The sequence below is a fragment of the Triturus cristatus genome, chromosome 1_1 (genome assembly GCF_964204655.1).
Source record: "Triturus cristatus chromosome 1_1, aTriCri1.1, whole genome shotgun sequence".
Classification (NCBI taxonomy): domain Eukaryota; kingdom Metazoa; phylum Chordata; class Amphibia; order Caudata; family Salamandridae; genus Triturus; species Triturus cristatus.
In genome coordinates this window covers 22,115,619-22,403,976 of record NC_140579.1, presented here as the reverse complement: position 1 = coordinate 22,403,976, position 288,358 = coordinate 22,115,619, and the positions used below count along the sequence as shown (strand labels likewise).

Here is a 288,358-nt window from a genome sequence, read left to right as displayed (position 1 = left end):
TATTTCTAGACATGTTTATAATGTTACTACTGAACATTCTTTTAGTGACTTACCTCCGCATGAATTATCTTATAGACTTGCGCTGCGCAATAACACTTTCATTAGTATGTTACATCATTCCCATCAGACTAGTAATGCCACCAATTGTTGGGTGTGTGGCCGACTCCCTCCCTATCAGAATAACAAAGGAGTTCTGCCTTTCTTCCCCCACCCATTCACACATAATGGCTCCTGTGGAGCATGGTTTAGTTTACTAAATTCCATAGACTCAGACACAGCAGTTTATCAACAACATTGGATATGGGGAAATCTGAATCTAGTTTTATTCAAAGTCTGTTACCCAGATAAGGAGGCTCACCCCAGTAGAACAGGAACTGATCTAGAAAATGAAGTGTATGGATTAGGTAATTTTACACCTAATCTTATGATTCTGAATGTCAAATCCGAAGTTGAACTAATTCTGCCCACTATGTCAGTATTTCCAGTTAAGGGTGAATTATGTGTAAGAAAAGTTGGTTCCATACATATGGGCCATAGCAAATGCGTTACTACAGTAGAATATAGTGATCAGGGTAAATCTTCATTTAGAGCTTCTCGCCATTCCTACTTTATATGTGGTCAAACCGCATATATGCGTCTGCCTCTAGATTGGGATGGTACCTGTTACATAGCATTCCTTTTGCCACCTGTTTTCCTAGCTCCTCCTGATTATTATCGAAATGTTCATTTAGTACACAATAGAGAGCGAAGAGATCTCCCAGTTGTCGATTATACTGAGACGGCATGGGACAAGTATGTAGATTTCAATAAAGGTATCTTTCCCTATATAGGTACAATATCAAATAGTAAGCTGATACGTAGACTAACCAAGACTCTTGAAGCTGTAGTGAATGAGACTATAGCCGCCCTAGGCAATCTGACAGAGGAGCAATCGGTGATGAGAATTGTTGTTCTTCAGAATCGTCTTGTCCTTGACGTCATCCTGGCCGATAGGGGCGGAGCTTGTAGGGTCATCGGATCCAGCTGCTGCATATTCATACCAGAAAATTCGCCATCTGTATATAAAGCTATAACACGCCTTCATAAGATTGTGAGCCAGATACACGAGAATCCAGGCACTTGGACGTGGTCCGGGTGGTTTTGGAGTGTGATATCAGCCTGGGGATGGAGTGTTCTGTCCTTCCTAGGTATTGGCCTTCTTATACTATTCAGTTGCTGCTTATGCCTGCAATGTGGACCAGCGATTTGTGGTCTGTGTGCCACATCGTGTATTCCATATCAAGGTTTTCGTTCAAAATCCCGGAAGAAGAAAGAAGAAGAAATGATGCTCCATGAGCAAATCGATGGATTAATGAAGATCGATATCTCTTGAAGGGCAAGTAGGGGACAAGGAGGGAATGTGGAAATGTGGATTTTCCTGATCAGTTATGTCCCCTATCTTGGACCCCAACGGTTCTATGTGCATGTCACAAGTACATGTATGTTCCCTCCAGTTCCAGTTTTGATGACGCAAACACATGTGCGCCCACCATCAACATGTCCTCTGTCAGATCCGCCATCAATGGGCTGGATATTTGATTCCTAAGTATGAAAGGCCACCGACTTTATATGGCTAAGTTACTCCATTTTTACAGTTCAGGCAGAGGAGGCCTGATTCTGTCCTCAAAGCCTTTCCCTGCTCTCTGTCTCTGACAGCACCAGTTTGAGCCCGCATCTGTATCCATGAACTTTGTCCTACTTCCTGTGCAGCTAACGGTGCCTGCCTCGGCCAGTTTCGCCTGCCTGCCAAGAAGCTGTATTTCACCTTCGAATTATCTACTTTGCTCTTCAGCCGATGCATTCCTGTCTAGTAGTTTGGGTAAACATTTCCTTTAGCTCTCAAGCGAAGGGCTCGGCCTTTCCGTCCTCATGCAAGTAATTCATAGCCCTGTTGCCATGGAAAGTTTTCTGCCCCTCGCATCTCATATAGACACTTAGACGCTTGAACACGCACTCGCAGTCAGTATAGAATAGATTCTGTCCGAGAGTCCTTCCTTGTGGATAACATAGTTCTTTAAACATGGGATGTTAGATATGATTTGGGATTAGGTTGACTTGACCCCCCAGACTTTTTGTCTCCACATGTAGAGCTAAATGTCAAGCCCCCTTCACCCCCTAGTTGCACGTCAATTACACGTCATGCTGCTGCGCGCGCATATATGTCAAGTATTATCTTATAGATCCACCTATGTATGATAATCATAGCCAATCATGTTTCTTTTTGCTCCTTATTACGCCCAGTTTCGGTTACGTATTTACTGTATCTTTCCTCTTATCAACTGTTACGCCTTCTATATTGGTTTCATTGTAAATGTATGTCCTATAAAAGCAATTTCCTGTCAATAAAGTATCGTACTTCACTTCCTGAACCCCCGTGGTGACGGAACCTGAAGGCCGCGACTCGAGTCGGCCATTTTTGGAATAAAGCCCATTCAGAAACCTCTTATACCACGGATTCTGCCTCTTATTATTCTGAGCTATTTTATTTTAGATTCCGTATGAAATTCAGTCCAGGTAAAAGAATATTTACCACAGACCCATCATCTAGTATTTAGGGGCACCCTAAACCTTCCTTCCTTAGATTCCAGATTCCGAAAAGCAAAGAAGAACAAGAAGAAAAAAGACCTGCCGTGAAGCTGCTAAGAAGAGGAAGACACCAGCTACTTTGGCCCCAGCCCTACGTGCCTGTCAACCCTCGAACCTGCTCCTGCTGAATCCCAGCACCTCTTGGGGCCAGCAACCTCACAAACCCCGGAGGACCTGGCTACCTTGTGACTCTGAGCACCTGGGACTCCCATGAGCAGTGGCTCTGCTCAAAACCAGTTTCTTGCCCCTGGCATCAGCCCGGAACTGCGGACCCTGCACACTCTGGACCCGCCTGGCCTGTGCCGGAGTGAACAAAGACCCTGAGGACATCCCCCCCCCCCATACCCCTCCTCCAACTGTGACCACGAATCCGGCACCCAAGGACTCACCTCGAAGCTCCTGACGACACCTGCAGTGTCAACCAGGTACCCCCCCCCAACCGTGATCAACAGAGGGTAAGATTTCCCGACACTAAAAGGCACCCCGGCACCCTGCGGCCCCCCTGTGCCCGACTCCTGGGTACCTATCCTCCAACTACCCAACTTGCCTCTCGAAGTGGTGGTGGCACCTGAAGAATCTTCGTCCCAGAGCTTGCAGCCTTTGTTCATCCAGGAGCTTTCTGTCAAGTACCTGTCCCAGAACTTAGTCCTCTGCAGGAGCCGATGTAAATTCCACGATTCCCCAACTCCGTTACCTGAGCAATATATTTACCCTGGCAACTAGAGGGGGGAAAGGGGATTGGGAAGAAAAGAGAAACGCCACTTCTTCTTCAACTGGACAGGTCTGCTGCTATTCTCATGTAGTCTTCCTGTAAAATAAAAACTTCTTACACAACTGTACTCGACATTGCTAATTTATTCTAAGAAAAACCAAATGAATATTACTGTCCTAAATAGATGGCTATCTGTTCTCTTGTAGGTTTGCTGCCTATATGGTCTCCGCTACTCAGTATTTGTGTGACCACAGCGCCTTCGGCCTGGTCACCCCCACGCTCCTGTGCCTGCTGCCGCTCCCGCTGCCCCAGCCTCCCGAGGGCCGCCGAGCCCACACCTGCTTTTCCCGCCGCCCCAGCCCGTAGCCCTGCCCCCGACAGCCGATTGGACCGCGCTCCCGCCTCCCCGCAGACCCTCCCGACCGGCTCCCTTCTTAAGGGGAGCCAGACCAAGATCTAGGGAGTGACCACAGCGCCTTCGGCCTGGTCACCCCCACGCTCCTGTGCCTGCTGCCGCTCCCGCTGCCCCAGCCTCCCGAGGGCCGCCGAGCCCACACCTGCTTTTCCCGCCGCCCCAGCCCGTGGCCCCGCCCCCGACAGCCGATTGGACCGCGCTCCCGCCTCCCCGCAGACCCTCCCGACCGGCTCCCTTCTTAAGGGGAGCCAGACCAAGATCTAGGGAGTGACCACAGCGCCTTCGGCCTGGTCACCCCCACGCTCCTGTGCCTGCTGCCGCTCCCGCTGCCCCAGCCTGCCGAGGGCCGCCGAGCCCACACCTGCTTTTCCCGCCGCCCCAGCCCGTGGCCCCGCCCCCGACAGCCGATTGGACCGCGCTCCCGCCTCCCCGCAGACCCTCCCGACCGGCTCCCTTCTTATGACGTCCCCAGAGCGACCGCGCAGCGGACGCGCGCAGCGGGAGCACCGATTGAGCGCCGAAGGTGCGCCAAAGGTAAGCCCGTCTGCGCCCGTCCGCGACCGGATCGCGCCCAGCGCCAGGACCCCTGGCCCACGAGGACCCCGACCGACCCGCCTGACGTACACCGCCGCCACCCTCATCGCACTCAACACCGGCCGATTCCCAGGATGCTACCGAGCCACACCACGACGCACCCACGGACCCTTCAGCTGCCACGCCTGCAAGTTCACCTGCATCCGGACCTGCCTCGCACCAGCACCCGCCAAGTCGAACACCAGCAGCACCCACCTCAAGTGCATCCTGCTCAACACCCGCTCCGTCCACAGACACGCCATCGAACTCTGGAACCTCCTAGACGCCACAGCCCCGGACGTTGCCTTCCTCACGGAGACTTGGATGAACGCCTCTTCAGCTCCCGACATCGCCATCGCCATCCCAGAGGGCTACAAGATCACCCGGAGGGATCGCACCGCCAACCAGATGGGAGGAGGCATCGCCATCATCCACAGGAACACCATCCGTCTCACGACCAGCACCGACAACACCCTGACCACTGCCGAACACCTGCATTTCCAGATCCACACCGACCCGAAGACCACCCTCAGAGGCACCCTGATCTACCGACCTCCGGGACCACGCACCCAATTCAGCGAGGACATCGCCGACTTCGTCAGCCCGCATGCCCTCCCCTCCGCTGACTACATCCTCCTGGGGGACCTCAACTTCCACCTGGAGAACAACAACGACCGCAACACCAGCACCCTGCTCGACAACCTCGCCAATCTTGGACTCAAGCAGCTGGTGTCCACCCCCACCCACCTCGCCGGACACACACTCGATGCAGTCTTCTCTTCCTGCACAGACATCGACTTCAGCCACGCCACAGAGCTTCAATGGACGGACCACAGCTGCGTCCACTTCACCTTCAAAAGAACGACGACCCACCACCACCAGCAACAGGCTGCCCGCAGAAGCTGGAACAAGATCACAGCCGACCAGCTCGCCACCTCCCTGAGCCAGCACCCTCCTGCCAGCTCAGCGAACCCCAGCCAGGCCGCCGACAACCTCACGAAGTGGATCAGCAACTGCGCGGACGAGCTCGCCCCGCTGAGGACCCCGCCCAGCAGACCCGGCAGCAAGAAAGCCCCATGGTTCACCGACGAACTCAAGAGCTCCAAGAAGAACTGCCGAGCCCTCGAGAAAGTCTGGAGAAGGGAACCTACACCGGACAACAGAACCTCCTTCAAGCTTGCCACCCGGAAGCACCACCAGCTGATCCGCGCCGCCAAGAAAACAGCATTCAAGGACCGGCTGGACAACAACGCACACAACTGCAAGGAACTCTTCAACATCGTGAAAGAGCTATCCAACCCCAGCGCAGGAAACAACGACATCACCCCATCGCAAGACCTCTGCAACTCCCTCGCCTCATACTTCCACAACAAGATCGCGGACATACACAACAGCTTCAACAACCAACCAACGCACACCACGACAGAACAACCACCCCCCACCACCACCCTCCACGCCTGGACCCCGATCAGCACCGAAGACACCATCCGCACGATGAACTCCATCCACTCCGGATCACCGACCGACCCCTGCCCTCACCACGTCTTCAACAAGGCCGACGCTGTCATCGCACCCCACCTGCGAGACATCATCAACACATCCTTCGACACCGCCACCTTCCCCGAGAGCTGGAAGCACGCCGAACTCAGCGCTCTACTCAAGAAACCCACAGCGGACCCCACCGAACTCAAGAACTACCGCCCCATCTCGCTCCTCCCGTTTCCAGCCAAAGTCATCGAGAAGACCGTCAACAAGCAGCTGGCCGCCTTCCTCGAGACGAATGGATCCCTCGACCCCTCACAGTCTGGCTTCCGAGCCAACCACAGCACCGAGACCGCCCTCATCGCCGCCACCGATGACATCCGAGCCCTGATGGACAACGGAGAAACAGCGGCCCTCATCCTCCTAGACCTCTCCGCGGCATTCGACACTGTCTGCCACCGCACCCTAGTACAGCGCCTCAGCAACGTCGGAATCCAGGACAAGGCTCTGGAATGGATCATCTCCTTCCTCGACGGAAGAACACAGAGAGTCCGCCTACCACCGTACAAGTCAGAGGCCACCGAAGTCATCTGCGGCGTCCCCCAAGGATCCTCGCTGAGCCCCACCCTCTTCAACGTCTACATGAGCCCCCTCGCGGCCATCGCACGCCAACACAACCTCAGCATAATCTCCTACGCCGACGACACCCAGCTGATCCTCTCCCTGACCAACGACCCCGCCGCCGCAAGAGCCAACCTGCACGAAGGGATGAAAGAGGTAGCCGAGTGGATGACGACCAGCCGCCTGAAACTGAACTCAGACAAGACGGAGGTCCTCATCCTGGGCTCTTCACCCTCCGCCTGGGACGACTCCTGGTGGCCTCCCGCCCTGGGCACCGCACCCAAACCGACAGACCATGCACGCAACCTGGGCTTCATCCTGGACTCCTCCCTCTCCATGACCAGACAAGTCAACAACGTCTCCTCGGCGTGCTTCAACATCCTACGCATGCTACGGAAGATCTTCTGGTGGATCCCCACCGAGACCAGGAAGACCGTCACCCAGGCCCTCGTCACTAGCCGACTGGACTACGGCAACGCCCTCTACGCCGGTACCACCGCCAAGCTCCAGAAGAGACTCCAGCGGATCCAGAACGCCTCAGCCAGACTCATCCTCGACATCCCACGAACCAGCCACATCTCCGGACATCTGAGAGACCTACACTGGCTCCCCGTCAACAAAAGAATCACCTTCCGCCTCCTCACCCACGCACACAAAGCCCTACACGACCAAGGCCCGAGCTACCTCAACAGCCGAATCAACTTCTACGCTCCCAAACGCCACCTCCGTTCAGCCAACCACGCCCTCGCCGCGGTCCCCCGCATCCGAAGAGCGACTACAGGAGGAAGGTCCTTCTCCTACCTGGCCGCCAAGACCTGGAACTCCCTCCCGACCGACCTGCGCCTGACCCAAGACCACCTCTCCTTCAGGAAGAAGCTGAAGACCTGGCTGTTCGAGCAGTAGCGGCACCCCCCCTACCCCCAGCGCCTTGAGACCCTACGGGTATGTAGTGCGCTTTAGAAATGTCTTTGATTGATTGATTATTTCACTAGGTTGATTAATACTAAACAGAAATGCAACACAAGATTAGATTAATTTCTCTGGTCTATCTTAATTGTTAAATCTTTCTATATTCTTTTCCTTCTTTTACCTTGCAAAACCTTAGGCAGTCTTTTAATCAATTCTCTTTTTCTTTCAGCTGTAGAAGGTCTACTCGTCGATGAAGCACCAAGGTTCTTTTGTAGAGGGAGAAAACTGGACTAATGTCGGTAAGTATCGTTATATATATATATATATATAATATAGTATTCCAATGGCCCAAAGCTTTTGTGGACTGAACTACTCATTCCAGCATGCACTGAAAAGAAAAATGCACTGAGCAAAGCAATTAACAAACAACATGCAGCTGAGAATAAAAAGCTCTCTGGAAACATTCACATCTTGTAAGTCGCCTCTGAAGAAAAGGCAGGAGCCTTGAAACGCGTCAGGCGCTATGAATGCTTACTGGAATGCAAATGCTGGTTCCTTTGTGAAAATAAACCTTTTGGTTTTCATTTGCTGTCGAGTGCTTCCTCAAAAGCTTTGGGCCATTGGAATATATATATATATATATATATATATATATATATATATATATATATATATATATATATATATATATATATATATATATATATATATATATATATATATACTACACCCACTTGCAGGTATTTTCCATTTAACTCTTCTCCCAATATTGTCTCTTTGTTTAGTAATGTCCTTAAGGGCAATGTGTGGAATAGAGTTGCCCTAGAGATGTTCTTTAATTATTATACCAGACACTCAGTCTCAGGAATGATGACACCAAGCCTGCCGAAGACTGAATTAAGTAAACGCAGGTGAGTTCTTGTAATCCTTCTTCTAAGAACTTGCCTCACACCAGAAGGACTGATACGTCTTACTCTGACTGAAGTCCCTTCAAAAGCCTTATGTCGTTTTAAGTACACTGTCGTTATTTCTAAAGGTAAGGCTTAATCACCGCAGCCGCGGAAGACGACTTACTGCCAATGCCCAGGAAAACTCACTACCTGGAAACTTCCTTGGAAACAAACGCCGCGAGGAGAGTAGCGGCCGTTTTCCGAAATGCCTCAGTTGAAGTGCGCAGTTTGCCGCGTGCGTACTCGCGAGCACAGCTGCACCGGTAAACAGGGACAAAAACTAGACCGGCAACCTCGCTGCTCAATGCCGGCGGCCATCTTGAAATTCCGTTGTGAAGGAATCAGTCTTCCCTTAAATAAATGGGACGACCAGTGGTTTGGGAGGTATTTTATTGGACTGTTATTGTGAATACTTTGGATCTAGCAAATAACTGGGAGGAACTTTGAGCAGATGGGTGGCTTACGCTGGTCAGTCCGGACAGTACCCCCCACCAAAACTCCTCCCTCACCCTCTTTGGGCTTATCAGGGTGTCTCCTGTGAAATTCTTTAATCAATCATTGAGCCCGCAAATGGTCCCTTGGTTCCCAACTTCTCTCTTCAGGACCAAAACCCTTCCAATCCACCAAATAGAGCAATCTTCCTTTCTTAACCTTAGAGTCTGCAATTCGCTTAACCTCAAACTCTTCCCCTGACTGGACTTGAACTGGCATATGATGACCCTTCTTTCTTAAATTCGGTGGACTCTTCCTTAGTAAGGAGACATGAAACACTGAATGAAACCGAAGTTTCTGTGGTAGTCTAATCTTGACACTAACTGGATTTATCATTTGCTCCACTAAGAAAGGACCTATGAATCTGGGTTGAAACTTCCGGTTACCTTTTAAACGCAGATTTCGTGTAGAAATCCAAACCTCCTCCCCAGGTTCATAAATAGGACTGGAACGCCTCCTCTTGTTGGCTTGTTTCTTGTAAGAAGCTTTGGCCTTGATTAAATTGTTCGTAGCTTGTAGATAGGCCCTTGAAGATTCTGAACTACTTCCTCCACTGCTGGAACATCACTCTCTTGTTTTCCTACAAATGTGTTGGGATGTCTACCTGAATTTAAATAGAAAGGAGTGTAACCCGTAGAAGCATGCTCTGCATTATTATAAGCAAACTCAGCCGCCCAAATTATATCTGGCCACTCCCCTTCATGATCCATCAAGAACAATCGCAAATACTGCTCCAGCTCCTGATTGACTCTTTATGTTTGACCATCAGTCTCAGGATGGAAACTGGAAGATAAACGAGAGTCAATGTCCAGTCTTTTTAAAAATGATCTCCAAAAATGAGATAAATTGAGGGCCCCGGTCAGAAATTACCACCCTGGGGATACCGTGTGGTCTAACTACATGTTGTGTGAACAAGGCCGCTAAATAGGTGGTGTTTGGAATTGATTTTAAAGGAATGAAATGACTCATCTTTGTGAAATGGTCCACCACCACCCAAATGACGGAAAAGCCCTGACTAGAGGGTAATTCTACAATGAAATCCATGGAGACTGTGTGCCACGGATAAGGAGCCGGGGGCACGGGTAGCAATAAACCTTGAGGGGCCCTTCTAACAGATTTTCCCTTCAAATACTGTTCACAAGAGGCTACATGTTGTCCCACCTGAGCTTCCATGGAAGGCCACCAAAATTCACGTTGAACTAATTCCAGCGTCTTCTTCACTCCCTTGTGTCCAGCCAACAAATTATCATGAAAATGACGAACCACCATTACTTGAAGCTCTACATCGGGAATAAAAAGTTTCCCCTTAAAATAAGGTCGGCGATTCTTAATCTCTCTACGTTTGTCCTGTTTGACCCCATCTGCAAGATTCAAGGAAGCTAGAACTTGATATAACTGCTCTTCAAACTCAGGAAACAGAATTACTCCAATTATCTTTTCCTATGGGATTATAAATTCTTATGTCAAGATTGGAAAATCTTCTCCTGTATCCAAACGCGACAATGCATCTGCTTTTCCATTGGTGGAACCAGGCTTGTAAGTTAACACAAAGTTATAGTCTGCAAAAAATAACGACCAACGCAACTGTCTGGGGGTCAAAGTGCGAGCAGATTTTAAAAACTGGAGGTGCCGATGGTCAGTGAACACAGTAACTTCATGTCGAGCACCCAACAGATAGTGCCTCCACTCCTGAAAAGCACCCTTGATTGCCAACTCCTTATCGGCAATGGAGTAATTCAACTCCGCAGGAGTCAGCTTCCGAGACCGATAAGCAACCGGATGAAGCTGACCTGTGGATCTGTCCCTCTGAGATAAAATTCCCCCTATAGCCAAATTGGAAGCATCGGCCTTAACAAAGAAAGGCTCTTCAGGGTTAGGATGGAGAAGCACAGGCGCTGAGGTAAAAACCCTCTTTAATGCACTAAAGGCTTCTTCGGTTTCAGCGGTCCAATCAAACTTGGCCCCTTTCCTGAGCAAGCGAGTTAACGGAGATACCTTCTCTGAATTTTTCGATGAAACGTGTGTAGAAGTTGGCAAAACCAATGAAACTCTGCACTTGTTTTACATTTTGAGGAAATGGCCATTCACTGATTGTCTTAACCTTGGTTTCATCCGTAGAAACTCCATCCGGGGAAAAAATTCTACTTGACTGGAATTGAACACACACTTCTCCAATTTCACAAAAAGTTGGTCTTCCAATAATGTCTTCAAAATGACTCGCACATGTTGAATGTGTTCTTTCATATTTTCAGAAAATATGAGAATGTCCTCTATATATACAACGGCAAATACTCTCTCAGGACATCATTCACAAAATGCTGGAAGGCAGCAGGAGCATTGCATAACCCAAAGGGCATGACCTGATGTTCAAAAAGGCCCAGTCTTGTCCGAAAGGCGGTTTTCCACTCCTCTCCATCCGCCATTCGCACGAGATGATAAGCCCCCCTTAAATCTAGTTTTGTGTATACACGTGCTCCCTTTACCTGATCCAATAACTCAGAAATTAATGGACACGGATATCTATTCTTCTTGGTGTGAGAAGTTGGCCTGATATGTAGTGCTCACTATTCTAGTGATCACTGTGTATCATTCCAAACAACCCTTATTGATGATTGGTTGCAAGTCAACCTTATAGACCAGCTATCCTAGTAGCGTGGATACGAGCAGTCTTAGGCTAAACTCTAGAGGGCGTGTTAAGCCAGCTGTTTACCATCACATATACCCCTTGAACACAAAGTGAAAGGACACCACACAAGTTGTTATGAAAATAAAGGATATTTATTTATAACAAGACTACCCTGGCTCTTTATGAGTCAGGGAGCTAAGCACAATACAAAACTCTTAGGAAAATACTTCTGGTTGCACAATTTACACAAATGCCCGAGGGCACGAAACCATTACACTGCAAGTGGAAGGGGAGAGGTTAGAAAGTCTAAGGTTACTGATTCCGGAGTGATCCGATCAGTGGGACTAAACGAAAAAAGGAACTGGACACTTGTAAAGCGAACCTGCGATGGAGCACCGAAATGCTCGAGTTACCTAGCCCAGAGGCTGCGGCTGTGGAAGGTTCGGCAAGATGTCGGAAGTCCTCGTTGTAGTCTCAGGAGCCTGAAAGAAGAGTTGCTGGCAGGCGACCAGTGTCGATGTTCAGCGAGATCCAAGCCTGGATCGGTGATGAAGGAAACCTGAAAGCAGAGGGGACTCAGTTCTCAACCGCTAGCCAGCGATCGTGTGGGCACCAGGAGGGTACCGGCTGAAGTCACCTCGACCAGGTGAGTGGATGACGTCGGACTCGGCTGTTCCTCGGACCAGGAGGCGCGGCGGCGACCAGGATGGAGCGCGAGCTGTCCCACGAAGGTGTCTGCTGTCGATGATGCTGGGCCCAGGAATGGGGCAGCGGATCTTGGCAATGGCAGCCCACGCGGTGGAGTCAAGATGGCGTCGGGAGTGGACCAGGAGGGTCCGTGGTACTCCTCTGTTGAAGGGGAGCAAGAGCCAGTCTGGAGCAACCAGACTAGTGATGAAACAATCGTGGTGCGTCGTGAAGAGGGCCACAAGCCGGTCGGCGAGTGGTCGAGTGGTCGAACAACGCGGTGAACAGCAAGGAGCGGAAGGGCCCCCACGCAGATCTCGCGGATGCTGGGGAGGCAGACTTCGGTGCTGGAGCTGCTCAAGGTTAGGGCTTCTCAAACCCTAGGTGCACTCACTCGAGGGTCCCTCGGTGGGCGTGCTAGATAAGCGTCGTGCAGGTTCTGAAGATGGCCGGTCCCGCAGGTCTCGTCACACCTACGACTCTCAGCTGGGCTGATGAGGTAGGTAAAAGGTCAGAGATGGCAGGGACTCGGGTCTCGTCGAGCTGGGCAGTCTTGATCCGTAGGAGAGACTTACAGCAAACCGCAAGCGCTTAGGTGGTGCCTGCTGGTGCAGGGTGGCTACTCCTTAGCCACAAGGGAGAGTCTTCAGAAATAGTCAAGAGTTCCTTTCGTGGAAAGTAGTTCAAGATTCAGAATTATCCAATTTGGGAAGGGGACTCGCTCCCACCTTTATTCTAAGAAAAGGGGCTGGCCCGTGACTAGGTACTACCTATGGGTGGAGCCAGGAGGGGGGTGGTTACACCCTTCTCCTTTGTCCGGCTTCGCCCCAGCTCAGGGGCTGGTGTGCCCCCGAAACTGGTTTGAGCCGGGCTATGCACAGTGAGCACCGGGGTGCCACTTGCAATCACCTTCCTTTCAGCCCTGCCTACCTGGGATACACAAACCCTGTCTGTCCGCCTTCGACAGGAAACCCTTTGTCCAAGCTCCCCTCGCTGGAAGGTCTCCCAGCAGCAGGAGGTCAGACTTGTGTCTGGTGGCAGCATCCATTTTGTGATGCTGAGGCTTGAGTCAACTTTAACCGGGGTTCAAGGTTACTTCCATGTCGTGCCCCTCTAAAAGGGGGGAACGCTAACCCCGTCGCCAGAACTGGCGAGGGGTTCGTATTCCAATTCGTATGACACCTTACTCGACATGTGTAGGTGATGCGATGCCAAAGTTAGCAAATAACCGCAAGGATTATAATGCATTTAAAAGTAGTTGGCCCGCGTCACCATGGAACGGCTATTAGGACTTGGTTCCGCAAGCCGTCGACGGGCTCAGCTCGCGCCAGAGCACCGTCCCACATGATTCCCTGCACTCTGCCTTCAGGATTGATAAGGCCTGCCATAGGAGTGACTGATAGGAATCCATCTGTCCATTTTAGGGTTAGGTGTAGGAATACTACACCTACAGCAACGGGTGATTACACCACGTTGCCCCAGCTGTCGCGCAGCCAGTTGTGTCAGATTTGGGCGGCCATTCCAGGGGTGGTATAATACATGCTGCAGCCCCTGGTAGGCCCTGGGTACACCGATGCCCTGGATACCTGTGGTATGCTGAGACAGGGACTGACAAGGCGGCCCAGTTCCAATTGGTGGATGCACCTAATGTACATGTGTGTTAATTTCGAGAGAGAACAGCTAGGCTGTGGGTCTGATTGGCAGGCCCACAGCCGGGGAAAGTCGTAAACCAATGAAGCAAAAGCAAAAAATCTGGGTGATCATAGGATTGCAGACCCTACTCTCCTACATGACCCCCCCCCCCAAACTTTGGGACAATAAGCTAACCTTGACCAGGTGAGTCTTCTTGCTCTAAGTGGAAATACCTGGAGAGCCCATCTGCATTGCCATGATCAGTGCCAGGTCTATGCTCCACTGTGAAGTCCATCCCCTGTAGGGAAATGGACCACCTAAGTAGTTTGGGGTTTTCACCCTTCATTTTATTTAGCCACAAGAGGGGCTTATGGTCGGTCTGAATCTTGAAGTGAGTGCCAAACAAGTATGGCCTCAACTTCTTCAGGGCCCAAACCACAGCAAAGGCCTCCCTCTCAATAGCTGACCAATTCTTCTCTCTGGGGGTCAGCCTCCTGCTAATAAAAGCTATGGGCTGGTCATGACCATCAAAATTCAGTTGAGATAGAACAGCTCCCACACCCAGCTCCGAAGCGTCTGTTTGGACAATGAATGGTCTGGAGTAGTCTGGACTCTTTAGGATAGGTGCTGTGCACATGGCATGCTTTAGGTCATCGAATGCCTTCTGACAGCTTGCTGTCCACTGAACTTTTTTTGGCATCTTTTTACTTGTCAGGTCGTTTAGCGGGGTCACAATGGATCCATAATTTCTGACAAATTTCCGGTAATAACCAGTCAGGCCCAAGAAAGCTCGAACCTGAGTCTGGGTGGTTGGAGGAGCCCAGTCCTGGATGGCCTGTATTTTGCTCTCCAATGGTTGAACCTGGCCTCCACCTACAAGGTGGCCCAGGTATACAACCTGTGTCTGCCCTATCTGGCACTTGGTGGCCTTGATAGTGAGGCCTGCCTTCTGCAGGGCCTCTAACACTTTCCTCAGGTGGACCAGGTGATCCTCCCAGGTGGAGCTAAAGACAGCGATATCGTCCAGATACGCCGCACAGAAGTCGTCCAACCCAGTGAGAACTCGATTCACCAGCCTTTGGAAGGTGGCAGGTGCATTTTTCAAACCAAAGGGCATTACCACGAACTGATAATGCCCACCCGGGGTAGAAAATGCTGTTTTGGGCTTGGCCTCCTCAGCTAACCTGATTTCCCAATACCCAGCTGTCAGGTCAAACGTACTTAAGTAGCTGGCCGAAGCCAACCGGTCGATAAGTTCGTCTGCTCTTGGTATTGGGTGGGCGTCAGTCTTAGTGACTGCATTGAGACCTCTGTAGTCCACGCAAAACCTCATCTCTTTCTTACCGCCCTGGTTGTGAGGTTTCGGCACAAGAACTACGGGACTAGCCCAGGGGCTGTCCGAGGGTTCAATGACTCCCAGCTCCAACATTTTCTGCACCTCCGTCTTGATGCAGTCTCTGACATGATCAGGTTGCCGATAGATTTTACTCTTTACGGGCAGACTGTCCCCAGTGTCGACCTCATGGGTACACCAATTGGTCTGACTGGGCGTCAGAGAGAACATATGTCGAAAGGATTGAAGAACCTGTTTACAATCCTTTTGTTGATGTCCAGAGAGGCTGCCACAAAAGACAACACCATCTACTGACCCATCGTCAGGGTTCTGAGAGAGCAGGTCCGGGAGAGGATCACTCTCCTCCTCCTGTCCCTCATCTGTGGCCATGAGCAAGCCCATGCCCTCCCTGTCGACATATGCCTTGAGCCTGTTTACATGGAGCACCCTGTGGGGGCTCCGGGGAGTTCCCAGGTCTACCAAGTAGGTGACCTCTCCCTTTTGCTCAATGACCGTGTGGGGCCCAGACCATTTGTCTTTGAGTGCTGCTGGGGCCACTGGCTCCAGCACCCACACCTTCTGTCCAGGCTGGTACACAGTCAGGACAGCCTTTTGGTCGTGCCAAGCTTTCTGTAATTCTTGGCTCGCCTCAAGGTTTTTAGACGCCTTTTCCATGCACTCCGCCATCCGCGAGCGGAGACCGAGTACATAGTCCACAATGTTCGATGCCGGCTTTCTGAGAGGTCTCTCCCATCCTTCCTTTACCAAACAAAGGGGTCCCCTTACAGGATGTCCAAACAGAAGCTCAAAAGGGCTGTAGCCAACCCCCTTCTGCGGGACCTCTCTGTAGGCGAACAAGAGGCAGGGTATCAGGACATCCCATCTCCGCCGAAGCTTTTCAGGTAGTCCGTGAATCATCCCTTTTAGGGTCCTGTTGAATCTCTCAACCAGCCCATTGCATTGTGGGTGATAGGGTGTGGTGAACTTGTAGTTGACACCACACTCATTCCACATTGCAGTCAGATATCCCGACATGAAGTTTGCACCTCTGTCTGAGACGACCTCCTTAGGGAAGCCCACTCTGGAGAACACTCCAAGTAGGGCCCGTGCCACCACAGGGGCTGTAGTGGTCCTAAGTGGAATAGCTTCAGGATACCTAGTGGCGTGGTCCACCACCACCAGTATAAACTTGTGCCCTGATGCTGTCTGGGGTTCCATTGGTCCGACAATGTCGATCCCCACTCGTTCAAAGGGTACCCCCACCACCGGTAGTGGTATGAGGGGGGCCTTTGTCGTGCCACCTGACTTACCACTGGCTTGGCAAGTGACACAGGAGCGGCAAAACTCCTTCGTATCTTCGGACATGTGGGGCCAGTGAAAGTGTGGAACAATTCTGTCCCAAGTCTTATTCTGGCCTAAGTGACCTGCAAGGGGAATCTCGTGGGCCAAGGTAAGAAGGAAACCTCTCAGAGACAAGGGGATGACCAGCCTCCTGGTCGCACCAGGTTTGGGGTCTCTTGCCTTCGTCCATCGTCCCAGTACACTTTGTGGGTACCTGTGGCGTTCCCTGCAGCCTCAGCAGCAGCCTGCTGTCTGGGGGGTTCAAGGGAGGGGCAGTCTAACTGTGCCTTCCCCAGGTCTTCCCTGGAGGGTCCCCCTGAGCCCAGAAACTCAACCTGACCAGGTTCAAGCTCTTTCGGCTCAGTTTCCCTCAGTTCTTTAAGGTCAGCCTCCTCAGAGACTTGATCCACGACCTGGGGCAAGGGGGAAGGCGAGGCCTTACCCTTACTGCTCCTCTTCTTGGAAGGTGTCTGGTCCGTTCTTCCAGGATCCAGCACCTGTTCAGTGGGGCACCTTTTGGCCTGTGGCCTGGTCACAGCAAGGACATGTGCTGGCAAGCCTAACATTTCCATGTGAGTCCTCTGCTCCACTTCTGACCATTGTGACGTTTCCAAATCATTGCCCAACAGACATTCTACGGGGAGGTCTGAACTAACCACAACCTTTTTCGGGCCACTTACCCCTCCCCAGGAGAAATCAACAACTGCCATACTGTGGTTGGTAGTGACGTTGCTGGCATTGGTCACTAGGTAACTGGTACCTAGCATGATCTGTCCAGGGTCCACAAAGTTAGGCGTCACCATGGTGACACTGGCACAAGTGTCCCTGTAGGCCTGAGCCACTTTTCCATTAATCAAAGGTGTCTGTCTGTATTTGCCCAAAGTATTGGGACTGGCATCAGGGGACATATCCATATCCCCTGTACAGACAAGGATGGCCTTAGTGAGTGTGCCGACTAAGTCGTCACTCCCCTCGGTTCCCAAGGTTAACCCAACTAATGCCTTGGGAGGCGCACTACCACTGCTGACTGTGCTAGGGGGTGCAGGTGCCTTAGGGGCTGCAGTGGTAGGAGTTTGCCCTCCTTTCTTGGTGCACTCACTAAACCAGTGAGTCTTACTTTTACAGTATTGGCACCACCTTTTTGACTGGCCTTCTTGAGTCTTCTTCTTCTGTGAAGCCTGACCCCCACCCTCTTTGGTTTGTTGGGGACCTGTCGAAGACTTCTGGTCATTTTGTTCGTTCTTGTTACTACCCTTCTGGTCTGCTTTCTTCTGACCACCCTGGTTCTGGTTCTGCTTGACCCTTGTTCTGACCCATCTGTCTGCCTTCTTTCCCAATTCTTGGGGAGAGGTCAGATCCGAGTCGACAAGGTGCTGATGCAACAATTGGTTCTGACAGTTGTTTAAAATCTGTTCTCGCATGATAAGATTGTACAATCCTGTGTAATCAGTAACCTTGCTACCCAGCAACCAGTCTTCCAAAGCCTTAGTGGCACAATCGACAAAGTCAGTCCAATCCTGAGACTGAATTTTCTGGGTGTCCCGGAACAGCACCCTGTACTGTTCCGTGGTTAAGCCGAACCCATCAATCAGTGTGTTCTTCAGGACTTGGTAGTTGTTAGCATCCTCAGCTCTAGTAGTGAGGAGCTTGTCCCTTCCTTTACCTTCAAAGGAAAGCCACAGTATAGCTGCCCACTGACTTGGGGGGACGCACTGGACAGTGCAGGCCCTCTCCAAGGCAGTTATCCACTTGTGGATGTCGTCCCCTTGTTTAAAGGGGGGCACTATTTTACTCAGGTGTCTAGTGTCTATACCCCTGTCTTTCTCTTTATGGAGAATGCTGCCACCAGTGGGATCTAACCCACTTAATTTCTGCTCTCGGGCCAGGGCAAGTCTTTCTTTGGCGAGGGCAAGTTCTTCCCGCTCGATCCTCAGATTGACTTCCCTCATCTTCGCTTCATGCTCCCTTCTCTGAGGGGACGTCATCCCTCTCTGAGAAGATACCTGAGAGACATGTGTATGAACCGATCTGCCATAGCCTCTGGAGAGAGACCTAGCTCGTCCGTTCCCAAGGTTAGGCCTGCTTGAGCGTGGGCCCGGGGCTCCCCCAGTTCCATTCTCATGCCTGCTTAAGTTGGTCCTTGTAAGCCTGCCGACTACCACTGGACCTTTGTCTGCCTCGTCTCCTGATAACTCCTCCTCGTCCTCCTCCTCTGTGTGGAGGTCGAGGTCTGGGTCACCGAGGGTTCCCTCTAAGGGAGGCATGTTCCCATCAGCACTGGGGGGACCTGTGTTGGAGGACCTCCTAGCATCGTACGCCTCTAAGAGACCTATCAGAATTGCGATGGTAGGGTTAGAACCCTGGTTTAGCTTCCTGGAGGCACACAGTTGTCTCATCTCCTTGAAGCTAAGAGTTGCATATCGTGACACGCCCTGTGGAGGGTCACTGACCACTAAGGGAGTCTGCGAAGACTCTCCGTGGACCGACATGCTTTTCTAGTGAGGTGTAAGTGATGCACCTACCTACACTATGTGTTTACCTACTGATCCCTTGCTAAGAGTTGTAGTCAGGGTGTGCTAAGCCCTGTTACACTACAACAGCCGGTTCAGTAGAACTCGGAGTATTCTAAGTTAAGTTATATGTACCTGGGTACTTATGTGATCTTTCACTGCGATATTCTTAGGATACGTGTGTTGTAAAACAACAGCAAGCTCAAATCCCAACCGCTGCTCACCAATGTGAGAAGTTGGCCTGATATGTAGTGCTCACTATTCTAGTGATCACTGTGTATCATTCCAAACAACCCTTATTGATGATTGGTTGTAAGTCAACCTTATAGACCAGCTATCCTAGTAGCGTGGATACGAGCAGTCTTAGGCTAAACTCTAGAGGGCGTGTTAAGCCAGCTGTTTACCATCACATATACCCCTTGAACACCAAGTGAAAGGACACCACACAAGTTGTTATGAAAATAAAGGATATTTATTTATAACAAGACTACCCTGGCTCTTTATGAGTCAGGGAGCTAAGCACAATACAAATCTCTTAGGAAAATACTTCTGGTTGCACAATTTACACAAATGCCCGAGGGCACGTAACCATTACACTGCAAGTGGAAGGGGAGAGGTTAGAAAGTCTAAGGTTACTGATTCCGGAGTGATCCGATCAGTGGGACTAAATGAAAAAAGGAACTGGACACTTGTAAAGCGAACCTGCGATGGAGCACCGAAATGCTCGAGTTACCTAGCCCAGAGGCTGCGGCTGTGGAAGGTTCGGCAAGATGTCGGAAGTCCTCGTTGTAGTCTCAGGAGCCTGAAAGAAGAGTTGCTGGCAGGCGACCAGTGTCGATGTTCAGAGAGATCCAAGCCTGGATCGGTGATGAAGGAAACCTGAAAGCAGAGGGGACTCAGTTCTCAACCGCTAGCCAGCGATCGTGTGGGCACCAGGAGGGTACCGGCTGAAGTCACCTCGACCAGGTGAGTGGATGACGTCGGACTCGGCTGTTCCTCGGACCAGGAGGCGCGGCGGCGACCAGGATGGAGGGCTGGCTGTCCCACGAAGGTGTCTGCTGTCGATGATGCTGGGCCCAGGAATGGGGCAGCGGATCTTGGCAGTGGCAGCCCACGCGGTGGAGTCAAGATGGCGTCGGGAGTGGACCAGGAGGGTCCGTGGTACTCCTCTGTTGAAGGGGAGCAAGAGCCAGTCTGGAGCAACCAGACTAGTGATGAAACAATCGTGGTGCGTCGTGAAGAGGGCCACAAGCCGGTCGGCGAGTGGTCGAACAACGCGGTGAACAGCAAGGAGCGGAAGGGCCCCCACGCAGATCTCGCGGATGCTGGGGAGGCAGACTTCGGTGCTGGAGCTGCTCAAGGTTAGGGCTTCTCAAACCCTAGGTGCACTCACTCGAGGGTCCCTCGGTGGGCGTGCTAGATAAGCGTCGTGCAGGTTCTGAAGATGGCCGGTCCCGCAGGTCTCGTCACACCTACGACTCTCAGCTGGGCTGATGAGGTAGGTAAAAGGTCAGAGATGGCAGGGACTCGGGTCTCGTCGAGCTGGGCAGTCTTGATCCGTAGGAGAGACTTACAGCAAACCGCAAGCGCTTAGGTGGTGCCTGCTGGTGCAGGGTGGCTACTCCTTAGCCACAAGGGAGAGTCTTCAGAAATAGTCAAGAGTTCCTTTCGTGGAAAGTAGTTCAAGATTCAGAATTATCCAATTTGGGAAGGGGACTCGCTCCCACCTTTATTCTAAGAAAAGGGGCTGGCCTGTGACTAGGTACTACCTATGGGTGGAGCCAGGAGGGGGGTGGTTACACCCCTCTCCTTTGTCCGGCTTCGCCCCAGCTCAGGGGCTGGTGTGCCCCCGAAACTGGTTTGAGCCGGGCTATGCACAGTGAGCACCGGGGTGCCACTTGCAATCACCTTCCTTTCAGCCCTGCCTACCTGGGATACACAAACCCTGTCTGGGATGGTGCTAACACCGCCTTCGACAGGAAACCCTTTGTCCAAGCTCCCCTCGCTGGAAGGTCTCCCAGCAGCAGGAGGTCAGACTTGTGTCTGGTGGCAGCATCCATTTTGTGATGCTGAGGCTTGAGTCAACTTTAACCGGGGTTCAAGGTTACTTCCATGTCGTGCCCCTCTAAAAGGGGGGAACGCTAACCCCGTCGCCAGAACTGGCGAGGGGTTCGTATTCCAATTCGTATGACACCTTACTCGACATGTGTAGGTGATGCGATGCCAAAGTTAGCAAATAACCGCAAGGATTATAATGCATTTAAAAGTAGTTGGCCTGCGTCACCATGGAACGGCTATTAGGACTTGGTTCCGCAAGCCGTCGACGGGCTCAGCTCGCGCCAGAGCACCGTCCCACATGATTCCCTGCACTCTGCCTTCAGGATTGATAAGGCCTGCCATAGGAGTGACTGATAGGAATCCATGTGTCCATTTTAGGGTTAGGTGTAGGAATACTACACCTACAGCAACGGGTGATTACACCACGTTGCCCCAGCTGTCACGCAGCCAGTTGTGTCAGATTTGGGCGGCCATTCCAGGGGTGGCATAATACATGCTGCAGCCCCTGATGGGCCCTGGGTACACCGATGCCCTGGATACCTGTGGTATGCTGAGACAGGGACTGACAAGGCGGCCCAGTTCCAATTGGTGGATGCACCTAATGTACATGTGTGTTAATTTCGAGAGAGAACAGCTAGGCTGTGGGTCTGATTGGCAGGCCCACAGCCGGGGAAAGTCGTAAACCAATGAAGCAAAAGCAAAAAATCTGGGTGATCATAGGATTGCAGACCCTACTCTCCTACACTTGGTAACAGAATTTAATGCTCGATAGTCGATGCACGTTCTCATGCTTCCGTCTTTCTTAGGAATAAAACAAAGTGGAGAAGAAACTGGTGACTGAGAAGGACGAATAAAACCATTTGCTAAATACAATTCTAGATATTCCTTGATGTTGATTCTCCTTTTCTGAGAGAGCATAAATGCGACTGCATGGTAAGGAAGCCCCAGGTTCCAACTCAATCTTACAGTCGTAATCTTGATGCGGAGGCAATTTATTGGCCTCTCTTTCATCAAACACTGCTGCCAAATCCGAGTATTCCTCTGGAATCTCCTGTGTTTCCATAACACAGATCATTTTGGCTTGACTAGCCAAGTACTGCGGCGATGAAGATGAGAATTCAGATCTCAAATTGTGACAATGACTCTTGCAATACTCGGAATCCATCTCAATAGTTCTTTTGGCCCAATCAATCCTAGGATTATGTTCGGTAAGCCACGGTAACCCCAGAATGAGTTGGAATTGGGGGGCATCAATGAGACTAAATCTCAAAATGCTCACATGTCTACCAGGCCCAGTTAACCTAATCTCCTCCGTATCATGTACAATGGGGCCAGAGGATAAATTGGTTCCATCTACTGCACGAACTGCTTCAGGTCTTTCTTGACAAAAGCTATTCCCAACCTTTTTGCAAAACCAATGTCACAAAAATTGCCCGTTGCCCCAGAGTCAATCATTACTGAGATTTCCTCCAACCTGGTTCCACCAAACTCGATAGAGCTTGCGACAATTAAAGGAGTAGAAGATTGCAATGTATTCGCCACCATTTGAGGATCAGGAGTCGACTTTTCTTTTGCTCCCACCAGAGCAACTCCTCTTACTGGTGGAGCCTGTCTTTTACTAACGCATTATTTTTTGGTTTCTTGGAACATTGTTTCAAAAAATGCCCGGAATCTCCACAGTATATGCATAGCTTGCCCAATCGTCTTCTCTCTCTTTCCTCCTTAGATAAAGGCCCACGCACTGAGCTAATCTGCATAGGTTCTTCTTCTGAAGGGGTTTCTTTGGTCTTAGAATTTTCAAATTTGATTCAGTCGAAGCTGGGGGGAAAATACTTGAATTCCTTCCTACGCTCACGCCTTCTCTCACACTGGCGCTGGTCAATCTGCAAGACTAGATCAATTAACTCTGAAACGTCAGTTGGTCTCTTAGGACTCTGTGCCAGCCCATCCTTTATCTCATCCCAGAGGCCCCGATAAAAAATGGAAGCTCTTTTAGCTTCGGGCCAATTGGTCTCTACAATTAACTTATCAAATTGCGCCAAATAAGCAACCAAATCTCTATTTCCCCGTTTTAAATCCAACAGCTCATTATCTGTTGATTGAGAACCAGTTCTTCTGTCGAATATCCGCAAAAATTCTCTTTTAAACTCATCAAAATTATACAGAATTGAGTCATTGTTATTTACTAGAGGCATCGACCAAGCAGTTGCGTCACCACTCAGGTAGGACAACATGAACGCCACCTTTGACTGATCTTCCTTAAAAATAATCGACCTACAAAGGAAATGTAAGGAGCATTGAGTCAGGAAAATATACGCCTTATGTGGGTCCCCACTAAACCTTTCTGGAGCTGCCAGTGGAATGGTGGGAGAAATGGCATGTATGACCTGTGTGGTTAATTCCGCTGCTGTGGGAGCTGGTGCAAAAGTCTGGGATTTGTTTTCCTTTGATCCAGAAACTGAACTAACTGATAACTCTTCCACCCTTTGTCGCAAAAATAGAGTTTCCTGACTGGACTTTCTCACTTCCTCTCTAAGACATTTATTCTCTTAACATCGCTTCACTCAATTGTGCCTGAATCCCATCTAACACTGTCGCTAGAGCCTTAACATCTAATCGCTCAGCCATCCTGCTCAGGCGGAAGTATTTTGGAAATGGCACTTCAATCTGTCAAGTACCTGTCCCAGAACTTAGTCCTCCGCAGGAGCCGATGTAAATTCCACGATTCCCCAACTCCGTTACCTGAGCAATATATTTACCCTGGCAACTAGAGGGGGGAAAGGGGATTGGGAAGAAAAGAGAAACGCCACTTCTTCTTCAACTGGACAGGTCTGCTGCTATTCTCATGTAGTCTTCCTGTAAAATAAAAACTTCTTACACAACTGTACTCAACATTGCTAATTTATTCTAAGAAAACCCAAATGAATATTACTGTCCTAAATAGATGGCTATCTGTTCTCTTGTAGGTTTGCTGCCTATATGGTCTCCGCTACTCAGTATTTCACTAGGTTGATTAATACTAAACAGAAATGCAACACAAGATTAGATTAATTTCTCTGGTCTATCTTAATTGTTAAATCTTTCTATATTCTTTTCCTTCTTTCACCTTGCAAAACCTTAGGCAGTCTTTTAATCAATTCTCTTTTTCTTTCAGCTGTAGAAGGTCTACTCGTCGATGAAGCACTAAGGTTCTTTTGTAGAGGGAGAAAACTTGACTATTGTCGGTAAGTATCTTTATATATCAATTACAGTACAGCGAGCTAATGATAATCACGCACTTGCACTAAGTGACTGGACCTTACAATAAGGAGGAACAATTGTTTTTATATCAAATGAAGAGTACACCCACTTAGGGATAATTGAAACTCGTTTCCAGGACTACGTTTCCCAAGATGCAAATCGGCCAAAACATCGTGAGCCAGGCCCACTAGGGGGCCATATATCAAATAAAAGAGGCAAACAAACGGAAAACGAGTCAGTACTTCATTTGAAAACAGCCCATGAAGAAGAGTCTGTGTGACTTGAAACGCGTTGGCAAAATGAAATGAAAACCGGGAAACTGGTGGCGAGTGCATAACAGAAGTCTGGAGGGACGGTGAGCTGTGTGTTCCTTCCTAAAGCTTTTCTGGCAATTTGGAGATTATATATATATATATATATATATATATATATATATATATATATATATCTACACCCACTTGCAGGTCTTTTCCATTTAACTCTTCTCCCAATATTGTCTTGACACCAAGCCTGCCGAAGACTGAAAAAGTAAACGCAGGTGAGTTCTTGTAATCCTTCTTCTAAGAACTTGCCTCACACCAGGACCTTACGTCTTACTCTGACTGAAGTCCCTTCAAAAGCCTTATGTCGTTTTAAGTACACTGTCGTTATTTCTAAAGCTAAGGCTTACTCACCGCAGCCGCGGAAGATGACCTACTGCCAATGCTCAGGAAAACTCACTACCTGGAAACTTCCTTGGAAACGAAAACGCCGCGAGGAGAGTAGCGGCCGTTTTCCGAAATGCCTCAGTTGAAGTGCGCAGTTTGACGTGTGCGTACTCGCGAGCACAGCTGCGCCGGTAAACAGGGACAAAAACTAGACCGGCAACCTCGCTGCTCAATGCCGGCGGCCATCTGTGAATACTTTGGATCTTGCAAATAGCTGGGAGGAACTTTAAGCAGATGGGTGGCTTATGCTGGTCAGTCCTGACACTTTCCCATTGAAATCCATTGAGCGCCCGAAGGCTCAAAAGCACCCTGCACCCAGCCGCCCGAGTGGCCCTGGCAGTGTACCCTCTACTCCTATCTACTTCCCAGTTTGCCTTGAGCAAGTGACCAGGAGCCCAGCTCCCACAACCACGTGGCCTGCTAGTCAGCAGCAACCAACCAAGGCCCCCCTGCCTCCCATAGGATAACATTGGGCCTAACTGACTCTGCACCCGGCTGCCCCTGTGCCGCTGAGGGTGTAACAACTGTACTTACCTGACCCTGGGAGACCCCTGAGTCTGTGCCCAGAACCTTAATGTTGCCAGTCGAGTACTTACCCAAAAGCCGATAACCCTATTTTCCTCCATATGGTAACATTGACTGGTTACTTCTGAAATTTCTTGTGTGGAGTTTCTAAATCTTAAAATATTCACCTAAAATCAACCGAGTAATGAAAATACTCACCTGCTATTAGGAGAGATCCCAGTGCTGGATCTTGGTGCCCAGCACTGACCCTGAAAAGTACTCACAACCGTACTTACCATTAATCCAATTTTCTTCCATAGGAAATCATTGACTGTTTTTCTGTGAAATTTCTTGTGTGTCCATTTTTGCAAACTATAAAATATTCTTTAAAAATCGTACCAACTGTGAAAACGTAATTACTTACCTGTTTTAGATAGAGTTCCCAGTACTGAGCCTAGGAGCCCAGTACTGGATTACAAAAGTAACGAGAACATACCATACCTGTAACTTGAATTTTCTCCCATAGGGAATCATTGACTGTTTTTCTATGAAATTTCTGCTGTGTCAACTTTCCAAATAGCAAAATATTGCCTAAAAATCACAATAGTAACTAAGTCGACTTTACTCACTTGTTTCCAAGAACTGTCCCAGGACTGAATCTAGGATCCAGTCCTGGAGTTAGAAAAGTAATCCTGAAAGTAATTAATTGCATATAACTTAAAGTTCCCATTGAGCTCAATGTATTATTGTGGTTGAAATTGTGTTGCCTATTGCAACAACCTGTAACTATTACCTACAAAAGTCAATTGCATATTGCAAACGTATTTAACTAAAGCATCTCAAAAGTATATTTTAATACCTATTGTTGGTTCTAAAATAAAACAAACATTTTTTATATAAACCATTGGCCTAGAGTTCAGTTATTGAGTGTGTGAGACCATTTGCTGACTGAGTGTGTGCAACAAATGCTTTACACTGTCCTCTGATACTGCCTTACTGCTTGACCAAGCTACCACTTTAGAGAGTAAGGTTATATCTAACTTTAGCCTCTGCCAAGCCTCTGGGGACTGTGGACTCTGTGCACACTGTACCTATTTGGGAACACTATATACAGAGCCACTTTCTCACACACCACAGTTCCTTAATCCGGGTACTCTTCATGCGTTATTGCTACCAAACGCTAAGATTCCGCCCACAGTTTCCCCCCTGCTGAAAACAGCCCTATCATACTGAAGACAGTCACTCCAATACACTAACAGTCTCCCCATACTCTCCCAATATCCCCCTGCTTGGGTTACCTACCGCCAATGGAGTAATTTCGAAATGTGCTGTGTCCCAATGGACACAAGAAGGAGTGACGACGATTGCAACACTGTTCTATAGAGGGTACACTAGCAGACCACGAAAATTTCACTCGCACTCAAGGGGTTCCTCTGACACTGTTTCTCCTCCATGCCACTATCTCTCATTCCATTAAACGGTCTGGGCTCCTGAAGGGACTGAACCTCCTACCCATGAGCTAGTCCATGCAGTGCATCTAATGGGAGAGGGACGTCACCTTACTCGTTGGTTATACAGGGGCATTAGGGCACACTCGGGAATACCACTAACCCCTCTCGGGACGAAATGGATTATAGAGTTGGGCAAGGACCTAACAGACAAAGAGTGGGCATCCATAGTAGAATTCACTAAAAGTGTCTAGAAACGCTAATTTTAAATATATACTATACATGATTTTGCATAGGGCATATCTCACAGCACACCGCCTTAATATATCCCTGAATGCACAACTCTGGTCCTAGATGTCAGGAGGCTGATGCTGACCTACTCCATATGTTATGGGGTTTACCCGCAATTACGGAGATTCTGGCACACGATACGCTACAGGGTGCAAGAAATCACTGACACGAATGTCTGGGTGACAGCGGACAGTTGTCTATTGGGTCTACACAAGTGTCCACAGAGGCAGAAAGTCCATTACAGATTTGCAGACATGACTATTCTATGGGCAAAACGTGCCATCACCATGCGATGGAAATCTGTTTCACCTCCTACACCACTTCCCTGGCATGCAGAAATGATCCGTTGGGGGCACCGCAGGAAGTGCCACTATTAGACAAGAAGTTTGTCTACGTAAAATACCCATTTCTATGGAATGGGATCAGAAGTTGAAAGCCCTGAAAGCTATAGACCCATTGCCCACTCCAGCGTCTCAGGGAGCACCCACACCCCCCACATCCATACTAGCTAACTCGACCGAACCCTTATAATGCCAGATCTTTCCCAATCTCTCAATACCTAGGCGCATATAAATGTATATTATTAGTACAACTGTATGGTTTTTAAGCGAGAGAATATAACCGGTCATTAGTGTGATCACATAGGAAGCCAGAGAACCGGGGGGAGGGGGTATTTTTCAGTTTGAGGAATAGTAGCCAATAGTTCATTGCATAAGCACGAGTTTCTATAATGTGTGGTTGTTTATCCACAAATGTAATCCTAATTTACTATACTTACTACACCGTTGTACTGTACAACGTTATAATGCAGTTTTGCTCATATAAACGCTTACAGCCTGGTTGTATTATCCTATCACAAGAACTCCGGTTCCACAGTATGTTTTTATTCACAGCAGTGTATCTCATATGCTATAAGAAATTAATAAACTCAATAAAATTGTATCTAAAAAACAAAAAGGGGCCGATTAGGAGTCTGGAAATCCTATGACCGCCAGACTCGTGTTGGGGTGGCGGTGGTGGTCTTGCCACCACCACATTACGACCCTAGTGGTGGTGCCGCCTTGGGACTGCTGACACCGCATGGGAACCCCGATTCCCAGGCAGTGGCGTGGCGGTCCAGATGCATCTATATGCTTGGTGGGATCGCCGTGGTCCCGCCAAGCATATTAGGAGTTTCCTCTCTGCCAGGGTTTTCATGGCGGTTCCGTTTCAATGAAACACCCTGATGGAGAAGAATGTGCCTCATGCCCTGTGGATGCACACAGGGGGGCACAGAAGGTCCAGCACAGCGTGGACTTCTCAGTCCATGCCGTACTGGAACTGTTTTTGACGTTCCCATTATAGGCACCGGCATGGGCACACCAAAGGAATCGTCCACTAATGACTAAAAGTCATTATACGGCGGGCGGTTCTCATGCGGGTTTGGAGGTGCGGCAGCAGAGCGGTCCCGCCGCAGCACCATCAAACCCGTAATTGGCCCCCAAGAGGCACTGAACGGGTGCTTTAGCTCATACTGTGCAGTAATCTCCCCAATATCATTTGAATCTCTAAACTCAAAGTGGTTTACTGCTTTGAGCCCTTATATGACCTTTCACGTCCATATTTGCTTAAATAACTTGTTTCAATGTTCGTCTTCCTGTGGATGCCACCCTCACATGCATGGTGTGTGTGTGTGTGTGCGCGCACGCAACCCCCCCCCTCCCCCCCCGTCAAAGAAAACGTCATTATAAGACCCAGAGAACACTTAGATCCTCAAATGCAAATCTGCTGAGGCCTCCTCCCTTTAGACTAAACTCGAGGTGGAAGGTGTTAGGCACCAGAGCCTGGAACCAACTGCCAACCTACCTCTGTTTCATTGATGCAGAAGAAACATTAACAAGCATTGAAAATGCAATAGGTCTCGCCTTTGATTAAGTTAAAGCCATTTGCTTTGCTAATGGTATTGTATAGCCAAGAAAATGGCATTAACTTAATGAATGGCGAGACCTATTGAATTTTAAATGCTTGTTTGTAGTTTTCTACTTCTTGGATGGACAGTCCATCAAGGCAACTGTTTTTTTCACGTTTGGCTACAATGCCCCTTGTGCGTTCACATTACGTTTTAGTGACTGGCTACCAAGTACTACTTTGGTTAGAACGGAGGTGCGACAAAAAGCATAGTTTGTACTGAGCGAAATGCCTATGCCCATTATACCACGGCCATCGCCCGGGGTCTGGCACACAGCAATAGGGTGAAAGGCCGGATACCCTGTCTCTGCTAGTCTTGCACACCCGTGGCTCCCCACCTTTCCATCCCACTCCTCTCCCCCCCCCCCCCTTCCTTTCTTATGGTGCCATTTAATGTTCTCAATAGCATTTCTTGCAGTTATGCAAACCGCTTATTACAGCTGAGACATTGGTGTGTATATGTATGGGAGGGGGCCAAACTAATTTCTTGTAAGTTAATAGATTCTATTTGGAATATGGCTCGTGTTATATTCATAGTTTTTTTTTTGCGTGAGAGCACAATACCATTGCTGGTCTCTTGGTGCTAAGTAAGTCGCATTCTACTTCTAACCCGACAAAACAGAGCAAGCAGATCAAGAGCATTAAAGTGAAGGAAGTTTTCTAAAGAGCCATGTTTAAATAGTTTGATGGAAAGCCAAGGGAGGCCAGTGGGATCGAATGAATATAGGGTGAGTATTCAATGATTTAGGAGCGAAGTCTGAAAATCTAATTCCCCCTGTCCAAGACCTAATAAACTTCAGGTTCCATTTTAGAATCTGGGATAGCAGCGGGGAAAATAAAGACTGGGCTGTTCTTAATTAAGGCTGCTATAGCCTTGCAGAATTTCAAGTGTCTAGATGAATTTTCCCCTGCTAAGGCCATTATTATATGTTGCACAGACCCGGCCCCTTACATTCCCCAAATCTATCGCTTCCCACTGAATATGAATGTTTCACCACTAATGCACATTAAGGTAGCCGACATTAAAATAATTCAGTTCACGATTCTTTGCACGATAGATGAATTCTTGCTCACGACAGCAGTGTAAACCATGGCAATACCTAACTTAGTCAGTTGATCAAGAATAGGCGAGAAGAGCTTGTACATCTGCTTTCAAAGTTTGAGTAGAGCCATGCAATCACATTGCACAGTTGCCCCAGCATAGCTTGCTCCTGGCTCTAATCCGGTCTGAAGGAGGCCGGGAAAGCCTGTTTCAGGCCTGCCTTGTGTGCACCTGAGGCGATAACAAACTGAAGATGTTCTAATATAGCCCTTATCCATGCGGAAGTTCACTAGATAAGGTGATCAAGACGAATAAACATCCTACATATCCCTGTCTAAAGAAGAGGCCTGCAACTGAAAAAGTAAGGGAGAGAAGGAGTTAACAAACCATACTACTAAATTTAAATAGCTCCAGTAAGCGTGAAACTTCTAAATGTTAAGCGTCCAATTAGATCACCCAAAAATGTCAAAAGCAAACTAAAAAATAACCTGCGGCTTTATGCAAGGGTATTTCAAGCACCATCCCATTTCCAAAGAGCCAGTTGTGTAATGACAGATACATAAAACAAGCATAAATATTTGAACGGACAACAATTCTAAGTAACTGCAAGAAGGAAGGACATTGGCTGTTCCAGTCTGAGTGGCGCTCTCCATGTGGGCGCAGAGAGGCGGCGGCTTCCTATTGAGGCGCTTCCCATGGAGGGAGTAGAGTAACCTGTCCTTCCTCGTGTAGCAAGTGCAATATTTATTTCTGCTGTAACTTCTGTTGTTATTCTCTTCAGACCACTAAGTGAGCTCATCGGCTCCTGAAGTGAAGAGAGAAGCTGCGTATTAATATTCCACTAGTTACCTGGTAGATCGAGTATCCATATTTAAATGCCTGTTTCTTACCTGCGAGTGTCAGAAATTCAAAATATCTGGTCAGTTGGCTTTCCTGTTCTGCAACCCCAAGAAGCTAACACATTATCCCAAAGTATCCCCCCAAATGTTTCATTTGCTAATGTCCGGATATAATAAAACAAATAACAAGGGTGTTCAGCATTGGAGGATTACATTAGAACTACGCTAACAGAATTTGTGGTATTGAGCCATTTTAGACAGATGTGTTTACATTTTATGGACAACTTTGGGTAAAACTAATACAAGAGCAATACCATTTAGTCTTGGTGCTGTCACTGAAATGCCTGGGACAGAGGGAAGCCTTTTCTCTTTTGGAACCTCACTAAACTGTTTGAATGTTTTGAGACGATTGAAAGAGAATGAGATTCCAGAATTGAGAGCGTGACGTCGGGTGTTACCTAACCAGAGAACAGAGACAGCCATTAACAATCAGCACAGGGCGCTCAAAGCTCTTTGATGTCCAGTTATACATTTCTATTACATTAAGATTAATGGCAAAAAGAATTGTTGAATTCATTTTAATAATATTTTTGCCCAACTACTGGAAACATGAATTTTGTGGTAAATAAAATACCAGACTGAATTTCATACGGAATCTTAAAATAAAGTAAAATAGCTCAAAATAACAAGAGGCAGAATCCGTGGTATAAGAGGTTTTCTAAATGGGCTTTATTCCATTCAAAATGGCCGACTCGAGTCGCGGCCTTCAGGTTCCGTCACCACGAGGGTTCAGGAAGTGAAGTACAATACTTTATTGACAGACATGCATTTTTATAATAAGTACATTACAATGAAACGAATGTAGAAGGCGTAACATTTGATAAGAAAAGTGACATGACAGGTATGTAATCGAAACTAGGCATAATAAGGAATTAAGGAAACATGATTGGTTAGGATTATCAGACATAGGTGGATCTATAAGATAATACTTGGCATAGATGCGCGCGCAGCAGTATGACGTGTAATTGACGTGCAACTAGGGGGTGAAGGGGACTTGACATTAACTCTACATATGGAGACGAAAAGTCTGAGGGGTCAAGTCAACCTAATCCCAAATCATATCTAACATCCTATGTTTAGAGAACTATGTTATCCACAAGGAAGGACTCTCGGACAGAATCTATTCTATACTGACTGTGTGCGCGTGTACAAGCGTCTAAGTGTCTATATGAGAAGCGAGGGGCAGAAAACTTTCCATGGCAACAGGGCTATGAATCACTTGCAGGAGGACGGAAAGGCTGAGTCCCTTGCTTGTGAGCTAAAGGAAATGTTTACCTAAATCACTAGACAGGAATGCATCGCCTGAAGAGCAAAATAGATCATTTGAAGGTGAAATACAGCTTCTTGGCAGGCAGGCGAAGACTGGCCGAGGCAGGCACCGTTAGCTGCACAGGGAGTAGGACAAAGTTCATGGATACAGATGCGAGCTCAAGCTGAAGCTGTCAGAGACAGAGAGCAGGGAAAGGCTTTGAGGACAGAATCGGGCCTACTTGCCTGAACTGTAAAAATGGAGTAACCGAGCCATATAAAGTCGGTGGCCTTTCATACTTAGGAATCGAATATCCAGCCCATTGATGGCGGATCTGACAGAGAACATGTTGACGGTAGACACACATGTGTTTGCGTCTTAGAAACTGGAACTGGAGGGAACATACATGTACTTGTAACATGCATATAGAACCGTTGGGGTCCAAGATAGGGGACATAACTGATCAGGAAAATCCACATTTCCACATTCCCTCCTTGTCCCCTACTTGCCCTTCAAGAGATATCAATCTTCATCATTCCATCGATTTGCTCATGGAGCATCATTTCTTCTTCCTTCTTCTTCCGGCATTTTGAACGAGAACTTTGATATGGAATGCATGATGTGGCACACAGATCACAAATCGCTGGTCCACATTGCAGGCATAAACAACAACTGAAGAGCATAAGAAGGCCGATACCTAGGAAAGATAGAACTTTCCATCCCCAGGCTGATACCACACTCCAGAACCACCCGGACCACGTCCAAGTGCCTGGATTTTCGGGTATCTGGCTTACAATCTTATGAAGGCGTGTTATAGCTTTATATACAGATGGCGAATTTTCTGGTATGAATATGCAACAGCTGGATCCGATGACCCTGCAAGCTCCGCCCCTATCGGCCAGGATGACGTCAAGGACAAGACGATTCTGGAGAACAACAATTCTCATCACTGATTGTTCCTCTGTCAGATTGCCTAGGGCGGCTATAGTCTCGTTTACTACAGCTTCAAGAGTCTTGGTGAGTCTGCGTATCAGCTTACTATTTGATATTGTACCTATATAGGGAAAGATGCCTTTATTGAAATCTACATACTTGTCCCATGCCGTCTCAGTATAATCGACAACTGGGAGATCTCTACGCTCTCTTTTGTGTACTAAATGAACATTTCGATAATAATCAGGGGGAGCTAGGAAAACAGGCGGCAGAAGGAATGCTATGTAACAGGTACCATCCCAATCTAGAGGCAGACGCATATATGCCGTCTGACCACATATAAAGTAAGAATGGCGAGAAGCTCTAAATGAAGATTTACCTTGATCACTATATTCTACTGTAGTAACGCATTGGCTATGGCCCATATGTATGGAACCAACTTTTCTTACACATAATTCACCCTTAACTGGAAATACTGACATAGTGGGCAGAATTAGTTCAACTTCGGATTTGACATTCAAAATCATAAGATTAGGCGTAAAATTACCTAATTTATACACTTCATTTTCTAAATCAGTTCCTGTTCTACTGGGGTGACCCTCCTTATTGGGGTGACAGACTTTGAATAAAACTAGATTCAGATTTCCCCATATCCAATGTTGTTGATAAACTGCTGTGTCTGGGTCTATGGAATTTAATAAACTAAACCATGCTCCACAGGAGCCATTGTGTGTGAACGGATGTGGAAAGAAAGGCAGAACTCCTTTGTTATTCTGATAGGGAGGGAGTCGGCCACACACCCAACAATTGGTGGCATTATTAGTCTGATGGGAATGATGTAACATACTAATGAATGTGTTATTGCGCAGCGCAAGTCTATAGGACAACTCATGTGGGGGTAGATCACTAAAAGAATGCTCATCAGTTATATTGAAAGCACGTTTAGAAACAGGATAATACATATGCAACAATATGCTTGCAGTAACTATTAAAAAACTCAAGAAAAACAAAATTAATAAAGTCACAATACAGTGGCTACGCAGTAATTTACAATAAGCATGTCGTTTCATTATGATTCTGGACTCTACGTCATTCAGACCCAAGGGATACATGTCGGGACAGATTCAACCGCTTCACCTTGGAGAGGACTTAAACAATCAAATCGTCCGACAGTTTGGATCTGAACCTGAGTTTCTGCTTATAGAGTTCGGTGCTACTGGCCTCAGCCAAAGGTAGCTTTGAGTCAATGGGGGAAAACACACGGGGAGTACTGTTTGTGTCAGGAGGAAGTCCATGAAATTTTTTGATATGGCTGGAATGCACCCAGCCTTTTCTTCCTTCGATCTTCACAGCTGTTCTGGTCGTCAGCAGGACCAACTTAGGAAGCCTCCACCTTGGCTCCAATTGGGTTTTCCGATCAAAATTCCTGACGAGAACATAATCGCCGGGAATTACATCATGAGGTTTCACCTCGGTGTTGTCGGGAAAAGCTGCGACTACCTGTGAACGACAAGATTGTAGTGCAGACATCAAGGAAGCCAGGTAATCTGTCAGCATATTACAGTCAACATCAGTTATTTTACGGGGTATAGGCGTCCCCCACATATTCGGTGGTCTACCAAAGATCACTTCATAAGGGGATAGCCCTGCTCGAGAGTGTGCTACCATTCTCATGTAAAATAGTGCAACTGGTAAGGCTACTATCCAGTCAACACCTTTCTCCTTACATATTTTAGACAATCTGATTTTCAAAGTTTGATTATGTCGTTCCACGAGACCTGCTGCCTCGGGGTGTCGGACACAGTGGAATTTCCACTGATATCCCAACAAAAGTGAGACATGTTTCATTAATTCGGATGAGAAAGGCTGGCCGTTATCTGAATATACAACACGTGGTAGCCCGTACCGTGGGAAGAATTCTCGAACTAACTGTTTGGCAGTAGTCGGGGCAGTGTAATCTGATACGGGGTACGCCTCTGTCCAGCGGGAGAGAGCGCAGACAACTACGAGAACATATTTGAATCCTCGACAACGTTCCATCTGAATATAATCCATCTGGAGGACTTCAAAAGGATGGTCAGGAGGCTGAAATCCACCCTGCTCTACGGGAACACCCTTTCCTGGATTGAACTGACAACATATCATACAGGTACGAACTTTTTGTTTAGCTGCTGCTCGTAAATGTTTGTTGAACCAAATGTGCTGAATGCTGTCTAGCATAGCCTTCTCTCCTAAATGTGCTGGACTGTGAACTGTAGCTATAATGGCTTGAACCATGGAATCAGGGAGAAACCATACAGATTTTTCCTTCGTCATCCATCCTTGATCTGTCTGGATCCCTCCTAGTTCAGTCCACTTCTTTATTTCTTCTGCTGTGGCATGTGTCTGTATGTCAATTACGTCAAGTGCGGGATCCTTAATTGTCATACACTGTGTTGGTGTCTGAACTATTGGCTTTGTCATGTCTAATGTGCGATTCTGAGCAGTCTGTTTAGCTGTTCTGTCAGCTAAATCATTGCCTTGAGAAATGATATCAGTAACCTTCGTGTGTGCTTTACATTTCATAATCGATATAGCAGTGGGTAGATGTATTGCGTCTAACAAGGCATGAATGAGGGGTCCGTGCTGAATGTGGGCACCATGGGAAGTTAAATAACCTCTCTCTCGCCACAGCACGCCGAAGTCGTGTACAACTCCGAATGCATAACGTGAGTCAGTGTATACATTAACTTTCTTATTTGTGGCTTGAATACAGGCTTGCGTTAGAGCAATAAGTTCTGCTGCTTGGGCTGACAAAGTATCTATACAATTTGTCTCAATAACTTTACTGTCTGTTGTGACTGCATACGCGGCCACTAAATCTCCTGTACTTGTTCTCATGCACGATCCGTCTACATACAACGTCAGGTCTGGATCTAACAATGGAACGTCTGTCAAGTCTTGTCTAGGTTTCGTCTTTATTTCAATGATTTCAACACAATCATGAGCTAGTGGGTCTGTTCCAATTACAGGTAATAGTGTAGCAGGATTCAATGTATTACACCGTCGGATCTCTATGTGTGGTTGAAACAATGTCAGTTCATAACCGGTAAGTCTTGCTATGGTCAAGTGTTGTGTTTGTGTTCGGTTCACAAGAACCTCTACTGCATGTGGTACTTGTACTGTCAATGGATGTCCTAACACTATGGCATCGCTTTGTCTGATTGCTAAAGCTGTCGCTGCCACTGATTTCAGGCATGCAGGCAAAGCCTGAGCTACAGGATCTAATGTACTGGAAAAATAAGCACATGGCTTGCATGATCCTGCTTGATCCTGAGTGAGTACTGACAAGGCAGTACCTTCGCGTTCTGTGACAAAGAGTGTAAAATGTTTGCTATAACATGGTGTTGCTAAAACAGGTGCTTGACATAAAGCTTCCTTTAGGCTTTCAAAAGCTTGTGTATGTTCCTGAGTCCAAGGGAGAACAGTCGATGTGGCTGCCTCCTGTGTGGTTAACTGAATGAGTGGTTTTGCTAGAAATGCGTACTGAGGGATCCACTGCCTACAATATGAAGTGAGGCCTATGAAAGCCCGCACCTCTTTTTGTGTCTGGGGTATTGACATGTTAGCAATTAACTGGATGCGATCTGGTGTAAGCTGCCTTCCCTCCTTGGACAGCGAGTGACCAAGATAAATAACTCGCTTGACACAGAATTGCAGCTTAGAAGGAGACACCTTGTGCCCCTTGTCGGCTAGAAAATGTAAAACTGTCAGAGAAGCCTTTTCACATTCAGGTTCGCTTCTCGCGGTGATCAGCAGATCATCGACATATTGAAGCAGTGCAGTATTGACTGGCATGTGGATACTGTCAAGTTCTCGTTTCAGTGCTTGGCTGTAAATGCTGGGGCTTTCTGTGAATCCTTGGGGAGCGCGTGAGAATTTAAAGCTGCGCCCATTTAAACTGAATCCGAACAAATATTGGCTTTCCGGATCTATTGGGACGCTGAAAAAGGCATTCTTGAGATCAATTACAGTAAAAAATGTTGCTTCGGAATCAATTGCTGTCAACAATGATGATATATCAGGGACCACAGGAAATTGTGGTACAATACACTTGTTTAGTTCACGCAAATCAATAACCAATCGGTACACTGGTGGGGCAGTAGGATCAGTTCGTTTAAGAATCGGAATTATCGGTGAATTACATACATTGGAGTCTGTTTCTACAACTACTCCCTGGGCAATCAGCTCATCAATGATTTTCAGCAAAGCCACTACAGCATCATGCGGTAACTTGTATTGTCGCATTCGTGGTAGTACCACTCCTGCTTTCAAAGTGACTCGATAGGGTGTAATGTTCATGCAGCCAACATCCGTAGGGCCTTGTGCCCATAGATGTACTGGTAAAGTCTGTAGTCGGGGATCCATGTCTCTAGACACATAGTGACCTTTAAAATCACGTAAAAACAACCTTACTCCTTCCGGAGAACAACATATTATGGCTCCTAGTGCTTTCAGAGTCTTAATTCCTAACAGATTTTCTGGGCATGATTTAGTAAGCAATAAATCTGTAGTTCGTGTCAAAGGTCCTATCGTAAGCGGTAGAGGCTGTGATACTTCATTAACAATAGGTTTTCCCGAAAAACCAAGGGAAACATTCTGAGAGCCTGAGAGGGGTACCCCTGGAACTTCACTACGTTTTATGGTTGTTCGACTTGCCCCTGTATCGAGTAAGAATTTTCTATCTTGACCTAATAATTCACTATGTACATAAGGTCCTTCTTGATCTACAGGAATCTCGATAAGCGGTAAGTCAACTTCCCTCTCTAGGCTTGTTCATGCGTAACGCTGGTACTCAGGATATTCATACTGTGCAGTCTGATACATTTGTCGTGTTGTGGTTTGTGTGGCAGTAGCAGGCAACGGTGGTGCAGCTGGCACAAACTGTATGGGTTGCTGTGAGGCTGGCATGGACTGTTGCTGAACTGGCATGGACTGTCCATGCTGCATAGCTCCTTGTTCATTCTGATCTTGTCTAACTAATCGTGGTCTCTCTTTTGCAATACCTGTAGCTATATTACGTTTCAGGACAGGACAATCGTGTACATAATGGCCCAGTTGTTTACAGTAATTGCAGGTTCCCTTTACAGGAACTGCAGAATCACCAGAATGTGTCACACCCTTTTTGTGACCATCTGCTGGTACTGTCTGAGAAACTAGCATTTTCATTTTTGTATCCTTCATGCGTCTATGCTCGTGTTCTTGTTCATCCCTAATTCTATTGTGATGATACTGTAACATTTGTAGCATTTGCGACGGAGTGTTACTTTGCCAGGTACTCTCGAATTTCAATATTCTATTCTTCACTGGGGGCAATGCATTTTCCACTAATTTTGTCACAAATAAATGTGGATATGAGTCACTACTTGCTTTTATACCACTATTTATACCAAAACATTTTTCAAATCGAGCATAATAATCGCTTGTGTCTTCATCTTGCTTTTGTTTGCAGGCTGTGATTGCACCCCAATCTTCCTTTTTTGTAGTTAATAAACGTGGCAGTACCTGTACTAGTAAACCTGGTAACAGTTTAACTTTATCCCCGAGCCCTGAACCTGCAGTTCGGCCCCTTTCTTCCTCTGCTAATGCTGTCCAGTCTATCTTTTGGTCTCCCACTTCCCACTCTTTTTCTTTCAGTTTTTCATAAATGCCAGCAGGCAAAAGCACCTTTAATATCGTCATAATATCAGGAAAGGTGTACTCTCCCATCAGTAACATGTCTTTAATTTCTCGGTGGAAACCCGCTGGGTCTTTGTCATGACTAGGTACTACTTTCTTCATTTCTAATAATTCCATTTTTGATATGGGTGTGTAAACAAATACACGGTGAAACTCATTGTCTTCGCCTTTTATTGGGTGCACTTCTCGTAAGGGATTTTGTCTATCCATATAGTACGGCGCTCTTTCTCTGCGGGGCAGCGAGAGAGAATCCGGACTTACAAAAAGGACATACTGCTTACGTGACACTAATATCTCTTTAATTAGCTTGTTACTAGAACCTCTCCATCTGTTTGTGAGTAATTCCGTTAATATATCAGGTAAGGGACCAGGGTCAGCATGTTGGCTCTTATATAATATGAGGAGTTGCTGAATCATATAGATTCCAGCTAAACGTTGTTCATCTGTACTGAGATTAAAAAACGTGTGTGCTACGGTCTCATCACCGTATTTTTCCGGACTGTCAATCCAGTGAACAGCTGATCTGGCTAATTCTTGCTCATCCATGGAATCGAGGAGGTGGTAACCCCTTCGTTCTCGTAGTATTTTATCTGCGGCTTGAAACGAATGTTCAGGAGACTTCAGATTTATTACAGGCGTCGGATACGTTCTGCTATTATTTGGACATACAGAGTGTATGGGATCAGAAAAACATCTAGTATTTTCACAGGATCTTCCTCTGCCTACATAGGCTATGGTCTCTGACTGTCTTGCGGAATTCCCTGATTCGGACACTTCATCTTGCTCGAACTCGTCTGTTCCCAATCTCTCTTCATGAATACGTTCTATTTCTTTACGGATTTTTCGGCACATGGCTATTATACAATTTTGCTTATCGTGTCTCCCTTCTGATATATTCTGACTCCATCTTGTAAGAATAAGCATTGCATTCGGGTCTACCCCCGAACGGTCTTGATTTCTGATCACACAGTTTATGAGGAAACGTAACAGTTCCCCCTGTATCTCTACTTTCTGGAATTCCATAGCTCTGTTAATACATCCTGGATCTCGTCCTGTTTGAACAAAATGATATATGTTATCTAGATGCGTAATCATCCCTGGTAACCTTGCTAAATACTCTGCGGCTCGCCTGATACGTAATGATGCCAGGACCATTTCATCCTCTTTACCAACCACCGGGTCATATCTACAATTTACAAGGAGTTCTTTAAGCGTACGTTCACTTACGAATTTAGGTGTACGTGAATGCGCTGACTCTTGAAAAACAAGTTTATTTATTCTGGGTGGTGTAAAGGTACTGCTAGCACCTCCCGAGGCCCCATCTGGGGCGTCGGGTGTGAATGGGTTCGTTGAACGTGACACAGCAACTATGGGCGTCGACGCCCCTGTAGAATCGACTGCGGAGACAGATGCGGAAACAGATGTGCTTGCCGAAGCTTGTGTCGGGACTTGCTGTTGCACGGGAACAGATACCTGATCCTGACGTTGAACCCCTCCGCCAGACGGTCTATGTGGTGTGGCGTTAGCATACTCGGGAGCTGCATCGTCTAGATATGAGGAAAGAAAGACATCTTCTGCGGTTCTGGGATGCCCTTTTTGATGTACCTTAATTGGAAATAATGGGGGTGGCAGGTCTTTCGGCATCTCTGTAACAGCCTTAGGCAGTCCTTCGGCTAAAAGGGGATACATACCATTCATAAGAGCATTCCTTTGTCTATTTACTTGTTCTGATTTCACTCGGATACCTTCCTCAATTAATAGATTTTCTTGAACTTTATTTGAACTTTCTTTACTCCTCTCTTCTTGTCTACGTGCTTTTTCTGTTCGTCTATGAGATTCTTTACGCCATAACTCAACAGCGTCTTTCTGTGACTTTCTGACCTTTCTTTTCCATAACTCTTCCTCCACTTTCATGATGCACTCTGCATCCCAGGTTCCCGCTACGGGCCACCTTTGACTTTCCGGCAATCCCTTGGTATAATCTACCCATAGATCAAGAAACAATATGGCATCTAAGCCATGCTTATGGTACATAAAATGCCCTGGAGTGTCCCTAGGAGGAATAGGAGCTGCTTCTTCAAGCACCCCTTTTCTGGTGGTAATCTGTCTTAACTTCGAGAAAAGCGGCATACTGATCTGATACTTTACTCTTGAATTCACTTAATGCGAGAAAACACAATAATGAACAGTGAACAATGAACAATCATTCATACCACAATATGCAAGACATTTCTGAATACTTTAAACATTAAAAATTAAACATTTAACAATGGTCGACAATGATGACAGTCTGCTTAACTAATCACCACGCTGAATTCTTGACAATAACTGAATACTTCGGAATACTTGATATACTGCTAAACAGTACATATACACTGCTAAACAGTGCAGACCGGATTTGTGTACCCAAATCCGTCTTGACCGGCACAACCTATGTGCGCGTCAACACGCCTCCCCGGCGATGGTACTCACCGAGTAGCTCCTTGAAACGGAAGGCCTCAGAGAATGGACTGGACTCGACGACTGCGGACATCGGACCCTCTGGACATCGGGATTTCGAGAAACCTGGTGGGCCTCGGTATACCTCGGATCTTGCTCTCTCAGCTAGGCTCTGGTCGGGATACTTCGCACTTCTCACCGCCTCGTCTGGGTTGATCGCAGCCTCAGTCGCCCCCGCTTGACCGGAGGGAGCTTACAGGAAATCCTGCTGGTACGCGTTTATGGTCCGTCCAGCTGTGGCAGGAGACCGGGCCTGCAACGCACCGCCGGCGCGTGAGATGAGAAAGTGTCCCTGTTCGGGCGCCATTATGTGGTAAATAAAATACCAGACTGAATTTCATACGGAATCTTAAAATAAAGTAAAATAGCTCAAAATAACAAGAGGCAGAATCCGTGGTATAAGAGGTTTTCTAAATGGGCTTTATTCCATTCAAAATGGCCGACTCGAGTCGCGGCCTTCAGGTTCCGTCACCACGAGGGTTCAGGAAGTGAAGTACAATACTTTATTGACAGACATGCATTTTTATAATAAGTACATTACAATGAAACGAATGTAGAAGGCGTAACATTTGATAAGAAAAGTGACATGACAGGTATGTAATCGAAACTAGGCATAATAAGGAATTAAGGAAACATGATTGGTTAGGATTATCAGACATAGGTGGATCTATAAGATAATACTTGGCATAGATGCGCGCGCAGCAGTATGACGTGTAATTGACGTGCAACTAGGGGGTGAAGGGGACTTGACATTAACTCTACATATGGAGACGAAAAGTCTGAGGGGTCAAGTCAACCTAATCCCAAATCATATCTAACATCCTATGTTTAGAGAACTATGTTATCCACAAGGAAGGACTCTCGGACAGAATCTATTCTATACTGACTGTGTGCGCGTGTACAAGCGTCTAAGTGTCTATATGAGAAGCGAGGGGCAGAAAACTTTCCATGGCAACAGGGCTATGAATCACTTGCAGGAGGACGGAAAGGCTGAGTCCCTTGCTTGTGAGCTAAAGGAAATGTTTACCTAAATCACTAGACAGGAATGCATCGCCTGAAGAGCAAAATAGATAATTTGAAGGTGAAATACAGCTTCTTGGCAGGCAGGCGAAGACTGGCCGAGGCAGGCACCGTTAGCTGCACAGGGAGTAGGACAAAGTTCATGGATACAGATGCGAGCTCAAGCTGAAGCTGTCAGAGACAGAGAGCAGGGAAAGGCTTTGAGGACAGAATCGGGCCTACTTGCCTGAACTGTAAAAATGGAGTAACCGAGCCATATAAAGTCGGTGGCCTTTCATACTTAGGAATCGAATATCCAGCCCATTGATGGCGGATCTGACAGAGAACATGTTGACGGTAGACACACATGTGTTTGCGTCTTAGAAACTGGAACTGGAGGGAACATACATGTACTTGTAACATGCATATAGAACCGTTGGGGTCCAAGATAGGGGACATAACTGATCAGGAAAATCCACATTTCCACAATTTGTTGGATAAAATCAGATTTAAAAAAGAATAATGCAAGGAGGAGAGATTTCTACCCATCTGGGAATCACCCAGGAACTTTGTCTTATCTTAACCTCACCTTTTGGGGTATTATTCAAACAAGCATTAAAAGCGTGCGTCATCGCGATCGCTCTGAAAGCAAAAGTGATCGCGATGACGCACGAGTTTTCAAAGTGCTGCTGAAGGCTAGCGGTTTGCGCGTGAACGCAAGCACTAGGCAAGCCAGAAACACTTTGAAAACTCACATGCAAAATGTCTCTCCGAGCCAGCGCATGTGCTGGCCTCAGCGAGACCTAAAAAATATATAAAGACCTTGCTCTTCCTTGCCTCAGATGCACTCGGCCACGCCCTTATTTAAACTGATCCATCTAGGTTTACGTTGGGGTTCACAGTGTCCCATAGGATAGCGCCAATTACGAGTGACAGTGCTCTTTAGAATGCAACATTCATTCAAAGTGAATTGCATATAAATTTCATATATTTCAAATAAAATATATACAGAACGTAATACGAAACAGTGTAGGGGGTTATAGCCTTTTTAGAGTGAGCTGCAAAATCGAGCTGTAAAATCTCTCAGCTGAATTACCTATTACACTCTGCATTATGGTCCGATTTAGAAGGTAACAAACCAACGGGGACATTTTGATTTTTCCCAGTTTTAGTTACTCTTGCTGTTGGCCTGAGTATTGTCTAATGGGACCGTTTGGGCAGTGTCCTTCCTGCAGAGCTAAACATGAGAGCCACCGACTGAACTCAATATTGGCTTACTAGGACACAAACCTAAGACAGTCTCTCCGCCCCTCACTCCCAGTGAATTTGGAGCTTTAACTTTCATAGAAACTGGGCTGTTGGTTGGTTCAGCTAAATTTGCTCTAAATTAAATTCTTCAACTTAATTATGGCTCCGCGATGGAAACCATGACGGACAGGATAGAGCAATGGCTGAAATTACCTCTCACAATGGTGGGGAGAGTCGCCCTAATTAAAATGGTGGTTGTACTGCAATTTTTATATTTATTTTATAACATTCCGATGCCCTTAAGACTTTTTTCGCCACTCTTCGAGCACACTTAATACGGTTGGTATGGGGGGGGGGGGCAGCCCAGGGTCAGCTGGAAAGTTAGGACGCAACCTTATGAAAGAGGTGGGTTTGGTATCCCCAATTTCTGAATTTACTATTTGGCTGCCCAATGCAGTTTCTCTGGACACTGGTTCCAAGCTGACTCTCGTACACCTTATCTTTGCCCAGAAGCGGACCTTTCTTACCCTACTCCATGGTCTGCTCTGCTGCCAGTGGGTCTAGCTAGGGACCAACAAGATCTTCAAACGCTGTCAACGACTAGCTGGGTTTTGAAGCAATTGACCCGGACAACCGGGATGCAGCTTCTTTATTCTTCCTCGCTCCCACTATCTGGGAACCTCCTGGTCAGTATTACCCGGGAGAGAGCGGTACAGCGCACTTTGTCTAAATATAATTTGGCTACATTTGGCGATCTGTTCCCGGATGGCCACATATACTCTAGGACAGAAGATATTCGCTTTAGAGATGCCACCTTCAAGGATCAATTCACGCTTTGCAGATTGCAAAGAGCCCTTAGATCACGGTCACCTCGTTATCATATAGAGCCCCCGGACTTCCCACCACTGACGCTTCTTATTAAGGACACTGAAGGGGGGCACTTAATGTCCAAAATGTACAAATCCACAGTTGCACTACTCCCACCCAGGGACGACAAGACACGTTCGGCGTGGGAAACAGACTTAGGGCAACCTAAAACCGACAGAATCTGGGGTTACTGCTAAGAACAAACGGGCAAAGTCTCCTTCAATGACAAACATAAAATATTGCATTTTAAGTACATTAGGCGGGCATATATTACACCAGTCAGAGTGCATCGCATGGACCCGGCACGCACACACACCTGCCCTAAGTGCAACTCCCAGATGGCTCATTTTGCACACATGATTTGGACATGTGGGGGGATAGCTAAATTCTGGATAGAGGTGTTTAACGATTTATCTCAAATGGTAGAAATCCCCAGCCCACCTTCACCATTAATGACTTTATTGGGATATGTAAAGACCCTCCCAAGATCTGTACGCCTCTCCTGTGCACTAGCGCTGCTGCTGGCAAAAAGAGGCATTCATCTGTTTGCTCTCCCCTGAGGCGGAAGCCGGGGGTTCTTGCTCTCCCTTCAATTTGCTGTGAATATATTCAGGCTGTGTGTTTTTAGCGCATGTATATATTTTAACCAGCACATTTTTAAATCGCATTACCTACCTGGCCTGCTGCTTTGCGGTGTGACTAGCGGTCATTTCGAGGTTGGTGCTGGAACGTCCCGGGCTCTCCGCTGCTGCTGTTGGGCGGGGGTGCTTTCGTTCGTTCCACAGACGCCATCTTGGGTAGGGGAAGGCTGACGGGCTACTTGCTCCTCCCTCCCGCCCTCCCATGCTATTTCAGAGCACGATCTTACTCGATCGCTGCATTCATCTGTTTGCTCTCCCCTGAGGCGGAAGCCGGGGGTTCTTGCTCTCCCTTCAATCTGCTGTGAATATATTCAGGCTGTGTGTTTTTAGCGCATGTATATATTTTAACCAGCACATTTTTAAATCGCATTACCTACCTGGCCTGCTGCTTTGCGGTGTGACTAGCGGTCATTTCGAGGTTGGTGCTGGAACGTCCCGGGCTCTCCGCTGCTGCTGTTGGGCGGGGGCGCTTTCGTTCGTTCCACAGACGCCATCTTGGGTAGGGGAAGGCTGACGGGCTACTTGCTCCTCCCTCCCGCCCTCCCATGCTATTTCAGAGCACGATCTTACTCGATCGCTGCATTCATCTGTTTGCTCTCCCCTGAGGCGGAAGCCGGGGGTTCTTGCTCTCCCTTCAATCTGCTGTGAATATATTCAGGCTGTGTGTTTTTAGCGCATGTATATATTTTAACCAGCACATTTTTAAATCGCATTACCTACCTGGCCTGCTGCTTTGCGGTGTGACTAGCGGTCATTTCGAGGTTGGTGCTGGAACGTCCCGGGCTCTCCGCTGCTGCTGTTGGGCGGGGGCGCTTTCGTTCGTTCCACAGACGCCATCTTGGGTAGGGGAAGGCTGACGGGCTACTTGCTCCTCCCTCCTACCCCTTAGACTCATGGATAAAAACACGGTATCATCCCGTCCGCGCAGCGGGCGGGCGCAGCGGGCGCGCCGGCGGCGCGCCGAAGGCAAGCCCGTCTGCGCCCGTCCGCGGCCGAACGGGGCCTGGGGCCACAGATCTTGGTTCATCTACACCAACCATTATAAGGTATGGCAGACATGCTTTGCTTGGTCTCCAACCTGACATGCCTGCAGCTTGTAGGCACGCCATGACCGCCCAGTCGTTAAGTAAATGTACGGGGTGTAGTTTTGAACCCATGATCCACATTCCGACAACAAGCGTGGGTCACTCCCTGAAAGCAGCTCTACTCAATTGTAGATCTCTCCGCAAGCACACCCTCGAAATATTTCATCTACTCGAGGATCAATGTCTTAACATTCTATTCTTAACGGAGACCTGGTTAGATGAATATTCAGACCCTGACATTATCCAGGCCATGCCCCATGGCTACTCCCTCTCTAGATTGGACAGGAAAGACGGAAGGGGGGGAGGCATAGCCATAGCCACGAAAGCCCCTCTAGTCTGCTCCTTAGCTCCTGTACAGATCGATCACAGTGAAGCTGGATCCTTCACAATTAATACCGGCCCCAACCACTCTGTATCGGGCATCTTGATTTATCGCCCACCTGGCAGAATGTATGACTTTACTTCCACTTTAATGGAAGCCATTACTCACTTAGCACTTAGAAAGTCCAGACTTCTAGTGCTAGGTGATCTCAATGCTCATTTTGAAGATCCCCTAGACAATGCTGCCGTTGAGATTCAAACGGAGCTTCTTTCGGTTCAACTTGAAATGAAAAACAAGGAACCGTCTCATCAATTAGGTCACTTACTGGATCCTATCTTTGGGAACTGGCAGGGAGTTCACACCTTACAGTCTATACCCATACCCTGGTCGGATCACAACATAATCACGATTCAACTAGACAGAACTGAGCATTTCCAACACCAATCTCTGCGGTATAAACGCAGAAAATGGAAGAGCTTTTCTATAGAATCTTTTATTAAAATTACTCAGGAGGAGGGCCCTCCTAAAGGGGAAGACTGTGAAGCAGCTAACAATAATTTAAATAATATCGTGACCAAGGCCCTCGATATCACTGCCCCCAGTCGGATCATGACTAATGCCAGGAGACTAAAAAAAGCTGCTCCCTGGTTTAGCCAAGAACTGCAGACCATGAAAACCACCTGCAAAAAACTTGAGAGAGCTTGGCGCCAGAATTTCTGCGCAGAAACTAAAATAAAGTATAGAAACTCTCAAAGAGTGTACTACAAATCTGTACGTTTGGCTAAGGCAGAGCACTATCATTCCCGTATCATGGAAGCAGGCAATTCCTCGAAGGAATTATTTCAGATTTACAAAGAAATATCTGTAGTAGATACTAACTCCTCCAGTCAAAATGATTCTGTGGAATCATGTAATGAAGTTGCACAGTACTTCTCAGGTAAAATCAATAAAATATATACAAGTTTCGCCAATCATGTAGAGTCGGCTTCTGACTTCACAGAAAATGACAGTCTCATTAAGACTCTAAAGTGCCTCAAATCTTTTGAAGTTCCCTCGTACGAAGCCCTGTCTAAACTGTGTAACAAAATCAAATCGGGCTCTCCCCGAGACCCGGCGCCTCCGAAAATTTTAGCTGAAGCCTTCCCTGCTCTAGAACCTCATTATAGACATCTACTTCAGATCTCATTCTCTACAGCTTGCCTGCCGGCGGAATGGAAACAGGCAGTTGTACTACCAATCAAGAAAAAGCCGAATGTCAGCCAAGACATTATGGACAACCTTCGGCCAATTTCCCTGCTACCTTACTTAGCTAAGCTAGCCGAGAAAATTGCCAACATCCAACTCATGGAACATTTGGAGGAACACGATGTTTTCCATAAATCCCAGTCGGGTTTCAGATCCAACTTCTCAACGGAAACGGCTCTCCTCAGGGCCACTGAAACCCTACGCAAGGGAGCAGACGAGGGCAAGACCATGGCCCTCATCATGCTCGACCTCAGTGCCGCGTTTGACACTGTAGCTCACTCCATCTTGCTACAGGGTCTAAACAAAGCTGGAGTTACCAACAGGGCACTGGGATGGCTGAAAGCCTTCCTGATCGATAGAAGCTTCCAAGTCCAAAGAGGGACTTCCCTCTCAGACAGCGTGCGGCTTGAACAGGGGGTGCCTCAGGGCTCGGCCCTGAGTCCCACCCTGTTTAATCTATACATGGCCCCCCTGGCTGAGGTGGTGCAATCGTTCGGCGTGGAGCTTGTCTCTTACGCCGACGATACGCAACTTCTAATATCTTTGACGCAAGCCCCATCCACGGAAGCCGTTAACTTTAACAACTGTATGAGCAGGCTGGCATCTTGGATGACAGAGCATTGTCTAAAACTGAACGGAACCAAAACAGAGGTCATCATCATTGGAGGCAATGAGACCAATTGGACTAAAGAATGGTGGCCCACCAGCTTGGGTCCTTTGCCCCCTCCCAGCCGGGAGGCGAAGAATTTAGGAGTATGGTTTGACAATAAGCTATCTTTTGATAACCATATAAAGAGAACTGTAGGCAAGTGCTTCGGAGTGATGAAGACTCTCAACCGTACCCTTGACTTGCTGCCGCTCAACTCCAGACGGACTATGACGCAGGCACTAATAACGTCCCGGATTGATTACGGGAATGTCTTACTCTTAGGCACTTCAGAGAAAAATATAAAGAAATTACAGGTCATACAAAATTCGGCAGCACGCCTAGTATTAAGACTGCCCCGCAGAGCCCCTTCTCGACCCTCCTTGGCTACTCTTCATTGGCTGCCTGTCAAGAAGAGGATCATTTTTAAAGCTCTGCTATGGTGTCACAAGATCCTCCATAACAAGGCACCTGCCTATATGTCGGATCTGGCTTCGCCATATGAACCCAACAGAACCCTTAGATCTAAAGGTACAGGTCTGCTCAGAATTGCCCGTCCAAAAAAGGCCAGAATGGGAGGCAGATCCTTCCGTATAGTGGCAGCGAAGTACTGGAACCTCCTGCCCATGGACATCAGGTTAGAGGTGAATGAGACCTCTTTTAGGAAGAAACTGAAAACTTGCCTCTTTAATTCGTGATAGGTTCTCTTTTTTCCACATAACACTCTCTCACCAGGCGCTTTAAACTTAAACTTTAAAGAAGTAGCGTTGAAATGGGGAAGCCAGTACTGGCCAAAGGTGAAGGATTGGTTAGCATGTCAAATTGTAATACGAACAGTGAGGTGTATGCCCACGGGGTCACGGCCTTTAGACATATGGCAACCATACAAGTCCTACTTACTAGCACTAACCTCTGTGGGCTTGCAGACAGATCTGGACCTACCAGAGGGAAGCCCCTAGACGAGATGTGAAGGGACTAGTCGAGGTGCAGGGAAGGTTGGGCCAGACATCAGATGTGGTTTCTCTAAAAACTGCATAATGCATCAATTGTAATGTATGTATGTGAATCGACTAACACTACCATGCTGGTTTCCTTTTGTTTTTTGTGGTCTGTTTCCCAGATTCAGAGGGGCACTCAGATGAGAAACCTGAAAACAGCGCACACTGCAAGAGGCAGCCTGATCTAGCCAGGCAGCGGGGAACAGGCAGAGTCCTGCTTGTAAACAAGATCGATGCGCTCCACTGAGGAGCCCGGCTGCACAGTGAGAAGGAATAACGGGGCATATGTACAAGGAAATGTTGGGGTGCACCAAATTTGGCAGCACCGCGCTCTGATATTTCCAAACGCAGGGATGCGTTGTATTTACAACAACACAGTGCACCCCTGTGCTTTCCCTAGTGCAGGCGCTAACATTAGCACCAACGTAAGTACCCTTGCACCATAGTGCAAGGGTGCATGTGTTGCAGGGAATGAGTATGTGCAGGAAGGTGCCCCTTCCTGCACATGATGAATGAATAATGGTGATTTGTTACTTGTACGTGTGCTGCAGAATGCAGCACACACAGAAGTAACAAATAGTCCTTATTTAATGATGGTTTATGTGCAGGAAAGGACACCTTCCTGCACATAAACAATCATTAATGACATTTTGCTCTTTCGCTCATAGAAAAAAGCAAAAACGAGGAGAAACAAAAGTATTTCTCCTCGTTTCGCCGTTCTAACGGCTGCTTTTGCATGCCGTTAATTTGACACATCCTTGTAAATCTGGGGCAGCGTCAAAAAGCAACGGGTGTTGCGATGGAGCACCCACAGCACGCCCCTTTCACGCAAAGTGATGCGTGTAAAAGGCCATACTTACAAGGCAGCGTTAAGCCACGAAAAGTGGCTTACCGCTGCTTTGTAAATATGGAGAAGGGCATAGCGGCACCAGAACATCGCTAAAAGTGACATTCTGGTGGCGCTATTCACGGAAAGGATTCTGGAGATGCCCACCCTCGTGTCCTGACAACGGTAATCCCTTGAAGGGTGTGTGGATGGGTGGGAGCAGGAGTTAGGAGGCGGCTAACCATGGAGAGGAAGGGAGAGGTGTCCAGGAGGACTGCGCCCTCAATGAAGAGCCTGCACAGCAGGGCCGCAATATAGGGTCCAACATCCCCACTCATGCCTTACACTTGTGAGGCTGAACAGGATATACCCGAGTAGGTCAGCGGCATGCCCAAAATGTAAGAGTCAAGATACCTCATTGGGACATTTGGAGGCAATAGTGACCAGATTATGGCTTGTGTCGGCCACTGGTATAGAGACCTCTAACAAACACTGTCTTCTAGAATTAACCCCTAAACCCAAGAACAAAAAATGCAATATAGGTTTACGGTGTTGGGGTTGCTCCTGGCCAAATGGAGGCTTGCAAGACATTGGTAGTCCCTCAAGCGACTCCCAATTCAAGCCTGGGAGAGGGATTTGTTGGAGTGGTGAAGAATAAAGGAAGTATGTTACAGCGCAACACTATTCGAAGTATGGAACAATGTGGCCAACGCACTAACTCAACATCTGCAGAATGACACGTCATCACCGGTGATCAGGAGAAACTCCCCGCAGAGGGAGAAAGTAACTTCGGTCATGAAGATAACTAACAGACAGGCCCGGTTCTAGCGGGTGGGCCAGGCCGAGCCTGGCCCACCCAAACATGAGCCTTGGCCCTCGAGGTGAGGACATGAAGGCCAATAGAAAATGGGCACTATAATTTAAAACGTTCCTCCGAACGTTGTTTTTCTACCTGTTCTGGAAGTTACATTATTGGGCATGGCCGTGAGAAAAAGCCCAGACCCAATCACGTAACTCCTTTTAGAAAGGTGGGCTATGTCCTACAGGTACAATAGGGGCATGGCAAGGGGACAAATTCTTTATTTGGCACAGAGTAACTTTTGCCTGCCTTCCTGCTGTGTGGATATTTCCTTTTCAACACAGGAGAAAAGAAGTTTGTTTATTCTGATTGACCTTTCCTGACCCCTGCAGCTGCCTGTCAGATCAGGCTGTGACACAAAGTTTGACTATTGGAGTAGGTAAGATAATATGTTACTATTTGGTCTTATTTTTAAAATCTGCACAGGCCCAGCAAGGCACATACTTTGGTATGCTTCATTTAAATCGTTTTTATCAGGGATGTAAGACAACAATAAAAAATGTCCAGATATCTGGTGATTAATGATCCTGCTGGATGGACCTATGAACTGTCATCAAAGAGCTGCATACACACATGAATGGTATGATTAGAATTTCACTTTGTTTTGTGGTGCTATATAGTTAGAACTTCCCCAATCTTTCATTATTTAAACTTTTCTGAAAAGAGTTTGGGCAGATATACATTTTTATTAGTAAAACCAACCCTCAACCACTAGGGTATGCTTTAAATCCTGAGTTTGTGCTTCCTCAGCCCAAACCCTCTTAAAATATACTGCCCTCCGTTATGGATGACACGTGATTCCTACACCTTGAAATCCTCATTGGCTTATGTGACATTCCCTGTAGACTGATTTACACACGTGTATGATTCATTGTCTCTGTATAATGTGTGTGTGATGTAAAGTATTGTGACACCCTACACTGATATGAATAGCGCTATACAACAAATGAAATGCATATGAGAGAGGGGCTACGGAGAGATGAAGGGCACTGTTGGAGGGTGGCAGCAATGGTATCTGCGGAGAAAGTTAATAGGTGGGGCGCCAAAAATGACTTTCGCATTAGTGCAAAAGCCGGCCCTGTCATGGCCTTTCTGTTTTTATTTAATTAGCAGCCAGGTCATTAGGGCAACTTCGGAACACATTTTAAAGTGCGTGCTAATTATATTTACTGCTATGTTCAATGTTTTAAGTTTGTAGGTGATATTACCAATGGTTATTACAGGAATAAAGAAAGTGGAGCTGGATGGTGGCTGATATGGGGCTGTGGGCCAAAGGTCAGCTTTGAGATAAGGTACACAGGAGAGGGATGGTAGAAAAGTGGATAATGGGGCCTGGAAGCACTTGTGTTGAAGCCTGGCCTGCTGGAATTCGAGGGTTTGCACTTCGGTCCAGACATTGCTCTTACTTTCAAAGAACTCTCCACATGCTCTGCACACACACAGAATCGATCTGTTGTATCATGGCGACTGTTTGCAAGTATGATGTAATCTAGGGCTTATAGGCTACTAAAAGAAGTGACAATTTGGGCCCACAGTGGCCCACCCAAATGCACCCTTGGCTCAGCCAAATAAAAATTCCTGGAGCCGGGCCTGCTAACAGATCTGGAGATGCGGCGAAGATGGCAGACCCAGAACAGGCCGAGGATGGCATTTTTGGTGGGATGATGGGAGATTTAGTTGAATGAACTGTGATCGATGCAGATGTGCATGCTTATATGAGGGAAATGGGGGTAGCATAGGAGCTAATCGCAATGATCAGATCATGATTCCATATTTGTTGTATGTTTGTAATCGAACGCCAGTCCACGCACTTGTTTATGAAAAAGGCAAATGATGTATAAAGAAGTTATTAAAAAGTTAGAATGAGCCCGTGTGGGATGAGGAGCAGAACGAGGAAGCTATTGAACGGAACGTTTAACACCATCAGGGATGGAATGCGTGTTTCTCTTTCCAGCTTTGCTATTTGTGTCAGAGGACACGTTTGCTCATTGATACGTGTACGTCGGAGTCTGTGCAGCCACGTTTTGAGCCTCCGACACCTGCCAGGCCCTTCTCCGTGCCGCTGCTGGCCAATTCCACCCAATCCCCACTATTTTTTCCACTCCGTCCCCACGCCCACTCCCGGCCTTCTCCGCGACGGTTGTAAAATGAAGGTGAACTCCGCACCGCTTCCTTCCTGTGCTTATTTATGTCTGGGTTGTCTGCCTTCGTTTGCGGCCTGAAAATAGACTGCTCGGGCCGCGATCGAAGCAAATTATAAAGGGGACGTTTACATCTGCACGTACACCGAGAATGTGACAAACTCCTGCAGACCAGCGCTTGCGTGGTGAGACTGGCCCACAGGAGCGCGCGCGCGCACACAAAAAACTAATACCGAAAAACGGAGAGTGCGAGGGGTGATGGTCTATATAACCTCGTACTGAATATCCCCTCATCAATCCATCCAGCCAAAGAGGGGCGGGGCTCTGCCTCCCCGCAACCAGGCATGCAATGCCCAATGGACTAAAACGGGAGAAGGGGTTGGAGCCCAAGTCTGGCATGTGCCATGACATATGCCACAGCATGCCACATTTTGTGGGTATGTTTGAGGTATAATTGTGTTATAAACCCACCAGAAGTGCTAGTGGAATAGTTTAAAGATATATCTTCCATCTGGGTTAAATTAACAAAAACATAATAACAAATTTCAAATACATAAGCTATGGGGCTTGAACCCATGTCAAAAATCACTCATTACCCCTGTTACCTACCACTGTACTATCTGTTCTACATAGATTTTCCTTGCCCAAAGCCTTTGTGTCTTGGAAAAAGGGTGTTGTCCTTCTTCTGTTTCCATGCCGTTTTTCTTTTTACATGCCACAAATCTTCACTTGATTTTCCTTATTTATAAACAAAGAGCCCTTCCTTCCTCTCACCCTGACACTTGGCCCATGTGATTAGTTTTCTTACACAACCATTCCTAGAGTCTCATTCCACAAATTAAGGGATTTCTTTCATAGCAAACCTTGCCCCCATTCCACGTGCCACAGCATGTCACAAATGTCTGACATGCACTGGCTTGACTAAAAAGGACACAAATCTCCCAGACACTGCTAGGGGAGATTTACAAAAGGGCATCTTTCATTTGGGTAAAATAGAAAAGAATCTAAAAATCGATTTTCTGGGGTTTGAACCCTTGTCAAAAAGCATTCGTAGCCCCTATCACCTACCACTGTACAATCTGTTGTGGATAGATTTGCTCTGCCCCAGCCTTTGTGTCTTGAAAAAAGGGAGATGTCCTTCTTCTGTTTCCATGCCGTTTTTCTTTTTACATGCCACAAATGTACACTTGATTTTCCTTAACTGACCTTTCTCTTTTTTGGGCACCACCCTGATCGGGGGCACAATCAAATTTTCCATGGGCTGATCGTCAAAGGGGACTGCCATCCTTCCCTCCTGAATGTTCTTCCACAACTTGCCCCTCACCACCTGTTTGTGTGCGTGTATTGATTTTAAATTCTGTGCCACTGTCATAGCCTCGAGCCTTCGCATACCAATTTTAATCTCCCATGTGAATCCCTCCAGCAACATTCTAGTGTCATCTTTTCTATTGTAATGTGCAAGCCAGAACGCTAGTTTCTGTTGCTCAACTGGTGTACGAGCCCTTCCACCCAGATCTTTGTGCCCCCCATCCACCCCGGAAACTTGATGCCTGACCCTGCTGCTGTAACCCTGCAGTCCTGTGCTGTTGCTGCCAGTGGCTTGTGAAGGACCCTGTGTGATCACCCACCACATAGCAATGCATGAGAGGGTGTCTGCCGGCATATTTGCATATTCGTGCCAGAACTTGCAATACTCTCTGGTGTAGAGGCCCTTATTGAAGTCCTTTCTGACTACCCTGTCCCTTGCCAGATGTCCTCACCCGTCTCCGAGTGGGACGCCTTGCCAAGGGCCGGTAATCTATTGTCAGCCAGACAATACCTAGGATCAGTTTGTTGCACAAAATGGTCCACCTCTCGACTACCTCAATTTCGATTGCTGTAAAAGCCCAGAATATTGAGTTGATCAAGCGAAAAAAGGGAAGGATGGGAACAGCAGGGAATGAGTCCCAAAAGAAACAGCACCATCAGTAATATATGTTACCCCTTGAACACATATATGCAAACACTCTCCCTATGCAAGTACCTGTAACATAAAATACCATCCTTGACTTATAGGAGTATGTAGGATATGAATTTCTGTCCCAGAAAAGAGGAAAATTGAAAGAAGGTCATAAATAAACATTCTTCTCTCACTCTTCTAACCACCATCATGAATACAATTTATACAGAACGAAGATATTCGTACCCACCATTAGAATGGTCTGCATCGCACCGCTGGCAGAAGTGCTTTTTATAGCCCCGTCTATTCCCTTTTACGAATAGGACTATCGAGAGGCTTGCAAAAGACGCTCACAAGGCCTTAGGGTGATTGTAATTCCTGAAGGTTTATTCACTCGTAAACCTTCATTTATATCAGTTCCTTTCTGTCCCCACCTCCGCCACCACTCCTTTGCTATTTACGATACCTTTGCACACCTCTACATAATAGGGCCGGCCTGACTCTGGAGTCGTGACCTCGTCCTCGGTGGACACATGCCAAAGTTCAGGGTGTGGTTTGCTTTGGATGTGACAACTGTAGGCAGCCCACTGGCCGTGAAGACCGTTTTATCAAACCTGTGCCCCACATCGTGTGCTGCCAAAGGTCAATGGCCAGCTCTCCCCATTTGCGTCTCTGGATCTAGGGCCATACAAGCCCGAAGCTTGTCATCATACTGGGCACACGCGTAAGCCACATAATTTATCTGCGCTTTCCTGATAACGTCTATATATTTGAAAAGCACTCCGACATCTCGGGGTACTTCTCGCAGTACACGCTAGCATAAATGAGAAAGGTTGTCATCCAGTTTTCTATAGTCACTGGCACCTTTGGCTGCTTGCACAATTCAAATTCCTCCTATTTAGATCCTTCCTTGGCCCTCAGCTCTCTATGTAACAGCTTCATCATTTCCACATATTCTCCTTTCCGGATCCTTTCTTTAGTTGCCAGCATTAAATGAGCCCCCAACGGCTTGGTCATGCCCATATAAGGCAACTTCATAATTCGCGACCCTGTGCCTTACCTTCAGAGCTTTCAGATTTTTCTCCTATTACCTCCCCACACTCTGCCACCTTGCTCTTCTCCCCAGGTGTTCCCCCTCTTTCCTTTTTCGCCCCTCTAACTGTCACAGTTACCCCTTGTTTGGTGGCTTTCTGACCATCCACAGATCCAGCCTTCTCCTCTCCACCTCAGTCCTCTGTACCACCTCCGGTATCCTTGACATGTATACCTTTCCGCAGACGGGCCTCCTCACTCACTTGAGGCTCCTTCTACTCCACCCCAATGGATACCATTTTGGCAGCGTATGCCCCGCCATGCACTTCTTTACCTGGCACCAAGGTCAGTGTTCGCTCTGAAGCCGGCCGCCTCGCTAGCTGTCCTTGACGTACCACCACCCAGATTCCGTAATTGGAAAATACTCATTAGCATTCCACCCGTGCCCCGGCCACTGCTGCCACCACTGCGACTCCTCCATCTGAGAGTTATCCTCATCCTGCTAGTCACCTTCCTCCACATTGACTTTGTCATAGTCCAAAATTGATCCCAAAATGATCTATGTCATATGTGACTAAAATGCCAGGACTCCCTGTTACATAGGAAATGGGGGTCTTTGGCGCTTATGATTTCATCCACATGCTACTTCGGAAGAGTTTTTTGTTGTTGTAAAAAATACACATGAATGCTGTTTTTCAAGACGTCACTTTGAAAAAGTGTCGGTGTCCTTGTTGTTTCTGGAGACTATCAGCAGGCCCATACTGTTTCCAGTGGGTGTCGGGGCTTTTGTGGGAAACGGCCTCACTTTCTCCATGCAGTCTAGCTTAGGCATTCTCTATGCAGGTAGTAAGTTGGGCTGGTGATGGACGTGGGTGGTGCCAATAGGAGGAAGCGGGCGGTGACCTGCTAAGAAAAATGTTGGGCACTTACACCTATTTATTTACAAATTAAGCACTGGGCAATTTCCCTCCTATATGAGTTGTTCAAGGGCGGGAAGGCCTGTGATGTTCACATGCTTGTTATCGGTCTGTGCTAAGGGGTCCCTCCCCTTTTATCAAGTTTCAGATCAGTACTGGTGAAGTTTCTATTGGTATGCCAATTCAGTTTGAAAGGAGCTACAATTCATAGTTGTTTTACTTTGGCTGTGTTTACATAACACCAGGGGTGGTACTACAAGCAGGAGCACTCTGACAGGGCCCGTGTGCTTCATTCATTTAACTTGCAGAGGAAGGTAGCTGAGTGGTGTCTTCACCTACAAAGAATCCTGGGGCCTTTGCACCTTTATTGAAAGCCAGGCCCAAAACAATACATGGCATAAGTCAGAGAAAAATCACGGTACAGTTCTCCAAAGCAATGATCAGCGAGTCATATGCAAATAGCGAACCACAGATGGTAAAGGAAATAAAGAGCGCTACTTCCCAGTTGGCCAAGCGCTGAGAGTGGACAGCCACTGCAGCAAGCTCTATTTGTCGATAGAGTTGGGAATCTGTGGATTGAGATTGCATGTCTTGAAGAATGAAGTTTCCACCTTAGTGGTGGGGAGAGGACTGTCCCATTCATCTTCATTAATACTTTCGGCTGTTCTGCAACTTGGCCCATTTTTCAAAAAGCTGCAAGTATCCCTGCTAGAGTGGTCAACTGTCCAGAATTATTCTGGTTGGTGCCATAATTATGCCCCCTGTCCTGCAGAGCCACTGCAGGACACCAATTGTCCTACATTTTGGTTCCCTCCTGACCCCCTGAGGTGCATGCCTGGACTGCAAGACTCTGCCTGGGAAGCCAGTGATGTCACAGGAGTACTGATTGGAGGGCACTTATTCTCTGAGCTTTGAAAGTTGACGTGCAGCTGAAACAGGGAGAATGGGAAGGGAACTCCTTTCTGTCTGCTATTGCCTAGGGAGCAATGCCATCACCTTCTGAGGACCTGCTTGAGGCTTTTGCTACCATTGTCCAACCGTCTCACTTTTTGCAGGTTTGTTCAATGCAAAAATTATCTGCAGTGGGACACCAAATGCCCTGTATTTTGACAGTCCATAAGGAAACACAGGCAACTCCAGACTAATGTCTGCTTTTTTGGGCCTCATCAGTAGAGTGTGGCTTGAGTCCAATGGTACAGTGAACACAGAGCCCACATCTCTATCCTGCAAATGAAATTAAGTTATGAGTATAGAGGGGAGTGTGAACTATGTGCACACAGGTGAGCCTGGCCTTTGGTGCACACCTGGTAGAAGGCTAGAAGTGTAAAAGTGAAAGTGAGCTAGGTTCACAAGTCAGGCTTACGCTTTCACAGGTGAGGGATTTCGTGGTAGACACAGGTGGCTGGTGCTATGTGGATACAGGGGATCTGAGTCTCATTGCACACAGTTAACAAGCATTTGCAATGCAATAGGTCTCGCATTTAGGCAAGTTTAAGCTATTGACATTGTAAATGACACTGCCTTTTATTTATATTTTGAAAACACAAATAAAAGGCATTGTTATTTGCCATGTCAATAGCTCAAACTCGCGTAAATGCGAGACCTATTGCATTGCAAATGCATGTTTTGGTAGGCACGGGGAGATTAAGTGCTTTACACAAGATAAGGAGTTGACCCCAAGGCTCGAACCTTGGTTTCCCAGCTCAGTCGGCAGTCTAGCCATGGGACCAGATCCTCTCCCCATGCTATTAATGTATTAGGATTGGTGTGTTCATTGAGGAACATATTACCTCCTCCAAAGAGTGGCCCTGGTACCTCCGGGCCCAGATGGGTTACGCAGTCAGCTCGAAGAGTTAGCTGTTTTGTGAGAAGAAATACTGAAGAGAAACTTAGCTGTGTTTGTGTGCCGACATCGCCATCTAGAGGCAATGCTACGACTTCAGGCGAAAGGTGGACCTCACTCACTCATTTAAATTCTCACTCGGAATCTCACAATTCAAGGATAAGGGAAATGTGAATGCGAAAATAATACTGCTACTGTCCAGCAAAAACAATATTATGTAGACAATCAAGTGCTTTGGTATGAAAATGTTCGTTCCGCATGCAGCGAGCCACCTGGCCACTGCAATACTTTGTAACACACTTCAGCCTTCCGGGCCAGGCTCGGTCAAGAGGTAATAAATAAATATGCAACCAGCGCTCGTGGTTGATTGCAAGTACTACATATTATGCCTAGTGTCGTCCATTACCTGCTCCCTTGTAATGCCCTACAATAACTGGGCCCTCTACATTGGCGATGAGGCGGAGCAAGCCTGCCTCGAGTACTGCCCTGGAGCAGTGTCCACTTGACCCCAAAAAGAAGCAAAGCACCAGGCCGTGGAGTCGGTACTGGAAGTGGGTCGGAGACTGGAGGGAAACAGTCTGCGCGTTTCTGCGAGGCATCGTGAGTGGTGGCAGCATCCCGGTCATGGAAGTCCTCTGAGGCACCAGTGAGTGTGGACCGTGGCTGGCGGGAAGCGTGGGGGTGTGGGCTCAGCAGTGTGAAGGTGAGACGGCCGGGTGGGAAGCCAGCCACAGACGGCTGAGTCCTGTCCATGCCGTGTGGGCGTGGCCGCTCCCCAGAAGAATGTACGGCCGCATGAGAACTCCGAGACCAGGTTGAGGTCAACAAGAGAGTGCACGTGTGGCGGCTGTTTGAGGCCAGCGACAGCCAGTGTGAGGCGTGAGTTCCCCCTGGTGGTGGCGAGAGGAAAGTGCTAGGCCCTCAGACGTGGAAGCGAGGGCTGATGAACCAAGCTGTCTACGCGTGCACATCTCCTGTCCGCGCAGGCACAGCGAGCGGGAGACAGGGAAGGACAGGAGATATGCACACGTACACATGACCCATATGGGACAGGAGATGTGCACGCGTACACATGACGCGTGCATATCTCCTGTCCCCCTTCGGCCAAGAAACCGATGACAACAGATCTCGCCAAGGCGAGCAGCGCATGCGCAGCGTCGCTAGGCAAGACCTAAAAAGGGTAAACTGTACAGAGGCAAGACGGGTAGGTGCACAAAGGCAAGATGTGGCTTGGAATACACAAGTGAGAATGTTACCTATGGTTACAGACAGGTGATGAGGGCAGTACATGTATACAGGAGTCATGCTGTGTTATGAATACAAGTGCCCCAGAACTCAATGCACACAGCCAAGACATGTGTAGGTGCATATATGTGGGAAATGGTTTAGGTGTACAAATGGTGCACACAAGCAAATTTGATTTTGGTGCATAAAGGCTTTGGGGCCATATTTATGCCAAGTGCCAGAACACAGTGCAGCAAGTCACCTTGCTGCACTGTGTCACAGGGAAAGGGCAAACATGTTTCCCAATACGATGCATTCCTGTCCTTTTCCCAGCGCTGGCACACAATGGGCTGCCTAGCATCAACACAAGCACCCTAAACGATGGAGCAAGGGTGCCTCCATTGCGTGATGGATCGTTTTTATGCAGGAAGGGGCATCTTCCTGCACAAAAGCAATACCCTGAGGCACATTCTTCTTTCTATGTGTTCTGCAGTGTGCAGTGCGCATAGAGACTAAGATAAATATCCTCGATAGGCCTCCCCTGGGGAGATGCAGCATTTTGGTGCTTTCCCGGGTTTACCAGTTCTGGTAAATCTGGGAATATGTCATAATCCATGGGAGTGGCGTGGAAACACCCGTGCTATGCCTCCCAGGGCAGAGTTACAACACAGCGATTTGTGCTGCTATGATTTAAACTACAGCCCAAGCCAGTGCCCTCATCACCCTACAGGCCAGCGTTGGAACATGCTCAGAGTACTACCTCATTGAAACGTCAACTCTGTCCCGCAGTTATATTTAGATGCAGGCGCTGGATTTAACCCCCGACAGCCTCTGATAATGATAAAGCTACGGAACAATATACCCTGCAGCGCTGTTCCCCTCTCAGCCAGCACACCAGCTCGGAAACAAGTACCTTGTAGTCTCCCTAAGTGGACCCTGACATTTGAGTGTCAGGGGCCCACTCCGCGGCTAGTTAAGGAGCAGTAAAACGGTCAGGGCAGTGGTAGGAGGCAGAGGAGTATGTGTAATGTGTACATATGTGGAATAACTAAGTAAACTTTAACAGTGCCCCAACAGGACGAAAATAGGACAGTTTTGGACCGTAGAAGCAACCACGCAGTTTCTCACTGACATACAGATTCATATACATTTATTACAAAACCGAAAGCTAAGTAAAATACAAAAGTAATCATAAATGGAAACAAGAAGTACACGTTAGTAAATGATAATCTGAAAATTATTTACCATAAAAATGGCTGAAGTGGTGTGAAAGAAACTTCCAGCCATGTGTTTGATGTGGGTTGTGAAACTGGCCTCTTGCACTCCCCCTGATACTTGTGTTATTCTGGAGTGTGTTGGGCAGATTTCAGTGAAACAGGCCTAGTGTGAGCCTGGAGTGTGTTTGGAGCCCATAGGTCATACCTATCTTGTGTGCATGATCATGGAGTGTGTATCTGTGAGAACTCCTCAACCCTACTTCTGTGGTTAGCTTTTAATTCTGTTATGTTTTGATATGGAGTCTGGAAGGTGAGCCTTCACATCCCCTGGTGTGCTTGTGTGTGGGTGGGGGGCATGGAGGACTCAGATAAAAAAGACTCCTATCCCACTCATGTCACCCATGTGCAATCCATCACTTCTCATCTTCCGTGCAGGTGTGGGCAATCGGAGAGGATCAAACTGAATCGCCCACACCACCCGTGCTACTCACCTGCCGTCTAGGGAGCTTGATTGGGGGATTTTGGTAAGGGACAATCCCCTCCATCTGCCTATGTGTAACCCAGACCATGTCAGAAATATCGGATGACAACATTTCGAGTATGTTGGTGAGGCCTTGCAGATGGAACTCTAGAGTGCTTGCAGTTCTATGTGCTGGAAAAGGACTGTTTCCCCCCCATCAGTAATCCAAGGAGTGAGTAGCATAAGGTCAGAAACAATTTGCAGCTGCCCCACCACTCCACGCACTGTTTGTTATGCAGATGATCATTGGATGTGATCGGGAGAGTCCACTGTTAGTGAATAGAACATTCCATTTAACCAATTTTCACGGAGGCTGTAGAGGAGGTAGCTGATTGTCCTGAGGATCTTTGGTTGCGGAAGGTGCACATCAAACAAGGTACACAGAGGTTTCCTTGTGGGAGGTGACAAGCCTCATCCTGGACTTAGAATGGAGTGACCAGGTTTGTCCATGCACAAGGGTGGGTTGCAAAGATTTTTGTAGTGGAGCAGGCGTGCCTACAAAGACCGACACACTGTGATCGTAGATAAATGTATGGGGTCTAGTGGGACACTAATTAAAATAGGAGCATAGTGTAGGACTTTAACCTATGTCCTTTTCTTTCAGACCCTCTCAGCACTTGCATGGGAGTGATGTTGCCTGGGCATGACAGGTCCATCACTGGAAAGGGTTGGGGAGTCCGGTGAAGGACAGAGAAAGGACCAGGGCTTAGCTGTGTTGGAAGGGCAAGTCGCAAGTGACCATGCTCAAGAACATATGAAGAGGTGTGGGCAACTGTCCAGGGGCTCAAGTGGCCCACCGCGGCATTGTTTCATATCAGCCAGGCTTGCCGCACTCTTTAAAGCCACTGGAAGCAAAGACACTGGAGCCTTTATAAGCCTAGACAGGTGATGACAAAGGAGTGAAGTTTGTAGATAGGAAACAGAAAGGTTGCATCGAACGGTAGCAGCAGTCATCCTGCCCCCTGCACCTGCTAGGCCAGCAGTCCTAAATGTTTCAGAGGGCTGTTGGACCTTTCCCCCTGTGGAGGCTGATTGGTCCGTGTGCATCCCCGCCTTCGTTCGATTCCCCTTCCCCTCTGCAGACTGGCAGTCTATGACACCCGCTGTCGGCACAGGGTGTGGAAGCCATTGTGGCGGCTCAGAGATCACCGCTGCCAGCTGCCTCGCCATTCCCTGTGGGGTTGTAGATGGGTGCCCGCTGTTCCTTCGTCTCCTCATCTTCATCCTTAGTATCTGTCTGAGGGTAGACCACTACACACAGCTTCTGCCCGGCCCTTGTCGTGGAGTCTAGAGATGGAGACAGAAAGAGAGAGAAAGGTGTCAACCCTGGATTAGCAGTGATTTTACCTCGAAAAGTGGCATAAAAGAGTCAGTGGAGTGCTACCAGACCTTACCAGGGCATTCAACACCCTCTTTCCCTAGCCTGGTATTTGTGGTGCATCTTCCAATGGGTATGACAGTTAAACACTTTTTGGACGTTTTTTAGGGCTATAATAAACCAATATCGTCAAAAGATAAGATACAGAATTTCAATGCCTTCAATAGATTTCAGGTTGCAAAATATATCAATTCCAGCTGTTGAGCTTCTGAAGTAATATAAACAAACTGATAGTTTATTTATTTATAAAGTTTTATATAGCGCGAACAAGATCCCAAGGGATATCAGAGCGCTTTACAATCAAACTCGATCTGGAGGCTAATAAAGTAACAACCACAAGATGAAAACACAAATGAATCGTAAAGTGCATAAAAGTTCACATATAACTTATGTTAAACAGAAGACAGTGTACACAGTATGTAAAAAAAAGTATATTAGTAAATGTAGAAACAAAGGAAGTAGGAACAATGACAATGGGCCAAGGTGAGTAGCCCAATTACTGAAGGAGTTTATTCATCAGGAATGTTTTGACTTCCAGTTTGAACACCGTTGTTCTGGTGATTCTGCGTATTTCTGGAGGAAGAGAGTTCTAAATCTTTGGAGCCGCGCCGGAGAAGGCAAGATAGTTCAAGTTTTTGCGCCAGATACCTGGGCGTCTTGAAGTGGATAGCGTTGTGCGTCATCGTGGCAATTTTTAGCTGGATTCGTGCTTCGTAGGGGAGCCAATTTAGAGTTTTTAGTACTGGCGATATGCGCTCATTGCGTTTGGTGCCTGTAACCAGTCTAGCAGCAGCGTTCAATGAGGCCCTTAGCGGAGCCAAAGTGTATTTATTTCTAAACACTCTCTACTAACCTCTTTATGAGATTAGAGCACACGATACACAATATTAAAGCACTAGAACGACAGTAAATAGCACAATACACAGTGGGCCCCAGGGGGAGACCGAACCATATACTAAGAAAGTGGTATAACAACCACGACTTGATTAGACACAGTCCCTAAAGCACGTAGAATCGCTGGGACCCCAAGAAACCACCCAAGGTAGTGACACAGGGGACCCACGGGGGACACGTGCAGTGTGACAACACAGCCACGAGCTCCGTACAATCCTATGGGAAAGTCACGTTGGAATTTTAAAGATTAAGGACAGTTAGGAGAGGACTTTGAGCAAACCCTTTCAGACTTAGAAGGTTCTAAGGCCAGCACCCATGTGAGCACTGGAGTACTCGTGTTACCTAACCCAGGGAAACCGGGTGCATAGGTGTCTAATGGTGTCGGGAGTCTTTGTCATTTTCAATGGCGTGATGCTGCAAAGTGTTGCTGCCGGGAAGATGAGAAGTGTCTGGTGTGATCCAAGCCTGGATGGGAGCTGAGAAGAACCTGAAAACAGAGGGGACAGAGTCTGGGTCACTTCAGGGTGACCAGGGGCACGATAGACGAATGCCCACCAATGTCGGGTGTTTCAGGTGAGATGAGGTAAAGCTTGACTCTGCAGCCACGGGGACCAGGAGATGTCGACGATGACGAAAGTCCGCAGGCGAGCTGTCCCACGAAGGATGTCGAGTGCTGGGGGGTTAGTGTCCGGATTGGAGACCAACAAGCCTTGGCAACTGCAACCCACGCAGTTCGAGAAAAGATGGTTTGGTGAGGACCAGCAAGGTCCTGGGGACTCCCCAAGCGATGGAGAATCAGGGCACGTATGGAGCAACCAGGAAAGCCCACTGAAAGTTAAAGTTCCCTTCTCAGGGACCCACAGGTTGATGGACCAGGGATCACTAAGGGACCTCGAGAGGAATCACAAAATACCAGCCCAAGGAACACTCGTGGAGTGTAGGCCGATAGTCTTCAGTGGAATCACTGCTCGGGATCTGGACTACAAGTAGTCCAAACCACAGCCTCAGGGATTGCCAAAAAGCATATGCTGCTGCAAATGTGCACGGTGTCCAGGGGTATGGGTTACACGGTCCCCACAAGGGCTGTGGGTCTCAGGTTTGCGAAGAGCACTGGTCAACCTCGGGGAAGCTTAGAAACCCACCTCCTGTGTTGCAAAATCTTCGGAGTTCTTCAGGATCTGCGTAGATGCAAACCGGTCAGGTGCGTCTTTGGTGCCTGCCTAGCAGGGGGGTAACTCCTTTACTCCAAGGGAGATTATTCGGTCATCCAACCTAGTGTAGATAGTTGAAGTACTTGGTTTCTGTAGCAGAGTTTCGTCCAAGTAAATCTAGACTCCTGTAACCAGGGGTTCCTACTTTATACCCAAGGAAGGGGTGGGACAAACTCTGGGGACCCACCTATGGGAGGGTCAGGACACAGGGTTGGCTACATCCATGTCCTTTTGCAGTTTCACACCAGAGCAAGTGCTGATAGCCCCGTATGAGCTGGACTATGCACAGGGACACCAAATGTGCCCCCAGTGCAGACATCAAAGCACTCTCAGAGTGCACACACCCAGCCCCAATACACTAAAGCCTGAATGGGAGGTGGACACACCTCCCTGTGACAGGAAACCTATTGTCCAGCCTTTCCCTGCCAGAGTTTCATCCAGCAGCAGGAGGGCAGACTCGTGTCTGTGGCTGGCAGCATCCATTTTATGATGCCAGGGTCTGTTAAGTTGGTACTGGGTGTACCGGTGTTGTCATGTTTCTCCCTCTAGTAGGGTGGAATCATACCTACCACACCAGTTACTGGTGTGGAGGTATGATTCCAAGGTGTTTGACACCAACCACAACATGTTTCCATGCAGCCGTTTTAAAGTTAGCATTTACCGCGAGGTTATAATGCACTTAAGAGTACAAACAACCCCGGAATAGAGGTTCCGAAGGCTGCAGAGGGGCTCTGCTCATGCATGGGCACCCTCTCACTTAAAACCCAGCACCCTCCCTTCAGGATTGATAAAGCCTGCCATAGGGGTGACTGATAAGTTTATATGTGCAGTGATATGGATAGATATAGTGAACCTATATCTAAGTAAGGGGTGCATGCAGCACCTTACACAGGCTACCGTAGCAGACCTGTTGGGTCATTTTGAATGGCCTCCCAGGGGTGGCATAATACATGCTGCAGCCCCTGAGAGGCCTCTGGGGTAGCTATGCCCTGGGTATATCGTATACCATAAACTAGGAACTTATAAGGGTACCCCAGAATCCAATATGGAGTGTACCTAAAGTACATGAACAACCAATTTAGGGAGAAAGCAGATAGACCGGGGTCCTGATTAGCAGGATCCCGGTCAAACGAAGTCGAAAACCAGAAAAACACCAGGCAAAATGTGAGGGTGACCATGCAGTCAGATTCCACCTTCCTACAGTTTGGAGCCTCCAATCCACCCACCAACCCTGAAGATAATCTCGCCACCAACACTCACCCACAAAGTCGTTGAAGCACTTGGGCTTGTTCTGCCAGTAGACGCCCAGGAAATAGACGGGCACACCAGTCAGCATAATGGCGAGCCCAATGCCGCACACCACAGGCTCCGACCAGAGGCTGAACACAAGCAGGAAGGCCCAGAACAGAAGGTAGATCACTGGGAAGATGAGGTTCACCTGCAAAGAAAGACACCTCCTGAGACACAGCAAAAGACTAACGTCATTGCTTTCACCTCCCACTGCAAACCACTGAAACAGACGTGTACTGAGAGGAGATCAACATACTAAAGACATCACAAGCTCCTCCCACCACAGTCCCTCTCTGCATAAACCGGTAGACAGACAGAGGTGTGCACGGAGACAGAACAACATACTAAGGACAACAAATATCAGGACCTCCCACTACACACCACAGGTAGGCAGAGATTCACCTTCGGAGACAGACACGTGTTCCTTGAACACCATACAAATCAAGGGAGGTGGCTAGCTCACAACTCCAGATTTTCTTTTGTATATTAATAACAGTGATTTTTATGTATATTGATTTACCGGGTCATAAATTGCAGACATGCTGTATTCTGTATCGTTGTGGTTTCTCTGAAAGTTGAACTCATCATCCGATGGACTAAGTCTCTGCTCTCTGAATCCATCCAGAGTGCGCCAAGTTTTGTTTTAAGCCTCTTTTCCAGGAACCAAATGTACAATAACTGCTAATCTTGCCACATGCTCGGGAATGAACTGAACTCTTTGTATCAGGGACTGCTCCAAGGCTTGATAACGACTCCCCTTTCCTAGGGAAAACAAGTTGCTCTCACAGACACCCCGCCCTGTCCCGTGTATTCTGATGGTTTGCTAGTAAAGAGGGTTTGTGGAGTTTAAATGTAAAGATCCCAGAGGAATGTCATTGCCCGACTAATCTGTAAACGTCATTCCATGCCCAAGGCACTAACCTTGACTCAAGGCAGTATTTTAACAATAATAATGGGGTGACCCGGTGTCCCTCAGAACCTGGGTATTAGTGTTACACAAAACAATCGGTTCTGTCGGGTTTATCAATTACTTTTCAATGTTCAAGAAACATACAATTTACTTGTAACAGTATCAGAGATTTTTGAGAAAAGAAAGTGTAACACACACAGGGGTTAGATTTAAATCATATATTTTAGGTTATATCAAATATTCAAGGCTGTAGCAATATACATATTTAATTGCAAAAAGGAATCAAGTGACTGTGGTGATGGAGTGACATGTGGTGATAGGTGATATAGAAAAAACACTATGTACAAGACAAAAATGAATTTGCAGTAAAAAGGGGGGGGGGGGATTTCCTGTTTGTCTTTATAATATTCGCACATATGCTCCAAGGTCCATTTAAGGGTTAAACTACAATCATGGGTGCTGTGCTGACATATATGATGCGTCGACGTTTCGACCCAATGCGTTGTGCAAATTGTAATAAGCGTCAAAGTGGGTCTTCTTCAGGACAAGGCGCAGATTCTTTAATGTGTCTGCGATGGGCATCTGATTCAGGTAGTGGTCCTTATATATCAGCCAGATGTAGCCTTAAGAATTAATAATCATTTAGTCACTCTCAAAGTGAAGAATTATAGGGGTTAACACTTAAGGAGAATAAATCCGGGTTTAAACAAACCTCAATTAATTTCTTTAAAGATTTCAGACTTCCAACGGTCGGTTGGAGCCTGTGGATGTGGCCAGTCGATCGTTTTACTGAAAAACATTATTGTGAGGGGATCGTAAATCACTGGCACTTGGGACGCGGAGACGCGTTTCTAAAAGTATCGTCATATCCGTCTCATTTCTCTCCTTACCGGGATCTGGCAGCACGCGTCCTTCCGTCTCTCGCTCAGTGTGAAGAGTGAGGCCGGGGAGCGAAGTTGGTATTTAATGGCATTCCTGGCGTGCATGGGACGTGCACGCCTGCCGGTGTGAGTCATGAGAGCGCTAGGCGTCATGGAAGACGTGCATGTGAGCTCGTAAGCCAGTAGCTAGGGTTGCGCTTAAAATGCAAGTACTGTGATTAAAAGTTTACTTTTGAATAAAGTTACAGTAGCGCTGAACATGTGTGTACTTAAGCCAAATTTCATTCCAGCAAATGAATTAATGGCATATCTATTTTAAACGCATTTGTGCATATTTACATTTCAATATAGTTACAGCAGGACTAGTCATGTGTGTACATGCGGGAGTATTTTTTAAAAACTACACATTTCATTCCAGCCAATTCATTAATGGCAGATCTATTTTAAACGCATTTGTGCACATAATGACGGATATTACATATTTCATGCAAGGCATCAAAGCGATCAGGTAAAATTTACATTCCCACAAAGAGTAGGTCTTAAAGCACGTAACCCCCTAATCATTACCGCACTAATTATACACGGTTCTATTGGTGATGCGAACAGTTAGAGGTGTAATTCTAGAAGCAGTTCTCATATAATTTATATAGTATGGGTCGTGCATGTGACCATTCAAAGTAACATCAAAACTGTTCAACATTATCTGGACATGAGTGGATCGTGATTCTACGTACGTAGCAGTCTAGAAGTGTTTCGATGACTATCACATAAAAGAGTTAATTGGTCAATGTCACATTAAGACTGTTCAATGAAAGTGCAACATGATCTGCACATCAGTGGCTCGTGATTCTACGTGGCAGTCTAGAAGTGTTTCGATGACTATCACATGTAAGAGGTTACGCGGCAGGTGTGTGCGGATAGGCCTCTAGAGTTTTAAAGTGTGACCATTTGTTTGTATGTCTCCTCAAGCTCATTTAACCCGTTCTTCACTGAGTCTAGGAGATGGATCCCTCTGCGTTCCTTGAAGTTCAGCAGTTGGAGTATGCTACCTCCTCTCGGATGGAGGGTGGCCTTTTCAAGTACCCACCACCGTGGGTCGTTTGCGTTATGGCTGCTTTTGGAAAAGTTTTCTACCAGGGGTGCTCCCTGGACCATGCAGCGGATTCTTCTTTGGTGTTGGAGAATCCTTGTCTTGACCTTTTGAGTTGTTTGGTTAATGTAAATCTTGTTGCAGGGGCATCGTATGGCATATATGACGTTCTGGCTATTAGTTGCTGTGTGGTCTTAGTTGATAAGTCTTTCCTAAATCTTGGAATGATGAGCCAATCTCTGCAAACTCACAGGCTTTGCAGGAGCTTTGCAGGAGCTACATTTGAAGTGGTGGTAAATTGGTAAATTGAGTTGTTGTCGAATGTCTCTTGGTTTCTCAGTTTCAAGGTAGGAGCTCACACCGAAGTCTTTGATGTTTTTGGCTCTTTTAAAGGCAAATAGAGGTTTCTCCTGGCTCTCAATTTCAGTGCATACCAGGTTCCAGTACTCGAGTAGTACTTTCTTGATTTCATGACTACGTGTATTAAACGTGGTCACACATACCAATTTCTGAATGTCTTCTGTTGGAGGTCTCCAGGAGAGTCTCCCTTGGGCGATACCATGCCCTTTTCCTGGATCGGTTTAGCAAGCCTTTCGGATATCCACGGTCCCTCAGTTTTTTAATGAGAATATCTGTCTCTTTATAGAAGTCACTTCTTTTTTAACAATTTCATCGTAGTCTTAAAAATTGTCCGTATTGCAGATTGTCTCTGAGACTTCTAGGATGGTGGGAGTCATATTTCAGGGTGGTATTGCACGCTGTAGGTTTGATATATAGTGTCGCATTGGGTCGAAACGTTGACGCATCATATATGTCAGCACAGCACCCATGATTGTAGTTTAACCCTTAAATGGACCTTGGAGCATATGTGCAAAAATTATAACGACACACAGAAAATCCCCCCCTTTTTTACTGTACCTTCATTTTTGTCTTGTACATAGTGTTTTGTCTATATCACCTATCACCACATGTCACTCCTTCACCACAGTCACTTGATTCCTTTTTGCAATTAAATATGTATATTGCTACAGCCTTGAATATTTGATATCACCTAAAATATATAATTTAAATCTAACCACTGTGTGTGTTACACTTTCTTTTCTCAAAAATCTCTGATACTGTTACAAGTAAATTGTCTGTTTCTTGAACATTGAAAAGTAATTGATAAACCCGACAGAACCGATTGTTTTGACTCAAGGCAGAGCAGGAGGGCCTTGTATGTAGGACAGGCTGCCGAGGGGAGGCAGGGGCTGTGGATGGGGCACTTTGCTTGGCCAACTTTGCTCAGCTTCCTCCAATGCATGACCCTTCGCCCCTGGAGAACACATGGGGTCTACGATGCTGGGGTGAGGCTACATACTGGACTGAGTGTCTGACTCTTAGATGACAGGAGCAGGATACGTATGCCTGGTGGATCTCATCCCACAATGATGGTAGCAGGTAAGATGGAGCCGCCTGCTCTCATCCCTCAGATGACAGGAGCAGGCTGGGCCATGGGCACCTCAGACTGCATGAGCTGCTTGGATTTATTTATTTATTTATTTACGCAACTTTTATAGCGCGACAAATACCCGAAGGATGACCCGGAGTCTGGACTCACAGAGCACAGATGCAGGCTAGGTGTATCGAGTTCCTGCGTCCCTCCAATTGTTGAAGCACGCTACTTTGGGCTAAGGGTCTTCATAGTTCATACTATTCAGAAGGCTGGTTGGGCCCGAGGGCCATCATCGCCCACAATGCGGTAAGGGCATCCCCTCACAAGAGGTAGCTCCCTTGGATAATAAAATCAGGTCGATTGGTCATGAGGGCTCTTATCGCCCAGGAAAGGGTCGAATAGTAAAGTTCCATTAGATTATAAGACGGGCTAGATCTGATCAAACCACCCTTATCGCTTGGATAATAAAAGCAGGTTGGACTGAACTGAAGGTCCTCGCCCTCAGATTACAAGATTCCTTTCATCATCCTCCCACTCTCGCTGTGACCTGGCTAAACTTCAATGGAGGGCGCTTCCAGGCGGGTGCATAGTGGATATGTGCCGAAGGTCACTCATGCAGAGATGGGAAAATGAGCGAACGTCAGCTGAAAGTCAGCAGAAAACTGAGGCCACAGACACAGAAGCGAGCAGCCAGAGGGCCTGTTTTTACAGCCCTGTTTACACCTCAATGGAGCCATTCAGCAGGTGGACTATTGGGGTCAGGGGCCGAAGTCCTGATACTACAGAGAAAACAGATATGGAGTCACAGGAACCACGAGACTTAATGGAGGGGAAGGGAGATAGAGGGTGTGGAGGGGACATCGGCAGGGAAATGGCCCTGTGGTGCCTGGCTGGAGACTGTGCCACTGGGAGACTAGATAACAAGTGCTGAGACCAGAAGATTAGCTAAGGTGACCTCGGAGACAGACGTCTACAAGACACTGACAGACTCCTACAAGACACTGCTAGGGGTTGAGAGGGTGACGGCTTGCTCTTCCACTGCATTGATGCCATCTTGTGAAAGTCCCGCCCCAGCTTCCCCACAATCAATCTAAGAAATGCATTCTACACAGCAAAAAAACATGCATGAACAACAGAATGTCTCTGATCGCCAAGAAACATAAAATCAGATTCTGCTCCCAAAGATCCAGTGATTCCTGTAAAACCCCGAGTCATCAGGGGCATCAGCACTCGACCCCAGGGTCCCGGCAACAACCTGAAAAGGTTCTTCATCAAGAAAACAGTCCTGCAATGAAGCAAAGATGCCAGCCTCATCCACACCGTGCACCCCGCTGTCCGCCTCCTTCCACTTAAACTGCACCCCACTGTCCGCCTCATCCACACCGTGCACCCCACTGTCCGCCTCATCCACACCGTGCACCCCGCTGTCCGCCTCCTTCCACTTAAACTGCGCCCAGTTGACCTGAACCCTCTCGGGGCTTGGTTGAAGGTTTGATGAACCAGCTGCTAAGGCCTCGGTATAGCGGGGACACTGCCTCGGCAGCGCCAACCCCCCATCACCCCCTTAACCCAAAATGTACAGTTTCCTAAAGCTGTGGACAGTATTTTTACCACCAAAATTATACGAAATTATGACTAAACACACAAAATGGGAATCCATCATTCAGCGTTATATTTTTGTACGAAATGCGTCCTTATGGCAAATATTGACGCAAGAATGCAGTTTGCGCTAAAATATAGTGCAAAAACAAAGACACCGTCCTGCTGTCCGTGTGCATCTGAGGTCAGTTTTTACAGCAAAGGGCAAGGTTCACGGTAAATTTTTACTGTGAATAGCTCGTAATTACGTAAAGTGGCAGAATGGAGTAATTTGGGAAGGTTCACATACAGGCCTAAAGCCAAATTCCCAAAATGATGTGATTTATGCCCCCATAATTGTAATTTCATCTAAAGCCTAATTTACATATGCAGAGCCCAAGTAGGAGCTCAGCCATAAGCCAACAATGTCCCCTTGCTTGCCTAGGTTCCTTTGCTTCTATTCTTCCACGCCCCTTCTTCACTGGGGAGGCGGGAAGGTCCCATCTGACTGTAGGAGAGCTTCGAGCCGCAGTGCCATTATCGCAGGCACGCGGTTTCTTTGATGGCATGAAATCATTCGTAGATTCAGGTGGTGCGCACAGGTAACATCGCGGCTTCACCTCCCCTGAGGGGCGGCGTGGGTTCAAAATGGTAGTGGGTGAGAATCAATATTTGAGTACGGACTGTCTCACTGCTACCTCGTGGCATACTTCTATGTCCACACAACAGTAGCTCATTCAACCATGCTATGAAGACCATGCAGCTGCTTTGCGTTGGCCATGAAAGCCTGCAGCTTGGCCCCTTTTTTCCTCGCGGAATGTTCTCTAAGTTTAGTTTCTTACGTCTGATCAGCCATTCAACGCCAGTGCTCACTGGTCTGCACTGTCCATCTAGCAATAACGTTCTTCGTCACAGCTGTCCCCAGGGCCCGGGCGAGTGTCCAATGAAAAACTGTGCTGTGTTTGTATTGCTCTGCATCACCTGCTTGTAATACATTCCTGCTCTGCTTACATGTAAGGTTTGTAATGCTCTCTGCTGAGCTAGTCGGCTTCCGATGGAAAGCTGATAGAGCTGTAGTCTGCTCGATTGTAGGGGGTGAAACGATGAACAGGGATGTGGCTCGATTGATGTGCAGTGGCTTAGATTCATTGGAATATTCCAGCCATCACTTTGTTTGTGATGCATTAAACGACCAAGGTGCGCCGGGTAGGCCCAGACATGGGTCACGTGTGTGGTTAGATAGGAGTGTCTGAAATGCAGGTACTCTTCTCAAAGAGGTCATCACTAATAGGAAATGTGCCTTAAGTGAATGTTATCTTAATGATGCCTTTTGCAGGGGCTCACACGATGCCTTCATCAGACCTGCTGGCACCAAATTTAGACTCCACCATGGTGCTGATGAGGGACATGCGGATAGAGTCTCTTCACTGTCTCTATAAACAATTTAATAGCTGGGATTGCGAAAACAATTTTTCCATCTAACACTTTTATATAACCTGCAACTGCTGACAAATGCGCATTCTGCCACACGAGTGAAGTATCTCACTAACAACATCTTGTCATACATATGTGCTTGGAATTTATACCTGTGGTGTCAGAATAGGTAACTTTTCTATTTTAGGGCATAACACTTCCTAGTGGAAGGCCTATATACTTTTTAATAATGGCAAGTGGTTTTTCTGGTACTTGCAAGTCACTGACATCTGTCATCTTAGGAACCGCACCACCCGTGGCAGCTCCCTGGGTTTAGCTGAAGTGCGCTTTCTTCGGCATTCTTAGTGTGTCACTGTGACTTGGTATCTTGGCAGAGACTTTGTGACATCTGCATGGGGAGAGAAAACCAAACTTAATGTGGCCATCTTTGAACTATCAGAATCAACGGCTTGTTGAATGCCCTGTACCTCTCTAGGACTAACACAATCAGTGGGACTGGTGGAAAAGTGACGACAAAGGTGCTGTACCAGCTTATTAATAGTGCATTCCCTAGTGAGAGGGGCCATAGAGGCTCCTTTCTTACGAGTAGAGTGTGCTCTAGGAGGAGTGGGTAGAGTTCTTTTAGCTTTGGCATGACACGTCTGAATGAATTTAACTATCCATCTGGCAAAGCCTGACTTGGATACAGCCTTTCCTTTGTGGGGTTTGGAGAAAGTGACAAAAAGTTGTTGTGCTTTTCTAAATGGCAAAGTTCTATCGATATAGTGCATGGGGGCTCCCTTTGCAATTAAAGTATGAAGAGTCCATTCCGCGACTGGCGCTGGTGTGGAGGACAACCCCATCCCTACGTACCTGGAAGAAAGGCTCTGCCAGGGTTAATGCAAATGCTCACTGACGCGCCTAAGTGAGGTGATAGCAACTAGAAACTCTACCTTCCAAGAGAAGAATTGAAGAGGGCAGGAGTGGAGGGGCTTAAAAGGAGGACCCATGCGTCATGTGAGTACAACACTGGGGTGGTACCCAGGAGAATAACCCTTCTGAGCCCCTCCATGAAAGCTTTAGTGACCGGTGTGCTGAAGAGAGAGATATGTTGTCTATGCTGAAGGGAGGCAGCCACGGCAGCCAGGTGCAATCGTATAGAGGTGTAGGCTAGACCAGAAACCTACAAGGGGAGTAAGTAGCGGGCAATGTCCTTCACAGCGGCTTCAAAAGAGTCAATATCTTTTGAGTGAGAATATCAGACACATCTTTTCCACTTGGCCGCATAGCAGGCACAGGTGTTGTGTGTTTTTTGCTGTTGCGAACAGGTGGATCTGAGGGAAAATCCATCTGCGAAAGCAGTGGTGGAGGACCTGAGGGTGGAGTTCCCACTCATGGACTTGCTGCCACATCCTGCTGAGGAGGCCAGCAGAATCGTTGTCCAATGCCCGGAAGGTACTCCGCTAGCAAATGAATTTTGTGGCAGGATGCCCAATGCCAAATAGTCTTGACAGCTGAGAGAGTTATGGAGAGCGTGTCCCTTCCTGTTTCTAAAGATAGTACATTCCTGTCATGTTGCCATCTGGACAAGAACAACCCTGCCTAACAGATGAGGTAGAAAAGCCTTCAGTGCTAGGTGAACGGCCAGAAGCTCTATGTAGTTGATATGGACGCCCTGATGTCTGGGTTCCCACTGACCCTGGACGGTCAGATCTTGTAAGTGTGCCCCACAACCCATGATCAGGTTATTGGTGTTCCAGCACTGCTAAGAGCGACAAGTGCAGCAGCCGATCAACAGTAGATTGTCCCAATTAACCTCTGCCTGAGACCACTGTTGCACTAAGCATACCTACAACGGATTCATGCGTAGCCTGGCATGCGAAATTATAGCAATGCAGGAACCATCATGGCTAGGAGGCGCATAACTGTTCTAACCACGAGTTGTTGATTTGGTTGGAACAGAGGGTGCAGCGCCTGAAAGGAATGTATCCTGGCAGAGTTTGGATAGGCGATGCCTACCTCCGAGTTGAAAATACCCTTTAAGTAGGGTTGAGTCTGGAGTGGTAATAAGTGGGATTTTGTGGCGTTGAGGGTCAACCCTAAGGGATGAAGAAAGTCTAGTGTGACCTGTGACTGTTTGAAACACTGCTGGTGGGAGGCACTTTTGATCAACCAGCCGTCCAGATATGGGAAAATGTGGACGCCCTCCCGCAGATGTGCAGCCAAAGCCTGAGGCACTTGATAAACACCTGAGTTGCACTAGTAACCCCAAAGGATAGCAATTTCGATTGGTTATGTTTTCCGCTGACCACAAACCTGAGATACCAGCGATGGGCCGGATGTATTGGTATGTGGAAATGGGCATCATTCAAGTCGAGTATGGCCATGAAGTCGCCTTGCTGAAGAAGAGGAATGACATTCTGAAAGGTGAGAATATGAAACTGCTCTGGAAGGATGTATTTGTTTAAGGGCCCGAGGTCCAGAATGGGCCAGAGGGACCCGTCTTTTTTCGGTATCAGGAAGTACCACAAGTATACTCCAGTGCCTTGCTGATGGCACAGAACGGGTTCTATAGCCTCTTTGAGGAGGAGAGTTTTGACCACCTCCTTGTGCCACCTTTGGTGTTCTGGGTAAAGTCTGTGCTTGCACGGTGGAATGGTGGGAGGCATGGTAGGAGCTCCAGACGATAATCATTTTGGATAATATCCAACACCCACTGGTCTGAGATGATGGTTTGCCATGTGGGAAAGAAGCCTTACAGGAGCCACCCGACTGGTGTTGTGTGGTCCGGGAGAAGAACAGGCACGTCAGGATATGGCGGTAGTTGTAGCTCCTTTTGGGGAGGCACCCTTGCCACTGCCTCTATAATTGTTGCTTCTAAAGGACCCTCTACAATACCCACTGGGGAAAGCTTGCAGGCCCTGGGTGTGCTGATAGAAAGAGGAGACTTTAGGGGAGGTGGTCTCGGAGCCTTCAGAGTAAGGTGTGCGGCGAAAGGAGCCCCAGGGAGCGAGTGTTTGAAGTGCCTCCATCGCAGTGGCTGTTTCCGTATCTTTTTTGATCTTTTCTAAGGTCTGAAAAGAGATGTTGACCATCAAAATGCATGCTCAACAAGCCCTGCTGAAGTTCTAGCTTGAAGCCAGAGAATACGGGGACAGGCATGTCTGTGTAGAAGGATGGTGTCTGCTGTATCTAGATACAGCGAATAGAGGTATTAGATAACTGCTTGCCCTCAGAAACTACTTCTTGTTCCCTTTCCCTGTGCTCCTTTGGGAGATATTGAGGAGCTCCTCCATCTTATGCCACTGGGCGCAATCATTTCTTCCTAGAAGGCTGATAGAATTAGCTATAAGCCATTGGTTGGCAAATGGCGCTGCCACCCTTTTCCTGCTGCATCTATTAGTTTACTTTCCCTTTCTGGTTGCAGGGCATCCCCGCTGGCCTGGGAATTTGCTTGCTTTCAGGCAGTAGTGACCACCAGAGAGGCAGGGTGAGCTGACCCGGAACATAGATGGGGTCAGAAGGGGAGGCTTTATATTTTTTATCCAACCTAGGTGTTATAATGCTAGCTCTGATAGGGTCCTTGAAAATGTCAGGAGTGTGATGTAGCATGCCCATAAGCATTAGGAGGTACTGAGTGGAGCAGTGAGTGGAAGAGAGGGTTTCAAAGAGTAACTCTTTCTCTGAGGGTTCAGTGTGGAGTTATTATGAAAGAAGGCAGCCCAACCAATGAGTTCCTGATAGGATGTGGAATCGTCCGGAGGGGAGGGGCGGGAAGGGTAAATGTCAGAATCTGTATCCCCTGGTTGGTCTACATCGTAGGAGTACCATGGGTCACCCTGTGGAGGGGTTTCAAAAGTGCCATCATCGTCCCCTCCCTATGCCCTCACATGTCAGAGTGTGGAGACCCCTGAGGTGTGATGTCAAGAGGGTCTCCTGGAGAAGCAGGTGGGGAGGGTGAAGACTGAGGCTGAGAACTAAGATGAGGGAATGATTCTGCATGTAGTTTGAGGCTGGTAGCCTTATTCGCTTCCATGCATTATTTTGCCAGAATCAAATTGTTCAAGGCCTCCTCGAAGGACAGTTGACTTTTTGAAGGTGCAACAGCAGGGCCCGAAGGGTGGGAAAGGATGTGGCCCATGTGGGGGGGGGGGGGGGGGATTACCAGATGCTTCTCCCTTGAGTAGAGCTACTTTTGCTTCTTATGGAGAATCAGCTCGATTGTGCCAGTGTCGGACTTGTTGGTCAATACACAGGTCTTCGGCTCAGAGGGTACTTTCAGCTTCAGCACTTAGGTTCTGGTTGGCGCAGAGGCAGATGTGGTCAGTGCTGAGGGTCAGCTTGCAGCTGGTGTTGGAGTAGCCAGTACCGCAGCGGTCAGTCTTAGATGTCAAGTCAGAACTGAGCGGAGCGTCCAAAGTGGTTTGCTGGTGGCGACCATGGCCCAAAGGCAGTAGTGGTCAGAAAGTCTGCCTCTGGTGCTCCAGAGTACCCTTTGGCTGAAGACTGCTCAGGTTATGGGCGGTGTCGAAGGGCAGGGGGTGCTGCACTCACGGACAGCTGGGATGGCGGAAGGTCCTTGATCTCCAGGTTGGAGCCAGAAATTTCTTTGGGTGAGAAAGCGTATTCATCTGCAGTGGACGGTTGTGGATGATGTTTCCCCTCGATGTCCTCAGGTCCGAAGAGCTCCAGGGCGTCATAACTGCCCCTCCGTGACATCTCGAGTCGATGAGCGCGATGGTAGGGAAGAGTCTTCGTGGAGCGGAAGGAGCAGCAAGCATCGCAGTTGGTCTTGTGTTTGGGGGACAGGCAGATTGCAGACCTGATAGAGATAGGTTCAAGGATACTTTGCGTGGCAGCGAGGAAAGTACCAGAATGGCATCCATTCCATCATTGTGGAGGCATGGTGGAGAGACTCGACAAACAGATGGGAGTAGGCCTCAAAGGGCGAGGCACAGGAGGGGCTGCGGTTGTCTCGGCCCAGTTTGAGTGAAGTAATTAAATGTCGACCCGAGACAGAAAGTAAGGGAGATGCGATTGAAGTACAATGCCGACTCAGGAAAGGAACTGTGTGAACTGAAAAGTGCACAGATACGGTGTCAAGTTGGAGCAAACATCCAAACCTGACGAATATGTGACGTTACAATGCAATAATTTAAATCGCGGTACGTTACATTGCGGTTATTACAACGCAAGTCGTTACAACGACTGGCGCTAGAGGCGCTGGACTTAGGAATAGTATGATTTACTATTCCAACTTGAGTGTGTGTAACAGTAGGGAAGGTGTTGGAATAGTAAATCATACTATTCCTTAGTGTAGAGCACCATCCAGCGCAAGTCGTTGTAACGACTTGCGTTGTAATGACTGCGATGTAAATGTATTGCGGTGTAACGGCCGCGTTGTAAAGGTCGTTCGTCAAACCGGACAGCAGAAAGAAAACAATCTAACAATGGAGTCGATGACCATGCGCATTGATCTCTAAGAGGAGGAGTCAGCGTACCTATTGACTCAAAATACTTATTTGAAGAAAAACAATCCAGGTCCAGCACTAGATGGCAGGAATGAGTATCTACAGCCACACATGCCTCAAATTTGATATTTTCTACTGTTGCAACAGGTCTATTTGTGGTATTTCCCTGTAAAGGATTACTGTCTCTACTAGGAACTGTTTTAGTTGCCATTTTCTGCAGGTGTTTGTCTACTTAACTCATATGCCTGTTTTCTACTCCTAGTATATGGCTTGCTCCCAGATATATGTTTCTTCGCAAGGCCCACCTGTAGGGGTTCTCTGCTAGCTGAAAGTGGGAAAGAAGCAGTTCTCTCTTCTTGTTCATTGGGATTTGGACCCTTTTGTTACATAAATGGCTCTGAATGTCATTCAGTACCTGTAAATCATTTTTTGATGAGTTTTTCTCATCTCCTGAGCTGAACAGAACCTTCTTATGTCTAACTTCTCTAAGTGTGATTCCCCATCCTACATATGAGCCATCTGTTGTTATGGTGATCTGTGGTGGGGGGATATCACACAGTCTCCAATTTACTGTGTCGCCCTTGCTCAACCGTTTCAACTGCTTGCTGGCTTTGCCCGTTACAACCACGAGATTATCTCAATTGCCTTTTTCCCTGTCTTGTGTATTATCTCAATTGCCTTTTTCCCTGTCTTGTGTATTATCTCAATTGCCTTTTTCCCTGTCTTGTGTATTATCTCAATTGCCTTTTTCCCTGTCTTGTGTATTATCTCAATTGCCTTTTTCCCTGTCTTGTGTATTATCTCAATTGCCTTTTCCCCTGTCTTGTGTATTATCTCAATTGCCTTTTTCCCTGTCTTGTGTATTATCTCAATTGCCTTTTCCCTGTCTTGTGTATTATCTCAATTGCCTTTTTCCCTGTCTTGTGTATTATCTCAATTGCCTTTTTCCCTGTCTTGTGTATTATCTAAATTGCCTTTTTCCCTGTCTTGTGTTTGGAATCAGGTGGATAAAAGATACCATTATGCACAACAGTCTCCACTGTCAGAAATTGAGATGTCTTGTGATGGTCGGCTTGCCCCCGCAGTGTCCTCACCCTCTTCAGGGCAAAGTAAGTCATTGTCTTGACTGTGGCCAATTCTGCCCCCAGCAAAGTTTTTTTGTTTGTTTGTGGGATTGGGAAAGACGGTTTCCACTTCACTCAGAACCCCAGCACAGGAACATGTTCTCACTTTTACCAGCCATTTGTCCAGACAGGGATACACATGAATGGTTTTATTTCTTAAATGTGTTGCTATCACTGCTAGAGTTTTTTGAAAGACACTCGGTGCAGGCTCTATGCTAAAGGGTAACACCTTGAACACCAATATTATCCCTAACCGGAGATATTTCCTGTGCGATATGTGCATCGGGATGTGGAAGTAGGCATCCTTTACATTTACAGTCGCCTCCTATTCTTCTTCTCCATCATCAATTTCAGGAAGGCGGTCACCTGGAAACTATGAGTTTTGATAAACTGGTTAGCAAACCACAGCTCCAGAATAGGTCGCACAGTCAGGTCTTACTTTGGGACCAGAAAATAGATGGAGTACACACTCTGTGCCTTTTCCTCTACAGAGAATATGTATATTGCTTCTTCCTGTAGCAGTTCAGGTCCTTCTGTTTGCAGTACTTGCATCTAGTCCTTTTGTACCCAGTTCGTTTTGCAGGTGTTGTGTTTTTTTCCTTTAGAAACTCAATACAATATCAGTGTCACCAGGTTGATCACCTGCTTATCTATTGGGACGAATTTCCAACTTCTTAGGAAGTCCCTTAATCTCTCAACTACAGGGTTTGTTTACAGGGGGGGGACGTCTCGGCACTTGGCTGCCTCTGTATAGATGCTGCCTCTGCTGCGAAACAAATTCTGCTGCAGGGGCTGGTACCTCTTCAGGTGGGGCGCACAGATTCACTCTTTGTGTTAACGCGGTGTATGGTGCTTTGCCCTGCCCTCTCCCGTCAGTGATTCCCCACGGTCTCATTGAAGGTTTGAAAGGATGCAAAGCCCCACAGCTCTGGCTGTATCCCTAGACGTCTTCATGGCATCTGATTTGCTGCACTTCTGGTGTGATGCATGGTGTGTGATAGGCATGTCCACAATATTTCCTTGGACCTTGGATTTAAACCCAGACATGAGTAGTCATGCATATCTTCTTTAAAAAGTACCTGTGCCGAGGTGCCTGCTGGCTGTATCCGCTGCATCGATACATGAGTTGGTGATATTCCTGCCCTCATCTAACACCACCATATCTCTTTTTTAATATTCCTCGGGTGAGTGCGATCTAAAGTCCTTCCTTTCCTCCCAATGCTGGTCTGCGTACCTGTTGAGTAGAGGGTTACTGTTTCCGGTATATGCCATTGTGTGGCCGCTGTCTGCATCTTCCTTCCAATCACTTCCAGCCTCTTGCGTTCTTTGTCTAGTGGTGGCTCCAGAGAGGATGGTGACAATGGCCTCTTCCTAGCCGTTGAGACCATCATTGAGTCTGGTTCTACATGTCGTTGCAAGTACTGTGGATTCTGGGTGGACGGCTACAACTTCTTTTCTATCCTCGGCATCTTAAATGTATCAGACTTGCTAAAAACGTCTTTACCCTGCTGGGGAATTCTTGGTAGCCTGAGGACAGGACTTGAGGTCTCTAAAAGAAAGCGAGTGTCTTCCCTCTCTACTTCCATCTGGACCCCAAAAGCAACTGCGGCCCTCTTGACAACTGCATGGCCCATGGATATGTCATCCAGAGGAGGAAGTCTTGTGGGATCAATGGCCACCTCTGTCTATGGAGAGCCAGTCTCAATTTCCTGCCACAGTGTCTCTTCTTCCTTATATGTCTCAAAGCTTGACCACTCTGCCTCACAGTGTGTGTTATTATACTCTTCCTCTTCCATCTCCATTTCCAGCGCTACTTCCTTGAGTCTGTCAAGTGCTTTATGCGTTTCTAGTTCCTGATGTGGCTTCTTCACCCCTAAAGGTTTTGTGCCCTATGTTAGGACTTGGCTTCCTCAAAAGCCCTTTACTTTTAAATGAGGTATTCGACCTTGAACTCCAGTGCCCTCTGCTTCTAGACATCAGTGATGTTGGGGGCATTTTCATATTTTATTTTTGCGGGGTCCTTGGCGCTCCTCCCCTTTTCAAGTTAAATTACACTCAGAAGATGCCTTTGAGCAGATCCTTACCTGTGTCTTTTTCTTTTAATGCACAGGATGGGAAGAATCATAAGCTCCTTCAACTGGATGCTTTTTAGGTCTCGCGCCTAGCGATGCAGTGCGCAGCTCTGCTCGCGCAGCGAGAGTCCTTTTGTGGGGGTTTCCAAAACGGAGCCTGGAATCGCACACGCTCGTGCGTGTGCTTTTCCTTTTGTGCCCCGCTATTGGCCTTTGCGTGCGTGTTTTTTAGCAAGAGAGCACGCAATAGGCCAAAGGCGGGCTCATTGCTCTGCCCATGGCCTATTGGTGTCTATTACGCGCACTAAAGGCCATGTGGTTTCAATTATCGTGCCCAGACACGGGCGCGATAATTGAAACCACATGGCTCGCAGTGGTGCAGGCGCGCGCACCACTCGCGGGCTTCTTTGTTTTTCAAGCAAAAGTCAAAGCGAACGCTTGCCCTGCCGCTTGTTAATTCTGGTCGGCAAGAGCACCATCTTCCACGATAGACAAAGGGGGAGAAGTCGGCCTACAGATTCCTGATCTATGAAGATCTACTTACACATATGTAATGGACTAGCTCCATGTCTTCCCGCATTTTTGATAAATATTTTAAATGGAATTCAGATCTTTTCAAATGTGCCCATCCTATGAGTTATTAAAGCCACCTGCTTTTCCATGGAAAAAATATGCCATAATTTAGGCCACCAAATATTGACTTGCCTCGAGATGTTTTTGAAACCCCAGAAGAGACTGTAAGACATGCGAAGGCTTTGTTGAAGGAAAGAGCACTTTGTGCTTTCTCACAAATGTTATTAAGTTAACAGCAGGGCTGCGCGCAGAAGCGTGAATCCAGGCCGGGTTTTCCGACAGGCCGAGCCTTGTCAGGAATCTCCGGCAGCCTCTCCCTACCCTGCCAGGAGCCGAGGACACGCAGCTGCGGCGGGGCTGGAGGACAGCGGAATACGCAGCGTCTCTCCAGGTAACACTGGCAGCGGAGGGCAGGGAGTCCTGCGCACTGCAGGGGAAACACCGCTCTCCTCACCGCCCGCCACTGGCGTGGCACATGGATTCCTCAACGCCCTCCAAGGTAAGGGAACGACATTATGCGCAATGTGCATGTTTTAACAAAATAAACTGCTCAAAATGTGTGTCCTCTTCCAGCTCCCGCTGAAGTAGCGGTGAGCAGAAACTAGGTGCAATTTAGTTTGTCCTGGAAATCGAATGTGTAGTTTTAGTTTGGTGTGTTCCTGCCCTGTAGCCACAGGCACTAATTAGTTTTTAGTCTGCGGCTCGTGTGTTCGTACCACGAAGTGCGTGAATGCGTCTTTTGGGGTCCGTGCATAGTGTGGCGTTAAGTTACGGAATATTTGCCAAATTACAAAGACGAATGAAACCATTCATTTTAAGGTGCTCGCGTGCACGTGATTAATATGTGATATTTATTATCCCTCCGTCGAACCTTTGGCGATTCCAATGAGTAAGGTAAAGTTCAGTTCAGGACAGTGGTCTCTGTGACCCCTCTACTCACAGTTCTGAGATGTTGGCAAATAATCCACAAGAAATGTCACTCCGGTGGATTAGCGCTGTTTTTCCTCACGCTCTGGTCACGGCTGCTCGCTAACAGGGGTTAGCGCTGATTTTCCGGACGCTCAGCAGCTGTAGCGATGATTTTCGGGCCGCAAACGTGCGGGGCGATGATCAGGCCAGCGGGCCCTCAGCGGCAGCGATGCTACGATTTTCTTTACGCTCAGCAACTGTAGCGATGATTTTCTGGCCGCAAATGTGCGGGGCGATGATCAGGCCAGCGGCCCTCAGCGGCAGCGATGCGACGATTTTCTTTACGCTCAGCAGCTGTAGCGATGATTTTCTGGCCGCAAACCTGTGGGGCGATGATCAGGCTAGCGAGCCTTCAGCGGCAGCGAAGCGATGATTTTCTTTACGCTCTGTAGGTGTAGCGACGATTTTCTTCACGCTCCTCGGCTGCAGCGGCTCGCTAACAGACCTTTGCGACGAAAATGAAGTCTACTGGTCCTGAGACTTCAGTCAGGAGGCTAGTTCTCTCTCTAGCCCTTGGGTGATTGCAGGGTCAAGATTAAAAAGTTCTCTTACAGCTCCTTTTCCCCCCTTTTTCCAGTGCAATGAAAACTACTGCAGGCCAATCCAGGGAACAGCACACAACACCAGGACAGTCCTCTCCTGCAGCTTTCTTTAGATCCACGGACAGAGGTTGGTCTTGAAATCCAGGGGCAATACAAATTGTAGGGGTTTCAGCACAGATATTTATATCCTAAAAGTCTTTGTTCTAAAGAGTCACAAGTCACTGAACTCAGCCAGAACCAGTTCTGCCCAGCCCTGGAGCACTTTGTTTACCAGGCTGCATCCTTCCTTTCAGAAAGAGGGGGTCTGCCCTCAGACGCACAGTGGGAGGTGGAGCCAGCATTCACCTTGCCAGGCACAGCCCTATTCAAGTGCAGGAGCTTCCCCTCCCCTCACTCCAAGGCAGATCTCTCTATTCAACCCAGGTCTGACTCAGCCTGCCCTGTCCCTCCAAAACCAGACAGCCAATACACATAACAGCAGAGCACACTGGAAGGCTTAGGCAAGAAAGTACCTACATTATAAAAGTGGTATTTTCAAACACAGAATATAAAAATAATCTTCACTAAAAGATGTATTTTAATATTCTGAGCTCAGGCATATTAAATTTGTTTTTCTACCATGTTCTATGGGTCAGTTAGGAGTATAGAATGTAATAGCCAAAACCTCCTATTCTGGCCTATGGAGAACAGGTAGCCTTACAGTAGTGAAAAACGAAATTGGGTGTAATATACTACCAGGACATGCTACACACATCAGAGCATGTCCTACCTTACACATACAATGCACCCTAACATAGGGGTGGCTTACAGGATGCCAAGGGAAGGTTCAGGGGCAGGGAAGTGGGGGCACTTCACAGCCAAGATGGCAGTTCTAGACTGCACACAGACACTGCAGTGGCAGGTCTGAGACCCACTTTACAAGCTGCTTCTGTGGGTGACGCAAACCAGCGCTGCAGGCCCACCAGCAGCATTTGGTTTACCAGTCCTGGGCACACACAGGCCACATTACTAGGGACTAACAGGTAGAACAAATAAGCCAATCAGTGATACATCAATTCATATGTCATCTTTATACAGGGAGCATCTGCGCTGCGGCACTGAATGACAGTGGCGCAGCGCCCAGAGCATCTATCACCAGAAAAACCGAGGAGGCACAGCGAAAAAATGGAAGGGAGACTCACGCCAATGGTGCCAGGTCTAACCACCAGGATAAAATTAATACTTTTAGAAGCCGTTTCTCGCTGTCCCTGCGCTGGGAGGAGAGAATGTGTACAGGAAAATGACCCCTGGTAGTGCCCAAAGCGCCTAATGCGCTCTCGGGGCGCTTAAAACGCTTCACGTCTCAATAGGTTCATAGGGTCTCTGGGAGGGGGAGGTGTGTGTGTTTTGTGTGTGTGAGGGTGCGTGTGTGCTCTGTGTGTGTGCGTGCTTGTGTTTGTGTGTGGTTTGTATGTGTGTGTGAGCGTGTTTGTCTCTGTGTGCCTGTGTGTGTGTTTTGTGTTTGTGTGTGTGTGCGTGCGCGCGCAGCACGTGATCCACATATGCAATCAGTATTTTTAGGTCTCGCCTGTCTAATAATTAATAACCATTAGGACAATAATGAGGGCGCCGGCCACTGCCGGACCGATCTGCAGACCCATCTTTTCCACTTTCATAAAAACAATGATTTGACTTTGAAGAAAATGACTTTTTTTTTCAAAAGTGAAATCCAGCTGCAGCCCCCCATCCTTCCCTGTCCCCCAGCCCCTCTTACTGTCCCCCCTCTTTTTCCTTTTCTTTTAATACTCTGCGTTTTATCATGCAATCCCTTTTCAAATTATGAGAGTATTAGGCCCATCAGCAGTAATGTCACCGACACAAAATGAGAGCGGGACTTAAGCACCCAGCGAACAATGAAATGTGTGAGCCCTGGGACAGGACAATTAAGCTGTGGGCTTAGCCAGCGATGGAAATGTATTGCCATCAAATCCATATTTCTATTTTCCCCCTGAACAGTAACCTATCTGAATATGATTAAAGGTTTTCATTAGAGAGGAGACAGGCCCTGGCGCGCAGTTCCGGGGGAGATTCACAAATCCGCTCTTGTTTTAAGGGGTCCCTTTGAGAAGGGTGAGAGTCCGCAGGGCGGATGGAGGATGCTGCCGTAGCTGGAGTCACGCCGGCAAATGATCTTCTAGGAGATGCGTAAGTGCACCATCCGGCGGAGTCCACCAGGTGGACATTCCCCAAGAAGAGTAAATTACAAGCATTAAAAATGCAATAGGTCTCGCATTACTGAAAGTTTGAGCTATTGGCGTTGCATTATTGTTTGCAACAGCAATAGCTCAAACTTTCAGTAATGCGAGACCTATTGCATTGCAAATGCTTGTTTTTTTAGCGTTGAGGGCATGTGTCTTTTGTGTTTCTATGTTTTTTGCCTGAAGGTTTCAGCTTACTTGGTGGCCTGGATATCTTGCCTTTCGATGGCTCCAATGGCTTGTGTGGGGAAAAGTAGACGGAGGATCTACGTTTTGGGGGATTGAATCATTGAACTTATGAAGAACTTCCTTGAGGTCTGAGTTCTGGTGTTCTCCCGGAGTTTCCTCAGGGTTGACTCTGCTGAAGAAACCCTGCTCCTTCATCCCCGGAGCCTTTCTTTTCTGCCTCTCCAGCTCTGAAAGCCTAGCCATGTTTGCAGCCTCCCAAAGGGCGAGTCAAACCTTGCCACTAAAGTCTTGGGTTTGAGCCTGAACAGGCATAACTATCCTCAGGTTTATGTTCCCTTAGAAGACAGAGCATGCATACTGGATGCTCTTTGTCAAGACTGAACTTCTTGTGGCAGTTTGGTAAACCTTCAAGATCATGCTCATAATCCAATATGACGTAAGAGAATACCAGGACACCGCCTTCACCAATGGTCATTCTCAGGCTATATTGAATTAACTCGAGAATATCCCTGAAAAACCTCGATTTAGCATCGAGCTTTTATCCCGATGCTCTCTTCGCCGCTTGAATGTTCTTTCGAGGTCCTTCAACGAACTTTTAGGAGCTCTCTCAGTGCACCTTCAAACACAATGATAAAACAATTATCTAAAATGGTGGATATGTAAGGGGGTATTGTTGGCTTGCGGTCAACGTCATACTCAGGCTCTGCCTATGTCACAGCCAACCAGGGGTAGAAAAAGGTTTTGTATTACCAGTTCCTGACTCAAGCACTAGAGAGCGAATGATGCGACCAGGTGAATACAGAAGAGATTTTATGTTGCAGAACCCACTTTGTTTACCACACTGATCACAGTCAACCCATAGTCCAAGAATCTTATGTTTATCTCAAAAGTGGCTTAAGGAGGCCCATCTAAATCATCGCAGTGACCAAGAACTCAAGAAAAAAGCATCTCTCTAACTTTATCCCATCTAGACTGACGCTCACTCAGATGTAGAATAAAACTGAAGTCCTGCGACTCATGCACAACAATAACAGCCACCCAAGCGGCCAACCTAAATATAAATCCTTAGACTCTCAATAGTCACCGCTCGACCTCCATCATGATCCTACTCACCACACCCAAATCCAACTACCTCCTAAGACAATAAGAGACACCAATGCTTCTCAGTGCAAGCACCATCACTAGGACAACCTCCGGGCCACAATCAGATCACTCCTGTCATCCGAGAAAGGTCCATAACCTGTCATGCTCTGCCAGTAGAACTTTGATTCAAGACAGGTCCTTGGCGCATGCTCGTCATGAAACGACCAGGATAACAGGAGAGTGTTCATGACCAATTTCACTAAACCCAACCTTACAGCAGGTCCCCCGCCTCATAATTAGCACAGCCATATACTATGTCTGCTCCTGTTATGGTCCTCGACCGCTTCTGTTCCTTTCAACGAACACAGTTCCTGCCACAGTGAGTTTTTCCTTCCTATCACTGATATTCACTTTCATCACCAGGGGAACCTTTTCCTGTGACCGTGTCCAGGTGCCCAGTTAGCAACACTTTGATCTGATTGGCATGTAAGCTACAGCTACTGAACATGGAAGCTGCAATCCTAATTTCCATTATTCTCAGCAAAATCTGCCAGAAACAACCCTCATTGTCTGCTTGCAGCTGCGGGCAGGGTTTTTCATTCAAGGCCTACCCTACTGTCTTGTATCTGCCCTAACATAATGCTACATCCCAGGCCATGCTCTATCTGCTTGTGTGTCCTGCTATGATAGATGATACTCAACATGATTAGAGACTGCCTTATTCTCTTCAACTCATGATGCCACCTACTGTGCTTGAACGTGTCTCCACAAACTTGAATGCTTGACTAGGCCAAGGGCCTCCACTTGCTCCAAACCTCTGTAACGGGCCCTAAACTCCTGATATAACCTGCACTACTATGGGCTGGATCAGAAGTTCTTTACTTGCAAACTTGGCTACCTCCACAGCTACCAGGTACCTACACCCTACACTTCAGGCCAGCCCAGCTGCCCGCCCACGCTTCTGAATGCAATTCTGGTCTGCTGACCTCACTAAGCTTAGATATCCAAATCAGATGCTGTTCCTGAGGCCCACGAGCGCCTGCATTTCTGGAGAGACTTTTGTCTTTAAACTCCTATTTTAATTTGCATTATTGGTATTTATTGGTGAAATTGCTTGTTCCCTTATGTTTGATTTCTGGCACACATTGTATGCCATATCTGTTGTGGCAGAAGATCCATAGCCACTCCCTGGAATGCTGGCAACCCATAGAGTGGTGTCTGCAATGGGAAGTTGAGGCTGGCCATAACTTTACAGCAGGAGGCACTACGCTTCAACCATCTTACCTTGATGGGCCGAGGCAGGTCAGGCTTCTTCCAGCGTAACACGATCTGACCAGCAACGGTGACACCATAGAACAGGTAGTTAATGAAGCCCACGTAGTTAATGAGGGTGTACATGTCGCTGGTGACCAGCATCAGCAGGGTGGACAGGCACTGGAGGAGGAAGAGACGGTCGTAAACAGAGAGTGGCACTGGAGACAGCTGCATCAAATCTACGGTTCATTTGCATTTGGCATATCAAACTTCGCTATCGGCTGTCATCTATCTCTCCATTTGTTTGCATGTCTCCTTCTCGCTCTCATTTATGTCCCTTCTTTATTTGTCAGCCTTTTAGCCATCCTATGGTTCCTTCCCCTCTAAGATTTTTACTTGCCTTCATCTTTTTTTCAATCATATGGGTCTCCTCTGTCTCCCAAAGGCTTCCTTACTGCTCTCATTTTATCTCCATGTTGTTTCTCTTCTACATCCCACCCCTCTTTGCCTCCCGCCCTAGGTTTCTCTCTTTCATCAGCAATCTCACCATCTCTCAGGTTCTCTCCTCTTTTATTAGTAGGTTCCCTTCTTCCTTGCTAAACGTTCCTCCATCGTCGTTCTGTCCATATCATGTGTTGCATCACACAGGTTCTCTTGCCTTTCATCTCTTTAAATACTTTACTCTCTCTAACAATCCCTCATTTTCTTTCTTGAACTCTCTCTTGCACGCCCTCTTGAGGAAGCCCCAATGTACTGCCTTGAATGCAGCTGTGCCATGCATGCAGCGGATAATGAATGCACAACAACGCTGATCAATAAACAAAGCAGACGTTAGGGAGCAGTCCATAGCTGATCAATAAACAAAGCAGACGTTAGGGAGCAGTCCATAGCTGATCAATAAATAAAGCAGACGTTAGGGAGCAGTCCATAGCTGATCAATAAACAAAGCAGACGTTAGGGAGCAGTCCATAGCTGATCAATAAACAAAGCAGACGTTAGGGAGCAGTCCATAGCTGATCAATAAATAAAGCAGACGTTAGGGAGCAGTCCATAGCTGATCAATACACAAAGCAGACGTTAGGGAGCAGTCCATAGCTGATCAATAAATAAAGCAGACGTTAGGGAGCAGTCCATAGCTGACCAATAAACAAAGCAGACGTTAGGGAGCAGTCCATAGCTGATCAATACACAAAGCAGACGTTAGGGAGCAGTCCATAGCTGATCAATAAACAAAGCAGACGTTAGGGAGCAGTCCATAGCTGATGGCCGTCGCGAGTAAAGTAAGGAAAACTTGTGAAAGATTACACATTCTTTCTGCTACATGAGGAGCAGAGTCTGAGACTGCATACGATGGTGGGTAGTTATAGAGTGTAGAGTGCTGGTTGTGGTGGAGAATGCAGAAAGGGTTAGTGGTTAGTGGAAAAGGCGGCTGGGCTTAAGTTTCTAAAACGACTGTGGTGGCGGACAAGGGTGCAGAATATTAGTCTGAGTGTAATGGAGAAAGGTAGGCGGCAGCAGCCCGTCCCATCAGGAAAGAACAACATTTCTCGACAGGCTGGTAATCTGAAGGTGCAGCCGGGAGTCACATAGTAGAGGTACTCAACCTCCTCCTCACTACGACACATCCCACCTCTCACTCATCCCACCTCTCACTCATCCCACCTCTCACTCATCCCACCTCTCACTCATTCCACCTCTCACTCATTCCACCTCTCACTCATTCCACCTCTCACTCATCCCACCTCTCACTCATCCCACCTCTCACTCATCCCACCTCTCACTCATCCCACCTCTCACTCATCCCACCTCTCACTCATCCCACCTCTCACTCATCCCACCTCTCACTCATCCCACCTCTCACTCATCCCACCTCTCACTCATCCCACCTCTCACTCATTCCACCTCTCACTCATCCCACCTCTCACTCATCCCACCTCTCACTCATCCCACCTCTCTCTCTATCCTGTGCACACTTGTCTCTGCCAATCATGCTGTTGTTCCCTCTCTGGTCACTCTATCCTTCACTAACGTTTCCTGCTTTCGCGAGCACCTCTCCCTCTTCCTGATCGCTCACCTGTCCCCTTTCCTCTCTCTGCCTCTCACATGCTCCCTTCCCAGTCTCATTGGCTCCCTTGTGCGTTTTGCATGTACCATTTTTCTCTTTTTCGTTTTTCTGTTGACTGCAGGTTTATCTTCCTTTCACACCTTGGGTCTGTCTTGCGTTTCTCTCTCCCATGTATTCCCTTTCCTCTCATTCTCCTTTTCTATGTTGTGGTTGAATTCTTTCTCTCTCATAGTTCTTTTTAATTTTCATTGTCTGTAACTGGAGTCATTTCTTCACTGCCATGCTCATGTGCAGCCCCCTCTGTCATTCATAATCTCTCTCACACTTCCTTCTCGCTCTCATACACACTCCCACATTCCATTTTCTGTCTCTCTCGTCATTATTTCCCCTTTCTCTCACTCTCTCGTTCCAAATGGACTGGTTGTCGAGATGCTGTAGCCAATTACAGAATGGAAGAGAAGGGGGAGACAATATGGAGGAAATGGTTCATGCAATGGAAGATGGATGGGGAAGGCTGATCCAATGGAGAGGGGAAAAAACGACAGAATGGGGGAAACGTGATAAATATGAAAAGGAAGGAGATAGTGCAAGTAGGGAAAGGTGATGGCTCAGCCGGTCTAGGGTGGGATGGCGCGCTCTTGGAAGAACGTGAAGGTGAGGAAAATGCCCCAAAAACAAACGAATAGGAAAGAAGATAACTGTGAGGTACACTATAACCAATGGGGGTTAACCAATGGGGGTTAACCGACGGTTTCCTGGTTTGCAGACAATACACAGTGGGAAAAGCGAGGTTGGGATTGCCAGAGGACACCGACTGCTCGGTGGGGCATTTGGAACACGTGGATTGGTGAATGGCTGGCCTTTGGGGATTCCAGAGGGGGAGGGGAAGTAATGGATAAGTATGCTTTGGAAATCGTGGATTTCTGAACAGTAAAAGGCAGCTGAGATGCACAGTGGATGTAAACATATGAGGATCAATATGGGTGAGAGGGTAGGATGCATATGGTGCTGCATGGAGTGAGTTGTAGCCATGATTAGATTAACAAGGACCCAAAAGGTGGGTGAGTACTCGGCTTAAATGATTAATGGTAAAGTGTTGAGAGGGGAGAAGAAAGAGTTAGGCAGACAGTGCATCATGCTTCCTTACGGTAAAGAGCAATGCTGGGATGGGGGTGCAACGTTTGATGTGGATCATGGCCAAGATGCTGGGCAGGTGACCTTCACGAGCGCCAGCAAAAAATAATCTATAAGGAAACAAAAGAACGAGGTCAAAGGTGAACAAAACTTCACACGCCTAGGAAGAGGTGTGTGAACAGATGATGATGTAATGCATCTACCACAGCACATGTAGAAACAAGGCGTGCCTGTGAACAGCCTCACACAGCTGGGGCTGCCCTGATGTACATTCTGCAGCCAAGAACAATCACACAGAATATACTTCTGAGAAAAGACATTGGTTTTAGAAGGAACCACAAGTGTCCAATGAGGTGACCCAGTGGCAGCTCCTCCGCTAAGGCGGAGTAGCGTTGCCCCACTGCTTTTAAGCAGTGTCACTAAAGGCACGGCACTCAGAACAAACTTAACGCTATCTGGAGGCTAGGAGCCGGGTACTTCCCGCTTCCTGCCCTGGAAGCAGGGAAGTGGACTAAGAGGAGGCTGCGGCGACGACACTGGCAGGCAGGTAAGTGTTTTTTTTATTTTTTATATTTCATTCCCTCCCCCCCAGAACCCCCAATGATCTGCCCCTCACCGCCTTCAAATACCAGCCGCCACTGCCCTGACCTTACTTTTAACATCCGAATAATGCAACTAACAGATTTGCCCCAAGACCACTGCCTTTTGTCCACTTCAGTATGGAGGACATCACATCTGGGATGGATTGCCAACAGGCTAAACTTGTAGCTCTTGAATCACAGAGAGGTACCTACTGGTTAAGTCTTAATGGAATTATTACCGCAGGTGCTCCCCGTATTCTTTATTTGTACTTTTTTGTTTGGAGTACGTATGCAAATTAAACGGGTGGAGAGAACTCCTGTTACATGCTGATGCCAGCAGATTACACAAGTGCACAGAAGAATGGTTCTATCGTATAATTCCCTTCATTCCAGGCATAGTCATGTTGCGGGCGACTTGGTAACCCATGGGATATCATTTACTCCTTCTGTCACTCCATCAAATCGGATAGAGACAACTTGGTGTGTAGTGACGGTGGTCAATTGAACTTTGGCACAAGGTTATTTCACTCTGTGTAGTCCACTTCAAAATCAATGTACTGGCTTCCAAATACAGACCCAGGTTCACTGTAAAATGCTCTTCTGGCTTTTAAGAGCCTGTGTTCCAAAACCCATAAGAGAATCCAGCGTTACAGTCCTAACCAGACGCCATGCGTAGCTGTCATTTCTCAACGGCCCAAAACCCCATGTACCTTAAGCGGTGGCAGTCTACTCTCCTGTGCGGCAATAATACTGTGGGACTTCTTGATATTATGGACTTTTCAGACTCTCTCCTGGACAACTGCTTGGTTTTGAAGACTTAATGCTTTGAAGCATGAATTATAGAAGACTCAAACAAACACAACCAACTTACAGCAGCCAATCACAGCACACATGTACACATGCTATGGTCCTAGAACAACAGCCGATGCTCTCCTGGCAGCATGGTGATATACAACCTGACAGGGGCCCTCTGGGCGAACAGTAGGTATTAGCGTGGTTTGCTCACACTAAGACGATACTTTACCTTGAGGATGTAAAGAGCGAGCCATTCACGCCTCCAAAGGTGGACAGGGCGACTGAGATCGGCATGATCCAAGCCATGACGCCAAGCAGTTTCTCACCAAAGGTCTGGAAGAGAGGGAAAGGAGACGGACATGAGAATGGTATGATGGTGGACAAAAAAGGAAGAGAAAAATAGCACAGAGGTCAAATGGAGACTGAAGTTACACCAGAAGAGCGCGATGTACGTGGCAACACATGTGAACGGAAGGCCCCCAGCCAGGAAAGGTGGAAGTAGAGCGACAAGGGAGGTAAGAAGGGAGTTTGAAAGGGGAGCAAAGTGAAAAGAGAGAGGGTAGAACATTGAGAACAAGGGAGAGGGCAAAGAGGCGAGAGGACATTTGAAAGAGGTGAGGAGGGAGGGCAGTTGAACCAGGTAGGATAAAAGAGAAGAAAGCACGAATGATCTCAGACATAGAGAAGAGTCGTGTTAAATATGATACACAGTTCAACAGAAGGAACAGGCAGGAAAAATGCAAAGGTCTCATCAAAGACATCGCTGGATAATTATTCTATTTTTCAACTGGACCGTGAGGAAAGGAAACTCAAGCGTTCTTTTCCACGCAACTCTTGATGATTCTAGCGTCATCCACGCTTCATGCGAACAGCAAAGTTGGAAAAGTTTAGAATTATGTAACTAGCAGGGAGGACACTGATGGCAGAGGTGGCCAAGAGTGAATATGAGATTTTTCCCAGAGGAGCTCTGCCGTGCCTCTGCCCTGGTCTCCTGGAAAGACAATTTTTTGAAAGAATCGTGCCCAATAAAAAACTGTCAGTAACCTACAAAGGAGTTATTGTTTCCTAGGTCTTTTTTCACTTTTCGATAACTCTTACTGATCACCAATCTCCTACTCCAGTGTATTACTCCATGTCGCCTACTTCCCCACTTTACCCAGGACTTTGTAAGCGAATCATTGTTTCGTGCCCACTTCCACCCTCAAAGCGAATTATTGTCAACGTGCTGTTGAACAGAATCTTAGGTGGTAAACAGAGGGCTTTGATCACGCTATTGTTGTGTTAAATCCTAGCCCTCTGACCCATCCGTCTACAACCGCTTGCTTCTTTGCACGGCCAAAGTGGAATGCAGGATACAGTTCGATGAGGCTACCATGGTCTATCTATCTTAAGGCATCCGACATTCCACTCCTATCTTGCACTCTCCCAGGAGACATCTCTCCAAATACACCTTCGACTCTTCTATCGGTTTCACCGCTTCAGGATACATGCTTTGGGCTCATCGGACTGTCCTGTCTGAGGCCCACGTGGCCTTGAAAGAGTCAGTCCTTGTAAGGCCACCCTCTGCACTCCCTACCTACATGCAATGCAACTGGGACCGTCTCTGTCTCCCCCTCTTCCTGACTCGGCGATGCTTTGCGATTGCCCGTCTGCAGTAACTTGTATTCAGAGGGCGATCCGTGCAAGGATCGAACGGATCTTTGATCAAGCATCCTGGGCACAGCCTACAGTCCTCTGGTGCCATGACCGGTTCTTGTTTACTAGTGTTACCCAGTGTCGTCTCTCCAAGGGTAAGGTGATACTGAGGTGTCGAATGCTGGTACCTAGCTCCCTGCCCATACCCTGGGCTCCCAGTGCCAGGAGGGTGAAATCCTCAGGGGTGGCAAGATTTGTGGGTAATCCCTGTGCAACGGATTCTAAGCAGGAAGCGGCAGAGGCCTGCATTTCCAGATAAAAGGTACAGGCCAGCATGCCCTGCACGCAACAAAAGACTAGGAAAACGCCAAGCAAGGCACGAGACATCCCTATACAGAGAAATGAACACACAAAAACAACAACAGTGATTGTTAAAAATATATTGAGTTGGAAGATACTAAGCTGCCGTACAGGGATAGGAGTCGGGGTGCGGCCTGGTTTGCTAATTCAAAAATTGTAAAAATAACATCACTCAATTCACCAGAGAAGAAGTACGTGGGACTGAAGACTTCCGCATCTACAAAGCTGAAGTAGCAGCCGCTGTTAGTCTGAGTTGCAAAGCAACAGGCCAGGAGTTCCCCCGAAACAGATGGCCTAGTGAGCCACACAACACGGACAGAGCAGGAAAAAGAAGCCGCAGCGGAATTAAAGAGAAGTAGGCGGCAGTCACAGCTATAGCATAGCACCCTAGCAGGCAGAGGAAGCAGCAGCGGAATTAAAGAGAAGTAGGCGGCAGTCACAGCTATAGCATAGCACCCTAGCAGGCAGAGGAGGCAGCAGCGGAATTAAAGAGAAGTAGGCGGCAGTCACAGCTATAGCATAGCACCCTAGCAGGCAGAGGAAGCAGTAGGGGATCATGAAGTGTAGGCGGCAGTCACAGCTATAGCATAGCACCCTAGCAGGCAGAGGAAGCAGTAGGGGATCATGAAGTGTAGGCGGCAGTCACAGCTATAGCATAGCACCCTAGCAGGCAGAGGAAGCAGCAGCGGAATTAAAGAGAAGTAGGCGGCAGTCACAGCTATAGCATAGCACCCTAGCAGGCAGAGGAGGCAGCAGCGGCATTAAAGAGCAGTAGGTGGCAGTCACAGCTAAAGCATAGCACCCTAGCAGGCAGAGGAAGCAGTAGGGGATCATGAAGTGTAGGCGGCAGTCACAGCTATAGCATAGCACCCTAGCAGGCAGAGGAAGCAGTAGGGGATCATGAAGTGTAGGCGGCAGTCACAGCTATAGCATAGCACCCTAGCAGGCAGAGGAGGCAGTAGGGGAATTAAAGAGCAGTAGGCGGCAGTCACAGCTATAGCATAGCACCCTAGCAGGCAGAGGAGGCAGCAGCGGCATGAAAGAGAAGTAGGCGGCAGTCACAGCTATAGCATAGCACCATAGCAGGCAGAGGAAGCAGTAGGGGATCATGAAGTGTAGGCGGCAGTCACAGCTATAGCATAGCACCCTAGCAGGCAGAGGAAGCAGTAGGGGATCATGAAGTGTAGGCGGCAGTCACAGCTATAGCATAGCACCCTAGCAGGCAGAGGAGGCAGTAGGGGAATTAAAGAGCAGTAGGCGGCAGTCACAGCTATAGCATAGCACCCTAGCAGGCAGAGGAGGCAGCAGCGGCATGAAAGAGAAGTAGGCGGCAGTCACAGCTATAGCATAGCACCATAGCAGGCAGAGGAAGCAGTAGGGGATCATGAAGTGTAGGGGGCAGTCAGAGCTATAGCATAGCACCCTAGCAGGCAGAGGAGGCAGTAGGGGATCATGAAGTGTAGGCGGCAGTCACAGCTATAGCATAGCACCCTAGCAGGCAGAGGAAGCAGTAGGGGATCATGAAGTGTAGGCGGCAGTCACAGCTATAGCATAGCACCCTAGCAGGCAGAGGAGGCAGTAGGGGAATTAAAGAGCAGTAGGCGGCAGTCACAGCTATAGCATAGCACCCTAGCAGGCAGAGGAAGCAGTAGGGGATCATGAAGTGTAGGCGGCAGTCACAGCTATAGCATAGCACCCTAGCAGGCAGAGGAGGCAGTAGGGGAATTAAAGAGCAGTAGGCGGCAGTCACAGCTATAGCATAGCACCCTAGCAGGCAGAGGAAGCAGTAGGGGATCATGAAGTGTAGGCGGCAGTCACAGCTATAGCATAGCACCATAGCAGGCAGAGGAAGCAGCAGCAGAATTAAAGAGCAGTAGGCGGCAGTCACAGCTATAGCATAGCACCCTAGCAGGCAGAGGAAGCAGTAGGGGAATTAAAGAGCAGTAGGCGGCAGTCACAGCTATAGCATAGCACCCTAGCAGGCAGAGGAAGCAGTAGCGGAAATAAAGAGCAGTAGGCGGCAGTCACAGCTATAGCATAGCACCCTAGCAGGCAGAGGAAGCAGTAGGGGAATTAAAGAGCAGTAGGCGGCAGTCACAGCTACAGCATAGCACCGTAGCAGGTAGAGGAGGCAGCAGCGGCATTAAAGAGCAGTAGGCGGCAGTCACAGCTACAGCATAGCACCCTAGCAGGCAGAGGAGGCAGCAGCGGCATTAAAGAGAAGTAGGCGGCAGTCACAGCTATAGCATAGCACCCTAGCAGGCAGAGGAAGCAGCAGCGGCATTAAAGAGAAGTAGGCGGCAGTCACAGCTATAGCATAGTACCCTAGCAGGCAGAGGAGGCAGCAGGGGAATTAAAGAGCAGTAGGCGGCAGTCACAGCTATAGCATAGCACCCTAGCAGGCAGAGGAAGCAGTAGGGGATCATGAAGTGTAGGCGGCAGTCACAGCTATAGCATAGCACCCGAGCAGGCAGAGGAGGCAGTAGGGGAATTAAAGAGCAGTAGGCGGCAGTCACAGCTATAGCATAGCACCCTAGCAGGCAGAGGAGGCAGTAGGGGAATTAAAGAGCAGTAGGCGGCAGTCACAGCTATAGCATAGCACCCTAGCAGGCAGAGGAAGCAGTAGGGGATCATGAAGTGTAGGCGGCAGTCACAGCTATAGCATAGCACCATAGCAGGCAGAGGAAGCAGTAGGGGATCATGAAGTGTAGGCGGCAGTCACAGCTATAGCATAGCACCCTAGCAGGCAGAGGAGGCAGTAGGGGAATTAAAGAGCAGTAGGCGGCAGTCACAGCTATAGCATAGCACCCTAGCAGGCAGAGGAAGCAGTAGGGGATCATGAAGTGTAGGCGGCAGTCACAGCTATAGCATAGCACCCTAGCAGGCAGAGGAGGCAGTAGGGGAATTAAAGAGCAGTAGGCGGCAGTCACAGCTATAGCATAGCACCCTAGCAGGCAGAGGAAGCAGTAGGGGATCATGAAGTGTAGGCGGCAGTCACAGCTATAGCATAGCACCATAGCAGGCAGAGGAAGCAGCAGCAGAATTAAAGAGCAGTAGGCGGCAGTCACAGCTATAGCATAGCACCCTAGCAGGCAGAGGAAGCAGTAGGGGATCATGAAGTGTAGGCGGCAGTCACAGCTATAGCATAGCACCATAGCAGGCAGAGGAAGCAGCAGCAGAATTAAAGAGCAGTAGGCGGCAGTCACAGCTATAGCATAGCACCATAGCAGGCAGAGGAAGCAGCAGCAGAATTAAAGAGCAGTAGGCGGCAGTCACAGCTATAGCATAGCACCCTAGCAGGCAGAGGAAGCAGTAGGGGAATTAAAGAGCAGTAGGCGGCAGTCACAGCTATAGCATAGCACCCTAGCAGGCAGAGGAAGCAGTAGCGGAAATAAAGAGCAGTAGGCGGCAGTCACAGCTATAGCATAGCACCCTAGCAGGCAGAGGAAGCAGTAGGGGAATTAAAGAGCAGTAGGCGGCAGTCACAGCTACAGCATAGCACCCTAGCAGGTAGAGGAGGCAGCAGCGGCATTAAAGAGCAGTAGGCGGCAGTCACAGCTATAGCATAGCACCCTAGCAGGCAGAGGAAGCAGCAGCGGCATTAAAGAGAAGTAGGCGGCAGTCACAGCTATAGCATAGTACCCTAGCAGGCAGAGGAGGCAGCAGGGGAATTAAAGAGCAGTAGGCGGCAGTCACAGCTATAGCATAGCACCCTAGCAGGCAGAGAAGGCAGTAGGGAAATTAAAGAGCAGTAGGTGGCAGTCACAGCTATAGCATAGCACCCTAGCAGGCAGAGGAGGCAGTAGGGATCATGAAGTGTAGGCGGCACAGCAGATGACACAATAAAGACCAAAGCAGAGGAGGGTGGAATGCACTTACCACAGCAACAGCATTGGAGGCCAACAGTTCTTCTGGCGACATTGCCGTGATGTAAGCAATGTTTGCAAACACATACACAAATGTGACCAGTGGAATGGAGATAAAGATGGCCCGGGGTAGATTCCTGCAAAGAGCAAAAGCAGACGTCAGTACGGGCTGGTGAAAAACTCATAGTATACAGGAGGAGGGAAGGCTTCAAGCCAATCACAGACAAACAAAGGTTTGTGTGCACAATGTGACTCCGCCCCCGTTAGCACTTACGCCTCCAGAGATATGTATCCAAATAGGATTTACATCACTGAATGTAACATAAAACAAAATGAAGGCTACCGGCTATCCTTAAAAAGACCTATGGTGCTCTATCGGCAGCTTTGGATCAAGCGAATGATGTCTGGGAGAGATTTCCAAGGCCACTTCTACTTAGAAGGGTTTAATGCTGCTGTGGCCATTTGGTACAATATTGTTAAAGTAAAATGGAATAATACACATTTCTTGACAAAGTGGTAATTCAGGCTTCGTGCCATACAGCCGCGTGTCATTTTTGTTTATTTTTGGTCGAGACCACTGAACAGAAGACGACCAGAAAGGCAATAACTAGAGGAGGTGAAGCTTTTCTGGGGCTGGCATCTCACGGTCAGGGCTGGCGAAGCCTGGCAGGCTTGGGAGAGTTGCCTCTCTTAAGTGGCCAGCCATGGGCATAATCTTTCTGGTGTTCCGGGGTTCCTGGAGTGTCGCTGCTATGGTTAAGCTATTTCTTACCCTCAGGAGTTCCATAAATGGACTGCAAGCCTTAGTAAATTTCTGCCAACCAGTCAGCCCCCCAAAATACTGAAAAGAGGAACAAGGTATGCTCCTAAACCAGAGAAACTCTAGAACTCTGCCTGATAACAACGAGAAGTTATATTCTAACATTGATCCCAGACCGCCTCATTAAAGCTAGCACTACAGACGTTTTACTCTCGAGCCCACTGGCTCCCACTGCAAGCTTTTTATCTGGCGTTTTCAGTCTCACACGGAGACCTTTTTCTAGGGCTACTCTTCTGCTGATGGGTGCAACCTTTTGTGCTACGGAAATAGGAAAGGTTATGTCATATCCAACATCCCTTTGGCCCACTAGTCTCAGCATTTGTATTTTCTTGAGCTGCCTCTTCATAAGCCATCGTTATGATATCATGCACTGTTGTGGTCACCTATTTTACCACTGTCCCTAGTATGTGCTACGCTATTTTGCTGTAGTTTACAGGATGCCAACATGCCATTCATTGGTCCGCTATCTTATTTTCCACGTGTGACCTCTATCATTTAAACGAATGCTCTAGATGCAGCCTTCGAGCTGAACAAGCGACTTCAGACGGGCTTCCTACGATGGAGACGATACTATGAAATCTCAAAGGAGGAGAACCTCTTCTAGATGAGGTCTCGCCAATGAACAGCGCACCCATGTAACTCAGTTTTTACTGTCACTTACTTGTGAGGGTCAACCAGCTCTTCTGTGACATAGTTCAAGAAGTTCCAGCCGCCATATGCAAAAGAGCCCTGTAGGAAGGCAAGCGCAATCAGCCCGATGTCCGGCTCCTGGAAATTTTCAAAAGCGTTTTTCGGCTCCAGCCAGAAAAATTCCCCTGGGACGTAGCAAGATGCAGATGAAGCAGCGAATTAGGGGTGGAGGCATAAAGATGAAGAGGTGAGAAAATGGGGCAGTGGGACAAGAAATATTAATCCATGAGAAACATTCGTCTGGATGAGTTCAAGTGCAAAACATCCGCCTTCCCCGTCTGCATAAGCGTAAATACAAACTACAGCAAGAAGTTTGTATTCGTAAACTATATCTAATCTACAGACGACAGCGCCCCCAATTCAAACCCTTCTTAGTATTCATGAATACAAAGCATTCAACCCACCCATGCTGCGAACACAAACCTAATCTACCCCTTTGCATAAGCCTGAGTTCAACGAATCTAACTATCCCTGTGGGTCAATCTTGAGTAGAACACACACTGTGTGCACCCAAACATAGCGCGTCCGCATGACTCTTCCATTTAAGCTGAAGTGTAACCATGCCATCGATTCTCTCTGTATATGTCCAACTAGAACACATTTTATGAACACACCAGAGTACAGCACAGCCGCCTGTCCCTTCTAGACAGGCAGACGTAGGAGTCCTGCACCTGTATATTGCACACAAGCCCAAGTAGAATTCATCTGCTGGTTTCTTTGACTCTCGCCCCTATCCGCTGGTCCCTTCTGTTTACTAACCCTTTTAATTCAACCACCAGTACCTTCTGCAGCAACCAAAACACATCCCATCCAACAAGAAACCTCCTGTGGCAGCAGAAGTGCTCAGGGCTATGAATCCATCACATTCCCATCTCACTTCTGTAAACCCATCATTGCTTTAGAAGTCCAACACAGCCCTCCTTCATTTCTGCCTGAGCCCAAATGTGACACACCTGTTTTCCCCCTCTGTACAAGCTGAAGTAATACACAGCCATTAGTCTCTGCTACACAAGGCAAAGTACAACACACCCATCTGTGTCTTCAGCACAAGCCCAAGCACAAGACATTGAGCATTATTGTCTGATTAAGCGTGTGCACAAAACAGCCACCGTTTGCTCCGTCTGTGCAAGTAAAAGTAAAACATATCTTCTATACAAGCCAAAGAGCACAGCCTTAATTTACCCTTCTACGTAAGCACATGTATTCCACCTTTCCTTTCTATGCAAGGTGGTGCACAATACATCCAAGTATCTTCAGTGCACGTAAGCATCCAGAAGATTGCCTGTGCCCACGACGTACGCCCAAGAACGTTATATCAAAAACACAAGAGCAGCCCATATGTCCATGTGAACGGGGTAATAGCTAGTCAGCTAAAAACAATTGTTCACAAGGAACTCATTTTAAAGGAAAGTTTATCACTTGTTGCAAATATGTGATTTTTTGCAGAGATTCTCTCATGAGCCTAAAGGAAAAGTAATACAATTTAGAGATTTAAATTCATATCAACCTTATATTTTGATCTAATGCTTGTTAAAGAAGTAGCCCAGAAGATGCCTTAGTTAATACTCGTTTCAGCCAAAGTGAGTGGCGTTTATTTGTAAATGCAAAAAGCTTGAAAACAACTGCTCACATAGCACAACATATATTGAGAACGTTTATGCAAATATTGAAAAAATAGAAAAAGGTGACTTATTGCACCTATCTTGTATTAGTCACCCGGATTCCATGATTTGAGGGTGTAGACCATTGGTAAAACAAAATAAAAGAAATTGCCACCAAAGCCTTGGTACTTACGACAGGAGCTTAAGCACCAGTAGTCCCCAGAATTCTCCGTCCTGAAGAGACCCCATATGCATAGTGAGGTCGAATCATCGTCGACAACCAATAAGAATAGTCTTGAATGTACTGGAAAAGACTCTGGTCTTTGATCTGAAACACTGAATCAGAATCAAAGACATCCTTCTTATTCCAATAACTTTTTTTTAATACATTCACTTGTGTTTTACTATATGTTGGTTCTGGTCCCTTTCACTGAGGTCACATAAGTCACATTTGTTCTATTTTTTCAGTATTTGCATAAACGTTCTCAATATATGTTGTGCTATGTGAGCAGTTGTTTTCCAGCTTTTTGCATTTACAAATAAACGCCACTCATGAGTATTAACTAAGGCATCTTCTGGGCTACTTCTTCAACAAGCATTGGGTAAAAAATATAAGGTTGATATTGATTTAATTCTTTAGATTTTATTACTTTTCCTTTCGGCTCATGAGAGAGTCATTGAAAAAAATCATACGTGCAAGAACAGCACATCTTCCTTTCCCTTCTGCATATATCCAAATGCATGACATACATGAACCCCTTCTGCATAAGTGTAACACAAACACAAGTATTTACGCATGTCAAAGTACAACATATATGTCTTTCCCATTTGCACATGTATCGTACATCATATTGGCCATTCCCTCCTGACAGGCATTAGCGAGCCTGCATAAAAACTCACAAAAGGTCTCAAATGCAGCACTGCCTCGAATTGCTCAAGTAGACCAATGGGAGCTGTTCTTGCCACTGTAAAGGAGCCAGCTGAAACCTAATGCACCTTTACGACCCGGAAGTTGAAATACTCTGTACTTTTGACTCTTCCCCCAAGTCCCTCTTCCATCTCTACTACCCGCTCTCGTGAGTGCACAGACCAACAAGACATCCCTCTCACCTTTGCAGATCTGTACTATGCCCATGACAATAATAAGTCCCAAAGCGAGCAGTTTGCCAGCCGTGAAGATGTCCTGCACCCTTGTCGCCCATCGCACGCTGTAACAGTTCACCCACGTCAAAAGTACTGCAAAACAGAGCAAACAGAAACAGCATGAAATATAGTGTGTTCAACTGGCAGGTGTCTCTTGCCTTCTGTCTAGCGAGGAATTGTCTGCAAAACAGGGAGTATCTGGGGTCAGACATGATAAAGTGGAGCTCTGCCCTAGTAGCCCTAAATCAGTATGCACACACAATGAATGGCGTTTTACTAGCATGTTAATATTCACTATGCAGTAACTGGCTACCAATTAATTATGCGTATCTGAATAATCATAATTATTATAATTCGCAGATCAGGAGTAATGGGAGGTAAACCCTGATCACACATACCTATCCAACGATTCTATTACCTACCTCATATGTCTAGATATTGACAACCAATTAACATGTATGGCGGCATTAGTATACTGTGCCTTAATTATGCGACGCCATGTAGAGTTTCACCACATACATACGCGGTCATCATGTCAGCCGGTCAGCATCTCTCCTTGGCAGCCGGTCCATGTATGTAACCCTGCCCCTGCAGCTTATATACCTAGATCACCAACGATATCTTGTGGAAAGAGGCGGGGTCACTCGTGCACCGCTCCTACTTTACTATTAAAATGTGCAAATAATGCCCTTTTACAGATGCATACAGCAGCTAATGCTGTTTCTCCCTTCATCCTTCTAAAGTCTTCTCCTTTGTAGTTTTGTTTACAATACGCACACTACGGAAGTTGAAAGCAATTTTTTTCTCTGTCTTAACAGTTTAAACAGTAACAAAAACATGCAGTTTCTAGGTAGAAAATATGGTGATCAAGAACACACAATTAACATGATCATTTAAATGATTAGTCCACTTTTTTAGATCCTAGGCCTGTTAAATACATGCCTTAGTATTAAATGTAGGCATGCTTACATGCAATCAGGTCTGTTTTGCATAGAAAATCGAATATTATTATGTGAGAGCCTTACCACACACAAGAACACATAAAGCATTATACCCCCAGGGGAACAAACTTTACAAAAAAACAGCAGGTGCAGGACAGAAGTTCTAAATATGATAACAAAACGTCTAAAATTCAGTGGTTGTTCTAAATGGGCATGTGGACAGGTTTAAGACATTGGGTGGAATCAGGGCCGGACGGGGAACCGAAACAGGTCCTGGCTAACTGCTTGGCTGCCCCCCGGGGGAGGGGGCTGGGCGGCCGAGCTGTTTGGGAAGGCCGGTTTTGGCTGATTTTGTTACATGGGCCGATATTGCCGCCCCCTGGTAACAAAAACGGCCCCCAGGGGCCCAGAACAGGCCTCCACACTGGCCGCCCACAGGGGAAACGCCTGGTGCCCGCTATGGCCAGTCAGGCCCTTTTAAGGTCTTGTCTTAGCAGAAGAGGAGCGGTCTCTTTGAGATATGCTGTATCTCCTCTGGGAGCTTTCAACACACCCATCGCTTGTCATTCGTTAGTTTGTGTGCCTTTCAAAATTCCTTACTTTTCATTGGTAAAGCAAGGTCATTTGTCCCTCCTTTCCATGGCTACTGGCCCTGTTACATGCCTTATTTTGCTTCTTCTCATTTGAGTTGATTACAGTGCACTATTTTTTTCAATTACCTCGGCTCGTCTGTTTGGAATGTTGTGTTTGTTGGCTTTCTGAGGCAAGCTGGCGCAGCTGATGTTTCATCACATGCTTTTTTTTTTTAGAGAAATACCCTGGTTAGCTTGATTGCCGCGCTCTGTTGACGTAATTTTTTTAAAAACACACAGCATACACATTTTGTTTTATTTGAGAAACACACTGGTTACTTTGATTGCCGTGCTCCACTGACGGCATTCTTTTTTTTCAAACACACACTGAATTCCCCCTTTTTTTAAAATTAACAATAAATACATGCCAATGCCGAACCCCGCCCACTTCCCAATACCCAGGCATAGCCACCAGTGTCGCTCACGCCGTAGGAGCAGCAGCGGCAGCACTTCCGGAATCCAAGTGTTCCCTATTTTATTTCGATTCAGCATTGTTTTATTTTTATTTGTTACAATCGGCATTTTTGTTTTTGTAGGCACAGGGAGAGCCGATGCTGAGTTTCAAAGCTGGTTTCCCCGTCACAGAGTCGGCAGCTGTGTGTTACGCCACATCCTCTCAGACTGCTAACTTGTTCCTTGTTTCCAGGCCATGGGTGCTAAAGACTGAGCCATGGTTTTTGAATGGATAAGACATTTCTCTTCAGTTGTTCATTGGCTCTGGCATTAAGTGCCTACATAGGCTTCATGCCTAGTGCTTAGCTGCTACAGGCCTCGCCTCCCTAGGGTGGGCAGCCGTCTGCTCTGTAGTGCAGAGATACCGACTCAGGACTCAACGAGAAGTCTCATCCGCCTGCCATCACTTTAAATCCTCTTGATTGCATAAACCGCGCTGGTCTTTTTAATTTTGTGTCATGATGAGGGGTTTCTTAGGTCACTGGGTACGGTTTATACTTCTCATTATAGTTATTTGTTTGGCTATGCACAGGGCCACGTGTGTGTGTGTGTGTGTGTGTGTGTGTGTGTGTGTGTGTGTGTGTGTGTGCTGATTGTATGCTGAGCTTTCTTCCACTTGTTGCAGTAATTCAACATATCGTGGAGCCCTGGTTTCAACCAAGGAAGCCACACTGAACAGTTTTCTTTTCTGAAGCATGCCTGTTTGGTTTGCACCAAAGTCAGCCTTTTATCACCTTCTAGCTGACATTCTGGTACCTGGAAGTGATGTCTCTAAAGCCAATTTTTTTTACGTAGAATGCAGCATTTTTTTTATTACAGTAATTTGTAATCGCTTTGTTGTTTGAATGAGGTGATGCGTTTTGTAATCGGGAGCTTACAGTAAGATTGCAGTGCTTATCTCACAACAATTTGTCTTGCGCTGTTGCATGCCCACCCAACCATGAGGTTATCTTCAGTATAATACCAAGAACACATGGCAGGGAAGCTTGCGACTTATTTAAGAACTATAATTAAAATGGTCCGATTTCACCAAGGTTTGCGTAGAGATACTTTTTTAGATAGTTTTGTATAGTCTTGGCTCCAGGGCGTTTTACAGGATGGTGTATAACTGTATAAACACAAAGTTTAAAAAAAAATTGCACCATTAGTATAATATATTTAATGCAACCAGATCCATCCAACACTGCCCTTTTGGTATCATACACCTGTACGTCAATAACAACTGTGCAAATGTTTCCTGAGGCAAGCATGTATTCCTGAATCACACTGCATGACCCAGTGTGTAGTAATTGTATACCTCTTCAGTCCATGGCGACACAGCATCCAGGATAATGTGCTGCATGGCTACACACTTATAAGGTCCAAAAGGCGATACTTATTGGCTGTGCCAATGCTTGTTAGAGACAGGCCATCCGGCTTACATCTTAGTACAGGCATCGATCTCACCCACACACTCTCAGTTGGCAGCTTTTTATGCTCGTTTCTCTGTAAAGGCTTGCCAAGGTCTCCTGTTTTTCTTGGCATGGTCTCTAGTGCCCGTCTTTCCTCTTTGGGCTGGCATGCTGGCCTCTACTCTTTAAGTGGAAATCAAGGCCTTTCTCACTTACCCCCCTTAGAAGCAGTTGCATGGGAATTACCGAAAAACCTTCCGACCCCTGAGGATTTCACCTTCCTGGCACTGGGTGCCCAGGGCAGGGGCAGGGAACCAGGAAGTAGCATGCCGCACCTCAGTAATCACCTTACTCATGGAGAGACGAGACTGGGCAATGCCAATAAACAAGAACAGGGCATACCTCTGGAGCACTATAGGCTGTGCACAAGATGCTTGGGCAAAGATCCATTATTTCATGTCATTCATTGGCGTCTGGTGTGGCTTCAGGATGGCAGGAGTCAACCTAATGTGAAGAGGGCGGGGGGGATCATACCCCAGGACACCGTCGCCTTTCTCCATGCCCAAATGATAAAGGGAAGGTATTCCTAGACAACAAGTGGCGTCTCTTGAAAAAGGTAGAAGTAGCCATCTAAGAAACATGAATAAAGCAGTCCCACCCATCCCTAGAATCATCCAGTAATTTTATATTTTTTAATGTAACTTCAGTCCTTGTTTTTCCAAGTTTAAAAAGCTGAAAGTTAACGCTTTGCAGCCGCCATCTTTATCCATCCTTGCCCCACCGACAGCAGCGCCTCCACATGGAGAAACAAAGCAGCACATGCCTCTCGTCCACTTGGTGTGCACCAGAGAATAGCAAGAAGGGGGAGAAAGATGGTGTAGGGTCGGGTCCCGCACCCGGAATTAGGCTCGGACTCCATGTGAGACTTCAAGTAATTTATTTCAATGATCGGAGGTAAAGCGCGGGGTGTACAATCTCATAGTGCCCCTGTACGTAATCGACCCTGCGTCTCCCACAATGCCTAGCGCCATTCAACAACACCCAAACGAGCAAGTGGTTCTCAATATACCAAACATCATAATGAGGCACTTAAAGATATAGCGCCTGGAAACATAACATAAGATGCTTTACTTCCATAGGGGGAGGTAAGAGGGGGGAAACAGAAGGGAAATACAGTGGAGGGAACGTTACGCAGTAGATATGCAGTTACATGTCAAATTCTCTGTACCTCTTGGGTAACACGACTGCTCTACCTGTGCGGGTGCGTGTGAGGGGTCTCTTGTGCCTCTCTGGAATGTGAACTGGCTTCCCCAGTACTCTCCTCCCAGCCCCTGTTGCGTGACGTGGGAGTTCCCTGCATGGCGCCTGGGTCGCCTATGTCGTGGCAGTCTTGTGGTATGCTGGGTCGTGTACCCCCAGAATTACTCAGTTTCTCTGTGGTGCCAACGTCATCTTCGGTGTCTATCGTCGTGCCATTTCTCTGTGTGCTGGTAGCCACTTCATCTTCCTTATTTTCAAACTCCCACCCAGCATGCCCGGTGCTTGTAGTTGAAGCATCCTTGATCCATCTGATCACTTTATTGCATTTGGCCATTGTACTGTGTGACCATATCTTGCTGTCACTTAACAGGGCAGAGCGCGAGTAAGCTTCTTTGACTTGTAAGGGCTCACTGAACTTGCTGTCTTCCTTCTTACGTAATTGGCCAAGCTTTACCCCGACTCATTCCCCCTTTACTAAGGAGACTTCTCGCACTCCGTGCTTCTTGTTGTAGTTGTCCGTGTTGATTATCTGAGCCTTCTCCAAGTCGCTTCTGACCACCGCTGGGGACCATTTTCTCTGCAGGGTGAGGTTCATCCAAACCGTGTTTTCCCGTGTGAATGGCTCCAGGCCACGTATGATCTTGAATGGGCTGTAGCCAGTCAGGGTGGGTGTGATGCGGTATGCCAAGATGGTATGTCTTATTTCTGTCTCCCAACTCTTACCCGCACAGATGGCAGCTTGAACGGATCCCATGAGCACTCGGTTGAACCGTTCCGCTAGGCCGTTACCAGCAAGGTGGTACACGGGGGTGTGTTTGGTCGTGACTCCGTTTCTTTTGGTGAATGCATTCCACTTCTCCGACGTAAATTGGGGACCATTGTCGCATGTGATGACTTTCGGAATCCCTTATCACAAGAACGTTGTGGTAAGAAAGGCAATGACTGTGTCCGTGTTCACTTTCTTGCATATTTCTACCTCCGGCCACTTGGAGTATCGATCAATCAGGACAATTGCGTATTTGGGTGTACCCCAGGAGTCCAGAATGGGGCCCAAAATGTTGACGGACAACTCCTCCCATGGGCATTGTGAACTTCCCCATAGGTGGTCGTAGTAAGGTCAAGGATTTGTCCACATTGCCGCCGTGCTCACACGCTTGCACGCGCTTCTCCACATGGATGTCGATGGCGGGCCACCAGTACGACTGTTTGACTCGTCTCTTTGACTTCACTATTCCCAAGTAGCCTTCATGCAGGATGGTGAGTAGGCGATCTATTAACTGTTGAGGTGGAATGACTTTTTCCCCTTGTAGTAAAAATATGGCATCATCGCTAATGGAGAGTTCGTCTCGCACTTCCCAGAATTTCCTGAGTCTGTTGCTCACGTGCCTCTTCTCAGGCCAACCCTGTGTGACGAACGTTTTGACACTCTCGTGTTGGGGATCTGTTGTATGCTGCCTTCCAATCTTGTGCACTAATCACGTCCTCTTGGTCCGTTGTGAACGCTATAGTGTATTCGTCTCATTCTCGGTGTGTCGGCGTCCCTTCCATTGCAGCGGACCGACTGAGGTAATCCGCCACTTTGTTCTTCTTCCCTGGTAAATATTCAACATCGTAAACAAAGTCCAACAATCTGAGGTTCATCTTGGCGATGCACTGTGTGGCACGGGCATGGCCACTAGACGTGAGGACTTTAACCAATGGTTTGTGGTCCGTTCGGAGGGTAAATCGGGAGCCCCAAAGATATTGGCGAAACTTAACCATGGCCCAAATGACTGCCAGCATCTCCTTCTCTGTGACGCTGAACTTCTCCTCATTGGGAGCGAGGGAATGGGAGGCAAAACTGATGGTGGTTTCCACTCCATCTGTGGACATCTGCAAATGCCCTTCTTGATTTTCTCGAACTCTTCATTGGAGTCAGACGACCAGCTGAAAACATTTTTCTCTTTCAAGATTTGATGGAGGTGGTGCGTTTTGGTGGCGAAATTCTGTACAAATTTGCTGTAAAACTCAGCCAACCCCAGGAATGAACGGATCTCCTCCTTGGTTCGAGGTGTGGGAGCTGACATGATGGCTTCTACGTTGGCTTTCTTTGGTGAAATTCCGCTGTTGCTTATTTTGTGCCCCAAGTATGTGACGGAGCGTAGGCCGAACCTGCATTTCTCCCATTCTGCCGTGAGGCCGTTGGTTGAAAGTGTCCGTAGCACAGCAGTCAGTTTCCTGTCATGGTCCTGTTTAGTTTTCCCCATGACGAGTATGTCATCCTGGAAATACATGGCTCCCTTGATGACTTTGAACAATTTGTGCGTACGTTTTTGAAAAACTGCGGCCGCCGATCCCAGTCCAAATGGCATGCGCCAAACTCTGTAACATCCGAATTGAGTGATGAAGGATGTTAATTTCCTACATGAGGGGTGAAGCGAAATTTGGTGGTAAGCCACAGTGAGGTCTATTGTGGAGAACCATTTGACCCACTTGGTCTGAGCTAACATTTCGCTGATTTTTCGGTAGCAGAAATGTATCCACGATTATGTTTTTGTTCAGTTCTCTAAGGTCTATGCAAAGGCGCATCTTCCCATTAGGTTTGCGTGCCACGACCAAGAGCGCCAGCCATTCTGCGCTTTCGATGGGTTCGATTACGCCGTTGTCTTCCAGGCACTTCAACTCCATCTGCACTGCTGCTCTGCAGTTGAACGGGATGTTCTGGACTGTAGGCAGACTGGTGTGGCTCCCTCCTTGAGGAAAATTCTGTGCGTGAATTTTGAAAGTTTCCCTATTGACCCACTGAAAACGGATGGGAAGGCTTCTTTCAGGTTTTCCTCTGCCGGTGCTGATGGGGTGTCCATCATGAGTACCTGTGTCTCTCCACCAGGGTTGAGTTGGATCCCCAACGCCCCTTGATCGGCCCACCCCAGGACGGAGGGTCCCTTTTCTGCTACATACAGTTTACCTACAGAGGCCCTCCCCTTGAATTCAAATCGAAGCGGACGGAAGCCTACCATGGGAATCTTCTCTGCTGTGAAGGTGACTGGGTGAACGTCGGTGGGGTGTAGGTGACACCCTAACATGCGAACAAAGTCCCTTTCCCAAATGTTGCTTTGGATAATGGTGTATGGGGATCCTGAGTCAGCTACCATGGAAACTTGGACTCCCCTCTATGGTCAACAAACAGGGTTTCTAACTATTATTGCAATCAATACCCAGAATTTGGTCATCAATGCACAACATACAGTCGTCATCAGCATCACCCTCCACCCCCTCTGTTTCAGATTCATACAGTACACATTCGACAGTAGCGTTGCTGGGTTTTCTTCTGCAGACTTTGCTGAAGTGACCCATTTCCCCACAAAAGGAACATTTTACTCGGAATGCGGGAGACTGCCTGTCATTTGCCATGTGCGTGTGGCTACCGCATCTATAGCAACTGCCTTTGTGGTCGCTAGGTGATTTGGTGGGTCCTGGAACTTTTGCCATCGGTTTCCTGCTGTACCTGGTCCCCTGAGTGGGTGGGGGTCTGTCATTGTGTGCTTTCGTATCGCTCACTCTGCACACAGTGGGTTTGCTCTCATTGTCCCTTTTTGCTGCATCTGCGCACCTTTTGGACAGTTCTGCCTTCTTCACTATGGCTATAATCTCGTTAAGGGGGGCATCCCCACTCACCCACAACTTCTCCTGTATATTCGTATTGACTGTGTGCATTATGATCTGATCATCATCATGAAGGTGGCCAAATTTGTAAGTCACAGCCAATCTTTTCAGTGCTGCCACGTAGTCTTCGACGGATTCCGTTTCGGCTTGCTTCCATTGGAAGAAATTATATCGTCTATGGCAGTGCAGACCACTGGTTGATAATGACTGTCCAAGTCTTCTAACGCATGCTGAAATACATCCTCATCATTTGGACCCCTAGTCTTTTTTTACCATACTCTCATACACCCTTAAACCTTCCGGTCCCAGGTTGTGCAACAAAACGTTTTTCTGGTGTTTCCTCGAAAAGGCTTCTTCCCCTTCAACTTCAAGGGCAGACAGATAGTTCAGGAAGTAACCCTTCCAATCCGTCCATTCATAGCTGGCTCACACGGCTTCGGCAGGAAAGGTACTGGGTTGGTGAGTGAGAAGGTCTGCGCACACATTGTGGCGACGCAATGAGCCTGGGACTACCGGAACTTCTTAAGGTGGACGCCGGCGCAGTGAGCGTGCAGCCCTTTCAGGCAGGGGTGGCACTGTGCGGCCGTGAGTTCGCCCTGTATGCCCCTTCGGTAGTATCTCTTAAAACAAGGGCTCGAGCTGTGCAGCGCGCATCACGCTGCAACCAGGGCACGTGGCTTGGAGTTCTGTAAAAGGTAGGTGCCAGTGCTCCCCCGTGATGACTGCGAGGCACACCTCTCGAAGCAATGGGTGACCTGTCCGTGATGTGAGGTTCCCGTAGGCAGTGTTCGCCCTCAACATGCGCACCAGCACGCCACAGGCACTGACTGTGGGGTTGACTGCTCGTGGAGCGCACCCTCCGTCCTGGAAATAGGCACTAATCTGTACCGGTGCCTGGATCAGTTCCTGACTGCCTGCAGTGGCGGTTGGGCGCTCAGTAGATGAAAGCAGAGGACACCACTCTCTGCTGGGCATTCCCCAGCTGCACTCCCCATCCGATCGACAGGCTTAGGGTCCACATTGATGAGTGGCGGCCCGATATCAGCTTGCATGCGGGGATTGTCGCCCGCCGTTCTCCCGAGGTTCAACCGCCTCGTCGCCAAATTGTAGGGTCGGGTCCCGCACCTGGAATTAGGCTCGGACTCCGTGTGAGGCTTCAAGTAATTTATTTCAGTGATTGGAGGGAGAGCGCGGGGCATACAATCTCGCAGTGCCCTTGTACGTAATCGCCCCCGCATCTCCCACAATGCCTAGCACCAGTCACGTGGTGAGGGAGGCTAGACCCCAACACCACAGATGGTGGACCCAAAACGTTTGCTGCTTCCAGCTGTTAAAGTTGAAAAAAAATTACCGAAGTTACGTTGGGAAAAAATTAAATACCTAACCCTGGGATTTTGTTTTCTCTTCAGTGGAACTTCCCAGTCACCTGTGTTGTATTACATTTGCATATCTGACAGATTAATACAGCCGTCATACCGGGTTTGGTGGCTTAGTGGACTAATGTATCCGCGGTAGGGGCCTGTGTTCGACCTCACGGTCGGGGGTTCAAATCCAGGTGGCTCGTTCTGAGGTCGATAAAATGAGTACTGTACTGTTGGGTTACAATAAACAGCTGTTATTCAGCGCCAACATGCATTATTCAGTGTTTGCACAGTCAGCCGCCTGCATGAGATATAGTCCAGGAGGCACTAGAATGGAAGCAGCAAGACCACCTTTCATCCAGAACAGGATATCTGCCCCAAGCTGGAGCAGGTCTGTAATCCACCTTGAATACAGAAATACTTAGAGGGGCTTACAGCCTTTTCGAAAGATCTACCGTATCTTCCTCCGGACTGGACCGGTTGGACTCTAACAGACACAGAGATTTGAACTTTTTGTCTGGTGTTTTCTACAGTTCACAGAAAGGCCCACTATACGCGTCAGCGATTGTGCCCCCTTGCTCTGATAAACTACTGGTAAGCTTCAATTGTCCAAGCCCAGGCCTTGCTCGTCATAACCCTGGCGTCCCCGGCCTTGCAGGCCTGTACATAACGGGTCCCAAACATAGGTGAGACTGGGTAGTAACCATGAGAAGTGGGGGGCACAGGTGCCTTTTATTGTAACAGAAAGGGGGGCCTTCCATGGGGGCGAGCTAGAGGTTGACACCACATGTGTTTTTATTCTTGGGGTCGCTTAGGCAATCCTGCCTCCCACGGGGGCAGTAACTCGCGATGTTAGGGCTGCGGTGCAGGGGCGGCAGTGAGGGGCTGCTGTTAAAGCCAGCTGGTTCTGAAGTATAGTTTCTTCGAGACAGCCTTACCCTCTGGGGGTACGGGAGGCTTGCCCCTCCCCCCCCCCCCCCCCCCCCGCTGCGCTGTACCCTTTCAGTTCCTGAATCCAGAACCTAGGTGCCCTCCAGCTGCTCTTTACCCCCACACTTCGCACTTTACCACCCCAGTGCCCGTGGGCATAGCTCAGATGCCACCTGAATGCTCTTTATCCCGGCGACCCTGATATGGGCAGAGATCAGATACCTCCATCTCCCCTTTAACCCTTCTCGTCCCGCATGGGCGCAGCTTAAATCCTCGGGCTGCTCTCTCTGACCTCATTCCCAGGGAGTAGGTACCCTCTGGCTGATCTTTGCCCCCCTCGCCAAGCTCTGTGGCATTTTGCTTGGCTAGCTCTCGGTTCCCAGCCTTCAGACACCGACCTTACTGCCGAGAAAGCGCAGATAACAGAGAGGAGCTGCCGATAGGAGTCAGCCTTGAAGACCTCAGACAGAGCAAGCTGACCGCAGGCTGGAGCCAGTGACGGGAGGGCGCTGTGCACGTGCAGTCAGGGGATGACCTCTGCACTGCACACATACCCGGCTCGGGCTGGGCACAGTGACACAAGGGGTTGTCTGCACGCACCGCTGCTCTGCCTGAACGAGGGTCAATAAAGTGGTATACGTTCGGTTCACATAGCTCTAATGGCTATTTAAGGACGCACACACACACAACCTCTATACTACTATGCACACCTGTACGTGATACTGACACAGCGTCTCAAGATGGTGTCAGCGCATGGTGACAGAGGGGTGGTGCCTACACGTCACACCTTCACGGCTTAACATTGTGCCATAACGGTGATGTGGGCACGGACATACTCGGCCTGCAAAGAGGCACGGTTGGGTGGTGTGTCTGTGAGAGAGCAGTTCAGTTACCCTGTATCTAATGGGAAGTGAAACAGCGGGGAAACATAACACAGAGGGTGGGAGATCAAGAAATGGGGAATCGGCAAATAAGTGAAGGACGAGGAGGAATGACTCTCCGCGCAACACTCGTCTACAGACCGCCTGGCCCCCGCGTTCCTTTCACCAATATCATCGCCGACCTCCTCACACCCCACGCCCTCGCCTCCACAGACTACATACTACTCAGAGACCTAAGCTTCCACCTGGACAACCACGATGACCCCAACACCACCGCCCTCCTAGAGAACCTCACCAACATAGGACTCAAGCAACTCGTCTCCAACCCCATTCACACGGCAGGACACACACTCGACGCCGTCTTCGCAGGAGGAAATAGCGTCTTCTTCAGCCACACCTCGGAACTGCTCTGGACGGACCGCCACTGCATCCACTTCTCCCTTACAAAATGCACCGCACATGAGCATGCGCACCGTCTCCCGCGTAAAAGATGGAACAAAGTAACCGAAGAACAGCTCACCTACGCCCTCATCAGCACTCCACCGCCAATTATGCCAGACGCCAACACTGCAGCAAACAACCTCCACGATAGATCACCAACTGTGCCGACACACTCGCCCCCCTCCAGAAAGCTACAGGACGACACAATTTGAGAAGCAGCAAAACCCCTGAAACATGCACCGCCTACAGAACAGCCATCAAAGCACACCACCAACTCATCAAATCTACAAAGAAGAACTTCCTCCAAGACAGAATCCTCTCCAACACCCACTACTCCAGGGAACTCTTCTCCATCAATCAGGAATTTGCGAAACCAGACAGCAAAACAACGGACGTCCCACCCTCCCAAGACCTCTGCAACAGACTCACCTCCTTCTTTCACCTCAAGATTAAGACGCTTTATGATAACTTCGACGACCAAGACCTCTGCACCACATCAACTCCCACCGCCAGCAATGCCACCCAACAGACCCTACTCACCTGGACCCGGCTCATGGCGGGAGACACCTCAAAGACCACGAAGAGCATCCACTACAGAGCACCTTCAGACCCCTGTCCGCCCCACATTTTCCACAGGGCCGCAACAGCTTTTGCACCTGCACTATGACGAACGATCGACTGCTCCCTCGAGGCCGCCACATTTCCCGACAACTGGAAGCACGCCGAAGCCCACCCCCTCCTGAAGAAACCGTCTGCAGACTCGATGGACCTTAAGAACGTCAGGCCTATCTCTCTGCTTCCATTCGCAGCCAAGGTCATTGAAAAGGCCGTCACCACCCAGCTAGCACACTTCATCGAAGTCAACGTCCTAGACATCTCCCAATCCGGATTCCACAGCAACCACAGCACCAAGACCACCCTCCCTGCCGCCACTGGCGACATCTGCACCCTCCTCGATTAAGGCTAAATGGCAGCCCTCATTCTCCTAGACCTATCAGCAGTCTTCGACACTGTCTCCCACCGCACAGTAGCCACCAGACTTCACGACGCCGGCATCCGAGGAAAGACCCTAGACTGGATACGCTCATTTCTCACAGGCAGAACACAGAGAGTCAGACTCCTGCCCTACCTCTCAGAACCGACAGAGACCAGATGCGGAGTACCCCAGGGATCCTCGGTCAGCCCCACCGTCTTCAACACCTACATGACCCCCCTCACAACCATCGTCAGAAACCAAGGGCTCAACATCGTCTCTTACACCGATGACACCCAGCTCATCCTCTCCCTCACCAAGAAACCCAACATCTCCAGGCACAACTTCCAAGAAGGGATGAAAGCCATCTCAACCAGGATGAAGAACAGATGCCTGAAACTCAACTCGGAGAAAACAGAAGGCCTCATCCTCGGCTCTACCCCCTCAGCTTGGGCCGACGCCTGGTGGCCCCCTGTCCTCGGAAACCCACCCACCCCTACAGACCATGCACGTAACCTCGGCATCATATTGGACTCATCGCTCATGATGAGCCACCAGATCAACGCCGTCTCCTCGGCCTGCTTCAACACCCTCCGCATACTCTGTAAAACAATCAAATGGATCACCTCCCAATCCAGACAAGCATTTGCAACGCAATAGGTCTCGCATTAATTAGTTAAATGGAGAGTTATTGGTTTTGTAAATGGAAAAGAAATATGGCGTCTGCCTGCCTTTGTTATGTTATTTATTGACTTTTGTAGCAATGGTGACATGCTGCGCTTTAGATTTAGACGTTTAAAGCTAAAGCGGGGCATGCCGCCACTCCCACAAACATCATTAAAGGGTAAAAATGTTGTCTGCTGCCGTCTTTTTTTCTATTTATTTACTATTCTTCCAAGGTCAGCAAACTGCGCTTTAGCTTAATATGTGTATATGTTAAGTGCGGTGTACTGCGACTGCTATAAAAATAAATAAATGGAAAAGAAAAGCGGCATCCGCCCACCTTTTGTTTTTCTATTTATTGATTTTTGTAGCAATGGCGCATCTTTTTTTTAAAAATCAAATTAAGTAAACAATATTGTGTTGCCATGTTCAGGAAAACCACATGTTTTTTCCTGCTAAAATGGATGAACGGATGGATCTGGAATATGGGATAAATGAGTCGGAGAGTTATGAAGCCAGGTATATATTTTTTGCACAAAAAGGCAACATGTGACAGGAGTGGAGCTGGAACAATGTTCAGAGTGGAGGTGCTGCCCTAAATGTTACATCACTGAAGTCATAGGGATTGTGAAAAATCCAAGTTGCAAAAGGAACAAATAAAGCAAATGAGGCACGAACATTCAGGTAGGAGAGTGGTGGGGCTGTGCTGTGTAGTTGGTGATGCACTTTGAAGAACACTGTTGCTGAAGTGCACGGCCATGTATAGACATTTTCTTTTGAAATGTCCACAAAATTCACATTGACATGCAGTTTTACTTCTAAAACTATGTAGAGCCCCAACATCAGTGTGGAAATCACTTTTCAGCAAAAAATAATCATTTCACATCAGCAAGTTTAGTGTCTCAACTTCTTCTGATCCTATTAAAATCTTTGCATCACATCACATTTCCTAACCACAAACAATTGTGCTTCCTTTGCGCTTTCCTAACAGCTGATATAATTTGAAATATTTGTACATTTAGTTTACAGGCATTTAAATGTTGTTTGTTTTAAAAAATGACATCCTACAGGTTATTTATTCACACTCCCTTCACCTACGCAACATTGTCAGATAGTTCACCTCACAAATAGCCAGAGAAATTAAAGTGAACTCCAATCTCCACGTTAAAAGAATAAGTGACCATTTATCAGAAGACATTGCCTGACATTTGACCCCTGTCTTTGAAGCCACAGGAAATTTGACAAGATAACACGATTTAAATAAATATGTATTGTTCATGCCACCTTCTGAACTGAAGCATGATTATTTTGAGGGTGCTCAGCACACCTACCTCCACTGTCTATGTGCGACAGCTCCGATTCGAGAAGAGCAGACACACCCTGGGGGCAGCTGCGAACTCCAGGCCCAAGAAGTACAGGCGATCTGCAGACACGCCAAGGAATCACTGCCATTGGTGCAGAGGGTGCAGTGGCACCGGGTCACATGAAACCCTGATCATTGCCGTTTTTACTACCTCGACAGTTAAAGGGCCCAATGTTGTTGCTTGGGCCAGAGCCTGGCTATACTACTGCACAGGACAGGATCCTTAGCCTCAAAGCGAGGAAAGATAAGGTCTCCTCACAGACAGCCATAACTGGGGAGCAGCGCCGCCCTGAGACCCCCCAGGCATCGATGAAACTGCAACGGCTGCACTGTCAGTAGAAAGGAGCGCCACCTAGCGGAAGCAGCACTAGTGACATGTGCACTGTTTAATCAGGACTTTTTTTTTAATTGAAACGCAAGTTTCCCTTCATAAAATGCAGGTCCCCCAAAACAAGGGACATCGGGGCCCTCTTTAGGCCTCCTGCCTTGTTTAATTCCTATATACTCCGAAGTGGGAAACGTTCTCAGTGAGTGATAAATAAAGTGAGCGTCTTTCTGTCCTTTGCCAAATAAACGGCTTTCAAATGAGTTGGGATTCATCTTCCACTCGCTTTTTGGCAGTGACGTAGCGCACATTAGTAAATGATTGATTTTTTACATGAATGAATGAATGGGTTAATCGTGTAACGCGCTCTATAAATCGTGGCTTAAGATTACTCCTCACTGAATCAGGAAGTTTGATGCACACTTCTCTGCACACTGCTCTGCTGTGTGGAGACTGAGCAGACAAGCGTGCTGCTATGAGGTGGACCCTGATGGGCAGTGCGAGTACTTTTTCACCAGCTGCATGTATAAGGTGCATACACTGGTGGACTGTATACAAAACTGGCACAGATGATGAGTGAAAACACAATAATGACAGTGGGTGGTGGGTGTGTGAAGAGCTTGCGCTAGTGAACACAGTGAAAAGTTCCTCTCGTACTCATTGTATTGATTAATAATGGACCTTGTGAGCAGTCTGCTTTGGTGTGAAACATTTGCTCTGTTGTGCTGTGCAGCGGTCGTAGCGCAAACAATAAGAACTCTAGGGCAGGGTGCAAAACTAACAAATGTGTGCAGTATGAGGACTATGGAGAAGCTTGAGAAGCTGTGACTGAAGTATAGTGTCAGGATGAGCAGTGTGACGATCAGGGAGTGGTACCGGTGTGAAGTTTGAGAGCCTGCCACAGGTGTACAGTCTGAGAAGTTTCTCAGGTGTTTAACGCACGAAGGTGATACGAGGTGTGCCGTGCCGTGGGAAGAGTTGGTCTGTGTGTGCAATGTAAGGACTTGGAACGGGTGTATAGTGTCTGAAGCGTGCACTATGAAGCACTTGTGACCAATGTGAGAAACAGTCACTAGTGAGATTTGTCAGAAGATGGCAGGCAGGGCATACATGTTTGAGAAGCTTGCACTAGTCACTTGTGTGAGAAGATAGCACCAGTGACACTCGTGAGAGTTGTCACAAGGGAGCAGTTTGAGACGTGACGCGGTCAGTATGAACTTAAAGACAGAAATAACCAAACCATCACAAACGGTCCTGCCTCCTGCGCGCAGTAACATGCAGCGTGCCCACTGAGCTGTGTTCATCGTACAGCTTGAATTGCAAAAGATGACGAGGGGCAATAAAACCACACAATCGCTTCCCTGGACACCGACGCATAAAAGTGTTTTTTGTGGAGCGCTGGAAACATTATGAACACGTCATACATCTGAGCATAGCATTCTGTGCCCTTTGATAAAGCTCTGCGCACACGTAGTTAACGCTTGTAAATTGTACGATGGCATTGTAACAATACTATAAAGGTAACACCAGTGTTTAACCCTGTCCACCGTGATAGGGCCGTCGCCTTGTGGCTGGCTATTGGGAGATCGGAGAGTTTTAGAAAGTAATCACTGTAGTTGGATGGAAAATGGGCAAAATTAAAAGCCTGGCAGTGGTTGGAAGCCACTTTAGGCAACGTGCTCTGTTGTGCCCCGCCTCCAGTGGGTTTTGCAGTGGCGACAGGGGCATACTAGTTCCCTTCAGCTCCGAGGTGTATAGTGCAGAAAAAAGAAATGCGTGCGGCCACCCCAAGCGGCCGCCATGCTGTGTGCTAAGAAGTAAGAACAGTGTCCAAAAGGAACTTATTCACAAACAGTCATTAACAATTTTGGAGCAAAAATTAAACTCCCAACCGATTTAATCCACAAGCCAAACAAAAGTATCTAGTTACTCTGGAGTACTTATTTATTTAAACAAAAACAATTAATTGCACAATTCACAATTATATGAAAAAACATTTCAGTTTTCAGGCACAAAGAGAAGTAGTGAAGAAAGTGAAAATACAAGAGCTATCATCCTAGAGCCTTAAGAGATGGCCTTCCTTATGGACAATTTTTAAGGCTCAGAAGGAACTGTACGGAGAAGGTGGATTTCTTCAGAGAAGCAGACATTCTGAGTGCCAGACTTAAAGAGAGGGGCTATCCAAAAAGATTAATAAAAACTTCAATGAAACGCGCATGGTTCAGTCCTCGCGAGACAAAAAGACCATCACCCCAATTGATATGTGTGACCACCTTCTGCCCCTTAAGCACACAGATTCAAAAGACCATAAAGAAACACTGGCTCACATTGAATACTCTCAACATCGGCCGTGAGTTGCCAATGTTTTCCTTTAGAAAAGGGAAAAACATACAAGACCATTTGGTCCATTCCGATACAAGTATCAAGGAAATGAAAAGTAGCCTCACGGACCTTTGGTCATTACCTACAATAACTGGACATCATAAATGCGGTAGTTGTATCGCTTGTAAATTCACTAAGGAAACCAAGTCCTTCTCACATTCCAACATTAATTACATCTTGCGCGATTTTTCCAATTGCGCAACCTGTAATGTTATATACTGCATTTGGTGTCCATGTGAGCTGATTTACATTGGACAGACCACACAACCAGTCAAAAACCGCATCTGCCAACACCGAAGCAGAATACGGTGCTCTGCTGAAAATGCCCCACTGGTTGAGCATTATAAGGAGAAGGCTCACTCACCTGATGACATCAGGTGGCAAGTTATTGAAAAAGCTAAACTGCCACCCAGGGGAGGGGATATGTCAATTCTGCTACAGACACTGGAATGTAAATGGATCGATAAGTGTCAATCGACAACTCAGGGCCTTAACAGTCTAGAAGAATGGCGGAAATTCATTAGTTTACATTAACACATAATTGAAAAGAGTTCTACCCATGATAATGTGCCCAGTCTTTATTATTTTTTCTTGGAAATGAAAGGTTATGGGGCCTATATTAGAACTTCATTAACACACAAGTGAAAAGAGTTCTAGCCATGATAATGTGCCCAATCTTTATTATTATTTCTTGGAAATGAAAGGTTATGGGGCCTATATTAGAACTTCATTAGGTAGATTGTCAGCTTTCGAAATTACATCGATTTTCGATTAAACTTGATTTTTGATTGTAATGTTTGATTCATTGATGTCCTCATGAGATGCCTCCACACATACAAAATCATACTAATGTAAAGTGTATCTTGACCAAAAAATGATATGTTGCCCTGAATCGATCGGTACAGTGGCAAGTACTGAAAGATTAATACATCTTTGGTTAAAACTAACTTAAGTATGATTAAACATCATGTGTATGAACAATGTATGATGATACCTCATCGATAACCTCCAACTAGTCTATTTTGCTCTCCTGGACATAGTTGCCTATCTAATTATTATTATTATTGTTATTTTTATTCAGGTGTATGGACCCCTCAACTACCCCAGAGTACACCGTTTTCAATTGGTCTGATTGAAATATATAATTATATTTCTTTTTCGAGCGCAATTTTTGGGTTCCCGTATTTGCACGTAACCCTTGGTTTTACATTTTCATATTTGCCAAATACATCGTTTTCTAAAAAATTCGAGTCCTCCTCACACAGAAGGACCTACTATTGACTACTAAAGCCCCCCTCTAAGATGGCCGCCATGTAACCCTACTCCTCCTCGGTACATACGCACGAGTCGGGGTGGAAACAAACACTTCCGGGGTCAGCGTGCAGCCACTTGTACGGCGGATTGATCCTGGTTATCCTTAATGATACGAGTAGAAAACCCCTCTTCAAGATGGCCGCCAATGAATTTGGCTCCTCCCCTGTACACATGCAGGCCTCCAGGTGGTGTAAATACTTCCGCCTCCAGGGTCAGGGTTCACCGACTTGCGCGGGCGACTTGGATGCTTGAATCATCCTGCAATTGGATTTCTTATTCGTGTATTATTGGAAAAGTAAGTTATTCACGCGCACCGCCTCGTTTATATTATTTAACTAGGTGAAGGCTTGGCTTTAACTTTTGGCCTCATTGCTCTATAGGTATTTACTACCGGCATATTAAATACAGCCAGAATTGGTTCAAGGACACCCTGGATCCTCACAACAGCCCTGTGAGTAATATTTTTTCACAAACAGAAGGTAAACCGGTTTAGTATAACCTCAGTCACCGATTGTCCTTTATTATATTGCTTTTATATAGATCATCATACGGATTGGCCAAAATAGCACTTGTAAATTGGGAAGCCTTGCCATTGTTTAAACGGAGAACGCGGAGATATTTAATACTCCAAGTAAGTGACATACATAATGGTGTGAATAGCGGAGATAAGTATTGTTCCATGTAGATTACTATAGTGTGATAAACACCTAGGAACTATACCAGAATGGTTTTTAGCCCGTATTAGGAAGATGTCCTATTTAGTTTTATGAATTGAATAACTCCTTATGGGCCGGATAAGTGATACAACTCCCGTTTTTGAGTGACAGTATAAAGAAATATATATCTATAAGGATATACTTGTGAAATTCCTTATATATCATTTTTGCATTTTAGATTTCGTCAGATAGATACTATCTACCATTCTTCAAATTCAAATTGAACGTAATTAGGTAAGCCAACGAATTACTGGAGTCCTAAATTCACTTATATAATTAGTGCAATTCGGGCACTCACACTTTGCTTGTTTGTAGTCCCCAGATAATGTCCTGATGAGACCCCGTACCCAGAGAGGGTTGAAACGTCGTCGACTCCAACAAAGGGAGAGCAAAAAAGACTCGTTACACGCTTATATGCTCCTCATTGTTTTTTAAAGAAAGACCTTTTTTACACCTATTTCACCTTGTAGGCTACTACTACTCACACTGGGCTCTATTTTCACTTTCTTCACTACTTCTCTTTGTGCCTGAAAACTGAAATGTTTTTTCATATAATTGTGAATTGTGCAATTAATTGTTTTTGTTTAAATAAATAAGTACTCCAGAGTAACTAGATACTTTTGTTTGGCTTGTGGATTAAATCGGTTGGGAGTTTAATTTTTGCTCCAAAATTGTTAATGACTGTTTGTGAATAAGTTCCTTATGGACACTGTTCTTACTTCATAGTAATACCCAGTTCACAGGGACATATAGGTTGCTCTTGTTTGTTATGAATATAGATTATGCTGTGTGCTAAAGCATGGCTGCTGCCCATAATAAAGCATGCATAATAAAGCACATAAAACCAATGTGTAAAAACAAAAGGACAGGAAAGGGAGGTGGGGAGTTTTCATAATGGGGTCTTCCTGATGAAATCGAAACTATGGATGTGAATGCCCCACCTGCAGGGAGTTTCGCAGCGGTGACAGAGACAGACATTCAGGGCCATATTATCAAGAACGGGCGTAACATTATCGCCGCTTTAGCGGCAGGAAAATGCCGCAAAAGCACCGATAAGGGGCTTGATCGTATGCCCTAGAGAATTCCAATAGAAGCGCAGGTTTGATGTCCTTCCCACCAGAACCTGGGCTTCTTCTGGAATTCTCTAGGGCATATTATCAAGCCCCTTATCGCCGCTTTAGCGGCAGGTTCCTGCCGCTAAAGCGGCGATAATGTTATCGCCCGTTCTTGATAATATGGCCCTTAAGTTTTAAGATGCCGTGCAGAAAAAAGAAATGCACGCGGCCTCCCTTACAAACGCGACCTGGAAGCGCTAATATTATTGACAAATTACATCCTTTAAATGAGCAACAACAGAAGACGAACCTGATCCGAGCTTAATTCAAGGATGGACCGTGTAAGTAACTAACACTGACAGGCGATTACCACACCTGTTCCTCCGCAGTACTTTTAATGGGTACTCGTTTTAGCTGCACGTCGGGGCATTTAAAAAAACATGAGCTTTAAAATTGTTAACGGACCCAATTGCCCCCAACGATGCACCCCCCAAGACCACATCTACTTTACTGGTCAGCTCTGCCGTATAGGAAGACTGTGAATGCCACTTTATTTATGTGTATGATGCAACTAATAGTTGCAGATAGAGTTGTCTCTCCATGACAAAAGTTCAGGAGCCTGATTCTTATACACCATTAAACAGATTCATTCTGCAACCTTCCCTGAAATGTCAAACAGCTGAGCCTCTGCCCGATTATGCTGGAGGAGGAAGTGCTGCTGCTATCGAGGAAAGAAAGTTCACCCCTCTGCGTAGCGTTTTCTTCATTCGGTCTCTCCTCCATGTTTACTGTAAATGCACCTCGACACTCCCAATTTAGCCAAAAATCTTTGGAGTTGCAACACAAATCCGGGCAGAGATTCATAAATCGTGAGTGGGGCTGGGTTGTAGCCTAATGCAGCCGTTGGTGATCTGTAGAGATGACACAGGATAGGGAAGGGAGGGCGGGCATGGCCTGAGTCCTTGTTGCCGACGAACAGCTTCGGGCTCAGAGCCGAGATGGGAAGGGCAGCCAGGCATGAGAGTTGTAAAAAAAAAAAAAAAAAAAAAAAAACGCTCGGGCGCCGTGTTTAATATATAGAACAGGGCGCGCACCTCCTGCTGTGGGCTGAGATGGCACAGTTTGCAGTGGCAGAAAGCATCAATTAAAACAAAAACAAGTAGTCCCTAAACACGACATACCTACAGTTGCAGCGCAATGAAACTGTAGTTGGTCGGTGCTGCTTCCGATAAAAACGGAAGTGACGAATCGGAGCAGCAACCAATAGGGAGGCTGGAAATCAGACTGACCCGATTGCAAGAAGCAGGCAAGCAGCAGGCGGGATTACTCTCGTAATACGGATTACTGGATGTCTCAGAGAGACGGCGCATGCGCGCTGCCTAGGCGAGACCTAAAAAATGGTCACACACACCCTCATCACCAGCAGACTAGACTACGGCAACGCCCTCTTTGCCAGAATCAACAAAAAAGCCATCAGCAAGCTCCAGACCACCCAGAATGCAGTAGCCAGACTAATCCTCGACATCCCCCGGCACAACCACACCACCCAACACCTCCGCGACCTCCACTTGCTCCCCGTCAAAAGAAGAATAACACTCAAACTGCTCATGCATGCATATAAGGCCCTCCACAACATCGGACCACAATACCTCAACAACCGTCTCTTCTTCCACGCCCCCAAGAGAAACCTCCTTTCAGCCGACCTCTGCCTGGCCACCATTCCACGCTTCTACAGGACCAGAGTGGGTGGAAGGTCCTTCTCCTACCTCGCAGCCAAGACCCAGAACGACCTCCCCCTCCACTCCCGGCAAAGCCCTACAATGCTCCGGTTCAGGAATGACCTCAAGACCTGGCTCTTCAGATGACCCAAACTGAACCGCACTCACACCCCGTGCCTTAAGACCTTAATGGGCGAGTAGTGCACTTTACAAACCCCTGATTGATTGAATGAGAAAGGAGGAATGCAAAGTGAAAGCATAGAGCCCACACAGGCGGTTGCACATAGTGCCACCTGGTGGTGACTGAGTGCCACTCATTAATCCATTGGACATGGTTGTAAATAGAAATGCAAGCACTTACATATGCAAATCACCATGTCTGCAGTCACTTCTGCAGACTAATAGGCATACCCATGCACAAACAGGCTTTCTGTTTCTCTCACACAGACATACACAGGTTCACAACCAGCAGACACCCAGGGTATATATAAAATGGCCAGAGCTACATATAACAGATACGTGTTTCGCTTATGTATCGTCTTTAGCTCCTCTGTGGAGAAAATATATTCTGTGCTGGAGAAAAGATTGGAGTGTCATCGTGCCAATTGGTTCCTTCTCACTACAGACTTTACACACACACGTCTGGGAGATCTCCAGGTGACATGTTTGAGTATGTCCTGTCCATTACTACAGTACTGTTGCCATGCCTTGGGAATTACCATGTTGGGTGGTCCATGCATAAGCATGCTTTGAGGATTAATACATTTTAGCTAGGAAGCCTTAGCATACCCTGAGAATTAATATGGATGGGTGGTAAGGTAAACCTTAGCATGCACTAAGGATTAACATAGATGGGTGGTAAATTTTACCACGAACTGAGAATTAATATGGATGGGTGGTAAACCTTAGCACACACTAAGAATTAATATGAATAGGTGGTAAATCTTAGCATGAAATATGAATTCACGTGGATAGGTGGTGAATCTGAACATGCACTGAGAATTAATATGAATGGGTGGTAAATTGTAGCATGAAATAAGAATTAATGTGGATGGGTGGTGAATCTTACCACGAACTGAGAATTAATATGGATGGGTGGTAAACCTTAGCATGAAATAAGAATGAATATGGATGGGTGGTAAACCTTAGCATGCACTAAGGATTAACACAGATGGGTGGTTAATCTTACCACGAACTGAGAATTAATGTGGATGGGTGGTAAACCTTAGCATGCACTAAGGATTAACATAGATGGGTGGTAAATCTTACCACGAATTGAGAATTAATATGGATGGGTGGTAAACCTTAGCATGCACTAAGAATGAATATGGATGGGTGGAAAATCTTTACATACACTAAGAATTAATATGAATAGGTGGTAAATCTTAGCATGAAATATGAATTCACGTGGATAGGTGGTGAATCTTAGCATGCACTGAGAATTAATATGAATGGCTATTAAATCTTAGCATGAAATAAGAATGCATGTGGATGGGTGGTGAATCTTAGCATGCACTGAGAATTAATATGCATGGGTGGTAAATCTTAGCATGAAATAATAATGCATGTAGATAGGATTTGAATCTTAGCATGCACTGAGAATTAATATGAATGGGTATTAAATCTTAGCATGAAATAAGAATGCATGTAGATAGGTGGTGAATCTTAGCATGCACTGAGAATTAATATGAATGGAAAGTAAATCTTTGCATGAAATAAGAATTAATGTGGATGGGTGGTGAATCTTAGCATGCACTGAGAATTAATATGAATGGCTATTAAATCTTAGCATGAAATAAGAATGCATGTAGATAGGATTTGAATCTTAGCATGCACTGAGAATTAATATGAATGGAAAGTAAATCTTAGCATGAAATAAGAATTCATGTGGATGGGTGGTGAATCTTAGCATGCACTGAGAATTAATATGAATGGCTATTAAATCTTAGCATGAAATAAGAATGCATGTAGATAGGATTTGAATCTTAGCATGCACTGAGAATTAATATGAATGGAAAGTAAATCTTTGCATGAAATAAGAATTCATGTGGATGGGTGGTGAATCTTAGCATGCACTGAGAATTAATATGAATGGCTATTAAATCTTAGCATGAAATAAGAATGCATGTAGATAGGATTTGAATCTTAGCATGCACTGAGAATTAATATGAATGGAAAGTAAATCTTTGCATGAAATAAGAATGCATGTGGATGGGTGGTGAATCTTAGCATGCACTGAGAATTAATATGAATGGCTATTAAATCTTAGCATGAAATAAGAATGCATGTAGATAGGATTTGAATCTTAGCATGCACTGAGAATTAATATGAATGGAAAGTAAATCTTTGCATGAAATAAGAATGCATGTGGATGGGTGGTGAATCTTAGCATGAAATAAGAATGAATATGTAAAGAACAGTAAATCTTAGCTTGCACTAAGAATTAATATAGGTGGGTGATACATTTTAGCATGCACTGAGAATTAATATGGATGGGTGGTAAATCTAAGCATGCACTAAGCATCAATATGTGATGGGTGGCAGAACAGTGCTGCCACCGATTACTGCTGAGTGAGCAGGTGAAATCTTGGCATGCACGGATGACACTGCTACTGAGTTACTGGCACAGTATGGGAAGCAGCGTTCTTACTAGCAACGCATCCCTGGAAGTGGATGACACAAAATGTACCAGTTGAGAGGAGGCATTGGAGAACATTAGAGCTTGTTATCACTGAGAGTGGGGCGAATATTGCAGCCCGCCAGCAGGAGAAGTAAAAAAGTAAGCAAATGGCTGCCTGTAAGGCACATATAGTACTTAAGGGGTAAGGTCAAGCTTGAGCCCATGCAAGATTTATGGTTAATGAAAACACAGGAAATGGGAGGACCACTCTGGACTAGCAGTCTTTACATTATTTTTAAAACATGCCTCCTGAGAGACACTGCATTGAGGAAACAAAGAACCAGCGTGGAAGCATATAAGGGGCTCTGCTGGCACCTTTCACTAACACATAATTGGCAGACCAGTTGTGAGTAGTAGCCCATGTGGCAAGTCCGGATCTTTAGGTTTCAATAAGCAATCTCTCGTTCCTGCGGGTCCCTAGAAGATTTTTCTTTTACTCTTACAGAAACAAATATGTGAGGAGAAGATATAGCGATGCTCTTATACTGCTTTTGAGATTCGAGATTGCAATTCATCCATAGTCCCTTTTCACAGGAAATCATATTCGAGGTGCAGTCAGAATTAAAGTGTCAATGCTCATTCGATTCTTGGTCTCTTTTTGGAAAATGCACTTCCAGTTGATGGAGGAAGACTAGTTTCCAGTCCCGTCCAGTCCTTGTAATCTTTCGAATTAACGCCTGCAGCTAAAAGTACAGCGCACTCTGTGCCCATTCCATCCTCGGTTTCTTTGCTGTCACCAGTCATGTGCAGCACCACAATTAACGTATTCCACCTGAATTGAACTATTATGTGACAAATGGTGTGGCGAGGTGGCTCAATGTACACCCAACAAGTTTCCCGCTCTAAGCTTCATGCGTATTTTTTTTTCCGGGAAGTTTCATATAGCTCGAACTAGACCCGAGAAATCGGGTATCGGAGCGCTTTACACAGCTCCAGTTTAGTTCCACAAGGACACGTTCATTTTTCGCGGGCTCGGGGAGATGAAGCGATTTGCCCAGAATCACAGGATGTGTAGCGTCATTGTCGAGACTCGAACCGGGATCCCCAGACTCGAGGTCGAGCGCTCCTGCATCGAATGAAATATACAAAGCCCACATCTCCACGAATGTATTGATTTGTTAAAAAGGAAAACTCAAGTCCAAAAACCGGGGGGCGGGGCCTATTCACAAAGGCACATTTGGTTGTAAACATATGTCTAGGACCAAATGCATCTTTTTTCATGCTAGCCAGGAACTGACAATGGGTTCCAGGCAGGCGAGAAGACATTTAGAGCGGCGGAGCTGTGTCACTCCGCAGCTGACAATCCCCACTCACGGTTTAGGAAGTGGGCGTTGCAAGGTGTGGTTTGCTGTGTGTGTTTGCAAACACCCACTAACTTGCATGTATGTGGGCATTCCCAAACGTTCCTCAATGGGAACGGTTTTACTTCAGCTCAGGGCTGGTGTAAATCCTCGTCCAGGATGGGAAGGGGAATGGGTGACCCCCAGATTTGGCAGAAGCGCTTTACCACAGGGGAGAATCCCCCCGTGCAGACTTCTCTGCCACAGGGAACTCTATGCAGTGGAAATAGGAGGCTACAGCGAAGGCCACGTGATCTTTCCAGAAGGATGCCTGGAACCCTGCCCCTGGCACAGATGTGCACGCGCACACCTGGAATGAGTGAATAAGGAGCGGTATCTGGAGGTGGGCATCTCCGCCCATAGGCTTCAGGTTTCCATATGGTTGGATCTGCCAGTCCTGGCTGCACACTGCCAGGTGCCTGCGTTTCTACACTAAACAGCCAGGCAGCGATTTCATCTCATGTAACTTGTTTTGCTGCTTCCAAAGAAGGAAAGAAAGTGAATTTGACTATTGGAACACAGCAGATTCATCTTTTACAAGCGCTGTGCTCTGCGGGCTCGCTCCCAGCACCCCGGCTTTGTTTCCACCGCAAACAACGGCTCTCCTGCAAGAAATCTCTGAAAGGGGAGAGAGCTCCAAGCTGTTTGTACTCGGACAGATGCCTTTGTTTTCTTGCAAACAGCACATTATTTACTGTCAATAGAAACCGTAGCCGTGTGATATGAAGCACTCTACTAACAAACATTTACACAGCCAACAGATCTAGTTGAATATGTTAATGATGGCAAACTCAGGCATGGGCAAAGGCTATTAGCGTGTTAAAGCCAGAGATGTTGGGTTTGCCAATGCTAGGTGTCCCGAGACGGAGCAGCGCAAGACTCCAGCACAGGCTGTCCTGAGACAACGCAGCACAAGACTCCAGCACAGGCTGTCCTGAGACAACGCAGCACAAGACTCCAGCACAGGCTGCCCTGAGACAACGCAGTACAAGACTCCAGCACAGGCTGCCCTGAGACAACGCAGCACAAGACTTCAGCACAGGCTGTCCTGAGACAACGCAGCACAAGACTTCAGCACAGGCTGTCCTGAGACAACGCAGCACAAGACTTCAGCACAGGCTGTCCTGAGACAACGCAGCACAAGACTTCAGCACAGGCTGTCCTGAGACAACGCAGCACAAGACTTCAGCACAGGCTGTCCTGAGACAACGCAGCACAAGACTCTAGCACAGGCTGTCCTGAGACAACGCAGCACAAGACTTCAGCACAGGCTGTCCTGAGACAACGCAGCACAAGACTCCAGCACAGGCTGCCCTGAGACAACGCAGCACAAGACTCCAGCACAGGCTGCCCTGAGACAACGCAGCACAAGACTTCAGCACAGGCTGTCCTGAGACAACGCAGCACAAGACTTCAGCACAGGCTGTCCTGAGACAACGCAGCACAAGACTTCAGCACAGGCTGTCCTGAGACAACGCAGCACAAGACTTCAGCACAGGCTGTCCTGAGACAACGCAGCACAAGACTTCAGCACAGGCTGTCCTGAGACAACTCAGCACAAGACTCTAGCACAGGCTGTCCTGAGACAACGCAGCACAAGACTTCAGCACAGGCTGTCCTGAGACAACTCAGCACAAGACTTCAGCACAGGCTGTCCCGAGACGAAGCAGCGCAAGACTTCAGCACAGGCTGTCCTGAGACAACTCAGCACAAGACTCTAGCACAGGCTGTCCTGAGACAACGCAGCACAAGACTTCAGCACAGGCTGTCCTCAGACAACGCAGCACAAGGCTTCAGCACAGGCCTGTCCTGAGACAACGCAGCACAAGACTTCAGCACAGGCTGTCCCGAGACGAAGCAGCGCAAGACTTCAGCACAGGCTGTCCTGAGACAACGCAGCACAAGACTTCAGCACAGGCTGTCCTGAGACAACGCAGCCCAAGCCGGTTTGACCGCAGGCTGTCACTAAATGCTGAGACATTAAAAAGAGCAGCGACCATTTATTAGTATGGCCCTGGAAAGTAACTGATATAATTTGGAAAATGTTTTGTAAACGAGGATGAAATCATTGTTTCTATATAATAACTACAGGTTAGATGGGCCACATTAGCACATACAACCAGTGACATAGAAGAAGGACTACATAGGCGCTTCCAACCAGCAACTGAGTAGGAGGACAACAGTGACCCAAGGGCACAGGCAGCGCTGGAAAACGGCCACAATATCAGATAAAACCAGCGACAAACGAGGTCCACAATAGTGTATGCAAATAACGACACTGAAGAAGGATCACAATTGTATTTACAAGTAACAACACAGAAAAAGGACCATAATGGGATGTACCAGAGGCGCAGCTAGAGCCAAATTTCGGGGGGTGGCTAAGAAAAAATTTCGGGGGGGAGGGCTAAGAAAAAATTTAGGGGGGGGGGCTGAATCTTTAAGCAATATGTAGAGTGGAGCTGCAGGAGCTCTTGGAAGGGGTGAAACAACAGCGAGGCCTCATTAACATAGACCTGTGAAGTGCTGGGGTGCGGCTGTGTGTGCGCCCAGGAAGGTGTCTCATCCCGGGCGCCACACACGACGGGGGGGGGGGGGGGGGCTGAAGCCCTTTGAGTCCAATGGGTGTTGCGCGCCTGGGATGTACAGTCTTAGAGAGCGGTCACTGACAAAGAAAAGAGACCAGATGATCTGACCTTAGGGATGAAACAGAACTCTGAGAGAAACAATGGCGCAGCTCCTCACCAAGAAGACTATGTACACATAACTATTTGTCGAGTGTATTTTTATGGACCATGTGTTTTTATGTAAGATTTGGTTCCACACTAAAACATGGTTTTCTTCCAAAATAACCCGTAATGCATCACATAAATAATCTGCATACTCAAATTTTAGATCATAGTTCAAATTAGATCCAGAAACCGGTCCTAGGATGCTTGTTTCCGGTCCAGGGAAGACATGGCTTGGCAGTTCGGGCTGGACTGTTCACATGAGGCACAGGGTCAGACTGATTTGCATATGGCCATGTCTGAACTGGGGTGGCAGAGTGGGCTAAAGAACGGTGGGGGATTAAACCCAGATCAGTTGACTGGGGGTGAGTGCTTGCAATGTTCCACACTCCGTCCATCATTTCCCTTGGTTTTGCTCCATAGTTCAAATTTGCCTTCGCTTGTAAGGCAGAGTGTTGGTTTTTCAGAGCAGGGGGGGGGGGGCTCTTCAAGATAGATTTTCTGTTTGCCAAATAGTCTATACCATATGCTGATAACAGCACAACCAATGTATTGCAATGACGGCACTGCACAGGATGGAGGATGATGCAGCAAACAGACAAATAACATGACTTGAGAGCTGTTAATTTCTGAAACCCAATGTATATATTGCATGTATATTTTTTTAGAAGCTATAAAAAAGCTGCAAACCCACCTGCTCATGTTACTGTACCTCTAACCTGCTTTACCATGTGTTTTTTTTTACTCAGGCTAAAACTGCCCAGAGGAAGTGCCCATCTCTGATGTTGAAGCACCTTGTCTTTTAGCTCTTGAGGCATGACATTAGTGAATAGCTTGTTCAAGTCAAAACTGTTTACATGTATGTTACCAAGTGAAAACCTTTCTCCTGCTCTGATGGCCTCAGCTGGGCATACTCTGTGTGCACTCTCACCATGTGACCAATGCTAGGGTCTTGTATATAGCAGAGTGTACATGTGGGGCCTGTCAGTCCTTGTCAATCATTCGGAGACCCTCTGGCTGACTGACCCCGTGGGACCACAGGCAGCGAATGGAGATTTCTTTCTCAAAGTGAGGTGAGAAAAGCTCCAGCATATAGCCGCACTCAAGCCAGACCTAAAAAAGAATATTCACTTCAACGCTGGAAGTGACATCCATGGATCCAGACGGTACAAGCACTGGCAAAGCAACTAGGTCGGTCTTTTAGTTTGGGGAAGTGTTATGTAATAACTGGGTGACAGTGTGTATGTTACCCCTCACCCGCCCTACAAAAAAAACATAATGAAACAATATAATGTGCTACAACAATATGGAAGCTAGGAATATGGCCCCTTTGCTGGACGGACTGGACTGCATTAGCAGAGTTTAACAACACTCACAAATAATAGTGCTATGAAAAGGAATGGGAATAAGAAGTTGTCATTGTAAATCTTGAACCTTGAAGATGTAAGCAACAAAGGGGTCACTATTTTCATGTTAAGTAAGCCCATGCACCCCAGTCTGTGTAGCAACAGGAAAGCAAAGTAAAACAAATGGCGGCACAAGGGTGATAAGCAAATACCACTGTCTTTATGACAGGCTAAAGCATCCGAACAGCTACATTTCCTGAACAAAACAGTCTTAACCCAACAATTAAAATGTTGAGCGACAGAAAATAAAACGCATTAAAGACCACAAAATAACTGCATACTCCAAGCGCCAAGCCATATCACAGCTGCTCTTTAAGAAAAGGACTGTCCGGTGCTCCACCACCAAAACCTAAAGGAAACACACATTACACAACACTCTCTTAGCAATGGCAAACTAAAACAAGCATTGGCATAGCCAATAGGTCTCGCCTTTGGGACCTTGTGTTTAGCCAGCTCTACTGGCTTTGCCAATGTATTTAAGTTATGAATGATGTAGAGCAGTGTGGTTGTTGTCCAGCATGTTGAAAAGTTATCATACAAAATTGTTCTAAGCTTTTCTGTTTCCCTAGAAAGGGAAATAAATGTGCCCTAGTGAAACTTGAATAAAGCCAATTTGGCCACTCGGACTGGCCAGCCATCCCTAAGAAGTTACACTCTCACTAAACGAGTGAGACTCAGATTTTTTTATTTTAAAAGATATACGTAGCAAGAAATGCGTTTTGATAAACACGCCAGTCTTACGCATATTTGAGAATTAATGATCCTGAGATCCAATGCCCTCGTGTAAATACTGTTTTTCTCCTCGAAATAGTATCACATATGCTTTTATTTACCTTTAAAAATGTTTCCTTTAAATATAGTTTCTTACGTGTAATTATGTCCTCGTTTTATTGACAGGCGCTCACGTAAAGCGCCCTGACACCCTAAAGATTACGAGGTGTCACATCAAAAACTATAAATCGAATATAAATGAGACGGCTGTTCTTGGTGCTGCCGTCGCAGTCCGAATCCTGGCAATGCTTCAGGAATGCACACTTGTGACATGCATCAACAAAGCTGCAGTTCCATCGACACGAGAAAGATTAGATGGGTGTTAATGATCGATTCATTGTATATAGGTTTTGAGGTGCTTTCTATCGGTTTTGTTGGCACACTATTCCTCATGACCCCGCCTCCCTCTGCTCTTCAGCGGAGTGTACCACTTGCCATGGTGTTGGGTTTGTTTACATTCAAATCGTGCAGGCTGTTCTGGCGCCTAGGAACGCCAAAGTTTGTGTTTTATAAACGGTTCTAGTCATACACACACGTCTTGTAATTCGTCAACACCGGAGTGGCCAACAGCATGACTTCAATGAAACACACCTGTGGCATCTACTGACAAAATGTAGGCCACAGAGAAAAAGCAAAGGGGGGTGGGGTTAAAAGATGATAGATCGGGTGTGTGGCCATTCCACAAATGAAATAATGTATGTTTTAAGATAAAACTACTCCGCCATTACCTGCAACATAAACAAAAATTGAAAACAAAAAAAAATGTCTAGAACACAAACGGCTGACTGAGTAACCTGATCTGTTTTGATCATAGCGTGCAGGCGCGTAGGCGGAGATTACAATCAAACCAAAACAACAGGAATGTGTATCTTAGTTAATAACAAAATTTCACTGCAATTGGTACATAGCCACTTGTAAAGTCAATTACGAATTATATATCCTTACAAATGTCAAAATAAAACCAGGAGCTCCAATCAATTCGGTGGCAAGAACCGCCTCACAACATTATAAATCATAAGAAGAGGAACTGCCACGGTTTCCAAAAATGAACTAATAATAAGCAGGGGCTAGGATCCTGCTGATTGACGTATGTCACAAGGCTTCAAAACAACACTGCTGAGAAACTCCAGCGGTCGGAAAAAAAACGCACATAAATATTAAACCAGAGCTCTTTATTTCAGATCCCCTGCATGCAAATACAAGTTGTCCGGTTCCAGCTGCGCGTGACCGCGCTGTGTCTAATGATCCACAAAGGAATGCAGCTGGCACCCTGCACGCTGCTGCTTGCTCCCACAAGTTGGAGGCTGTGGCAGTAAACATTTACTGAAAAAGGTGGGGCATGCACCTGCCTTTAGCCAATTGCGTGCTTTCATTTTTGAAAGCCACACGCAAAGGCCAATACAATGTGTGGAAAATCTAAAGCCACATGCACGAGTTTACTGAAAAGTCTGGAGTGATTCCAAGAGGCCCTCTCCTAGAGCAGCTCATGCGCGCAGCACTAGGCTCGACCTAAAAAAAACAAATGCTACTGATTAATGGGGAGTTACTTGAACCCCCTTCTTTCTCTGTACTTCTTATTGTACTATTTTATGAAGAAATGACTATGTGGTCCATAGCAATACCAAAAAGCTGATATTATAGAAAGATGGATAAAAATGGGAAACATTAGAGTGGGTAGAAAGAAAATAACAAGAAGAGCCAAAGGAAATAGAGTCAGAAAGAGGAGTTGAGGAGAAAGAGATGGAGAGACCAGGTTAAAGACATGGAGGGACATTAAAAGAAAGGGAAGGTATGACAAGAGTAATGAGTAACAGTAATAGGTATTGAAGAAAGAAGGGCGCGAAAAACAGAGGAGTGCAGAGATGACGAAGTCTGGAACACCAGAACATGGGCTTCTATAGGAATTCTCTGCGGCATATTATCAAGCCTGTTATCGCCGCTTTTAGCTGCAGTTTCCTGCCGCTAAAGCGGCGATAATTTTAACGCCGTCCTTGATAATATGCCCCTAAATCCTTCTTGATCAGGGCGGCCCGCAAAGGGTGGGCCAGAGAGGAGGTTAGGGCTCCGGACACTAGGGGTCCCATTGACTTTCCCACCCTCCAGGGGATGCTAAAGGTAGTACATCAGGTCACGCACTCGCAATTTGAGGACAGACTCTTCTCAGCAGCCTTCTGCCTGGCATTCTTTGGGGCGTTCAGGATAAGCGAACTGGTGGCTAGATCAAAATCAGACTTGTCTGGCGACGCCTTAAGCTACCAGGATGTTAAACTGACGGACAAGCTGGTGATTCATATTAGGAAGTCCAAAACAGACCAGGCAGGGTGAGGGGCTGATGTAGTTCTGAAACCATTGGGGGACCCAAGGTATTGCCCAGGTGCCAGAGTTAAGGATTATATGTCCGTCCGCCCCGCAGCACCGGGGTATTTCCTGATACATGCAGACTTAGGTCCCGTGACGAAATTCCAGGTAGACCGGATCATGGGCGCTTGCCTAGCACCCTCGGGCCTTGCCCGCCCCGTCAGAAAGTACTCCAGCCATTCCTTTAGGATTGGGGCGGCCACAGCGGCATTTAAGGCATACATGGAGCCGGAGGGCGTAAAGAGGGTTGGGCGCTGGCAATCGCGCTGTTTTGAGCGTTACATTTGCCCTTGATGGCACAGCATGTAAATTATAAATATTGAGTGCAGTGGGTTGTAGTGATCTTGATAAAGTGTGACTTAATGGACATTAAACAGTGTGTAAAATATGGCGTCCGTTTATCCACCAGGTTCCCGAGTTTGGGTGATCGGCCAGTCATTCGTTGCCAGGTTGGCTCAGTGGGCTGCACGCAGGAATTGGATGCGGGGGTTTGCAAAAACGCAGTTTGTTTGGATGGGTTTTCCTGGAATGAGATGGAGGGGCATCACCAACAGACTAGAGCAATGACTGGCTCAAGGGGGAACCCTCCCCAACATCATGTGTGTTGGAAACTAGCAGCGGTACAGCCGAATTAGGTACGGGCTGCGATAGTGCTCACGCTGACTGAAATTGGTATGAATATTTTTAAATGTGTAAAGCGTTTTAATTAGTGTGATGGCTTGTGTATTTCTTCATGTTTTTAGGCTCTGACCAATTCAAAAACTTACGTTGGTTTTAATTTCACTTACCTCACTCTGTAAGCCAGGAGCACTTCTCCCGGCCTTTTTCCTTGGTGTGCGTTGCCCGTCCGTGCGAGCGGGCCCGCCCCCATACTTCCGGTAGAGGTTAGCGGTCTAGCGCTAACCTCCCGGCTGCCATATAACACACGCTGGAGCGAGCGCGCGCAGCAGGCGCGCCGGTGGCGTGACAAAGGCGCGCCAAAGGCAAGCCCATCTGCGCCCGTCCGCGCCAGGAGCGTGCCAGTGGCAAAGCCCTCCCTTCCCCCCCACCCTATCCCCTACGATACACTCGAGCAAGGCTGTGGGATTTGCAGGTGGCGAAATCCATACACTGTGTCCCTGTCTCAGACCCAGAGGATCTACACAGCTACATCTGCCCTGGATGCTGTTTCTCCGCGGCTAGGGAGGTCAGGAGTCATGGCGTAGGAACTGCCCACCCCTTATGCAAGGTGTTAAGGGCTGGACACCACGGTGACCATTGTGAGACTCAGAGGCGAAATACCGACCAGGAACCTATGGTGAGCTCTAAGAATCACTTGGTCTGTATCCTCCTGAACTCCCGCTCTGTGGTCAAACATAAATACGAACTCGAATTGCTCTTGTCCTCCCATTCTCCCGATATGGCCTTTATCACGGAAACATGGACCAGCGCGGCTTCCCGCCCAGACTGGAACATCGCCATGCCTCCTGGCTATGCACTACACTGTCTTGATAGAGAGGCGGGTAGAGGGGGGGGGGGGCAATCATTTACAAGGACCACCTGAAGGTCCAGGTCAGGGCCACTGACAACATGCATGCAGAAGCGATGCAATTTAGTGTATACATAAAAGATACAAACGTCTCCCACGGGCTACTGGTTTTTAGACCTCCCGGACCTAGGGCCGCGTCTCTAGAGGCTCTCCAAGCTCATCTAGAGTCCTGTACAGAGTTTGAGGCCTACACGATCCTTGGGGATTTTAATTTCCACCTGGAGGCCGAAAATAACTCGGACACTACTAGACTTCTGGACAGCTTGGAGGCTTATGGACTACACCAACTGGTTGCAGCCCCAACTCACGATGGGGGCCACACCTTGGACGGTCTTTTTTCTAACCACCTAGACCTGCTATTTCTTAGGGCTGAACCCCTCCCATGGACCGATCATAGGGCGGTGTTTTTTAAGATTGGGCTAAAATCAAGGACTAGAAGTGATCCCCACAAACCGACCAAGATCCTGTTTAGGAGATGGAACAAGATAACCCAATTATCCCTGACTGAGGCGCTGGGCAACCCCCCCCCCTACCTTGGAAGCTAATAATGATACAGCCGTCTCCCAGTTCACCAACTGGATTGCGGATGCTATTAACCAGGTTGCCCCTCTCCAGTCAGCTACCCAGAATAGGCGTCCCCCGGGTGCCCCGTGGTATAGCTCGGAGCTTAAACTACTGAAGGTAGAGTGCAGACGGCGGGAACGACTCTGGAGAATTGATTACAATAGGGGCCATAAGCTAGCCTACAATCAGGCCCTGCACAACTATAAGCAGGCCATTTGGAAAGCCAAGAAGAACTACTTTTCCCGTAAAATGTCCGAGGCCAGGAATTCCGCTAAAGAACTTTTTAAAACGGTGTCCTTCCTGGCAAACCCACAGCAGGCTAACCAGTTCAGCCCGGATCAGTCCTTTTGTGACCAGCTAGCGGCCTTTTTTCAGAACAAGGTGGCCACTATCTATGATGCCTTACTCAATACACCGGGACCTCTCACCCTGTATTCTCAGCAGGAGCCGGTCACATGTAGGTTGACCACCATTGATCCTTTAACCAGTGGGGAGGTTCTGACACTGTTAGGCTCTATAAAGTCGGGTGCTGCTTCCGACCCATGTCCACCTCATATTATCCATCTGGTGGCGGACAGGATAGCTCCCAGTCTCACGGGCCTAATTAACCAGGTTCTAGTGGCAGGTACCTATCCAGTCACCTGGAAATCAGCGTGTGTCAAACCCCTTCTCAAAAAAGCCTCTCAGTCTGGACCCCTCTGAACTTAAAAATTACCGTCCCATCTTTGGCCTCCCTTTGATGGCTAAAGTCACTGAGAAGGCCATTAACCGCAGCCTGATGGGGTATTTGGATAGGAACGCCCTACTGGACAGGTCCCAGCACGGCTTCCGGCCCAGGCATTCCACAGAATCTGCCCTCATAACGGCAGCCGAGGGTATTCGGGCGACAGTGGATGAAGGCGGGCGAGCTATTCTCGTCCTCCTGGATCTGTCCGCTGCGTTCGATGCCGTGAATCATGTGGTGCCGATTCAGCGCCTTAAGGAGGTTGGGATCGCGGGCCGAGTTTTGGACCTACTTTCCTCCTTCCTGGATAATAGAAGACAAAGCTTAATCTGGGCCGGTCTACATTCGGCAAATTTTGCCTTGCCTTGCGGCGTCCCCCAAGGTTTGGCTCTTTCCCCGACCCTCTTTAACATCTATGTCAGACCTCTGGCTAGTCTGGTCAGGAAACATGGCTTCACGTTGGTGTCCTATGCGGACGACTCACAACTCGTGATATCAGCTACTGAGCATCCTGATCAAATAGCGGCCAAATTCCACGCCTGTCTTTCCGATGTGATGAAGTGGATGCATTTGAGCTTTTTAAAAATCAATACCGAAAAGACCGAAGCAATGGAATTTGGGAAAGGTCCCTCAGTCTGGAACACCCTTTGGTGGCCATCAGCGGCTGGGCCATGTCCCCTCCCGGTCACCAAGGTGAGGAATCTGGGGGTGATCTTGGACGAAAAGCTGAACATGTCAGCTCAGGTCAATAGCCTAACGTCTTCCTGTTTCTTTCTGCTAAAAACTCTGCGGAAGATCCTTCCATACATACTTTCGGTGTTACAAAAAACGGTGATGGCCGCATTTTTCATGTCCAGACTGGACTATTGTAACGCCATGTTTTTGGGCATTGACAAGTTCCAGGTTGGAAAGCTCCAATCCTTGCAGAATGCCGCGGTTCGGGTAATTTTGAATTTACCGAGGGGCTGCCCCACCTCAACGGGTAGGAACTCTCTCCACTGGCTTCCGGTTCAACAAAGAATCGAGTTCAAAGCACTCTGTCTGGTTCATTGGGCCCGCTTCAGTGGGGGCGCGAACGATGGAACCGATAGGTTCATACCTTACATTCCGCCCCGTGCTCTGCGGTCGGCCAATCGTGGCCTTATCTGCATTTCCAGATTCAAACTTGCCAGATGGGGCGGTCGCTCTTTCGCCATTTGTGCAGCCAGACTATGGAACCAACTGCCTGTGGAGATGCGACTCCAACCTAGTTATGCCCTTTTCAGAAAAATGCTCAAACATCGCCTATTCCAGGTCCAACTATAATTCATTTTCCTGCGAATCACACACACCATAGCGCCAAGACACCGTCTGGTCGTCGAGCGCTCTACAAGCCTCTTTTATACTTATACTTATATTTATTTAGGGGGCAACGACCTTATTCCCATGGGGAGGAGGGCGCTGTTACAAGCCATGAAGTCTGACTTGGGGGAAATCAGCAAACGCATGGGACAATGCGAGCTCTGGTGGTCTGAGATCCTCCCTCGCAGGGACTGGCACGGGGCCAGGTCCAGCGAGGCAGTGGAACATTCCGGCAAGAGGGTCAGTGGTTCTATGCGTAAGTTCACAGACCGGAGCGGTCTGGATTTCATCAGATACGAGCTGATCCAGGCTAATGTCGAAGGATACTTTGAACATGATAGGGTCCACTTGTCTTCGGTGGGGATGGACCTGTTCCTCCTGGACTTGCAGGAGGCCTTGGAAATGGCAGGTTGCAGGTGACAAAACAGCTGTGTTGGCGGGGGGCTCTGGGGGTGACGGGAGCCGCCTCCAGAGCTTTGGTGGAGTTACAGGGCGATCTGGAAGCAGACGGGTACAGTAAGGGTACCTCTGCGCGGCACAATAGGGGTACCACAGCCAAAGACCAGGAGCCTCAGGGCAGGTTCCTGGAAAACCGCGACGGCGCCCCGTTAGTCCTTCGGGCGGTTGGGGGGCCTGACCAACCGGGGGTTGCCCTGCTACGCTCCGCCCTGAAAAGGGTCTGAGTAATAAGGGACCAATGTGTCACGTGATCCGGAGGAGGATGTGTAGCACTGACTGGGTGGCCCACAGTGCAGGCTCATCAAGCGGACGGGGCAGCGTAGATTGGTTCAGCTGCCTGCCCTTGGATCGCCCGTAAAATAATCTACCATATTGTGTACTTTTGATTGGAATAAACCTGCAGCAATATTTTCCCATAACAAAAGTTGTCCTGTGTATTTATTTATTCACGCATGCTCAGCCTGGGGGTGGGGGAAGCTGCCGATAATGGCACTATGCCTTTGCAGACACATCATTCTTTCCCTGCAGACACCATCCTCATGCAGGCGGCACACTCCTCTCCCTGCCGTGACGTCATCTACAGATCTCTGTCCCCTCCTTGCAGAAACTCCACTATTGCTACAGATTAGCCCCCCCACATAGACGACGCGTCATTGGCCCGGCACTCCGGCAGGTCACGAGACCCGCATGCCGTCCCGTCTCTCTGCAGGCTCTCACGCAGGCCGCCTTTAAACTCCCCGTGACGCGCTGTCCTCCTGCGTCGAAAACACGCGCTCCCTCCGGCAGGAAACTCAATACTTGGAAAACAAGCGAGGAGCGAGCCAGCTGCTAGAATAAACACACACGACACTGGCGACGCCGTCCAGAAGAATAACAACTCAATCTATGGCCCCAAGATACACACAGCAAGACAACACACGCGACACTGGCGACGCCGTCCAGAAGAATAACAACTCAATCTATGGCCACGAGATACACACAGCAAGACAACACACGCGCACAGCGCTGCCACAACTGCAACGCACACTGAGCTGCTGAGCACACACAGCGCTGACAACACGCGCATCGGCAACGTGCAGCACGAACACGCGCGCGGACAGTAATGACAAAACACACAAATGTAACTATAACACACCACTGCCGAAGCCAGGCCTGGCAATACCTCACCACCCTAACGCACACTCCACCCTATCCGACCACCCCCACCCCGTATTCTTTTCCTGTTTTAGTTCTGAGTTGTTGACCAAAAACAGGCGTGGCTGAAAGGCCCCCTTAGGGAATGGATCAGTGCTTTATTTGTAAAAGAACAAGTGCAGGGCCCAAAGGTTTGCTCAGAAGCCGTCGCCTGGCGTGGTCAAAGGCTGGGGGGGCCAATAACAAGGCTGTGCAGTCTGGATTCCACGCAGGGCCTCTTTTAAGCCCCCGCCCCTTTTCTTCACTCCTGCAGGTTCTTTCTCCACCCTGCTTCCTTCCTCTGTGGCTTGGCTGTGTCCTTCTCTCCCTCCTTCTTTCCTCCTTTTGTGTTTATCTCTCTCCTGATCTGGATCAGTCTGTTGATGAAAAATAAGTGCCGTTTCTCAAAAAGGTGTGTCGGTGGGTCCTAGCAGCAACCACCGGCTCAAATTAAGCAGTGATGCACCTTCACCTATTTTGGGCCCTCAGCCCGCTCCCCTTGAGCGCCCCAGTGGCTAGCCTCGAGTCATCTTCTCTCTAGCAGCCCCCTCCTGTTTTTTTTTTGCCTTGTTCCTACTCGCTATCTGCTGATTCAGCAGTGGCGTCCCATCCTGAAAACAACGAAAATAACCGCTGGCCTTGCACGACCCCCCCCCCCCCCCTCCCCACACACACACACACTTCACCCGCATACCTCCTTCAGATCTCAGAGGGTGGAAACAGAACCGGACAGAACAGGTTCTCCCCCCATCCTACAAAACAGCTGAGTGAACTGTGACCTACTTCTGCAAATCAACAAGGTCCGCATCCCTCTGCGCCCAGCAACACGAGCATCGGCGCCGCCGCCAGCCAATGGCGAGAGGCCCCTCTGCGCCCTGTATTTGCCTCGCTGCCCTGCCTAAGGCTGCCGTGTCACCCGCCGCGCTGCCTCTGAGGCAATAGCGCTGCGGCCAACGAGATGCCAAAGAGACGCTTACGGCTGCGTTTATTTTTTATTCAGAGCTTACACAATAGTGTGGCGGCCTTTAGGGGCTATACACAGCAGTTCCTCCCATTCTCTAATGGGATGTTACTCTGAAGGATGGAAGGCTTGGGTGGCCTTGCCGAGACTTTCGCTTGCGACCTACACAGTGGTTGTCAGCGGTGCCACTCTGCGCACCGCGCTGTCACGCCGGCCCGGCTCTCTCTGGGGTCCGAGGGGGCTCAAGTGCGCCTCTCGGCAGGGGATGAGGTGACTGCTGAGAGGTGACCTCGCCATGTGCTCGCTACACTTGGTTTGTGTTAGGGGTGTGGGAGGGCTTCCAAGGAGCTACAAGTCACTCAGCTTTTGGGGTCCCCGGGTATACGTCTCCATACCCTGAACCGTGGCATCCTGGTGTATGTCACTATTGAGGGGACCTGACCCCCGGTCACATCCGCTGAGGCCAGAGGGATGCCACGCCACACTCCACAGCTATGGGCAACGCTGGCTTCCTATCTCGGGTAGTGGCAGGGGGTAGCTACCAATGGTGCAGCAGGTGCAATGGCACCGGGTCCCTGAGAGGCTCATTGAAGCCTGAGAATGCTAGAATTTACTACCACCACAGCAGTCGAAGGGGCCATTTTCCTGGCGTGTGTCAGGGTCCATGGCACCCTTGCTACACTACTGTGGAGGGCCAACGGACCAGCGCATGACGCCCAGCCCCCCCTCTTCAACCCTCAGGGTGTATGAGGAAGACTCAATGGGTTAATATCAGCTCTGTAGTTATATAGTGCCAAATCATACGTTTTGCCATTTCTAACCGCTGTAAATAACGCGTGTTACTATTAACCAAGGAAATAATTGCGAATATACTGGCATGAAGGGGTGGACGGTTGGCTGGCCAGGCCCCGCCAGGACTTCATATCTCCGCGGAAGCGCCCAGCTCCGGGCACTCGCCGCACCGGCACAGGAAGGAAGAGAACGCGGAGAAATAGCTTTAAAACCCATTATACCTCTTGTAACCTCGCATGTATATTTTACTCATACAATTGGGTAATTGAAAGCGTGCGCATTGCTCAAAGCAACACCATTTTCAAACTAAAGGAAGGGGGCGTCTTGATAGTAACACATTTTGATACGAACGTTTGTCTTTGAGTAAAACACACTCAGGCGCACGCATCAAGCTGGGATTGTGCGAGTCCTTAATTGCGAATATTAAGGATTCGCAAAATCCTATGCATGTAGGAATCGCTATAATAATAGTGATTCCTACATATTCCTTATTTGCGACTCGCAAATAGCGACTCGCAAATAAGGAATAGCTTCCTATTCATTCATGCAAGCGGAATTTCAAGGGTGCAAGGGTGTCAAAAGGACACCCTGTTGCACCCCTGAAATTGATCTGTGCACAAATGTTGTGCACACACATGTCCCAAGGAGATGTGTGTGGGTAACCTACAAATTTGAAAAATGCACTTTAGTGCATTTTTCAAAGTTTTTGCAAATTACCATGAAGTTCAACTTCATGGTAATTTGCGCCCCCTAGTAGCGAAATCGCTACTTCAAAGTGGTTCTTGCATCGCAGTTAAGGAATCACAAAATGCGATTCCTTAAATGCAATCACAATTTGAGAACTCACAATTAATTGCGAGTTCTCAAATTGCGAGGGCCTTGACCCTTGATGCATCGCAAAAGCTAATTTTGCGATCGCAAACGGCTGATTTTTGCGAATGGCACCGTTTGCGATCGCAAAAAGCTTTGATGCATGTGCCAGATAGTGTGAGTGTAAAGCGCCACTGCCAGGGCCGGACTGGCCGTCGCGGGCACCGGGCAATCCCCCGGTGCGCCGCATGGGTGGGGGCCGGCTTTGGGCCTCTGGGGGCCGTTTTTGTTACAGGGCCGTTTTTGCAGCATAGCTGCAAAATTAGCCCTGTAACAAAATCGGCCGAAAACCGGCCCTGGCAAAGAACTTGGCGGCACCCCCAACTCCCCAGGGGGGCCTGCCGAGCACTTTGCCAGGGCCGGTTTTGGTTCCCAGTCCGGCCCTGGCCACTGCTTTGCTCCCGGCGCTCTGTCCCCCCTGCTGTACCAGCTGCTAGCCCTGCTCACCACCCTGCCCGAGGCCTGCAGGCGATCTGTTAGAAGGGAGACGCCTGGCGCTGCAGCCAGAAAGAGATACAAGCCTTCCCTCGGGTCTTCTTCACACATCCAGGACAGGGAGCCAGCCCTCCGTCCCTGCTGGTCAGGCTCGCCAGGCAAGGCAACGAGAACGGCCCTCGCCAGACCCCTGGCTTCCTAACAGGGATTATTGCTGGGGCCCTGGCGATGTTTGAGTGGAGAATTCTGTCTTTTCGGCTCACAAAGGCAGATGCATAAAAACATGCCCGGCAGGAAGCAGGATGTGCCCACGCAACAGATATATATCTGGGCTTCAGAAGCGCGACTGCGACCGAGTGACACATCACAAGGATACAGAGTGGGCGCCATGCGGATGAGCACAGCCCTGCGCACAGGGAGCCCCCCACACGCAGTCACTGCAGTTTGTCTGCACAAAGTCGCACACAAGGTAGACACACAGTTCAGAGATGTCAGCACCGAATTTACCGAAGGCTTGGTTAACATCTCGAACAGGGATACAGGAAGCCATCTGCACCTGCACTATCTTCAGTCGGTGCCACCAACAGTCACCCCTCTATGCCAGGTAGGATCCCACTAGGAGGATGAAAGGTTGAGTAATGAGGCTGGTCCTCTGCCAGGCTGCACCTGTATCTGCCCTGGTATACAAAGAAGTGATGGAGGGAATACCTGAATCATCTCAGACACTGGTCATTACTCGGTGCTGCATCCCAGTCCATCATTATTGTGCACACCGCGTCACCGGAGTGTGGACCACGCCATATGCAAGTCAGTCTTCACCCTGCTCCACTGGAAACAGTCCAGCCCGCGCTGCCAAGCCAGGTCCTCCAGAATCGCCCTAATTCGGGCTCATGGGCCAGCTATAGCTTGGTCTCAGTGACACAGTGTGCACAGGACCCATGTCTGGACATACCCGTCCCACTTATGGCGACTCGCTAAAGTGTATAAACAAGTATTTGCAATGCAATAGGTCTTGCAATTGCGAGATTTTGAGCTATTGGAATTGTAAATGACAATGCCTTTTATTTATGTGTTTAAAAAACCAGCAATACTAAAAGGCATTGTCATTTACAATACCAAGAGGTCAAATGTTTCTAAAATGGGAGACCTATTGCATTGCAAATGCTTGTTACAAATGTTGGTAATTACACTTGTTGGCCTTCCCAGTTCTAGGAAACATAAAAAAGGATTAATGTGCACGGGTGATAAATGAATGACAGCGGGGAGATTGGGTGTTTTTTTAAGATGTAAAATAGTCCATCATGCATTCCGAAGGAAGCCTTTCCTGGAAGTCATAATGACTTAAAAAACAAGGATCAGAGAGGCCTGGCTGTGCAGTCACACTGGAAAAACAAGCATTTGCAATGCAATAGGTCTCGCATTTGTTAAACTTAGAGCTGTTGGCGTTGAAAAGAACAATGTTTTTGCTTCTGACTTTTTACACCGATGGCAATAGTGCAATGCAAATATATAAGTACTCCACTGGAAATAAAATAACAAAAGTAAAAAACACTGTCATTTTTAACGCCAACAGCTCTAACTTTAACAAATGCGAGACCTAGTGCCTTGCAAATGCTAGTTTAATTTACCAATCCGAAAAGGGTCTTAAATTATTAATGATAATAAAAAAATAGGTAGCAATTAGTTTTGTTAACTTAAAAAAATAATTTAAAAAATAGGACTTTGGGTCTGCCGTGCAATGGAGGAAGGGATGGGTCAGGGAGGAGAGCACACACGCGTAGAACAGGGAGCACAGAGGGATAAGCACTTGGGTGAAAGGGACAGATGCACACAAGCGAGGGAGAGCAACACGAAACACACTACACAAGGGAAAGAAGCACAGGCTAATATACTCATATGAAAAGGGTCTTACATTTATAATAAAAAAATACAGCGAGCAAGCGGTTGGTTTTGGCAATTTAAAAAAAATAATTAGAAAATAGGACCGAAGAGGAGAAATGCAGCACTGGGACAGCTGCTTTCAGCCATTTTGCATCCATGCTCCTCTCTCGATCACTCACTCTGCGCGCGCCCCTCCACCCCCAAGTTGTTGCACAATGCGCGTGTGCCCTGGCAAGTATCCGCCGTAGGCTTACAGAATAGCCTTGGCAATTACGAAGATACTCCTTTTGCTTGCGCTTCCTAGAAGAATGGAGACAGCCCGATGATGATTTTATGTATAGAAAAAGTGGGCCCCCGTGTAGTTATTGGAAGCGGATGCCTGCATAAGTAATGTCCTGTGAGTGGTGTGCAGCGGACGCCACCATTGTAAAACAAATAAAAAAGCGGCCTCCATTTTTTATTTTATTTATTAAAACATGGGCGACAGGCCCTCCCTCAGACGGGGCACTGGGAGGTCAGTGTTTGATGATTTATAAACCAAGATCGAGTACTGTAGCAGCAAATGAAGCCACCACCCCCGAGTACCACCAGTGCGTCTACATCCAGACGTCAAAATGCAATTAACCCAAAAATGACCGAAGGAAGTCTTTCCTACAACGGCACCAAACTTTCGCCTAGGAAAAGAGACTCTGTTTCATGAACATTCTTAGACAGTAAACAAAGACAAGCGGTACCAGGGTCTTCTCCACAAAGCGGGTCTTAATTTAAAGTAAGCGCGCCTCTTCGCACCGTGTGCAGCCGGAACAGTGAGCGCACCTCCAGCCAGCGTGCGTGTCCGGCCACCGATGGAGGAACAGCGCCACTGCTGAGCAGGCTGCGCCTGAAACAAAATAGTGCTCACCGCCTACATATCGAGGACCGTGTAACGCCGCAAGTAAACGATCGTGTCCGGATGGGCTGTCCAAAAAGGAGATAGGGTGGTAACAAAGAAGCCTCATTTTCAATCGGAGGCCAGCGTTTACCATAGACGATGACGCCAGTCAATAAAAAAGATGGGCGGGGCTTCAACTCCACTTCTGAAATCTCATTTAAGACAATATGCCTCGAAGAGCGAGCGGTGCATGCGCACTGCAACGCTAGGTCTGCGAGACCTAAAAAGTCCTCCCCGTTCAAAGATACCTCAGGGCCTAGCAGAAATATGACATCTACTGCCGAGGATAAGTCACTGCATCTGCCTCAGGGGGAATGTTTCGGTCAAAAGGAAGCTGAACATTAGCCTGACTGGGCGGGGGCACGAGTGTGTCAGGCAGAGAGGATCATCAGGGTGGCAGGGCCTAGCTAAACATGCATGCATTTCTTTAGTATTGTGCGTACACCCCGTCATTAAGGTGCATCATATCACGTTACGATCCCAGAACATTTTAAACATACAGAAAAAAAAATGCAGAGTAAGGGCTTTGGCGAGCGCGGTCAAGTGATTGCCAGTGTTTTTGTCGTGCAGTTTACACATTTTAATTTGCCAATGTAAGTGTGCCATAGAGGCACGTCATCGTGTATTGAAGAGCGTTCTAAAGTGAAGCAAACCCCTTTGCTGTACAGTCCAAGCGCTTCAAAATTTACATAGGATCGTATGAGGCTAAGTACAACGAGACACGCTGTATTTTACCTTCAACGCCCCTTGGAGGAAATAAAGATAGTACTAGTACAATTAAAAACCAAAGTCATTTATGACTACTGTGATGTTTACAAGTTTCCCCTCTCAACTTGCAAACCAAAACTATGCTTTAATATACTGACGCCACTTAGGCCAACAAACCAGACGAGCGACTGCTTGCACTCTATGGTAAAGTGTATGCAGTGTGTGACCCCGCATGCAGGTTCTCGAACTGCCCCAGTGCTAGTTGAATGGTGACCAGGCATTTTAGGGGTTTAACTTTCCTGGCACGACCTGTGCGAAGGACGGCGATTTGTACAAAACGTAACACTCATTCTACGTCCAGCTGCGCACTGTGCTTATCCCTCAAGCTGTGCCTTCTCTACCCCCACTGACAAGACCAAAGACTAAAATAAAATGCCCGTTCACAATACTCCCAGCCTCACAACATGTTGGCACGCGCATTCAGTCCCTCCTCACACCCCTACTGAAGGTATCCATTAACTGTGGCCTCCCCTCAAAGGTCTGCGCTGGTCAAGCGCCATTTCATGAGCTCTCTATTCGACTATAACCACAGCTGCACTGTAGTGGCACCCCGTCACGGGGCCTGCATTCGCTCTATTCCCACAGCAGCAATCTGCTGTCACTCCTCCATGGGCCCTGCATTCACTCGTACCCTCGCAGCGCTCACACCCCTCCTCAGACCTGCATTCACACTTTGCACAGCTGCACATTGCTGGCACTGCCTCTATCCCCCACAGCTGCACCCATTCCCCAGATGATGTATTCGCATTATCCTCAGGATGGCACACTCTGCTGACACTACTACACGGGCCTTACATCAAACTATCACGGTAGTGGACCACTTTTCCTGGGCCCTAAAGGCAGCTGCTCAATTAACTTTTGGCCCTCACAGGCCGCCCCACGTCCTTTGTCTCATTTATAAGGGGCTGCAGACGGACACAGGACACGTAGGTGCAACCCCCACCGAGCCTCACACTTCCCAGCAGGGACAGCTTGTCCTCAATACTATCCATATAAAAAAAACCACACCATTCAAGTGCAAAACTTCGCACTGCCCCTCGCTGTAGAGTATCACACACACACCATACACGGAGAATAAGCCACCCTGAATCGACACTCCACACCAACGTCACACAAAGAAAACTGACCTGCTACCCACTTTGTTCTACACGAAGGTGTCCACTCACTGCACGTAATAATGGAAAAGACCATTCGCTGTGCACGATGATAATCTTTAACACAATCATTTGCAATGTAATAGGTCTCACATTTACGCAAGCTTAAGCTATTGGCATTCTAAATGACAATGCCAATAGCTTACACTCACATAAATGCGAGACATATTGCATTGCAAATGCTTGCTTAACTTTAAAACTGTGCGCAGCGCAGCTTCAAGGACACCGCGCTCGTTTTTTTTTTTTACTCTAACACTGAGCGCCGTGTCCTTGAAGCAGGCCCAGCGCTCAGTGTTAACCCCTGAGCGCCACTTCTAAAAAATACCCTAATCCACCATGCATCGCAAAGCGAGCAGCGCGTGCGCTGCAACGCTAGGCAAGACCTAAAAAGTGATGCGTGGAATGCTTGAACTAATCTCAGCCACTGCTAATTACATGGGACCACATCTCAGTCCATCGCTACTGTGCACACCATGTCACCTCAGTTTGGACCTAGCCATATGCAAATTTGTCTTGACCCTGCTCCTGTGGGAACAGTCCAGCCCCAACTGCCAGGTCAGGTCCTCCCTGAACCAGAACACAAGCAAACCAAGACAGGTTTTGCCCTAGTTAGGGCTCATCAGCCACGTATAGCTTGGTCCAGTGGCACAGTGTACGATGGACTTTTTTGCATACTTAGTGTGTCGACCTATGTGGGATGGGTATGCCCACACATGGGCCGAGTGCACTATGCGTCACTGGAACCAAGCTATACCTGGCTGCTGAATCCTAACTAGGGCAAAACCAGTTCTGGGTTGCTTGTGATTTCATGTATTCCACCGAAAGCGTGCCGCAATAGTCTTCTTGCGACATAAACAAATATACACACAGCATAAAGTCACAGCATCAAGTCCGGACCCTTTCTTAAGAACACACACAGAATACCAGTACTTCTCAGGTACGCCACATAATGACTATAATGACTATGGACTGTACCGACCACCGACATGACCACTGATGTGAAGCTCCGGCTTGCACCAAATCATATAAGATGGCTGTGCATGTGCCAAAGCCGACAAATGTCCTGGCATTCTGGTCCAGCTTACGTCATACAGGAGAAGACAGCGATCCATGCAAGCCCCAGCTTGCACATAATTGAAAGCTAGACTACACAAAACTGCATAGCCACACCAGGATCAGCGACTTACTTCACAGATAGCAATATAATACTACTGAATGATACTCATTTGTGTATCAATGAGTGTAAAACATAAATGAAGGTCTGATCTGCCCCTCCATGAAAAAGAGGGAGGCGCGGGGCTAGTCAATCACGGTTGCACGGATGGCGGCAAGCGGCAGCCGGAGTTGGCAACGCATGAATGTGAATTACTGGGGTCCCTGGAAGTGAGGGCAGTTTATGTGCGAGACCCTCGGGTCTCTGTGGCATGCAAAGAGGAAAAATGCATATCTGAGACGGTGCTCTCATCCTTGGTGTGCACCACCGTCCATTCTCTGTGCTACTAAGCGCCTTTGAAATGAGGCCATGGAGAAAGCGTTCCTGAGTTAATGACATACCCTAGTATTCATTCTAACTGAATGATTCCAACCGTGGCACAGCACAGATCACCCAGCTTCAATTATTTTCTGTCGTTTTCCTCTGTGAACAAACACGGGACCTTTTCACCAAAGCACCGCAGAAATAACGATGGCCGAGACTCAGGCGATGAATTCCAGAGAGCAGATGACGAACAGAGACCGCGGATTCCTAGCACAGAGCTTGGGCTAGTGTTAATCCCCGAAGCGTGACTCCATGCTGCTTGAGCACAAATCCTTCAAGACCTACTTTTTCACACGCAGATCTTTCAACAATGTATATGCCTTACTTGTTTCAGTTTGTTTGACAAATATACCATTTGTCGCATTAAGCGCAGACTGCCTTTGCTCGCTTTTCTTGCGGAGCCACTGACCTGGGAGAGCAGGAGGCACCTTCATCCCAGCCTCTGTACAGCCAGACCCTAAGGAAGGAGCCTAAAGGCCCACCTGGGTGACCCTGGTATGGGGGCCCAACTCTCCTCATACAGCAAACCTAGTTAGATCCACCATCAATGCATGAAAGCAATGTCCCAAAGGTACTCACGCAGACAGAGGGCAGCCAGCAGCCGCAGACCAGACTCAGGGGCGAAGCAGGTGGGGAAGAGCGGCTGCAGCACGTAGTTGGAGAAGGTGAGGGCGATGACAGCCTGGTTGGTGGGATACATCACCAGCACTGCGATCCACAACCGAAGGAACCTGGGAGCAGGAGGGAAAGGGTCAAGGGACAGAGAGGGGGCATAAGGGAAGCAGAGCATGGCACAGAAAGGAAGGAGAGGCAGAAAAAAGTCAAAGGACAGAAGGCAAATGGAGGGAGAGAGAGAGGACGAATGAACAGAATGCGAAGAATCAGTGAGAGGACCAATGAATAAAGAGAGAAGGAAAAGGGACAGAGGGAGGACCAAGGGACGAAAGGTGAAAGACCAGGCAACAGAAGGACACATACAACAAAAGAAAGAGAAGATAAAAAGGTATGTGGAGGAATAAGGGACATCGGGTGAATCAAATGAAAGAGATGAAGAGATAAAAAAAAATGAAGAGACAGATGAAAAGGCAGAGCCAATGAGGGAGATCGAAAGAAGGAAGGGTGGGAGACAGGGCCACAATAGAGATAGATATAGGGCGAGGTGTGAAGGAGACAGCAATGCAGTCGCAAGAGGAAAGGTAAGGGTCAGAGAGGCGGTGACATGGTCCCAAGAGGGACAGAGATGCAGCAACAGGGGGAAGAAAGAAGTGGAAGTGAGAGAGGAAGGGCAAAGGGAAGCAGGGATGGAAGAAAGGAAAAGTTATGTTTAGTTAAAACAAGGTTAGCTTATATTATCCATAAACGAATTCACTGAATACAAAGAGACTTTATCCATCTAGTCCGCAGGATTCAAATCTTTCTCCCGGAACCTGCACAGTAATACCTAAAGAGCTGCCCTGTTCACTTCAAATTCCCGCCCTCGCCACCAATGGCGCAACCTTTTCTCGCAGGTTAAGCGGAGGTCGCTGCGCTACTGCAAGAAATTAAAAGTTAGAACTACCGATTGACATGAAATAAACTATGTCCAGCCTGTAGTAGAGATCATTTCTAACAACTGGCAATCCTAGGAGCTGTGTTCAGCGGTTCTTCAACAGCAGGAATTTTACTAAGGAACCGAATTACATGTGGCCAGGGAAAGTACAAACTGCACTCAGAAGTATGCACAACACGGGGCACGTAATTCAGCACCATTCCAAACTCTACCATGAGGAGAAAGAACCACCACAGAAACTGGGGTTCACTGGGGAAAGCATGGATTGTCCTGCCCTCCTCGCTGTCCTATTTCAGTCAGTAACTAAGGATTCACACTAAATATGTAAAGAGGGACTCACTATTCAAGGGGCAGAAACTAAAATTTGGAAGCGAACCATCTGGGTGTTTAACATATGCACAGTTGCAGTCTTCATAAATTCAACGTTCAGCTCCCATCAGAAAGGAGAACCTATCTCGACCTGTGTTTTCTGTAAACCCTCAAGAACACTACAAATGGCGGCCACTTTGAAGGACAGCTCATAACTTGGATTTTCATGACGACCGACACATTAACTCTATAACAAAGCATCTCTTTTGCCTCGACTCCAAAGACCATGAAAACAGCTCCAGCATGGCGCTCTTAAGAGTCAAAGCCTTTGAATGCACCAATCGAAAACTCTTCTACATTTAAATGAGCCCACGACACAGGAAAGTGTTTCCTGGCTTCTTCAAAAGCTTTCATTCATTCATAAAAATTCTCCTTTTGAGCCAAAGCATCCAGCATTGGTCAAGGGGGCTAAGAATCCAGCATTGGTCAAAGGGGCTAAGAATCCAGCATTGGTCAAGGCGGCTAAGAATCCAGCATTGGTCAAGGCGGCTAAGAATCCAGCATTGGTCAAGGCGGCTAAGAATCCAGCATTGGTCAAGGGGGCTAAGAATCCAGCATTGGTCAAGGGGGCTAAGAATCCAGCATTGGTCAAGGGGGCTAAGAATCCAGCATTGGTCAAGGCGGCTAAGAATCCAGCATTGGTCAAGGGGCCTAAGAATCCAGCATTGGTCAAAGGGGCTAAGAATCCAGCATTGGTCAAGGGGGCTAAGAATCCAGCATTGGTCAAAGGGGGCTAATAATCCAGCATTGGTCAAGGGGGCTAAGAATCCAGCATTGGTCAAAGGGGCTAAGAATCCAGCATTGGTCAAAGGGGCTAAGAATCCAGCATTGGTCAAGGGGGCTAAGAATCCAGCATTGGTCAAGGCGGCTAAGAATCCAGCATTGGTCAAGGCGGCTAAGAATCCAGCATTGGTAAGAATCCAGCATTGGTCAAGGGGGCTAAGAATCCAGCATTGGTCAAGGGGGCTAAGAATCCAGCATTGGTCAAGGGGGCTAAGAATCCAGCATTGGTCAAAGGGGCTAAGAATCCAGCATTGGTCAAGGGGGCTAAGAATCCAGCATTGGTCAAAGGGGGCTAAGAATCCAGCATTGGTCAAGGGGGCTAAGAATCCAGCATTGGTCAAGGGGACTAAGAATCCAGCATTGGTCAAAGGGGCTAAGAATCCAGCATTGGTCAAGGGGGCTAAGAATCCAGCATTGGTCAAGGGGGCTAAGAATCCAGCATTGGTCAAGGGGGCTAAGAATCCAGCATTGGTCAAGGGGGCTAAGAATCCAGCATTGGTCAAGGGGGCTAAGAATCCAGCATTGGTCAAAGGAGCTAAGAATCCAGCATTGGTCAAAGGGGCTAAGAATCCAGCATTGGTCAAGGGGGCTAAGAATCCAGCATTGGTCAAGGGGGCTAAGAATCCAGCATTGGTCAAAGGGGCTAAGAATCCAGCATTGGTCAAGGGGGCTAAGAATCCAGCATTGGTCAAGGGGGCTAAGTATCCAGCATTGGTCAAAGGGGCTAAGAATCCAGCATTGGTCAAAGGGGCTAAGAATCCAGCATTGGTCAAGGGGGCTAAGAATCAAGGAGGCTAAGAATCCAGCATTGGTCAAAGGGGCTAAGAATCCAGCATTGGTCAAAGGGGCTAAGAATCCAGGATTGGTCAAGGGGGCTAAGAATCCAGCAGTGGTCAAGGGGCTAAGAATCCAGTATTGGTCAAAGGGGGCTAATAATCCAGCATTGGTCAAGGGGGCTAAGAATCCAGCATTGGTCAAAGGGGGCTAAGAATCCAGCATTGGTCAAGGGGGCTAAGAATCCAGCATTGGTCAAAGTTGCTAAGAATCCAGCATTGGTCAAGGGGCTAAGAATCCAGCATTGGTCAAGGGGGCTAAGAATCCAGCATTGGTCAAGGGGGCTAAGAATCCAGCATTGGTCAAGGGGGCTAAGAATCCAGGATTGGTGAAGGGGGCTAAGAATCCAGCATTGGTGAAGGGGGCTAAGAATCCAGCATTGGTCAAGGGGGCTAAGAATCCAGCATTGGTGAAGGGGGCTAAGAATCCAGCATTGGTCCAGGGGGTCAAGAATCCAGCATTGGTCAAGGGGGCTAAGAATCCAGCATTGGTCAAAGGGGCTAAGAATCCAGCATTGGTCAAGGGGGCTAAGAATCCAGCATTGGTCAAGGGGGCTAAGAATCCAGCATTGGTCAAGGGGGCTAAGAATCCAGCATTGGTCAAGGCGGCTAAGAATCCAGCATTGGTCAAAGGGGCTAAGAATCCAGCATTGGTCAAGGGGCTAAGAATCCTGCATTGGTCAAGGGGGCTAAGAATCCAGCATTGGTCAAAGGGGCTAAGAATCCAGCATTGGTCAAAGGGGCTAAGAATCCAGCATTGGTCAAAGGGGCTAAGAATCCAGCATTGGTCAAAGGGGCTAAGAATCCAGCATTGGTCAAGGGGGCTAAGAATCCAGCATTGGTCAAGGGGGCTAAGAATCCAGGATTGGTCAAAGGGGCTAAGAATCCAGCATTGGTCAAGGGGGCTAAGAATCCAGCATTGGTCAAGGGGGCTAAGAATCCTGCATTGGTCAAGGGGGCTAAGAATCCTGCATTGGTCAAGGGGGCTAAGAATCCAGGATTGGTCAAGGGGGCTAAGAATCCAGCATTGGTCAAGGGGGCTAAGAATCCAGCATTGGTCAAGGGGGCTAAGAATCCAGCATTGGTCAAGGGGGAAAAGAATCCAGCATTGGTCAAGGGGGCTAAGAATCCAGCATTGGTCAAGGGGGCTAAGAATCCAGCATTGGTCAAGGGGGCTAAGAATCCAGCATTGGTCAAAGGGGCTAAGAATCCAGCATTGGTCAAGGGGGCTAAGAATCCAGATTGATAATAGGGACTTGTTTGGTAGTGAAAATACCAGGATTCAACGGACCTTTACTGAAGGTCTCTTTTACTCCTTTTTTTGAAAGGAAGAGAAGGTTTCTCGCAAAAGCCCCGGGTGTTTGCTTCTATTAGTAGAGCAGATGGGCTAACCGAGATCGAACGGCATTAACACCGAAGACTGGTTCAACGCTATGATTGGCAGCATCCAAAGGACTTGCGGTGATTTCCTCTCAGACAGACGGAGAACCCTGCACCTCTCCCTCCTCAATTTTAGGGATGTGAATAGGGCAAAAATGCAGTCATTCCCCCCCCTTGGAAGTTCTGTGAGTACAGACGGGGAGCAGAACGCCATTGCCCCCCATCTCACATGTTAAACGCAGGAAGGGAATGGGAAATGCAATCCTGTTAGAAAGGATGGGAGGAAGTCACATCTCCAATCCATGCCCCGCAAACAAACCCAGAAGCCATTTCGCCCAGTGTTGGTGATCTGAGAACATATGTCGCGGGGAATTAAACTCAGTGCGATTAAGCAAAGGACTTAGAAAGACCACTCATTTTAATCTGAAATCCACGGGTTTTGCTCACAGCTCCTAACATTTGACTGGCTTAACATAAAGTTCTGGTAAATTAAAAGCTAGTCAGAGCTAGGTAGCACCCGACCCAGCCTCATTGATATACCATATGCATGCCTTATAACTCGCACATAATCCTAATTTTCGTTCAGAGTAATTAAGTTGTCCACTAAATTTAGGGGGCATTTTTTTGTTGCTAAATTAATCTGAATTGTAGTGAAGTCTGGTGCCTGCCTTTATTTGTCACAGATATGTTTTCCAGGGATACGTGTCAGTATTAAAAAAGTACTAAATCCTGAATCTTTGTGACATCTTATTCCTCCTTTAGAAACTGTGCGAGGGTCAGTTTGTATGGTCAGTTTGTATGGTTCTGGACCAGGGTTATATCTTAGGCACAGACTGTTATGACATTACTTTATGGGACATCTACCTTGATTGCTTCCAGTTTTCTGAAAGGAATCTCTCACCGGTGGGCACCCTACTGGACCCAGGTGTCCACACCTTATGTCCTTTATGTGTGCGTGCTAGGATAGGGGCGGGGGTGCCATCCATGGATGCAGGTTCAAGCCTTCAAACAATGTGTACTTTGCAGAAATATGCTAGTCGTGCACGGTTATGTTCCTCAGTGTCCAGTCACCCAGTTCTTTCTGGATGCATTTTTCATTTCATTCTTGTGATGGAAAGGTGCTTGAAAATGAGGCTGACTCTATCTTCCACCCTGTGAGCACATGTCTAATGGGGACCAGGGCGGCGCGTAAACAGTGTTATTAAAGAACAGTATCATCTTAACCCTCATAAGGTGATTGGATCTCACACCTTGAATAGAACTTCCAGTAGTTACTAGTAAGAAGCCTTCAAGGGGGCAGACAGACTCCTGACAGGGAAGTAGGTAGTGACCACTGAAATAAACAACAAAGATTAATGGTGACCGGGGACATCCTATAGGAGCGATGAAGAAAAATAACTTTCAGAAGAGGCAAATTGTGGTGGACAGATCACAAGAACTGGAAGCAACAGTTCTTTACAATTGCAAGAAGCCATAGACATGAATTGCTCTCATAGTAACGCTGTAATAAAGTGGACCATGCTGTGGTATTGCCATTTGCATTGCTTCAACTCTTCTCAGCGTGAACTCTTTGAGGTTGGTCTGATGGTAAATATCATCAGTCTTTTTACAGAAGTCCAATGCTCAGTGTGGGGTTGTTGGTTTGGGTGGATGGACCGCACTGCAATAGAAACATTCGGCACGGCAATGGTTTGCAGATCCCTCCTTTGACCCGGGCCTGTTTTATTCTATTTCTGCAAACACGGCTCCAAAAGCAGCGGGATTCAAAGCTTCAGAGGCATTTTAGCAGAGACTGTGACAGGATAATGCTGGTTTTAACTACACCCAGAGGAAGCGGAACCGTGCTCGCGTGCGCCTGAGCTGGTGGTTCTGGTAGTGAAGGCGACTTGGAGAGGCTGTGAGGACAAACAACTTTTGTTCTGTGCGGGAAGATAGGGGACCACTAAAATGTGGAATCAAGAGATATACAGATCTCTGCAGGTTTGCTGGGAATAATGCATGACTTTGGTCTCATGTGACAGCATACACTCCTGAAAGATAGTGGAGTCTCTTTGGTGAGAAGCTAGCAGGAAACAGATGTCTCACAAGAGTCCAGAATTACAGACCATGCAGGTCCTGGTTGCCCCTGGAAGAGTCCAACCAGGAGGGAAATAACAGCTCCATGTTTTGCCCTTGTACCTGGTACCCGAGAGGTGAACCCATGTTGGCCTTCAACCAGTTCAGCAAGTCCAAGGCTGCCTCATTCAGCAGCAGTCACCAGCAGTGTGTGGCACTGCTAATCCCTCCCTGCTTAGAGGCACAGAATGCTGCTGCTCTGAGGGACTCGTGTGAAGTTTGTGCCATCCGGGGTTCTCAACCAGGGTGGGTGAAGGGCATCAGTTGGCTGGAAAGGCAGACTTGCAATTACAAGGAGTGCTGGCAGACAGCTCCAGGACTGACAAGCTGCAGAGGGAGTTGACGCTTGGGTGCTAGCCAGGTAAAGTAAAGAGCCCACAAACACTGAACCGTTTTCACGTCTGCCGGAGGAAGAGACTTCTTAGACCAGAAATTCAGCAAGCTGTCTCTTAAAGCCTACAGACAAAGGAGCAAGCCCACGATTTATGCTGCCATACCCATCACATGCCCATCTGCCCTGTGAGTACTATCCAGGACAATGCTATACATGTTGCTATTCATAAGATGTATAGTAACCTCACCATCCCTTGAGAGAATAAAGGACATTTCCAGTTTTGACTTGTTTGACTTCAGCTATACGGCCCAGTAAGCCTCCATCCCCCGAGAGCTGGTCAGTCGTTCTGATTTCCGTGCTGTTTGACAGAGGCATATAGCTCGTCTCATTTCATGAGCCCGGCCACATATCGACTTACCCAGTCTTCCAAAAACTCCTGCTTTTCAACGATGCATGCACCCTTGAGACTTTCTGCCTCTAGCTTAAGAAAGCTAGAAGGCATGGGGGTTTTATCTGGGTGAAATGAACAAACAATGGATGGAAAATGATTGATAACCTACTTAAAGTATTAATGAAATGACAATCTTTTGAACACTTGGGTTGGCACGCACCACTTATTGTGCCACCGTCGCAGTAACAAAGTGAGAGCATGGCTCTAGGTCGGCCACTGCAGCCTAGTCGGGTAGCTTGTAAATTGCCAACTCAGCATGGCAAAATAACTCTTTTTGCCAAGTCCAGAACTTCAATTTTAATATTTGTAAGTCACTTCTAAGGTAGGCCTTAGGAACCCATAAGGCAGGGTACATGATATAAAGACAGAGGACGTGTTTCTTTTATGTTTTACATGTCCGGAGAGTGAAAACTCACCATTGTTGTTTTCACTGTAGCAAGGTTGGTCGTTTCATTGACACGGGGTCACACATTTACACTCCTAAAGTGCTAACTTCCATTTGGGACTACCAAAAGTATTACTTCAAGGTATCAAATTAATTGTAACATTAAATCAGAAACTATGCTGAAGTCGGATTCAAAGTAACTATTAGTGCAAAATCACCACTTTCTTACCTAAAGTTTCTAGTAGCCGTTTCGGATTAGCTACAGCAGTTGTCAGCTGAGACAGCCTGTTGCCCTCCTGACTGGAGGTGTGAATCCCTCACCGGGCAAGAGGAACAAGCATTTACAATGCAACGGTCTCGGCATTGTTAAAGTTAGAGCTATTGGCATTGCTCATGACAATGCCGTTTCTTTAAATGTTTTAAAAACAAAAACATAAACAAAAATAATGTCATGAGCAATGCCAATAGCTCTAACTTTACCAATGCCGAGACCATTGCATTGTAAATGCTTGTCTTGAATCAGGGGCCATCAGAGTTTTACGGACGTCTGTTAGTAGGTGAGTGGACTGCGAGCATGTGGGCCCAACACAAAAAGGTTAAGAGGTCGCCCGGGCCATTACCCCAACTCAGGGGAAGAGGCACTTACACAGAACACAGACCAACTCTTACCTTTGGACTCGATCTTCGGTGCTGCTAACTTCTGTCTAACAACCGCTCGTACCAGACCCAGCTAAGTGCACAGACTTGGTAGATGTCGCATGAGCGTTTATCAGTTGGGTGGGTTTATGTTTGCTGCTCGTGCGGTGGGTAAACTGTGGCAGAGATGATTTCCTCTCAGTTGAGGACATCAGTAAGATGCAGTATTTATGCAGTGTTCTCAACTGCAGAAGTGACCAAGTGCATTGGAGCGTTTCACATAGACACCTAGTACATCACATAGACACCTAGTACATCACATAGGCACCTAGTACATTACACAAGGTCAGATCGTGCTTATCGTTTGTATGTATTCATTTGTATTGCACTTTTGTTGGGTTAACAAGGCTTTTGCTTCTGTATTTTGGTAGCTAAAAGGAACCGCAGACCCGCGCTGTCCCTTTTCCATCCCAGTGCATTATGGGTGCTGTAGTTTGGTGTTGATAACGATTTGCAACAGAAAGGCACAGGTCTGAAACACTGTCCTGGCAGAGCGAGTCAACTCTTGGGAAGATTGCGGCAGGAAGGCTAGTCAGTCAAGCAAATAATGAGGACGCGGAAATCTTAGCCAAGCGCTCCCCTAGTTACTGCAGTGTAGTGAGCGACCAAAACAAGAGAATGCCCTGGCCTTCCGAAGGGGCCTCCTCTCACAGGGGCACACATGAAAAGGTAAGGTGTTGGGTCGGCACCTGCCCTCCTGGGCATCCTCAGCCAGAAGGCTCAAGCACAGAAAAGGTTTGCACTTTTTGTGTCCTATTGTTAAAAGTTTATTTCCTCATTAGTTCGTGAGTCACTCAGTGGGCCCCCACCATTCCCACCAGCCCGAGGGGCTTTAGTGTTAGTATTTTTGTGGGTTTTCCCGTTTGTACATCTGTTTGAAGCTACCCAACTATTTTCATTATTTGCAGCTGAGATGTCATATTTTGTGTGAATGCTTACAATCTTTGCTGAAGCGAACACGCGCAATTTATGTGTTTGCGTGCTCGGCCGTGTTGAGAACCCCTAGAAAAATGTGCGCATGAAGCCAGAACGGTACTATTTTGCTTCAAACACTCCGAGATCCGTGTAAAACTGCAACTCGCAGCTTTAATTTTCCGTAGTCTTCTTGGCCTTTTAGTTATAAATATTTAACAGGCGCACTTTAAAGTTTAACAAAAACAACAGTTAGGAAACACAACAGGTAATTCACTTAGGGGGATAAGGATTTATTTTTATGTCCGTGGTAAAGGTGCTCGCATAGACTGGGCGCATCAGCACGCATTGGCTGAGGATGGGGAAACTTACAGTATGGGCCACTCGCAAAGACTTGATTTGCACAGCAGGGCAGGTGCTGGCTTAGTGATTTACTCAGCAGGCCACACATAATTACTTGGAAATGTGCATAGGAAAACAGTCCATAGGAAGTAGGTGTTGTGCACCGCAGGACAAGTGCAAGAGGCTGTGCTCTGCACAGCTGGACACCAGCAGGCTTGTTTCTTGCGAAGTAGATTACCTGAAGTGAGTTGGGTGGTACTGCAGTCATAGATGACAAAGCCGACTTTACTGGCCGTAGGCTCCGGAGGAATGCCTCTACTAGAGTTTGTGCTGTTTCCGGCTGTCAGGAAGTAGCCTTCTTTACTTTACCTGAGTTATAATATTAGCTAAAATCAGAAGCCTTTAATAACTCTTAGATCGTTGGAGTAAAAATGCTTTTAATAAACATAAATGTATTCTTCGCAACAAAAATCATTTCCTTCTAACGCAGGCCATAGTTCAAGTGTTCTAAAACATTTAGTGAGCATTGAAATCCTCGAAGGCACGGTTCACTGTTCAGAAAGGAGTGGTCTGCCTGCTCCTTGACAATGGTTCTGCCATGCCTGCGTGCACGCTCACCGCGGCTCCCCAACAAGAGTCTCTGAGGACGACGAGCATGCCGGGCTCTCCAGGCGGAGGGTGGGCTGTTTTCTTCCACGAGTGAGCGTGGGCAGACGCAGACATCAGGAGAGTCCGTGGTGCCAGAGAAAAGGAAGGGCACCTATATCTGTAAGTAACTAAAAACAAGGCAGAGCAAAAGGCACACCACTGCCTTTCTCCGAGGTCAAGAAGAAATGCCTCGGAGAAAGGCAGCGGCATTTTCGGATTGGGGGGCGTGTTTGTCTTTTCTCTCCTCCAGCCATTGGCTGGAGGAGAGAATGAGACTTCTTGCAAAAAACACGCCCCCCGATCCGAACAGGACGGGGCCTGATCGGAATGACTGACCTCTTCTCCAATGGCTGGCCAGCATTCAAGAGGCCAGCCAATGGAGAACAGGGGAGAAGAGGGGCGGGTTCAAGCCCCTCTTCTCCAAGTCATTAAATCTCCGACTTCCGGTTCTGCCTTTCGGCAGACCGGTAGTCCTCGACCTAAAAAGGGCCTGTCGGGTGGAGGAGGTGCGACCTCCTCCCGATACGATGGCTCAAAGGCTGCGGCCACAAATGCCCAGCTTATAAAGGGCAGCCATCATAGGCAAATGTGAGCAAACTGTAGCCTAGCCTTCTCTTTGTCAAGGTAGACAGGCTGGCATCTCCCCCAAAAGAGGGATAACCTGTTGCAGAAGCACTTTTACAGGAGGAGTTGTTCATTATACAGGATGCACCTACGGGGGATGCCTAAAGGTCTGACCAAGGTAGGAAAGATTCTGGAATCTTCGATTTGGGGAGAGAGAAGCACAGTGAGATTGTTTAGTGCCAATCCCCCAGGAAGTGATGTTAGAGTGGGTAGGATTGAATGTGGGAATTTTACCCACATTGGTTAGGGTGTCCTCCTCTCCAAAAACTCGAAACTGGTGTAAAAGTGACAACCCCGGGTATCGGCCTCAGAACACTACTGGACTCACAAAGAACAGAAGAAGGACTGCACCTGCTGAACCTGTGGACCTCAGAAAGAAAGGCTGCACTGAGGAGGACTGCACCTGCCGAACCTGTGGACCTCAGAAAGAAAGGCGGCACTGAGGAGGACTGCACCTGCTGAACCTGTGGACCTCAGAAAGAAAGGCGGCACTGAGGAGGACTGCACCTGCTGAACCTGTGGACCTCAGAAAGAAAGGCTGCACTGAGGAGGACTGCACCTGCCGAACCTGGGGACCTCAGAAAGAAAGGCTGCACTGAGGAGGACTGCACCTGCCGAACCTGTGGACCTCAGAAAGAAAGGCGGCACTGAGGAGGACTGCACCTGCTGAACCTGGGGACCTCAGAAAGAAAGGCTGCACTGAGGAGGACTGCACCTGCTGAACCTGTGGACCTCAGAAAGAAAGGCGGCACTGAGGAGGACTGCACCTGCCGAACCTGTGGACCTCAGAAAGAAAGGCTGCACTGAGGAGGACTGCACCTGCCGAACCTGTGGACCTCAGAAAGAAAGGCGGCACTGAGGAGGACTGCACCTGCCGAACCTGGGGACCTCAGAAAGAAAGGCTGCACTGAGGAGGACTGCACCTGCTGAACCTGTGGACCTCAGAAAGAAAGGCGGCACTGAGGAGGACTGCACCTGCTGAACCTGTGGACCTCAGAAAGAAAGGCTGCACTGAGGAGGACTGCACCTGCTGAACCTGTGGACCTCAGAAAGAAAGGCTGCACTGAGGAGGACTGCACCTGCTGAACCTGGGGACCTCAGAAAGAAAGGCTGCACTGAGGAGGACTGCACCTGCTGAACCTGTGGACCTCAGAAAGAAAGGCGGCACTGAGGAGGACTGCACCTGCCGAACAAAAGATGAGACTTCAAAAAGAGGACTGCTCCTGCTGTTAGAGTCACGGAGAGAGACCCCAAAGCTGGACCTGCTCCTACTTGTGCGAAGAATCAGTGAGTGGACCCTGCAACTTCAAAGTGCCCAGCTGACCTGTTACAAATGGATTTGCCCTGAACCCTGGTGGTGCAGCCCGGGAGATCAAGTCCCATCACCCAAAAGGTTCCCCCAAGCCTTAGACACTTCACTGGTGCTACAGAGTATTCTTTATACTGAGAATAACTAAAACTTGTGAGCCTAGACCTCAAAGAAAGCAGTTATTGAAAAAGAAGCAGAGGATACAACACATCACAACACAGCTCCCCAGTTGAAGCCGCCCTGAGCCGCTGACTTCAGATTGTACGGAAATGTCTTGCCGGTTTGTGGATAGCCTCAAACTCCAATCGAGAACCAAGGCTCACAATGGACCGCTGGACTTCAACTGTCTGCTGACATCAAGGCCAACGCCGAACCCAAGCTGCGGAGGACCCCGTCTATAAGCCCCATCGACAAAAAAATTAACCAGAGTATAAGTGCGAAGGAAAAAGTTTGACCAAGACCAATCGGGCTCCTGTCTCCGACCGGTACTCCCTCGCAGTCGGCTGGAAACATTTACTTTAGCCCAGATCCTTACGTTCAAGGCTCATAGACTACCATTACAAATCAAAAGCAGGGGTTTATGGGACATTTTAAGTGAAATGCGGTGATTTATGAAAACCTTTAAAAAATCACAACTCTGGTTCCCTTCATCAGATTTTTGTTGCTTCAGTCTCTTTTGAAGATAAAAATATATACTATTTTTATAAAGTGGAGTGGGATTTTTATTGCGTTGTGTCTTCTACTTTTTAACTGTTGTGGTACTCATAAATGCTTCATACTTATTTTCCTTTGAGTTAATCCGGACTGCTCTGTGCTACTGATACCCAGGACTGGACTAGGGTTTAAATCCAAGTGCCCTAACTGGACCTGATACAGAGCAGCGACATTACTAGTTGGTGAGCCCACACAACCACCCCAACTAATAATACACTTTTTCACAGGGCTGTTTGATGCAGACACACGGAAGATGACCCTGGGTCAAGCAGATGAAGAAGGTACCAAAGTGAAGAGACAGTTGATAAAAGTAACCTAGCTACTCAGCTTAGACCAAATGCACTGCAATATTTTTCCTCTTTCCAACCACAAAAAAAGTGCACAGAGCTAGAAAGAGGTAATTCACTACATAGCAAAACTCCACACAAAGAGGAAAAGAAACCAAGCGCAGCCAGCCATGTGCACCATAAGCGACGAGGGACATGCTAGGCGTCTGCCTCCCCCTTGGTTTGGCATCTCTGCAGGATGTAGTCTTTTGGAAACTATCTTGCTACAGAAACAGAGCTTGCAGCATTCTGGAGACTGCACTGGGCAACACAGAGATCACTTTCCCTAATCTGTGGTTATATCTGCGGCCTCGGTTGGCTACAATCCTGGAGGGGGTAGTTGATTAGTTCCTTACTAAGGATGCATTGAGCAGTGGGCCAGTTTCATTAGTTGTCTGCATTGCCAGCTATTTTTTGAGCCAGCTGTGGACTACTCCTTGTTTTGTTGAGAGGTAGCGACTTAAAAGTCTTACTGTGTATGTTAATTTGTAGAGCACACTCTCACCCTGGCGCTGAGCAGGTGTGAATATTGCCGATCCTATGGCCTAGAGTATCTACTCAAAGACTCAGGTCCTCAGCTTCTTGTGGAACTCAGGAAGCAATGGGGAGGCTCAGATGTGTGGAGGCAGGTGGTTTCATGCTTCAGGAGCTGTGTAGGAGAAGGTGCGACCACTGGCTCTAGCTTTCCGTATATGTGGGATGCGTGCGAGCAGGAGTCAGGCCCAGGGGAGGAACCTGGAGGGGTCGTGAAAGCAGAAGCGCTTGTTCAGGTATGCTGGTCTGAGTTGTGGAGTGCCTTTAAGGTGTGGGTGAATTAACCCAGTACGGTACTCACACCGCAATCCATATTTAGGTCTCGCAGACCTAGCGCTGGAGCGCGCATGCGCTTCTCACTCTGCATGACTTATTGTAATCGGTAAGATTTCAGAAGTGGTGTTTAAGCCCCGCCCCTGAATTTCATTGGTTTGCGTCATCATCTATGCTAAACTCTGGTTTTGGATTGTACAGAAGGCTTCTTAGTTCCTCCTTGTTACCGCCCTGTCTCCTTTTGGCCCCCCCCACCCGAACAGGATCTTTCACTTCCAGTGTTACACTGCAGATGCCAAGCTGAGTCTCCAGGGGGAGGAGGGAAACGAAGAAGGTAAACAAGCCTTCCAGCTGCCCTCTTGTCCCTCCCTCCCAGTCAGGCGCTATCCTCCAAGCGTGGTGCAAATACACCGATGGCCTTCTCTTTTTCGCCTCTGCTCTTCATCCTTCTGTAGTTACTGAAAGGTGCCGCTGAAAAATCCTCCCCCTTTTAGGTGCTTGTGTTTTTATATTTGCATGGAAAGTAGAGGGACAAAACTCTAGGGTGCTAAAGCCAGCCTCTTCCTCGTTGTCCAGTTTAACTGCTGACGTCATCACAGCTCATAAAATGGCCAAGGCGTTCTTAGAACAGGGCTATGCCGCCAGCGGGCAGTGGCTGGCAGTGCCGCGGGACCATTTCTCGGGGTGAGGAAGGTCATCGAGGACACAGCATGGCTATATACAGCGTAGGAGTATGCTCACAGCCCCTCGTTGTTGGTATAAAGGCGGTCACAACAGGCCCTAAATAAAACAGATTTCCTAACGTCCGAAAGCGACCCCTGAGATCTGGTTACAGTAAGGCTTTCTGGTCACATTGCGGATCCGTACCGTGACAAGATCCGCTGAGGACACGCTGGCTTGTGCCCCGTCCATCTGCTCTTCTATTAAGACCCTGTCGGTGTGGTGATTACAGAGCTATGCCTGTACAGGGCCTGTGTTGGTGTTATTATCTCCAGGGGATGAATGTAAGTAATCCGGCATTCGTACACAAAGTCACGAATGGCCACATGGCAACACGCAGGCCAGTTGGGCCATCAATGAGGCTTCTTAGTCCCTCCTTGTTTTACCATGACAACAGCAGTCACTTTCCGATTGCTACTTGTTTATGGTATCGAGTCATAACAGTAACCCTCCCTCCTTGCGCAGAGGTCTCCTGTGTCTTGGTTGAGGTGCAGAGCAGGCGGCGGGCCGTTCTGAATACAAGAGCTTGACGCCGGCAACAGCAGCTGACGTCCCCCCCAGAGCTTCTTGTGGTGAGTAGCTGCCGGACACTGAGCAGAGAGACAGAAGCCTCCCACGGGGCAGCTAACACCGCAGCAAAAACAGGCTCGCCCCTGGCCGTAGAATCTTCCTGAGAGAGGGACAGGCAGTGAGCGACAACATCATGCCCCGAGTGTGAGGAGGGGCTCGGATTACTTGCAGTCTATTCGTCTCGTGGCTCGGGGTGTCTAGTTAAATAAATAATGTAATTCTTTCGACCGGTTGTGTTTGCTTCAGGTGGATAATCAACAGATTTCGCGTTCCTGTATCTCAAAACAAAGTATAATTATCACGCCCCCTTCTATTAGGGCAAAGAATACAAGTACCAAAATAAACAAGGCAGGATTTTGTTTTGTTTGAAAGGTACGTGACTCTGCGGTCCAGATGTGTGAACAATACAAGCTAGAACAAGCATTTGCAAGGCAATAGGTCTCGCATTTACGTGAGTTTGAGCTATTGACATTGCAAATAACAATGCCTTTTATTTTTGTTTTTGTTTTTAAAACATAACTAAAAGCCATTGTCATTTACAATGCCACAAGCTTAAACTTGTGTAAATGCGAGACCTATTCCATTGCAAATGCTTGTTATACATGTTTTTCCTACACAATTTGTATCTGTCAGCAGACAGCATTTGATGGGGTTATGGACATATGTAGGGAGACCCTCATCAGACTCAGAACAGCGAGAGGATAGAAGCGTTCAGCAAGGCTCGAATGCATTTATCCTGTCTGGAAAGGGACAGATGGACATTTTCCCAGTCATTTTCAATTTTCCTCACAGGAAGACACCCCAAGACAGCATGCAGTTTTCCACATTTGAGCAGTTGTGTAGAAAAACCATGCGAGTCACCCTCATATTATCAATGGTTGTTGGGAAGGGTGGCATGGAAACAGCCGTATAAAGGTAGTGTTGGCTTGTGCTGACTCTTTCAGCAACAACCTGTGGATGCAGGGCACATCATGGCAGCAAGGTGAAGAAGGACTGCCCTGGCTTAGCATGGCACGGAGAAAGTGGGAAGGCTCAGTTCTCTGGCAGAAATCATGGTGGCTCCCAGTGGGTGGAAGTGGCAACTGGCAGACCAGTGTAGATTACCCTTAGCTTACAATCTCTCACGCAGCCAAATAGTGGGATCGTACCTGCAGGTATTGGCTAAATGCAAGGACACTGATTGCCAAGCTCACTATTTGGATCCACCAATTTAACTGGATATTGACTCCGGAAATGTCGTATGTCAGGAATATGCTGTTAGAAATGTAATTGGTTAGGGTGGCGCATTATGTACGAGAAGCGTTGTTAAGCCACGGCACGAGAAGTCATGCGGAGAACTATCTCATGTACAGCAGGCATATTTGTCGAATACTGTGAAGTGTCGAAAATGTTATTGAATTTGAGCTGGTAATGTGTTGTAATCTGCACTTTCATCAGCCCTCCCCGTCCATTGCATTGTTCCTAATCTGTTCCCTTGCCACCCCTGTCCTTTCCTCCTATTGGAATGTTCCTGCTGTCTTAGAATGATACAACTTCAAAGTCGATTATGTTCCTGCTACTAGGCATGTAGTAGCTGACTGCTTATCTAGATTACCGCGTAGTGGAGAGGGAACAGAAGCGGACAGCGTAATAGAACAAGTCATGCTAGTGGGGATTCCAGGTATTTCTATAGAAGACTGGGAAGTGGGAATGAGCACAGATGAGTCTCTCAACAGGTAAAAGAAACAATTGTTCATGGTTGGCCTTTAAAACAAGGGTGCTTAGATGACGATTTGAAGGATTTTGGGGAATTCGTCATGAATTAAGCATTGTAAATGAAAGAGTTATGAAGAAAGATAAGCTGGTACCGCCTAAGGATCTTTGGGCTAGAATTGCAGATCTAGCCCATGATGGCCACTTGGGCAGAAACCTGACTAAGTCTAAAGTCAGAGCATCCTACTGGTTCCCAGGTATGGATAGAATTGTAGAGAACAAAGTAAAAGAGTGCATGATTTGTGCATTGAGCGACAAAACCAAGGTCACAAGTGCTGTCCCTATGTCTCCTGTAAATGTACCTTTAGAACCATGGGATAAACTTGGTTTAGATATTATTGGTCCTTTTAAAAACTCTTTGTGGGAAGGCAAATTCATGTTAGTGTTGGTAATTACCATTCGCATTGGATAACGACAAACGTTTGTACTAAAATCAATCCGTTGTCTTTGATTGAATTTCTTTCCGATACCTTTATGACTGAAGGAATTCCCAGTACCATCATAACAGACTATGGAGTCCTATTTACTTCAGACGAAATGCATGATTTTTTGAGGAAATTGTCTATTTGTCATTTTAAAACTGCTTTGTACTGTCCAAGGGCAAATGGTCTTGTAGAACGTGTAAATCGTATGTTAAAAGAATGCATTCAAATGGCACAAATCTTATGTAAACCAGTAGATAAAGCACTTAAAAACATGCTATGGTCCAATCAAACTACACCTAATTGTGTGACGAATATTTCTCCATTTCTGCCACTCAAGGGTAGGTTACCGGGAACCAAAATGATCCCTAACTGGTTGGGAGGAGGAGAACCCAGATGGATAAACAGAGAGGAGATGGAAGGTCATGTTAAACAACATCAAGAAGTGTATACTAAAAGGTATGACTTGAAACATTAAGTGAAAGTTCCTGATTGGAAAGTTGGGTTCAGTGTAGTAGTAAAACTTCCAGTTGCCCGTCCCTTCTGTGACAGCAAGTTCTCCAAACCCATGAGAATAGTTGAGGTCAATAGGAATGTGGTCACTTTGGATGATGGTAGGAACTGGGCTATGGACAGAATTGCACATGACAATGCTACCATAGTAAGAGCTGTCATTTTCAAGATTCATCCCACACGAGGTACTATGATGCAAATCCTGAGGCTTATCATGGGGACCTTATGACTAATGGAGAACCTTTCTGCTCTCGTTCACGTAGAGCTCCTTTGTGGCATAAAGATGATATTCATTGATAACTTATCTTGTTCAGAACATCTATGTTTCCCTTCATGTAACCTGCGTTATTGTTTACATTTACATCATTATATTGCCCTTTATCCATGTTCCTCTCCTCACCATTTTACTGTTGTGTTGTGGAAGGGAGAAGTGTTGTAATCTGCTCTTTCCTCAGCCCTCGCCGTCCATTGCATTGTTCCTAATCCACTCCCTTGCCACCCCTGTCCTTTCCTCCTCTTGGAATGTTCCTACTGTCCTTGCACTGAACTGACAGTTGTTATGACAGTTACAGCTGTAAACTCTTGTTGCAGGAGGCCGTATACTTATTGCTAATAAAGAAGATTTTACAATTCACTTTGACTTTTTAATAGCAATGACATTGGGATTATTTTGAAACTGGTAAATAAAGTTATTATTTTTTTTAAAGTTACCGTTGGGTTTGAAAATGGCACTGACAGTAGGAATACAGGGGCACAGGTGCTGGCACCTTCAGAGTAGTGAAGTAAAAACTGCCCACAACTCCCAACCCTCTGGTTTCCAACTTAAAGAGAGTGAGAAACACGGCCTAGGCTGCATGAGTCCAAGCTGAAAAAAGGAAATGCACTCCAACATATGATAGCTGGCCACTAGTGGACACAGTCTCTCACAACTTGCATCAGCCCACCATCTGCCCTACAGCAGTGTAGTTTCATCTGAACAAGGCCTGGGGCCGGGGTGGAGAATGCGGACGCAATCGCAGCTACAACCACCCAGATAAGGACAACGCATGCGAACACTGAATTTAGGAGAAACAAAGTCCTAGTCTTTGTCCGCCTCTGTGCGCCCCTCTCACTGGACACTGCTCCTTCTCTCTTCTTTTGCGCTGGTCCCGTTACCCACAAAGAAGCTTATTGTTTTTAGTGTGTTTGGTCGCACTGTCGTCCATTGCGCATCTGCACTGGGGGCATACACCCCATGAGTGGCTGAGTAAAAGCCCTATCAAGCTCCTGCAAGCAAGGGTTAAGATCGTTTTGCTCACCCCATCGGTCAGTGGGGGCCTAGTTTTTGATTTGGCAATCCAGGGGTTACAGCTCAAGCTAATCCAGAGTGCACCAGGACACTATCAGAGCCACAAGGAGGGACACAGCCTTCAAGTGACCACCGCAGACCCCCGGATTGGACTAGATCATGCACGTCTGCACTGCTGAACTACGTAAGAAAGTCCTCTCTGACTTGCGTGAGTTTGGGTGATTGTGGGTCCCCCCCACTTGTCTCTGCTACTGTTGACGTCAGTTAATGTTTGCTCTAGAAATGAGCGATTGAATTCTCCTTCATATGTGCCCTCTAAATCCCATGCATGTCAGTGCTATGGTACAGAGTAGGTGGACCAGTGTTTGCCCAGCACCTACACTGGTCCTGGGCTCTATGAAACATCCATGCCATTTGCGTACATCAAAACATCTACGCTGGCATCCTGCACATATACAAAGACTATGTGTCTAAATTTCTGAAAGGGCATTAAGAGGATTCTCTTTGCAGGTAGCAACAGCATGTGGTGTACTCTGCCCTGACTCACAAGTAAAACACCGTTGTTGTAGCCCTGTCCCTTTTTGAACATCCTGCTGCAAGCTGGCATCACGTGCCACCACGCATATGTGTAATCTGTTGCACTTTTCCAACCTGCGAACAAATATCTCAAAACTGTCTGGGCATGCGTTTCAGGCTTCCGCCCACTTAATTACATGATGCCGTGCTCCCATGGCCATGTTATCATATACTTGTGAACACACGTAATAACTAATTCCTATAAATCCCTTGGAACACGGATCTAGTTTGGAAGCGCTCCCACTGTACACCAGGGCGCGTATCCGAGGAAAAAGCTGGAGATCTCCGGGTCTCAACCTGCAATATTGCTGAAGGCGGGTAGAACCAGGCTGAAGCAATGTGATTAGAGTGTGCAGGCGGTGAGGCAGGTGGCCTTAGAGGTTACAATATTTAATGCCAACGTGCAAGTGACTTGGTTTGCACCTTACAGTATCTCACACGTTCAACTTATGGCTGACAACACGAGCCGTCCTGCAACTTGGCACAGATGCCACACAAATGTGATGACGCCCTACTTTTAAAAGGAGAAGTTCGGATTGCTGGCGTTGCCTTAGATCAGTACACAATAATTGCAAAGTCAGAACTCTGGAAATATATCCTTACATGACTGTGTCTCAGAAGCACATCTTCTACAGGGTCCTAGAAACATTCCATGCAACCTTCTCCAGACAGCCAGGAAGAATAATGGACTCTGAGGACATCAGACACCCACCTGCAGGTTACCTAAAGCAGCCAGGCCCTCTATGCAAGCAGAAATGAGGAAGAACTTGATCTATGAATCCTATACCATTCCCCTAAAGATCCCCCTTCAAATGAACGGCTTGTGCCATTTCTGTGAGAATTTCAGATGGGATCAGAGGGAGATATTTTATTGCCCACTGCTTCCTACAGGGTTTAAACGTTGATCTTGGCCAAGCAGCCAGTGGATAAGCCAGTCGTACGTAAAGGGGGCTCTATTAAACTGTGAATGGCAAAGTCCATAAGCTGGTACAAGGTGGCAAAAAAGGAATGTTGTCCAGGATTTCAGCACCACAGAGGAGTCTCCGTTAGGCCTGCTGGACACGCAATAACCAAAGAGGGGAGTATGTGAAACGGATTACTGTAGTAAGAGACCACATCATTATGCACCATCGCCATAAGCATGAGAACAGGAAGACTTGTGACTCACTCAATGAATGTGAATGTTTGGCTACGGAAGCTCGAACATACCTCTTGCTCCAGGACAGCGGTTCTGCACGCTGCAGATAGTCAAACTACAGCGGTCAAACATAATGTCGTCTTCCTCTTGTTGTCTTTCTCTGGATACTAATGTGAAAACTAAAACAGGCCAGCCTCAAGTTCAGAGCTATGCGTGCATTCTAGGAATCAAAACTCAAAAACAATTTGCAATCCTGTTGCAAAGAACTCTATAAAATCAGATAAGATGCACAGCCCTTCTCAGAGCCACCAATCATAGATGTCGGATCCCCTTTCACAGTGGTCCAAGCTCTTGCGTTCCCTGTGTGAAGACAGAGTTCGGGGGGTTCTAGGGGGCAGGACTTGTCTACCAGCACTTAGGTGACCCAATGCAGGGATGTGCTGGAGCAAGGAAAGCATTCGATGTTACATGGATCACTATATGTGCACTCCACAGAGGCGGAGGCAGAGAAGGCATGTACAGTGGGCCCTGGCACACTCTGCAATAGAGCAAGACTGAGGCATGCGAGTAAACACTTCAGTTCAGGCTCCTTCTGCAGAGCTCCAAGTGGGCATTTATACCATCAGCTGAGATTGAACTGCAGGAGGAGTTCTTGCTCTTAAGAGGAAAGACTGCTACAACAATCCCAAACATGTTTAGGATCACAGATGGATGTTTGACCTTTGTTAGGCAAAGGGCAAAGTCTCATCCTTAAAATCCACATAAACCGCAAAGACTTGTAAAGGAGGAAATATGCGTATGTCAGCATAAGAATCGATCTTGCAACCAAATGCCATTATGAGCTGCCTTAGTGCCACATCGCTCTATGTTCACCTTTGACGTCAATTCTAGCAATTGAGAAAAGTTAAAGTCCAGCAAGAGCAAAGGTCCACAGATCAGCATTTAGCCGGGGCAAAGTCTACACATCTGTGGTGATGATAAAGAGGTTTTTAGCCCAGAAGATTTCTTGCCAACCCCTCCAATCTCTCCTCCCCTGTTGAAGGTAGCTCCCTGAAAGCAGCCACACTTACCCTGCCAGTCCTCCGAAGATGTCCTTTACATAGGAATAGTCGCCTCCAGACTTGGGAATGGTGACCCCAAGCTCGGCGTAGCATAGTGCCCCCACGGCGGTGATCACGCCAGTCACAATCCAAACGATGAGGGCCAGCCCCACCGAGCCAGCATTCTCCAGCACGCCCTTCGGAGACACGAAGATACCAGAGCCGATGATGTTACCTGTGGGTAAAAGATTGGGGTGTGCAAGCGACAAGTTAATGGGAAGCCAATCTCCGCCTCCTGAAAGAAAAACTTGATCTGCAGGGGATGGGTCTGCTGGTTAATGTTCAGGCCTCGGACTATAGAGTTGTTGTAAAATCAGAGCTACGCCTGTAATATGTTTTGGGTATCATACTAACTCCGTGTATATTTACTTCAGGTAAGACAATCCTATATTAATTATCAGACAGAAATATTCACTATGAATTATCACACACGGTTGTGGGTCGTTAGGTAATAGAGGTTTTAAAGGCTGAACTAATTACATGTTTTCATGGCACATATACAACATATTGGGCCTCATTCAAAAAGGTAACTTACACGTTTGAGTAAGTATACACATTTTCGGTATTCACAAACTGCACTTTTGAGTAAACTCACACTTTTGTAGTAAACTTACACTTTTGCAGTAGGTCCAACACTAAACATGGCAAACCACTTGAATTGCAACTCCCTCTGATAGAAAAAAAACGTAAAGAATAGCACTGTGTAGTAAGTGCTACTGTAGTACTACAAAGTGCATTTGTGACTCAGGCCCACGATGCGTAACCCAAGAATTAGCTCTGCTATCTGAAGTTTGTACCTCTAAGATTAGTGTAACCTGAAGATTAGCTTTACTGTCAAAGACCAGAACCTGCAAAATACATATAACCCTCAGAATAACCGGTTACTCACCGGTAATATTCATTACTCCGAGTCGTGACCCTCCCCGTCCCAGTCCTAACCACATGAGCGTAGCTCCTCCCACCAGAAACTCCCAAGCAACTTAAAACCCATCCCTTCCCTCCAGGCCACACCCACACCCTGAGGCATATAACCCCGTGACCCGCCAGTCCACCTCCTGTACCAACCAAGCACAACAGGGAGGGAGGGATGGCAACCTGGACGGGGACAGGGAGGGCTACGACTCGGAGTAATGAATATTACCGGTGAGTAACCGGTCATTACCTCCTCGTCAGCCCTCCCCGTCCCAGTCCTAACCAGTTGAGCAGATACCAAAGCAAGAATCGGCTTCACTCAGTAGCAAAAACAGACTTTATTAAAGCACAGAAAAAGTCACACCACCGGAGCAGAACGCAACACAGCGTCCCCAAACCCAGCAGAATCAGTCCCCCCTACCACCAAATGATAATGGGACATAAAGGTGTGAGGAGAACTCCAGGTAGCAGCCCTGCAGATCTCGGCCATGGAAGCCCCCTGAAAACAAGCCCAGGAAGCCGCCACCCCCCGAGTCGATCTCCCCTGAACAGATCCAGGAGCCAACACCCCACAGGCCTCATACGCAGCACCCACAGCCCACCGCAGCCAACGACTGAGGGTAACCCCAGAAGGTTTCAGACCTTGACCATCCAGCCCAAAGGTCACAAAAAGGGATTCCACCTTACAAAAAGGCTCAGTACGCATCAAATAGATCTCCAGAGTCCTCCGAACGTCCAAACAGTGCAGCTGCACCCCAACCTCCGAAAGAGGACCAGGACAGAAAACAGGTAAAACCAGATCAGCAGAGCAGTGAAAAGAGGATGGGATCTTGGGAACAAAGGAAGGATCAGCTCGCAGAACCACCCGATCAGGAAGAAAACGTAAAAAAGGGACCGAACAAAGCAAGGAGCCCAACTCCCCAATCCGCCGAGCCGAGGTAATAGCCACAAGGAACAGCACCTTGATAGTCAGAAACCTCAAAGACACGTCATGCAGAGGCTCAAAGGGAGCCCCCTGCAAAGCCCCCAAAACCAGAGGCAGATCCCAACTAGGAGCAAAGGACCGAATGACAGGCTTCTGAAGGAAACAACTCCGCAACAAGCGGGACACCAGGGGAACCACCGGGTCACAGACCGAACCCCGAAAGGCCCGGAGAGCAGCCCACTGAGCCCTCAGGGAGGACACAGCTAGACCCAAGTCAAACCCGTCCTTCAAAAACTCCAAGACATGCACCGGATCCACCTCCAACGCAGACCACCCACGCGCCGTACACCAAGACTGAAAAGAAACCAAATGCCTGGCATAGGACTTGAGAGTCGAAGGGCGCCTGGACCGCTGAATAAATTCCGCCACTGAAGGAGAACACCCTAAAGCCACAAGGTTCATCCTCTCAACAGCCAACCCGCTAGTCGCAGGCGGACCAGACACTCCCGAAACAGAGGGGGAAACGGCAAGGGACAAGGGACCACCAGCAACCTCCAGCAAGGCCCCACTGCCAACTTCAATAACAGAGGGAACCAAGGCCTCCTGGACCAATCCGGAGCCACCAGGATCACCGAAGCCCGATCTAGCTTGACCTTCAGCAGAACACGCGAAAGCAGAACAATAGGGGGAAAGGCATACATCAGGCCCCCCTCCCACCGGAAGCACAGGGCATCCACCCCCCAAACCGCTGCAGACCGAACCAGAGAACAAAACCTCTCCCTCAAGGCGTTCCCCGGGGCTGCAAACAGGTCCACCACCGGGACCCCGAACCGGGCCATCAGGCAACCAAACACATCCTGCGACAGGCACATGTCCGACAGGGAGGGAAACACCCTGCTCAGGCGATCCGCCTCCGTGTTCAAAATCCCCGGTAGATGTAAAGCCTTCAGAGACAACAAGTGATACTTTGTGCCAACAAATTGAGGGAAGCCACTTTCACGCTCCCCTGGTGGTTGATATAACACTGTCTTAAAGTATCTCAATTGGAGTAGGGGTCAAAGGGACAAAAAGTTTATAGACTCTAATAGTTGTGGTATCCCCAAATCAACATCATAACATACTAGAACAACTATGAGTCTCAAAAAATAGAAGACCTAGATACAAGGATAAAGGTAATGCTAGAGTTTAGTAAAGCTGTGGATTCATTTATGCATATATGTGTGTATGCACTGGAAATAAAATTCCCATCATCAACCTCAAGAGGTTAGCTTCATCATCTGGGAATGGAGGACGGCAAGAGTACCATATTCCACTTAGCAATTAGTAGATTTTGGTCTCTTATGTGTCCCAGACCAGTGGATGATATAGTTGTTATTTGATGATGGATAGATGTGTGGATTGCAGTGCTCGTGAAACGTGATGTTGTGGGGGTGCTCGATAAAAATTGTCTAGCAAGGCACTAAACACATTTTATTAAATGACTAAAAACAGTGCTATGACAGTTTAAACAAATAACTGTGATGACAAATAGGTCATCACAGTTATTTGTTTAAACTGTCATAGCACTGTTTTTAGTCATTGCTAACATGGCAGCGATTTAATAAAATGTGTTTAGTGCCTTGCTAGACAATTTTTATCGAGCACCCCCACAACATCACGTTTCACGAGCACTGCAATCCACACATCTATCCATCATCAAATAACAACTATATCATCCACTGGTCTGGGACACATAAGAGACCAAAATCTACTAATTGCTAAGTGGAATATGGTACTCTTGCCGTCCTCCATTCCCAGATGATGAAGCTAACCTCTTGAGGTTGATGATGGGAATTTTATTTCCAGTGCATACACACATATATGCATAAATGAATCCACAGGTTGATATAACACACCACCACCGTGTTGTCTGACCGTACCATCACATCCCTCTGGAGGACCCAAGGCAGAAAATGAGTCAACGCCAACTGAACCGCCTTCAACTCCCTCCAATTCGAGGACATTTCCGCCTCCGTTACAGACCAAAGACAATGCACCGACTCCTGACCCAAGACCGCCCCCCAACCAAGTTCGCTGGCCTCGGTCGTCAGGACCAACCTCTCCTGGGACACAAAGGGCGAGCCCTGTAAGAGGTTCCGATCCACCAGCCACCAGGACAACTCTTGGGCGATGGACACACCCCCCAGTATCAACAGCTCGTAATTCAGAGAGGCCGGATCCCAATGCCCCAGAAGATGATTCACCAGGGGGTACAAGTGTAGACGGGCCCAAGGAACAATCATCACCGTAGCTGACATTAGCCCCTGAACACGCAACCACTGGCGAGCCGTGGAAGACTGAGCCCCCAACACCCTCCTCAGCTCGTGCATAAGAGTCAGTCTGCGTGGTTCCGACAGGAAGACCTTTCCCAACCTGGTGTTGAACACCCCCCCCAATGAACAGCAGCTCCTGAGTGGGGTGAAGATGGGACTTCTCCAAGTTCAGAATCCACCCGAACCGTTGAAGGAGACAGCAAACCTCCAGGGAATGTGCCTGAAGGAAAGAAGAGGAAGAAATCAACCAATCGTCCGAGTAAGGGAACACCTGAATACCCCGAGCATGCAACAAACCCACCAAGGGAGCCAACACCTTAGTAAACACCCTCGGAGAGGCCGACAGGCCAAACGGTAATACCTGGAACTGGTAATGATCCACCCCCACACAGAAACGCAGGAACCTCTGCGAATCCGCGTGCACTGGCACATGAAAATAAGCGTCCCGGAGATCGAGCGAAGTCAGGAAATCCCCCACTGACAGGATGGGAAGAAGCAACTGTAGAGTCGCCATTTTGAAGGACCGATGAGGGATACACAAGTTCACCGCCTTCAGATCCAGGACAGGACGGAAGTCCCCATTTGGCTTCTGGATCAAAAATAGGATTGAGTACACCCCCCGACCCTGTTGACTCACAGGCACCTTCACCACAGCCCCCTTGGACACCAAGTCCCGAACTCCGTCCAACAGAGCACGACATCTCGCCTGAGACCTGGGAACAGGGGTAGTCCTGAACACATCCACCGGAGGAGTTCCAAATTCTATCCTGTAGCCCAGCCGGACCACCTGCAGGACCCACTGATCCCGAACGAACTCCTCCCAGACTGGAAAAAAAGAAGAGAGGCGACCTCCAACAGGTACCCCCAAGAAACTCACCACATAGTCATTACTTGGATGGACCTGCAGAAGAGAAAGCACCCTGTTGACCCCGGGACTTGTGGAAGGAAGGGACACCCCGGCCACGTCCCCTACCACGAAAGGGCTGGGCTGCCATCTTAGACTGAAACGCCTGCCCAAAAGCCCGCTTATAACCCGCAAACTTCCCCTTCTGAGAAGAGCGGACCGGAGCCAACAATTTGTTGTCCTCAGCTGTCTTCTTTATCAAAGCCTCCAACGGCTCCCCAAACAGCTTAGAGCCCGTGAAGGGAATCTTCATCACGGTCGCCTTCTGAGCAGCCTCCGCCTTCCAAGACTTGGGCCACAACTGCCTCCTAGCAGTAACCGATGCACCAGCAGCCGCCGCTGCAGCGCTAAGGGAGTCGAAGGACAAATCTGCCAAGAAACGCAACTGTTGTTCCAACCTGGACAAAGACTCCGAGGGATCCTCATCCTGCATGAGCTGCTCAGAAATACCCTGGCAGTCCTTAAGAAGCGACTGAACAAGATAGCTGGTGTAAGCTGCAGACCTAACTGCAAGATTAGAGGCAGCAAAGGACCGCTTCAAGGCCCCCTCAACTCGCTTGTCCCCAGGATCAGAAGGAACCGCATCCTCAGACACCACCAGGCTCTGAGACGCCATACCAGCAAGCAGGGAATCCACCTTCACCACGGCCGGAAATTCCTCCGTGAATCCCTGCAAGGGATACCTCCTAGCCAGAAACCGGGGAAAGGCATGTTTGTCAACATCCTTCCACTCCCCCTCCAGCACCCTCTGCACAGAAGAATGAATGGGGAGGCTTTCAGGTTCTTTCTTCCGGTAATTAGCGAAGAAGTCTTCAGACTCTCCACAGGACTAGGGAACCCCAAATTTTCTCGAACATGCTGCAGAACACAGCGAAGGTCTGACCCCTGGACAAAATGACCCTTCACCTCCTCATCAGAGTCAATGTCTGGATCGACCTCCGCCGAGGCATCCAATTTCTGTTTCTTAGGCCCCTTGGGATCACGAGCCACAAAGGCCACCGCCACAGCAGCCTCGATCATCTTTTGAATATCCACCAAGAAAGGAGCAGTGGAAGACCCAGCGACCACCACCTCATCCACACGGCCGAGCTCACGTACGTCCGCACCTCTACCCTCCATGTTGTGAACAGGAGAACAGAGAACCAGACCCCAAGAAATACCCAGACCAACAAAGAAAAAAATCCCCAAGGGCCAACCAGGGAATGCCCCACGGATCCCCAGCCAATCCCAAACAGGACCGAAGGCCGGCCCTTAAACCGGCCAATCAGAGACAACTACAAACCTATAAAAGGAAAAGACTGAACAGGGCCCAAATATAAGGATACGAAGGAACCCAGAAGCCCCCGCCCCAGGAACCAGCGAACACAGAGGTAAGAAACTCCCCAATGCCCCAGCAGATCTGCAGGTGATTAGAGCCACAAAACCCCCCCACGACCCCCACAGACAGCAGAGACAGACTCGAGGACAGGGGAAACTCCCCACCAGGGCGCCCCCAAAGCAGCTCCATCCAATCATCAGGAGTAGAACACCTAACCATGATAGCCAGAGTCAAAGACCCGAGTAAGCCCCAGCAACTCTCCACCGGCAACTCAAAACGGCAATTCGTCTACCGATCTGCCAGTAGAGGGAGCACACCTCAAAATAAACGGCGTGGCTTGAATTAATCAGGAGACAAGAACTGAAATCCACAAACATCGGGACCCCACTGAAGAAACCAAACCCAAGATTCCCCGAAGGAAAGCAGGAATTACCACAAACGGGAAAACACGGACTCAACACGAGCACCGTGACAGGTAAACCCTGTAGAAGCCAAACCGCCACGCCCTCGGCACGCAGAAAGGCAAGCCGCGCCCCACACACCTCCCCTCCCTCCCCGGGTGTTCCCGCTAGAGCAGGGAACGAACCCGGAAGAGGGGAGGCCGCAGCAGGGAGTCACCACCCCACACCAGGTAGTCCGGACCCCCCATGGTGCCGCTAAAGCAGGGACTCAAAGCATATGCCGCTAATTACAAACCGGCACATAAGGGGCTAAACGGGCGCTTAACATCCCGTCTCACACTTACCCGACAGGAGGCCAGTTCCAGCACCTCCCACGACGAAGTCTGCCCGGAAGTGATGCCGCAGAAAAAACAAACAGGAGGTGGCCTGGCGGGTCACGGGGTTATATGCCTCAGGGTATGGGTGTGGCCTGGAGGGAAGGGATGGGTTTTAAGTTGCTTGGGAGTTTCTGGTGGGAGGAGCTATGCTCATGTAGTTAGGACTGGGACGGGGAGGGCTGACGAGGAGGTAATAGCTCTATCCAGAGTATTAATTACCCTGCAAGATCTAAACGACAAGGTGTCCAGGGGAATAGATCTACTGCGGCTGACCTCAACCTGTAACTTCTCTACTCAAGGGACAGCAGAGATTTCTGGAGTGAGCTGCGGTGCAGGCTCATCCGAGAGCTGCCGACCATGGCGGTTCAGGCACGTGCTCTGAGCTTTCACTTCCTTTAATTTTTTTTTCTTGAAAAGCACTTTATGTACCCAAACTATTAAGTACTTCGAAGATTTCTTAAAGTATGTGGTGGTGATGAAAGAAAATAACTTTTTACGTCCCCGCCGGATCAGCACTATCCTTTTAAGAAGTGAGACTGCATCAGAGGAAGAACTCTCAGCAGCGCCGACCCATGGACCACGCAGGCGGGTGGGCGGGAGGTGCAGTGATAGTGATGGTGAGCCAGGGGGTGATGTCCTCCTTCGGACAGAAGAACACGCGGGTAGTCATGGCACAGGAGAAGATACAGACACAAAGGTCGTGTTCAGAATCAGGAGGCCCAGCCGGACTTAGCTCGCAGAGCACGGTCTCCAGTCAGGGCCATATTAACAGCATTATAGGCCCCCGGGCAAAGCAGTGCCCAGGGCTCTGCCTACACAACCACTCACAGGAATAAAAATGTTTAACGGAAAATTCGTGTTACATTCTGGTCTGCATGGGGACCCTATTTGGGGAGGGGAGTTGGCCTAACGGCTAGGGCGGTTGACCTTGAACCTGGGGACCTGGGTTCGAATCTCGACAATGACGCTGAACATCCTGTGATTCTGGGCAAATCACTTAATCTCCCCGTGCCTAAAAAAAGAAAAATGTGTCCTCATGTAATGCAACTGGTGCTCGTGTAAAGCGCTCTGATACCCGATTCGGATCAAGTTCGCGCTATATAAAACTCTGTAAAATAAAAAAATTGAAAAAATGCTCGTGGGGCCCCTGGACAACTGCCCAGCGTGCCCATGCATTAAGACAGCCCTGTCTCCAGCGCAAGAGCTGCCTGCAGTGTGTTTGCCATGGTCAGTTGTAGAACTCTGGCTGACGCAGGGGAACTTTCCACAAATGATGCAGCGCACTCACAGAGCTATGGGCGCTGTTGAAGAGCATTAGCTGCTGTCTCGCGACCACTGCCCTCTATTGTGGAGCCTCCGATGCTACCTCAGGGCTCTGGCCATACCATCTCTGCAGCAGTCAGAGAACCTGGGCTGCTATGAACGAACCTGTGACGTGAAATGAGTTCTAGGATCTGAATAAATGGAGCCAGTAATGTTGGTGTCACTGGGTTATTTCCTCCTTGTGTCCCCAATGTATAAACCCCCAAAAGACTGCCCAACTCACCAACAATGATGCCACAGGCGCTGACCAGGCCAATCTCCTTCTTCAGGGCCACACCGCCCCCGCCTGCGGTGCTCGAACCCGAGGCCGAGGCTGTGTCGGCGCTGGACCCATCATTCCCTGTCTTCTTGTCCGCGCTGCTTCGGAGCCTGGCGCCCTCCTCCATGGCTGTGGGGAAAGGAAACAAAATGGCGGCAGGAGCATTTCAGAACAATGGCACGAGTCACCTAAAGCCGGTCCTGTGTTTGTGTTTTAATAGCTACCAGCACTCTACTGGGTGTCATATCAACTCACTCAGAAGGCCAAAAGGTCAGACCCAAAACCAACTGTTAGGGTGAAAAGAAGGAGTCACCATCACCACAACAAACCTCCAGTTCAGAACCAACAAAGATTTCAAGCAGGTGACAAGACCCCTTCGCCGAAGCATCCCTGCAAGTGAACTCCGAGGTGAAGGGGCAGAATGCGGGAACCCGCTTCAGCGCTGGCTCGGGTCGGAACCAGGGTCCGGAGATGAACCTCGCGGAGGAAAAGGGGGTCGGAGGGGGGTTTAAACTCAACAACCGCTGAGGTACGAAGCAGCGGCAACATCGAGGCTAGGACAGGGCAGGGAGTGCACGATTGATCTAACGAACCTCAGGGTCAAAATCAGAGAGTGCCGGAGAGGCCGCCATCAGGACCAGAGCAGAGATTCCAGGTGGGTAAGGTGGTGGTACTGACGTGGGAACCCCGTACACTATCCTGGGGCCTGACCCAGAACAAAGGTGTCAAGGGAGGCAGTTTCACTACCGAGATCCCGCCCTCATCAGACACAATAAAGATACCATGGGGGGGGGGCGGCACCGCTGCCCCCCGTCTGGATAGAACCAGGTCACGAACGACCTATCCAAGGCTAGGCCGCGGTAGACTGGGAGTGGGAGGCGGGGGAGGCTAGAGACCCGGGCCCCGACCCCACACTGGGACTGTGCTAGTAGGTATTGTGGGAGATAGGGGGGCCTAGAGGCCCAGGCCAAGACCCCACATGGGACTGTAGTAGAGGGTTTCGGTCACATGAGGCGGGGACGTCACTCACACCCAGAGCCAGAGATAACAGATGGTTCCAGGACGGGGCGCCACTGAAGCACCCCCTTCCTCAACTCGAACTCATAAAAACATATATTTAGGGGGTTTCACCTGACACCCTCGGAAACAGAAACCTCAAACCCCTTTCCCATGGAGAAATCACGGTGGCTACTGTGTCCGATCGCCTCCAGAGGAAGCCAGTCTGTTCTATACCGCAAGAAAGGCAGGTTGCGCCATGAAGCGCCTCGTTCACACTGTGCGCTATGCAGACCCTACGATACACTGCCTGCCTGGGGACAGAGGCAGCGGCCGCCGGTCTCATGACTAACACCTGTCGATGCTGGCACTGCTCCTTGGCAGCGTCACGTGGATCACCGGGCCTTACTGTCCCATACCCTGCCAGCCCCATCCACCCTAGGGCGCGCGCCAGGCCTCCGGGACACCCCGGATCGAGGCAAGACCGTAGAGCAAGCAGCCGCTTCATATCGGAGGTACCTGGCCATAAAGCCATAAAGGTCAAGCCTGAACCATGTACGTACACTGCTTGCCTATAGGACACCGGGTGCTAGGGCAATATACTCAACACAGGGGCATGCACAGCCCATGAATAGACCCATTGCTCGGACACGAACAATTTATTCAGCACCTGGTAAAACAGCTCATTCCCGCAGAACGCGCAGTCCTTACTGGGAGGGAGCAGGCAGCCGGCACTGGTCGCCCACCCCCTCTCCACACAGCCCCTGTCTGCCCGATGGAGCCACATGCAGATGGGGCGCCGTACCTGGGCACTGACTGGTATCCGCTCCAGGCACCCGCGCTGACAGCCGGTCCGTGTCCTGGTGCGCTGGGGTGGATCAGGACGCTCTGGGTCCCCTCTCAGACGCCATTCAGCCGGGCCCTTGGTCCACAGAGGGCCGTTCCTGCGCTCCGGGGCCGGCCCTGTGCCCCCTCCGAGGCGCCCAGCCTGCGCTCCTCTGTCCCCCGACTTGTTTACCGGCCGAGATTCCCCAATGTTCCCGAACCGTGTTTATCACCGAGCGCAGGTTCACTTTGTCCGAGGCTGGAGGGTTTTATTTGCTCACCAGGCTCCACCCGGCCCCGCCTCCTCCCCCGGGCAGAGTCCCCCCTCCTCCCGCTGCGCTGACTTAATTTCTGCCATGTTCAGCAGGACGTCTTCCTCCGGCTGCCTGCCTGGGACAGCTTCCCATCCTTTTCCTCTTATCGTGACAGGTCAGGATTGAGCCGCTCGCGAACTGATCCAGACAGAGATGCACCACAGAATAAGATAAAGAAACACACAGCACAACACAGCGCTGCTACACACACCCCCCAATGAGAACACGGCGCAGGCACAGCACACACAGATAGGCTCCTATGGATACGTACACACGTCAGAACCAGGCACCTCTGGATATATTCACGCGGCATTCAGAACAAGCATTGGCATAGCCAATAGGTCTCGCTTTTTTGGACCTTATAAGTATTTAGTTTTGCAGCACAATATCTTTTGCGCAACACCATCAGCTGTTGAATGGCTAAACCTTGTACCTTATAGGTGTTTAGCCATGCAACAGTTGATGTTGTTGCACCAACGATATTGTGCTGCGTAACTAAATACTTATAAGGTCCCAAAAGCGAGACCTATTGGCAATGCCAATGCTTGTTTAAATTCAACTGGAAAGGATAATTTGCTAGGTATGTCGTTCCATTGTGATGCTTAAGTCTGTGGGGCTGAAAGTTGATGCCAGATGTATGGGAAACTAGGTGGTTTAATACTGTTTTTCAGAGTTATGGACATCAGAAGTTGGTGAATGCAATAAGCAATTGTGGTGAGCAAGTGTGCATGGTGGGAAAAGCAACAAGCATCTGCAATGCAATAGGTCTCGCATTTACGCAAGTTTGAGCTATTGGCATTGTAAATGACGATGCCTTTTATTTATGTTTTAGTTTTTCAAAATATAAATAAAAGACATTGTCATTTACAATGCCAATAGCTTAAATTCTCGCAAATGCGAGACCTATTCCATTCCAAATGCTTGAAGGCATCGTTGAGTTGCCCCTATGGTCTCCCATGGCCCCTGAAGAGCTCCCCGTTTGCTGCGAGTTAAATAAACAAGCCGGTGGTCACAACTGCGCACGAGAGACTGCAGTAAGAGAAACTCGTTAAAGAAAATAGTGCTTGCAGACTATAGAAGATGTATCATGTAATAACCAAAGTAAAAGGGCCAGTCCTCATGGGAGGTTATAAATGAAGACAGGGAGACGTGCGAGCGCGCGATTCAAGATGGCCACCACCCGGTGAGCTCCTCCGCGTTTTCGCCCGTTTTTGCAGTTAAAACGACGATTCTCTGTCAGAATTGTGCCTAAAAGGAGGTCGCTGCTAACTCTATAGGCTTACCAGCATTGTGAAGAGTTTTCGGGCCGTTTTGATCGTGGGAAGTCGTGTTTCTGGCTCCCTGGTTCCTGCTCCGGGCTCTGCACTGAGGTACTGCCTGGTTAGTCTGTCAGGGGGGCGGAGCATACTTTAGGAAAGGGCCTGGCTTGGGCCTAGCCACTCCCCTAGCCCAGTTTAGCTGCTGCACCAGTATTTTTGAGGATTGCTTTGCATCTTTTCGCTCTTTTTACTCATAATTTCTTCATTTTTATTCAAATTTCATTATTTTTCTCAAAAATGGATAATAAAAATCCCCTCAACAATAAAAGAAAACAGCAGATTTCACCGCCCCCAATAAAATCAAAAGTGGTGGAGTCATCTGAACCTTCGCTTTCTTTAATTTTGGAGGAAATTCAGGCTCTTCGTGCGAATACAGAAACTATTGCGACTGAAATAAAAAATGTATGAAAGGAAATGGCGAGTATGTCGATGAAAATCTCAGACAACTCAATTAAAATACAGGACAATAAAGTTAAAGTCGACGCTTTTTCTCCACTTGTGGCGAAAATATCTCCTCTGTGCTCACAACTTTTGGACATGGAAAATCGCAATAGACAATACAACCTTCGCATATTTAATTTACCAGAAGAGGTTGAGGGATCTAACTGTCGACTATACTTAGAGAACTTACTTCCTGGTCTTTTAAACGTCAAATTTCCAGAAAAATTTGAAATTGATAAGGCTCACAGAATTCCTTCACGTCGCAATCCTCAACATACCAAGCCTAGACAAATGATATTTAAAGTTCTCCGTCATCATCATTTGGTTATGATCAGAAAAGCAGCTAGAGAAATTCCGTCATTGTTGGTCAATGGTCACAAAATCTTTATTCATCAAGATTTTGCCAAGGAAACTGTTGCAACGCGTAAGGGATTTACTGATCTTCGCCCACGATTGAGAAGCCTTGGATACCAATATGGCCTTTTTGACCCTTCAACTATGCGCATTTGGAAAGATAATTTTTCTAAATCCTTTCAGCGTCCTGAAGATCTGCGACAATTTCTGGATCTACAAATACAGCAAACTATGGACACTCAGGGTCCTACCACTTGAATTTTTTTTTTTTCATGTATGATCTTCTTTGACAGAGTTATATAACTCATAATATTTTGGGCTCCAGCGGTTCTGGCCATGCTTGTAAAGCGTGTGTGCGTCCCAATGTTCATATTTATGTATTTTGTTTGTCTTTTTTGCTATATTTTATTTCTTCCATTCCCTTTTGTGTGTTCTGGAGCTACTTTCTTCTTCACATTTGTGTCTTTTTCTGGCCTTCTTCTTTCTAATCCTTCTCTCCTTTTTATTTTGTCATGGCTAATATTAAAGTAGTGTCATTGAATGTTAAAGGTTTACGCCATCCTGTGAAACGCACAAAAATTTTGGATTATTTGGGTAGTTGCAAAGCTGATTTTTGTTTTATACAAGAAACTCATATAGATGATAACATTTTAAACTATATGAAGAAAAAATGGGTTGACAATATTGTTTCTTCTCCTGCTAATGGCAAGAAAAATGGTGTAGCTATATTATGTGCGAAAAAAGCGCACTGCCAAGTTTTGAGCAAAATTACAGATACGGATGGCAGATATTTAATTGTTAAGGTTAAAGTTCATGATTCTATCTTATTTTTATTAAATGTTTATGGCCCTACTGCAGATGACCCTGTTTTTTGGTCTACTCTTTCAACGGAGGTTGTAAAAATTGGTAATGTACCTTTAATTGTTGCAGGTGATTTTAATGTCATATCTGATCCTTTATTAGATAGAATATCTCGTACTAAATTCCACCCCCCTAAGGTTTATTTTGCTTTTAGATTATTTCTTCAAACCACAAAGTTAGTTGATATTTGGCGTTTACACTTCCCTACAGAAAAATGTTTTACTTTTTTTTCTAACCCACATAATTCTCATTCTAGGATCGATTACATATTAGTTTCGAAGCAGCTGATCAACTGTGTTAGTAACCCTAGGATTGGCAACATTGACGTCTCTGACCATGCTATGGTTTCTTGTATTTTAAATTTAAATTCCACCTTTACTAACCTGCCTAGATGGAGAATGAATTCTGGTATAGCTCTCAATGAACTTAATAAACCAAAGCTCCTCTCTGCCATTCATGATTTTTTTCAATTTAATCCCGAAGGTACTACCTCATTGGTTAATAGATGGGATGCTTTTAAAGCTTATATTAGAGGGGTTACTATTTCTATTATGGCTCACGAAAATAAGATTTTTAATGCCAGTATTAAAAAGCTAGAAAAGCAAATAGCGGAAAATGAACGACTTTTTATTTCGTCTAATGACCCTCAATATAGAAGTAAGTTGCAAAAGCTTCGATATGAATTTAATACAATTCTTAGTAAAAGAGCTGGCGTTCAGATTTCTAAGGCCAAAGCTAAATTTAGTTTTAATGCAAACAGATCTGGAAGATTGTTAGCGAATTACTTGCGTATCAAAAAAGATAAAACTCAAATCACTTCTATTCACGGATACAATGGTAAAAATGCTATATCTCATAAAGATATTGTTAATGAATTTTTGGATTTTTACTCTAAGTTATATGATAAACCTGATTTTCATAATGATTCTTTAGTTGATTCTTTTTTATCTTCATGTGGTCTACCTAAAATTTCTCCATCAGATAAAATGGGGCTTGACTCTCCAATTACTAAGGATGAAATTTTAGTCGCTATAAAATCTCTTAAAAAAAACAAATCTCCGGGTCCTGATGGTATCCCGGCGGAGTTTTATAAAGAGTTTCAATCCCATCTTTTACCCTTATTATTTCAACTTTTTACAACATTTGGCTCTACGGGAATTACTTCAGGATCCTTTACAGAAGCTTTAATTATCGTTCTTCCCAAACCTGATAAAGACCCCACCCTTGTATCTAATTATCGCCCTATCTCTTTAATTAATCAGGATTGTAAATTATATGCCAAAATATTAGCCACACGATTATCCCCTGTACTAGATTCTATTATACATTCGGATCAATCTGGTTTTATGAAAAATAGACACTCTGCAAATAATACGAGAACTTTATCACATGTCATTGATCAGGGTCATACGTTAACTCCTCCTGCTGGAATTATGGCTTTGGATGCTGAAAAAGCCTTTGATAAACTGCATTGGCAATTTTTATTTCATGCTTTATCATCATTTAACTTTGGCGACAATTTTATTCGTATGATTTCAGCTCTATACTTTGCTCCTACTGCTCGGCTATTTATTAATGGCCAAGTTTCAAATCAATTCTCCCTCTTTAGAGGTACTAGACAAGGGTGTCCCCTTTCACCGCTATTGTTTTTAATTGGCATTGAACCCTTCCTTACAGCTATAAGAAAATGTGATAACATTAAAGGAATTATTATTAATGAGATTATTATTAAAACTTTAGCGTATGCTGATGATGTACTTTTGTTTATTAATGAACCCTTATCCTCATTTCCTTCTTTATTAGAGATTATAACAAAATATTCTATGGTGTCTGGTTACAAATTAAACACTAATAAAACTGAATTTTTACCTTTAAACATTTATTAAACTCCTGATATGATACCTATGAATGAAATTGTTTGGCAAAAGACTAAATTAAAATATCTTGGTATTTTATTTTCCTCATCCATAAAATCTACAATGACTTTAAACTGTAATTTTCTCTTAGATTATATTAAAGATAAAACGTCTAAATGGGCATCACTACATCTTTCCTGGTGGGGTAGACTGGAATCTATTGAAATGAATATTTCTCCAAAAATGTTTTATACTCTTTCCATGATTCCTACTCAGTTCCCATTAAAATTTTATAAAGATATTGATAAACTTCTCTCCAAATTTCTTTGGAATAACAAATCACCTCGCATTAGTTATAAAAAATTAAAAATGTCTAAATGTAATGCTGGATTTGGTATCCCAGATTTTTTTCTTTATCACAAAGCTTTTATTTTAAAACAAAGTGCCATATGGTTTATTCATTCTCCTTTACATAATCCACCTTCTTGGCTCCAAATTGAAAAATCTATTGTAAAGCCGTTCCCATTACCAACTCTGGTAACTATATCTAACAACTCCTCATTTTTTCATAAATCTATCATTCTCAAATCCACTAAAATGGTTTTTAATGATCTAGATTCCATTTTTCTATATCCCATGTTTAACACTGTTGAATTATCATTATGGTATAGCAATATCATTAAATTAAATAGGAACATTAGATTTTGGTTTTCATGGATTAAAGCGGGTATTTTTTATCTTGCAGACATTTATTCCAATAATGCCTTTATACCGTTCGAGGATCTACAAACAAGGTTTGGTTTAACTCAATCTGATTTTATTAAATATGGATATTTAATTAATTCAATTTTAGATTCCTTTCCGCAAGCTATTCCGACTAGTGTTACAGCTGACCTATCCGTGTATATTCAAACTATATCGTTGAAAGCTAATGGTGTTTCCATTTTATATACAAAATTATCTAACACTTTAGGAAGTAACACAACGATGATTGCAACCTTCTGGAATATTGAACTTTCACTTACATTGTCTAATGATTCATGGGAAATTATATGGATTAGAAATATTTCTGGTTGGTTACCTGTCTCACTTTATCAAACCAATTCCTATATTTTATTTAATTCTTTATGGACTCCATTACGTTTATTTCAGGCTAAACTCCTTCAGGATGACACTTGTTGGCATTGTAAATTACATCCTGGTTCGTTACGACATATGCTTTTTGATTGTCCTTTAATTGCAAAATTCTGGAAAGAAGTTTGGGATGTTATTAAGAAGTTGTTAAATATCCAGGAAGACTTATCTTATAAAATGTTAATTTGCAAATCAGTTACATTATCACAATCTCTAAGTAATCTTGAATGTAGGCTTTTTGATTTTTTGATTTCTGCTGCGTTAAAATCTATTACCTTTTGTTGGAAAGATGTTTCTAAGTTATCAGTTCATGCTTGGTGGTCTTGGGTTATCTTTACAAGAAGAGGTGCTCAATTATCTTTGTCTGGGGTTAATCATAATCCTATTTCCTATCATTCTTTTTGGATTCCTGTTGATATCTATTTTGCATCTTAGGGGTATATTTATGTATTGTAATGCTGTTTACGATTTTTATATTATTTACTATGTCATAGTAGCTCTATTTATTGCTTACACAATAATTTGGTATTAGATGTTTCCCTTCCCCCCCTCCTTTTAAGTTTATATGAATATGACTATTTTCTTTTCTATTGAAATGAATTCGATAATGTTTTTATACGCATTGTATTAGATATTTTAGTTTATTATTACTCTTTTTTGTATGTTTATGTTGTGTGCTGTTCATTAAAAAATTTCAATAAAATATTTTGAACAATAAATGAAGACAAGGTGGTACTAAGGAGGGACTAACAAGCCTAAAACCAAATCGGAAGCCAGCATTTACGAAGGACAATGACAAATATGGCGGAGAGTGGACGAGGCTTCAAGTACAGCATGGCTCGCAGAGCAACGCATGCGCTGCCCAGGCACGACCTAAAAAGGAAGCCACTGTATTGTAACATCCATTTTAATGGAATTGATGTCCGGGTTATGGCTAACTCGGTCTCACCTTTTACTTTAATTGGTCTCAACAATTTAAGACATTTCAGCGCTTATTGTTGAGGAGTTCATAATTTAAAATATTGCATATGGAGGAAAGTAAATAGAAATTGTAAGAGTTGATGAAAAAAAAAGTCCCTTCTCTAGTTTAACAAGAAGGTGTCAAACTTGTTGAGCTGCATGACACAGTTTAGGACTCCAATCATCCTGACCTGGTGGTGTCTAGAAGCAGTAGATAGAGAGAAAAGTGTACCAGCTGCATGAATGTCTCCGCTGCAAATGAATGGGTGTATAAGATTCCAGAAGCCTTTTCAGTAGATTTCGGTAGGTTACTAGGTTTCCGCACAAGATTGTCTTGAAGGAGGGTTATTCCTGCTGTCCATAAGATGCTACACAAGGTGTGCAGAGTTACCATTGTGCCTCAGAGATGAACTAAGGAGCCAAAGAAATTGTGTAAGCGTGAAATCACAGAGCCCATTGAAGGTTCGGAGTGGCTCAATCTGTTGTTTTTCTATGCAAGGGAGGCAAATAGTTCAATCACAATATTGGGGTGGACCGAGAACCTTTCAATAATTTAAATCATGGGCATTATGAAGGGGATCGCTGTGTTCACTATCCTTGACATGTTGGCTGCATACCACCAGGTGCTCACAGAAGATTCAAAACATGTAATTTCCTTTGTGACACCAGAAGGTGTGTTCCATCATAGGTTTATGCCATTCGGATTAGCATCAGTTTCTTCATTCTTTCATAGAATTGTGGGATTAATGTCTAAGGAAATCACACCCTAGTATGCGGCAAGGATGTGGACAAACATAAAAAAGAGACTGAGGTTTTGCAAATGTTTTAAAAGCTCTGTTGTATCCCCATTTTGAGAAGTGTACGTTTGGTGGAGAAAGTGCAGATTAGTTGAACCACCACATTTCAGAAGAGGGGGGTGAGCAAAATATGAAATTCTAAAGAGCGCTTGAAGAAGCGCTTCTCCACTTGACAAAGAGTATCTAAACTGCTTTTTTTGGGGTTGGTTTAATTTTATGCAAAATCTGTCTTTCAAGAATAGTGAGGTGTATGAGTAGACTGACAGTTGTCAAGGTGAAGTATTTTAATAGAATCAGCAGAAGTCCTGCTCTAAGGTGGATCAGATGTACTGTAGACTAAGAAGTGGATGAGAAACCTTGTCTGATCTCTGAGACTGGCGTTAAGTGTAGTAAACAGACAACATGTATTAAATACATATCAAAAATATTAATTGGAAGAATCCACATATCTACTCCCCATCACCCTGGGACTCGGGAGAGACCATGCCTCTGGACCTGGGGAAAAAGGGGTCCATTGCAGTGGGGAAATCCCATCCCGCCACTACTAAGGAACAGCGTACAAGGATCCGGGACACCCCGTGTATAGTTTAAGGGAACATCCCAGGGGCCCCCACCTCCCACAGATGCGATAGAACACTTGGATCAATTAAAGAGATGTAACACTTTCAGCCTTGGAGGATTGAATTTCCAATTTGGATAGGTAATTAATGGTTGCCGGCAATAGGTAGGTTTTCGGAGTGGGAGAGTTTGTCTCATGCATTCCATGGCTAACAACTAATGGAACTTATTAAACCATGATGTAATGAGGGTGGGTCTATCCGCTTCCAGAAGATTGCAGGGACTTGCTTTGCTTCTCCAGTCATGTGGAATACCAGTGCCCAATCTGAGTGTCATGCCATCCAAGTTGGTGGGTATAATCCACAGAATGAGAGTGATGAGGTTTGCAGGCAGGTAGTAACCCAGTGTGACTTTCTTGTGCCCCACATTTCATGCAGTACCTTTACATGGCAATACAGGGCAGCCAAATATGGAGAAATGTGCCTGTTTGCCTGGTCGCAGCACTCACATGTTGAGGATGTTGTGTGGAACATGCGAGAAAGTTTAACAGGTGTCGGATACCAAAGAAACATAACCTTGTAAGCCGATTCTCTGTGTGAGTTGCTTCTATGTATTTTGACGATATGTCTTCAGCGGTAGTCCTTTCCTTGCTCCGGAAGAGAGTGTTCCATGTCTCACCCCCACCACACTTGGTAGGGACGTTTAGAGTAAGACTTGGATTCTTATATCGGAGGTGTTAGGAGAGGCAAACATAGTAAATCTGTTCTTTAAGGGCAGTTGGTCCCGAATGTCCAGCACAGTTTTTGAGAGTGCAGCTGAGTGGGCATCGTTTGTGTGACTGCGTTTAGGAAGCCGGACCAGGTCCCATAACCACCTGCATTCAATGTACAGCATGACTTTTCACTCTCCCTGACCACCCACTCCAAGATATATCTTAGGTATGCCGCCCAATAATACTCCCAAGAAGTTGGGGCACGCCATGCCACCCTGCGCCCTTGGCAGCATTAGAGGTTTCTTGAAAAAACAGGGTTTCGTCCCTCCCCAGATAAAGGTCAGTAGTTTGTGCACATTGGCACGACCCCAGCCAGAAGATATAGAGAAGTCGCCAACTTCAAAGGCAGAGAACAACCCAACTGGCCCTAGTACCACCTTTTTGGGTGGTAAGGTATATTGAAACCAAGGTAGCAAATCGGCTGGGGGAGGGATAGGCACCAGAAGGGAGTTAAGTAGCGGATGTGTGGGAAGGAGGTGGTCCGGATTGTTGAGATTGAGGGTCTGTGACTTGTCCTTGTTGACTCTAAAGCCCGAGACTCATTTGGTAATTTAACCACTTCCGGCTGGGGATCAGAAGGTTTGGGCAGTGTTAGGAGAAGATCGTCTCCAAAAAGGTCCACTTCATGAATCCAATCTCCACAGGTTATTCCAGAGACCCCTTGTAAGTTTCTATAAAGCCAGGGCCTCCATTGCTAGGGGAAAAGAATGGGGGAAAAGGGACACCCCTGTCGTGTCACTCTCTATCTTAATGGGAGCGGTGCATTGGCAATTGAGACAAATGAAGTCAGTCGCAGAAGCATAGGCGGCCATAATCGTATCGATCTTTGGTCCCATTCTTATCCTTTAGGAAGGCCCAACTAATCCTTTCAGAAGCCTACTCTTCGTCCAGCCAAAGGAGCAAAGAAGGAATATTAAGTTGGTGGGCTTTTTCCACCCGGTGTGCCTAGCGTCTGAAGTTGTCAACCTCCTGGCGATTGTGGATAGATTGGACTTGGTCAGGGTCAATCAGGCTCGGGAGTAAGGGTTCCAGATTCTGCGCTAGAACGTTTGTTTAGCAGTTAGCGTCTGTGTTCAGGATGCAGAGCAAATGAGATCTTTCGTGAGGAAGCAATATTATTTCAGCCTCACACATGGTAAGGGGTAGAATTGTCTGTTTTAAGGAGTTAATTGACGTTGTGAGCCGTTCAAAAGCGGTAGAAAGTTTTTTTTCAAAAGTTACAGGGAGGACATCGGGTCCTGGGGGATTCCCCACTGACATTGCCTTAATGGCACTTAGAATTTCATCCGGTACATTTTTTGCCTCTGGGAGATTGCTGTGGGAAGGGGAGATGGACGTCCAATTTCATGACTGCAGGTAAGGCTGGATATCAGGTATGTGTTTATTCTCCTGTTTGTAAAGGAATTGATAGAATTCATGGAATTTCCTTTGTTTTTCAATTTCCTTGTTACCCATGTACTATTGTGGGATTCGACCTGAGCGGTATATGTCTTGGCCCCGTGTATCCAATTTTTACGTGCCAATAACATCATCACTTTCCCTCCTTTGTTGTGAAAGCGCTGCTTCAAGTATCACAGGGAGCCCTCTGCACAGCTCATCCTGTGGAATCTGAGGTGACCACGCAGAAAAAGGAGCTACCCTTTGGTAAACTTAGAGGGGGATTGTTGTTCCTGGTTAATGTTGGAAGTTAGGATATGTTAAAGAATGTGTGCCTCTCGTGCCCGGTCTATCTCTAAGGTGATGAAGAGACCACTAATCGTGGCCTTGAACGCATCTGAGAGGGAGTGGATCGTAATATCAGTTTGGAAGTGAAGTAGAAAACATTCTCTAATGGTGTTTGCAGTGATACCTCTGTTCCCTGAATCTCTTCAAATATTTTTATTTGGGGACCTGTTATGTGTGTATGGGCCATCAGTGCAGAATAGTTATATGTGGGTCAGATCAGAGATAGAAATGTCAGATATTGAGATGAAACGCACTGACTGGAGGAGCGAGCGAGTTACAAATATATAGCTATTTCTAGAGTGGGATAATTGGACATGTGAGTAGAAAGAGTAGCCTCTAAGCTTGGCAGTCCCTGTAGAGCCATGTGCCAACTGGACCCCTCTCTGCTCTCTCTTTTTGAAGAAGGCCCAACATTCCCCCTGTTCCCTGGTATGAGCTGTTATTTTTGTTGTTAATTGGGTCGATAACTAGATCAAAGCTGGCACCCAATGGACTGTCCCCCTTTGTGTCTTTCAGTTGTTACTTTGAGGAAACGCAGGAAGGCATCTTGGGCAGAGTAAATGAACAGGGTTAACTGTTCTGTTCTTCCAAGATTTAGCTCAATAAAGCAACCCTCCTCCTTTGGACACTTATCACTGTTTTCTGAACTGTATGATTCTTGCATAAAGTGGCTATGCCTTCTGTTTTGGTGGTGGCAGAGGCCCAGAATAGGTGAGGGGCACACATGCAGGTGTGGTCTTAGGTAAGTGTGTGTGTCTCCTGCATAACGATAATATAGGAGGCATGCTGTAGGATGTATATCAAGATCTGTTTGCATTTATTGGGGGAGTTGTGCCCTTGATGCATTCAACTAGATAATGCCTGTTCCGATCCAGGTTGAGAAGAAGTTCTAGAAACCAGGGGAGACGGGTTGGAGAATCCCAAGAAAGTTCCATAAGAACTGGAAACCATACTTGCGACATCCAAATCGGGGGGGTTTAGGACCACCTTTGCGCATTGCCGTCTGATCTGAGCCGAAGCTCTTGTGATCATTGCAAACGGTGGAAACGCTTATGCTCTTTCCTCCCTCCGTGCAGGAGCGCATCCATGGGCGCTGTTAGAGGATCTGGTCCCTAACTGAAGAGCCGGGGTAACTGATGACCTAGCCTGCAGGCAAAACAAAATCCACTAAAAAAGGACCTTAATTATCTTGGAGCGTGACAAAAACCTCCAGATGCAGCTGCCTTTGGCTGGAATCTTGAAAATGGTGAGTGTGTCAATCTGCCACCTGGTTCTCCTGACCAGGGAAGTACTCCACCGTCACAGATATCTGGTGGTCGAGGCAGAACTGCCCAAAATTTGTTGCCAGATCGGACTGAACCTTTGAATGGGTACCACCCAGGTGATGTATGTACCTGACGGCCAAAATGTTGTCCATTTTAGGTAGGACACATGATTGAATCCTGTCCTTAGTTCAACACCGGACCGCAAATGATCGTGCTTGAAACTCCAAACAGTTGATGTGCAAAGCCTACTCTTGCGGAGACAATGACCCTCCTGTGGAAAAATCTCTTATGCGAGCACCTCAGCCTGACCTGCTGGCGTCTGATTCCATGATGAGGGTTGGGACCAATGCAAAAATTGCTCTCCCGTTCCATGCCTCCATGTGGGAGAACCACCAGCGGATTTACTTCTGTGCATCGTCGGTCAGGACAGCTGACTGAGAATAAATGAGACCTCCCTGCAAATGCACTGCTTTTAATCTCTGCAGAGCCTGATAATGCAACAGTCCGAGAAAGATGGCCTGGAAGGAAGACGATGAGAGCCCTTCCATGCGTGCGATCTGCCATAAAGGTACCTTCTGTCTGGCCACAATGTGGAGCTTGTGCCGGATCTTGGTTGTCTTCTGAGAAGAAAGGCTGAGAGTGGCTGGTGGAATATGATGAATCCCAGGAAGGTTTCCCTCTGAGACGGTACTAGAAGGGATTTTTGACGTTTATCACAAAACCAAGGCTCTCCAAAAGATAGTTTGCCTGCTGCAATTGCACTGCCAATTGCTGAGGATCTAATGCCAAAAGGAGCACATCGTCGACATGCACAATAAGGAGAATTATCTGCTCTCGAAGGTACTTCAGGAGCTACTCTACCTCTGTGTCCACCAACTCTGCCTCGTGCCTTGAAAACTGAATCAGCCTGGGATGTACCACCTCAAATGGAAGCCTGCAGATCTCTATGTGGAAACTCTTTACAGTCTGCAAGACCCAAACATTGTTCGTAAGTGTCCTTCAAACATGGACAGCATTTGCCAAGACGACGTAGTAGGCACACTTACACGGATTGGGTAGAAATTGCCATAGTGGGCTTGGTCTTGGACCCGCCCACGCTTGGAGCCTTGCCCTCTGGGATATTGGAAGAACTGGCTGGTCGAGCGGCCTCTACCCTGACCAGTCCCACGGGAAACCCTGGAGGAGAGCACCCTTTTAATAGAAGACTGACTGCAGAGGCGTATCTAGAGCTTGTGGCGCCCGGGGCTATCCCTCAGATTGCCGCCCCAGGGGGGGTGCTGGGGAAAAAGGACTGCGAGCACTTGAAAGAGGTCCGAGAGACACGTAGTATCGCCGCTAATAGTTACCTCGATCATGCAAGTTACGTGCATATACATGACACGGTCCAAGGCTACACCGTTAAATACACCGGTGACATCAGGCGTTAGACTAACACATTTCAGCGTGGTGCTCCGCATCACCTCACTGAAATGCAGCGTCACACATTTGATTCCACTCTCTCTGCTGTCACACAAAGCGCTATTCCAGTACACCACTGGCCACTCCAGGCTGCTAGCTTGCGTGAGTGCCTGTGTGGCTGGCCTGCGCCAGGGCTGCTCCCTCAGATGTCACTTGCCGGCCTGGGCGCGCGCTGCCAGTAGCACACAGCACAGCAGTGAGGCTGCTACAATGTATTCTTTTTTAAAATCCGTAGTGCATTCCCGCCCGGCGCTGCGCCACTATCATAGCCTGACCTCACGACCCGGCCGACTAAGGCAGTTCATTAACGCTACGTTCTGCTGCCACCTGTGGCGCAAGCGGGGGTGGCTGTGTAGGCAGTCGAGTGGAACTGCGGCAAATGGCAGTGCTGCTTGCACCACCACGGTTAAATTTTTTAAATGCACATGATTTTTCTCGCGCAAATGGGAGCCAACCCACGGACCACGGTGGCTGCTGGAGCCCGGAGCAGCAGTCACAGCACTGACTGTGTGCAGCTGCTGCTGTTTGGTGAGCCTGAATCTATAGAATCAAGCCCGAGCACCGTGTTTGCCGCGGGATGATTCGTTGCGGCCACTCCACTGCCAGGGCTGTAGGTGGCCCAAAAACCGAAATGTCCGGGCTGGCCCACCCTCTGCCTTGCTGCAAATAAAAGTAAGTGAGACTGTGAATGAGAGCGCAGTAATCATGTCACTGATTGTTATTAAAACTGCTTTATAAATTTAGCGCGCAGTCTGCATCAGCCGCCTGCCCTTCTGTGATACACTGAAGTTCTCTGCAGTCACACACAGTGAGACAGCGAGAGTCTCTTTCTGTCTGGACTCGGGTCACACACTGTGTAGTTCAGGGACGAGCCACGCGAAAACTTACTTTCTGAAATATTACAGCACTTGCTGCGCTGTAGTGCCTTAGTCTGAGGCTTGCCCAATCAATGCAGCCCAGTAGTGCTGCTGTCGAGTCAGTCAGCGGGTAGCACTGACTCTGTGTGCTGACAGCTAGACTCTTAAAACTTACTATACTTAGGCAGCTGAGTTGATAGCTCATCTGTGCCTCTGACTGCAGGGCTGGAGCCAGAATGTGGCACACCGACCGTAACCACTTCATGTTAATAATTTGGTTGAGAGCACTACATCGAGCTGGCTGCCGGTTGTGAGCTATGTGACATGACTGTATAGCTTAGCCCGAGGCTTGCCCAATGGTCATTGTCCCCGACTAGTCAGCTGACTGTGTTGACCAACTTGTAATTTTAATTAGGCACTGCAGCTGTGAAGACAGAGAGATCCGTGCTGTTGAGGGCTCACATCCTGTGCTGCGTCGCACTTGGGACAGAGTGGCCTGGAGTCCACTGAGTGATGCTCTGCAGCATCTGATTTGATTGATTGCCATTAGGAGGATCCAGGGGGCCAGTAGGCAAAGGCAGGAATCAATGTTATTGTTTTTCTGCCAGTCTGCCCTGCAACACTACTAGGAGACTGACAAAAGAATGTTGTTGGGGCCTCAAATACTGTTTGGGCTGGGTCCCACGTGGGACAGAGAGGCCCTGGAGTCCACACAGTCGCTGTGATGCTCTGCAGTTTTCAGAACATCTAAGAGTTTCTTGTTTCTCAAATGGGTGTAATTTCCGATAGTTGTATGTTTCCCTCATCATCAGTGCTTGATTTTGCTTGCGAGAAAGTATCACTCATAGTCGTTGAAATGTCATCCATAATTACAGTGAAGTTCTGAGAAAATGTCACACATCTGAAACCTTGGCAGCTATGCTGCCACTCTGCCACTCACTAAATATCCCCTCTGAAAACGTTTAGCCCTTACCTCACTCAGCCTCCAGCAGCACTCCACAGTGGTGGCAGCCAGAGCCAGGGTCTGTATGGCAGGGGTTGGTTCACTTCTGCTGCAGTGGCCAGCAAATCGCCCAGCACTGCCACTGCCCCAGTATCGACTCCTCACAAGAGCGCGTAGTGGTGAAGCGTGTGACGCGTCACACCTACGTTCTCATAGCGAGGGCTGGTCAAAATGATGCCCAGGGCCAGTGTTGCCAGATTTTAAGACCCGTCCCAAGCCCAAAGCTGCTCAAGTATAAGCCTAAAATAAGCCCAACGCAGACCAGCATCAGCCCAAAAGCAGCCCAAAGTCGCAACTTTCATTATGCAGAAATAGTCATCAGAAACCATTTTAAGGATGAATGTAAATTCAATTCGATATACAGATAGAGGGAGGGGGTTAACTGGGGACCTGTGGAAAGAGACTAGCCTGCCCCAAGTCTTTTCAACAGCTTGTTTAACATGTGTGTGTCCCTTTCCTCTTAAGATGATTTATTTCAAGTGTTTTCTTCATGCAGGTTTCTTTTCCCTTAACCCCTTTTAACCAGCCTTTCTCCTAACCCAATGGCTGCAGTGTCGTAGAAGAATCATTTTCAAAATAACTTTAGTTGATTCTCTTTTTCCATGCATAAATGGCCAAAGCTTAAGCAATTGCTATTTATTAAGACAAAGAATATATCCTGTTTGCGCTAAGAACACCATTCAAGAGAATTATTTGGACAAAGGAAGAATATACATCAAAATAAAAGCACAGTGCTACTCTTCGATTACTTATTTAAAGACCTGTTCGTTACTGCGGCCACAGTGTGTCAGCTGTTGTCAGCGCCGCAGTTCACACGTCTGCTGCTGGCAACGCAAATGATAGCATGTAAGCAGTATGTAGACGGTGCCTCCCTGCTCCTGTGTATGGCCATTGCTCACCTGAAACGGCTTAATAACAGGCCAGAGACAGGCTTCAAGAGTCAACCCATGCATTGAGCAGCACTGGGACATTCCAAATGCTGCTCAGACGCTACTACAGCCAGGTTGTCCGCTCTGCCCCCCCACAACACATGTGGAGGGCAGCGAAGATGTTTTCCATCCAGGGCAGTGGTAATGTCTGCTTAGGGGCAGAGCATGGGTGGGGAGAGAGGGATGGAAGGGGGCTAAGGTGTTCCGGAATTTGCAAAAATACCTTGCCTAGAGCCAGCCAAGCGTGAAAAGCTCTGCCACAGAGCAGCAATGAAGGGTTGCGCCTCGACCAGAGGAGGTGCCACTCTGGTAAGGAAAAATAAAGATGTTGCTAAATGGTCAATCAAACATACCCCATTGTCACAGTGAGATGGCGCCCTACATTATTCTATACAATGACGTGAATACTGTAACAGGAAATACTAATCTGTATATACACCTAAATAAAGCACTGCATTACCTCGCGGTCTAGTCAGCATGATAAAAAACAGCCTAATAAATAGGGCTCACAGAATCTTCACATGATAACAAAAGTGGCCACTGTATATTTCCCATCTTTCATTTAACGAAAAGCATCTGTAAAAAAAAATCCCCAAACACCTGGCTCACGGAAGAATCTTTCTTTTAGCTTACACTCTGAAGCAATGCTGGCACAGTTCCTACCAAAGAGAGACATATGCATTTCATGCCAAAGTGTACCGGAGACCAACACGTGGATTTGTTCCAAAGATGTTTATTCATAACACATCAACCTATTGTATGATCATAGTGTACTGTTTGCATATATACAGAAATAACAAGCCTGCAGACCAGGATTGAATATGGTCCTCGAGTGGAACTGTACGTGTAGTAAACCACTAAGATGCCCTCGGGCAAGCAACCCCCTGGCTGCCCAGTACATTCTTTTTTAAGAAATTCAGAGGAACGTCACAGGGTAATCATTGGTAGGAGAGGGCTACACACAAGGTACATTTAATTAAGTATAGCGACATATTAAGGTTATCATAAGAGTCCATATCAAAAGCACCCATTTTCTGGCTTTGTACTTAATTTACCTAGTTTGTTAATATTAGGACTTGTAGTCTTGGTGTAGTTCGGTTTGATCATTTGGATTGACACCCCAGAAAACAGTGATTAGTAAATAATGTGCAGAAACTGAAAAGTTGTATCCACTGTAGGGATTAAAGTGATAAACGTAGAGACTTTGGGGACGGTTGGCATTGAATTTAGGAGCGGGAGGGGGGGATCACACTGGGTGACAGAGAATGCCCAGTGACTTTGCTCGGTATTAGGAAGGGGCTCACGCATGCAGGCCTTCGTGTAATTTAGGTGGGGCATGCAGTATTCAGGCTGGCTTCTCGCAGTCTCCATGAGAGGCCTGCGCTGCATTTAGAGGGATTCACAATATTCAAATAGTCTTTGGTGGGATCATAGCACTGGGGGGTTGACAATATTTAGGAGCAGTTACGTCTTTCTCCCACATAATATTCCTCAATTAGAGCTCCTCCCTCTTCATTCACAGCCCTCCTCCACCCTCGTCAACATCCTCTACCTTTCCTTTCTGCCTGTCTGATTTCGAATTTCCATCTGTCTCCCGAAGCGGGACTCTTGAAGTCCATTGCCGCGTTGGTTTCACTCAGTGACTCACTGTACTACAGTGATGAGACAGTGGCAGTGTGAAATAGCAAATCCCGACACACTTCACCACCGCCTGCGCCGAGAGCCCTACGTGAATAGCGCGTGACCGCTACTTCTGAGGGTGCCGCAGGCGTTGGGCAAAAGTTATTGCCAGGGCCGTCATTGGTAGCACTTTCACAGCTACAAGTTTGACGGCCCAGTGACCCACAGACTGAACACCCACAGCACTATAGTGGCTGGCAACACGTTGCAGCAGGTGTGCTTGCAGACACACACTTATATGTGCTGCTGCATTACTGCCACGGGCGCGCTCTGGACAATAACATTTGCAGGGCTGTCATTGGTAGCGCTTTCGCGCGCTACCAGATTGACGGCCCTGAAACCCAAACATCAAGCCCAGTCATGCTGCGCGAGTGCGCCTCCTGTCCCCATTCGCTCAGGGCTGGCAGCCAAGGATGATAACATTTTCGGCACTGCTGAGGCGCCGCCCCAGCTCAAAAAAATGCGCACAACGGGCCAAACTCGGTACGACTGTCGCGGCCGCAATTAATTGGCAGCACCACTGCTGCAGTCACAACAAGCAGGTCAGGTGCGACCGTGTGCTTGCACGTCTTCAAAGGGGCCGCGCGCGCGGCACTGGTGGCCCGTTGCGGCGGCCTTTATAATTTATTTGGGAACACTGACACTACTGGTACTGACAGTAGTGTCAGTGAGTGTCCCCAAATAAATTATAAAGGCCGCCGCAACGGGCCACCAGTGCAGCGCGGCCGCCCCCAAAATAGTGCCGCCTGGGGTGGACCGCCCCCACCACCCCCCCCCCCTAGCTACGCCGCTGAGACTGAGCATTGTCTAAAGGTGTAAAAGTATTTACAAACTTTCCAAGCTCTTTAATAAAAGACACCCCAAAAAGCCCCCCTTGGACCCTGCTCCCGAGTCTGCCAAATCCCACAGTTTGGGATCTGCTTTGATCAGAAAAGTGTCTCCGCTCCGTGCAGTTGGCATTGCCCAGAAACAGGCCAGCGAGCTGAACCCAACCAGAGAGTGCCTCCAAGGAAATGATGGAACCCATGGCTTTGGCTTCTTCTGCCATAGCCAGATTCATGGTCATGGGGCCAATGGCATCCACAAGCTTATCCTGGCACACCCGCCAGGATCTGGCAATAACCCTTCTTCGAATCTTGTTTAAAAGGTGGCCATCCTGGGGTCCAACTCCGGGGTTTGGGCTACCTTGCCGTCCAGAGAGGGACAAGGACATTCTGTCCTGAGGCGACTATGGGCTTCCTTCCCCGTCGGGGTTTGAATTCTAATCTGCACATATTGCCACCTTTGCTGAAGGTGTCCTTTTGGATGCTCTAGGATGGATGATATGCTCCGGGTCGAGCATGTTGGACCCATCATCCATGGCATAGGGTTCAGTCGACAGGGGTGTAAGGGAAAGGCTCCAGGGCCTGGAGGGGCCAGACTCCTCATCTGATTTGGGTCCAGAAATGACTCGCGCAGACATTCAAAGGTATCATGATCCACCCCTTCCTCCTGGGGTGTTTGGCTGGGTCAGGCTAGTCGTCTAGGGGCTGGGCTGTGGCTTAGGGGGCTGGGACCATGTCAGTCGGGGTCTGGGCCTGCTTGGCACATTCCCACTCAATTTGCAGAGGTAGACGTTGCTCCATGGGGGGCAATTGCCTCCTCCACCACCCTGTAGATTGATGTGTCTACCGGACCATAAAAGTGATCGTCCCATGGTAACTGGGCTAGGGAATTCTCGTTCCACTGCGTGCCCCCCTACGCTGATATTCTCACTGTAATAGGGTATCTCACTCAACAGTACACAGGTGTAGTATTATCAGGCACGATTACCACCTGCTCTGCAATGACAACAAAGAAAAACCTCCAAGTAGTGTCAGTAAACTGCAGTGTTCGAGGCATATGAGCTGCAGATCACACACTTAGGATAGTAGATCGCCATCTGGTGTTGGGCTTGGATGCTTGCAGGTTGTTGTTGTCTTCGGAAGAAGTCTTTGGTCACGAGATAGGTGACTCCTCTCTTGGACTACAGTGCGCATGGGCATCCACTCCATCCTCAGATTGTTTTTTTCTGCCATTGGGATCGGATGTAACTTTTCCAACTCCGGTTGAAAATCTCAAATACAAGCTTTTCGAAGCGAAAAAACTTCAACTACATCGAACATCGAATTCATCTGCTCGATTCCGGACGTTGACGCGGGCTGCTGGGCCTATCCACGCCGTGAGGCCTACGGCTCATGGAAAGAACGCCGTTTAAAAAATGCCCCCAGTGTGTGTGGAGCAAAATTTCCGCACAGTGACCATCACAAAGTCTGCAACCTGTGCCTATCACCGGAACACAACAAAGCCAGCTGTCCAGCCTGCGCAGCATTTCGATCCAAAAAGACCGTTCGGAATCGAAGAGCTCGACGCCATATCATGGCACACAGATCAGCCCCGGAACCAGTAAACATCTTCGATGAGGGTCCCGATGTCCCGGAAGAGGATTCCGAGGAACTTCAAATCATCTCAGAAGCAGACAACTCAGACGACCCCATTACTCCGGGGCAACGCGTGAGTACCAGTGCCCCTGCCCCAACCCCTCCAAAAACAAAGGCATTGGTCAACACTTCACCAGCTGGCCTCAGTCAAGACCGAAAACATCCTTCAGAAGCCCCGCCTCCGGGCTCGGCTCCGAAGAAACATAAGCCTTCCGGTGGCTCGCCCGAGTAAGCCGCATGTCATTGTACCTTCGGCACCGAGGACAAAAGACCTCTCGGCACCGAAATCGGATCCGACACCTTCGGCACCGAAAACATCACGGCCCATAGATAAACCGGCACCAGAAGTTCCCAAGCCGAAAGATTCATCTTCAGCGCCGAAACCTTCATCGGCACCGAAACCACCAGCTAAGGACTATAATACACCTCCTAAAGCCAAAGACTCTACCGATCAACCAAAACCTCGATCGGAACCGAAAAAATCAGCGCCAAAATCTGTTCCTGAAGAACAAGAACTTTTCCATCCAGATCCCATTGATCCAACACAAAAAAGGATCTATATTAATCCAAAGACTGGACATGTCACTGCAGTGCCATATAAGAAACGGAAACTGGACACAACACCTGTCCCAGTACCTATAAAAAAGAAGGACTCAGCAACATCACCTATTCCTCCTTCCTCTCCCATACGACCTTCTACCCCACCCCCTCTGCCTACAACACCCTTACCTCTACCATCTCCATCACATACACCACCTCCACAGGATGATGAGGATGACCTAGGGGGAGGGGGTGATCCTTGTAATACTAATGATCCGTTCACGGATCCAGATACCGCACCATTGGATGATTGGGCATACCTTCTACCAGATATACCTGACCCTACACCATATCCCTCCAAACCATCACCTCCAGATGACCACCTGGGGTTTGGACAGCTAGTAAACAGAGCAGCACTTTACCATGGTGTCACCATGCACTCCGATGCACCCGAGGAAGACTTCCTCTTAGACACCTTTGAACAGTCTCAGAAGTCGGTACAAATTTTACCTATGCTTAAAGGGGTGATAAAACACGCCACAGAAGTATTTAAAGACCCCATCCGTGCCAGGGTGCTTAACCCAAGAATTGAGAAAAAATATAGATCTGCCCCAGAAGATCCTTGTTACATCAAAGGACAGCTCCCTCTGGATTCTTTGGTCGTTTCCAACGCAAGGAAACGCGCCAACTCCCAAACCACGGAATTACACCACCCCCTGACAAAGAATCCAAACTATTAGAAGCCTCGGGCAAACGAGTAGCAGCACAAGCTGCTAATCATTGGCGTATTGCCAACACCCAAGCCCTATTAGCACGCTACGATAGGGCTCACTACGATCAGTTGGAGAATCTGCTACAACACCTGCCCGACCAATACAAGACCCAGGCAAATGACCTTATACAAGAGGGAAAACTTATCTCAAAAGCGTCAATTAAATGTGCACTTGACGCTGCAGACACCGCCTCTCGAGCACTAAACACAAGTGTACTTCTTAGACGCCATGCCTGGCTCCGCATTTCAGGCTTTAAGCCAGAAGTACAAAGTACCATACTTAGCTAACCTTTTAACCAAGAACAGCTGTTTGGGCCAGCTGTTGACACTGCACTTGAAAAAATGAAAAAAGACACCGAGACTGCTAAGTCCATGGGAGCATTGCAGTCTCCACAACCACGCGGCTCCTTTCGACGCTCCTTCTACAGAGGAGCCTCCAAGAATATGGGAGCGGACACCTCCTCTACCTTCAAAACCTCTCAACAAACATCCCCCAGCAGAGGATATTTTAGAGGAGGATATAGAGGAAACAACACCAAGGGACGAGGTCGAGGCAATACCAATACTCGTACCTCCCCCGCCACAAAACAGTGACTTTCCTCCACTCCCCCCAGACCATTCCACTCCAGTCGGGGAAAGACTCAAACAGTTCCTACCTGTCTGGAACTCCATCACAACAGACAAGTGGGTAAGACAAATTATCCAGTATGGTTACTGCCTGGAACTCACCTCTACCCCCCACACATACCACCCAAGCAGCGTTCCATGTCACCAGACCATCTTACGCTCCTCGAACAAGAAGTTGTCTCATTGCTTCAAAAACACGCAATAGAACCAGTTCCCTTACAACATCAGGGTACAGGAGTATACTCCCTGTACTTCCTAATCCCCAAAAAGGACGAGACTCTTTAAGACCAATACTCGACCTCAGACTCCTAAATCGGTACATAAACTCAGATCATTTCCATATGATCACTCTTCAACAAGTGCTCCCACTACTACAACAAGGCGATTTCCTTGCCACACTAGATCTCAAGGACGCTTATTTCCACATTCCCATACATCCTGCTCACAGGAAGTACCTAAGGTTTGTGGTGGACGAACAACACTATCAGTGTACAGTCCTTCCATTCGGGGTAACAACTGCGCCCAGAGTATTCACCAAATGTCTAGCAGTAGTAGCAGCGCATCTCAGAAGACAACAAATTCATATCTTCCCGTATCTAGACGACTGGCTAATAAAAGCCAACTCATTCAACAAATGCTTTCTACACACTCACCGAACTATTAATATCTTACACAACTTGGGATTCACAATAAACTACCCCAAATCTCATCTCCAACCCTCCCACATACATCAATATCTGGGAGCCACCATAAATACCTCCAAAGCCCTAGCATATTCCAGCCCAGCCAGGATAGCCAATATACAAGCTCTCATCGTAAAATTTCAAACCCAACACTGTCTTCCAGCAAGAGTGTTCATGCAACTCATAGGCATGATGGCGTCATGCATCTTCATGGTGCCTTATGCAAGACTTCAAATGCGTCCCTTGCAAGAGTGTCTAGCACGTCAGTGGAATCAGGCTCACGGACAACTTTCAGATCTGGTGTTGGTGGACAGCCGCACACATCGCTCTCTCAAATGGTGGAACATAAAAAACCTGTCCAAAGGGCGGCCGTTCCTCGAGCCTCTTCCACAAATAGTGTTAACAACGGACGCATCACTCGCGGGATGGGGAGCCAATCTCCTAGGACACACCACTCAGGGCAAATGGACCACTCAACAAAAAGTGCTCCATATCAATTACCTGAAACTACTGGCAGTGTTCCTAGCACTAAAATCATTCCAATTACATCTCCAGAACAAAACTGTCCTCATCCGGACGGACAACATGACAGCCATGTATTACATACAAAAACAAGGAGGCACACATTCTCTCCAGCTGTCCCAGCTCGCACAGAACATTTGGAGATGGGCCATTCCCCAGAACATATACCTGCTAGCAGAACACCTTCCAGGAGTTCACAATCAGATTGCCGACCTGTTGAGTCAACAAACTCAACAGATCCACGAATGGGAATTACATCCACAAGTCCTACTCCCCTTTTCCCAAAAATGGGGCCAACCAGACATAGATCTGTTCGCCACACACGAAAACGCAAAATGGCCAACCTTCGCCGCCAGCATTTCCCCACCCACAGTCCAAGGGCAATGCGATATGGATGAACTGGTCAGGCAGATTTGCGTACGCTTTTCCGCCTCTCCCACTCATTCCATTCGTGGTACGCAAGCTCAGGCAACAGTCTCTCAAACTGATCCTAGTATCCCCCACATGGGCACGCCAGCCCTGGTTCACAACACTGCTGGAACTCTGTCTAGTTCCACACCAAAAACTGCATCTCTCCCCGTCCTTAATAACCCAGAACCATGGAGAAATGAGACACCCAGATCCAGGTCAACTGAATCTAGCGATCTGGCTCCTGAAGTCCTAGAGTTCGGTTACCTCAACCTCCCACCAGACTGTATGAATATTATAAAAGAGGCCAGACAACCTACCACTAGAGCCTGCTACGCTGCAAAATGGAAATATTTGCCATTTACTGCATTAACAATGATATACGCCCACTGGATGCATCCATCCAGAACATCATTTGCTACTTGCTACACTTGCAAAGATGTAATTTAGCGTATTCTTCCATACGTCTCCACCTAGCAGCATTAGCAGCCTACTTACAAAATCGACAGCACTTGTCACTATTTAGAGTACCTGCGATCAAAGCCTTCATGGAAGGCCTTAAAAGGATTATTCCTCCCAGATTACCAGCTACCGGTGTTCCTCCCAAATCCGGACTCGGTAGCTGAAAGAGCTCTTCATACCTTAGACGTTAAAATAGCCCTACTTTACTACATTGACAGACCCAAAGCATTCCGCAAAACCAATCAATTGTTTGTTGCCTTCTCCCCACCACATAAAGGCAACCCCATCTCCAAATCTGGGATAGCCAGGTGGATAGTTAAATGTATCCAAATATGCTACCACAAGGCTAAATGCACACTAACAGTTCCCCCCTAGAGCGCATTCCACACGCAAAATAGGGGCTTCCAGGGCATTCTTAGGAAACATTCCCTTAGAAGATATTTGTAAGGCAGCCACATGGTCTACAACACACACCTTCACTAAACATTACTGTGTTGACGTGCAAGCAAAACAACAAGCTTCTGTAGGCCAGGCTGTCCTTAAAACTTTATTCCAAACTGCTGCAACAGATACAGGTGACCACCGCTAGGGGAGACACTGCTATATAGTCTATCCTAAGTGTGTGATCTGCAGCTCATATGCCTCGAACAGAATATGCTACTTACCAGTATGCATCTGTTCTTGGCATGTAGAGCTGCAGAGCCACACACGCCCACCCGCCTCCCCTGGACCTGTATCTGTTCCAGCATAGTCTTACTTAGACATTACACATGGACATCTCTCTCTTTTTTTTTACAAACTCCATCATTTCCCATCATGGCGAAAAACAATCTGAGGATGGAGTGGATGCCCATGCACACTGTAGTCCAAGGGAGGAGTCACCCATCTCGTGACCAAAGACTTCTTCCGAAGACAACAACAACCTGCAAGCATCCGAGCCCAACACCAGATGGCGATCTACTATCCTAAGTGTGTGATCTGCAGCTCTACATGCCAAGAACAGATGCATACTGGTAAGTAGCATATTCCTTTTGGTGCTGGGGGGGGAGGGAGGATTGGGCAGCGAGTTAATACTGGGCAGAGCCACAACCACTGAGGGGTCCAAGCCCCGTGGATACTACCTTTCCTTGAAAAAAACAAATGTTAAGGGCAAAATACGCCACCTGGGAGAGTGTCCCCTCAAAGCAGGTAGCCCTGCACAGAACAGTACAGACCCTGAGGGGCGTATGAACCCCGACCACACCTATTCCGAGCTGTACACAGGGCGTTGACAAATAAGTGCAGGCTTCACAGCCCGTATAGACCCTCTAAAGCAAGGGCGTTCCTCTTCAGGGGCAGACTGAGGCACAGACAAGTGGCGCACGATTCTGGGTCCTGACGAGAATCCCAAAATCGTGTCGCGAACCATTGAGAAATTGTGCTCCAACAGCGCCACCTAGCGGGTGAAGGGTAACACCGCATTCTGCAATCCAGGAAATATGGCAACTGTCGCATAGAAGTGCAAAAACGGTCCCGTGATGCACAAACGCTCTCTCACTCAACAATGCATCAATTAAAAAATCCACCATTTGGCGAGAGGAAAGAAAAAACGGCACTTTGCTTGGCTGCGAGCAACGAAGAAAAAATAATAGGGATCAGAAACTAAATGAATGGTTCCTGGCACCTGGTTGAATTATGGGACTTGCCGGACTATGTTGTCTGTTTTTACCAATTTCCCTGCGGTTTCTGGGAAATGTGTTTTTTTTAATACTTTAAATATGGCTGCTGTGTAATAAAGTGAAGAAAGTGTAAGCATAATTCGAGCCTTCGGTTCTGACATTGAATCTGTGGCCAAGTTCGCATTTGCTTATAAAAAGCAAGGTGGCACTTTTAAATTGACACAAAGTACATTTTCTTTGTTTTTATGGTACTGCTTCAAACCAAGAACGAATATTATTCATTCTATTGTTCGCCGCTTTTCCTAGCTGCTTAAATAAGAATATGGAAATTATCCTTCTATTTTTTCACTGTGTACTGGTGGTGCTCCCTGCTCTCTGACCACCTGACCATATCTGCAACTAGCAGAAGGCCAAGTACACCAAGGCAGTAGGGTTAGTTACACAGATTAGATTAAGAATGACTACTTTGCCTTCTGTCCTTGAGAGGTTTATAAACCAAGGGGCAGATTTATGAGCCCCTTGCGCCACTTTTGCGTCACTTTTAACATGGGAAAAGTGACGCAAAAGTGGCGCAAGGGGCTCATAAATCTGCCCCCAAGTACCTTTTTGTAGTGCAACACATTGCGATGTGTATAAGTAAATGCAGTATCCAGTAATAACTATTACTATGGGTTCTATGCACAGTGCTAAATCACCTATATTTCTGTTTGATTAGAACACATTTTCAGTGTATTTTAGTGTTATTAAAGTACATTTTTATTGTGGTAATGTCTGGATATGCACTATGGTTACCTCCCCCCCTCTTCGAGTTGTCCCACGGGCCAAAAGTTTCAGAGGAGCTTGAGCTTTTGTCCAAGTGGTTCCGGGGCTTTGAAGCAGGCTACCTCTAGGTTCCTTTTAATGCGATGTATGGTGGATCACTGAGATATCTCGGTAGCTTGCCGGGATGTGCTAGACAGAAAAACGAATACGTTTTTTATTATACAATTAATATAAATCAGTCATTTTACTAGATAAACTGCTGCAAAAAATGTCTAAAAATGAAATTGCCTTAAAATGTACATTTTGGGCCTGCAAAATTTGCTAATCCATGCCGCAATATCCTGGGGTTCTATTTAAGGTACCTAAGGGGTTCAAGTGATGCAGAAAATAAGTCACCCACACCCTTACACGCCATGCCCTTCCCATTACAGGAAGACCCCCCCCCCCCCCCAATAAAATACAAACCGTAAATAACAAACAGAGAGCGATTGCTAAAAGGCCAAATGGGCCATACTTGCATCCCCCAACCAACATACTTTTGGAGCAACTCCCAGACCTCCCAACCAGAGGTGTGACCCTTCTAAAGTGAGGATATTGTTAAAGCTCAAGTAAGCAAGAAGATGTAGAACAGAATCTGTCACGTCCTATTATAAAAAACATCTTTGAGATTGCTGGAGGTGTTGCGTAAACAAAGTCTATAAGCTTAGCTATACAAGGTGCGAATTTTTTTTCCCTCTCCTCCATGGGTGCCTGAGCTTAGGTAAGTACACCATCGCTTAAGTGTGAAAGTCCAGGTTGTTTTAGCCCCACACAACCCCATTTACGTGTCTGGTTGATGCAGCGTCCTTGTTTTCTAGGTTACCAGCAGTCCTGTGAAGGTTTCAGGGATGCAGCGGTAAATCATACACAATTTCATACTTTAAAACAACACACACAAGCACTGAACGAAGTAATACACACTTTTTAACTACAAAGTGTATATTCCAACATTCTAATTCGATTGCTTAGCACATGAAGAGTGACCATGTAGAATATGATTAATACAGTACTGAGGCATGTAACCATCAATGGAATAATATGAAAATTTCTAACAAAGAAATTAATTCACCAACCTAATAACCTAACTCCTACTTCTGTGGGCTATACTATGAGAACATGGAGTAGATTAACTTGCATCTAGAGCTTTTTGGGAGATGACGCACCACATAACTGTTTGCAGTAAAGTGCTGTGGTTATCAGGAGAGCTGTTTCTTGAAAGGAAACACCTGAAGCTGGACTCGACTCTTCTCCTCCTTTTCTCTCTGCATGGGACTGGAGGCTGTAGCAGCACGTTGATCTGGCAGGTCATGTCATATGAGAATCTCGGGCAGCATCTGGTGCGAAAATGTGCGGTGACAACCTTACCAATTTTGAAGCTGATTTCAGAGGGTTTTTATAGTAAATCTACCATTCTTATCTTTCCTAAGCTATTAACCTAAACAAATATATCCGATATATGAACAATACAGGTAAAAAAATATGTAAATACAGACTGCACTGTGTAAGAGCTATTATTTGACCTTGGAAAAGGCTCTGTCCCAGACTGCTGTCACACAAGCAGCTTTTATTTATATCGTCACCAGTAGGATTGTACATTAGAATCCAAGTCTACGAGTCTTCTGCGGGTCAAAAGGATGTGACGTATATACTTTTCTCAGGAAGGTAAAGACCACTATGTTTAAGAATTTAGGAAGTAAAAGGCCGCCATTTTCCAAGTGGGCCTTGGACAAAATGGAGTCCTAATTTGGACGCAATGGAGTTGGACCATAGGGTCTATGCGACACCCCATTTAGTACGTCTCGGATTGACTAATTGATTTATTGGATTGATAGGTTTATAGATATTTATTAAAGTCCTTGCTCTGTGAGCTATCCTATATCTAAATGCATAAAACATGCTCCTAGGAATAAAAATAGTATATGTGAAAAATATCCTAAAAGGAATAAGAAAATTTAACAAACAAAAAGATTATAAAATATTAGAAAAATTTGAAAGCCAGGCTATAAGCATTACATGAATATTTTCTTAAACCTTGCAAATCCCAGGGAGAGATGCATTTTGAGGATCAACACATCACACCCAAAATTGTATGTGCCAATGAGAACAAGCATTTGCAATGCAATAGGTCTCGCATTACGCGAGTATCCGCTATTGACATTGCAAATAACAATGCCTTTTATTTTTGTTTTCGTTTTCGTTTCTAAAACAAATAAAAGGCATTGTCATTTACAATGCCAATAGCTTAAACTCGCATAAATGCGAGACCTATTGCATTGCAAATGCTTGTTTGTTATTTAGAGCAAGAGGAAGTTCGGTCAGCTTGCCACTGTGACACAATTCGCCTTTACACCTCGAGAAAAAGCAAGGCAGGAAGCGGCCTGCGTTGCACCCTGGGAGAGGCCAGGTTCACTGACCATTATGTCTGTTGCGCATCTTACTTTGTTCTTGTGTCCAAGAGAAAACTAGATGCAGACATTTAGGGAACAAAGGTAAATTTACTAGGCCTACGAGCCTGAAATGTTTGAACTGGAGACATGTAAAGTTGTGTAGCCTGGAGTTGTTTTGTCAAGTTGTGTTGCTGAGTGAGAAATGTCGGGATGCACACGGCCATTTGAGATGACCAATAAAAAAGCTGTTCTCCATGACACGAGGAGACTTAATTACTGAATCAGTGGAGCTTTTGTTGCGCCACATGCAAGCAAGCGGGCGCCTTGTGGCCTGGTGATGACGCAATCATGCTTGTATCTGGATAATCGCGCAACTTGTACAGAACGTCTGGTCTTCAAAATACGTGGACCAGACTCCAAATCGCAGTGCACTTTACATCTCATTGTTAACAAGCCCGGACAGACGGACATCGTGCGCCTGACCTGGGGCTGGTGCCGGTTGTACACCGTGACCTCTATTGGCCCTTGGGATGGGAGGAGGGGGAAGAGTCCTTTCTCTTTCCGGATGTATGACAAGGAATATCCCGGATATGGCAGGGTAAATAACCATGGCTTAGTAAACTGTGAAGGCCCTCTAAGGTGCGCACACGCTTATGTGCCAGTGACGTGCCAGCAAATGCACGGGGGCAGACACGCAAACTTCATCTCCTGAGTGTGTGTGTGGGGGGTGGGGGGAATGCAGCTGGCTGATAAAAGCACAATGCGGGGGGAGTGTGTGCACGCTCCCGCCCCTCTCACGCTGATAGCAAGTAGTATAATTGTGCGTGACAATGCTCTGGGCCACTTGTTAATTAAGGAGCCCTCCCTCTGCATGGGAAGGGCGCGCCTGCTTTGGGGGAGGTGCGCGAGTCCCGACAAAAGACGCGCAAACTCTTGAATTGTTTTTCAGGGGAAGAAGGAGCCACAAGCATTGGCATAGCCAATAGGTCTCGCTTTTGGGACCTTATAAGTATTTAGTTATGCAACTGTTGCATAGTTCAACACTTATAAGGTCCCAAAAGCGAGACCTATTGGCTATGCCAATGCTTGTTTTAATCAGGACCTGTGAGATCGATGTTGAACAGGGTACTAGATGTTATTATGCTTGCTGTAAAATTGTGGATTTTCTCAGGATTTGGTAAGCAGCACACACGCACAGGCTGGGAGGAGTAACTTCGTTTATTCGTACCACTTATCGGGAGCGCCGGAGCGGAGCTCCTTACAGGTTGAATTCGGCGCGCTAATACCGATCTCTATAATCATGGCCGCTACGGGATGTCCGCTGACGTCACACGCAGTGTGCGTCGCAGACTAGACCGCTACACCACATCTCCCCCTTCATCAACGTTAAGGCAAATGCCCGTCTGCCCACCAACAATAACCACAAAACTTCCCCATGGAACAGTCTTACTTGTGGTCCATACTGAACTCCTCGAACCTTCGGGGTAACATTACTCTTCTCCCACATCGTGTCCTCTCACTGCGCCCGCCTGGGATCGGGGTGGTCTCTACCCCGTCCAAGCAGGACGTTTCGCCATCTCCTCCTAGTCTTGACCCACACCCTTCCGTTGCCTCCTGCTCCTCCGGGGTGTCTGGTACAGGTCCTGTGCAGACTTCTCTTCTTTGCCGCCATGTTCCCGACCAGGGACTTTCTTCTCCCTCGCTAGATCTCCTCCTCGCTGCGCCTGAGTCCTTCTGGGCACTGGCCGCACCTTTGTCCCCCGACTCCTCTCCGGGTCCCTTCTCACTGGCTCGAGTGCATCTCGCCATACGATCTTGGGACCATATCATCCCGTCGCTGAGCAGGGCTGATCTGGAGTAGGGCTCTACCACTCGAAACGGGGACGTGAATTTGCTGTCTCCCTTCTTCCCTGGTGTGGCCAATTTGACTCTCACCCACTCCCCCTTCTCAAGGGCGACCTCCTTCGTGTTGTGTCTTTTGTCGTAGTATTCAGTGTACGCCGCCTGCGCTCTCTCCAGGTTCCTGCGTACAACTGCGGGGGACCAATGGCTTTGTACAGTAAGACGTTTCCACGCCACGTTGTCCTTCGTGAAGGGCTCTCTCCCTCTGAGTACTCGGAAGGGGCTGTAGCCCGTGGAGCTGGGTGTTATGCGGTAGGCCCACAACAAACGTTTCAACTCCTTCTCCCAGTTGACTCCTTGACTTATCGCCGCCTGCACCGACCCCATTATTACTCTGTTAAATCTCTCCACCGCTCCGTTTCCCGCGGGGTGATAAATGGGCGTGTGCCTAACGGCAATGCCGTTCCTGTCCATGAATGCCTCCCACTTTGCTGATGTGAATTGTGGGCCATTATCGCTTAGGACCGCCTTGGGGATTCCTTCCCTGATGAACACGTCCGTGAGAAACTCCAATATCGTTTTGGTCTCCGCGTTGTCATGCACATGGACTTCCGGCCATTTGGAGTACCGGTCAATGACCACCGTGAGGTATTTCTGGCCTCCTTGAGAGTCTTGTATGGGGCCCAGCACATCTATGGAGACCTCTTCCCATGGGTTCTCGGGGCAATCAAAACGACCTAGGGGCGGACGTAGCACTCTTTGGGTCTTGTCCGCGTTGCTGCATTGCTCGCACGCCCTCACGTGTTGTTCCACCTCCATGTCTATACCTGGCCACCAGTAGTCTTCCTTCGTTCTCCGCTTCGTCTTTACTATCCCTAAATGGCCTTCGTGGGCGATGGCAACAATGCGTGGCCTCAGCGTGTGGGGAGGGACTACTTTGCTCCCTCGTAACAAGAACCAGGGTTGGTCCCCTATGGACAGTTCTTCACGGACCTCCCAGTATTGCTTCAGTTCTTCCTCCAGCAGCCTCTTGTCCGGCCATCCCTTGGTGACGTATGCCTTGACCGCTCTCGTTTTCTCGTCCCTTCCATACTCTGTCTCCCATTCCTGTCCGCTTATGGCCCTCTCGTGATCTCCGGTAAACGCCACGGCATATTCCTCCCATCCACCTTCGTCCTGGGCCTCTGTAACTTCCTTGGATGCTGCCCTGATCAGAAAGTCGGCCACCTTGTTCTTGTGCCCCGGCAGGTACTCCACATCGTAGACATAGTCTAGGAGTCTCAGCGTCATCTTGGCGATTCTAGGAGTGGCATGTTCGTGTCCACTGGAAGTAAGGACCTTTACCAGCGGTTTGTGGTCTGTGCGCAGTACGAATCTTCCTCCCCACAGGAATTGCCGGAACCTCTCCATCGCCCACACCACGGCGAGCATTTCCTTCTCAATGACGCTGGACTTGCTCTCGTTTAGCGCCAATGTACGGGAGGCAAAGCTGATCGTGTTGATTGCCCCCTCGCTTGTTCTCTGTGCAAGTACAGCTCCCAGGTCTCGGTCGCTGGCGTCCGTGGTCAGCACTGTGAGCGCCAAGGGGTCGAAGCCTTGAATGGGCACCGCTTCGCTGATGTGTTTCTTCACCTCCTCGAACTCTTGTTGTTGTTCCTCTGTCCATTTGAACGTGAGTTTGTCCTTGAGCAGGGACCTCATGTGGTGGGTCTTAGAGGCGAAGTATGGCACGAACTTGCTATAAATCTCCGCCATGCCTAAGAATGTTCGGATGTCTTCCTTGTTCAAGGGCGTGGGCGCTTCCTTGATAGCCGCCACGTTGGACGCTTTGGGTTTGATGCCTTCCTGGCTGATCTCGTGCCCTAAATACGTAACCTTGTCCATGCCGAACTTGCACTTGTCCAATTGGGCCGTGAGTCCATTCTGTTTTAGTACCGTGAGCACTTCTGCCAGCTTTCTGTTGTGATCCGCCTGTGACGTCCCCATGACCAAGATGTCGTCCTGGAAATATTGGATGCCAGCTTTCTTATGGAACAATCGGTACATAAGCTTCTGGAAGACTGCCGCCGCTGAGGCGAGGCCAAAGGGCATCCGTAAGAATTTGTAGCATCCGAAGGGTGTGATGAAAGACGTCAAGTGGTTGCATGACAAGTACAGGGCAATCTGGTGGTAGGCCGACGTCAAGTCTACAGTGGAGAACCATTTTGCTCCTTGGATCTTGGCCAACATCTCGTTGATCCTGGGGAGGGGGAATTTGTCCACCACGATGTTTTTATTGAGCTCCCTTAGATCCACACATAGCCTCACTTTCCCGTTAGGTTTCTGCGCCACCACCAGGGGTGCCAGCCACTCCGCGTTATCAATCGCCTCTATCACCCCATTGTCCTCCAGTCTTTGCAGTTCTTCTTGTACCGCTGCCCTAGTCCGAAATGGGATGTTACGCGCCTTGTGCGACACTGGACGGGCTCCTTGTTTCAGGCATATCTTGTGCGTGAACTTCGCTAGGCGACCAATGGAGTCCTTGAAGACTTCCGGGAATTCTTCCTTCCACCGCTGTGCCTCCTGGTCTGGACCGTCGTCGGTCATGAGCACTTGCGTGCGTCCCCCTGAGTTCAGTTTTATTCCTAACTCCCCTTGGTCCTTCCAGCCCAATACTGACGGTCCTTTCTCCGCCACGTATAGTTTTCCCTCGCATGTCCTGCCTCTGAAGACGAAAGTGAGCGGGCAATACCCCACCATGGGTATGGGCTCCCCGGTGAACGTTACCGGATGGATATCCGTCGGTTTGAGGCGATACTTCGTGCATGAGGCGAAGTCTTCTTCCCATACCTTCCTCCTTATGATCGTATAGGGCGATCCTGAGTCCGCCACCATGGTGACCCGTACTCCTCCTATACAAATGTCGCACTTGGGTTTCTTCTCCACCGAGCACTCTATGCCCAGTATTTGGTCTTCTACTATTAATATCTCATCGTCTTCCTCAGGGTTCTCCTCTTCTGCCCCTCTGCCTGTATCTTGTGCCACATACTTCACTTGCTGCCTCGGGGCTTTCCTCCGGCATACTTTTTCATAGTGACCGAGCAACCCACAGTATGCGCACTTCGCACCGAATGCCGGACAGCCCTTGTCGTTGGCGGCATGGGTGCCACTCCCGCACCTGTAGCATGCATTCGTGCTCCACTGTCGCTGTCCTTGGGATCTCGCATTTCGAGCAGTGACCCGTCTGTAGTTCCTCGTGCCCTGCTGTCCCGTGGGCGCCTTGCTGTCCATGACCTTCCGATCTTCCACTTTGCACACAGCCAGCTCTGGCTGGCGTTCTCGTTTGGCCGCTTCCGCGCACCTTCTGGTCAACTCCGCTTTCTTCACCATGGATACGACCGTTTTCAGTGGGGCATCGCCATTGGCCCACAGTTTATCTTGGATGGACGTGTTTACCGTGTGCATGATGATCTGGTCTCTGATTAGCTCTTCTTGCAAGGTCCCAAATTTGCACGTCAACGCCAGTTTCTGCAGTGCCGCCACGTATTCGTCCACCGTCTCCCCTTTGCTTTGTACCCTGTGGTAGAAGTTGTACCTGTCTATTGCTGTGCACACTGCCGGGCGGTAGTGGGCATCCAGGTCTTCAATTGCGTGTTGGAACACATTGTCGTCGTCTGCTGGTCTCACTTCCTTCACCAGGTCTTCATACACCCTTTGTCCCGCCGAGCCCAAATGATGGAGCAGGATCTTCTTCTTCCTCGAGCTCGTGAATGCTGTCTCGCCCTCCTCTTCTAATGCCGCTATGTAATTGAGGAAATACCTCTTCCAATCCTCCCATGGCATCTCAGGTTCCCCAACCTTAGTGAGGAAGGGCACTGGATTTGTCAATGAGAACGTTTGCGAGCTCATCTTCCCACTGAGACTGTGGCGTCTACGACTTGCGGCGGACGTTCCAGGTACACTGGGCGCTTGGGCGCTGCTGCTCCCACTTGCGACGTCCAGGCCGGACTCTTCTCCGTCCGAATGGTCAGCACTGGCGTCTGCCAGCTTGTGGGGTCTCTATCCCCCCCTTCGGGCACGATTTGCGCTGTCCTGCCTCACGTGGCGTGGTTTGGCGGTGCGCGCCCACTCACCAGACTCCTTCCGGTGGCGGTGTCCAAACGGCGCCTTCTCCCCCGCACCACGCGCTCTCCGCTGCTCTGCCGCGCCCCCAATGGTATCCTCTGCTGTGCCCAGCCTGTGCTCTGCCACCACGTGGGTATAGGGTGCGTGTGGGGCCACCTCATCACCACCTCGTCGCCATTGTAAAATTGTGGATTTTCTCAGGATTTGGTAAGCAGCACACACGCACAGGCTGGGAGGAGTAACTTCGTTTATTCGTACCACTTATCGGGAGCGCCGGAGCGGAGCTCCTTACAGGTTGAATTTGGCGCGCTAATGCCGATCTCTATAATCATGGCCGCTACGGGATGTCCGCTGACGTCACACGCATTGTGCATCGCAGACTAGACCGCTACACCACACTTGCCAACAAGCAGGCGTCGGTTTCTATCTCGCTTCTCGAGTGCCTTAACCATGTGATCTGGCTAGTGATGAAACGAAACTGAAACTTTGATACCCATTCAAATACGGCTGCAGGGAAAGCATTTGTTGGAGATCGGTCTCGAGGCGGATGGCTTGAAGAGGACTGTAAAGTACGTGTTCTTTATATTATATGTGTTTTTTTTTTTTTTACGAAACGCTTCAATACTGCACTTCATGCGCCGACAACCGGGAAACGCCGGTTCACCCACATTCCCATTCTAAGGATGAGGGAAATGCCTCTCATAATGTTTCCCAGCGTCCAACTCACTTTCATTCCAACACGGATGTGGCATAACAGCTTTAGTTGCCGGTTTTGGAGCTGGGGAACCCGGTTCGAATCTCCGTGTTCACTATTTTGTGATTCTGCGTAAATCTCTTAATCTCCCCGTGCCTACAAAAACATGAATCCGTCCTCGTGTAATGTAACTGGTGGTCATGTAAAGCGCTCGAATACCTTCGGGTCGAGTTGGCGCTGTAGAAAACTGAATTGCTGTAATTGCTGGTGAGGAAATAGAAGGTTCTCAAAATGGTTATGCAATTGAGAGGAGCGTGAAAAGGCGACGTTTGATAACATTAGAACGCAATTAAAGAACGGAGTTTGTCATGCAGAGTTGAAACCCGGTTCGAATCTCCGTGTCAACTATTTTGTGATTCTGCGTAAATCTCTTAATCTCCCCGTGCCTACAAAAACATGAATCCGTCCTCGTGTAATGTAACTGGTGGTCATGTAAAGCGCTCGAATACCTTCGGGTCGAGTTGGCGCTGTAGAAAACTGAATTGCTGTAATTGCTGTTGAGGAAATAGAAGGTTCTCAAAATGGTTATGCAATTGAGAGGAGCGTGAAAAGGCGACGTTTGATAACATTAGAACGCAATTAAAGAACGGAGTTTGTCATGCAGAGTTGAAAGTACATGTAGGATAGATAAGGCAAGACTGATAAAAATAGAAACCCCTCACTAAAGTACTCACATTGCTTCCAAAAGTAAAGGAGCGCCGCTTCAAGGTAATAACAAGCATTGGCCGCACGCGCGCCTCGCGCTTTAAGTTTAAAACAAAAAGACAAGCCCGGCGGAGCGTGGCGCGCGCGCGCTTGGGGGCGGGGGAGCGCATTCCAGGAGGGGGAGCGGACCCTTTGAAGTGCTCCTAAAAAGCAGATTGCATGGCGGCACGATGCGCGTGATTGTGCGCGTGCTAGCCATGCAATCCGCTTTTTGGGAGCACTTTCCAGCCCGCTGTCTATAGTCTCGCTTTGCGATCGCTTACGCGATAGCAAGGCGAGACCAATACCATACAATCGGAAAATGCCCCTCTGAATGCATGCACACTACTACCCTCAGATCAAACCTCTATGAATAGGTATACCCTCTAATAAGAACAGGTGTCGAAGAATAGACCTCTCTGGATACATATATTTTTAAATATGAATAGATGCCTATGGCTGCATATACCCAGGGCCACTGGAATTATGCAGCATGAGAGGGCCAAATTACGCGGCAGAGTTAAGTAAATTATGCGACAAGAAAAGGCAGATTATGCAGCATAATGCAAGACATTTTGTGATAGTATTACTTCATTATTTTGTCCCTCTTTAGGTCTCGGCTGGCGAAAGAATCAATACAGATTCCAAAGCTCTCGGAGGCGGAGTTGAAGCCCCGCCCATCTTTTTAGTTGCTTCGCGTCATCTTGCATGCAAAACGCTGGCTTCTCATTGTAAAGTCCCTCCTTGTTGCCGCCTTGTCTCCTTTTGGCCCCGCCCACCAGGATTTGATATTTTACCGGCGGCGTGACACTCTCTCCTTCATTAGTCCCCACTCACTTTTTTCTTCTCACTCAGCTTTGGCAAAGTCATCACTCAAGGCCGACAGCTTGTTTTCTCAGCAGTCTACTCTTCCGGGGCCTTTATCTCGCTATTGCAGGTTCTTTTCCATCCCTGCTCCTTCCCTCGCTCGTTTTCCAGTCTTTTTCGTCTCCGTTTTCTGCATTTCTTTCTCTTTTGCGCGCCCGACACGCCGTCGTGAGGGTCGTTGGTTGGGATACGCCGTCATTTGGTAGATCGCGAGGTGAGTCGCTCCGTCACAGACTGGCCCCTGGACTGCTGGTTTTAGTCCGCCTGGGGCCCTTATGGGTCTCAGTGCCTGTGACCGGGTGCGCGGCGTTATTATGGGCTGGAGCACGAGGAGCCTGGCAGCGGGCATACCGTCCCGCACTAACTGCATTCATGCCCATGAAAAGGGGTCACTCCTACCTGGTTATATATCACCCATTACACGGAAATAATGAGAATGTCACACATAGCAATCTAAAACTTTGGCAGCTATGATTAATATGTGTTGATCCCATATTCTCTGCCATCCGTTTGGAACCCGATCGTCTTATGATACGCGGAAACAAATCAGTTTCGTGATGCAGCAAGTCAGGTGAATAGTGTCTCGGCTGCGTGTATGCGCAGTCCGTGTTCTTGTGAGCCGCAGTTCAGAATGTTTTGGCGATAAAAGGCCTGTGTGGGTGTTTAGCCAATGCGGTTATTCCATATGTTATAATCTCTACCCCTTTCTTCACCATAGTTAATCTAATCTTAGCCTAATGGTTATACAGCTGTGTAAGCGTGCAATCAGCAACAGTCTGAGACTGTCCGAGAAAATTTCAGATAGGGTGAGTGAGGTCATGGACGGGGACGGGGACGGGTTCCTGGGACATGGTTAAGAGCCACTTCGCATCAACGTGTTTTTTTAATGCTGTGAGGTTCGGTACATTTCATCACCGGCATTCCCCACCGGCCCACAATGGGAGCTTGGGGGGCAGCAGAGTACAGCGAGGTCTGCCCCCCGGGCAGATTGGGAGGGGGGAGGGGGGAGTGGCCGGCGCGGCCATTTTGGATGATTTGGGCTGCATTTGGGAATAGCCCAAATGTAGCCCAATTTCGAGATTATAGCCCAAAGGGGATATAACGGATTTTCGCGCTAACCCAGCCACCATTTTAGGTTTGATGACCTGGTGGCTGGGAGCGCTTTGGCAGGGCAGGTTTTTTGTCAGGTTTTGTCCGGCCTAGTGGTTACGTAGCGGCAGTGGTAGGTGATTTTCTAGGAGTAGTCAAACATGTCTGGCGGCGATTATCGTGTCCTGGAGGCCCTGAGGCTGCTTAGTGAGGCTGGCAGGATGGACTTAGTGATCCCGGACGTGACGAGGGCCGCGCGCCCGGTGAGGCGCACGTCGGCCGGAGTGGCGGCCGCCGTCGCGGCCTGCTCGCCCCCCCCGGAGGGCTGCTGTTTCGCAGGTGAGTGGACGGGGCCGCAAGTATGTCAGAAACGCGGCCCCGGAGAGCAGGGAGGTAGCGAGCGTAATGGGGGAAAAGGGCAGGGCGGGTGGGGTGGCAAGGCGCGGGACAGTTTCCGGGCGAGGGACCCCGCCGTGTAACTGATCCGTTGGGGGGCACTCATATGCCAGGGGAGCGGCCCCGGAGGTAGAGGGAAGTGTTGCCTTGCTTGGTGGGGGCCGCAGTGATGTATGCGGAGCGGCCTCCTTTCATGCTGCAGCGGGAGTGGAGCCAGGCAGCGCAGAAATGGGGAGCGCTGCCCGGAAGCCTGCAGGGAAGCGGGAGGGGACGGGAAAGTGTCTGGGGCTCAAGCGGGAGTCGGGCAGTAGGCCTCGGAGGAGGAACGCATCGAGTGGCTCCCCCCTGGGGTCTCAGGCTGAGAGGGGCCGCTCCCATACGAGGAGAGCGGCCCCTAGTGGAATAATTGATGTGGCAGGGCAGCGGGGGGCTCAAGCTGGGCTGCAAGTTGTTGGGGAAGGGGTGAGAAAGGTACCTGAGGCCTCCTTGGTGGTGGACCAGCAGCTTGGGGGGTTTGAGGGGGTGCAGACACCTGGAGAGGGAGCGGTGGGCGTTACAGCCCATAGGGGTATGAGGCTTTCGTCGGGTCCGGACGGGTGTGGTGCGGTGGGGGGGATTCTCTATTATTGATTGAATCAGATGGGAGCGGGCGTGACTGGGAGGGCCTGGACATTTTAGAGTCCTGGGCGGAAGGGGTGTCTGGGGTGCCTGGGGCAGGTGACGGGTTTGGGAAAGTTGGGGGCTCCGGGACAGATGGGGAAAAGGGGGCAGGCTTCGCGGCGAGCTTCGGGAATGCGGGGGTGCAGAGGACTTGGGTGAGGACGGCGGGGGACGAGGAGGCCGGGCCGAGCTTTTGGGGGGGGGATGGGGTGGGGTGTTTGGAGTGGAGTGAATGGGAGGAAGGGGTAGGCGATGAGGAAGAGGTGGTGGAGCAGAGTGCAGTGGGTCGGGTTTGGGTAGCCAGTACGTTAGGGGCAGGTAAGCGGGGATGGGATGGTAGACAGAAGAAAGATGGGCCCAGCACACCAGACCATTAATTTTTGTTTCAGGCGGTGGACCGACAACCTGACCGTCGCGGGGTGCCAGACTTGGTAGGGCAGGGAGCGGCCCAGAGGCACCAAGGAGAAGGGAGGGTGCCCAGTACCGGCGGGGGATCCCGGCGTGGCTGGCACAAGTAGGCCCAGGATGGGCTCGCCGGCCCCAACACCCACGGGGTCGCAGCGCCCCGGGGGACAACGATGACGGAGCAGCGCCGAAGAGGATGTTTGTTTCTTACGTAGGGTTCAGTCGGCTCCACCAGCGGGGAGCGCTGGGGGTGCGAGGCGGGAGGAGATGGATTATGAGGAAGACAGTATGGAGGAGGGAGAGGTGCGAGATGTGGAGGAGGACAGGGCGGGTGGGCCGAGTAATGTTTTGTCTAGTGTTTTACAGGTGTCACGACGCCAGGCGAGGCCCACGGGTCGGACATCGAGGTGGGAGACCGGCTCGGCCCCTCGGCCAGGACACAGGGAGGAGCGACGGATGGAGTCCTTGGCGCCAGGTAATAGGTCTTTGCTCGGGCACCCAGTGATGGTATCCGTTGGGGTTGGTGGGTCTGACAGAGAAGGGGGGGTTGGGGGGAGGTTGCGCAAGGGTGCGTATGTCGTGGATGTGGCGGTTGGTACAGAGGACTCAGGTAAGGGAGGGAAAGGCAAGGACGTGGAGAATTTGACGGACACGAAGGGGACAGTCGAGACGCAGACGGGAGAGGGTGAGACAAAATTGGAAAGTAAAGAAGTGAAGATAAAACGTTTGCCATATATGGGGGTAACTAAGCCCTTAGGCGCACATTTGATGCTGGCTACCAAAGAGCGGATTTGGAAAGGGTAATACGTGGAGATGCTTAAGCTCCTTCACAGGGAAGTGCGGGCAAAGGAGGGCTCGAAGGAAGAAGAATTTGAATTGGCTAAAAGGCCTAAGGTGCCGTTGACGATTGAAAACTGGACAGCGGCTTTCCTTATATACGCTAGTGTGTATTGTGAAAAATTCCCAGAGAGGTCGGTGGCCATGTTTAAATACATGGATGTCATACGAAAGGCGCAGATTACGGGGGGTGGATATGCCTGGGCCCAGTATGATGAGGAGTTCCGGGCGCGCATGGCGTAGGACCCGGAGGCGAACTGGGGCGAGCTGGATACAGATTTGTGGCAGCATACGATGGGACTAGCGGGGTCTGGGAAAACTATTTTCACAGCCAGCGGGCTCCCGCTCGTGTATCGTTCCTTTCGAGGAGTCCCCACCCGCGGGGGGGTGGGGGGAGCAGGTAGGGGACAGGCAGGGGAAAAAGGGGCTTGCTGGGATTATAATAAAGGACTGTGCACACGGGAGTACTGCCGTTTCCGGCACAAATGCTCTGGATGCGGGAAACGACATGCACTGGTCAACTGTTGGGGGGCCCAGGGTCAGTCGCAGGGAGCTCAGCAGTGGCAGTCAGGAGCCTTTAAGGCAGGAGGTCAGCAGCAGCAGCAGCAGTCGGGAGGGGGGTGGTGGGCTAAGGGGCCTGGGCCAAAGGGCTCGTACTCCGGTTAAAGTGGGGAACCTGTTGGCGGCCTTGCAGGGGTATCTAGAGAGGGAGGCTGCGGAGCGGTAACGTTTGGGGTTTCTTGAGGGTTTCAGACTGGGGTACGAGGGTCCACGCGTGAGGCGATGGGCAGACAATTTGAAATCGGAACGAGAGCACTCTCAGGTAGTGCAAGACAATCTTGACAAGGAGGTACGGGAGGGCCGCATGGCGGGCCCCTTTCAGGAATGGCCGTTGCCCAATTTGATTGTGTCACCCATTGGAGTGGTGCCTAAAAAAGAGCAGGGGCAGTTTCGCCATATTCAACATTTGTCCTGGCCGGAAGGAGGGACGGTCAATGATTTCATTGATGAACGAGAAGCCACTGTATCTTACTCTTCTGTTGACGTTTCCATGTCACTGGTGGTGACCGCGGGCGCAACAGCGCAGATGGCAAAGTGCGACATAAAGTCAGCTTTCCGGCTGCTTCCAGTTCACCCTGATGACTGGGATCTGTTGGGTATACAATTCGGCGGTCACTGGTACGTGGACAAAGCTTTGCCGATGGGCTGCTCCATGTCTTGCGCACTTTTTGAATGTTTTAGCACGTTCCTGCAATGGTTGTTTAGGGAACGGACGGGTCACCAAGGAGTTACGCACTACCTGGATGACTTCTGTTTTGTGGGTACCTCAGACTCCACGGACTGCCAGAAGGCTCTGGACAGCTTCAATGAGATCATGAGGGAACTGGGTGTGCCGCTGGCCCCAGAGAAAACGATAGGACCCAGCACGGCCCTTGCATTTTTGGGTATCGAGTTGGATTCAGGGTTGATGGAGGCACGCCTTCCTGCGGACAAAAAGCAGCAAATGTTGGAGCTGCTGGCAATCATTTTGGCAAAACCAAAAGTTACGGTTAAGGACATACAGGTTCTGCTGGGACATCTCAATTTTGCCTGTAGGGTGGTCAGAGTAGGGAGGACGTTCTGTAGGCGACTGGGGCGGGCACTGGAGGGGCAGAGGCCCCCACATCATCATGTACGTCTGTCAGCCGGGGTGTGGGAAGACTTGAGGATGTGGCAGTTTTTCTTGCACCAGTTCAATGGGATATCTCTGATGAGGGAGGCGGACATGGTGTGGGACGTACAGATTTTCTCAGACGCAGCAGGGAGCACTGGATTTGGTCTTTACTGGCAGGGGAGGTGGTGTGCCGAACCCTGGCCCGCGGAATGGTTAGATAGGGGCAGGAGTATTGCCTTTTTGGAATTTTTTCCCCTGGTGGTGGCCGTCACGCTGTGGGGGGCTCTGTTGGCCCACAAGAAGGTCAGCTTCAGGATTGACAACATGGCAGTGGTGCATGTGGTCAACCGACAGTCTGCGAGAGATGAACAGGTTCTGAAGTTGTTGAGGGTTTTCGTGTTGGGGTGCTTGAAGCATGATATTGCTTTTCGCGCGGTGCATGTGCCAGGTGTGGACAATGACATTGCGGATGCTTTGTCTCGTTCACAGTAGGGGAGATTCCGTGGGCTCGCCAAGGACGCGGACGTGACCCCGACCAGAATGCCGCACCAGCTGTGGTACGTAGGCAACACAGGATGTTGCAACTGGTTTTAGTCTCATTAGCACAGTCCACGAGGTCAGCATATCGAGCGGCATGGGAAGAGTTCTTACGTTCGGGGGCAAGGTGGCGGGCCTCCTGAGTGGCTAGACAGGAGGATGTAGTACAGTTTATCTTGGACTTGGTGGAGAAGGGACTTACGAAGGTCACGATTGTGGGCAAGCTGGCGGGAATTGCTTTCGTCAGGAAATTGTTGTGGGGCTATGCCCCCTCCGCGGGTGAACTGGGGGCACGCATTTTTGAGGGCTGGGCGCGGGAGTGTGGGTGCGCCTCTCGAGTGCGGAGACCTTTGTCGTGGGAACTGTTGGAAGGGGTGCTCAGGGTGTTGCCTGGGGTGTGTTTTGATGCAGGGGAAACAATCCTTTTTTCTACACTCATGTCCTGGATGTTCTTCGGGGCCTTTAGGGTTTCAGAGTTGTTGGGGTCCAAAGGGGAGCGGGGTTTGTCTTGGGGGTGGGGTTTCCTTTGGTACAGAGGAGGTCAATATCTGGCTCCGGAAGGCGAAAACGGATCAGAAAAGCAAAGGGAAATGGGTAGCTTTGAAAAGGGGGCGCACGTCGCCAGTCTGTCCTTTTCGGTGGGGTTTGCGGTGGAAATCCTTGTCGGGGGATTTGGGAGGGCTGGTCTTTGCTCATGGGGATGGGCGGTGCGTCAAGGCTTCACAGCTGTTAGCGGTGCTGAGAAAAGCGCTGGGTATACTGGGGATCGACGGGAAGGGGTTTGGCACGCATTCCTTTTGGATTGGGGCAGCGTCGGAGGCCCATGCTAGGGGTTGGGAGCGAGGGGACATTATGAGGCTGGGTAGGTGGTCATTGGATTGCTATCAGCATTATGTGCGCAGCGACGTTGGGGGAGGTGTTGTATTAAAAAATGTTTTTTTAAAAACAGTTGTCTGGTGTTTTTCTTGCGTCTCATTCTCGTTTCTCTTTTCAGGTCCAGTTATGGGTCCCCTTGCCAGGGAGATGTCCATCTGGATTGTGGGGCATTCCTTTGTGAAACGGGCGCAGGTCCAGGCCCGCTCGAGCTACTTTGGAGACAGTTTGGGGTTCAATAAAGACTTATTTTCTGTGGCTTGGCGGGGTAGGGGCGGTATGCGATGGAAGGAGTTGTTATCGGTGCTGAACGGGCTTTTGGTGGCTGGTAGGTGCCCGGATGTGTTGGTGGTACATCTGGGGGAAAACAATATGGTCAGGGAGACGGGGTTGGCGCTGATGCGGGCTATGAAGAGGGACTTGTCGTTGATCAAAGCTCAGTGGGCAGGGTGCTCCATTCTATGGACGGAGTTTGTCCCCCGGAGAGTTTGGAGAGGGGCGGTCAATCCTGGGGCAGTTGGCAAAGCTAGGAGGAAGTTGAACACTGAGATGGTGAGGTTTTGTCGGCACTTAGGGATTGGTAGGATTGCTCATAGGGAAATTCGTTACGACACGCAGGATTTTTTCAGGGATGATGGGGTACACTTGTCTCGGCTCGGCATGGATCTGTATCTTTTGGAGTTGCGGGAGGTGTTAGCGCGGTTGTTAGGGGTTTACCGTCGTTAGGCACAAAAAAAAAAAGAAAAACGGTTCTGTTGGGGGGGGGGGGGGGGGGCAGAAAAAAGGGGGAGGCGGCGTATCCGCCTACACTCCTGCCTTTTTCTGGGTGGCGGGGTGGTTGACAGTTGGCCGGGATTGGCTGGAGTTTGTTGTTATATGTTTGGTAGTTTGTGAGCAGGAGCAGGGAAAGGGTAACCAGCTGGATAAGTTTAGATTAGAGGTTGGTTAGTTACAGTAGCACAGAGGCAGGTAGGGATTACGGTCAGGGGAGTTTAGGATTTGGAAAGGCTAGATTGAGTAGGATTGGGTAATATTATGGTTATGGAATGTTATGTTGCATTTTGTGGGGTGGGGGAACTGATGTGGGGATCGTAGGGGTGGGGGGAGGAACAAGGGGTCAGGAAATTCTTGTATAGTGAGGTGTTAGTTTTGTAAGGCAGCGGCCAAGGGATGAAATTGTGATATGCACCCGTTTCAATAAAGCGGCCTTTTTCACACACAATAAACTGGTCTCGGGTCGGCTCGCCCCCCCTCCCCCTTTATCTCCCAAGACCCTTTGCCAGCAGAGGTGGCGTCCGTCACACGTCAGAGGCGGAAGAGGGGACTTGGTGCGGTCGACGTTACGGACACATGCAATTTATTTCTCATGGGATGACCACTCAAGGTAAACACAGAGTTGTCCAATCGTGAGTTCCTGGTTTGGCCCCAGTCCAGACCAGAGACCCACAAAACCCAAGGCTGGGAGCCAAGTCTGGTGCGTGACACCAGCAGAGCTGGCAGGGCAGAGGGGTTAAAGTGGGGGCACGCAAGAATCCCAGAATTCGAGGGGCTATAATGGCTGCCGTGGACTCACTACAGCACATGCAGGGGCACTGCAGACATTTACACTGCAGTGCCTTACGGTTTATACTGGGCACGTAAGGAAAATAGGTCCCGAGGATGGCATTACCGGGCCATGCGCACACACTGCATGACATTAGGGTTGCAGGAGGCAAGGACAACAGGGCAGAAGACGGCTGCACCTGGGGATGTGCACAGTAAAGCAAGAGGGACAAAAAATTATGCGCAGAACTATCAGAGGTTTGCAGAATGTATACAAGGACAATAGTGCATGAAAACGGCCATACTAGGGCCATGCTCACACCACTGCACATTAGGGTTGAAGCTGGAGTACGGAAGGACTACAGTGCGCGAGGATGGCTGTGCTGGAGGCATGTGCGCACAGCTGCCCTTTAGGGTTTATACTGGAGTATGGAGGGGCGATAGTGCGCGAGGTTGGGTGTGTTGGAGTCATGCGCTGGCATGGATGCATACGGGTTTATACTGGAGTACGGAGGGGCGATAATGCGCGTGGTTGGGTTTGTTGGAGTCATGCGCTGGCACAGGTGCATAAGGGTTTATACTGGAGTACGGAGGGGCGATAATGCGCGAGGTTGGGTGTGTTGGAGTCATGCACTGTCACAGATGCATAAGGGTTTATACTGGAGTACGGAAGGGTGATAGAGCACGAGGTGGGTGTGTTGGAGTCATGCGCTGGCACGGATCCATAAGGGTTTATACTGGAGTACGGAAGGGCGATAGTGCGCGAGGTTGGGTGTGTTGGAGTCATGCGCAGGCACGGATGCATAAGGGTTTATACTGGAGTACGGAGGGGTGATAGTGCGCGAGGATGGGTGTGCTGGACGCATACGCATGCACGGCTCACGGCTACACACTAGGGCAGGGGTCTCCAACCTTTTCTGTATTGAGAGCTACTTCAGCTCAAGAAAAGTCCTGTTGAGCTCCTCACAAATGTTATCACTGTAAAATATTGACAGCACATGTAAACATTACACTATGACCACCCTAAGCAGGATTATCATAGTGCCACCCAAGTATTCCAGGTGATAGTACCGGAAGAAATGCTAGGGAAACAATTATCAATATTAAATGCCCCCACCTGACTGATAAAGTAATATTCAAATCTTCACATGCCTTGTGGCACAAAGGACATAACCACAGCAATAAGTCTCCTCGATTCAGCTTGACATATTTTTCAAGTATCAACTTTAAATCTGTTTTGGAATTGAAACCTTTTGTCTTCATCAGCATATCAATTTCTGAAAATATACAGATTTTTCTATCACCACTTTCCATTTTGGGCAAACAAACTACATTTTCCTGCGGAAAACCCTTGTTTTTTTTTCATTTGTAGGAAATACATAGTCCGCAAACATCAGCTAGTCATTTTAATTGAGCACTCACCTGTACAAATGCCTCATATGGACAGACTGCTTCAAATGCTCAGGTATTACAGTCATATTCCATGGCCCCATAGCACAGAGGACGACTGTATAATGCCAATAATGCACACCAGTATAAATTGTGCCAAGTCTGGACACCATAAGGACCAGGATGTCCACCATATTATTAGTCATGGTCCTTATTATGCAAGGGGCAGCCACAATTATACCAAGGACAACTAAATATAGTGCAGTCATGCTCTTAATATGTCACTGATGGCTGCCAGTGTACCATAACTAGACCACGAATACCCAAAATAGTAAAGGATGCCCATAATTATGTCATTGGGACTATTATGCCATGAACTGACACAATTGTGCTACAGACAAAACCCATATGATGGGGGCTAGCGTACCCATTTGGTAGTCCTTGACACCAGGTGTAGCTTACAGGAAGCAAGTGTTTATAATGGACGCACACATGGATGGATGCAGATGAGGCTCTTCATCGTCTCTGCTCAGGATCATAGCTTTCCTCAGCCCTTGGCTGCTCATGCACCCAACTAAAACATTTTCACTCTGACTCCTGAAGTCCCACACTTTAGTGGGTCAGCACTGATTACTGCTCAGGCTACCACTGGCACTCTTCATATATGGCCCACTGTTCACACACATGGTGAAATTGATAAAGCAGGGGACTACCACATGGCCAATCACCTTGTGACTTAGTCCGAGACTGGATAAAGGTGACCATGTGGCAGACTCAATAGGCCGACAAAGTGTGTGTTTGATTGTTAATATTAGTCCCTGCCGTAGGCGGGTTGGCTAAAGATCTTCAGATGAGAAGTGCTGCCTTTTTTAATATGCTTAGAGTGTCTGCATAGACTCTCTGAATGAGATACTGGGATTGACTTCACCTCTGAGAGCTACTTTGAGGGTACTGGCGAGCTACCAGTAGCTCCCAAGCTACTTGTTGGAGACCCCTGCACTAGGGTTTGTTTATACTGGATTACGGAGGGGCGATAGTCATAGTGCACGAGGATGACTGTGCTGAAGGCAGGGCTCGACTGGTAATGCCGAGCACCGGGCAATCCCCTGGTAGGCTGGATGGGGCGGGGGCCGGTTTTTTGACAGGGGGCCGTTTTTTTGACAGGGGGTCGGTTTTTGGTCCAGACTGTGACCGTCGTTCGTCAGTAAATAAATCAGAGTTAACTAACTTCAGTTCACTCACAGCAGTAGTCACTCACTACTCTGCTCTGCGACGGGTCTCCTCACTCCGCGGCGTCCGCGCTCCGTGCGGGGGGGGGGGTAACACAACTGTCTATAATCTCTGTCTGCATAAATAAATGCATTGTTTTGTTAGAGGGTCGCGTGCAGATGTCTTGGTCTCCGTCTGCGGGTCACTCACCTTAGGGTGGGGGCTGGACCGGAGAAGGCTGGTGGTGGTGGTTATCATGCGCATTGGGGCCTTAGGCAATAAAAAAGTGCGCATGACTGGTGAGGCCAGGTCGAGGAGCATTCCAGAAGCCAGAGAGAGTGAGACGTCACGACAGAGTGAGAGAGAGCCACCCCATAATTAAATTATTTCTAGCCCCTGCCTAGCCCCTGCCTGTCCCTGCTGCCGACTGCCGCCACCCGCAGGTGAGTCACTGAGTCAGAGTGTGTGCCCAGGGCAGCCTGTGTGTGCCAGTGTCTGTCCGTGACTGGCTGGAGACAGTTTTTGTAAACGCTATGTTGTGGGCTTGGTCTTTAAGAAATGTTATCCGTTACCTGTATGTTATGTATCAACTCTTACCCCTGGGTTCTCAATTTTATATTATACTGTGAAGCATCCCACTTTTTCATCAGTTGATGCCAACTTGAACTTTCCATTCCCCAAGAACCAATGAGGTTTCTCGTTTTTTAGGTCTCGGCTAGCGAAAGCTGTGCTTGCCCAGTCTCGCTCGCGAGATATAATGACTTGGAGAAGAGGGGCTTGAACCCGCCCCTCTTCTTCATTGGCTGGCCTCTTGAATGCTGGCCAGCCATTGGAGAAGAGGTTCGTCACTCCGAACAGGCCCCGTCCTTTTCGGATTCGGGGGCGTGTTTTTTGCAACTTTTCTAATTATCTCCTCCAGCCAATGGCAAGAGGAGAACACGCCCCCGAATCCGAAACCGCCGCTGCCTTTCTCCGAGGCATTTCTGCTTCGCCTCGGAGAAAGGCGGTGGTGTCCCGGCGTCCGGACGCATTTGTTAATTTCCAATACTTTGCCTATGGGTTTTGTGGACAGCCTGCTGTGAATAGACTCGCTTGTGAGCTGGTGCTCTTGTTGGTCCAGTCGGGGGTGGGTCTTGATGCGTTCAGAACAGCGTCGAATCAATCAGGCCTCAATGACTGTGAAGGACTTCCAGAATTGTCGAGCAGCAGCTGAGGCTTTATCTGTGCTCAGCACGCAGCCCTTACCTCGGAGAACGACCCCTTTGAAGACATTGCTCAGGGGGCTTTGGAACTTGCCAGCTCGGCGCTGCTGAGCATCGCAAACCATAAAAACAAGGACTGGCCCTTTAATGATTTACCTCGTACACGCCCCGTTTTAACCGTTTTCAGGCGCTCCCGATTCACAGCAGAGCGACTGGTGCCAGGTAGGAGAAGGGAAAAGTGGTGTGTGTCCCAAGATAACACAATGTGTCAGCGGCTGACCAGGGACTTGGGAGCCCAAACTTCCTGTCTTGGAAGCATTCACCGGAGCCTCAAGGCTTTGTGGTCGGCCACTCGCAATTAACAGTTTAATAGCGAGAATTTATTTTAGGCGCACTTAGTGGTTTGTTAATTATATCGTCTGCATACGTTTAGTGGCTCGTAGGAATGTAGCGCTAAAGTCACCCGTGCTTGCAGTTCAAGCTATTGGATGCCTCCATGTCGTGAAGTGGGGTGGAGGGGCGGGGAGGGGGGACGCGTTAATGAGCCACTCCGGGATTTGTGCGCTATAATCTGGTACTTGAGTCTGACGGTCCATTTGAAGTGACAACAGACACGTCTGGGCTGTTTCGCATGTTCTCAGGATATCTGCGTCAGAGATCCATTGATTACAAACGCCTGAAACCCTCAGCACAGGTAGATTAGGTTTTTAAACGTGGACTATTTTGCTGCCTACTTTTAAAATTTGGGGTTCGTCGATTTCCTAGCTGTTAAAATAGTTATTCGTTATGGGGACATCTTTCGGCTGGTAAAAAATACAATTCATTTTAAACCATCGGCGCTTTATCTGACAAGTCTTTTTACAGCTGGTAATTCATGAAAATGAAAAGATGTGAACACTTTAAAGCCTATCTTCAGGCAATAGCTGCAGTGCCTTTGTGTCTAATCCTTCATTAGTTCACTGACATTACTGCCAACTTTGCATCTATTTAGTGACAATCGATGATAACCATCTTCCTTATTAGAAACATGCCAGCCTAGGATTCTAGATGGTAAAATCTTGATCACCCTCCTAACCTGGGGTTTCTGACTTTCACTTTTTGGGGTCACCCTCTCAAATAGCATACTTCACCCATGCTCACAAAACAGCAAGTTTACAGATATGCAAGGATCTATTCTATTCTTATTAGTAAGGTAGAATAATTAAAAGCGTGGGCAGGGTTTGGTCTATCTCTATTTTGTCATGTTCACAGTAATTGCCTGAGCATAGGGACTAAAACAACCCTTTATCACTTATCACGAGGGCAGATCACTGCATACTGAGTGCCGTACCACTTGAGGAATTAAAAAACCACAGCGAAGGAGGGGGAACAGCAGGCACATTGTATCTTTGTGTCACTGTGGAGTACAGGATCCTGTCCTCGAGCTCCCTTATCCCCTTTCTGTAAGCTGTGAGTACAAAGTCACTTCAAGAAGCTTGTTAAACAGGACTCCTTAAAGTGGGCAATTCAGCATGCTTCCAATTTGTTACACTGCGTCGACCTTCTTTGGTGGCTCCTGGTCTCGCCATGCCTTTCGCTTCAGAGTCATGTTGCCCTTGGGACAAGACTGTAGTCCCAGGTTTTCACACTCCTATGCCAGAGCGTTCATTAGTACACTAATGTTTCACACTTGCATTGCAAATTCCACACTGTATTTGCAGTATGACTTCCAGTGCTGGTAACTGTGTCACACTTGGGGCTCAGTTGAGCTGGAGTTGAGGAGCAGTTCGGCCATTATATGCATGTCTTAAGGTAGTGCAGAATATCTGTGCTATGCCCAGTCTTAACCTTTAAGCTTTTTTGAATCCTCCATCCAACATTGTTGTGCCCTAGAGCAGTTCCTTGTATTGTGTAGTGCTCTTATTTGTCTTCGTGTGTGTTTGCATTGTGTCTGTGTGGGCACTCATCTATGCATATTAGTGTGTTCGTAAGGATGTGTGTATATGCGTCTGTGCCTATTCATGTGCGTGTTGTATGTGCCTATTCACACGCGGGTGTGCATGTCTGTGGTGTGTGTGCCTATTCATTTGTGTGTGTTTGCCCGAGTGAATGCGTTGTGTTTATTTCTATGTGCGCCGCAATCATCAATGCAGATTAGTGTGTTTGAAAGGATGTGTGTCTGTTTATTTTCTATATGTGTGTAGTTACCTTTATGCGTGCCTGCGTTTGCACAGCCAAAATGCATTTTTGCTTGTGTCTGCGCTAGTCTTTATATACGAGTGTGTTTTTAAGGCATCGCATGAATAAATGTGTCTTTTCAGTGCCTATGTGTGTATATGTGTAAGATTGTGTATTTGTTAGGGCTACACTGAAATAAACATGTATGGAACTTGCCAACAATGAAAAATACGACACTTACTCCCCAAGCCTTGTTTACTCGTAATGTTCCTTTCAACAGTGTAATTTTGTGCCTACAGATACCCACTTCAACGTGCTCCTGCCACGCATGGCATTCAGACTTTGTAGGTGTAGTAAGCCTGTCGTATTTAGCCATCCCCTGCTGCACGTCAGCGTAGAGTGAAACTTCCCCGCGGCCACAGATCACCTTTTTGGCCCACTGACAGCCACTGCGAGAAACTCTCATTGCTTTCAGCCTCAACTCTGGATCTCTTAATTGTTGCTGTTATAAACACCTGGAGGCGACATGTTTCAAAGCGTGCACTATAAAAAGCTGAACAAAAAATAAAAATGAGTGCCGGTGAGTGCCACCTGCAACCCCCGTTTCACATTTACCGGTGTGTGTGTGTGTGGTGTCAGTGTTATGCCGTTGTGTGTATGCGAAATGCACGCATGCGTTGTGGTTGTGTTAACTATTGTGTTAGGATCATTTTGGATATAGAAAAGCGTTTAAGCGTTGAGCGCGGTTCCTTATGCCAACGAAGGTGCACTTATATGCAGAAATGTGCGTTTGTTGAAGTTTGTGTGCGTTTCTTGTGCGTGCTTGTGAGGCTGTAAGAAAATAAAACTTTCTTAAAGATAATAAAAACCCTAATGTGTATCCGTGCTTTGCGGCAAATGGCTATACCGCTTGTGTTTGTGTATTTATTAGAGCAGACGATTGTCACGCCATCATAAACACCTTTTAAGTACTCTGTGTGTGTGTGTGGGTGGCTCTATTTGTGTGTGGGTTGCTCTATGTGAGTGGCTCTCTGTGGGTGGCTCTGTGTGTGTGGGTGGCTCTATTTGTGTGTGGGTGGCTCTGTGTGTGGGTGCAAATGCAATAGGTCTCGCATTTGAGAGTGATTAAGCTATTGACATTGTAAATAAAAATGCCGTTTCTTTAAATGTTTTAAAAACAAAAACATAAACAAAAATAATGTCATGAGCAATGCCAACAGCTCTAACTTTAACAATGCCGAGACCATTGCATTGTAAATGCTTGTTTCAGAGCATGCAGCCCCACACTGATTCGCAGGCTTGCGATTCAAAAAATGGTGACTGCACATGTCACCCTGTGATGCACCGAACAGAACCCTTAGCGATCCGAGTGTTCATTCAAACAGCAGCTTTGAGTATGCGAGATACTCTCTCATTCTAAGCGAGATTGGATTGTATGAACTCAGCACACTGGAGGCAGTGAACATGACGGCACGGGGTGTCCTTGCTCAACGTACTTTGCTTTAAACAGCTGCCTGCAGTGCACAGCTTGTGAATTATATATAGAGTGCGATTTCTATTTTATTAGGTTATGGAGAGGTTTCCCACGTATAAAAAAAACGTAAAGCAGCTCGTCGACCTTGGCGATCCCTTTCTCCTTGATGTTATTACCCGGGAGTCTTGTCCGTCCAGTCGTTTGCATTTTTGCAAATTGCAATTATCATGGCACTGTGGGCCGGGCAGAGCTGCAGATTCCTTTCCATGTAATGCTGCCTACAGTTCATGTACTAACTTTTACATTTATGAACTTTACACACCTCGGACGCAAAAACTGGTGCTCAGCACAGCACTGAGCCAGCACAACCTGTCATGGTTTCTGAGGTGCACGTGACTCTCTCCCCTTTATGTAGTATACAGCTCATTCACCAATACAGAGATAATCAGAGTTCATTTATGCACTGCCAGAAAAGCGAACACACCATGCCCTTCACATATACATTTAATGTCTAGGCGCAGTGCTTGCTTCATTTGAGCCAGTGTTTTCCGGTGCTCGGCACTGCAACTTAATTGTCAGTCGGGGGGGGGGAAGGGGGTGCTTGTGACAGTCTGCCACTAGGCGGCGCTTTCTGACTAATTTAGAGATAACCACAACAACAATTAGTTATTCATTCAATATACATTTGAAATTACTATTACCAAGCCGTTCTTATAGCTTTGGGGGCCTGTAATAGTGCAAGTTGTCACACTTGTTGGAGTGGCATGGTAAGTAGTTGTGTTATTATTATCATTGGCAGCGCTGGAAGGTGCAGTGTGTGGTTCAATCTGCAGTGGCCGCCTGAGAGGGCCCTAGACATGACAGGCACATACCCACATGTTGTCTGCTCTGACCGTACTCGATGTGTGTAAACGGCCATGACATGCTAGGGAATCATAGGTCTCCGGGGACATCCCGCCCTAATATTCCAATGCGACAGCGTTGCAACCAGAGAGTTTCATGTCACAGAGCACGGCCGGATGGGTGAGGGAATGAATGCCCCTACCTCATTTTTAATGAGGCTGTGACAAGACACTAAGACAAAGAGGGATTAGTCAAGATAGGAAGAGGTACATTTTATAATAAGGTCGGGGAGTGCGAGGATGGTTGCAGAGGTATCGGAGAGAGAAAGGGGGAAGATGAGAGGGAAAAGGGTGAGACTTGGGAGAGAAGATAGACAATGGGGCAGGGGAGAACCAGGCAGTTAAATATATGGGACAAATGAGGAGAAGTAGACACATGGGAAGCAAAACGCTGACAACTGAAAAGAGACAAACCGTGCAAGATGCAAAGGGCCAGAGAGCAGAGCGACAAGGATGAGAATAGCACTCATTTATTTAGCAGGAATCAGTTTAAAATTGGACACATTATCATGAATACTTTAAAATAATATAATGGACGTAGTCACCTTTAGAGAAATATATCAGGCAAGCATTCTCCACTAAGAGTACATTTATTGGATTGCAAAATAAAAGGCACACATCCCAGTATGCATTATGATATGATGTACAATTGTAAGTATAATCTTTCTATTAATGAATAATTTTGTTTTCATTGCTTTGATGTTTTGTTTTGGAAGAGCGCAGCGTGTCATCAATCAACCTCTACTCTAAGTAAAGTTACAGCTTGTCTGCCAGTCTGTATCATGATTATGCATTTGTTTAACAGTAAGATCAGTTTCAAAGGGCACTAAGTTAGTGCCCTTTATTTTCGGGTGCTTTTCTGCAGTTGTAAGATCTTAGAGTTTCTCGTTGCTCAAATGGGTGTAATTTCTAATATTTTTATGTTTCCCTCATCTTTATTGCTTGATTTTGCTCGCGAGGAAGGGCCACTCATAGTCGTTGAAATGTCACTCATAATTACTCCGAAATTATGAAAATGTCACACATAGCAATCTGAAACCTTGGCAGCAATGCGTGACATGAAACTGGCAACTTTACATAAGGTAAGTAAGTAATATAGTAAAAGACAACTGGATTTAGTGCTATAGAAGCTAGAGATAATACGTTTCCTAGCATTATTACGAGAACGTTTTGAAATTATCAGACGTCATGGACTATATTATGTTTTATTTTCTTCCTTTAACTAACGAGCAGCCAGTCACCATAAACTACCTTTCCTACTGGGTAAAGAGAAATAAGTCCTGTGCATTCCACCAATCATCTAAATACTATCGGTTATACATCCCTCCCTGTTCCGCCAGCAGTGTCTTGTGTCTGAGGTTACGACGTATCTTGATTCCTATCCTGGTCTGAAGCTCCGCAGTACGTCATCAGAGTAATTCAAGATAGCTTCCTCCTACCCCACTTTAATTGGAGAGAATTACCTGCACCCAAAGTTTCGGGTTGCCATGATGTGTGGCATTTTCATAATTTCAGCATTTTATCATTGCCTCAGCCTGTTCCCCGTTTCCTTGACTGCTCAGACGAGCGCAATCCAGCGAGACGCCTGCAAGGACCAGCTTTTAAAGGCTGACTTACGGCCCCTTTAGGTGCTGCACACTGATTACCTGCTTCTGACAGACCACCTGAGATGTCAGGGCTTCCTTAAGAATTTGAAGCCTAAGACTCGCTGGGCAGTGAGCTGAGGATTTTCCATCAACCGAAGACCTCCATTTTCTGTGCTCTGCTGTGTTCATATTTGAAATGTCACTCATAATTATGCTGAAATTATGAAAATACTACACATGGCAACCTGAAACCTCTATTTTTGGTGCTCTCTGTAAGAATGTCTATGGGTACATATGACTGGATAACCTGGTGCTCTTTAAGGTCATCATCTACTATTAACTGTGCTTTAAAAGTTGATACCATTAAATATGTAATGGAAAATGTGCTGTAAAATGCACCATTTTGGTCTGTCTTTTTGCAGAATTTTCTTGGGGGGAGAACCGCCCCACACCCCCCTAAGAGTGGTCGGGCTCGCTCGCAGCACTCGCTCGCTACGTGCCAGATGGGGGCTGCTCTGAAAAAATTTGCCATGGCTGCTTTCAGTTCCCAGTCCGGCCCTGACTGAAGGCATGCCCATGCACTGCTGTGCACTAGGGTTTCTACTGGAGTACGGAGGGACGACAGTGCACGACTATGGCTATACTAGAGGCATGTGCACATGCTGCACATTAGGGTTTACATTAGAGAATATAGAATCTGTAGGTTATGAAGACAGCAATACTGGGGGCATGACCACACTGCAGTATGTAAGGGTACGGCTCGACATGCAGATGTAATGGGGTTTGAAGATTGCTATACCGCAGCATGCATATACAATGCAAAGCATTAAGCATCTTAATGGGTATGAATGCAGAGGCAATTATATATAATGGTGCTCCGGGTGTAAAATGAAGACTCCCTAGCATACTGCAGCATGCAATGGTTTGTACCGAGCAGGTTTATAGGGACGCTGCAGCACGAGAGGGGATACTGGGCTGCATGGGAGCATTGCAGGGCATGGAGGACTTTAGAAGGGTCCATGAAGAAACAAAGAGATAGCATAGGGCTGTAGTGGGGCACGTGCAAACGCTGCAGCACATGGGGGTGTACTGTGTAGGAACAGTGCAGAGTGTGGCGGACCGGAAAGAAAAATGTAGAATTAGAGATATGCAAGAGCTAGATTTGGGCAAGTGAGCACATTGTAGCTGGCAAGGGTTAAAAAGGGTAATACCGGAAGATGATGGTGGCTTTATACTCATGACACATGGAAGCCCTCCAGCACATAAAGGAACGTGCTCGAGGTACACAGCAAAACAAGCACTGGCAACACCAAAAGGTTTCACCTAGGCGAGACCTATTGGCATTGTCAATGTGTTTTTTTAAAGATGTTGCAAAGCAGAGCAGGCTGCTGTGCAACATAGCTCAAAGTAAATAAAAACAAAGCGCTATGGTGCGGCCAGCGCTGAGCGTGTCATAGCGCTTTTTAAATCTACTTTTAGCCATGTTGCGCAGCAGACCGCACTGCTGTGCAACATCTTTAAAAAACATTGCCGTCGACAAATAGCTCTGCGAAAGCTATTTGGCTTTGTAAATGTTTTTTTAAAATATTGCACAGCAACATGGGCTGCTGTGCAACATGGCTTAAGGAAAATGTAAAAATAGCACTATGGAGCAGATCGCAATGAACGCACCATGGGGCTTTGCTTTTGTTTACTTTAAGCCGTGTTGCGCAGCAGCCTGCATTGCTGTGCAATATGCCTTAAAACAGTATGGTGGAGTTGGGGGGTGAGAAAGCAACTAGAGGGTAGGAAACAAAGAATGTGCAGCGGGAAGCAGTGGTGTGGGTTAAAGAGAACTGCCGAGGATGTTTTAACAAAAAAGGGATGGCGGGACAAGGGTAGGATAAAAAGATCAGATGGTGGGTGGAGGGTGGGGTAGGAGAGTGTGTGGAAATATGGATTTTTCTGATCAGTTATGTCCCCTATCTTGGACCCCAACGGTTTCATGTATGAATCATAAGTACATGTATGTTCCCTCCAGTTCTAGTTATGAAGACGCAAACACATGTGCGTCCACCGTTAACCTGTCCTCTTTCAGATCCGCCATGAATAGGCTGGATATTCCATTCCTAAGTATGAAAGGCCACCGGCTTTATATGGTTCACTTATGCCATTTTACAGTCCAGGCAAGTAGGCCCTGATTCTGTCATCAAACTCTTCTTGCCTTCTGCCTCTGAAAGCTCCAGTCTGAGCCTGCATCTGTGACCATGAACTTTGTCTCATTCCCTGCGCGGCTCACGAAGCCTGCCAAAAACTGTATTTCACCTTCGAAATTATCTGCTCCGTTCCCTGCCCGATGCATTCCTGTCTAGTAGTTTAAGTAAACATTCTTCCAGTTACCGAGCAAAGGCCCGGCTTCTCTGTCTTTATACAAGTAATTCATAGCCCTATTACTATGGAAGATTTCTACCCACGCATCTAGTGTAGACACTTAGACGCTTGTACACGCACTAACAGTCAGTATAGTCAGTATAGAATAAGATTCTACTCTAAGAAGACCTCTCTTTTGGATAACTCAGTTCTTTAAACATAGGATGTTAGATATGATTTGGGATTAGGTTGACTTGACCCTCCAGACTTCTGTCGCCACATGTAGAGCTAAATGTCAAGTCCCCTTCACCCCCTAGTTGCACGTCAATCACACGTCATGCTGCTGCGCGCGCATTTCTGCCAAGTATTTCTGCTGACATTGCGAAATTCTTTCATGTAACCACCCTCTTATGACATCACATCTGATGACGTTCTTTAAACACACCCAGTTACGCCTATCTTTGCTACGTATGAATATATTATCCCCACTATCAATTGTTACGCCTCTTGTATTTGCTTCACTGTAATGCCTATTGTATAAAAGTAATTGATTGTCAATAACGTATGTACTTCACTTCCTGAACCTTCGTGGTGATGGAACTTGGAGCAACCGATTATAATCGACCATTGGAATAAAGCCCATTCTGAACCTCTAATACCACGGATTCTGCCTCTTATTTACTGAGCTATTTTATTATGTTTCTGTATCAAATTAAGTCCCGGTAATTAAATTATTTACCACATAAATGGCGCCCGAACAGGGACACTTTCTCATCTCACGCGCCGGCGGTGCGTTGCAGGCCCGGTCTCCTGCCACAGCTGGACGGACAATAACGCGTACCAGCAGGATTTCCTGTATCTCCCTCCGGTCAAGCGGGGGCGACTGAGGCTGCGATCAACACCCAGACGAGGCGGTGAGAAGTGCGAAGTATCCCGACCAGAGCCTAGCTGAGAGAGCAAGATCCGAGGTATACAGAGGCCCACCAGTTTCCGAAGTCCCGAGTCGAGTCCGGTTTCCGAAGTGTTCGAGTCGAGTCCAGTCCGGTTCAAGTTCAGTTCAGTTTCCGAGGCCTTCCGTTTCCGAGCTACCCGGTGAGTACCATTACTGGGGAGGCGTTCTGACGTGCACATAGGTTGTGCCGGTCAAGACGGGTTTGGGTACACAAATCCGGTCTGCACTGTTTCAGCAGTGTATCTGTACTGTTTAGCAGTATATCTAGTATATCAAGTATATAAATTCAGAATAATTCAGTTAAAGTCGAGAATTTTGTTTAGTGATTAAGTTTTCCTTCGATCGTCATCATCACTGATGCTCAGTTAAATGTTAAATGTTAAATGTTTTAAATACGTTCTGCATATTGTGGTATGAATGACTGTTCATTATTGTATCTACTGTATTAAGTTTGTTCAAAATCAAGTATCAGACCAGTTTTCAATATGCCGCTCTTTTCGAAATTAAGACAGATCACGACAAGAAAAGGGGTACTCGAAGAAGCCGTTCCTATTCCTCCTAGGGACACTCCAGGGTACTTCATGTATCATAAACATGGCTTAGACGCTATATTATTTCTTGATTTGTGGGTAGACTACACCAAGGAATTACCAGAAAGTCAGAGGTGGCCCGCAGCTGGGACCTGGGATGCAGAGTGCATCATGAAAGTAGAGGAAGAGTTATGGAAAAGGAAAGTCAGACAGTCACAGAAAGACGCCGTTGAGTTATGGCGTAAAGAATCTCATAGACGTACAGAAAAAGCACTCCGACAGGAAGAGAAAAATAAAGAGAGTTCAAATAAAGTCCGAGAAAATCTATTAATTGAAGAAGGAACCCGAGTAAAATCAGAACAAGTAGACAGACAAAGAAATGCCCTTATGAATGGTATGTATCCCCTTCTGGCTGAAGGATTACCTAAGGCTACTCCAGAGATACCAAAAGACTTGCCAACCCCATTATTTCCAATAAAAGTACATCCTAAGGGGCATCCTAGAACCGCAGAAGATGTTTTTCTTTCCTCATATTTAGATGACGCAGCTCCCGAGTATGCTAATCCCGCCCCACATAGACCGCCTGCCAGGGAGGTTCAACGCCAAGATCCAGTACCCGTATCTCTACAGCAACAAGTCCTGACACAAGTCCCGGCAAGCACATCTGTTTCTACATCTGTTCCTACAGCTACTTCTGTAGCTGTGTCCACACCTATAGTTGCTGTATCACGTTCAACGAATCCTTTCACACCCGATACCCCAGACGGGGCTACCGGAGGTGCTACCAATATTTTTTCTACGCCACCCAGAATAAATAAACTTACCTTTCAAGAGTCAGCACATTCACGTACCCCCAAACTCATAAATGCCCGTACGCTTAAGGAACTTCTTATAGATTGTAGATATGACCCCGTGCCCGGCAAAGAGGACGAAATGATCATGGCATCATTACGTATCAGACGAGCCGCGGTGTATTTAGGGAAGTTACCAGGAATGACTGCGCATCTAGATAATATATATCATTTTGTCCAAACAGGGCGAGATTCAGAATGTATTAACAGAGCTATGGAATACCAGAAAGTGGAGATACAGGGGGAACTGTTACGTTTCCTTATAAATTGTGCGATCAGAAATCAAGACCGACCGGGGGTAGACCCGGAAGCAATGCAAATTCTTACCAGATGGAGCCAGAATATATCAGAAGGGAGACATGATAAGCAAAATTGTATAATAGCCATGTGCCGAAAGATACGTAAAGAAATAGAACGCCTACACGAAGAAAGATTAGCGGTAGACCAGTTCGAACAAAGCGAGGAGGAAGGATCAGGACTGCCCGCAGGACAGTCAGACACCATAGCCTATGTAGGTAGAGGAAGATCTTGTAATAGTACTAGATGTTTTATTGACCCGATACGTCCGATATGTCCAAATAATAACAGGAATTTCCAAACACCTATAATAAATATAAGGTCCCCCGAACATTCGTTTCAGGCGGCTGACAAATTACTCCGAGAACGAAGGGGTTATCATTTTCTCGATTCTATGGATGAACAAGAATTAGCCAGGTCAGCCGTTCAATGGGTTGATAGTCCCGGAATGTATGGTGATGATACAGTAGCACACACATTTTTGAATCTGACCCCAGATGAACAGCGTTTAGCTGGGATTTATATGATTCAACAACTCCTTATATTATATCAGAGTCAGCATTCAGATCCCGGTCCTTTACCTGAAATACTGACTGAATTACTCAAGAAGAGATGGAAAGGTTCAGGTACTAAGTTAATTAAAGAAATACTAGAATCAAGAAAGCAGTACATTCTTTTTGTATGCCCAGAACATGTCTCACTGCCCATCAAGGAAAGAACCACGTATTACATGGACAGACAGAATCCCTTACGAGAAGTACACCCAATAAAAGGCGAGGACAATGAGTTTAAACGCGTATTTGTATATACGCCCATATCAAAAATAGAATTGTTAGAAATGAAGAAAGTGGTACCCAGTCATGACAAAGACCCAGCAGGTTTTCACCGAGAAATTAAAGACATGTTACTCATGGGAGAGTATACCTATCCCGACATTATGACAATATTAAAGGTATTAATGCCTGCTGGCATTTATGAAAAACTCAGGGAAAAAGAGTGGGAGGTAGGCGACCAAAAGATAGAATGGTCAGCATTAGAAGCAGAAGAAAAGGCCCGAACTGCAGGAGCAGGGCTTGGGGATAAAACTAAAGCACTACCAGGTTTACTAGTACAGGTACTGCCACGTTTATTAACTACGAAAAAGGAAGATTGGGGTACAATTTCAGCCTGTAAACAAAAGCAAGATGAAGACACTAGTGATTTCTATGCCCGATTTGAAAAATGTTTTGGTATAAATAGTGGCATAAAAGCAAGTAGCGAATCATACCCACATCTGTTCGTGACAAAATTAGTTGAAAATTCCTTGCCTCAAGTGAAGAATAGAGTATTAAAATTCGAGAGTACCTGGCAAGGTAACACTCCATCACAAATGTTACAAATGTTACAGTACCATCACAATAGAATTAGAGAGGAACAAGAACATGAACAAAAACGCATGAAAGACACGAAAATGAAAATGCTAGTCTCCCAGACAGTTCCAGCTGAAGGACATAAAAAGGGTACGACACATTCCGGTGATACAACAGGACCTATAAAAGGGACATGCAACTATTGTAAAAAGCCAGGCCATTACGTACACGATTGTCCAGTTTTAAAACATAATATCGCCATAGGTAATACAAAAGAAAGACCACGGCCACCTAGACAGGATCAGAATGAACAAGGAGCCCCGCAGCATGCACAGTCCATGCCAGTTCCACCACAGTCTATACAGTTTGTGCCAGCTGCACCAGCGTTGCCTGTTGCTGCCACACAAACCACGACACGACAACTGTACCAGACCGCACAGTATGACTATCCTGATTATCAGCGATACGCATGAACAAGCCTAGAGAGGGAAGTTGACTTACCCCTTATCGAGGTCCCTGTAGACCAAGAAGGACCTTATGTACATAGTGAATTATTAGGCCAAGATAGAAAATTTTTACTCGATACAGGGGCAAGTCGAACAACTATAAAACGTAGTGAAGTTCCAGGGGTACCCCTCTCAGGCTCACAGAATATTTCCCTTGGTTTTTCAGGAAAACCTATTGTTAATGAAGTGTCACAGCCTCTTCCACTTACGATAGGACCTTTGACCCGAACTACAGATTTATTGCTTACTAAATCATGTCCAGAAAATTTGTTAGGTATAAAAACACTGAAAGCTCTAGGAGCTATAATATGTTGTTCTCCGGAAGGAGTAAGATTGTTTTTACGTGATTTTAAAGGTCACTATGTGTCTAGAGACATGGATCCCCGACTGCAGACGTTACCTACACATCTATGGGCACAAGGCCCTACTGATGTTGGTTGCATGAATATTACACCATATCGAGTCACACTAAAGGCAGGAGTGGTGCTACCACGAATGAGACAATACAAGTTACCACCAGATGCTGTAGTGGCTTTACTGCAAATCATTGACGAACTTATTGCCCAAGGAGTGGTTGTGGAAACAGACTCCAATGTATGTAATTCACCGATAATTCCGATTCTTAAACGAACAGATCCGAAGGCCCCGCCAGTATATCGATTGGTTATTGATCTGCGCGAATTAAACAAATGCATTGTGCCACAATTCCCTGTGGTCCCAGATATCTCATCATTACTGACAGCTATTGATTCCGAAGCAACATTCTTTACTGTAATTGATCTCAAGAATGCTTTTTTCAGCGTCCCAATAGATCCGGAAAGCCAATATTTGTTCGGATTTAGTTTAAATGGACGTAGCTTTAAATTCTCACGCGCACCTCAAGGATTTACAGAAAGCCCCAGCATCTATAGCCAAGCACTGAAACGAGAACTCGACAGTATCCATATGCCAGTCAACACTGCCTTGCTTCAATATGTCGATGATCTGCTGATCACCGCGAGAAGCGAACCCGAATGTGAGAAAGCATCACTGACAGTTTTACAATTTCTAGCCGAAAAGGGGCACAAGGTGTCCCCTTCTAAGCTGCAATTCTGTGTCCAGCGAGTTGTTTATCTTGGACACTCGCTGTCCAAGGAGGGAAGGCAGCTTACACCCGACCGCATTCAGTTAATAGCTAACATGCCAATACCCAAGACACAAAAGGAGGTGCGGGCTTTCATAGGCCTCACTTCATATTGTAGGCAGTGGATCCCTCAGTATGCATTTCTAGCAAAACCACTCATTCAATTGACAACACAGGAGGCAGCCACATCGACTGTTCTCCCTTGGACTCAGGAACATACACAAGCTTTTGAAAGCTTAAAGACAGCCTTATGCCAAGCACCTGTTTTAGCAACACCATGTTACAGTAAGCAGTTTACACTCTTTGTTACAGAACGCGAAGGTACTGCCTTGTCAGTACTCACACAGGAACAAGCGGGAGCACACAAACCATGTGCTTATTTTTCTAGTACATTAGATCCCGTAGCTCAGGCTTTGCCCGCATGCCTGAAATCAGTGGCAGCAACAGCTTTAGCAATCAGACAAAGCGATGCTATAGTGTTAGGACATCCATTGACAGTACAAGTACCACATGCAGTAGAGGTTCTTGTAAATAGAACGCAAACACAACACTTGACTATAGCGCGACTCACAGGATACGAATTAACATTGTTTCAGCCACATATAGAAATCAGACGTTGTAACACATTGAATCCTGCCACACTGTTACCTATAAATGGAACAGACCCACTAGCCCATGACTGTATTGAAGTTATTACTATCACGACGAAACCCAGACAAGACTTAACCGATGTCCCATTGTCAGACCCAGACCTGACGTTGTATGTAGATGGTTCATGTATGAGAAAAGGTACAGGAGAACTAGTGGCAGCTTACGCAGTCACAACAGACACTGAAATCATTGAAACAAATTGCATAAATACCTTGTCAGCTCAAGCCGCAGAGCTCATCGCTCTGACACAAGCCTGTATTCAAGCCACAAATAAAAAAGTCAACATATACACTGATTCACGTTATGCATTCGGAGTTGTACATGACTTCGGCGTGCTGTGGCGAGAGAGAGGTTATTTAACTTCCCACGGTGCCCACATTCAGCACGGACCCCTCATTCATGCCTTATTAGATGCAATACATCTACCAACTGCCATATCAATTATGAAATGTAAAGCTCATACGAAAGTTACTGATATCATTTCTCAAGGCAATGATCTAGCTGACAGAACAGCTAAACAAACTGCTCAAACTCAAACATCCGACATAACAAAGACAATAGTCCTGACGCCAACACATTGCATGACGATTAAAGATCCTACTCTTGACGTAATTGACATACAGACACATGCTACACCGGACGAAATAAAGAAATGGACTGAATTAGGAGGGATCCAAACGGATCAAGGATGGATGATGAAGGAAAAATCTGTGTGGTTCCTCCCTGATTCAATGGTCCAGGTTATAATTAACACTGTATATAGTCCCGCACATCTAGGAGAAAAAGCTATGCTAGATAGCATTCAACACATTTGGTTCAATAAACATTTACGAGCAGCAGCCAAACAAAAAGTTCGTACCTGTATGATCTGTTGCCAGTTCAACCCAGGAAAAAGCGTTCCCGTAGAACAGGGTGGATTTCAGCCTCCTGATCACCCTTTTGAAGTCCTCCAGATGGATTATATCCAGATGGAACGATGTAGAGGATTCAAATATGTTCTCGTAGTTGTTTGTGCTCTTTCCCGTTGGACGGAGGCATACCCGGTTTCAGATTACACTGCCCCGACTACTGCCAAACAGTTGGTTCGAGAATTCTTCCCACGATACGGTTTACCACGTGTTGTTCACTCAGATAACGGCCAGCCGTTCTCATCCGAATTAATGAAACACGTCTCACTTTTGTTAGGCTATCAGTGGAAATTCCACTGTGTCCGACACCCCGAGGCAGCAGGTCTCGTAGAAAGACATAATCAGATCCTGAAAATCAGATTGTCCAAAATATGCAGAGAGAAAGGTGTCGACTGGGTAGTAGCATTACCAGTTGCACTCTTTTACATGAGAATGGTAGCACACTCTCGAACAGGGCTATCTCCGTATGAAGTGATCTTCGGCAGACCACCAAATATGTGGGGGACGCCTGTACCACGCAAAATAACTGATATTGACTGTAATATGCTGACAGATTACTTGGCTTCCTTGATGTCTGCACTACAATCTTGTCGTTCACAGGTAGCTGCAGCTTTTCCTGACAACACTGAGGTGACGCCCCATGACGTAATTCCAGGCGACTTGGTCCTAGTGAGGAACTTTGATCGAAAGACTCAGCTGGATCCTAGGTGGAAGTCGCCTCAGCTGGTCTTGCTCACCACAAGGACAGCCGTGAAGATCGAGGGCAGAAAAGGCTGGATTCATTCAAGTCATATCAAGAAATTTCATGGACTACCAGCGGATGTGAATACCACACCTCGTGTGTCTTCACCCATTGACTCAAAACTTCCTTTTGTTGAAAGGAGTAATTCCGAACATTATAAACTAAAGCTCAGGTCCAATCAGTCAAGCAATTTGATTGTTTAAGTCCTCTCCGAGGTGAAGCGGTTGAATTGTCTCTGACATGTATCCCTTGGACCTGAATAGAGATAACACCCGAAAAATGTTGAAACGACAGGCGTACTGTAAATCACTGCGTAGTCATTGCATAGTGACGTTATTAATTTTGTTTTTCTTAAGTCTTTTAATAATTACTGCAAGTATATTGTTGCACATATATTATCCTATTTCTAGACGTGTTTACAATGTTACTGCTGAACATTCTTTTAGTGAATTACCTCCGCTTGAGTTGTCTTATAGATTTGCGCTGCGCAATAACACGTTTATTAGTATGTTACATCATTCCCATCAGGTTAGCAATGCTACAAATTGTTGGATATGTGACCGACTCCCTCCCTATCAGAATTATAAAGGAATTCTACCTCTCTTTCCATACCCGTTCACACACAACGGCTCCTGTGGAGCATGGTTTAGTCTAATTAATTCCCTAGATTCGAATTCTGCAGTTTATCAAGATAACTGGGTATGGGGAAATTTGAACTTAGTTTTGCTTAAAGTCTGCTATCCTAACAAGGAGGGACTTCCCCAGAGAACAGGAACTGATCTAGAAAATGAAGTGTATGGATTAGGTAATTTTACGCTTAATCTTATGATCCTAAATGTCGAATCCGAAGCTACTCCAATTTTGCCCGCTATGTCAATATTTCCAGTAAAAGGTGAATTATGTGTAAGAAAGAATGGTTCCATAAAAATGGGCCATAGTAGATGCACCACTGTAGTAGAATTTAGTGATCAAGGCAAGTCTACATTTAGAGCTTCCCGCCATTCTTATTTCATATGTGGTCAGACGGCATATGTACGTTTGCCTCTAGATTGGGATGGTACTTGCTACATTGGATTCCTTTTGCCACCTGTTTTTCTAGCTCCTCCTGATTATCACAGAAATACTCATTTAGTATATAATAGAGTAAGGAGAGATCTCCCAATTGTCGATTACACTGAAACAGCATGGGAAAAATACACAGATTTCAATAAAGGTCTCTTTCCCTATATAGGTACCGTTACTAATAGTAAGCTGATACGTAGATTAACTAGAACCCTTGAAGCAGTAGTGAACGAAACTATTTCCGCCTTAGGCAATTTAACAGAAGAGCAGTCTGCTATGCGGATTGTTGTGCTTCAAAATCGTCTTGTCCTTGACGTCATCCTGGCCGATAGGGGCGGAGCTTGTAGGGTCATCGGATCAAGCTGTTGCATTTTCATACCAGAAAATTCGCCATCTGTATATAAAGCCATAACTCGCCTTCATAAGATTGTAAGCCAGATACACCAGAACCCAGGCACCTGGACTTGGTCCGGTTGGTTTTGGAGTGTATTATCTACCTTTGGATGGAAGGTCCTATCTTTCCTAGGTATTGGCCTTCTCATACTATTCAGTTGCTGTCTATGTCTACAATGTGGACCAGCGATCTGTGGTCTGTGTGCCACATCGTGTATTCCACCACCAGGATTTCATTCATCACGGAAGAAGAAAGAAGAACAAATGATGCTATATGAACAGATCAATGGATTGATGAAGATTGATATCTCTTAACGGGCAAGTAGGGGACAAGGAGGGAATGTGGAAATATGGATTTTTCTGATCAGTTATGTCCCCTATCTTGGACCCCAACGGTTTCATGTATGAATCATAAGTACATGTATGTTCCCTCCAGTTCTAGTTATGAAGACGCAAACACATGTGCGTCCACCGTTAACCTGTCCTCTTTCAGATCCGCCATGAATAGGCTGGATATTCCATTTCTAAGTATGAAAGGCCACCAGCTTTATATGGTTCACTTATGCCATTTTACAGTCCAGGCAAGTAGGCCCTGATTCTGTCATCAAACTCTTCTTGCCTTCTGCCTCTGAAAGCTCCAGTCTGAGCCTGCATCTGTGACCATGAACTTTGTCTCATTCCCTGCGCGGCTCACGAAGCCTGACATCAGCCTGCTGCCTGCCAAAAACTGTATTTCACCTTCGAAATTATCTGCTCCGTTCCCTGCCCGATGCATTCCTGTCTAGTAGTTTAAGTAAACATTCTTCCAGTTACCGAGCAAAGGCCCGGCTTCTCTGTCTTTATACAAGTAATTCATAGCCCTATTACTATGGAAGATTTCTACCCACGCATCTAGTGTAGACACTTAGACGCTTGTATACGCACTAACAGTCAGTATAGTCAGTATAGAATAAGATTCTACTCTAAGAAGACCTCTCTTTTGGATAACTCAGTTCTTTAAACATAGGATGTTAGATATGATTTGGGATTAGGTTGACTTGACCCTCCAGACTTCTGTCGCCACATGTAGAGCTAAATGTCAAGTCCCCTTCACCCCCTAGTTGCACGTCAATCACACGTCATGCTGCTGCGCGCGCATTTCTGCCAAGTATTTCTGCTGACATTGCGAAATTCTTTCATGTAACCACCCTCTTATGACATCACATCTGATGACGTTCTTTAAACACACCCAGTTACGCCTATCTTTGCTACGTATGAATATATTATCCCCACTATCAATTGTTACGCCTCTTGTATTTGCTTCACTGTAATGCCTATTGTATAAAAGTAATTGATTGTCAATAACGTATGTACTTCACTTCCTGAACCTTCGTGGTGATGGAACTTGGAGCAACCGATTATAATCGACCATTGGAATAAAGCCCATTCTGAACCTCTAATACCACGGATTCTGCCTCTTATTTACTGAGCTATTTTATTATGTTTCTGTATCAAATTAAGTCCCGGTAATTAAATTATTTACCACAGTGACACAATGGAAAACAAGAGGAGGGCGGGTTAAGGGTAACACCACTGAGGGCGGAGGTGCAGGAGAGGCACTGCAGAGACATTTCACTGCAACAGCAAATCATGAAGTGCTTCTGTGAACATTAATTAGAGCCTTCACCCTAACCAGATTTCTTCGTGCAGCTAGAACAAACTACTCCGTCATCAATTGCTTCCTTCAGCTTGAAATCGTGAGGGCGGAGGATTGACAGCACAGAGGGCAGAGGGGACGAATGACCCAACGGAGAGCGGGAGGGCGGCAGGAGGGGTAAGGCTAACACAACAGAGGGTAGAAGTGAGGGAGAGGAACTGCAGAGGCATGCTCTCTCCAAAAGTGCATACTGAAAGGTTAAAAAAACAAGCATTGGCACAGCCAATAGGTCTCGCTTTTGTGACCTTATAAATATTTAGTTATGCAGCACAATATCCTTGGTGCAACAACAACTGTTGCATGGCAAAACACTTATAAGGTCCCAAAGGCGAGACCTATTGGCTATGCCAATGCTTGTTGCTGCTTTTGTGGTACTCCAATATATAGGGATGTTATTTGTCACAGTTTACAGTTTGGATTAGATCATTGATGACACTATTGTTCATAGGATCACAATGTCTCCAGTGACAACTTCTTGCTGCCCAGGTCGTGCCGAGGGGTTCCTTTTCCGGTGGTTCTGCTGTCCTGATCAAGCCGAAGGTCCTGCTGCAGTTGTCTCCTCCCTTTGTGTATGTGGTTGTGGTTGTGTGTGTGGTTGTGTGTGGTTGTGGGTGTAGTTGGGTGTGGTTGTGTGTGTGGTGTGTGGTTGTGTGTGTGGTTGTGGGTGTGGTTGTGTGGTTGGTTGTGTGTGTGTGGTTGTGTGTGTTTGTGTGTGTGTGTGGTTCTGTGTGTGGGGTTATGTGTGTGATTGTGTGTGTATGTGTTGTGTGTGTGGTTGTGTGTGAGTGGTTGTGTGTGTGGTTGAGTGTGTGTGGTTGTGTGTGTTTATGTGTGTGTGGTTGTGTGTGTAGTTGTGTGTGTGTGTTTATATGTGTGTGGTTGTGTGTGTGTGTGGTTGTATGTGTGGTTATGTGTGGGGTTTGTGTGTGTAGTTGTGTGTGGTTGTGTGTGTGGTTGTGTGTGTGTGGTTGTGTGTGTGTGGTTGTGTGTGTGTGGTTGTGTGTGTGGCTGTGTGTGTGGTTGTGTGTGCTTCTGTGTGCTTCTGTGTGTGGTTGTGTGTGTGGTTCTGTGTGTGTGGTTGGATGGTTGGGTGTGGTTTAGTGTGTGTATGTGGTTGTGTGTGTGGTTGTGTGTGTGTGGTTGTGTGTGTGGTTAGGTGTGGTTGTGGTTGTGTGTGTGTGTGTTGTTGTGTGTGTGGTTGGGTGGTTGTGTGTGGTTGTATGTGTGGTTGTGTGTGTGGTTGTGGTTGTGTGTGTGGTTGTGGTTGTGTGTGTGTGTGTGGTTGTGTGTGTGTGGGCAGGGGGTTGTGTGTGTGGTTGTGGTTGTGTGTGTGGTTGTGTGTGTGACAGTAATACTAAAAGCATCTCAAAATAAAGGAACACAAACATCGAGTTTGGAGAAAGAGAAAGCACGTTGTAAGTCAAACGGGCGCAGCAAAGCATTGACACAACAACAAAAACAAAACAAGATCACTTAGCGAAGACTGAGTGCTGATAATAGATACACACAGCCCATCATCTTAAGAGTTCGATTGCAACCAATGGGAACTCAAACCTGCCCCCTCCTTGTGAGTTGCACCCCATATTTCATGAGTTATAACTGCTGCACCCACCATAGCGCTTTGAGATCTAAAGCGCAAAAAAGGTCTAACCGACTAAGCAGTCACCAACATGCTGTGCTTTTAAAGAGAATGTGCCAAAAGTTTCCAGCTTCCTCATCATGTCATCATGAAAGCGCCAACGAAAGGTCTCCCTGAATGAAGCAGCCGCTGCGATCAGAAATAAACACTGTGAACGTTGTCCAGTTTCACGGTAACATTTCCTTAATGTTCCTTAAGTCACAAAACAGTAATACTAAAAGCATCTCAACATAAAGGAACACAAACATCGAGTTTGTGGAAAGAGAAAGCCTGTTGAGGCAGCGATGGAAGATACATTTAAGGTGGGCGTGATATTGCCTGATGGAGATGCACCCACTGTGAGAATCCCGAACGCTTGTAATCGCGAAGGCGGGGGGAGGGGCGGAGGCAGGGATCAAGCAAGAGGAAAGACAGATGACGCTGAAGGCTGGCGGTTTGTGCGTGCACGCTCGCGTGAACGCAGGCTTGTCGCCAGCCAGCAGCACTTTGAAAACTCACCTACTAAAGTCTCTCCGAGCAGCGCATGCGCGCTGACTCAGCGAAACCTAAAAAGCATTGAAAATGCAATAGGTCTTGCCTTTGCTTAAGTTAAAGCCATTTGCTTTGCTAATGGTATTATATATCAAAGCAAATGGCTTTAACCTAATAAAAGGCGAGACCTATTGCATTTTAAATGCTTGTATGGTCTGTCGTTCCCTTCCATAGCGCCTGGCCCTGTTACAGGACTCATTTACCTTCTGCCCATTTCAGTTTGTTTTATGCACAATTTTTTTTGATTGCCTGCCCCATGTTCTGGAAATGATGCAAACACGAGCAGCGGACCACTGTAACTGCTTTGCCCTCCCACCCACTGTTTCTCCGTGTGTTCTTTCCTTCGCACCTTAGCTTTCACTTATGATCTACAGAGTTTGGGTCTCTGAAGAACGAGTTGAGCAGTCACGAAGTTAGAATATTAGAAATGTAACTTTACTCGCTAGCTCCCTTTCACCAAATCTTTAGTTCTTATCATTAATTATGTTTCACTCACTTAGAGCTCCGTTGCTTCGTTTCTGTAAACAGGGCTGTCAATCTTGTTCTTTATCTGGTCACAAACGTGGCAGCTGTGTCTCTGTTCCAAGTGGTGATTCCCCTTTCTCCTTCCTCTAGGCAGTGCTGAAGCTGCGTCTCCGTTTCCAGTGGTAATTCCTCATTCTTGATTCCTCAAGCCAGTGCTGCTAGCCGCTTCTCTGGTCCCAGTGGTAATTCCTCATTTGTAGTCCTCTAGATAGTGCTGAAGCTGCTTCCCTGGTCCCAGTGATAATTCCTCATTCGTAGTCCTCTAGATAGTGCTGCAGCCGCTTCTCTGGTCCCAGTGGTAATTCCTCATTCGTAGTCCTCTAGGCAGTGCTGCAGCCGCGTCTCTGTTCCCCGTGGTAATTCCTCATTCGTAGTCCTCTAGGCAGTGCTGCAGCCGCGTCTCTGGTCCCAGTGGTAATTCCTCATTCGTAGTCCTCTAGGCAGTGCTGCAGCTGCGTCTCTGTTCTCATTACACACAGTATAAAATAGACTGATATAAAATGTGAAAATAATTTTGCGATAAAATGGTGCTTCCAATATGTAGCTTTTAGTAATACCATAGTGTATGTTATGCAATGTATTTTACATAACTGTCCCTTCAAAACCTCCTTAGGGATTCTAAGGGCTTTGTAAATAGAGTTATGATTTAAGCACTCACTTCACAGTCCAGTTGTTAACTCTTTGCACTATCACTCAAAAAAACAAATCTTTATCATGATAGGGCTTGGAGTGATTCAATCAATTAAAACCAAGAACGGCTCCCAAGCACCCTTTACACTTGCGGATTAACCAATAGCGCACATTTGCATTTCATTAAAACAAGCAGGCACCATGGCACGAAAGCTTTTCACAGCACAGGAGACTCAATTTATGAAACTTCTGCTGAAGAATTTTAATGATCAAAATTAGCCATCCCAGGGCGGCTGTCTTTTTCCAAAACTAAAGCAAACATTTTGGATTCCAGGCACAAGTGAGGCTGGGGAATGCCTGCCTCCTTCCCAGGGCTCCACGCCCCCCCTGGGGATCACACCCCATAGACTGTCTTTAAAAAGGTACCCGCCGTTATGATCGCATCTCCCCATCGCTCAGAGCCCTCTACTGTCTCCCAGTTGAAGCTCGGATCCAACTGAAGGTTGCTTGCATAACACACAAAGCCCTACACAAATCTGGACCCAAACACATGGCACATAGGATCAAGCTTTCAGGAGGTGGAAGTGATTCAAGAAGTGGTAAATCCCTCATACTAGAACTACCCGGATTAAAAAAAGGAAAACTCACAGCCGCACTTTCACTGGATCTGCTCCAAACATTTGGAACTCCCAACCACAGTCAAGGAAAGTAATTACCTCACTCAGGCTTTACAAGAAGGAAGTAAAAGCCATACTACTAGAAAAACATGTGCCTTAAGAGAACTATTTTGAAACTGTCATCTCACTCTATATGATATTGTATTCTTTTGGGATACCTTGCTCTTCGAATTCTACGCACAGTGTAGCTTAGGTGACTGGTGTTTTAATGTACTGCAACCTTCATCAGCTCTTTCGCTGTACAGCGCTCTGATCTGTGATGGTCATGTTTGTGCTTTATAAAACACATTAAATAAATAATACTGACAAAATGTACAACTATTTTTTACCCTTAAATTCTAGAAAACTACTGAACGGATTTAGACCAAATTACAAAAAGCACAATCTGCGGACCAAGATCTGGCTTCCTGCCAAATTTAGTGTCATTCCAGTCAGCAGTTTTTGCTATAGAAAATTTGTCACTCAAGGCTAAAGTTATTAGCAAACCGAAAAATGCTCTGTCTATGGAAATATGTATATATATATATACATATACATATATATATACACACACACTTATACACATAAAAACACACTGCTTTAATAGTCCTCTGATATATCTTTTAATTTTCTAGACAATCACGGACCGCTTTAGTAGGTGTCACGGATCCCCCAGGTTAACAATCTCTGGCCTAGGCAATTCTAAATGATACCACATTAAGGGCCAGATGTACGACACCAATTTTAGCATGCGCAAACGGGTTAGAGACCCGTTTGCGCATGCTAAAATTGGTATGGCCATGTACTAACACAATTTTGCGAGTCATAAATGAACTGCGACTTGCAAAAAAGTGTTTAGAGACTCGCTGTTTGGAAGGGGCGTTCCCTTTCAAATACCGACTCTCTAACCCATGTACTAATGTTTTGCGACCGCGATTGCGGTCGCAAAACACTCGCAATTACCACCTACTTCAAGTAGGTGGTATTGCATGCGCAAATGGGAAGGGGTCCCCAGGGGACCCCTTCCCCTTTGCAAAGTCATGCAAAAATCTTTTTTAAGGGCAGGCAGTGGTCCCAGGGACCACAGCCTGCCCCTAAAAAATGAAACAAAAACGTTTCATTTTAATTTTTTTTAATGCATCCCGTTTTCCTTTGAGGAAAACATGCTGCACTAAAAAGAAATGTTGCTTTATTTAAATGCAGTCCCAGACATGGTGGTCTGCTGAGCCCAGCAGGCCCCCATCCCTGGAAGGGCCAGCCATTCTCAATGGGGTCGCAAAATGCGAGTGACTCATTAATATTAATGAGCCTCGCATTTTGCGACCCCATTAGGAATCGCAATCAGTGGCTCTGACACTGTTGTACGTAGTAAATTGCGACTCGCAATTTGCGACTCGCAATCGAGCGCAAAGTGTGAGTCGTAATTTACTAGGGTTGTACATCTGGACCTAAGTGATGCCACATGAAGGGATATATCCAAACACTATCATATTGCTCACTTAAAAAGGTAGGTCTAGCGTAGAGTCAGAGCTGAAATACTGTGTTGACTGTGTATAGTATATAATCATCTATGTGAACATCAACATAAATATAGCCATGTTATTATTCATATCTATACTAAATATACATGTAAATGACTCGTTGTCTGGAAATTCAAATCAGTGAATGATTTGGTTACTGACTGATAATCCCATTAATCTGATTCCATCTGCCTCATTTTAGGCCTTAGAAGTTGGATAATTGTACATCTGAGACTGTTGCCCTGCTGTAAAATATCTCTTGCGTCTTCCAATCAGGAATTTACACCCTCCGTAGTCCCGGCACTATAACCCAGAAGCTCGCCTTGCAGCTAATCTCACATTGACTACCAAATCTCCAAATTAAGCAGGCCTTAAAATGGAAGGCCAGCTGGACAGAAGGACCGTGATGAGGCAGATGGATTCGGAGTAACGAGACTACCTGTATGTAATCAAAGATTTACCTGATCGACCCAGTCCTTAAAAATGGGGGAAATACTCAAGTATACTTACTGTCACAAATGAGTCCAGATGGAAGTCTAATGCACACCAATTTCTTCAGAAAATGAAATCATGCTAACCTCTAGCAAGGTGGTACAGCAGACAACACAGCGGTACCAAACACATTACCACCACAGTTCCAACTATTAGTAGGATATGAGTGTTGAAGTGGAAACCAGAATTGCAGCATTCCAGATTTCAGGAATGGAGATCCGCGTAGATTCAGGCCAAGCAGCTGCCATGCCTTGGGTGGACCATCAGAGAATTTGATCAAGTAATGTCAAAGCAACTTTATCATAGGACACCAAACTGACAGAATGAAGCATCACTCCAGAGAAGATACAGAGAGCTTAAAACCCCAAAGTGACCAGTCAGAATTAACAAAAAGATTGTCAAGTTGTCAAACCCTTGAAGTGCAATCTAGGTAAATACAAACAGAGAGACATCAAGAGAGTGCGGTCTAATCTCTTCTGAAGATGAACGATTCAAGAAAAAAACAGCCAAGTGGTCTCATGGTTAAAATGAAATTCTGAGAGACCTTGTGCACACAACCTAGAACCTGTCTAAGAACCAAGTAATTCGTAAAAACTCACAGACAGGAGCGTGAAAAACTGAAGATCCAAGCTTATCTAACCTTTGAGCTGCTGTGATAGCTATTAGAACTGGTACGTTGAATGGAAGCAAATGTAAAGAAATGGATTTCAGTGGTTGAAAAGGAGAATCTTGCAGAGCAAAAAGCATCAAACGTAAATCTCAAATAGCAGCTGGGCGTTTTACTCGAGGACAAGACCAGAAGAAGTCCTTCAGCGATCTGGGAAGCAAACCTTCAATGCCCTGAAGGCTCCACCAGTGTCCATGGAAGCACAGTGTGGCAGTGCATTGCACTCTATGATTAGAAGGAGCTAGACCCGAAGCAAGATTTCCTGAAGAAACTCCAGCATCTGAGGAGGATTACAGCCCACGATGGTCACAAGTCCTGAGGGAAGCAGGTTATCTCGAGGCTTTCTTGTCCAACGCTATCCTTCAGAATAGTCCTTTCTGAGTTAACCTCCTAATGTTCCTACCGACAGAGACCTAGAAACCTCAGAGGATGCCAATACAATAGGTGAATCCATTCCCTGGCAATCTACAACTGTTAAAAGAGAGAAAAATAAGCCATCCCACAACTTCTACAAGCTGAAGCCACCAACGGTACAACAGCCTTCTCTTTCTGGATCTGAAGGAGGACACAAGGATTGGAAGAAAGCCGAGGGAAGGCATACGACAGATGTGTTTGACAAGAGCAGAGGATCCCATCTACTCCCTCATGCATCTGGTTCTGAATAACAACGGCAGGATTGGTGTTACAAGGTATTACCTCTTAGAGCGAAGAGGTCCAGAGAATGACCTTAAATCAATTATATAATTTAGCAACCATCTCTGGAGCCAGACACAAGCCCAGGGAATATGAAACAACCTTGATCCACCAACCCACTGTCGAGGCCCTTGATGTGCACAGCTGGCAGGGAGATATGTTAGGCTGCCCAGGAACATGTCCAAACTGCAACTGCTGCTAGAGACCAGGATCTGGTCCCTCCCTGTTGAATTACATATGATTTGAACACCATGTTGTCCATATGGAGCACCACAGATTGACACACTAGATGAAAAGTAGTGGCTGAAGGGCAGAGGTTCCCTAAGCTTCACAATCATGCCCAGTTGCTGGTCTGACAAAGACACTGTTTTAATAGTGACCACAATATTGCTCTCCATGCGAGACCTAAAGCGTCCATGTTCAGCAAGAGAGGCTTAGGTAAAATCAGAGGCATCGCTTTGTCAAGGTGTTCTCTCTTCAGTCACTAGTGCCGTTTGTGGAGAATAACTGAGGTTGAAGGAATTGGGACATCAAGAAGACAATTTGTAGGATTCCGGTGCGGTCAGACTGTACCCAAATGCAACATCATCCATGGACGGACAAGCATTATATCAGCCGACAAAAAAAGACAATGATGAGAAATCAGAGATAGCCGGTAAATGATTGTGTATGTAGTGTCCAACCTCATCATAACATCCTGGACTTGAAGCCAATCCAGAATAGATTTTCCCTTCACCAATGAGATAACATGAGATTGTAGTTAGAAACACTGCACTCAGACGCATCCAGAAACCAGGTCTGATGAAGGTAGATCTAGTGTTGTGGTGCAGGTGGGCGTGGCCAATTCGATAAGGAACCCATGATGACAGAGAACTTCGCAGATGGCACTTTGGGCATGTTAGGCAGACTAACAGGCACATGCATCAATGTTGGCTTTTGCGATTCCTTAATTGCGATAATTAAGGAATCGCAATTAAGGAATTGCAAAAACCTATGCACGTAGGAATCGCTTTAAAATGAGCGATTCCCAAACATTCTTTAATTGCGACTCGCAAATTGCGAGTCGCAATTAAGAAATGCCTTCCCATTCTTTCCTATGGGCCCTCAGGCCTATAGGAATGAATGGGAGATTGCATGCGCAATTTGCGTGTACCAATAGGTACTCGCAAATTGTGCATGCAATTTCAAGGTTGCAAGGGTGTCAAAAGGACACCCTGTTGCACCCCTGAAATTGAACTGTGCACACATGTTGCGCACACACATGCACCAAGGGCATGTGTATGTGTAACCTACAACTTTGAAAAATGCACTTTAGTGCATTTTTCAAAGTTTTTGCAAATTACCATCAAGTACAAATTGATGGTAATTTGCACCCCCTATTAGCAAAATCGCAATTTGCAATTCCGTCATGCATTGCATTTAAGGAATGCAATTTGCCATTCCTTAAATGCAATCCCAATTTAAGAAATCTCAATAATTTGCGATTTCTTAAATTGCGAGAGGCTGACAGGTTGATGCATCGCAGAAGCCCTTTTTGCGGGTGCAAACGGCCGATTTTTGCTTGTCGCACCGTTTGCGCTCGCAAAAACGGTTGATGCATGTGTCTGCAAGTGTATTATCCAGTCACCATAGTATGAATAAGCTGATATGACCTTGTTGCGGAAAAGAGTCACGAGGGATGCCGGCATTTTGGTGGAGACTTGAGACCAAATGCCAGAACTTGGTGTTGAAAATCTGTATTCCCTTCAATAAATCTAAGTTACTGATAGTGGTCATGGTGGACAGATGCATGGAAATAAAGCCTTCCACATCCAATGAAATCATGTATTCTCCCAGAAGTCCTAGGGGTATGATGCATCGCAGCGCGTCCACCTTGAAGTGGATTATGGACACTCATAGGTTGACTACAGATCGATGATCACCCTGAACGCTTCGGTCTTCTTTTCTACAAAAAAGACATAAGAACAGAATCCCTCTCCTTGTCATGACTCAGGTGTTTGGAGGATCATCTTCTTGGTGTGAACCTCTTGTAGGTTGTCCCAAGGAGCAGCTCGATGGACAGAGTTCACCAGAAGTGTGAAGGATCACTGCAAACTCCAGCCTGTAGCCTTGTGTGATCCCCTTGAACAGCCAGTGACCTCATAGGGAATGCTGCCGGGCTTCCAAACAAGCATTTACAATGCAATGGTCTCGGCATTGTTAAAGTTAGAGCTATTGGCATTGATCATGACATTATTTTTGTTTATGTTTTATTTTTTAAAACATTTAAAGAAACGGCATTGTTATTTACAATGTTAATAGCTTAATGACTCTCAAATGCGAGACCTATTGCATTTGCACCCACACACAGAGCCACACACACACAAATAGAGCCACCCACACACACAGAGCCACCCACAGAGAGCCACTCACATAGAGAAACCCACACACAAATAGAGCCACCCACAGAGCCACATACACACACACACACAGTTATTAAAAGGTGTTTATGATGGCGTGACAATCGTCTGCTCTAAATACACAAACACAACCGGTATAGCCATTCACCGCAAAGCACGCATATACACACATCCTTACGAACACACTGATATGCATAGATGAGTGCCCACACAAACGCAATGCCCACACTCTGGAAACTCATACGAATGAAGAGGCACACACACACATCTCCTTACCACTTCCTCCTTTGCTTGCCCGTCTACTGTATATAAAATGCGTGCAGGGTGAGCGGGTTTGGAAAACATGTAAGATAATTAACCCTTCTTGTCCTCTTCAATCATGAATTCAATTCAACGTATGTTTTCTCAATGCAACACTTCATCCAGTCTTCAGATTTCTTTGAAGGGTGAGGAGGCTGGAGGTGGGTTAGTTCAATGCTTTCAGCCGTCAGAGGTGTGCCTACAGTTTCTATGAGGGATTGCTCCAACCCTCCTACGCCTAAAGAGTGTGTAAAGTGTTCAACCTCCCCATATGTGTGCATGATAACAGAGTAATGCTCCCTTTCTTTCTCCCACAGGGTGCTGACAACGTGAGGGGGATGTTTCACCCATCTAGCCCCAAAATATGTACATGTAGGGTGCATCAATAAGGAAGAGGGGTGTTTTAGTAAAAAACCCTCTTCCTTACCGATGCACCCTATATGTACATATTTTGGGGATGCACAAAGCAGGTTAGCTCTTTTCTCCACAGAGGTGTGCATACAGTGTGTGTCTATATTTAAAGCTTTTTATATATAGCGCGTACTAGACTCAAAATCAAAGAGCTTTACATAATACCACACAAAAAGATGATTAGAGGGGGGAGGGCATAACTGTGAAATAGGAAACAGGTAATAATTGACAATCCAATAGAAGTCACCTTGAAATCTTCCCCCCTTAATGTGCTAGCCATCCCTGTTTTCACACCCTAAACGAATCTCTCTGTAATGGGGGCCAACATCTGAATCCTCTCCCTGTCCCTTTCAGATTTACCAAGAGTGAAACGGATTTCAGGAAACGTCCCCAAACGCGGCTTGTTTCTCTGTCTGATGAGTCCTGTGGGCGTTCGACCGACGGAGTTTTAGGTTCAGCTTTCTCTCCTCGGTTCTTCACGCTACATTCTTATGTGTTAGGTGGTGGTTTACTGTGTTTGTTGCTGTCCAAGCGCCAGGATGCTCAGTCATGAGTGACAGTGCGCTATAAATAGCTCCTAGTATATCATATCATCGGCGCTGTCCGTTCTCCTGTGGCCTCAGGCCACCATGGAGTCCATGCCCCATCTCCCAGCACACGGACACTGGACCCAGTCTGGTGCCTGGGATTATTGTAAAGGAGAGGTCTGAGGTTCCATAAAGTACCCACCCGGACCCGATAGAGGGTTACCAGTCGTAAGTCATGTGTTCCTCGCGCATTCGTAGGTGGGAGTTACACAGACCCTAGTTTAGGCTTTTTCTAACCTCTGTATATTGCTCCCCACGTGAGCAGCCCAGTACACATGTGTGCAGATGTATGTAAAGCCTGTGACGTAGGTGCACTAGTGGAGTAACGCAGGGCACTGCGGAGCAGGAACACCTCCCCCCCCTCCTCCCTCCCACCAACCTTTCCGGGAGCTCCAAAACTTTTCAGGGGACCCCCATCCAGGCCAAGGCCAACGAACATATGTGCAGTCTCGGAGATTCCGGGGTCCCTCATCACTTCTGCAGGGCAACCCCCATCATTTTGCCTTACGCCACTGAGGTGACCTTTGACCTTCCGTTGACCCAGGGGCGTAGCTAGAGCTTCTGGCGCCCGGGGCTATCCCTCAGATTGCCGCCCATGGCAGGTAGCGGGAGTTAGGGGGTGCTGGGTAAAAAGAACGGCGAGCACTTGAAAGAGGTCCTAGAGACACGTGATATCGCCGCTAATAGTTACCTCGATCATGCAAGTTACATGCACATACATGACTCAGGCCAAGGCTACACAGTTGAATACACCGGCAGTACAAAGACATACAATTGATGGACGGAATGCAGAACAAATCAAAAAATTCACCCCCAGTCAAGAGATCTGGGTTAAATCCATCATTCTTTTGCTCACCATGCAACCCCTGTTTAGACTTGGTCATATGCAAATCAAGACTGATTTGCATATGGCTGGGTTCAAACTGGAATGGCATAGGGAGCAAAAAAACTAAAGCTTTAGGCCCAGATCTCTGTACTGAGATGAATGTGTGCCATTGTTCTGCATTCTGTCCATCAATTGTTCTACAGTTCTACAAGTACAGAGGTATCAAGGTTGACTTGTTTGCAACCTCCAGCATATTTAACCAAAAATATGACCAGATTCGCAACAACCAGACCGGAGGAGGGATCGCCATCGTACACAAAAGCACCATTCGCATCTCGACTGACTCCACCGACGCATTCAACACCGCCGAATACCTGCACTTCCAGATCCACACCGACCCCAAGACTACCCTCAGAGGCACCCTCATCTACAGACTCCCGGGACCACGCGCACAGTTCTGCGAAGACATCACAGACTTCATCAGCCCTCACGCCCTCCCCTCCGCCGACTACATCCTCCTCGGGGACCTCAACTTCCACCTGGAGAACAACAACGACCGCAACACGACCACCCTGCTGGACAACCTCGCCAACCTCGGACTCCAGCAACTGGTCAACACCCCCACCCACTACGCCGGCCACACGCTCGATCCTATCTTCTCATCCAGCAAGCACGTCACCTTCAGCCACTGCACCGGACTCCACTGGACTGACCACAGCTGCGTCCACTTCAGCTTCAAGAAGAACACGGTCCACCACCACCCGAAGCAGGTTCCCCACAGAAACTGGAGCAAGATCACCGTCGACCAGCTCACCACCTCCCTCAGCCAGAACCCACCGGTCAGGACAACGGACCCTAACACAGCAGCCCTCGACCTCACGCAATGGCTGACCTCCTGTGCCAACGACCTCGCCCCACTGAAGAACCCACTCACCAGGCCAAGAAGCAAGAAGGCCCCCTGGTTCACCGACGAACTCAAGGACTCCAAGAAGGCCTGCCGCACCCTCGAGAAGGCCTGGCTCCTTGACAAGACCACCGACAACATGACCGCCCTCAAACTCGCCACTCGCAGACATCACCAGCTCATCCGCACCACCAAGAAGAAATCTTTGAAGGAACGACTGGACAAGAACACCCATGACAGCAAGGAGCTCTTCAACATCGTCAAGGAGTTCTCCAACCCCAGCACCGGCAACAACGACATCACTCCCTCACAGGACCTCTGCGACTCCCTCGCCTCGTACTTCCACCGCAAGATCGCCGACATCCACAACAGCTTCGACATTTCACCCCCGCACCCATCGGTTGTACCTTCGCGCCCCGCCGCCACCCTCCAGACATGGACCGAGGTGACCCCCGAAGACACGTCACGCATGATGAACACCATCCACTCCGGATCTCCGACCGACCCGTGCCCCCATCATGTCTTCAACAAGGCCGCCTCTACCATCGCACCCCACCTCCGAGACATCATCAACACCTCCTTCAACACAGCAACCTTCCCGGAGAGCTGGAAGCACGCCGAACTCAGCGCTCTGCTGAAGAAACCAACAGCGGACCCGACCGACCTCAAGAACTTCCACCCAATCTCGCTCCTTCCATTCCCTGCCAAAGTCATCGAGAAGGTCGTCAACAAGCAGCTGGCCGCCTTCCTCGAGACGAACGGATCCCTCGACCCATCGCAATCCGGATTCAGAGCCAACCACAGCACCGAGACCGCCCTCATCGCAGCCACCGACGACATCCGAGCCCTGCTCGACAAAGGTGAAACAGCGGCACTCATCCTCCTTGACCTCTCCGCAGCATTTGACACGGTCTGCCACCGCACCCTAGTCCAACGCCTTAACGACACCGGCATCCAGGGGAATGCTCTGGAATGGATCATCTCATACCTCTCCGGCAGAACACAGAGAGTACGCCTCCCTCCGTTCCGCTCTGAGGCCACCGAAGTCATCTGCGGCGTCCCGCAAGGATCGTCGCTCAGCCCTACTCTCTTCAACATCTACATGAAACCCCTCGCTGCCATCGCACGCCAACACAACCTCAACATCATTTCCTACGCCGATGACACCCAGCTGATTCTCTCCCTCACCAGAGACCCCGACACCGCCAAAGCCGACCTACACGAAGGGATGAAAGATGTCGCCGAATGGATGAACATCAGCCGCCTGAAGTTGAACACGGACAAGACAGAAGTCCTCATCCTGGGACCGTCGCCCTCCGCATGGGACGACTCCTGGTGGCCCCCGGCCCTGGGCACCGCACCCAAGCCAACGGACCACGCACGCAACTTGGGCGTCATCCTGGACTCCTCCCTATCGATGACCAGACAAGTCAACGCCGTCTCCTCATCTTGCTTCCACAACCTGCGCATGCTCCGCAAGATCTTCAGATGGATCCCGACCGAGACCAGGAAGACTGTCACCCAGGCCCTCGTCACCAGCAGACTGGACTACGGAAACACCCTCTACGCCGGTACAACAGCCAAGCTTCAGAAAAGACTTCAGCGTATCCAGAACGCCTCCGCCCGTCTCATCCTGGACGCCCCCCGACGCAGCCACATCTCGAGCCACCTGAGAGACCTGCACTGGCTCCCTGTCAACAAGAGGATCACGTTCAGACTCCTCACCCACGCACACAAATCCGTCCACGACCTGGGCCCAAGGTACCTCAACGACCGCCTGACCTTCTACACGCCCACCCGACAGCTACGATCCGCGAACCTCGCCCTCGCCGTCGTCCCTCGCATCCAGAGAGCCACCGCCGGAGGAAGATCCTTCTCCTACCTGGCGGCTAAGACATGGAACTCCCTGCCCGTCCACCTGCGGCTGACCCAGGACCACCTCGCCTTCAGGAAACAGCTCAAGACCTGGCTGTTCGAGCAGTAGCAGACCCCCTCCCCCAAGCTCCTTGAGACCCTTCCGGGTGAGTAGTGCGCGATATAAATTCCATGATTGATTGATTGAATTGTGGCTGCGACTCTCTCGGTGATGGCTCACAAATATGACTGGACACTTTCAGTTTCATGCACACTGCGTCCCCTGTCCAACTTGAGGACCTGATTTCCCACAGCTTGGAGTTGGCTTTTTGTTCTTGGGAGATTATTGATGCAGGAGTTGCTCGCTGTAGAGCCATTGTCTCCGGCCTGGGTCAGGCTTGCCCTCACAGCAGCTCATTTGTAGTCAGTGTCCAAGGACAGTCAAAACCTTGTCTTGTTGCAAACCATTGCAAACCTGTAAGAGGAACATGTCCAGGAATCAGATGTCACTTTAAAGTTTTAAGGTCCCACCTTCGTGTGTAAGTGGCCCTAACATCCAGTGTCACACTGAGAAAGCATGAGTGGTTCTTGCTGGCCTTTGGTGAGAGAAAGTAAGAAACCTTTGTAAAGGCAGCTGGTTTCCTTTCCTTTCTTTTGCACCCTGCATTCTGAGGAGTGACTATGGCTACTCTAGAGCCATGCATGTAAAACGTGACTTGCATTAACGTAGAAAACATGCTTGTACATGCTGATCTCTTGTGATGAGCCTACACACATACTAGACCCAAAACTTCACTTATAAGGTGGTGGCTATGGAAGATCAAAATAAGGAGAAAAGATACCTATTGGCATGTATTTGATAACACAAGTAAGAAGAGTAATGGTTTCATTCTCAGGAATGTTCTAAGATGAAATTGTTCCTATCACTTGCCGACAACACCAAAGACCGCAATCGCGAATTTCGACGTGAAGCAAACTTCAGTTTCTTTATCTCCTGCTGTTCGGTGCTCAGAAGCATGGCAGGCTATCTCCTAAACCAAGGCTAGCTTGAAACCTATGGTAATTAATTCTGTATCTGGGACCCCATGCTTCTTTACCCCTTTCAGTTCTGAGTTTTTACTTGGAGATCCATAGATAAATTTAACCATACATAATAAATAAAGCTTCTTAGGGAGTGCCGGTTTTCCTGTTAGAGTGGGAGTCAAAAGCAAACCAGCCGAATCCTGGAATGGCTTAGGTTCCTCTCACAAATTAAGTTACTGAGGGAAAGAATGAAATTTTAAATGTGGCCGACAAATAAGCAAGAAATAATCTTTGTGAGATTTTTAAAAACCGATGGAAACTTCATAGCTTTACTTGATCATCCATAGGGGATAAAGGATGTAACGCACATTTTATAAACCCCTAAAAAACACCAAATAGCTTGTTTTAAGATTCAGAGGTCTTCACAAATAGGGTTAAACCTAATAGTGAAACATAGAATCCTAACAAAACCAGGTGTGAGAACAATTGAGAGCTCCTTTAGGCATACATGACAGTAGACTCACATAGCCCCAACATCAGACTACAAGTGTCCACTGCAATACCGGTTGTTTTGTGTTCAGAAAGTTACAGCCGGTAACTGTATGCACACAAATAACAGAAGGGAGTAGTCCTTTAAAATCTAAAATATATTGATATATGCAGAAGTCGATCAGTGAGTCAAAGTTGATACAAGCATGAGTGTACATCAGTAAAAGTTGCAAGGATCAGGTGCCTTTAAGCACACTGTTGGGTTCAAAACAGAGATATTAGGATTACATGCATTAAGAAAACGATGAGCCATAGGCGCAAAAATCTGGTCACAAAGTACTTGCTGCATATTGCGAACAGTTAAGATTTTTAAGAAGTGCTGTAGGATTAATCTTAAAAATCCAAATCGTTGTGGGTCAGAATCTGACCATCCTTATGAAAATTAAGGTAGATCACAAATTGCGACACAGTACTACTGGAGAAAATTACAGGGATGGTGGCCTGCTGGGGTCAGCAGACCACCATGTCTGTAATTACTTTTTAGTCAATTACATTTTTTGTGCTAAGTGGTGTAATATGCCAGTGGTCAAACGTTTTGATTTACGATTGCAAATGCAATAGGTCTCGCAATTGTTTGATTTAGAGCTATTGGCATTGCAAATGTTAGTGTATATCTGTAATACAAAGAAGGTAAATGAAGCCTTTAAAGCATGCTGTTTAAATACACGTGACAAACAGTTTCCATTAAAATGACTGTGAGGGCCCCTGAGCAGCTGTACTGTACAACTCCCTCCTCCCCCGTCACTAGCAATCACCTCAGCGGCCTGCTCCAAATATAATTACCACTCTCCTCACGGTCAGATGTTGGGCACAAATATTTCTCACATCATGTATAATCACCTGGTTAATTATCCATAGTAGCCCTTTTCCCCTTCTTGGGCCTGTCTTCGGGGGGACTGGTGCTTGTCCGCTCTTCATAAAGATTGTCTGTGCTTCGCCACGTCTTTGTGCTCAGGCGCCGCTGCCTCCTCATGCTACGATATCTTATAGTAGCTCTGGTTCTTAGGCCTCGCAGCAGTGGCTGCACGATGTAACTAACTTGTGTGGTGTGCGGCGCAGGCCCTTTTCTTTTCCTGCTGTTTGGCCCGGGCTCTGATACGATGCTCCCAACCTGCCTTTCAGTTCCATGATTCATGTGGCCACATCCCGACATGGAAGGCGTAATCATCATTGGCACGGAGAGCAGTGGTGTAGCGAAAGTTGAGGGGGCCCCCCATGCACAGTACACGGAGGGACCCCACTCCGGATGTAACATAGTTGCCAAGGTTTCAGATTGCTATGTGTGACATTTTTATAATTTCAGTGTAACTATGAGTGACATTTCAACGACTATGAGTGAGATACTTTCTCGCAAGCAAATCAAGTAATGAAGATAAGGGAAACCTATTAATATCAGAAATTACACCCATTAAAGCACATCTGCTAATGTTTCAGATTGCTTATGTGTGACATTTTCATAGATTCAGTGGATTTATGAGACATTCAGTGACTACATTTGTGACATTTAAAGTGACACTTTCTTGCAACCAAAATCCCACAATGAAGTCCATGGAAACAGACAAATATCAGAAAACACACTCATTTGTGCAACATGAAAGTCACACTCTGCAGCAGGTGCTTTTAAAGCTATTTGTTAATTTCTAATTAATTAGCATCCTCCGCCCCAACCGCAGCTCCAGGTGAGGCTGAACCACAAGTAACAAAGGGAACTCTGTGACAAAAGCGGCAACCCACTGAGCTATCCACATACAACACAGGTCTGTAACATGCTGGTAGACTTTCTTTATAGCAGGCATATTAACTGTCTGCGCTACTGATAGAGATCAGGGTGTGTACAATATTCCCACTACCACGGATAAAGTAATCTCACAGTTACACGCACATGCATACATCATACGCTAGGGCCCATTTCACTAACATACACTCAAATACTCTACCAGCAATAAACCTGTGGAAGGAAAACACTCCTAAACACCCTGCATCTATATCGAGGTCGATAAGACCTGGTTTTTGTGACTGTCCCTAAGCATAACCTATACAATATATACAACAATAATCAAAAATGCAAACCCAATAATTGACAAGAAAGAATATCCAACACCATGTTTAAAATTATATTGCTTTATCTAAAATTAGTCAAGAAAATCAATCAGAGTAAATCATTTCTCATAGTTACCTATTCTAGCTAAATGTCAGAACGGGTCAGGACAAGTCTCTCGGTAAATGTCTCTCAAGACGAAGTCCCTTCAGCATCAATCCTCAGCAACGCAGGTTCAATATGCGTCAAAGGCAAAATGGCAAGTGGCAAAGACCCTCTCTAGGCTAACATCTCTTATAGTTTCTAAACAATAGAAAGATACATCGGGAACATAGAAAAAAAACTATAATGTCCGCCGGACTTGCTGAGCAGAGCGAGAAGGAAAGGATGTAACATTGCTACATTTGGGAATCTCCGCTCAGGAAAAATACACATAACGAAAACTACGGAACAGGAACCAAGAAAATAAAACATGTATCATTATAATCCTGCTTCTCCTCGGCTATCGAGCCACAGTTCAGAGCTTCCCTCTAAGGCTCCTTTGTTTTCCAAGGCTGCCAAGGACACTTTCACTTCTCTTGGAGAACTCCCAAAAACTGCTGCTGTCCTCATGGAAAGTTTCTCGACAAGGACCATGGTCAGTTAGCTTCAGGACCACTTCCAGCAGGGGTCTCCCTCGTCACAGTTTTCATATTATAAATCACAGCCAGGCTCACAAGTCGGCCATCTTTTCTTAGGCCAACATAGGCCTTAATAGACCATCTTAATTAAAAGAGACAAAAACAACGTTACTACAGCATAGTGATTAAACAGTGTTAACCCCACTAATACCCTTATGTGTATGCATTTATCTAGCACTTGCAACATGGAAAAGCATTAATTCAAAAGCGTTTTGTGCTAAAAAATAAACAGCACATAGCAACGTTTAAACATGAAAACACATTTAACTCGCGCGTTATTATCAGTCAGCACATTTAAGCACACTCACGTATAACTCTCTCTTGTTAGGACAAACGGATTGATTAATATAAACACACTTGCACAAGACAAATAATTAATTATTAATTATTAATAAATTAGTACAACGAATAGACATGCCAGAGCTTCAAAAGCCCCAGAATTTTCAAACTGAAAACTCTGCTCCAGCACTACTTTATGGTGAGAGTGAAAACTATCAGTAGAAAACAGTATGACCTCTGTCCAGTGGGAACTTTAATCACCCGATTTATATGTGACTTTCACTTAGCAACTCTCTTAGTGTTGCGAAAATAAAACCTGCGGCTTCGTACTGTCAAGCAAAGATATTAAACTCTTTGAACTAATAAATCAGTAAATCAACTGCTGGTTTAATTAGACAAAACTACCACCTTAGATGGCTCTGTATTTACAGCACAGACAACTTTAGTGTGGATTTGCACGGCGCTGTGCTGTGCTGGGGCCCCCTCCCCATTCTCGTAACAAATATTTTAAAAGGCAGGAATAAATTATATTAAAATGTGCCTTACTTAGTCTCTTGATAGAATGATGCTGCTGGCGGACCCTGGAGATTGCTTGCCTGTCTCTTCTTCAGTCAAGGCGAGCAGTGCTGCACTGCCTCAGCCTGTGCCGCCTGCTCCCTATGGAACTCATCCTGTGAGTGGTGAGTCCGGGGCACAAGTTAGGCTCTGCCTGGGCACAGCAACAGCCCATGGCGAGTTCAGGAGGAGGTGGTCGGTTCTCGAACACCGGCTTCCTTCTTTTCTCAGCCTGGCCATGCAGCAGAACAGCAAGTAATTTCCTGGGTGCTTGGGGGCCAGCTGGCGGGCAGGAAATTGAACATCCTGCTACAGGTTGGGCCCACCGGACACGGCTCCTTGACCGCACGAGTAACAACACTGGTACTGCGCCACGCTCTTAAATGAGCTGGCGCATAGAAGCCGCCTTTCGCGGCTTGGCGCTGGCGCTCAGTGCAAATAGCAGAGATTGACTGAGATGCTGGAATCTTCCGAGCAGTGAGTTGAACATTTTACAGCTCGGCTCCTTCCGCTCACACTGATCAGCCAGGCACCGGGGCGTGTCTGTCTTGCATTACATGTCTGTTCAACATATTTTATTAAATGGCGCAAAAGAATATTTCGGGAAGTGTTCCGTTTTAATTTGGAGAACACATCTTCTCCGTCTGTTAGCAAAAGCCCGGTAACTTTGTTTTAATGTTCATTGTTTTATTAATCTGTCAGTCGAGAGAGTGGGGTAGACCTGGAATGTCTTCCAGCGCGCGCCGTCTCCAGAGGGCGGCCTGGCCGCGCGCCTGGATCCTTGCTGGTAGCTGGCCCCGCCGCAGTTTCCCGGCCTATCATGGCCGTGCGCCGTCTCCAGAGGGCGGCCTGGCCGCGCGCCTTGATCCTTGCTGGTAGCTGGCCCCGCCGCAGTTTCCCGGCCTATCATGGCCGTGCGCCGTCTCCAGAGGGCGGCCTGGCCGCGCGCCTGGATCCTTGCTGGTAGCTGGCCCCGCCGCAGTTTCCCGGCCTATCATGGCCGTGCGCCGTCTCCAGAGGGCGGCCTGGCCGCGCGCCTTGATCCTTGCTGGTAGCTGGCCCCGCCGCAGTTTCCCGGCCTATCATGGCCGTGCGCCGTCTCCAGAGGGCGGCCTGGCCGCGCGCCTTGATCCTTGCTGGTAGCTGGCCCCGCCGCAGTTTCCCGGCCTATCATGGCCGTGGGCCGTCTCCAGAGGGCGGCCTGGCCGCGCGCCTGGATCCTTGCTGGTAGCTGGCCCCGCCGCAGTTTCCCGGCCTATCATGGCCGTGCGCCGTCTCCAGAGGGCGGCCTGGCCGCGCGCCTTGATCCTTGCTGGTAGCTGGCCCCGCCGCAGTTTCCCGGCCTATCATGGCCGTGCGCCGTCTCCAGAGGGCGGCCTGGCCGCGCGCCTTGATCCTTGCTGGTAGCTGGCCCCGCCGCAGTTTCCCGGCCTATCATGGCCGCGCGCCGGCTCCAGAGGGCGGCCTGGCCGCGCGCCTTGATCCTTGCTGGTAGCTGGCCCCGCCGCAGTTTCCCGGCCTATCATGGCCGTGCGCCGTCTCCAGAGGGCGGCCTGGCCGCGCGCCTTGATCCTTGCTGGTAGCTGGCCCCGCCGCAGTTTCCCGGCCTATCATGGCTGTGGGCCAGACCAATGTTCCCTAATAATCCTGTCATTATAGGCTCCTGATTTTAGCATCTAAGGGAGCTGGGGCGCGCTGGAGTGAAGGGGCTCACTTAGCCCCTGGTGGGCGGGCTTCCAAGCAGAGTCCCAGCCGCTGGGCTCTTCCGATTGGAGCAGGGTCAAGACTGATTTGCATATGGATGGGTTTTAAGTGAAAATGAAATGCATGGGGGACAAGAGTGTGACGAGTAGGAATGCTAGCAAGGGTTTAGACGGATTACAAGCCTTCTTCAATCCCATCTCATGTTGTGTCTTTGATGTACCGGCCGAAGTGGCAAGGGTATGCCATGGGTTCTGTGCTCAAGCGCTTCGACGCCTTGTCAGGGGTAGTAAGCGCTATATAAATGCAATTACAATACAATTGTGCTGCTGGAACCAAGCTACACACAGCAGGCGAGCCCCAATCAGAGCTGCTGGACTGTTCTCACTCGAGCAGGGTGATTTGCATATGGCTGGTCATCTAAGATGGCATGTTGGGTAAAAGACCCCAGATGAACATTAGCCCGATCCGCTCAACATATAAGCATGGATAAATTCAGATATGTAACCATGCCACGTCTGTCTTTTCTGTCTAGCCTGAAAGTATAGAGGATGTGGCGTAACAGCTAGAGCTTCCAACTTTGAAACTGGATTCGAGTCTGGCATTAGGCTCAACATCTTGTGATTCTGGCCAAATCACTCAATCTCCCCGGTGCCTACCAAAATTAATGTGACCTTCTATAATGTAACTAGCGCAAATGTATAGCGCTCTTGTACCTTCGGCTGGAGTTCCTGCTATATACAATAGCATAAAGAAATAAGAAAGAAAAACGCCACTCGCAGTAGGGAGTTTCAGATTAAAGATAAGGGTAGATATCCGTTAGGCTGCACTGAAGGGGTGGTGAAGAGCTGTTAGGCTTTCTTGAGAGGACAGGGGCTGGATTAGACTGAGTTTGCACTGGTGGCTGATGCTGGACCTAGGAGGCTGCACTACACTGCGAGGCTGGGCTCGTGGTGGAGGGGAAGTTGCACAGTGTGGACAAATGGGCACTTTATTCTCTGAGGAGGGGCAACCATCACTACGGAGGAGTGTGGCTAAAGTGTAGGATGGGTGTGCATCGAGAGGCTGGACCGGTGGTGGATTGAGCAGGGGCCTGTGATGGACTATGAGACAGGGGTAGACAGGAGTGGGGGATTGGAAATAGTTGGAAGGACAGGGCTGGAGAGGTGAGGCTGGGTCTCCATCGACTGAGCCGGCGTGGCTTTTTCTGAAGAGCCCCTGGCCGGCCTAGACTTTAGATTGCCTCGCCGCCTGAGGTTAAGGCTGCCTGGCCTCCAGGCTCTGCTCCTCGACTCGTTCCTCTCTTCCGCTCCCGCCGGCTCCCGCGGCGCACGCTGATGACGTCGCAGAGTCCTTGGAGACGACGGTTGCTAGGGGCGGTTAGCGGCTGCACTCTGTGCTGAAGTTTGAAGGCGGCTTCTGCCCTCGCCCTCCCCACCCAGGCACCGGCCCCATGGACGTCTGCGCCCGACTCCCCCGGAGCTGGGGGTGTACGCCGAGCAGCACCGGGTCTTCGACATCATACAGGTGCGGTGTGAGGGGGCGTGGAGGCTGAAGCGAAGGACAGGGGATGGGAAATACTTGAGCTGAAACCTGACCGAGATCCCCGGAGGTGTGGGGGGGCGGGGGCGATATACACTGCGGGGGGGGAGGTTGGGCATGGGGAAGTGGAATTGGAACCAAGAGGCGCTGCGCAAGTTCGGCTCCCAGAGCCTGCAGGGGGCCCTAGACCGGCCCGAAGCAATGCAGAGCGACGGCGAGGAGGGGAAGACCTACCTGGGCACGCATTTTCGTCAACACGGAATACAGCCCTGCATCGCACCACGCGAGTCTACAGCGTGTCTTGCTCACGCTGCCTGCACGCGCCAGTAGGCTCTCTGATTGGTTGACAAGGTCCACCAATCACAGTGCTTATTTGGTAGTTGCCAACCAATCAGAGAGCCGACTGGCGCGTGTGGGCAGCGTGAGCATTACATGCTGTCTTGTGGGCGTTTATTAAAAAAAACACGCCCAGAGAAAGATTCGAAAAAAACACGCCCCGAATCGCAAAGAGACGGGGCTTGTTTGGAGAGACAAACCTCTTCTCCAATGGCTGACCAGCATTTCAGAGGCCAGCCAATGGAGAAGAGGAGAGAAGAGGGGCGGGTTTAAGCCCCTCTTCGCCAAGTCATTAAAACTCGCGAGCGAGACTGCGCAAGCGCAGCCTTCGCTAGCCGAGACCTAAACAAGCATTTACAATGCAATGGTCTCGGCATTGTTAAAGTTAGAGCTGTTGGCATTGCTCATGACATTCTTGTATGTTTTTGTTTTTAAAACATTTAAAGAAACGGCATTGTTATTTACAATGTCAATAGCTTAATCACTCTCCAATGCGAGACCTATTGCATTTGCACCCACACATACAGAGTTCACGTCAATGAAACATTGCGAAGCAACTAAGATAAAAGTATCATGGATAAATCAACATTTTATTTGTTTCCAAAGCATAGGCCACCACCTCAAAGGACAACAGTATAATGAAAAACATTCGTATTTCCAAGAGGAAAGCATCACGTAAGGAGGGCCCTCTGAGGCCCAAGAAAAGGACTGCTGCCATAGCGATCTATTTGAAAGATGCAGGTGCGTCGCTCAGAAGATGAGATAAACTGCGGCGCTGTGTCAGTCTCCTGAAATAATCCCATGATGTCATTGTGCAGCGTGTGCAATGCATTAAGGGACCACTACTATCACAGCCTTGAATTCACGCAACCTCGGGAGTCTTATATGGCTCTTCCTCGGGATTCTACTCCAAGAACTTCTCTTAGAAGGGTCTGATGTCACCCGACAGTCATGGCTCCACGCTACTTTTAGAAGGCCAACTAAAAGCGAACACCCCATGATTGAGCACATCTGCGCGTAGGAAACGTTCTGAGAGGAAGTTGCCCGTATCTAGACATGACCTGACCCAGCACCACCCTGTCAACGCATCAAGCCAAGGTTTGAGGCAGACAGTGTGTGCTGCGTGCCAGCGCTTCGAAATGTAAATGATGTGGGCGAGCACTGCCATCCTCAGTCAGTGGTAAACAAGACAGCTCCACCCTGGCTACGTCTCTGCGTTGGGTGGGCATTACAAAGTGTGTCCACGGCATGAACATAGGGTTAAATGGGGGGAAGAGGGGGCATGATAAATATATATATATATATATATATATATATTGATATATATATATATATATATTCACTTAAAAAACCATAGGTTTCACACAGGTTATAGTTAGGTGGATATTTCACACGTAAAAAACCAATGAAATTCCCCCGTTATAGTTAGTTCAGATAACTATAACTCGTGCGCCCGCAATCCACTGCTCATGACGTCACATATTACATCACTCATGACATGGTCAGTGGCATCACTCATGACATCACTGATGACATCATCCTTGTGATAGAGTGGCGGTTGCGCGAGTTATAGTTATCTGAACTAACTATAACGGGGGAATTTCATTGGTTTTTTACGAGTGAAATATCCACCTAACTATAACCTTTGTGAAACCTATGGTTTTTTAAGTGAATTTGCAAGGTTTTTTAAATGCTAGTTCCTAACTATAACGTGTGTGAAACCTATGGTTTTTTCAGTGAATTTGTACGGTTTTTTAAATGCTAAGTTATGTATTTATTAATATATATATATTTTTTTAAATGTTTTTTTACCGTGCACGCACCCCGCGATTTTTTTAAAAAAAAATAAAATGTTTTTTTTCCCCTTGGGGGTCCTTCTGTGACCCCCTGACAAAGGCTAGGGGGTCAGGAACTCTCTTCCCTGCCCCCTTTTCACGTTTTCCACCTTTTTTCCCCCTTTGCTTTTCAGTGCGAGAGACAAAATGGCGGCCGATACTTCCTGATTTCGACCGATTCGAATGTGTACCGACATCTAACAACCAATCAGAATTTTGCTCGCGCACGGCACCGTGCGCGCACAGTGCGCGCACGGTGCGCGCGTATAGATATTTATATGCTTTTAAATGCTATTTTCTCAGGAAATACTGAACAGATTGACACCAGACCTGCAAAAGGCACTTCCCTGACCTGAGGACTACCTCTCTGCCAAATTTCAAGTCATTCTGTTCAGCCGTTCGGGCTGTACCTTCGACTAAAGGTCCTATGGAAAAATGCATGGGGAAAACGCGGTTTGGGACCCCCCTTTTTTCTCGGCCCCCGCTTGACGAATCACCCCGAGACTTTCAGGGAAGGAGCTGAGCGGAGCGCCCCATTTGTTTTGAACATTTCGCGAGGATTCGTCAACCGGTGCCAAAGTTATTCAAAATAGAATTTTGAGATTTCCTATGAAACACGATCCTAACTATAACTATCTACTGGCGACCGCCAGTATATATATACCATCCTTGTTGGGAACAGAGTCTAAAACCGTCTTTACAAGTACGTGAGAAGCAAAAGCCGAATATATCCCAGTTAGGTGAGATAGATGGAAGGCAGAGTAAGTGTGACATAGTGCAGCATTCATACGAAGACAAGATCGGCAGACGCATCTTCTGGGGTGAATGAAAGTCTTCTCACCAGATTGGTTACCAAAGGATCTACTACCACATTCTGGGGACACTCTGACTCAGTGGCCTCCAGAGGACATAGACAAGACATTAAATTTGGAACGGGCACACGACAAGGGCATGATGTACTGAGACCTAGTTGCATTTTAAATCACGTTAAGTATGCCTAAACGCAGGCATTTAAAGTCTGTTAAATTCCTGACTAAGGCATACCTAATATGGGGGGTGGATTGTGTGGCTAAGACCACAGGCCCTATCACCAAGGATATTGCTGTTTTCCATGGAACATCGCTGGAAAACCAGCGATGTTCCCTGGAAAACACCGCTATCACTGGAATAATTATCGCCATTGCTCTGCCTGGTTGATACAGCGCTAGCATGGCAATAATTTCCAGCGAGAGCCGGCGATATGCAATCCCACGCTAACAGCGGCCAGCGATAATTATCGCTGCCACTTGTTGATATGCCCCCACGTTCTTCTACGTGTTTGCACTTACTGTGTGATTTACTGGCGTTGCCAGAGGTACGTTTTCAAGATTGGAGGCGTTTTTCCTTCCCTTTTATTTTATTTTTTGGTGCAGTAATGCGCAACGGCCACTAGGTGGCAGTACCGCACTATTCATAGGCCCGGGCAGCTTTCCTGATGCAGCGGGCCTAGTGGGACATCAAGGACTTTGGTGCTTCACTGAGAGACATCCCTGGGCGGCGCCTTGCAGAAGGGGATCGGGCGACTTCGGACCATGGAGCCACAAGTCTTACAAAACAGGTATGGGCCCTCCTGATGTAATATTAGGATCACTGACATAATATCGACTACAAAAATATAGACTTACAAAAATATCGATGCAAAAATATAGAATACCAAAATATCTAAGTCCTATCTCCAAACAGGAAATTACAAAAATATCGAATCCAAAATATCGTTGTAAATAATATAGTTAGTCAAAATATCGAATTTTTTAAATGTTTTAAAAGTAATGTTAAATTAATGAAATAATACATATAATTAACTGACACATACTTAAAAATACTTAAATAACAGTAAACTTAATGAATAATTAAAGTAAGTAAAAAAAAATTAATACATATATCTTAACGTGATATTAATTAAAAATATTCAATATTTTCTGTGTAGGATAGCGGGCGCGTAAAATTTACTATTACCACTCCAGTAAGTGCAATAGTAGGGAAAGCGTTGGATAGCGGGAGGGTAAAAATTACTATTCCCACTCCAGACAGTGCAATAATAGGGAAAACATTGGATAGCGTAGGGGTAATAATTACTATTCCCACTCCAGAGAGTGCAACAGTAGGGAAAGCGTTGGATAGCGAGAGGGTAACATTTACTATTCCCACTCCAGTGAGTGCAACAGTAGGGAAAGCGTTGGATAGCGTAGGGGTAAAAATTACTATTCCCACTCCAGAGAGTGCAACAGTAGGGAAAGCGTTGGATAGCGGGAGGGTAACATTTACTATTCCCACTCCAGTCAGTGCAACAGTAGGGAAAGCGTTGGATAGTGTAGGGGTAAAAATTACTATTCCCACTCCAGAGAGTGCAACAGTAGGGAAAGCGTTGGATAGCGGGAGGGTAAAAATTACTATTCCCACTCCAGAGAGTGCAACAGTAGGGAAAGCGTTGGATAGCGGAAGGGTAACATTTACTATTCCCACTCCAGTGAGTGCAACAGTAGGGAAAGCGTTGGATAGCGTAGGGGTAAAAATTACTATTCCCACTCCAGAGAGTGCAACAGTAGGGAAAGCGTTGGATAGCGGGAGGGTAAAAATTACTATTCCCACTCCAGAGAGTGCAACAGTAGGGAAAGCGTTGGATAGCGGGAGGGTAACATTTACTATTCCCACTCCAGTGAGTGCAACAGTAGGGAAAGCGTTGGATAGCATAGGGGTAAAAATTACTATTCCCACTCCAGAGAGTGCAACAGTAGAGAAAGCGTTGGATAGCGGGAGGGTAACATTTACTATTCCCACTCCAGTGAGTGCAACAGTAGGGAAAGCGTTGGATAGCGTAGGGGTAAAAATTACTATTCCCACTCCAGAGAGTGCAACAGTAGGGAAAGCGTTGGATAGCGGGAGTGTCAAATTTACTATTCCCACTCCAGTGACTGCAACAGTAGGGAAAGCGTTGGATAGCGGTAGGGTAAAAATTACTATTCCCACTCCAGAGAGTGCAACAGTAGGGAAAGCATTGGATAGCGTAGGGGTAAAAATTACTATTCCCACTCCAGAGAGTGCAACAGTAGGGAAAGCGTTGGATAGGGGGAGGGTCAAATTTACTATTCTCACTCCAGTGACTGCAACAGTAGGGAAAGCGTTGGATAGCGGTAGGGTAAAAATTACTATTCCCACTCCAGAGAGTGCAACAGTAGGGAAAGCGTTGGATAGCGTAGGGGTAAAAATTACTATTCCCACTCCAGAGAGTGCAACAGTAGGAAAAGGGTTGGATAGCGGGAGGGTCAAATTTACTATTCCCACTCCAGTGAGTGCAACACTAGAGAAAGCGTTGGATAGCGGTAGGGTAAAAATTAATATTCCCACTCCAGAGAATGCAACAGTAGGGAAAGTGTTGGATAGCGGGAGGGTAAAAATTAATATTCCCACTCCAGAGAGTGCAATAATAGGGAAAGTATTGGATAGCGCAGGGGTAAAAATTACTATTCCCACTCAAGTAAGTGCAATAGTAGAGAAAATAATAAATGTTTTTTTTTTTTTTAATTGATTAATTATTAATACAAAAACAAGTATTACAATTAATTAGCAATCACACAAGAATTGATTATTTATAAATACCAATACATTTTTGTTTAATTAATTAACTATTAATAATTAATTAACACACAATTGTTTTTCAATAACAAACATTAATAAATGCAAATAATACCAATTAATAATTAATTTATAATATATTAATTAAGGATATACACAAATTATTAAAATAATTATTTTTTTCCAATTATATTACTTCCCACCATATTCCCCTATAAACACAATACCCGCTACAAATATTAATTGAATACAATTAACATAATTATCAATTAAACTATTAATACTAATTAATTACCAATTAATACTAATTATTTACCAATTAATAATTAATCAACAACCAATTAATTTGCAATACCAATTAATAATTAACTAATAACAATTAAATTACTTCCCACCCTATTCCCCTATAAACCCACAACCCGCTACAGAAGTAAAACGCAAAATTAAATTAAAGATATATTAATTAACAATATACACAAATAAATTAAATAATTATTTATTTACAATTATATTACTTGCCACCATATTCCCCTATAAACACACTGCCCGCTACAAATATTAAATGAATACAATTAACATAATTATCAATTAAACAATTAATACAAATTAATTACCAATTAATACTAATTATTTACCAATTAATAATTAATCAACAACCAAAAAATAAAAAAACATAAAATTCATTAATTTAAAAATATTCTAACATACATTCCAATATTAATACATACTTTTAACACATATACTAACACTTAAAACACTATAAAAAATCGATATTTTTAACAACTATATTATGACTGTCGATATTACTTACTTCTATATTATTGCAATCGATATTTCTTACCTGTTTTTCGATATTTTTCACCACTATATTTTTGCAAGTCGATATTCTGTCCATTCGATATTAAAAACTCGATATTCTGGCTACTCGATATTTTTTTTTCGATATTATGTCTAGTTACCGTAATATTAATGCTGTGCACTCTTCTTGTCGGGGCTGGCTTTTGAAGGGCAGTCTCTTTAACACTTGCTGTGTACCATCGACGAGGGGTCATTGCAGCCGCTCTTGAGTGCGTCTCTAGTCCTTATCTGCCACGCTGCGTCTGGCAGTCCTCTTGCTAATCCAGTCCCTGACGTGGGCGTATCACCCGTCACACATTTGGTAGAGCATCTGAGGAAACAAGGTTGATTTGCATTGGTTAGCGCTGGTTACATTCCCTACGTACATGACAGCACCCATCTCTTAAATCCTGTGAAACTATGATAAAATGCCAGTTGAAGAAAAGATCTGCTTTTCTCAACGTGTTTCTTAAAACGGAGGCAACAGCATGTCGAGAACAACCGCCTGCTGCACTCCAAAATTCTAGATCCCTAGAAATGATTTTAACTACATCGGTGATTTGTTATGTTTCGCCTGCACATCGCTTGCGCTGTGCTTGTAAAATCCATTGTATTTAAAATAAACCTGAAAAGGGGCATACATCTCACCCTCACTTCTCATTTGCTTGTGTGCTTGCCATTTACTTTTCCTCCATTCCCATTGGTTGTCGCATGCCAATTCTTGTTGTTCTTCCTGTGTTTTTCTTATCAGTAGCCTATTGCCCAAGTACTCTGTTGGAAATGGTCCTTGATAGGGCACTTTCCCTGGAGTTTTGATATTGTCCCTCCTGGTTTCTTGCTGATCTACGCGCTAGCCTTAGGACTTTGAGTGATTTGACACTGCTATTCAGTGCCAAAGCGTTGTGCTTGTCATATAAATATTGGTGATTGGTATATACATGATTGGCTGATTTGAGTTAGCTGTAAGTCCTTATCCAGCAGTAAGACATATACCTAGGGCATGTAACTCAAATGCTACTCCCTGGGCCTTCAGCACTGGTTGTGCCACCCACAGAGGTAGCTCTTCAAACGTACCACGGACTGTGTTGTGTGTTTTTTATTGACATAATGGCTGTTGTGTTCGTAAGGTTGCAACATCAGCTCCTCCTCCCTCCCCCATGGATTAGTTTTTAGGTCTCGCCTGAGACAGCGCTTTAGCGCTGCACTCGCGAGAGCTTTTGTTAGAGGGGGATCTGGAAGTGCAAACGAGTGCTTTTCAGGCCTCCGAATACAGTGCATGTACGCCGGGCGCGCACACCATTTGGCAGCCTGAAAAGCACTGCCTGATCACTTTCACGGCCGCTTTGATGTCCTCAGTGAGCTGCGCGGCTCACTGAGGATATCAAAGCGGCCGCAAACGTGCACACCATTTGCCACCCCCTTCCTGCTTGTTGCCTTTGCTTCCTGTCATGCTACACTCCCTTACTCTCCCACTCAGACCTCTTACACAAACTAACGGGGAGTCTTACACTTTTTTCTGTCATTTCTCATCGTGATGCCCTTTCCCCCCCCACTTTTCATCTGGCATAACTCAACCCCCCCCTCCTCTCTCTGATATAGCTTTCAATAGTAGTGATTTTTTTTTTCCTTCAACCGCATTTCAAAGGTAGTTCCAAAGGGCCCATTTGAGGCTGAAAAGCGATCTATAAATGACTCACTTTTCTCTGGGGTTTGTTCAAATTCTGTAGGATTTCTTTCACCTCCTTCGTCCACGTCCCGTCTCTATGTCCCATACTTCCTTCATTCATTTACACCTCACACCCTCTACTCCCTGACTCGTCTTCACTCCCTCACATTTTCTGTCTCCCTCTTTCTCCCTTCATTTCTACACTTTCTTCTCTATTTATCAGCAAGTCTTTTTGTGTGTGGCTTTTTTGCAGTTTTATTTACTGCTGACTCGACCCGCAGGTATTGGAGTGCTTTACAACTCCCCCACTTCTTTCCTCTTTAATGATCTTTCGCCTGCCACTGCCTCCTCTATGATGTGCCTCCCAACTTCTCTGCTACCACCCTTGCGCCTTCTCCTGACTAGACACCCTTACTGTCATTTCCTATGTTTCTCTCCCCATCCTTTCATCTCCTGTACCCAGCACTTCTACTTCCTTTCCCCCTTCCCTTCTCGTGACCTCCACCAGGCCAGTTCCCTCTCCCCGCACTTCTCTTTCTTTTTAACTTTTTCCTACCTCACTTACCATCCCGCCTTCTTCTCCTCCACTACTCTCCCCCTGCATTAGTCCATCCCCTCGCTACCCATCAATGCTCCCTCCTTCCCCTGCTGTCCCCTTTTCGGAGAGTTCCAATGTTTTCATCTCTCCTTTTATCACCTCTACCCTCAGCCCCCCTCTTCCTCTCTTCCCTCTTCATCTCCTTCCCCCCATAAGCCTCACTGACCTGCACTCTCTCTCGTCAGCATATTTCCCTCCTTTACTCTGATTTTATTTATGCTTTTTGCATTGTCTTTATTGCGATTAAAGTCTAAACTCTTTAAATCTGGGGTGATGAAAGACGGCTTGTCGGCCTACTTTAAAGCGGCGAACTCCCTGCACGCATGAGCGGCTTCAAAAAGGAAACAGGCAGCCTCCCCGGTAGATAATGGGGGGGGGGGGGGGCTCTTGTACTGTTGATGAGGACTTTGTTGGGGGAGGGAGCAGATCACCGACAGTTCGTTTTACCAACGCAGGTCCTTAATACACATTTTTTTGCCCAGCCTTATTTCAATATAGCCTCTCCCCTGCGCCTGCTATGGCACTCTTCGGAAAGGCACAGTACTACCCCAGCAGTCCATAGGGAATACATTCGACACTTGTATGCACCTGGAGTCGCTTTTAGGCGCTTCTCCTCGGGACAAGCTCTTTTTTTTGTCTTTTTACGTACATTGCATACTTACTAATTTTACATTCTAAATCCTCCGATGTTGGCAAGTTGTATGATTGGGGCAGAGAGAGTCAAAAACACACGCTTCTCGGCGCTATTCGGGGGTATGTAGCGCTATATCATTTAAATCTCGCAGCGCTTCGAACAAGCATTTGCAATGCAATAGGTCTCGCAGTTATACGAGTTTGAGCTATTGGCATTATAACTCACAGTGCCTTTTATTTATGTTTTTAAAAAACCAAACTTAAATAAAAAGCATTGTCATTTACAATGCCAATAGCTCAAACTCCTATAAATGCGAGA

The 288,358-nt window shown here is 47.4% G+C and overlaps 1 protein-coding gene across 1 annotated transcript; it reads right to left on the bottom strand.

Annotated features, from left to right (window-relative positions):
• Nucleotides 1-61,408: 61,408 nt before the first annotated feature.
• SLC7A8 (solute carrier family 7 member 8) lies at nt 61,409-186,658 on the bottom strand. Its single transcript, XM_085642895.1, has 12 exons — nt 186,328-186,658; nt 184,491-184,655; nt 175,766-175,970; nt 153,719-153,870; nt 104,264-104,389; nt 101,524-101,677; nt 100,056-100,179; nt 94,411-94,514; nt 92,819-92,915; nt 89,637-89,786; nt 66,756-66,933; nt 61,409-63,299 (listed from the first exon to the last, which is right to left on the bottom strand). The coding sequence occupies exons 2-12, from the start codon at nt 184,651-184,653 to the stop codon at nt 63,151-63,153; spliced, it is 1,602 nt and encodes a 533-aa protein (XP_085499021.1). The 5' UTR covers nt 184,654-184,655; nt 186,328-186,658; the 3' UTR covers nt 61,409-63,150.
• Between the last annotated feature and the right edge of the window lie 101,700 nt (nt 186,659-288,358).

Excerpts from the sequence above, each read along its gene's own strand:
- SLC7A8 (XM_085642895.1), bottom strand. The coding sequence starts at position 184,653 with ATGGAGGAGGGCGCCAGGCTCCGAAGCAGCGCGGACAAGAAGACAGGG. Across the intron at positions 153,871-175,765 it reads ATCTTCGGAGGACTGGCAGG|GTTCCTTCGGTTGTGGATCG; the intron begins GTAAGTGTGGCT and ends TCCTGCTCCCAG. Across the intron at positions 104,390-153,718 it reads GCTGGCTGCCCTCTGTCTGC|TACTTTTGACGTGGGTGAAC; the intron begins GTGAGTACCTTT and ends TCTGTTTTGCAG.